Raw genomic sequence first — 288,358 nt, 5'->3', positions numbered from 1 at the left:
CCCTTTTGATTAGTGCAGTCCTCAAGGTCACGCAGTTCTTTCTGAAGATGTTATGAATATTTTACATTTGTCCAATACATAACCTTTCTTTTTGGAAGTTCTCATTATCTTTTAAAAGTCTCTCTAGCTGGAAAGCCTCTGAAGTCTTACATTTCTTATTCATTTTGCTGCCCTTTTCTCAACTTGTATTATTTCTGCTTTGTCCTTCATCTTATCTGCATTCATGCACTATGGCAAAGCCCTCCATCTTCCTTTTATATCAAGAGGAATGCTTGGCACCACCCATTAATTTTCTATTAGCTAAGCACAAGCTGCATGTACCCTGCAGTAGGTAGCACAGGTACTTCCAAACTACCAACCTAGATCAAACCAAACTCCTTTCAATCTGTCTGTTAAACCCACTTAAGAAGCAGTCTTGTGCTTATGGTGTACTTAGAGTTCAAAACTAGGGCAGGTAGCTGCTCCTTATATCTGAAATGCTGGCCCGGTTATGTGAATGCAAGATGTAGTATTTAAGCCACATGTTGCATTAGCCGGAGATCTTCACTGAGGTACAAATGATGACTGAGTTTCTTCCTACGGTCTTACAAATAAATCAGAGCCTAAAATCTCTATATACAAAACTGAAAATGTTATCTGTGATGGACATATTCTTGCTCATGGAATTGCAGCTGCTATTCTTTTACTTCCTTTGGGAACCTCTTCAACTGATTTAGACATCAGTATGTAGGACATGTACATGTGTGAAAACCCTTCATACTTTGCATTTTGGAGTACATTTCTGATTTTTTGAGTACTCAAAGAATGAAAGTAGAAAAAAACGTGGCCCTGTTAGTTATTGTAGAAGGAACCCCACAAAATCCTTTGCCAATCAAGCAGCCTGTGAGCATTAAACACTATCAGCAATTACCGGGTCGCTGATGGGCGGAGGCGAAGGGCTGGCTGAGTTGTCTCTGCTCACATACACTCACAGAGTCCACAGGGACTGGCCACCAGACACCCTCCATTAACTTCTACACTAGCAAAACCAATTAAATATGCAAGACGTGGTGAAATAAGGAGCAGTTAAAGTTGCTCTTGTGACAGCATGCTCAGCATAGCAAGGCAGCAGTATGCAGCTTTCCCAGGGTGGGAGCAAAGAAGACACCCTGCCTGCCAGTGCAGCCCAGGGTGACGGAAGGAGGGTGCCACAGGAGATGAAACTAGAGGTGAAGAGACTGAAGGGAGCAGAGGAAACTAACTGAGGTGAAGGAAGGGAGGAAGGGTGCTCAGAGACCTTCCTGAACTGAGCAAATACCTCCTTGGAAGGCCTTTGGAAAGGCCACCTTTGGGGAAAAAAATAACACCAAACCAAAAAATCCCAAATAAATGAACTTGCAATTATCTGGCCACCTCTGTCCACACTCACACCTGCACTAGCCCAGCGCTGGAAACCTTGCAGCTTGTCCCATCCTTGCCACTGCTAGCTTATATTGTGTTTATTTGTTGGGAGGGGAAGGGGGCAGAAGCTCAGGAGCCTGATGAAGAGCTGGCTGGCAGCTATCTGCTGGTGTTGGGAGGTGAAAGTGGGAGCGCTTGCACAAGGTCACTTCAAGCTGAGCTGTGAACAGACATAACGTACCAGACACCTCTCAGACTTTGCCCACAAGACACATGGAAAAGTATGACTAAAAGAACCAAGTTACCACACACCATCTGATCTGGAGGAGGTCCCTTTGCGTCCATTCTCGCTCCTCAGCAAACGGGAGGTATTGGAGGTTGGTTGCTGCTACTAAAGGAGGAAAAAGGGGTCTGGTATTTACCTTGACATGTCATGAGATGAGAATGTGCTTATGGGCTGCTACTATCCAGCAGCTGACCCACACAAATACAAGATCACAAATAGTTTGTGGTGATGCTGTTTTTCAGATTTTTTTCTTGGTGCACATGTTGCTGCCTAAATAATTGCCTTGTAGAGAAAAGTCTTCCTGGCCATACGGCTTCCCTACAGTGGCTAAACAAAGTGCTTACAGGGAAAGGCAACAGCAGGAATAAAATTTCAGATGTCCTCTTTAAATTACAGCTACTTGCCTGAGCCAAAGAGGAGGCAGCTGCTACTAAACAAGCTGACTGCTCTTTGCAGAGCAGCATCAAGGATTTCACAAAAGAGTTTGGGAACCTTTGAATTAACATCTTAGTCAGCAGGTCAGCAATGTGGAGAGCTGCAAAAAGAAAGAACAAAAGAACGTTCAGCATTCATTTTCAGACCACAAGTTTTCACACATGTAAGCTAATACTTTCATGAGTACATTCACTCTTTCCTCTAGCAAGGAGTGTTTTTATGGTGAACATAAATTTTCTGCTCTAGGGAAAAAACATAACTTTTCTGAAGAACAAAATTCCTCAGAAATGTGAAAACTATTTCTTATACGGCAATACTTAATTCTTTTGCAAAAAGTGCTAGGAATTTTGAACACAGCTCCAAACAGCAACAGACATAAAGGTCCAGTGCTACCCACCTAAGATGCAGAATAGGCAGGTGTCTTCAAGCTACAACTGAGTACTATCACTTAATTTTCATGGCTGGGCCTTGAGATTTCCCAACACGTACACTAGTACACATCTTCCTTATACTGATATTGAAGAAATACATCCTCCAGGAACTCTTCTCATGTGACTAGCCACCTACTAGTCTGACCTTTAGGTCTAGCAAAGCCCTAAAGGCCCAGGTTTCACATCTCAGAACATTATGGCTTAGAGATGCTTACAAATGATCATGTGGCTTCAAAGAGAAATGATGGTCTCATGATAATTTATCTCAAATAAATGCACATGTTACATTAATTATGCCTTCTTATCAGATATTTTTGTCATATGTCCAGCTACATATGCAGAGTATCACATCAGATTATTAAGAAAATACAGTATTAGAAAAAACCTTGAAGAACAGGAAGAAGTTGTGACACATCCAAAGAGCAGGGGAGGAAGCTCATTTGCACCCATCACAACACGTATGTGATAAAACCAGTAAAAAGACAGCTGGGCAATAGCCACCTGCAGCACTGAGTAAAAAGCAAGCAGTGCAGGAATGCAGGACATTCGCAGCAGGTACCGCATGTGCCACAAAAAGCGACATTGTGCCTAGCAGTAGAGGAGAAAGTCGTGAAGGACCTGAGAGTGCAGCACACAGAGTACATGCAACTAAAGGCTGTCTTTTAGGAGAGCAGGTCTCTCTGGCCACCCCAGAGAAAAGGGAAAATGATGGTCATGAGCTATATGCAACTATGCAGAAATACCCCTGAAAGATCAGAATTGGCAGGCTGGACAGAAAGCTCATGGTGTTAACCACTTCCAGCTATCTGTTAGGAAGACAGTGCTAATGGTGAATGCCCTTTCATGTATCCTCCACACATGACTTATTCCACGAGGCCATACTACAAGAAGTCCTGAAACTCTGACAAGCTTGACAAGACGTGAGGTTACCCAGTGATGTTGTAGCAGCAGGCAGCACCAGAAAGCAGCATGATAAAACCTAGAAGCACTCCTCCCAAACTACAGACAGCGTGACCTAAAGGGAAACTACAGCAGATAGCAGATCAATATCTAGCAAAGCGATTTTGGTCACCTTTTTAGGAAATGAAGGAATCCAATTCATGTGAAAATGACAAGACTTAAAAATACTAACTCCCCAAAAGAACTGAAAAAGGACACTGCTGGAATAGCAGGGTCAAATACAAAAGAGGCAAATCCCTCACAGCAAATCTGCTTTACCACAAAAACAGCACTTCTCTGACCTGCTTTACAAGGAGCGGTTGGAGCTGAATTGCTGCAGGAAAGCATTCCAGTGGGGAAGAAATCCAAATGAAACAGAGCATATCCTACTGAGACCAAAAAGGAATTATTTTCCTTTGACCCTGGAAGTCAGGAGTTTGATTAACACGTGCACAGCCCCACAGTAATGATTGCAAGAGGTATCAAATCTCTTGGAAATATCCTTGGTAGAAATCTGGCTCCTCTACCAGCAAAACTTCAGTACATGATCTTGCAGTTACAAAACACCAGTAAAAAGGCAAAAACCAAAAAATCTTGTAACAGATTCTTTCTCACGTAATGTTAAAAAGGAGGGAGACTTGAGAACAGGGACACATGATATTATCACAGTTGCTAGTGTCTGCAAATAAGAAAGCCAGCAAATTCATAAGAGAAAGAGGGAATTATGATACAAGTGAAACTTCTAAGAAAAAAGGTGTCATCAGGCCAGCCTGCACAAGAACAACAAGCTTCCTGCAATGTCTATGAATTTTGGGATGGAAAAACAGTTCCCTGTGGATAATGAGCATGGCTAAAATTGATTAATTGACTGCAGTTGAGAAAATTTTAATTCTGAAGAAAGCAACAGACAGGAAAGATTCATAAGGGCATTTCTATGCCAAAAAAACCCCAAAGAAACAAAACCTAAGGAGAAGACACATACTTGTCTGTCCCTACATGAATTCAGAAAACAGAACACATGTTTAGAAATTGCTGTGTTTGTTCAAAATGCCGGAGACAGAACTGCAAGGAGCTGCTGATAATTTGTGACACTCCTCGTGGAGCCTGGCAGAAATTGGCAACTGATTTATTTGAACACAGGAAAGCTCTGTGTGATGATAGTTGATTATTACTGTCATTTTTTCCAAGTAATTCAGCTAAGCTTCACAATATCCTGCACAGTAGTGAATGACATGATATAATATTTGCCAAACCTCCGACGAGCTTGTTTCAAACAGAGCACAATATGCAGGACTCTTCCAAGACTGCAGAAGATTATGCTTCATACAGAGAAGTTGCAACCTATTTCAAATGTATGTATGACTAAACAAAACCAGATGTAAAAAGCCCAGACTAGGCGTTCCAAAAGTTCCTTTAAAGGGGCTTTTGAACTGTGGTAATCCTCAGTGGAGCCAGTTGAGCTTGAGGCCATAGTGGCTACAGCCCCTTCCAGTTGTCCAAGGACCACGGCTGTCCATTCAGAGACATGTAAGTGTTAACTACAGCCCCAAATCCCACTTCTACAGAGCCGACAGCCGATGTGAGCTTGGAGATCCCCCAGCCATACTCATTGGTGGTGTTGAGTTGATGGCTGGCCTTGATGATCTTACAGGTCTTTTCCAACTGTAGTGATTCTGTGATATGCCGAAAATGCTACGCACCCTCTCCTCCACACTGACCAGAAATGTCTTAATCACAGAAAGCACCTTCTTCTGCCTCCCAGTAACTAAGAAGATCAGTGAAAGCAACTTCAATGTTAATTGCACAGGTTGCAAATGATGCTGCTAAGTTAAAACTACCTTGCAGAAGAATATTTTAGTTTATTTACGGTCTCATGGACTCTGCTGTGTCTGCAAAGCTAACTCTAGATGAAGTTGGTTTGGACTGGAAGATCAGGAGTGTTTTCTCTCAAAATCTGGATATATAAAGGCCAACACGAAGGTGTAACAGCAAGCAGGCATAACAACCAGCACAGACAGAAGACTCCACTTACCAGATGAGCAGCCATGCAAGGACTGATCACCCCTTGATCAGATCTTTCCCATAATTCAGCATATGAGCAGATTAATGCACAAGGAAGCATTATCAAGAATTGCCTAGCACAAGGGAAGTGCTAGCAAACAGTTTTTTTCTTGTAATGAACCCCTAGTTCTTCCAGCAACATTAGAAGCCATTTCAGTATCTTTTTTCTAGGGTAACACACTGCAATGTTGATGGAGAGTTTCAACTGCAAATGAAAGAGGAGAAGTAATCCTGAGCAGGTGGGACTGAGATTCCTTCAGCAGAAGGGTTACACATGTGCGATGGGAGATGATGGCTGTTACAGCTGTTGAATGTAGAGTAGTTCATTGCAATTTTGCCTGCTGGGAAATCAGGAGCACAGCTCGCATGGATTTCATTAACAAAAGACTTCAATCTGTAACAGCTAAAAGAAGCATCATAGTTTTGTCAGGGTTACAAATCACAACAAAACACGGACTCAGAATTTGGATCCACGGTGGAAAAAAACCCAGGTTTCCTATTACAATGTTTAAAAACACCAGAATATCATAACCTTTCAGAGCTGATAACTGTCACAGTGACACAAACAAGGACAAGTGTCACACAGCCAGCAGATGGACAGTTACATGGGACACGTCCCAGGGAACAGAGGCTCTTCTTCTGCAGCTGCTGACAGGGACAAAAATGCCACTGGTGATGCTGAAACAGGCATAAGAGTATGCAATGCCAGCAGGATTTTAAATGGCAGAGCAAGGAGCAGACTGCAAACACAGTCATAAGAAAGACCATGATCTATTTCAGGAGCTGGTGTAGGAACAGTAATAACTTTACCTCCCAGCCTCCCTTTATTTGCAAAGAAAAGAAATTGTATCTATAGGTAAATTTAAGAGATTGGTACATTCTCCCTTTAAAACTGGCATAGAAAGGGACAAAAGATACTACTTTTTATGTGTCCCTCTTTCTCTTATGTACTTGTGTGGGCTACAAGGAGGAAAGAGTGAGTTTCTGAATCCTTGTTAATTAATTGGACTAGATGATCGTTGTAGGTCCCTTCCAGCTGGAACTATTCTATTCTATTCTATTCTATTCTATTCTATTCTATTCAACACCAGCATAGTTTTTAACCATTCTGCTCCAGATAAGCCATAATGATGCCACCAGCAATTTAAAATATTGGTAGAAAACAAATAAAAAATGAAAATTGTAATCCCAGCAGTGCACAGTCTCCCAGTCCCTGAGGAGAGGGACATGAAGAGGGATGTACATCCCAGAAGGACATCTCTCAGATTGCCGGAGAAACACTGCAATATTGCTATTGGGCTATACAAAGAAGAAAACAAGGTAAGAGCAGTCTTCCTCCATCCTGCAAGGGAGAAAAGCAGCCCCATGCCCCAGCAGCACCTGAATGTGGGAGCAGTGGGCCAAAAAGGGACAGAGAACCTTGAAACATGTTTCAAGAGCATTTTTGTTCCCTTCTCACCATGTCCCTATGGGAGAGAGGTCTTTCCACTCTGGTAACCAACCACTGTATTGATATACAGCCAAACTGCTCTACATGGCTAGTTCATGCAACTCCCTAACTACCAGGGTAACCTCACCTGTGCTGCAGTAGGAGCAGGAGACAAGGCACAGACACCAAGTGCCAACATGCAGAGCCCTGGTCACTCCAGCAGGTTCAGAGCAGACACAGAGAATTTAGGAGGCAAAGTACAATGGCAGGTCAAAAAGACATCAGAATTGGTGTTACTGGAAATGTGTGAATAAAGAGCAGAAAAGATGAAGAAAATAAAGATGAACTATGGGAACAGGCCATCTCTCAAAGCACCCCAAAGGGTACTACAAACCCCAGTTCATTTGCAGTGAGTTTGTATATCATGGGCATATCGTAGAATCACAGAATGGTTTGGGTTGGAAGTGGCCTTTAAAGGTCATCTAGTCCAACCCCCCTGCAATGAGCAGGGACATCTTCAACTAGATCAGGTTGCTCAGAGCCCTGTCCAGCCTGACCCTGAATGTTTCCAGGAAAGAGCCTACCACCTCTTCGGGCAACCTGTTCCAGTGTTTCACCACCCTCATCGTAAAAAATTTCTTCCTTATATCTGGTCTGAATCTAATCTCCTTTAGTTTAAAACCATTACGCCTTGTCCTATCGCTACAGGCCCTACTAAAAAGTCTGTCCCCATCTTTCTTATAAGCACCCTTTAAGTATTGAAAGGCTGCAATAAGGTCTTCCCAGAGCCTTCTCTTCTCCAGGCTAAACAACCCCAACTGTCTCAGCCTTCTTCATAGGAAAGGTGTTCCAGCCCTCTGATGATTTTTGTGGCCCTCCTCTGGACCCGCTCCAACAGCTCTATGTCTTTCTTGTACTGAGGACTCCAGAGCTGGATGCAGTACTCCAGGTGGGGTCTCACAAGAGTGGAGTAGAGAGGCAGAATCACGTCCCTTGACCTGCTGGCCATGCTTCTTTTTATGCAGCCTAGGATATGGTTGGCTTTCTGGGCTGTGAGCACACATAGCCAGGTCATGTCAAGCTTTAACATGTCATCGCTGGAGTATAGACCACCAGAGCCAAACCAGCTATTACAAGGATTATGACACTATTTATTATTGAAAGGGGAAAAGAAGAAAAAAGAAACAAAATTTTTAAAAATGCCTACAAGTCACCCCAGAGCAGAGGAAAGCTGTCACACAAACCTTTAAAAGCTGCCTCATGCAGTGTTCCATTTCCAAATGTACTCCTATGTTTTAGCCTATATACACAACAGTATTAGCAGTAGGGGAAGGAGAATTGTACCAAAAGGAAGAGACATCCAATGGCCCAAATATGCTGAAGCCAAAAACCTTGCAGAACTGCCAGCAGGGAGACTGTCTCAGAAAGAAAGTCATTCCTGAAGATGAGTTGTCATAAGTACATATATTTATCAGGTTAATCCTCATTCCAATAACTGAGTAGTGGGTGGGCATATATTTCATTAAAATGGCAAATGCATTTGCCTACCATAAACCAAAAATACAAACATGAATATGAAAGGCCATGAATTATGCACTCTGCTATCTTTGATCATCAAGTAGGGAAGAGAGCTTGAAAATTGACTTACAGGAATCAGCTGAAGTTATCAGAACACCTCAACATCACAAGCATCAAGTAGGAGTTGATCTCATAGCTGATCAAAAGCTGATTTGTTGCCTGCCTTCAAAATAAAGATTTGCATTTGCACCATATCAAACTGCCTGTAAGATGCACACAGCACATTTGCCAGTAATCGGGTAGAAAGAACAGCTTTTCCATACTTATAGAAAAAAACTTTAAATTCCCAAGTAAGCTCAAGCTTAATTAAAAACAAAAATATTTTGCATTTACTGATAGAGAAATAAAAAGACAGAAAGACCGCTACATGCTGGTAATGATCTCAGTGCAGGAATCCCTCTACTATACCTGAACACCCACACAAAGCCATGCAGACCCTTGCTTGGGTCCTCCTCTGCAAAGCAATGAGCCAGGCTCTCATCTCTTGGGCCAGGCATTGCTCTAGCACCGCTATATCACTTTTTTTGTGCATTCAGCTCAGTCAGCACTGGGAGGCTTCTTCACTTCCCAGTGGAAACACGCCCTTACACAGAGGTAGCTGGTTGTAAATGTGGAGAGAAGAGAAAAGCCCAAATGTCATATAGCCTCTCACTTTAGGCTTGTACCTGACACACATGACTCCCCTCATGACTCCCCTGGGGTGCTCCCCACATGCAGCCAAATGGTCCCCAGGGGGATGCCCTGTGCTAATGCTGGTAACACAAGCCCTGCCCGCCTCCCTTCTCACTCGCCACCATAAACCGTGATGAGGGAGGAAGCCTGCAATCTTCCAAGCACTAAAGCGCCTTGCAAAATCTGCTGAATTCAAGGACAGCCACAGTCAATCACGCAATAATTCACTGAATGCATGAGGTGGGCAGCAGGACCATACATCAGCACCGTCTGTCGGCTGCCTGCGCCGGGAGCCTCCGGTGTGCCACCGGCCCCCTGTGCTCCCTGTTTACTTGTATCTGCAGGCTCTTGCGCGGGGTTGCTCTCAGCCATACACATCAGGGAACCATTAGTCACTCGAAAAGCAGAGAGGCTCTGACATTCACATAGAGATAGGCAGTTTTAGTGAGCCGGCAACACAGACGTGACCGCATGGGCCCAGACTATTTAGAGCTGAGAAGGACCTGCTGGTCTCACTGCTGGGCAGCAGCCGCCACTGCCGTCTCCTCACCCGCCTCCTAATGGGAGGGCAGAGACTGCTCCTCCACTACACTAACATAAATATGAAGTGATTCAAACACACGATGCTTTTTTTATGTATATATAGACCGGTGTTACCTGCTTTTCACTTTTACAAGCAGGTCAATTGTTTTGTATTTAAAGATGGAAAATATCTTTTATTTTATATCTTTGAGCTTCTTTCTGTTTTTCTTCTCTATGACAGGAATAAGTGAGGGCTGAGGACAAACTGAAGCTTGCAAGAGATGCGCTGCCCTGTGCAGCGTTGCACCCCGTGGGAGGGAAGGGCGTCAGACCGCACTGCCTGGCTCAGCTACGGGACAGACACAGTGCAGGAAGAGGCACAGAGCGGGAAGCGCAGGGTGAACAAGCAGCTACTGCAGCGGGGCAAATCACATCGCTTTTGTGCATGCTTTCTCCAGCATCCAGCCATCACATCTCTGCAGCTTACCGACTCCTGCCAGTGGTGGACAAGAAACCGAGTTTCCAAGGGACTCCCCCAGGTCTTTTCCCAAGCAATGCTCTACCCTCTTCCCTCTCCAGACTCCGTAAAAAGTAGATGCAGACAGCCCTGAGTACTGTGGTGGGTTTTAGGTAGGAGAGAAAAGGATGTTGAGCTGTGGGATAGCTTGTTTCAGGCATCTGACTGAAGAAATTCGTTAGAAGAGGAGGACTTACAGGTAATTCTTCTCATGGTGGGAGGGTTGAGTTGGAGGGAGGTGGGTGGGCTGAGGGCATTTACGAGCTCCATGCTGCAGAGCTGGGGAGATGGCAGCCCGCCAGAAATACAACGCTTGTACATGGAAGCTGTGTATGTGGAAAACAGACCATGACAACTATATTAGAGGTTATTAGTTAGGACAACAGAGGAGAAGACAGAGGGCAAATAGCATCTTCTTCCACACTTCCACCTTCTGCACATAAAATGCTCCCACTTCTTACACCCCAACAGCAGAGCCCTCACGTCCTCTGTGTACACCTCTGCAAAGCTCTGCTCTCCAGGCCCAGCCCTGACTTTGCCCTGCCCTGTGAAAGCCCTGCAAACCAAGCGATGGCAAGAAGCTCGTGGCCATGCTACTAGAAGAAAAAGTTTTCCAAAAGGAGGTTCTGCCATACAAATGTGTGTGGCAGGGAGGGAGGGAGGCAAAGGAAGGTATCCTTTCAGGTTGTGCTTGATGTTCAAGGAACATGTGGATGAGGCATTGTGGGATATAGTTTAATGGGCATGGTGGTGTTAGTTGATGGTTGGACTTGATGATCTTACAGGTCTTTTCCAACCTTAGTGATTCTGTGATTCTATGAAAGCACACAGAATAGATGGAGGGCAAAATGCCCTCTTTAACTGCTGCTTTTATTCTCCCTCCCACTATACCTGAATGTGGCATCCACAGTGAATTTGCTTCCACAGACTGAGGAATCAGAGAGTAAGAAAACTTGGGGGGGAAAAAAGCAAAAATTATAACTGAGCAGATTTCTGAGCCTACGAGCAGCATGCTAAAGAGGGCAGAGTGGGAATAAGAAGATATTTTAACACCTGGAAATTATTTAGATCCCAGAAAGAACACCACAAAACATCTACAGGTTGGAGAAAAAGAAAATAGGAAAGAAGTCACCCTATTCTTTATAATGGAGAAAACTGTTCACGTGGTCCAGCTTGAGCACTCCTTGCCACCAGCAAACTGCAGAAAGTAGAAATATAGAAAGGTTCAAAAGTGACTAAATAAGCTCAGAAGAAAAATTAATCAAGGGTTTTTAATATAAAAAAATGTGTCATCTTTGGCTCACACAGTCCTTCAGCTATAGATTGCTGGAGCTGGGGAGTTAGGGTATTACTACATGTTTGCCCTCTTCTTATGCTCTTACCATTGCTGACCTCTGTCAGAGACAGGTGTTGATCTGAACAGAGCATTTGCCTGACCTGGCACGTCACCAGCAGATCAGACAGGACCTTGGAAAACCCAAAATGTTCCTCTTTCTCCTCTCCCTCTTCTTTCTTTTCCCCTTTGCTCTACGGAAGGTAACTTTCCACAGGAATATATCTGGAAATGATAGATCAGTATGGTGTTAACTTGCACAATATGGCTGGATTCTGTGCATATCAAATCCCAGGGGATTAACTCAATTGTGACAAATTCATGTTTGGGAAACAATGCAGATTCTCAGATGAGAAAGCCAGACCATCGCTCTAGATGCAGAATACAGCAAAGGAAGATTTGTTCACCTGCTCCTTAATCTCCATTTTCCTTATATTAACAAACCAGTTCTCCTATAGGTCTGCACTCAACAAAGTCCAGGGACGCATCTCCCACATTTCCTTTCTTTGAAATAACCAATCACCTAATCAAAAAAGGTTGGCTCCATCTGACATGATCTTTCCCCTGCTGCACTGAATGAGAAGCAGCCTCACAAGGAAACAGTCAGGAAAACTGCCATGTTCCCTCCAGGACACAGACGATGACTTCATTGGCATTACTACCATGATCCCATAGACCAAAGAGGGCTTCAGGGCCATAAGCAGGGTTTCACTGTGACAGAAAGCTGATCTGGCACTAATGATGTGCAACACAGCAACACTGTTTGGCCCAGGACAGACAGAAATTATTTCAATACACACTCCACATCAGAAGGCAAGAACAAGAATACTATTAACTAAAAAGGTAAATATAACCCTTCTACCCTTTGACTGATAAAACAGAGCTGTGTATACCCCTAGGTAACCACTTAGATATTGTCTTTGGAGTTGATCAATTCCACAGGAAATTTTAACTCTGTTCCTGAAAAATGTCATTATGAGTGTTAATTCTTATATCTCTTCAGTTGTATTTTCACCTGCACGTGTCTCTACAATCATGACACAAGCCTAATGACAGAAGACTGTTAAAAGAGGCATCCCTCTGTTGAACGTAAACTTCCTTAAACAATGATTTTGATCCCACCAAGCAAATTGGTCTCGTAGGGGAGAATGTGCTTTTGCTGCAAAGAAGCCCTGCAAGATGAATGCCCCAAGCCCCAGAGCTGTTATGGGGGTATGTGGCACACCAGAAAGATGGTGTTGCTTTCTGTGCCTCTCCTGTTAGCTATGACACGCAAACAACAATGCTCTCACTGCAGCACTGCATTGGCGTACCGGAAATTCCCTCTGAGCCCTTTAAAAAACAGTCATGTAATGTTGACACGTCAGTGAAGGAATAAGCTGTAATATCACTGCAAATTCAACTTCATTTAATTCAGTTCCATAGAAAAAAATCAGCAAGGCTTTCAGTATTCATCACAGGCTGAGACAGCACAACTCAAGGTTCCTAAATAATGTATTAAAAGCAGAAGAGTTAAGTTTCCCTTTAGTTTCTGTGGCTCTTTTGTCAGCATTTGACATTACTGATCGCAGGCTCTCTTTTTTCATCCATGGGAGGTGTATTGTAGGATTCTCACCCAGCAAGGACTGTGTCAGAGTTCTTCCAGGACAGACAGCCTTGGTGGTCTGCAGGATGCTCCAGTGAGACCCTACAGCAGAGACACTCAGCCTCTGGCGTGATGCTAGTTTTCCCCTCTGGGACATGAAGGGCTTTTGGTGTGACTGGACTGGGCTCTGTATGCTGCCTTTGTGCTCAGGGCACGTTCTTGACAAACACATGTCAAACAGCAGCCTCCTTAGGACTGGGCATCCAAAACAACACAAGTAGCATTATGTACCCTGTACCCAGGTGTGGATTACAAGTAGGAATATCTTTTTTTTTTCCCCTGGCCCCAGTCATATCACACAACATCAAAGCAAAGGTCACTTAGCTTAGTTCCAGTGCCAGCCACTGCAGCCTTATCTTTTCTGGTTTTCCTTCTCATTGCTCTTCTTTTTATTTCAGCTGAACATGAGCAGGGTAACTCCATTTGCTTTTCCTATAGGATGATGAATTTTCAAGCCACTATAGCAACCTGTAAGAACTGTCCTTAACCAATTCTTACCCCCAAGGGAAACCATCATCTTATTGGGCAGCTATGACCATTCTTCCATTTCCTTGTGGGAAGCACAGCTAGCCCAAACTTACTTGTACAGATACCACTGTCCTTCAACAGTGTCATAACCAGAGCTTTTCCTCCTTGATGATGTTCTCTAGTGTATTGGCACTTTTGTTTTGAGAGTGTTGATAGGGGTCATCCCTAGGCAATGGTAACAAAGAGGACAATGGCCAGCCCAGGGTCTGGAGACTGTTATTAGGTCAACCCCATAATGTCAGTAACTCCTCTTTCAGCGCAGCAGCTTGTCCCTGACCAAAGTCACTTCTTATTTGTAGTGACTTGCTCAGCCCAGAGGAGCAGCCGGCCACCTGGAGTCTCTTGGCTGTTTCCAGAGCTTAGTACTAGATGCACATCACAAATAGTTTAAAATCATCAAAAAACAAGACCTAGGATTAATGTGGTGTGGGTTTATTTTTGGCACCATTTTTCCTCTGTAAGCCCTGGCCTGTAGGGACAGAAATGATGTAGAAATTCTTCTGTTTTCAGTGAGCATATGCATGTACATAGCCAAATTTTCAAACAAAATCAGCTTAAAAAATTCCTGGGGTTGACTGTTTTCTTGGAAGGCAATTTGTCCCTGCATAATCGCATCTTCTCGAAGAATGGTGGCAGGTTAATGCATACAAGCCTCTGCTGCCTCCAGGCTCTCTGTGCCCCTGCACTGTTGCCTCTGCAGGTCTGTGCATTGCAGGTTGCTCTGCAGAGGCCTGGAGTAACACACAATTTACTGACCTGCAAGTAGCTCAGAAATTCAAATTACAGCCTTGGCAATGGAGAAAAAACACCAATTTCTCTTCAACTTCTGTGCTAAATCAAAAGTCATAAAATTTAATAAGAAAGAGGTGCCCACTAAAGTTTGTTCCCTCGTATCCATAAGCTTCTTCCACAGAAACCTGCACTAACTACAGCAGGTTTCTTTTCTGTTACATAAACCTGGGTGGGGGGAAAACCCCATCAATCAAAGAGTGCATCTGCAGCATGGAGGATGGAGGATTCGTTTGTCAGAAGTTTGTCTCTGTCCACTGCAGATGTTAGTCGGACAACTCTGGAAACAGACTTGGCTTAACACTCCAGGTTAACACTACACGATATCAACTGTGGTACATGAGCTGTCTTGGAAAGACCACATCCCTGCTGCAAGCTCTGCCTTTCCCTGATGCTCCACTTTACGCAGAGATACTAGCCAGATGCAGGCTCAGTACTTACTTCTTTCGGTGTCCTCTGCATTGGTTGGATATGACATTCCACACCACATTTCATCATGACTAACATAGGACTGACTTACACAGGTTTGAGAGGTTTGAATAACATTTCCTTGCATTCCTGGCAAGCTGTGATGTGGGCATAGTTTCTTGTTTTACCGAGGAGGTAATGCCACAAATAACCAAGCAGTACAGGTGGGACTGGCCTCGTATTTTGGGGGAAAAAAACCACAAAAACAACCCACCCCCCCTGCCCCGCGAAAAAGAAACAAAAAAAACCCCAAACAGGTAGTGCTTGTGATAAATTATCCTCTTTTCATTCCTTATTGGGCAAGTTGCGGGAACACTTTCCTGCCTCCTCAGGCCATGCCGTGTGTCTGAGCTGCCCAGATGCCTTTCAGGACAGAAGCATAGACAACCTAATAAATAAATAATACACAGGTGCCCGGCCAGCTGCCCTGAGTGCCTGAACATCTGCCTAGGGCTGTGCTGGTCCCCAGAGGTCCTTCCAGGATACAGAGTCCCCAGTGTGGCCCTCAGCCAAAATAGTGAATCTCTGGGCAGGAGACAGAGCATCCATCAGGCAGACCTGAGGCTGTGGATGAACTCCCATGGGAAGCAGAGGCCATCACACACCTTGCACCTTCCAAACTGTGGCAAAACACACTCCCTCGTCTTTGCCTTTTCTAGCATACAGCAGGACATACAATAAGACAAACCAGTTTCTCCCCCATTCCCCAAATCCCTAATTGCTACACTGCAAACTGAGAGATGGAGCAAACTTCATGCACCATAGATTAATCAGGCATCACCACGTGCTGCTGCCATATTTCCAGGTGCTGTAAGGGGCCAGTGCAATACGAGAACCTGCAGAGAACAACATATAATAGCCACCATGACCCTGGCTTTCATCCCCTGGTGTCACTTCATTATAAACTTGGCCTGATCCTTTAGAGAGGAAATGCTTTAACATCAGTGTGAAATACTGAGTTGTATTTATCCTGAAGGCTACAAAATAAACAAAATCCAGGAAGACCGCTTGACAACAAAAAGACTATTAAGTTATCGTATTTGGAACCAGAGTAAAAATAAGAAAATCATTTCCTTTTTACGTTGAAACAGTATTTATTGTCACAGTCTGGTTACTACCACCCTTCCCCCTGCCAGAGCTCCCCAAGATAAAGAAGAGCTGGGACCATCACTCTGCTGTCCTCCACAAGAAGCAAACTGGAGGTATCCCAGTGGGGATTTGCCTCTTTCCTTCACAGGAACATGCCACTTGACAGTTATTGAGCCCATGAATAAGGGCATAAATCTGGGAAAGGACTTGTATTATTTTTGTCTGTGAGGTGGTAGCATGCACCCTGCTTGCTAGTGCCTCTGCCTTCCCTCTTACCCTTTGCTCTGTGTCATTAACATGGAGAGTCCCCAAAGTAGAACCTCCTTATGCATCGAAGACAACAAAAACAGTGGCGATGAGCAGGACTTTCAGTTACCTGCCTATCCAGTCCTCATGCTGTGTTTCTGCCTGTGCAATTCATGTTGCCTTCACTCCTTCCTAGGTCCCTCTAATCCTAGCCTCTACTGCTACCCCATGTCTTGAGGCTCAGCTTCACTTTTACATCTGCATCCCTCTGCCCCTTCAAGACAAAGGGACAAAGCCTTTTCTTCTACATCATTCACTAATCTAAACTGTCCATTTCAAAACAGTGTGGACTTGAAACTGGGGGGGGGGGGGGGGGGGGGGGAGTCTTCTGCTCATCTCCATGTGTACATTGCCTCTTCAGAGCATTTGTTCTTTGCAACTGATGGTTTCATTTCTGTGCATAAAGTGCTGTGCAGTATTATGGCATCATGGAAATAATAATGAATAATGCAATTTCTCACCTCCCCACTGGAATAAAATCATCATTTGATTTGTGAATAATTTTCTTAAACTCCCACTAAAAGACTTCTGTCAGAGATGAAACAATTTTCAATTATTAATGGTGCTTCCCATTAAAATAAATAAAACAATAAGTTGAGTTTCTAAATGACCTGGTGGTATTCAAAGACAACTGCAGAGCAAATTAGTTGATGAGGCTGGTAATCAAAAAAAAAAATTAATCAAATTTTCTTTTTATAAATTACAAACATTTCCTAGACAACACACCAGAAACATCTTAATTAAGAGCTTTAAGATCACAGTACAGCTGAGATTTCTTCTCTCTCTCTCTCTGTCTCTCTGGTGTTTCCTATATGGAAAAAGGTTACTTGCCAAAGGATCCCGATTCAATCCATGCTAAGTGGTAAGTGGGAGTTTCCCTTTCATCTCAGCCGGTGTTGAATAAGACACGGTGTCCTCATACAGGCCACAGAGGCCGCAGCGTGCCTTCCCTCTTCTTCCAGGCAAACTGCCAGGACTTTGCTGATGGGATATGTGATTTCTCTTCTCTTCTCTTCTCTTCTCTTCTCTTCTCTTCTCTTCTCTTCTCTTCTCTTCTCTTCTCTTCTCTTCTCTTCTCTTCTCTTCTCTTCTCTTCTCTTCTCTTTTTCTTTTCTCAATAACATAAATCTCCATTTTAAATCTTAGGTGGTAAAAATTTCAATGCAGTAAGCAAAGGGCAGTTCACTCAGATGACTTCCAGTTGAGTTTATTAAAGCTGGAAACCGTGAAGAAGTGGTGATAGAAAGCTGAAAGTAATCAAAGATGTTTAGCAGGATGGTGTGAGAGTATGTTATGATTTTGATAAATTGGTGAAACAGCCTGAAATTAGTAACAGAAGTTTCATTAGGACAAATATAAACTTTCTCATTTCAGAAAACATTTCCCCAGATGCAGAAAGACTAATACTATTAAAAGATCCTCAGAAATTTACTGGCAAGCCCTATTGGTAGTGCTCTCAGGAGGATGATATTGAGATAGAAAGGAACAGCTGCATAATCTGATCAGGATTTTCATAAATTGTCCTTAAAAAAAACCCCCTTAAAGTCTTCCCTGAACAGCAGAGGAAGGGCCATTTGCCTCACCGGTTTTCATTCTCCTTTATCTTGTCCCAGAGTGCTATAAAATCCACGGTAATTATATTTAAGTACCTATAATCAAGAATCTTGAAGGAGGATATATGAGAGAGCACAAGCAGCAGTAACTCTGGTGCCATCACTGTGACGGTCAAAGGCAGAGAGGAGCCAGGGAAGGGGGCAGAGAGCCACCGGTGGGAGGAGGAGAAAACCCCATCGCTCCTCCTCCGCACCCCTGCAAAGTGACCCCCACCACCGTGGCGGGCTCCATGGGACTGACGCCAAGAAGGCAGCTTACCGGTGTGAAACTTGACTTGGAAAGATGGCTTCTCCTGAAAAAGGACGAAACAGCAGCTCATCCAGAGTGTGGTTCTCCAAAAACCTAATACTATCTCCAAATCACTAGGACATCTGCCAAACAAACACATGCAGCAAAACATGCCTGCTCCAGACCTAAGCCCCATCTCCATTCATACAGACTTCATCACAAAGAGAGCAAAGTACCTTTTCCTCCCAAATACATTTCAGCTTCTATGGCTGCACCAGAGCAATAAGCCAAAATAAATCACTTATGGGTATGATGTGCAATGAATACACCAACACTTGGGAATCTGCATAAGCTCATCTCGCAAAGCACTCTTGGGCAGAGGGTAAAGGTGGGGTTTGTGGTTATTTTGTTCACTGAAGTCTTCTGGTTGCCCTCCTGTGGAAGACTTAGCTTATGCAATTTTAGCGTTCATACGCTTTCTTTTAATCCTCAGAAACTGATAGTTAAAATATATACTTGTTGTTTTCCTCCTAAGAAAAAGGCATTTCATAGTCTTAACGAGCCAAAATACCCTGTCCATTCAAAGACTACACCCAGCCAGGCAAGGGCTCCAAAAGGCAGGTTTGTTTTATTCTTCACTGGTCTGGTTCAGTCAGGAGACTTCAGCAGACGTGAACCAGGCAGGAGTCGGTGGTCTCTACCAGAGGCTGACCTGACACCACCTACAACAGAGACCCCCCAGGTGCTCATTACCACCTGCGTTAGGTCAGCCCCAGTCCCAGTGTGCTTTGCTTTGGTCCACAAGGTCCTTCCCCATGCACAGCAGCCACATCTCTTCTCCTGCACAGAGCCCATGTGCCCACGGGATGGTGATGGCTGCCCCTGGCCCACATCTCACCTGGGGTGATGGCTGAGGGCTCCCCATCCCTGCAGAGCTCCTCAGAGGTCCATGACCTGCCTCTCCCTCTCCTAAGTTTGTCTAAAAGGAATCAAGAGTTTCAAAATTTATCTTGGGAATAAAGTTGTGGGAAGAGGCAAGCAGAGAGGAGGGTAGAATAGCTGCAGAAATTTTGTCCCCCTAGGAAATGGGGAAGGTTTGTTTGGGAGGGGTTAAGCCTTTCCTAAAGTACCCAAGAAACTTAAAATATGACTTTCAAATCTTTATTAATCATATACTTTTCAAAGACTTCAGAAAAATACGTAAAAGTACTTTTTCTTAGTGGTGACTGTTTCTCTGCCAAGTCATAACTTCATGTCATGAGCCATTCCAACAGTCTGAAAGATTTTTTTTTTAAGCAAAAAATTCTCATTATTACAAATGCAACACTATATATGCTCACAGAGTCCCAGCTTAAACAAACAAAAGAACAAGTAATAATGTGTACTCAGGACCATGTAAAACCAGAATATAATAGAAATTCAAGTGGCAATCTTACTGCATCAATCAAATTTTAGTACTAGTGACCCTCTTTTCCCCAGAGGGCTTGACACTTCAAATTTGAAAAAGTTGCTGAAAAGATCACAGGGATAAATTTGGAAATATATTTAAACTGTGGGAGAACATTATTTAAATTATGATAATATGACCTATTAAAGAAAGAAATTAAAATCTCCCAATTGATTATGTCAAAATAAATTCAATTCCAAAAGGGGCTGAAACACCAGTTATGCCTCAGTTTTGAAGAGGCGGAGAGAATATGAACATTTAATTCTCTGGCTATTTACAGAAGCGATGTAGTGGCTTTCAACCTTCTCCAATTTTCAGACCCCTAAAAATTTACAGCAGAGGAACACATTAAAGAAAACACAAACCTACTCACAAGAGACTTGCTTTAGTTGGTTGCTTTTACTGATCTGTCAGAAATAGTCTGTGGAAATTAAGGGCCTAAAGAGCAGCAATCAAACCCCATGGAGGACAAACGCTGCTTCCACAGTTAATCGATACGAAGGCAGCTTGCTGTCAGCTTTCAGCATGCCCAAAATGTGACTTCTATTTGGATTTGCAAGGCATATGTAGGTGCAGGTCATGGTGAGCCCGTGGATGGAACGAAAAGCTCAGCTGTGCTCACCAGCAAATGTAATTAGCAGAAGGCTTTGCCCATACGAATTGCTTATTGGCAGGATAAGGAGGCATGGGCTGCAAGAAGACTTTTGCTACCTAGGAAAAGGGCAAATGCAGTAAAAGGCAATGGGGAGACCTGACTATTCTACAGCAGGACTGAAGTGTAGGCCCATGCTGCCAAATTTCCTCTAGACCCTTATCCATTTATGTTTGCAATAGCAAGTCCCCATAAAGCAACGTTTCTTTGGAGAGGGAGGTCCAGGTCCCCTGTACCTTTTGCTCAGCTGCTGACAGCTTGGCCCCTGATCTTTCCCTTTGCCTTCTGCCAATGGATGGGGGAAGGAGAGCAGAGCCAACAGCCCCAGTCCCTTAATCTCACCTGAGCAATTAATTCTGCTTCATATATGCAGTTAAGTATTTCATTCTCTCTCTGACACAACGCAGCAGGGGCAAGGGAGAGGCAAGGGTTTGCCACTAAGGAATTTGGGGACTCAAGCCCTTCTTTGACCCGCCAACTCCACCCTAGGACACATGGTCAGTTTGTCCCTTCTCCTCCCAAACTGTTAGCTGTTTCAGATGCTGCCTTCCTCCCTTTTTACACAAAATCCAAGTTTTGTTTAATTGTGAAATTTACACAACTTCCAAAACCTTCATAATTCTCACAAATCAGAATTTTTACATTCTGGACAGAAGAGGTCATCCAGATCTGCTGCTGCAGGGACCAGGACAAGCAAAGCGAGTTCATCACCACTGTTCTCATCCCTGATACTCACCTTCCCTTCTTGGGATCACCTTATGCGTTTATAGCAACACAGCACCACTGAAGACAGTGCATGCAGTATTCATCACTGGGGCAGAACATCATGCCAATTATTCTTCATCTCTCTTTTACAAAGAACAGGTAGAAAACAGAAAGAGTTACAATTCTAGCTTCAATCTCACAGCTTCCTGAAACTTATTATTTATTGTTATATTTTTAAATGTATATGATTATCTAAGAACTAGAAGATGAGAACTAGAAGGTTACATAGACATTATACAAATAACAAATACAATATCAAGTTAATAATTCAGACTAGTGAAAGTTGCCCGAAACTTGACCTTTAACTAAATAATTACATGTACAAGGCATGGCCCTGCTGTATTGCTGGAAACACTGTTCATTTCCATAGCACTGATATCAGCTGTGTCCCCCCAAATTAAAGGAACATATCCACTGCCATATGACTAGAAATTACAAGACTAGGCCTGCCCCACAGAAAGGAAAAGGATTATATAAAGAATTAGATCAGTATGACTCATCCTGAACATTGGGTTTGAAGAATGTTAATAGTACTATTGTGGTATCAAGCTGGCTGCTACAGTTCAGACTGCTCTTGGAATTTCCATTATAAATCCTATTTTCAAGGGTTTATAACTTGGCTGTAGTATAAATTCAATCACAGCTGAAACTCAACATACAGAGTCTCATCATTGGAAGCAAAAGGTTTTTCAAAGAAAAATCCTTTTGGTTGTTTGAGGTTGAAGGAATTTAAAAAACAGTAGAATCATTAAGGGAGAGTTGACACTTTTCTGCCCTCCTGTAAATTACAAATGTCCTCTGTATTTAAACTCAGGATTTCATAAGGTCGTTAATCCAGAATGGAGAATGCTATCTCTACGTCTATGGAAACAAAACTCATTAAAAACACTTGATATGTTACCCTGAAAGAGCTACTAGAATGTACATTCAGCAACTCCTCCAAAGTTTCAGTATAAGTTTTGATATCCAGAGGACCAAATTTCAGCATTGGCATAAACTGCAGAGCTTCCATCAATTTCTGAGTGACTAACAACACCATGTTTCAAGCACAGAGTTGTCTCCAAGTACGTTCGGCAAAGCCATCCTATTGGCACCAGGATGGATCTTACAGGGGCAGGCGAGCAACCCAGGTTTCCAAAAATCAGCTCAGGTACATTCGTGTGGTCAAACTCTGGCTGCACCAGAGGCTTCATGTGATCCCTGTGCTTTCTGTGTAGGTTCACAAGACCTACGCAAGTTGATAAGCAGCATTTTGGACATGGTCAGTGCCTCCCCGATATGAAACAGGAGAATACATCCCAATGAGGTATCTTGCTCTATCCACCACTTACCTGGGCTCTTGCCCACTCCCCTCTTCCCCCGTATTGACACAGCTGGGTAATAATAAGCATTTAAGCCATCTGTTAATACTGTATTTTCAGTTCCCTAAGCACACACTTTCTCTGCCTCAGTTGAGAAAAGACCACCATTTCCATCAGCTTCCAGAAGATACAGCTGGTCTTCTGCTGAGGCCTTTATTTCTATACACCTTATATGCAAGGAAAAGAGCAGGAATCCATAGAATAACAATGATTTTGAGTACTCTGAATAGACAATATGCCACATGAAGAAGAGTCTTTGCTTACCAGCTAAAGCACAGACAAACAGCACGGAAAACATCTGTTTATATGGTTGGTATAAAATCAGGAGTCACTTTTGTATTTTTAAGAGAGATCATAGGAAGTATCTGGGTCTTCAAGTGTTTCTAAAATGATGGGAGGCTTGGGAAGGATGGTGCTGGCAAGGCAGGAAGGGTGCAGCTGTGCATGGCACTGTGCAGGGAAGCCCATGCCAGCCCTGGCAGAGTCTTCCCACAGCTGGTGGCTAGCATGGCCCTGAAAAGGTTCAACAGCCCCAGTCCCTGCCCACAGGCGGGCTCACCCCAGGCTGGTCCTGCTAACAGGGCAAAGCACTGCGCTCCAATGTGCCACCATATAAATGATCTACATTAGAAAAAAAAAAAACAAAAAAGAAAAGTCTTCACATTGGCACCTACAAAAAGATTTGTCATAGGTAAGCAGCTTTCATTTCAGATCAAGCTGTTTACTCATTCCTAGTCAGATCTTTAATATCAGTAGCAGTGGTTCAGAGGGTTAATAGCACTTTAATGATACAGGTTGCAACCTAATTGGAAGCCTCTAACTGAGTGTTTCTAAATGGAAGGAATTAATTGCATGTATCAAAATTTGATGGGGCTCTTGTCAGGTGTCCATCTAGATTGGAAGTATTTCCCCAAAGCTGCTGAGTTAATAAGCTTCTTAATTTCATTGAAGAAGATTTTGTTTCATTAACTTTCCTCACCCACATGTGTCAAGATTTGTCAAAAGAATTTCACATAAACATTAGACCACCTCGATGCATCTCAAACGTAAGTGCTACGAGGACCCAGATCACAGGCCCTTGAGACAAAATGTAAAAAACCCTTAGATAACGGCTTTGATCTTCAAATTCACAATGTTCTTTCTTCCTTTTTTTTTCCTTCTTCACATGAGACGTACGTTGGCTAATGAGCAACTCCTGCCGACGTCCACAGTAACCACAGGGTTCAGGCAGTGGGAGCGGCCGCGCAGCCCCTCGATGGGATGCCCCCAGGAGCTGGGACGCTTGGCACCCGGCAGGCTTCCTCACAGCTCCGAATTAGTCTTTCTGCTTGAACTGAAATCAAACCACTCAAAACGTTTGGGGTTTCTTCCCTGCATTAAAACAGTGTTAAAGGGTGTTCAGTAGGTTCTGCAACATACGATGGGATGGCAGAGCCTCCACTTCATCTCACCTCCTGTTTGTAAGCGGTATTTCTTCCCATGAAGCAGCGCAATACAGCAGAAAACTCCCAACCAGCAACACCATGGGAGTCTGTCTGAGGGAAACTTAATGATCCCTTTAAAAAAACTGATGAGGAGGAAAGCATATGAGTGGTAGTTTATGGGAAAATTGAGGAGCTTACTGCAGAAACTTGTATTGCCGGCAATATAGTGAAGGATTGCAGCACTCTGTCCTTGCACATGAGATAATAAATACAGACAAGCAGAAAATATTTCTCCTCAGTATCTGTACCAGTAAAAGATACCCTTTAAAGTGTTTGCTGTAGCTCAAAACCCAGGAACTGGGACCTTTGCAGCTCTTCTAAACTTCAACAGAAGCACGGTGTGTCGAAGCCAATGTTACTGTGCAACACCATCAACTTAAGGCAAAGAGGTGAGGGGAAAGCATGGCTGCTGCCGACAAGCAAGAGCTTGAGAGCAGCAATGGCCGGGTTCAGTAAACGTCTTAGATACCCAACTATGTCAGTCGAACCAAATTTTCATCTCAACAGTTGAGAGACACCACCGACAACTGCCATGGGGCTGGGGAGGTGGAAAAGTTGCCAGGGTGAAAGGAGAACAGGTGAAAAAAATGGCTTAAGCCCAACATCCAAGCACCCTGCATTGGGCAAAGTGCATATGCAGTCCAGGGGTTAGGAATGCGAACCCTATATCCCCACGCCTGGCCAAGAGTCGTCACCAGCAGCACCACCAGCATTGCCAGATGAAAAAAGAAAGGATTCAGTTTGGACTCCCACTTCTCTAGAAAGACCTTCCTGCAGCCAAAGGAGCAGAAGAAAGAGGAGAGAGCAGGTGTCTTTTTACTCTGAAAGGAAATAAAAGGGTAATAGTAGATGTTGAATAACATGTAAAAGTGAGACTTTGCAAAGGGACAACAAAGTTAAGCCACCAGTCTTCAGTAAGTAAAGTAGATTCAGGATCAAAACTGTGGGGTAGAATGTTTCTGCTTATTTAGGTTCACAGTCCATTGTTTCCATAAGGTGAAATCAAGCCCTGGCAAGTTCCTCATATGCAACTGTTACAGCTTATGTAATAGCCGTCAAACAGTAGCTCCAGATGTTATAATCAGAGAAGATAACAATTTGCTGAACAAGCATGTCCCCATGTCACAGAATTTCCAGTGGCAGAGCAGAGAAAGCTGTCAGACAGTCAAATGCACAGAAGTGTGTTTATGGGTGTTTGGGAACAAAAATGCCTCGTTCGCTTCAAACTAAAACTGGCATAAGCCTACTGGTGGGAGGGAAGATGAGAGCTTGTCTGGACTTCTTCCATCTTAAAATAGAAGGGGAAATCTCTAGGAAGCAAACCTACGCACTAAGTCATGGGGAGACCTGAGACTTGGGAATCTCCTGTGGATTTTCCAGACTAGGATGGGTGCAGCTTCAGCAAAAGGTAAGCTTCAAAATTAGCCCCAGCATGGCACAGAGCCAAAAAGTACCACTACCTGCAGAGATGCACAGCGGACGAAAATGGGGAGCAGTGGCCATGTGGAGGAGCAACAGTCAGTGCAGGACACTGGTTTGCAACCTATTGAAAGAGGGACATCCACATAGTTGCTGAACTGGTAAACAGAAAAGAAAGAAGAGACTTCGCTTAGACAAAGGACTACTTCTACACCAAAACATTAAAAAGGTAGGGCAGGCATATCACCTTGAGAGCATGTGGGTTGGTACCTCACTGCACCTTCTCTGGTCATGATGCTGCTTGGAGAAGGAGCATATTCCCAATCCTCAGTGGGGTGAAAGAGTGTCGTCTTCTGAACTGAGCCACACACATGATCCTCTTCAAATTAATTTTAGTGGCAGCACGTATGGAGTAGAGTATAGTGCTAATCAGCATAAACAAGCTTGTCAAAATAAAAGAAAGAATGATAGACTGAGTTCTCAACTCATTTTTAAAGAAATAATGAAATTGCTTCTCTTTAAACTCAAATCCTTTAATTGTGTTTGATGTATTGTAAAATTCTTTTTATAAGCAGAATTACTTATTTTTAAAAAAATAACCAAGGTGATGTTTTCAAAGGACTTAAAAGACATTTTTTTATTTTTTCAGGGTAATTAAACAAAAGTAAGAATAGTGTAACTGTTATACTCAAAACTAGGCAGAAGGAATTCAGCTACTTATATGGGTGGTTGTAAAACAAAATTAATCAAAATTGTACCTTCCGTTACAGAGAACACAGAAGTGGTGATTCTATCTATATTAGAAATGTAGTGAAAAAATGTGTTACACCTGAAAAATGAAATGATAAAAATACATGCCAGCTGCATGTTCCATGGCTGCTATAGCACATACACCACTATGTTCCTGTGGGCTGTCCCCCAAATACCATCCTTGCTGTCCTGCGTGAATGCAAGTGCTTTAACAATACACTAGGTAAGTGCCGTAATACAGAAACATTAAACTTTGCCCATATTTTTTAATTGCATAAGGGTTTTTTAAATAAAAAGCATCACTATCCTTTTTGATCTGTGAAGCTATTCCAAACAAGGGAAAGTAAAATTTAATTAAACCTAATTCAAATCTATTCCCTATCTCCCAGCAGAAAAGCCTTATCTACAAGGGCCCAGCTGCCAGGCTTGCTGAGAGGGCCATATTCAGGGTGGTTTATGTCAAGCAGTCATTACATTAATGTATAAACTGTTCATATAGCCAAGACTGAAACCCAAATCTTTCAAGTGAGAGCACGAGTGCCACAGGCATTCACTTGTGTGCTCTCTCATCCCATGATTTTTCTCATGCACAGGGCAAAAATCCCTTATTTGATGATGAAGAGAAGTGGATGGAATGTCTTCAGGCAAGAAGTTTGGCCTTGGTCTTCTGCATGACAGAAAGACCATCTCCCTCATCCTAACTACTGGTTTGTAAAATAAAAGCTTGATCCCTGCTCCTTTTTTTTTGGCAGTACTAACCTTCAGGAAAAGCTTCCAACTGTAAATCCAGACTGATGAAGGTCCTTCCCTTAGCTCTGAGAAAAGTTCCGAGTCCTGGAGAAGGAAATAATTTAAAACACATCCCCATCTGAAGTGAACTTTGTTAACTGGCACAGCTACTGCCTCTCAGCATGCTGCTGCCCACTGCTCCCCTCCATCCATGCTTAAATCTTCCCCTATGCCTCGCAGAGAGGCAGGCCTTTTACCTGGGGCTCTGGAGTATACTGCCAAGACATAGCGACTAAAACCACAAAACGCTCCACATCGTGGTGCACAAGTCCATTTTTGGGCAGTCATTTCTGTTTCACAGGTCACACACCCCACACGTCAGGGCATCGGTCCGGTGAGCCTCATGTAGACCAGTCCAGCAGCAAGGACCGGGGGCACAGAACATCACTCTGATCAGTCAACGCGCAGGTCTGTGGAAGGCAGCTCGGCTCCTATGCTTTGTGGTTCTTCCCCTGGGGCTTCGGCTCCTACATGGCGCTGCACACTGTGTATGCTGCCCCCTCTCTCCCCTCCTGCCCGGTTGTCTGAACAATTATTTTTTTCCCCATGTTAACTAGCATAGCAGCCAATGGCTTCAATAGTCAGATAGCCCAAAGCAAGCCAGTAGTTACCACCACACTTCTGTCTCCCATCAAAACTTTGGAAAACTGAAATACTACCTTTGTTATCCAGCTCACACAGGATTAATTGGGCCCATGCTGGCTGGGCAGAGGCAGATAGATCTCACCTGCCCAGGAGGTGCCCCAAGGCAGGCGGCAGCCTGGATCTGCTGCATTGATGCTTAGAGACTGAAAGACCCACCAGACAAACAAGAAATGCACAGTATAGAACTTTCTGGCTAACACTGATAATCAGAAGGCTGATTCTTCAGCCAAAGTATCTTCCACAAACAGATCAGCATACCAGTCACAATACCAAGAAGTGACATTGGAAGAATCAAAGCAGGAAAGGTCTTAATAATCTCTCCTCATCAGCTGCCTTCTCAAAACCCACTGCCTTCTGTATCACCCCAAGAACTTAAGCCTATAAAAATTTATATAAGTAACAGGACCACGGAGCCATACCTACTTCTCATTATAAGACTTCCCTTTCTTCGTCGTCATTCCATGGTAACACTCTCCCCCCTCTTCACACATCTAGATTAGAGTATATGCTTTCTAGGACAGGGAATAAGTTGCTATTGTTTATTTATTTATTTATTTATTTGCACTATGAGGGGACCAGCACATTTTTGTGTCTTTATAAATAAGTAACAGAAAATAAACTTGAATAAACTTGACCTCACGTATTCTAACCGTGCTAAAATTCCAGATAACTTTACAAAGACACGCTGTAGAGTAAGCATTACAGCATCTGGATCAAAATAGATAGTGAAAATACTGGTTTGACTAACAATCACACAGTAAGCTGGAATTTAAGCTGAGTTTGTGGGGGTATTAATTCAATTTTATTCATTCACTTTATTTCATGCAATCTAGTAAATATGTGGTAACAAATCCTTAATTATTTTTTTCTGTAGATTACTTTAGTACCTTCTTCCCTCCAATCTCTGGACACTCTCAAATTCAAACACATTCCTTAAAAACATGCCAATTGGTTATGTCTAAGCCAGTGCAAGCAGAATTGCTCTCACTGAAAAGCTAGGGTAGTTGCTATAACATATACTGAAACCATGAATGTTTGCATTTATAGAAACAAAGTAATGATCAATATTCAATACAAAAACTGTGAATACATTTCTGTACTTCATGGGGATTCCTAAAAAAGTCTAAACCAGCAGATAACCTTCCATGGGACCCTTGTGGTTTAAAGAGAGGACTTCACGGGACACAAAACTTATTAGACAGATTTTAAATTTAGTTCACATAACATCATCCCAACATTTGAGTGTTTATTTAGGAACTAGCTGAGACAAAAAGCACTCTTACATTGACTTTGAATCTCCCAGCTTCTTTAAGTTTATTTTTCTGCCCATCCACTGAGGACTTCTGTTTCTGAGAGATTTCATGCTCTATTAATTCACTTGCATTCAGAGGTGATCTCTGGTCTCTCTTCATCCTGCCTGAAGCAGTCTATTCAATTCAGCTGCAGTCAAAGGTCTATTGCTGAGTCTACTGCAGGCCTCGCTCGAGAGCTGCAGATGTTCTCTAGATCTTCCTGGAATATGCTGTCTGCACTGCCAGAAAATCGAGTAAAACAGGACCCAAACTGGACAAAAGAATTGACCCTGCCCAGGCACACCGGTTCCGCCAATCCTGTGTGAATCTCTGTTGTGGAGCAGCACTGTCCAAGGAGCACAATAATATAACCCAGCACAGTAATATATCCCAGCCAAGCCCAAGCAACATAATGGAGCTGGTTAAAAAACCTGTTTGGGATTTTATGGCATTTTTTACCCACTTTATTTGTTTGGCCTGCCAGAAACTATAGGAAGCCTAAAGCAGTTAGAACAAGATGTTCAGGATGCAATGATGTAAGGCAGGAGAACAAGAGCAATTTATTCTGTATCCAAAACAGGACAAATAATATCTTAGTGTAACGTAGAAGAATAAAGAGATGTTTTTAAGCCAGCTGAGGATCTCCCTTGCAAAGCACTTTCTGCATTTACTTTGCCTGCTACCAGCACGTCATCCTTCCCGAGGGGTCAGCCAGATTTGTACTGCCAGTGTGAGTGGCGCTGAGTGTGCACTCAGTGCGTTTAGCATAGTCACTAACAGAGAGCTGGGGATGATCTCCCTTTGTATACGCATTTGACATACCAGGCAGCTTCCCCGCAGCACTGGAGGTGCAGGGGACTTCCGAGCAGAGTTCATGGTCTCTGCAGCCGTACTAGGAACCGAGAACACAGTCTGTGGCAAGGCAGAGGAACGCACGCTCATATCCCCTCCTGTGCCAGCTAAGGGCTCTGATAAAGGCAATCACACCAGCGCATCTGATTTCACTAAAAGGGTGGAGTAGGAAAAGCTGGACGTGAGTTTATCTTGTAGCTCCTGCTCAGTGCTGCTCGACAAGACCCTGCACTTCACTTTGCTCTTCTGGTTGAGCAGCACTTCTGACTTACTCAGAGGATTTGCCAACCCACAAAACACATTGCACCAGACAGGAGAAAGCCAGTGGGACTTGGAAAGCAGAAAGAAGGGGTATAAAAACCAATTGCTCAGGGGACTGGTCTGTCACTTCTAATCCCTCAACCATTTTAAAATCTCGATGCGACACTGGAACGCGCCCAAGACTCCTCAGGTTACAACTGCCTTCATCCTCTTTCACAGTGTTTCAATTAAATGGAGGTGTATTAAAGTAAAAGGGAGTTTGACACGGTCTTCAAAGGGCCCCTAATCTCACAGGAGTTACTGAAATGGAAAGAATATTTTGAGTCATCTCTTCTTGTTTAACTGCCTAATCAGACAGATACTTTCATTGTCTGATTTGTGCCAACATTGAGATTGAACTTAGGCTTCACATCTCACAGCTCCTAATTTTATCACATTAGTTCTCAAATGAGATACAGAAGACCAAGCTCTTTCCAAATGGTAGCTGCAGGACTCCTTTATGAAGTGGGTTAAAAAAGACCTTCGGTACTTTCCTAATAGATAGCCTTCATTATTTACGGATTTTAGAATGACAAAAAAGATTCACTGCAGAGCTAAAGCAAGCTGACAGGCTACATTCAAGTTGCATCTAATAGATAAGGAGACATTGTAGTACAATAGACTTTAAATATTTCTGCAGCTCTACTTTTCAACCTTTTTTTCATGCGTGGAGAATTTGACACCGTCCTCTGCTGGACTTTTGATCATAAGAAGGATATTTTCCGGGACAATTCCTTTTCTGGAGCCCATGTGCTCCATTTAGACTATGTGAGATGTGATTTGGCTTAGCATTGAGGTGTTTTAAAATAATTGGGAAGGGGGGGGGAAAGGTATTTTGTGAGAATTTCTGTTCTCCTGATAGCTAACAAGGCAAGAACAAAAGGGGCTTTGCAGGACTATTTTCTATCGAAACCTAGAGCATGGCATGTCCAGTCACGATCCAATGCTCTTTTGCTATGACACAATATGCTGTCCAGTGGGCTAACAGCAAATATTGGACCACAGGTTATAGGATAACATTTTTCCTACTTTTTTTTTTTTTTTTCTTCAGGAACAAAATAAGTGAGGAAGCCAGTGGCTGATTATATGCTACCAAGGGTTATACATTTCTCTGGTCATTAGCTACAATTAACTGTGTAATTATACAGTTTGCTGTTTTATGCTTCCTGGCACGCTAATGTCATTTTACCTGAAGCAGAAGGATTTAGTTGCTGGTCCTTTTGTCAAAAAACTGTCATCTCTTACACATGCACAGTCCTTGGGATATTGTAAATCCAGCTAAATGAACAGGGGACAGGTTTACCTCTCCATGTAAACCAGAGAATAAGAGTAGCCACTACCATCTCTTTTGGGGCTTATATAGAAAAATTAGAGCATGTGTTGATAACTGAAGGATGAAGAGGGATCCTTACTACCATAGCACCTGGAAACCTCAGCCAAAGAGCATGCCTCACTGAGTGAGGTCCTCATCAAACACATAAATAAAACCTAACCGCAGTCTTTAAGCATTCACAGTTTAGACACAGCCTGGACAGGGAAGAGAGGGCAAACTGGGACCAGAAAGGGAACAGTGTTGCCCAGTGTGATGGTGAAGTAGAAGATGATCCTTTCAACACTGCATTCGGGTTATGCTTCCTTCCAACAGTACGATCGGTCCTGTTGTATTGATTTCTTGCCCATTAAACATGAAGGATAACATTTTCAAACATGTCCCTTTAGCTAAGGCTCCTGAGTCCCATTTACAAAGGTGATTTTTCAAGATACCTGTGGCAGACAGCTATTTGCCCAAGCCACTGAGACCCTTCAGACATTTTTACCCAGATGCTTAATATTAACCCAACAATAGGTGCAACACCGGCATTGCAGCCTTCCCCCATTTCACCCTAGCACTGGCCGCAGGCTTTGCTCAGAGAAGACAGCAGGCCAGGCTGAGGACCCACATGGACATTTGACAGCCCTCCCATGTGCAGTGTCCAGGGAAGGCTGCCATTGAAACTCATCCAAAGCATTGAGGTAATGGTGAGGTGAGACCACCCAGGCCCCAAGTCTGTGGCATGAGTCCATGATATTTGTGCAGTCTCAGAATCCATCTACTGCATGTCATAGGAAATGCATTCATAAGTGTGTAGAGGCTTAAACGAAAGAGAGGACAGACAGTAAAAGTCAAATCCTGTTTGCATTATTTACAGGCACACACATACCCAGCTACCTACAAGGAAGAGATCACAGCTGAATGGTGAACAATACCTAGCTTTCACATGAGGGCAGCTCTGAGAGATTCCCCTAGGCTCAGGCACACAAATCCAAAAGTACCACCAGAGGAGTCCATGCCCAGACACTACTAACCACAGAGGAGGGCATTCAAATCCAGCCTGGGGCCACAATGGTTGGTGGTAACCTGGGGTGTATAGGTCTGAAGCAAAACCAGAAGTCATGCTCAGGCAGTTTAGGTACTTGCTGATCTTCCCTTGGCTTACTGGAGTGGGGCTCTTCTCAACATGAGGCTCCTACCACCTGGGGAGAATACATATATACAATATTTCTTCTGAAATAGTCTTTGACACTATTTTTCCGAAATGCCTGATTATTTCTGTTTAACCACCCTCACAGTAAAGAGCTATATTAAGTCCCAGCAGCACTCATCCCATTGCCTAGTGTATTTTTTCAGTGCAATATGCTTATGACCTTGCACTCTTCTACTATCTTAATGCCCAAAGGACATCAGGGCAGAGCACCAACACAAAACAAAAAGACCCTAACAGGGCAAGCAGAGGCTGACAAGACACAAGATGAACAACCGTGTAGTCTTTTTCCCTGCTTCTGTAAGAGAAACCATCAAGTAAACTCTGCCTCATCCATCCCCTTTGTGCCATTATCCAGGCAGTCTGGCTCACCAGAGCAGGTCACATTTCCACCATTGCAGTAATTCTGTAAAAACTTGGGCATCACTGTGTCCAAAAAGTGAGGAAAGGAATCAGTCAAGTCTTTGTGCATGAAGTCAGATATAGGATGAAATGGTTAAGTGAACTACAGCCATCCTGTCGAAGGACAACCAAGACAAAGTCCAGCGACAGCACATATATGACTCAGCACTATCTCAGTATCAGTTAACACAGTGTCCTCAGTGCACAGATTTAAATTAACTAAAATTAAACCAAAGATGCTAGTGCACAATGGAGATCTACTAAGAGGAGAGTTGAGGTGGTGGGTGGTGGTGGTTCTGAGCACAGATATAAGAGCGTTTCCAATAACCAGGGTGGGTGTCTGATCCTGGCAGCTCTGCTCTGAAGATGCAGAGTGGTGGTTAATGTTGCAAGCAGATATAGTGGAACATGCTGATGAAAGTACCTGTAACCTTCAGTTCCCATCATTGCTCACCACGTCTCAGTCATCCTCAGAGAGCTGCCCTCCACTGCACTTTGCAGGACTCAAAAGAACCATCTCGTTCCTAACCTACATGCCACAGTTTGGCTCTTGCATACGTCACGGTGTTATCTGTCTCCTTGTAAAAGGACAGAGATAACATCCTCCTCCAGTTCATCAGCATGCGTGTCCCCAAATAAATTAACTACAGCAGCCGCTTTTGGTTTTCTCAAACAAATTAAGATTTTGTTCTTAAACTAGGCTACAGAGAAAACATGTACAGCACAGGGACAAAGAGATTATGGGCTTCATTCTCAGGTTGCTTATTGCTACTCCGCTCCAATGTCATTTCAGGGGATTTTCTCTCAATTTCCAACATGACAGTGATCAGAATCTCGATGTGCCCCAGTTCTCCTGGAGAAGGTCAATGAGTTTCTGTCTTAACTTCCGCTATGTAAGAAAGAAGGTGATGCTTCACTCCTGTGATGATAAATTGCTCCTATAGACTCGTTCAGGGTTTGATCCTCAGAGTCAGAGCTAGCATTAATTTCATCAGATACAGAGTGTGACCCTCACCCTTAGTCTTGCAAACATGAGACCTCCATTTAACAAGAGACTATGCAGTGGTTAAATATTTAAAGTTCACTTCTAAATAAGGCTGCCTAAAGCTTAGAAATTGCCATGCCTTCCTATTAGTTCCACAGCATATAGAAATGCTCCTGGATTAAATAGAGTGTTTTGTGTTACTAGAAGCAAGATATGCAAAATATTTGTGGTGACTATTATTCAGTAGCTAAACTGGAGACCTGAAGTCACTGCCCACTGCACTGCCAGTCCTGTCCCATTATTACGAGATGTTTCCCACCTCTGCGTATGTATACTTTTGCCTCCTGTCATTCCTGGAACAGGTTGCCCTGTGAGGCTGTGCAATCTCCATCCTTGGAGATGTTTGACACTCAAGTGGACTGAGCAACCTAACCTAACTGGAACCACTTCAAGAAGGGGGTGGGACTGGATGACCTCCAGAGGCCCCTTCTAACTTAAATTATTCTGTGACTTGTTCACAAGCATATGGAACAAGAGTTACCAGTTCTTTGACTTGTCATCACCTACCTGATTGGTCATTTATCGACCACAAAGTCAGGCAGTTCCCTTTCCCTGACTCGATGTCATGGGTGTAAGAAGAACAAAAAGGTACATCAAAGAGCTTTTTCAGGAAAGAGTTACTGCATGGTATATGAAGCAAACAATATATTTCAGTATTATTGGGTTGAAATGATAAAGAGTAAAGCTCTCAGAAGAAAGAAAATTTTGAAGGACTATGAAAATGGAGTCCATCTGCCAAAACCAATAATTTTGCTAGGCACATTATCTACATCAGTAGACACTGTTCCCAGTTTTGCCAGCAGGCAAAACTTCACCTGAGCTAGAACATTGGGTCAGCACTGTAGAAAGTACCATGGGTTGATCAGTAAATGGCAATCTTCTTCCAGGTGAATGTTGAGCTACCAATGATCTAACGCTAAAAGCCCTGGGTTACTCTTTCCACCTTTGCACAGATGCCCTGTGTGTCCTCAGCACTCACTTAGGCTGATTCAGCTCAGCTAACTTCAGCTACCTAAATTTTAGTCACCTGCTTGTCCAGGCTCTACCTGTAGGAAACAGAGAGCAAAACACCTCCATATTCATCCCTCTTACTTTGGACAGGTATCTCAGATTGGCTTAGGTTTCCCACTGGGGGTGCCTATCTCTCACCCTTCACCCCTCGTCTTTACGCTGGGTGGGGAAGGTGTCTGCTCACTTTGCCCATTGAGATCACAGTCCCGTGTACTGGTTACTTCTTGTCCAGTTTCTGTCTGGCACACAGGAGCACAAAGGAGCACTTGTCCTTGGCTGTGGCATCAAGGTACCATCACTGGACAAAGCAGGCAGACAGCACTGGCATGGCCAGGAGCAATGAACAAACCCAAGGCGCTATCAGCCAACAACACAGGCACCAGCAGACCCAGCGCGGGGAAGAGGCACACGTGCAACATCCCACAGCAGCTGGACCTGCACATTTAGGCAATAGAAGTGGAGAGCTAGCTAAAGTTTTGCTGGTAAAAGGACTGGTCTAATTCTATTTTATGTTCAATTACTTTGCTTAAAAAAAAAAAAAAGAAAAAAGCAGGAGTAGGAGACATTTTGGTGTTCAATGTGGAACGGTGCTTTATCATAAATTCCCTGCACAGCACCAGAAATGTATGATCTGCACTTTGAATAAATATTTAACACCTAAAATGGAGACTCCAACTTTGATCAGGGACCACACTTGGGAATAAACTGTCATTGCTTTTTAAATTGCTGCAGTTAAGCTATAGCAGGTTATATACAGCAGTTATATAAAGCTATATACAAAGAACAGTTTCTATGCCACCACACCAGAAGCAGAGTATGAGTTATACAACACTTAGACTGAGACACTCTGTCCAAGGGAAACTATATTCCTCACTCTGAGTTTTCATATTGGACATTTACACCCTGGGCAAGAAAATGTATTTTCACAGGAATACATATTTATTACTCTTACTCAAACACAGCTTTAAAAATGTGCTAAGTATTTTTAAATCCAAATTAGAATTGAATTGCCTTAACTGTTCAATGCCAGATCTTCTCTTCCTCTGAACAAAACCATATCCAAGAAATTATAGGTTTTAAAATGTTCTAATTAATCCACTGCTGTTCATTGAGAATACTCCAAAGTAGCCATAGCGTCTGTTGTTTAAAGAGCACTGACAACTGGTAATCAAAACCAACACTGTGGTCACTGAGTCTGGGTCCTTCCACGACAGTAAACTCCAGAAAAAGTTGCTTTCAAACTCTGTTACATATACATGAAAATAATCAGTGGGAGGAAGAAAACGAAACAGCTATGGTGATTTCAAGACTGTTTTATACAGCACGCAGCATTACAGAAACGTGTAACCATTTCCAAACACCTGGCAAATCCCTGTCAGGAGCACCAGTTCTTTCATCTTTTAGACATCTTGCATACTTACAAAATAAAAATGTCTTTCACTCTCCAGAGCCTTAAGTCATCCCAAAGTGATGTAAAAGAAACACTGCAAAAAAGCTAACTTGTCTGTGGTAGAAAATATTTTTAATTTCCACTGGAGAACAGTGCAGCCAGCTGCTGTCCCCCCAGGACAGTGGTGAGACTCTCAGTGGTCTGGAGGGGAAAAATGTCACAATGTCACCTACTAAAACAGTGAGTTAATGTTCTGCAGCAAGCAGATGCTCTCCAGCTGTCTCCAAGTCGAGCTGAGCTGAGTTTCCAGGGTCATCCAGCAGCCCCGGTGCCTCTGCCTGCAACACACGGAGCAGCCCCTGGGCACGCAGTGGGTCCAACGTGCTGTGGGTACGGTGCCTCCCTGAGCATGCCCTGCACAGAGCACGGGCACAGGCAGTGCAGAAATCCCAGCCTCAACCTTGCAAACCCAGGACAAGACAGCTCTCCAGGGCAGGCAGGGGGCCCTGCAGGGACCGCTCCCACAGCCCCTCAGCAGATGTCACAGGACCTCGGGACCTCAGCTTTACATCCTATCCAGGCAGCGCTGGTCTGGCACGACATTTGTTTTTGCTTTGTTTTCTTTCCCCAGGACCAAGACATTGCTATGTGTGTTGGCAGTTCTACCTACTACCCTGCCCCAATGCCATTTCTCCTGGAAAGCTGCTTTTCAAAGAGGAGAGAAAGTAATGAGTAAAACCGCTCCCGTCTCTCTCCTGAACAGAAAACAGCTACAGGCTCGCCGTGCCATTCCGGAGTTCATTTCCCAATGAGGTGCAGACCTGCATCTGCTCCCCCAAACTTTCTCATGCCCCCCCAACTCGCAGCACTCCAGAGACCAAATTGGAGAGCTTGTGATTCTGTCCATAATTCCCATGTCTTGAGCTCAGGTAATAACTGGAATTACAGAGGATTACCTTATCAGTTTAATCAAGACAGCATATCCCAGGCCCCTATCAGATATGAGAAACTCTTCTATTCATCCTGACTAAGGAGGTAGGCCCAGATCAAGAAAGGTTTTTAGCTCCTACCTCTCACCAAAAGCAACAACCCATGGGTACCTGCGTGCTCCCATGGCCCCGGCAAGGTTCACTGTGTCTAAGTCATCCGTGCCATAGCCCGTTTGCCATGTAACCCCAGCCCGGGTCAGATGGAGAGCAGCACACTGAAACTCCATCAGTATGCACAGAAATGCACCTTGCACATTAAAGCTTTATCAAGCATAGTTACTGTATAATGTATTTTACCTGTTGCAAAGTGAAGAATTTAAGTCTGGCTCTTCTTTAGGGTTTCTAACAGCCATTTCAGTTCAAAGATCTCTCATTACCAAGTGCATGAAGCCAGCCTGCAAAGCCCAAAGCTGCTCCCTGGCCGGCACCTTCTGCAGACTTTCCATCACACCAGCAAACCTGCAAGCGTCAAAAGATTTATTCCGGCATCGCCTGCCTGGCCCATCATTCATTGTAAGCAGACAGTCACAAATGCATTTTCTTCACACCAGACTCTATTTGTGTACAGCTCATTTGTAGCCATAGGCATCTGATCCATTAAGCTTTACCCTTCAGTGAGCAGACTTTCAGCCCCCAGGACACGGCACCGTTTGATGCCAAGTGGCTCTGGAGCACCAGAAATCCCTCAAGCCATTCCAAGCAAGGGAGGCAGAGGCATGATTTGGTCATGGCTGCCCCCCCAGGGAGAGAGACCCATGGCACCCGCAGCCACCTCTCTGGGGTGGCTGGGGGATTCTGCTCACCTCCAGGTTCTCCTCCAGCAGAGGCTACCCGTGGGTTCCATCAGCCAGGCAGGATGGAGCTCTTTGGGGGAGCCACTGGTAACGCAGCCCAGCTCAGGAACTACCAGTGTAAGAGAAGCCCCAGATCTCAGAGGGCTTTGGGAAAAGGTGCTGAGAGCCATCATCCCCATGCTGAGGCTGAGAAGCACGATCAGCTCCGGGCTGAGAAGGTGGACAGCCTGCGGGTTACCCAAACTGAGAACTAGTCAATATTGGAGGTCAATTGCTACAAGACTGTGCTCACGATAAAATGGGAAGCCACTGGGAAAGGGATGATAACGTCGGCTTCATGAAGATTTACCAAAAGAGAGCATTGCCAGGAGAAAACATGACTGGAGTTTCATAAACAAATTCCTTGCCCAGACTAACAGAAACAAAGTCTTTTCTTGATGCTTTTTTGCAGTTGGGCAGAAACAGAAAACCTTTCTGTAAATGTTGAGGAGATTCTCTCTCCTCTTGCAGCTGCTCCAAGCATCAAGGGAGATGAGATTACATCTGAGGGCGAGAAGCAGCCAAATATTATCAGAAAGTAAGAAACATTGTCTTGAGAGGATGCTGCAGCCACCTGCCAGAGCAGGGGACCAACACCCGTGGTCAGCGATTTCCCCTGCAGGACAAGGCTGCGGTTTCAGACTCCCCATCTGACATGAGCTCCTTGAGACACAGCTGGGATTTGGCAAAATCAAGAGGGCTACAGCAGAAGCAACACAGACATGAAGCTCAGTTCAGCTATAGGAAGGTAACCGAGCCTGCAGGAGCTAGCGAGCACTTTCTGTGGTGCCTGCTCGGCACCTTAACCCAGATGAGTGACCATACTAGAGCCAGTAAGAGATGCAGAAGGCCACCCTGGGGAACTGGAGCTACCTGCAGCAGGTGAGCAGGTTGGAAACTGAGAAACTCGTCCTGTGTCAGAGACACTTGCAAACACTTCAGCCTGCTCCGAGCACACAGCCGTTCGCCCGCTCTCAAAGACAAAGCAGCACCGGAGCAGGACACGGTGTTATAAAAACGAATGAAGAAATCCCACCAAGCACCACTGCAGTTCACGGCGTGAGCGGGGCCTACGGGAGGGGAGGAGGCGCAAGCGTTGGCCGGGATGCCGCGGGCAGGCGCTGGCAGCTGGGCAGAGGCAGCTGCTGCAAAGGCAGAGCTCCACGGCTGCAGACGTTGACAGAGCTCTGCAGAGCGCAAAGCTTGTCTGAAGGCAGGAGGAGAGAAATGAGAACAGGAATCAATTACAGAAAAACAGATAGAGCTCGTACCTGCCACAAATGAAAGAAAATTGAAAAACAGTCACAGCCTTCAACAGTAATAAAAAGAAAATGGTTCGGTCTGTGGATGAGAGACTGAGAGCAGACCTGCAGAAGCACACAAGGAGAAGGCAGGGCTGCTGGACTTTGCTCCTTGCAGGAGAACGGACGTGCTGTGGGTAAAGCTCATCTGCAATTTTCAATGAAACCCTTTAACCTTGTCTTCATGAACACCTCCCCTTTAGAGAATAAAACAAAAATCAAATGTAGTAAACTGAAAATGCAGGGAATTCTTTGCCAGAGACATCCAAAGCACTGGAGGAAATTTGGAAAGATAATTCTTCATAGTAAATTGGTAGGCAGATATATAAAAGATCAGACAGCACAAAATTAGTTGTGGGATCCATCCAATGAGATGCAGATGGCTACATCTGAGCCAGCCATCCCAGGCACCCTGTGTGCTCACCAAAGGGTTTTCGTGGGGAAAGGGTTCCCGTGTCATTCCCTCTTTCTCTCCCCTGTGAGCAGTGGGAAGCATATGAAAGGGAGACAGGAGACATGAGTTATGGGAAAAAAATAGTTGTTATCTTTTGTAAGGTGAGAAACGTGATCATAACAGAGAAGCTGCACTGTATGATACCACGGGTGGAAGAGTTAAGGTTTCCTGATTCACCTCTACTTGTCTGTGTGACCTTAATAACCTCTTCACCAAAGAGTTTCTAGACAAGGCTGTACATGGCACGCACACGCACACATATCTGTGCTAGTTAGAGGGTGATTGACAGTGAATAATTAAAGTACTGCAACCATTCTCCAGATATTTCACTGACTGATAGATAGACAGAGATGCGTGTATATGTGACAGAGCACAAAGTAATTATACACATCTAGGTCTTCACTCTTTCTAGTCTCGGCTGCTTGGCAGTTTCCTCAAGTTGTCTATGTCTGTAGCCAAGTTTTAATCACTGTTAAATCGCACCATATGACTTGTGCTTTGGAGCACTTTGTCAACATCAAAAATAAATATTATTCCCACAAGGAATCCAGCTGGCCTCTAATTACCTTTCAGAATATATCAATTAAGGTGTTAATGTGCTGTCCAATGATGAAAGCTGCCATCCCATCAGCTTGTAGAAGATCAATACAACTGTATGATATGAAATACCCACCGATCTACTTTCCTGGCAAATGAATCAATATGGCAATTTTAATGGGACCGATCATTAAATAAACGTTACCAGTCCTGAAGAAGACCCAAACCCAAACAAAATCAATTGTATACATTCAAGCAACGCTTTTCAACAGTTGCAAACTTCTTTTTGGTACTTTCTCATTGCAAAGAAATGACACCTATATAACAGCGGCAATACCACCAATGTAGCTAATCACTGTACTGAGCATCAAGCTATGCATTTCATGGCAAAGCTGTCTTTATTTTTCTGAGGAGCTATCTCCTAGCGCTGCCTTGGTGCCAAGGAAATGAGTATGCAATACCAAAAATAACAAAAATTTGCATTTGCCCCCAATCCCTCTGCTAAACCATGTTTCTGTTTAGACAGTGGCCCTTAATGTTCACTTCTTTAGAAGTTCCATGTATTTCATGGCCATCTGAGCATCATCTGAAACTCCTTGAGGCCATTTTTGCTGCATTTATGCTTCATTTTGAGATTCACTTGGGTCTGTTCCATAACCAGGAACAACCTGAGTTTTGCTACGCGATGCTGGAAGATGCCTGTGCCCTTGGGAAGCAGGCGTGAGCTCCAGCGTAGAGCAGCCTTGCTCTCAAAGCAACACCGCCCAGGACACATGATTAGGGGGTCAAATGAGAGGTTGTTGCCACATGAAAACATCTCACAGAAATGCTTCTACACACTAAAGAAAAATCCTGGAAAAATCTCTCATGAGCCCTAAAAATGTATCACGAGTCAGCTCAACTAAACTGACAGAGGTATAAAATGCTACAAGAGCGTCTCAGCTGTGTCAGGGACTGTTACCGCCTGCTACAAAGCACTTGTCAAACCAGAAGAAAAGCTGAGACAACAGCAGAGTTCTCATATCACTGGTGAAAAGGCATTTGCATTACTGCTCGCAATAAATGATCATTAGTATGAAGTGTTTGAATATACGCTGAGAAGCAGCAGCAAGCTCGCAGGCAGGGCAATAACACTGCAGATCACCACGAACCAGAGGGCTTCAAAGTACTCAAAGCCCAGCATCCACTACAGGGCATCCCTTTCCCCACCTCCCCCTGCTCCCAGGCGATGCCTATCTGTTTTGATTTCCAGTCCCTTTATATCTCCTGCACTGAAGGCTCCAGGTTTTTGCTCGTTTTTCACATTAATATACTGAGCAGACAAATCCACAACCAGTCTAAACCAACGCAGCTCCATTGGGGCGATGCTGGTAGCCACCAGCTAAATTTCTGGAGGGAGAAGGGACAACACAGAAGTCTCTTGGTCCAGTCAAGCAGGGTTTGTCCCCTTGTAGATCTTTCCAAATTGTCCTTCCTCCCAGGCTGCTCCTCAGAGGCTGGAAATACCCCTCTGGGGACACGGCCAGTGGTGCCACATGCCTTGCACATTTCTTCTAGGTGGATGTTGGGCCCAGAAACAGCCTGCCTGGATCCATGCCTTCTGTTTGGCAGAGCCTCTCTGATGTTTAATAAATAATAATAAAGACCAGCACTAGAGCAGGGATTAGGATGGGTTTTTCACATATGAGCTCAGGTTTTGCAGACACAAAATCAGTCCCTTGTCTCATTCCAAGAGTTTCTGCATCCTTGTCTTGCCAGCCACCAACTTCAACGACAAACCTGTTGTTTGCTTCAGGAGAGAAAGCAAAATGAACTTGGAGTGAGCTCAGAGGCTACATTCAATACTAATGCATGCTGCTACTGCCTACAGAAGCTCCAGAGCAAGGTCCTGCTTTGAATATTTTCAGCCCATGATCAAATCTGCTTCATAGACAAAGGAACTTTCTGTTTTCTCTCCTGAATATAGGGCACCTTTAAACAGCTTCTCATTTTTAACATTACAATGAATTATAACCCCTTTGTGACTCTATGTAATTACTTCTGCAGTTGAATTGCATATGTATCAAGTGCAAATTCCTGAAAGAATAACAGATACAGAAACTGCTCCTAAACAAAAGGTACAGGCTGGTAAAATTAACCAGTCACCTTCGCAGTTTCATTTCCACACATACAGTTATGGTCAAAGTGTGCCAGAAAATGGCCAAGTACTTTTCCCTCTTCTAAAAATAATTTCTCCACCAAATTCAGAAAATGCCTTTGCAAGGCCACCAATCAAGCGATCAGACAGCAATCAATGGTGTCCCTGCTAATTTACAGATTTATTTTTGTCAGTGGCTTATTATTGCTGAATTCTTGCAAAGCTATGAGAAACTTGAAAGCGTTTCAGCACACAGCCTGACCCGAGCACACTTACCTCCTAATGCATCAATTTACACAGCACACGGTTTTCTTTCCAACAGCCCTCATCCAGCCCATCACCACCTGGCTGTTGCTGCTGTTCAGATCAACATATTAAACAGGGAAGCGTTCGTCATGCAGAATTTGGTTTATAAGAGATATTATTCTTTATAAGCCATAGAGAAAAAATTTCAAAGTGATCTAAAGTGAACAAAAATGCTTTTTCCCACATATCAACCACCACATTTTCTGGGACAGCACAGGTAGCCTCCCAGAGGGCAGTAAAAGGCTGCAGCCCACTCTTGCCCAGTGCCTGACTCATGCACAGTTTGTCTTACTGAAATGGCCGCAGGTCCCCTCCAGACTGGGCACAGCTATGCTGAAAGCAGCCTGACAAAACCCATCCCTACAGAGCTGATGCTCTTGAAGGCCAAAAAGACAGAGGATTTGTCATACACGCAAATTGTCCCAAAGTATTCCAGCTGGCCATGCCATCATCAGCCCAGCTTCTACATCCTTTTTTTGCAGAGATTTGTATCTATATCTATATTTTTATAGATATAGCCCCACCATCACCGGTGAGACAGGGCAGGTCTCCACAACACGGCAGTGCTGTGCACCTCCCAGCAATGAGGGCAGAGCAGCTTTAACACACCTTTGCAGAGATACATCAGTGGTTTCTCATGGCTGTTCAGCTCTGAGGTTACTGCCCATAGATAAGCAACCTGTACTGGAAGGGGACAGACTGCCACCATGGCTGTAACAGCCTTAAATTCCCATCATCCTGCCATGCCTAAGTTCTGGTGCTTCTGTGGTCGTGTTCTCCAACAAGACCACTGCCTGCAGGAAGCAATGAGACAACCCAACAACTCCTCGTCCAAATGCGAGGGGGACTTGGTGGCATAATTATGCTTCAGCACTAGTGTTGCTGAAAAGCCCTAGCAGTTCCTCCTTTCAAGGTGGGAAAGGGCTCAGGGGAAGGGAGAAATGAGTGAGAGTCCATGGGCAAACCAGTAAAGGTGGGAGAAACTGGGATTTTGAAAGACCAAGACCAATGTGCATTATTGCACTAGACTGGAGTGTACTTCATCCATCGTCCCAGCTCACCACAATAGTCTCAGGGCTCCTTCTGGGACAGGTCACCAGTGAAACTTGCATCTCTTCCCTCCTCCCTCCCTCCCAGACCAGGGAATCCAGCCTTCCCAGTCCCCCTTTCCAGCCCCGTACACAAGCTCTGCTGGGTCACAGTCAGCCCCTTTTTCTTGGCTAGGTTCACTCTCCTGACTGTGTCTTTGCAAGAAACCTGAGACAAGAAAAAGGCTCTCCCAAAGTCTTGTTACCAACCTATCCTCCCTTCTCCCTCCCATGCAGGGATTACCTACGTGGACTTTTTATGAAACCTACTCCAATACATAAGGTGACATCAGTAGCTGAAATCCTGCTCTCCCCTCCATCCAGGCCTCCCCACCATTGCTGACACAACTGCCCAGAAAACAACAGCGGTTCCCCAAAGCTGCACCCAAGACTGCCTTGTTGGCTGTTTTTTTCACAACGCTTTGGCTAAATATAGGTCCTTGAACGCAGCTCCAACCAGTAAGTGCTGCTCAGCGTGAGCACAGGTGACAGGTCACAAGCTGGGGGATCATTTCTCTGGAGCTGGCGTCAAAAGTGAGGCTTTTTTCAGAAATGTCAGCCCTGAGGCCACCTCTGCTCTTAGCAAATCAGCAGGACTTTTATTGCTGACCTTGAGGCACAGAAAGTGCCAAACATTTCAAAGAGCTGACCCAGTGACTTTCAGATCTTCAAGCAGTACTTAAAGCACTATCATAAATACATAGCGTATTTATTCATTTATCCTGCTGTTTTCAATCAAGAGTAGTAGGCTGGTGCCAGCAGTTCTTCAGGCACTGATATGAACAAGAGGGAATTAACAGCAGACTCTCCCAAGGCACACAACAAACCTGGTGTCTCTTTTTGGAAAGGAGGGCAGAGGCACCAGCAGGATTTGCACCTAAAAGACCATTGCACGGAGACCCAGGTTCTCTTCCCAGCTCTGTCGCTGGTGCCCTTTTCACCTGGTGTCAACAACCCTGCTCATAAAATGGGTGTACCACGCTGCAAAACAGGATCCTTAAAATCCTCAGCAGAGACTGTGCACTTTCATTAGCCACAGCTGAATCTCAAACTGGCAAATGGCAGCTGAAACACCTATTTTTAATTGAAATGAGCCATGCTAGACAGATTTTCATTAGTGTTCATATATAATACTAAAATTGCTCTTCATAAGGTAATCACCCATTAATCTGATCAAGATCATGGTTTTCTTAATGCCATGGCAAGTCAATGCAACATTTTCTGTAAAGAGAAAAATTTCTACTCTTTCTCCAAGTTGATCGTTGTTCATTTCCGTTCACTGTAATCTTTCTTATGCTGTACATAACATCAGCCTCTTAAGAACTCCCATCATTTTCTCAATGCTTGTCCAGAAGACTCAGCATCAGTGTAGGGCACTACTTGTCCAGAGAGCACCTGTTGCACCAGGGAGTTGCAAAATAAAATCAGGATGTTCTCTCCACAGTTCTCACAGTGGACCAGAGCCCAAGCAAGGACAGCTGTGGATCCCTGCTGGATGGAACACCAAGTATTACGGAGCGCATGTGCTCTTTCACTCATTAGCCTCTGCTCCACAGAACCTTAGGCAGTTTGCAGATGACATGCTGGCAGTGCAGAGCTGACGTGTTCCTCACTTCAAGCACACATGAACCACGATGAATCTGCAAAGTTTTATATAGTTACAAAGTAAATGCACAGATAACCAAAGATACTCTCCACAGATAGCCAATTAAAACATTGTAGATGGCCCACAAGAGCTGTCTGGACGCAGACTCTGACCTTGAAGAACACAAGGACTAACGAGGGGGAAGATTTGCCTCTGGTAAAAGGAGCGTACACAACCCTGACCTGGGAGTCAGCAACTCCACATTTCAGAAAAGATCATCTTCATACGGGCACACATATACGGGAGGGCAGCCGGAGGTTTGCAGCACCATCCTCTGCCCTGCACAGCGCCAAGGGTCCTCAGAGGGACCTCTCAGCCCAGCTTCGAGGGCTGTGCTTGGAGGGGGACATGGCAATTGCTCAGGGAACAAAACCAGACAGCCAAGAGGAGTCAAGGTGGTGGTAAATAGACGCTGGAGAGGGTGGATAATCTGCCCATTGGACCTGACTGCCTGGCGAGCCCGTGGAGTTTTTGCCACTGGAAGGCTGTAGCAGGAGATGAGACATCTTGCAGGAATGAAACAGGCGTTATGGAGACCACTGCAAGACGCAGAGCAGAGCCACCACAGCCAGGGGCGGACAGACTGACACAAGCTCCCTGCCAGCCCTCAGACTGCCGCCGGCCCCTCGCCGGGAAGGACCACAGGCGTTTTGCTGGTCTGCTCCAGAGCAGGTATTGCCTGTCAAATGGGCAGTAAAGCACAATAACACACAGCAGACCAGGAAAATGGGGAAATAGGGGGCTGAAAGGTTGGGAGGGGGCGTATTTTAGATGATTTACCATGTGGGATCAAACACTGAGCTTTGTATTTTCCTAATAAAACACTCAGCACATGATTTCGTGGTGTTTCTTGCTTCTGCAGAAGCTGTGGCTGCTGCAGCTGCATACATAAACTGAACACAGAATGGATGCTAACATCACTGCAGAGCTAAATAGACAAGCTCATATTTTCACTTAGTTGAGAAAAACTGCCCCTCTTAATGTTTTATGACTTGACAGACAGAAAGAAAATTTCAGTATCTGTGCAAGCAGTCAATAGTAGATGGGGAAAATGATGAATATTTACAATACAGAGGAGCATATTTAAGTGAGATATTGAATATTACCCACCAGAAATGTGACTGTGAATTGTTAAATGTCTAGGAACTTATATTATCACAGAGAGAGTCATATTTTGAACATTCAAAGTAATTCTGAATAGCTAATGCAATGAAAGAGCTTAAGCACACAAACTTGGAAAACGGCGTAGCTGGCCGACCACGCTTCTCAAACAACCGGAGAGGATTCAGTCCCATTTCAGAAGAGACCTAATGACTGCATTGGCTCTGGCCGCCGTGGCAGCCCTGGGGGACAACTGCACATGCCTGTCCCCACGTATGGGCAGCGCACAGCTGCACCCACAGGACAGGGACGGCTGCTCCAGGGCAGGCAACCACTGACAGCCAGGAGAGGACATCTCCCCACGCACATAAGCCCTGGGCAGGCAGGATGCCCCCAGCTCCAGGGCACTAACCCAGGGCCAGGTTACGAGGGGTGGCAGCTGAATGCCCTCTGAGATAACCTGACTGCAGATGGGCGCTATAAGCCTGTGTTGCGCTTTGCTTACAAAGCCAAAAGAGCCCGCTCTGCCGGCTGTGGCTGTGCTTCTCTGCCCTTTTTTCTGTAGGTCTCTCCAATAAGCGAGTCCCCCTGAAGGAAACAGCATTATTCCCCGCAGCTTGGGCAGCTCCAGGTTTTCCTTTTTACACGAAGGAAAGCTCTCAAAGAATCTGCCGGATTTCAGCATCATCTCCGTGTTCTTCAGTAGGTTAAACCCGAGCTCGTGCTGGCCCAGGGGCTGTGGGCTCCGTCCTCCCCACCACTGCTGGGCAAGGCGAGTGGCCAAACCCACCCAAGCCATCTCTGAGGGGCCCGGCCAGACTTTGGGAGGCAGGAAAAGATACTGGCCACCTCGCACCCCAATGTTTCACCCCTTCTGGCTTCACTCTCCTTGGTGATTTCTTACTCCTTGTCCTGCCAAGGGTCTCCCAGTGCTTGTTTCTTTCTGTGCCATTTGTCTCTACACAGACGCCACTGTTAGGGGCTTAGGCATCTTCCTGGTGCCCTCCTTTAGCACAGCAATGCTACTATCCGGGTCCCACCAGTGTGGGACTGTGGCAGCTGCTCAGCCCTGGGCAGAGGGGGTTTGCAGCAGGCTGAAGGTGGCCAAGTCCTGCACTCCCATCCTTTGCTTCCGCCTTATCAGATAGAGGATACAAAAGAGAACCTCAGATGCTTAACAGGGTAAATTCAGTGGGGAAAAAAAAAGAAAGCTTAATGCAGAATTTTACCCTCCCTTGATTTTATTTAGCAAGTTTCTAGAGGAGAACTGCTCTTTTAGCCAGGCAATTCTGCATCTTAACAGCTTGGTATTGTTTATGCTGAAATTAGGTGCTGAAGAAGCAAATCAGTTTGCAAAAAATGTATCAGCATCTACAAGAAGAGGCAGAAAGAGTAAATGGGCTTAATTAGTCACTAGACAAGAAACTAGATTAGCGCATTCTTACATATATTTAAGAAATGCAAGCTTTTCATCCTACCCAGAGCACTTGATTCCTTAAGCTGGAGAACTTGTCTTTATAAAGACGACTGTTTGAACAGCTGTGTGGGTCAAGGACCATCTAGCCCAGCAGCTACAGCCACAGAGCAAATGCTGGACAAGAGCATGGCCTGAGGGAAGGCAGCAGTGGAGCCTTTACCCTGCACACTGAATTTCCACTCTGTGCTGATCCCTTGCAATCCCTTCCACCGGCTTTCTGCTAGGTGTAAGATTAGGAAAACAGATTTATGGATTTAAAAAAAAAAAAAAAAAGCTGTCAGTGAGGATGTAGGCTTGAAAGAAAGCTTCTGGCCCAGCCCCTGACAGCTGACATCCTCATGTCACCTCATCACCGCCTTATGCCGTAGCACACAGGTTTGCCAAGGGGCATCAGCCAGAGCCTGAGCCCCTGCTAGGGACTGTTTCTCCACTGTGATAGGGCAGGAAGGGTTTTGGCAAGAGGGTGCCAAAGACAAGCTTGATAGCTCCCTACAAGGCTATCGGATGTTGTTATCTTCCTGACGTAGCATGGAGAGATTTACAGAGGAAAACCCTAAAAGTAGTCAGATAAAGGTAAATATAATGATTTGTCTCTTGGAGGAAGAAAGGGGCTCATGTGCGCCACACGGTGCGTTTCAGAGAGTGTTAGAGTGAAACGGGATGTTTGCTTCTCACCGAAACCTCACTGGTTATCTTCTATTGTGTTTCTTAAAGCATGTCCCAGGTCTCCATCACACAACCATCCCCACGGGTCAGGACCACTGACAGCAGGTTTAGCAGCATCCATGTAGGAATTGTGCCATTTACCATGACCTGGGAATTGTGAGCAGGACATACTGTTTCCCTTTAGGGAACAGGATCCATCTGCAAGATGACTTGCAGGCATTTGAGCGTGTCATATTGTGTGGGATGACATCAAATCATTTACTGAATTCCCAGCATTTTTCTGCACCCACTAATGACCACTTCAGCCAAAACCAATCAGGTTAGGGTTGCACAGACACTCTGAGTGTTTGTTAAAAGGAAAAAATCTAAATTACTGGGAAGTTGGCACAGGGTAACACTCACATGGGGAATCAAATCTCCCAACTGGATGATCAGCTGCTTTCTGGTGGCAACAAGAGTCTCCATTGCAAAGGTCCTCATGGCAGCATCTTCAGTTGGATCAGGAGAGACTCCTCAAACCACTGTTTTGCTCAGTTCTCAGCATCTGATTGGTCTTGGTCCTGTGACCATCCTTCCACATGTATAATTCACTGCTATTGATGCACCTTAACTACATACAAAACATCCTTTAAATATCTTAACTACATACAAAATACTGTCCCGTGTGACCATTTTTGCCGGAACAGTTTCTATCGACTATTTACAAATGTCTTAACTGCACGCAACAGCCTAGGCAGGTCTCTGGGACACTTCACTCAGGATGTTAATGTGGGCATACAAACTGGACTGGACACAGCAGGAGTTGTCGTGGGGAAAATTTCTAGCACTGCCCAAAATTCCCACCTGCAGTCAAATACTGAATCATGAAGGTTCAGTCAATTGTCTCATTTGAAGTCGGCCCATGGGCTCCAGCCACTCCATCACCTCATCGCTGCAGAGCACAGCCTGGGGTGCCTGACCCACCTGAGGAATGAACCGTTTAATGTGCTGGGTGTGCATACTGACACAGCCCTGACACCCAACTTGATGGTCATGCCTGTTTTATAACTTAAGCCCCATAACTTTTGTCACCTTAGTTAGAAACAGCTCTACAGAGGGTTTAAGAGACATTTTACCATCCCCCATGTTCCTCATAAAAGAAGCTACCTATGAGAGAGCAGAGGTAACTGTGAGGCTTTATCCGCTGCGTCAGTCTGCCCAGGGCTGGAAGCTGGGGCAGAGCTCGCAGTGGATCAGACGCAGGACAAGGCACCCTTGCCTACCCATGAACAGCGCTTTTATTGACAAGTCAGGGCATCACCAAGTTTCTGAGAGCAACTGAGAGCGTACTGGAATAGACTCACCTCATTTCTAGGGAAATGATTCACAGAATCAGAATCACAGAATCATTAAGGTTGGAAAAGACCTGTAAGATCAAGTCCAACCATCAACCCAACACCACCATGCCCACTAAACCATGTCCTGAAGTGCCACATCTACAAGTTTTTTGAACACCTCCAATGATGGTGACTCCACCACCTCCCTGGGCAGCCTGTTCCAACGTTTGACCATTCTCTCAGTAAAGAAATTTTTCCTAATTCCAGTCTAAACCTCCCCTGGCGCAACTTGAGGCCATTTCCTCTCGTTCCATTGCTAGTTCACATTAGTATCTGCTTTAAGAAAGGAACACAAAGTTCTCTTAAAATCAAAACCAAATCCCAGTGTTTTCCACAAAAGCCTGGTAACACCTCCAATTAAATAAAAACTGTACTCAGGGCAGCGGCATCAAACACCTGTAACCCTGCTGAGTTGCATTATGTAAGACATTTGTGGTGACTAGCAAGCTTAAATTAGTTCCTAATCTGTATTCATTAGTTTTCACTGAGCTCATGGAATAAAAACAAGTTGCAATGCAGTTCGTGGGAAGGATCATGTGAGTACAGCCATTAAACATACAGATTGGAGGAACCATTTCACTTCCTTGTGAAGTGCAGCACAATGTGTATAAGATGGATGTCTCTCACGTGGAGACCAGTGACAAGTGACATTCCTCAGGGTTCAGTACTGGGACCGGCGCTCTTTAACATCTTTGTCGGTGACATGGACGGTGGGATTGAGTGCACCCCTCAGCAGCTTTGCTGATGACACCAAGCTGTGTGGTGCGGTCAACACGCTGGAGGGGACGGATGCCATCCAGAGGGACTTTGACAGGCTTGAGAGGTAGGCCCATGCGAACCTCATGAAGTTTAACAAGGCCAAGTGCAAGGTCCTGCACGTGGGTCGGGGCAATCCCAAGCACAAATACAGGCTGGGCAGAGAATGGATTGAGAGCAGACACAAGGAGAAGGACTTGGGGGTGTTGGTTGATGAGAAGCTCAACATGACCTGGCAATGTGAGCTTGCAGCCCATACCCTGGGCTGCATCAAAAGAAGTGTGACCAGCAGGTCGAGGGAGGTGATTCTCCCCCTCTACTCTGCTCTCATGAGACCCCACCTGGAGTACTGTGTCCAGCTCTGGGGCCCCCAACATAAGAAGGATATAGACCTGTTGGGGCGAGTCCAGAGGAGGGCCACAAAGATGATCAGAGGGCTGGAACACCCCTCCTATGAGGACAGGCTGAGAGAGTTGGGGTTGTTCAGCCTGGAGAAGAGAAGGATACGGGGAGACCTTATAACAGCCTTCCAGTACCTGAAGGGGCCTACAAGAAAGCTGGAGAGGGACTTTTTGCAAGGGCGTGTAGTGATAGAACAAGAGGTAATGGCTTTAGGCTGAAGGAGGGTAGATTTAGATTAGATTAGCTATTAGGAAGAAATTCTTCACTATGAGGGTGGTGAGGCACTGGAACAGGTTGCCCAGAGAAGCTGTGGATGCCCCAACCCTGGAAGTGTTCAAGGCCAGGTTGGATGGGGCTTTGAGCAACCTGGTCTAGTGGAAGGTGTCCCTGCACCATGGCAGGGGGGGTTGGAACTAGATGATCTTTAAGGTCCCTTCCAACCCAACCCATTCTATGATTCTATGATTATATGACTTGCAAAAAAATGAGCCAAATTCCATTTCACCTTAAGTGTGATAAGCTCAAGCACATCAACACCGGTAACAGCAAGTTCAGTTTACAGCCTGTACTTACACATGGCTTTTTTGTAACAGCTTAGGTTTAGCATCAGAGGGACAAACTGTGCATGAGAAAGAGGACTTTTGGAGTCCCGGAGAGGCCATAGCCAGAACATTGTCTTCCTCCAGGATCCCATACGTGATTAGGAGAACAATGCTCATTAGTTTCCTCTTAATGCAGCTGAAATCTCAGCACGGCTACTTCTCAACTCAAAAGGATTTAAAAAACTGCTCAACAAAACTAATTTAGTTTAATTAAACTTATCTATATTTTATAGACAAAACACATCTCAGATGAAGTGTAAAGCTTATAGATAGCATCTACCCAAGAGATTCCACTCCTGGGTAAATCCGCTAGCTGACAGCCCAGTGTAATTTAAGCAATCATTTTTACATGACTGAATCTGATTAATAGTTTTCTTTGCAAAAAATGGCTTCTGGCCAGACACAGACAAACATAGGCAATGCACAAGGCATTCTTGGAACAGATCGACTTCTCGCTACTGATTTAATCGTAGCAATACCTGTTAACAGGCCTGAAAAGAATCTCCTTCTGTATTAGGCTTTCTAATTTGTTGATGTTCTTGACGGACTCATTTGCCTTTGAAGTTTGGGGAGTACTTCATTATGAAAGTGTTCACTTGGTATAGACTAAAGCCTTAATAGCAATTTTTATGATTTACAAAGACGACGACAATGCAATTTTCTGGCATCTAGTTCCACCTTTTAAAGATGAAACTTGGAGATCCTTCAGAGAATAAAAAATTAATCTGAAAGGATGAAACTAAATTCAGAGGAGCTGCAAACACCAGAGAAGAGAGCAGTAAAATGAAGAAATCTAATGAAATATGGTCAAAAAGTGAAGGTAATAGTCTTTTCTTACTAGAACTATTGATTGGAAATTTTATTTCTCTTGGAGTTAAGATGTGTTCTGGATCTTCTAGCTTGAAGCACGTTGTGTGCAAGGTTTGGCTACGTTCCGCTCAAGGTCCCTATCAAATTAACAGCAAAAGTGGCTGCTGCATGAGAAAGTGTTATTGTCCTTCAGCTGCCTGTTATCAGCCCTCTGCCCAGTTAGCAAAATGGATGGCGTAAGGATTCATCTGTTTCAGGACAGAACCAACCAGCTTAATTTAAACCTCAGGTTATTAGTCAGAGGAAGGTTACAGCTGGGGCAGTGACCTCCAGCGTAAAAGCAGCAACATCCTGAACTACAGTGGCCATTTCTGCAGCAGCAGCCTACCATAGCTTAGCACCCCTGCTACAAGGCATACTCTCACGTCTCTCACAAGAAATAAGCATCAGTCAGGTCAAACTAGAGAGCAGCACGATAAGGAAAAATACCCATTTGCAACCTTTACTAAGATACATTTTCCTCTTGTATTTTATAACAATTTTATCATATGTATCCAGGATTACAGGAACCCACAGGGTCACTTCAGTATCTTCAGATCTTGTACTATTTTTTATAGTCTGAATTGAATGTTCCCTACCATAGGTCTCTGGTTTTTAATGTTTTGCTTCAGGCATTTCTCTCTCTTAATGAGTCTGGTCAGAGAGCAGGACACACCAGTCAATGCTCTAGCTGGACTCAGACAGTTGCAGGAGGAATAAAAATTATTTTTATTTCTACTCACATAATATTTAAAGGAAAATACCCATTTAAAATGTTAAATATTAATTTGCAACCACTTATGTTAGAGCCTAAATTTCTTATACTCCTCACGCAATTTGATGTGGTCTATCAATAAGGTCTTTACAAAGTGAACATGTAAGAGGAATTTCTATGATGCTGAGGCAGAACAGTATATTCGCAACGACACATTTTATATGCCTCATGAAAACACTGCAAGCTGGACACCTTCAGTAGCTAGCACATTTAGTATCAGTCTATTTAACTAATCTAAAAAACCCAAACTCTTCACTGCTGTCATGACTTTTACCTGACTTCCAGTTTCCATCCAAAAGAGGCTTCAAACAAATTGTAACAAATTATCCAGTAAACAAATGTCTCCATTATTTTGTATGCAACAAAGAGAAAATTTTACTGTAAATAAAAGCCCACTAAACTATACCATTATAAAAATGCCTAATGTATACCCTCAGAATTACCTAAATATACTAGATTTAGTCTTAACACTATACCCAGCTATAAATCAACACACTGGAACCATTCTAGCAGCAGAAGGAAATCAACCACTATTAATATAAAGTACAAATGCAAACTAATATGAAAATTCATTATTTAAAACAAGATTTCCTGCTTGGCAAATTAAGCATGTCTCCTGGCCAATGGCCTTGGAAAATACTCACCACCATACTCAGACCTTGCTACCCCTCCTAAAGGAGTCCCCAGAGGGGACTTTCCCTCCCCTCCTCCTGGAGGGCTGCAGTCTGCGGGGGTGAGAAGAAGCCTGAACCCCATCCCAGGGTGCTCACAGCACCACACACCATGACACCTGAAGGTTAGGGTCCTGCACAGAAGACAGTTCAGATGCCAAGTGGGAGGCTGCTCTTGCTAAATCACAAGTGATTTAGGAGTTGTGGATTCAACTACATGAAGTCATCAATGAAATCTTTGATTACAGGCAAGCTAGATGATTTCCGCACCTCCATTTCTCCTGGGTAAAGCTGGGATTATGATGCATGTGAAGTACGGACTTGAAAAAGCTTGGGATTTCTTCTAATGCTACAGCAGCTCATGCCATACCTGGGACCAGGAGAAAGGGGGACGATGGGTGGTGTCCCCAGCTGACCCCACTCCACCTGCCCATTAGCCCTGGACACACATGCCAGCTCTTTCAGCAGCAGGTTGAGAGGTCCACTGGTGTGAAATGCAAACGAGCTCCCTGGAAAACACTCTTCAGTCAAGTCACTTCTTGCGTTCATGAGATTAATATTTGGTTTACGTGCTTGCACTTCTTTTCTTACTCCAGAAGCACAGCTAAAAGCAGGGCTGGTGAGGAGCTTCTTCAACTGATCTACAGCTGACAGGAATGGTAACTCAGAACCACAGCCACTGCTTCAAAATGCTGAATCCTGGCTTTGTCTTGTTCTTCCTAGCACACATAGCAGTTCCCCATTCTTAGACACACTCATCGCATGGAGCATCTGCCTTAAGTCCCTTCCCTCTACTTTTTCACAAGGCTCCGTTCTTGTGGGAGTTACACTCTAGATATATGCATGTCCTCAAGGACAGCCACGTTTCAAGTAGATGGACAAACTTCATAAGGATTCAAGAACAATGGCTCTATATCAGACAACACAAATACATTAGAAACTCCATTATCCAAAAATACAAAAAAAAATTATTTTATGCATTGAAAAATTATTTTATGCATTGAAAACATCGCAAGAATAGAAGTGCAGCACAATCCTTCCAATATACATAATTTAATTTTTAGTCTTACTGCTCACTGTGTAAGAATACTTCTCTGGCACCCCAGCATACGAATGAGAATATTCCAGTAGGAAATGGTAAATCTTTTAGTTTTTTACTTACTTGCCCCAACAAAATATGCTCAACCTTTTCAGAGCAAGGATTTGAGTTGAGAGACATCAGGTGATGTACAAGACAACTGATCACCACAAAGTGCACTATAAATCTACAAATACGTCTGAGTAAGACGTAAGATGTATACACCACCATACGTATTATTGTCTATATCCGGCTCATCTTTGAATAGCTTTCTGCTGTTGGTGCTCCTTGCACTGAGGTTTACCACCTTCTTCCACGACTGCAGAAGCAGGACCTCTGTTATCGCAGTGCAGAGGCATGTGTTGACACCGTTCATCACATTCACTGTAGCCGTTCACATGATGGAGCCTAAGCACAGTCATAACAGCATCATATCAGATCCTTCTTCATTAACAGATTCATCAGCAATACCATTCCTAGATCACAGTATTTTCCAGGCCCACTATGCACTGTAGACTAAACAACACCGTGCATCAGCTGCCAAGCAGGTCCCATCTTTCATGTTTAGCTGTTTGTGAAACTCGGTCATTTCTTCTTGTTCCGTTCCCCATTGTCAGGAAGGAGCAGATGGCAGACGTGCTCTGCCTATAATACTGTTTTGATGATACCCTGCCTGCTGGCAGAACAGTGGAAGCAACATTTGGAGACAAGAATTTGCAATATATTTTCAGTTTTGGGTAACTGAGCTAAAAGATATCATGGGGTACAGGGAGAGGAAGAAAGGCTTTTACTGAATTGGCGCTGATAGATTTCTGTAACAAAAAAATTGAAAAAGTGATATTGAAAAAAAAAAGTTATTTACTTTAATATCATCTTCATATAGGTGATGGGAAGACCAAGCAGATAGAGTTTTTTGAGACATGTACTTTATGATTTGATGAAGGGATGCAACAGGGGAAAGCCCTCAGGCATTTGTACTTGCTCAATGTTTTACTCTCTACTTTGCTGTCTAAACTTCACTAGAACACAGGTCTGCTGAAAACAGACAATTATCACTTTACATGCCTGTTCGCTGTCAAAAAACTTCTGTCAGCAAACTAAACATTGTATTTTCCTGCTCTCCTTCGTTTTCTGTCACAGCAGCCTTCCTTTTGCCTAGGTCATTTCGGAGATGTGTAAAACTCTCAGCAGTTTTCATCATTCTCCGTATTGCCTGCAAGGGTTTACCATGCTTTTTTCTGAACAATGTGCCAGTATTCTTGAGGGGGTAGTCAAGAATGCAAGCAAGACGACAGCAAATTTGGCTCATAGCTGGCATTTGGGTGCAAACAAGAGAAAATCTACTTAAATAACTAAGAATTTGGTAACGTATTAATATTTTGTTTTGCTTCAGAGAGAATGCCCACTTCTACCCTTCCCCGGGAAAGGACTCACATATCATATATCTTGCTGCTGTTCAGCAAAGTGCAGCAGTTATGGGTAAGCATGCACAAAATCTGCAATAAACAGCCATGGTTTATTGGGATGAAATGTGAAAATAAACTCAAAAATAAATTAATTTTCTTCATTACATTTGGTCATAACAAAAAAAAGTAGCTCACTTACAGCTGTAAGTCTGCCACAAAATCTACCTTGTAACCAATTTTCTCAGGTAATGCTACGATCTACCTTTTTGTGGCATCACTATGTTCTCATACATATGGGATTCAAATGCAAGATGCAAAAGTTTTAGCTTCTAAAAGTGGTCTTCTGAATTGCCTAACACCAGTGACAGAATCATAATAGAAATGATAAATAGTAATAGAAAGGATAAATAAATGCTTTCATAACAAAGCTATAAGAGACACCAGAAGTTTACACCAAGGCTTCAGAAATTTTTATTAAAATATTTTTAAAATATGTGCATGATACAGAGAAGAAAAAAGGCATTTTATATTTAAGTAATATGATTGGAGCTGCCAACAGTATTTCTTCTTTAATAATTTTAGTACACATTTATCTTCTAAAATATCAAACCTGACACAGTCAAGAAGGGACCATCCTGGTTTTATTCAAAGCAAGATTAAAATAAAAAAAGATAATTGCTTCAAAACTTGGAGATTTTAAATCATGAACATGTTACTGCAAAATGACATCTGGGGATTTAGGTTGGAAAGTTGGTTTAGAAAGCCTTATGAATCAAACTAAATATTGTCTATAATCTATGAGCCAATCTAAGGCAATCCCATTGCACATGGAACTCATTTATCTACGTCCACTGGTACCCAGCTGCCAAATTCATCTTGTATAGACTACTGACAAAATTGTGAAGATGTCCCAGAAAAGAAAACCTGCAGAAAAATAATTAGCTGTGACTGTTGAGCAGATGTAGTACAAGCTCTTCATCCTCTGCCAGAGAAAGCCCAGTATCTAATGGCAAACAGGGGTCCTCCTCTTGGCTGAATTTCACCTTCTTTCTTTTCAGTGGCATTTCTTCTGCTGTGTTACTGTTGCTATAGCTTCTTTTCTTTCTTCCACTCTTCTCAAGTTCACTGCAGAAACAAATCAATTAGTCTTTTTCACCACTGTGGTAATCAATATCATCATGTAATCAAACAATTCATTTTAAACAAGGCAAATTTATGTCAAGATAAGAGCAAACAAAATTACAATTCAGAAGGGTGAAGCAATAGAAGCCAATGAACTCTGAATATCTAAATTAGAACCGCTTTCAGGCCGAGGTGGTGGTGGATGTTCTGCTGTCTTAATTGATTACAGTATATCAAGATATTGCTATCAGCCTTAGTTAATATTTGCTGCCTTAGAGTGACAGACAACTTGACAAAACTGATGAAGTGATGTGTCAGTGGACCTTGACATGCATTCAAGATCTTGTCTAAAATAAATATGCGACAAAAATAAAAAGATGAGAACTGTCATTTCATTGGCAAATCCTACACTTAATACAGTTTTGATTGGGTCCATCTCATTCAAGCCACTCTTTCCCCTTCTTTTAGAAGCTTTCCTTGGAAGCTCTTAACCACCTCTTTGCCATGAGAGAACAACACAAACCCAGGTATTTTCCCTGGTGAATTCCTATTGCTTCTGCTGCTTTTCTTAAGACTTGAATGAATTGCCTTTTGCAGCCTTCAATCTGGACGAAATGGCTGCATATCTGTTTTAATACTTCCACTTCTATCACATGGCCACATGACAGGAACAGGAATAAAACTCAAACTTTCATGTATCTTTATGTGGGTTTTGTCCATAACATAGAAAATATGCTATAAATAATCTTATCTATGATTAAAATAATTTAATCTAATTTTACAAAATCTATTCTAAGATATAATATCCATGTACAAGTTGTAGAGAGCTGGCTGTCCTATGCTGTAGGGTAGAAAGAGAATTCATACCAAAAAAGGCAGAATGCAACCCCTCACAACCCAAACCACTCTCTCCAAACAAGTTAACTGAAACAAAATGGCGTTCTCAGTTTGTCATGTTTGTATTTTAAATAATATAACAAAAATAAAAATGCAACTTCACAGACAACCTTCCCACAGCATTCTCCTGGAGAAAGTGACTGCTCATGGCTTGGGCAGGTGTACTCTTCACTGGGTGAAAAACTGGCTGGATGGCCAGGCCCAAAGGGTTGTGGTGAATGGAGTTAAATCCAGTTGGTGGCCGGTCACAAGTGGTGTTCCCCTGGGCTTGGTATTGGGGCCAGTTCAGTTTAATATCCTTATCAATGATCTCGATGATGGGATCAAGCGCACCCTCAGTAAGTTTGCAGACAACACCAAGTTGGGCGGGAGTGTTGATCTCCTTGAGGGTAGGAAGGCTCTGCAGAGGGATCTGGACAGGCTGGATCGATGGGCCGAGGCCAATTGTATGAGGTTCAACAAGGCCAAGTGCCGGGTTCTACACTTTGGCCACAACAACCCCATGCAACGCTACAGGCTTGGGAACGAGTGGCTGGAAAGCTCCCCAGCAGAAAAGGACCTGGGGGTGTTGATTGACATCTAGCTGAATATGAGCCAGCAGTGTGCCCAGGTGGCCAAGAAGGCCAACGGCATCCTGACCTGTATCAGAAATAGTGTGGCCAGCAGGAGTAGGGAGGTGATCGTGCCCCTGTACTCGGCGCTGGTGAGGCCGCACCTTGAATATTCTGTTCAGTTTTGGGCCCCTCCCTACAAGAAGGACATTGAGGTGCTGGAGCATGTCCAAAGAGCAACGAAGCTGGTGAGGGGTCTGGAGCACAAGTCTTATGAGGAGCGGCTGAGGGAACTGGGGTTGTTCAGTCTGGAGAAGAGGAGGCTGAGGGGAGACATTATCGCTCTCTACAACTACCTGAAAGGGGGTTGTAGAGAGGTGGGTGTTGGTCTCTTCTCCCAAGTGACAAGTGACAGGACAAGAGGAAATGGCCTCAAGTTGTGCCAGGGGAGGTTTAGATTGGATATTAGGACAACTTTCTTCCCTGAAAGGGTTGTCAGACATTGGAATGGGCTGCCCAGGGAGGTGGTTGAGTCACCATCCCTGGAGGTATTTAAAAGACTGTAGATGTAGCACTTAGGGACATGGTTTAGTGGTGGACTTAGCAGTGTTAGGTTAACAGTGTGATTCAATCTTAAAGGTCTTTTCCAACCTAAATGATTCTAAGACTGAGTTCAGGCTTCTCTAAAATAGATGGTTACATTCAGATTTTCAATTAAAATTTGGCAAATTTCTCCCCAGAAAATTCAATTTACTTTAAAAAAAAATGTTTCAACAAGAATTTTAATTGCCTTAATTTTTATAATTGCTTAAGTGTAAATGTAATGTTTGTAAAATGTTTCTTTCAGAAATACTGTTTAAAGACTTAACAATTAGAACGACCAGTTATAACAAATAGCTCAAACTGGGTAATACTGTCCTTCGAACCAACATGGCACAGGAACCCAATGCCCAATTCAAACCACCTTCAGCTGTCCACCTTGCCTTTTACCATTAATAGGATTAGTTACCAGTATGTGAAACCAGATGGTTTCATCACTCACTGGAAAACAGCCTAACTCAAACATTAACTCCAAAACATGGCAGTTTTCAAGAGTTACGGAACGGTCTCTGAGAGGGATTGTCAGCGCAATGCTTCCTCCTCTTCCTGGCTTGTACATAGTGCTTTCTGGCTGCCTCTCCATCAAGATGAAGGAGTAACATGAGATCTGATGGACGGCAGTTGTGTGACCTGCCTCCCTCTCTAGTCCGTCCCACCTTTCATGGAAGAAGAATGCCAACTTCTGCCTGCTCATTACAGCACAGAGAGAGGAGGGAAATCCTATGAGAAACACCTTGTATTTCCACAATTAAAACAAACAAAACACCCTACCTTTGTATTGTCCTTCCCTGCCTATCCAAAAGAAACAGTGTAAAGCAACCTGATCTAGTGAGAGATGTCCCTGCCCATGGGACGGGGGTTGTACTAGATGATCTTTAAAGGTCCCTTCCAACACAAACCATTCTATGATTCTTATCAATAGCTGATGACTGTGCACAAAATACTTTTCCTAAATTTGGGACATTTCAAAGGCTATAGCAACTTTGCTGGCTTTGAGCTGTCATTTGCATGTGGTGGCTTTTCAGTGCTTGCTACCAGTGTTTATATTATTCCTTTTCTCGGGAAAGGACTCCATTTCTCTCTGCAGTGCTTAAGATATTTCATAAATGCTGAAGCTATACTGACAGTATATGAAAATGCTCTAAAGCATTAAGACTTCTCACTTTTCCAAGTGGCCAGTGTAGGTTTGGGCTGGAGTTTCATGGTGTTCGCTTTGATAAGGACAGAGTATGAGGGTTCACTTTAAAAGTGTAAGGCTGAAATCTCATTAAGTAAAAGCATTTTAGCCTGTTTGCAAAAGAGCCAATTATTTCCAGCATTTGAATGGACTCTAAAGCCCAGTTTGCATTCATAATTGACTAATACTTCATCTAGGACATTAGATCAAAACATGTTAGCAATTAAAACAATCTCACAAGTTATGAAATAGCAGACTTTAAATACCAAAAATAATATTAATTTTTGGAGTTTCAAAGGCCCATAGGCCTAGATGTCTGTAAGGTATTAACATTTAAATATAAAATACATTCAGAAGGAACTGTGAGATTTCTGATTTTTTTTCCCCAAACAAAAGCACATCAACACAATTATAATTAATTTTCATCATAAGCTTTGTGGGAAGATTATGCTGAATCAAGCTGTTTCTTATTATCACTGAGGGATCACGGTGCTTGACTAGTAGTGCATACTAAAGATGTATCTACACATTAGCAGGTGTATTTTCACACTAATTTGACCCCTACTGGGCTGTAAGCTGGAGAGGTGAATAAGGAGGAATGTATAACACAGGAAGCAACAGCAGCAGCAAAGCCACCGAGTGATGAAGAGAGCTAAAGGCTTGTGTTTTCATGATGCACAAAAAGTAGAAGCCAAACAGTATTTGATAAAGGAAACTTAGGAAGGAAAGCAGAGAGTAACGTGGAACGTGCAAGTAAGATGTTCACAATTTTGAGATGCAGAGAGAAGACAGACAGCGCCTGTCCATAGAATGGGTTTGGGTTAGAAGGGACCTTTAAAGATCAGCTAGTCCAACACCCAACCCTGTTCCTGCAGGATAGATTTTTACCAGCGACGGTGTGTGTGGTGTGGAGAGGGGCTGTACTACTCTGGAGAAGCAGTCAGAGAAGTAGCTTTTACAAAGGGTGAAAGTGGCAATTTTGGAAGGAAGCTGGAAAATCACCAGGAGACATGTCTGGCATCATGATGCCAAGGCATTTCCCGTACTCCATCCAGGTGCTTCTCCTTACCTGTTTGGACAGAAAGCTCTTTGGAGGAGATGTAACAAGTGTAATTCTCAGATGCGCATGCAAAAGAGCAGCTATACGGGGATGAATTCTGCACTTGTCAAATGAATTCCTCCTCAGTCTCCACTGACCAAAGGCCTGTCAGCCCAACCTGCAGAGCTAGTCTTTTTATTGTTGGTTACTTCGCATGGACATAAATGGTCCCTTATTCCTCACAAACAACACAAACTGATGCACTACCAGCTGGCATCCACAAATAGAATAATTTTATTTTGTTTTGGCTAAGGTGAACTATTTTCTAACAGAACAATGCAGTTAGAAAGCAAGTCCACAATTCAGATCCAAACCAAAGCCAGTGCATCTCTTAGTCTTCTATTTATAACACTTAGAAAGCGGCATGTGCAGCTGGATTAAAATTCCTTCCTTTAACCAGCTGGTGCAATTTAGCTTTTCAGCCGCCTGAATGACCTGCGTGGTCTGAAGCTGCCTGATGGGAAGGATTTACTGGGACGGGCTGTGTTTATATAGGCCAGGAGGTACTAACAGCTGACTTACCAACAGGCACAGTAATTTCTGTGGTGGCCATTTGCACAGCTGTAACAACAAAGGAAGGCACTATCATTTGATAGGTAATGTTTATTACTCAAACACTAAAGCACGGTTTAGGAATCCTGTCCCTTAAATAAATGCCAGCATATATGAACGGCATCTGGGAAACAGGGGATCTAACTATGACCCTGATAGCTATACACCAAGAAACTCTCTTAAGTTAACTACTAAAAAATAATCTCACAGGTGTGTTTTGAGATGATACCAGGAAAAAATAGAAAGCTTTTAATAGTTAGTATATAGACTTCAAGGTATGTCTTGACAAGCTGTAAGGTTTAAATTTTAAGTGCTTGAGAGTCAGCCATTTGAAATGCATGGCCACACAGCCAAGTTGCTGTTGTTTAAACAATGTGGTACTGTGAGATCTTTGGACAGGCTCTGCTTCAGTTAACATTTATCAGAGCTTGCTTTGGAGCCTAGGTTTACCAGCACTGCTCTGGAAACAAACCGCCCTTGCCACTGAATTGCAGGCCATGAGTCAAGTTTCCAGGCTGCAATATAGCACACATGAGCTATTTCCCAAAGAAATGTACAGGAATAATTAATGAATCTGCTAATAAAATACAGTTCAGAAAAGTTAGGAATAATTTATCCCATAAATATTGGCATTTTGCTAATCAAACATGCTGTGCCACAAACCTTTTTCCACATAATAAATTTTAATTCAAAAGGCCATGGCAGCAATCCTAATGAAGATTAATTACTGCAGTCCCTTCCATAAAGCCCAGTGCAGCTTCTTTCTTACTTGCTGTCAGAATACTACAGCACAAAGAAATGGTAATGAAAATATATCGTGTTGTGTTATTTCCCTTACTGGCCATTCCACTGATGTAAATCAAAACAGCTCTAAAACTAGATTTATAAAAAGACAATTGCAGGAAAAGGGTTGAATAATCTACTTGTAATGAAATACCAGTGTAATAGTACTAAAAGCAAAAGACAAGTCTGTCTTGGAGCTGAAGGACCATAATCTGGAACAAGAAAAAAAAGTACTTAAATGGAAACCAGACCAGCAAGACAGTATGTTTAATATTTCTTATTATTGCATCAGAAATATATGGAAGATTTGATGAGAAAAAGCACTCAAACCAACCATCAACATCTCACTTCTGCTCTGAGGCCACCTTTATTTTCTAAAGGCTCTAGTGGACAAGTGGCAGTGGACTCAAATCGGATGTCTGAAGCTGTAACAGCCCTTTTCTTCCCCATTCCCGTTGCAAACATTGCTGACTGTAAAGCAGCAGTACCTGACCCAGCCCTGGACCACTGGAGTTTCCGTTCAGTGCATTTGGGCCACGCAATGTTAGCTTATCTTTATACAGCAGTCTGAAAACTGAAATCATTCAGGGGTTGATTCTCATATGGATCAAATGTCACTGTTCTGGGTTGAAACTGCTCCAGCTGGAGGTGACTGTGGCTTCAATCAAAGCATTTTGATTTGCTGTATGTCCCTCTGTCAGAGGCTTAACCTTCTCTGAAATGTGCTGCTGCCTTTGGAGATGCTGCTAACGACCTACCTAACCCTCACATCCATTCACTCCTCAGCTTCACCTGACACCAACGTTCTTCAAATCTGTTCCTCTCCTTTTCTTTTGTGTGACCACTATCATCCTCCAACAGTTGATAATTAATTTCTGAACTACAGAATTTCAATAAATACTCATCCCATTTCTCCTTCATTCATGTAGACACTTGCTGATGACAACTACGGGTTTTCTTCTTATTTTTTTTTAAAGGTAATTTCTGTAGCTGACAAGTTTACAGAAACCACAGGAAGGAGCTAGTCTGACCTGCAGAGCATAGGTTACCAAATTCCACTAGGAAATTCTACCATCAGGTCCATTTCATGTAGTGACCTAAAGGATAATATTATATAGACTTTCATGGCATAAGAATATCACATCTCTATCAACAGCAATCCAATATCTCAATGTCCAGTTTTGCAGCTAAACAGCATGATCAAGCCCTTAAACAGAGACCTTTTATAATGACTGTCTTACAGCTTTTCTGGCCATCACAACATTAAGTTCTGTCCTTCACAAAAAGTCACTGATATGGCCTGAATAACACACGTTAGAGGGAGCACCATGATTTGAAGATGAATCGTCTCAAAGGACAATGTAACATCAACTGCATCAAGAATAACAAAACTTATACCAGGATGCTGATGATGACCTGCTAAGAAGGTGGTATAGGAAACTGCAATTTGGTCATAATTTTCATAAATGAAGCAAGGGACACGACCAAGCAGCATTGACTGTGGACTTGCACGCTTGTCAGCTGGTGACTGGCCATAAAAATCACAAACAAAACAGCAGTGGAACTGAGACATTTCTCCTTTCTCCTCATGTCTCTTCCATGCTGATCTAAGAGTTAATGCGATCAGTAGCACCCATTAAAGATTTAAAGAAGGTAACGATAAGGTCAATCGTAACTTTGTTCTTCCTGAACATTTTTATTTAAAGAGGTTGAGGGATTAGAAATATCAGAAACTCAATTTGACGGCAAAATTAATATTTAAGAAATCCAGCTGCTTTTCTTCCACCCTATTTGATACACTTAAATTTTTCACCTCATTAACAATTTACATTGATAGCCTTAAACCAAATATGATGAATGTTGTTAGATATACAAAAATTAATCTCATATTACATGCTTGGAGTCATTAATTACTCTGCTTGTAGAGGTATGGCTGGAAGGGAATTTTATTCAAAGGCAAATTTAACTCATGATTTGTATAGCTCCCTCAATTTAAAAAAAAGTGCTAGGGGGGAGGGAGAAAAGATTAACAATGTTTTTAACTTCTTAATCCATGGACAGATGGTCTATTTTTAAAGAATGTTGAAAGAAGATAGCCTAGGTCTCACATACTTGCTTTGAATTATCCATTTTAGAAGCGTTTTCTCCCCTTAAAGCAAGTAGCAGCTAGTGTAGCCCAACATATTTCTATTTTAATCCAACACTTCGAGCAAAATCTCTGAATTTTGGAAATATAAAACAGAACAGAGTTGTATTTTCTAATCTCAAAGCCTAATTTCACTGTGTGCTACTCTCGGCTGATTTGTTTTTCTTAAAATCGTTAGGTCAATATTTCCTAGCCCCAAGAGCAACTCATCATACAATTCAGTGACAGCTCTAAGAGAGGTGCATGAGGCATGAGTGTTGATTTAACAGAAACTCCTCCCTCCCACTGGCAGCCAGATTTCTTGCCTGTTCTCAGATTTCTTCTTCTTGACCCACCAGATCCCCATCATCCTCCCCCCTCCTTTCATGCATACATCCCCTCCACCTCTTTCCTCCCTTATGCAAAATCAACACCACTTCTCTGTGGCCTTATGCTAACCACCAGCCTCTTCAGCTACCACTTTTCTTTACCCATACCCTTATTGGTCATTCAAATTCTCTTGCTCTTCTTGATTCCCTCTTTTTCCAGCCCTAAGCTGATTTCCTGCACTGCATCTTCCTCTTTCAGTTGTGCCTCTGCTTTCACAAAAGCCTTTTAAGGGGTGCTCGGAGCACCTCACAAGTCTCCAGACATACCTACACTGAGCCTCAAAGCTGACTTCAAAGCTAGAGAACAGACCACTACATTTTTCACCCCCCCCCACATAAAAGAAATGTGGCTTCATCAACACTGCCTACTGGAAACAGTCCTTGGCCTGTCCTGCCACACCAAAACACGCTGGGATGTTGCCCAGAAGAGCTCTAGCTGGCACCATCTGAACTCACAGCAGTTGTGGACAACACAAACAATCATGTGCCAGTACTTAAGCCTGCACTCTGGCCAAATCCATTTAGCCTGTGAAGACGTGACTGATGTTCCCTAGGCAGGCCCAGGCCAGCACAGGATTAACTGCCACATGCTGCGCTGCACACCGGAGCCATCAATGGCTCTTAATTTTGACACGCTCCTTTCAGGCACTCTTAGAAATGTCATTTTGTTCTGGACCCTGTCATCTTCCAAATCTATCTATCGGCATGTTGTTGCTTACTGCTCTCGCCCTTGTGAGCATCCCACAGTTTTTCACTGTACTCTTCCTTTTGCATACCTGCCCTGGCTGTTCTCACCACTCACTTCAATTTAATTACTAACCTTAAGCAGTGACTGATAAATCCACTCCAGGCCTGTCCCTGGCTATAATATAATACCGGTATCTCTGTTACCTGCTTCTGGAAATCGCTGCTGCTGCTAAACTCAAAATTGTGGTCTTTGATGTTTATCTGTAGTACTTTTCCCATCGGAGCTATGCCTAAAGTGATGTGGCCTCTTCTAGAAAGCTCTGAATGTCAGGTCTAGCTAGGCTGCTTGAAACTGCTCTTTGGGTGCTTGTTAACTCCCATTCAGCTTAAATGCTGGAGAAGAACTTGAAGCATTTTGACTCACTTTTGAAATTTCAGTCCTCTTGCCTTTGTAACAAAGGCTGAAAAACATCTACTATCCATGCCCTAGTCCTCCTGCAAACACAGACTGAAAAGCAGGAAAGTATTCAGTCTGATTGTGTAAAGACGGAAAAATGAACAAAAACCTTTAAAAACCCCCTTGGAAGAAGTGAAGGACCTTTCATGAATGCCAAAAAAAGGTAACTGTGTAAGTCAGCAGGCTTTGCATGGCAAGAATGTGCCGATACTGCATGCAAAAATCATAACAAAATTTATGTTTTAACAGTTTTTTTGCAAAAGCACCTTTTAAAGGATCGAATAATGTTTAAATTTTAAATGGCCATCAACTACATTTTCAAATATACAGAAGATCTTAAATCCATATATCATCTAAAGAAATTATAATATAAAATTATTTTTTTTAATAAGCCTTGGTGTCTCCTAGTCAAAATGTGAAATATTTTTAGACAAATTAGCTTTCACACATGACTAAGTTCCAAAGACCAAATAAAATCCAACCTTCCAAATAAATGATCCTTTGCCAGGTTCAAGGCAAAATTCATAATTTAGAAAAAGAAAATTTCATTGGTAAAACCCTCCTAGATTTTAAGGTGTATTTCAAATACACAGATACAACGTAGATAGCAGTGTACCATGCAAAATATTCTAATGTTGTACTTTGCTCTAAAGTCACCTCCAAACATAGTCCAAGCAACATATTTAAAGTACACTTAGTAAATTAAAACCTGACAAGTCTTAACACATGGAGGAAAAAAAATCCATATCTCAACTCCAGTTGAATCATATATACATATATATAGTGTATTTTTTGTGTTCAAAGTTACGCACTTCAGCCCGAATTACATTCAAGACTAATCTCCTTGAGATAACTGAAATACTGTAGACAAAGTTCCAAGAAAATATTCCCTGAAAAACTAACTCAAGTAAGGACCAGTCCAATAAAATAGAAAACCAGAAAGGATTAAACTGTGTCTATGTGGTATTAAATTTACATGTGTAAACCTGGCATACTGAAAACAAGCAAAATATTTTAAAAATCAGTTACAACATGTGATTAGTTGTAGTTTCAAAGGGAATGCCATCTGTCTAGTGGATGAAGCACTCAATAGGCCCTCTGGGTGCCTGAATTTCATTATCAGACCTGTGTCACTGCCATGATCTTAGGACAAGTTACTGAGTGACTCAACAGGCCTGGCTACAAAAATCATACTGACCTCCTTTGTAAAGTGTTTTGAGATATACTGAGCAAAATACCCTGTCAGAAATTATTACTACATTCCTGTCTTTTTGTTTTGTATGTTCATTCTTTTCCCACCTACTTCATTGGAAGGGGAAATGACCAAGGCCCTAGACCTTCTTTGAGTCTTAGCTCTCCTTGAGAGCAGACACTCTGACTCCAGGGGGCCAGATCAGCCAGATTCAAAAAAAATCTGCACTGATTACCACTGCCAAAAATCTGTCCATCTCTGTCAGCTTTTATTCTTAAAGCTTAGCTAATCTTGAGTCTAGCTGACATCTTTGGGGAAAGGATCAATACAAAAAGTGATGTATGAATACATAAAAAAAGACAGAAATGATCTCCCCTAGATAAATGGTTACTTAATGAAAGTAAACTATACAAAATTCCCAATTTTAAACTGACTGACCCCATAACTTTTTCAAAATACTTACTAAGTAGTTATGCTACAAAATATTGTGTTGTCAAGCTAGCTAAGCCTACAAGTTGAAATAACGCAAAATCTTGTTTAAGAAACACGGCACTAAAACGCTACCTTTTTCCTACAGGAATTATGTAACAATTTAGCAGTAATTAGGAAATGCCTGAGGTAATTAAATATTTGGTAGGTAGTGTTGTGACACTAGGTTTCCTGTACTCAGTTGCTGGTAAGTCCTTCCCACCAGGTCAGTTGTCCATCAGCTTAATGGATTCCAGGAATCTGTCCTTCAGCAGCAACATATACACCAATAAACAAGACAAGTGTTGCTCAGTCTCTAACCACTTAACAAAGCTTTACTTCAAACTTTCTCAATAAACTCTTGGGTTTACTCCTTCCAAGAAACAAACTACCAAAAACTATCAAGATTCCCTCTCTACTTTGTTACCTGCAGCAAAGCATTACTACAGAAGTCAGCTCAGAATTTGCTCTCAAAGGCAAAATGACAGAACTGGCACTGCTATGGTCCTAGATTGAGAAACATTACTATCCTGAAATACTTCTCTTGGCACCTCCGTTAATGTCCTACGTAAACGCAGAATTGCTAAATACACTTTTCTTCTGGGCCTTGTTTCATAGTTAATATTAGACCAAACAGAGATGGCCCCTTCCAACAAAATGTTATTTTACAGGATCTTCTAGCTCAAATCGCTGCCTTATATCCAGGTTTTACTCATCAGAATCTCATATATTAAAAAGACAATATTAAGCATATTACTGATGTTACCTGGAAGAAGCTGAGAATAAAGTTTCATTGTATTAACCTGGCTCCACTACAAGCAATATACAAATACCACTAGAGGATGCATTTATCAAATATGGACAGATATATTTCAACTCTAGTAACACGTGAAAAGCAACATACAAATCCTCTTATATAGCCCTCCCCGACAAATACCAAATCTTAAACTTCATTAAAAGAGAACTTCTTTACCAAATTATGCCGCTTTCCCCACCAAAAGCTGATGGGCAGAGTCAAGTGGTCATAAATACAGAAGGAACTGGAAGATTCTTGTTTAAGAACGATAGGTGTCATTTTCTGCTTGTTTTTAGGAAGCTGTATTGACATTTTACACAGCTTTTTCATTCATTCTACATGGAGTGCAGATACTGAATCAGCTTAAGGAAACGTAAAACCAGAAGGAACTATAATTGACTTATAGTTACCCTCTTTCTCCCCCTTGCACAAAGAAGGAGCAATTTACTGCTGCTCAGAAAAAGCAGTGCATTTCCCCCATCCTTGTCAGTTCTATTGACCAACACACTGGTGAACGGGCTACAAGGGACATGGTCACCAGCCTGTTAACTTAGGGCTATCCAATCTTTAAATCCATGTCCCAACACCCAGTCTTACATACTGCCCCCACAACATGCAGTGACACGGGGCTAGGGACATTCTAGCCACTAGCATTTAGCTGATTCAGACGTGAAAAGCAAGAGATTTATGAACCTAGACACCTAGAAGAGAGCAAAATAAAGATCTATACTCCCATTTAAGTGTCAAGATCATGTTTCTTAATCTGTTAAATGATAGGCTGTTTGTCAGAAACACACAGATGGACTTCTTGTTGCGGTGAAGCCAACGACAAAGGCCACACAGGACTTCATGCAGTATCCCTCAGTCTTCCTGTAGTACGTGCTGCAGAAATGCAGTATGTTGCCCTCAACTACGGATCCTCATCCCCACCCTGTGCTTCTCTGCTAAACTACAAGAAACAAAATCTTCTAGTTTATATAATTAAAAACACTGTTATAAATTAAGAAGAAAAGTTGAACAGTGTTAATTTTATTATATATTTACTTCTAACTCAGATTCCACTTCATTTGTAGTGTTGAAAAGTCTGAGCAACACTGAATCATAAAACTTATCAAGTTTCACCATGCACAAATTTATTTAATATAGCACAGGAACAGAGGGCTCATCCAAATCCTCAAATGACTTCACTGTTTTTCCTTTCAAACAGAACCTGTAATGTGACAGTAGAGAAATGTACTTCTGAAATACATGAAACCTCCAGGGAATTAGTCAAGATTTTTGCATGTGGAAAAGTCTCATCAAGACCCCTTCAACACTGACTGAAAAATCTTTCTCATACAGCTTCACAAAAGAAAATAATAGCCTCCAGCACGGATTTCTGTTCAGCACCTACCTCACAAACAAATTTAAATACTAAGTCCCAGGAGCAAGAGGATGACTGTAAAATGAGTTCCTAACATCTAAACAGAACAGTTTCTAAAAAACATGAATGTGGAAGATGTGTACATACCTATAGCTGTCTTCGCTTTCCGAATCCTGCTCTTCATCAGAATCTTTGTATTTATCAGGATCTGGAAGAGTACTTGGATCAAACTCTTCTTCACTTCCACTGTGAGCAAGAAAGGCCACTGTTTCCTCTTCAACCTGCCAGGTGACAAATGGAGAGTTACAAGACAAGCAAACAAGTCCATGTTACTTGCCACAACCACATTAATAAGGGTACCGTAACAAAAAACATTGCCCTCAACCGCAGTCAAAGGCCACCATTATTATAGCCAGGAAACCGGAATCGTTTCTGTCATCATCAGTGCTCTCTCCTCCAAAGCTGTTTGTTAAAGGTTGAAGAAATATTATTCAAAAAGGAAGCACAAGGATTTACATTCAAATTCTACCTTCCCAATATCATCATCTTAAATCTACCGAATCTAAGAGATATTTGGGCAGCAACTAATCAACAGTCATCTGAGAGCAAGTGTTTAAGTAATATGAAGCTTTACTGTCTCTCAGAAACACACTGGCAAAGAGATATGAGTTTACGGACACATTAATCACTGCTGTAAAGTGTATTTCATTAAATACTCTGATTTAAAACTCATCTGGGTGTCCTTGCAGTTAAAAACCAAAGTGCTCCTTAAGCTGAATTAACTACCCTAAGGGAGTTTCAGCCATCCACCACAAGTGATGCATGTTCTTCAGGGTTCCCCCCAGACCCTCTCATCTAGCCTCTCTGGGGCTCAGCTTCCCTCCATCCCCACACCACATCTCAGGATGGGCTGCTGGCGTTGGGAAGTTTCCCCAGGATGCGGGAATGCATCACTAATTCCTTAACAAAGAGGGCACAGAAGATGCTATTCCATAAAAGTCTTGCATAATACAATAAAGCCAACTGCTTTTGCAGATACAGGTTCTGCTCCACACAGTCCTGAACTGATGGCACCACTTCTGCACATTTTTGCTAACAGGCATGAAGAAAGCAGACAGACTGGAGGACATACGCAATTGTATATGCACACAAAAATGCAAACAAAAAGCTTACAGGCATTTCTAAGCAACGTGAACCCCAGATCCATGCATATTTATGCGAAAAGCAAAACCAAATGCAAAAAAGCTACAATTAAAGACATTGCTACCTTTTGTTTATGTATCTAATCAACACGCACACAGCTGAGTTTCCAAAGCAGTACTCATTTAAATGATCCTTCATTCTATGAATACCTTCACATCATTAAATATTTAAAGTTCATTTTTGTTCTGATTTTTCACCATTTCCATCTATTACCAGGTTTTAACAGAACACTGTCCTTACGTGCACACACCTCACCACAATAAATTAAAAAAACCCAAAAACCAAACAAAAAAACATACCAAAGGTCCCCTTTATATCTGCACATAGAGGAAGTGAAAGGAAATGAGCTGGTCAAGGGTAAGATTAGTCACCACTGCAAAAGACCCTTATTGCTTGTCCAGTGACACTTCTGCAGTGCACTGAAAGCAAGCAGAAGAAAGGGATAAAAGCCAGATTTGCAATCAGAAGGCAGAAGAAAAACATACTAAACATACATTTTGTTCTTGACTATTCTGACATACTAGTAAAGGTAATTGCATAGCTGGGCACAATTAGGTATAGCAAAAAATCACTAAAAGCATTGTCAGACACAGCAGCACTGTAAACTGCCTAAGGTAACATAACCACTGACTGAAAAAGCATGTTGATTACCAGGAACTTCACGTGCTACTTCATAACAAAGTTCGGTTTGGATTTGTGGGGTTTTCTTAAAGTATTTTTTTGCTTACAAAAATATCTTCTAGCTCATCTTTTAGTACAGTATTACAAAGCACTACTAACTCAACAGAAAACTATTTTGAATGTCACCTTTTTTTTAATTAATTTCCATATTTGAAAAGCATTCTGCATTATAGTTTATTTCAATTTCTTTAAACATTAAATATTTGTTCTTTACTTGTCCCTCCCATTGCATCTATTCTTTTAATACAACTGGTGCATACCAATTCTATATTTTAAAAAAACAAAAAAAAAAGAGAAGTAGTATTCAAAGCTGTTGCATGGAACAAAGGTTTTTTTTATGTGTATGTGTGACACTATGAAACAGGGTTCTGTAATACTAACATTTATTGACAGTCATCTTTTAAGACCTGGGCTGTTCATTCATATTCTTAATTATGTCAGTAAAATGTTGAGACTACATTGTTTCCTAAGTTTTGTCATTCATATATGTGCACATAAGACAATTACACATATACAGATCAAACCTTCGCTTTCATTACACATTCATATTCATTTTTTTCCAACAGAAAATTTGCAGAGATGTGTTCAAGGTAATGCTTACTATAACAAAAGAAGTAATTGGCAAAGATGCCTCTTTAATTCATCAGAATCATGAGATCATATTTCTTATAAGTATCACCAGTTACATATTCATTAAAATATTTGTAAGACCCCAAAATTGTTAAGAATTTGAACATTAACATTTATCATCCACAGCTGTACAATAGAAACTCATTATTTTTCCCCTTTTGCTTCAAATTTATATCAGGCAGTCAGGAAGAAGAAATCTTGTGACTTAACTTCACAATACTCACCACAAGAGCTGGAGAAAAAAGTAAAATCATAGTTCAAGATAACACTTGTAGAAGTTCTTCAGATACAAATAGGATGCAATTTACAGACTCAGGCTTAGATCCTTCCTAAGGCAATCACTATCAAAGAAGAGATTAACTGAAGAACAGATTTTGACCACCTGTACTTTGTGTCTAAGGTTAGCGACAATGTGTTTTGGAGTGTGTCTTTACTACGAAGTTCAGCTGTGGAAGGAAACCCATTCAGACATCAAATCAGGCTGGTCAGGAGAACAGGATTCAGTGGCAATCACCTTGTTATTTTCATTCTGCTCAGGGGTGACAAGCTCTCTCTTTTTTTACACCAGACTGGCCCATGTATTTTGCAATCTAGTTCCATAGAAACTTTGCACAAAGACTTTCAGTTTTAACATGACATTGAGATGAAAACATTTCTGCATTCACATAGTCTCCCTCTGAGGCATAAAAGAGATTCTTCTTATGCAAACTCAGCATTTTAGAAAAATTCAGCACAATTTATGTGCTGGAGGTTTTGGAAACCTCGTTGCCTTCAACCTTCCACACTGTACCAAGCCAACAATGATCACAGTCTACCTCACTGTAGTCATTTTGGAAACACACACTAGATGAGGCAAACACGGCAGATTCCTCTAAAGCTTTTGCCCTGTTTCTCAACAGAATACCTCCAATTCAACTTCTAGTTGGTTTTGTTACACGACGTAATGACAACTTCCTCTCTTCGTAAAGAAGGCTGAACGGCTGGTGGAGCTCGGGTAAATGTGTTAGGCAGGCTAAGAGAAGCTTAAAAAGAAGAAATTTATGTACCTTCTTAAGAAAACAGACACTCAGGGGACTCAAATGTTCAAAACAGCAGTATGATTTCTCATTTCTACCAGGCATTAGGCACTCAGATGAAAATTATCTATTACCATCAGATAAAAAGGGAGAACTGAAAAAACATACCAGGAAAACCTGCACATACATAAAAATGTTGTATTTTCCAAGATTTAATTTATAGACTACATATTTATTATGGTATTTAATTTATATCTAATTTAATAGGTTTCTTTTTTTAATCCAATTAAATTGTCTGGAGTTGCAACCCTTTAAGGAATTTATCAGTTCCTAGCAACGAGGCTGAGGGGGGAGAAATAATTGTTTTGGCACTATCAGTTCTGTCCATAGTACTTTATAAAGCACAGCGGGGGAATATTTCTGATCAGCTAAAACCAAAACCTTTAACGTTTGTTTCGCAGTTGATCAGAATTGATTTGAGTCCATCAACGGTCATACTTATACAATATTCAACTCCTTTTGAGCTATGCAACCCTTCAGCTTTTGCTAATAATATGGCTTCTCCCAGTAAGTGGTGTTTGTGATTATAACGCTAAGAAAAGGTAAGCTTTAAATATTGCTAGGAGGTTACCCTACAGAAGTACACTACTTTTAAAAATCTGGCATATTACAGCTCATATAGAACGATATTTAAAAATATAAACCCTTTCATGATCTGACAGAATTCCAAATTTTATTAATTTTCTTCTTTTTGAAAAGTATTTTTCAGATAAAAATGGGAGTTGTTTCTGCATCATGTTTATGATAGAAAATATTCACGTACAGAGAGGATTTGTAGCATTTCCTTTAAAACATCTTACTCTGGATTCACCTGATCGCCTCGCAGGTCTTTTATTTCATAGCCTGTACCCCCAACCCAAAACACTGTGTCCCCAGCTGATGCCTGATTGCTCTGATATTTCATCATCTACATTGCCCCAAAAGAATACAGCTATTCTGGCAGTTCACAAATAGAAATACAGCCTTTGATGTAGCTGGGGTGTTTGATCCAACAGTTGCTTTGAAGATCAAGACCAAAGCCTTAGACGATACTGAAATCTGACTGGTAGCCAGTGGAGTGAACCAAGTGCTGATCTGACATACAAAGAGCTGCCTAAACCATGCCCCTAAACCATGCCAAAATTGGACAACTACACTCCATACCATCTAATGCTTATCAGTAGCCTTCAAATCCAAACACAGAAAGCATCTCCACTGGGGGAAGGATCTTGCAAGCTAAGAGGGGAAAGGCCACCTTTCCACCATATTTCTAAGATGTGTGCAGTCGTGTTTAAGGTTAACCTTCATGAATTGTGACCAAGTCATGAAAGCGTTCTTCCTGTTGTCGTCTACCCTTTGTCATCTGCATCAACATTGAATGTTAATTCTAATAAGTGACATACATGTCCATTCCACAGTTGGATTTGCCACTCCTCCTAGGCTTTTTTCTTCTTATGGATAAGTAGGAAGTGATAAACAGAAGCATGGGAAGAGCAGAGAGCAGGTTGTTGTTGCAGGACCTCCTGTTCTCTTGGTATGAAGTACACAGATGCCTTCAAGGCACACCACAGAACAGAGATGATGTGGACACGAACAGGGTCAACTGTTTCAGAAGGACTGGCCAAGTTGCATGGGCTGGCCAGAAAGGCTGGTAACCAAAAATTGGAGAAACCAAGGTTGCAAGTTCATCAGACAGACATAGTCTTTGCACTAAGAGGATCTAACTGACCTTCAGGCTCTGGGAGGAGTTAGCCACAGCTCCTGGTTTTCACACCACTTTACAGAATACCATTTTTGATTTTCAGTAGAAGGGACAGATAACTCTTATCTTCATCTTCGAATCATTCACCCTTCCCAATCACTAGCAGTCACACCAACGTTCAATTTCATCCAGTCATTCTTTCTTTCTTTTTAAGCAATCTGACATCTTAAATAATACAATTAGGCTAGTTTGGCCAGCAGAATCTTGCTTTTACCAGTGGTCTCAAATAATGTACGTGAAAATACTTAATTTTCTTTCTTGGCATTCCTAAATGCCCCACATTTTATGGTCAGTGAATGGGTGAGCCTGTGTTCCAAACTAGCACACACTGATGCATATATACTGACATTCAAATCTTTGATGTGTAACTGCAGCAAAGCAATTTGTGCTGGAAATGGCTCCTGCCACAAGCACAGTTCAGAACCACTGAAAACACAAAAATCATAGAAATTTCCACATATTCACTTCTGGCTTTTTTATATTAGTAAAGCTTCTGTCATTTTCACAGTAGTATGTATATGTTTATCTGTAGACTTGATATCTACAAAGTACTTATACTCCATACCAGAATTAATAGCAACATAATAAATGCGTATAGAGAAAGGTACTATAATTTGGTAAATTCACAATTACAAACTCATCTACCTCAAAATGAAATGCTGAGAACTTCCTAAATCTACTCAAAGACTATTTTTTGTTAAAAACATATTTGCCTTTATCTGCATTTGAATTATAATGGGTACATCTCACAACTAGACCGTATGCTTTTAATTTTTTTATTTGCTCTTTTAAGACCCATGTGGAATACTTATTGTAAAGACAAGACTCTTCAAGTTGTCACTACCTACAATTATCGATGCGATTTTAACAAAAAGGCAGACTAATATAATTCTGGTGGGAAAGGTCAGGGTAAAACAACTATACTGTTAACTTAAATATAATTCATGTTACAGACATGAAAATACAACTTAAAAGAAACTAAGTTACTAGGTGGGTAGCACTGGAAACAAATTACACACTGGAATATGTGAAATTTTCACAGACACAAGGGTCAACCTACTGCATATACTCTTGATTTTAGAGATGGCTTGTATACAGATTTCACAGGAGTGCAAGTTAATAGTTCCTGTGCAGTGAAATATGGGCATGAGCACACAGTTGGTTTATTTGCCATAACAGATCAAACGTAGGATCTTCAGTACCATAAACAAAGTCTACAGCATTTGAGTTAACAGAGCAGTACCTTCATTTTGAACAGGCAAAGAAGGAGAGGCAGTGGCGTAGGCTGTATGTCAAGCAGTGTTTTTACTGTCTAGAGGTTAACAATGGTGACGATAGGGTTGAGTGTCTCGTGGATAAGAATCAGGGGGAAGGCCAACAAGGCAGGTATCATGTGGGAGTCTGTTATAGACCACCCAACCAGGATAAGGAGACAGGTGAAATATTCTATAAGCAGCTGTGAGAAGTTTCACAGTCCGTAGCCCTTGTTCTCATTCAACTTAGCAGATGTCTCATGGAAATACAATACGGCAGAGAAGAAACAGCCCAGGAGGTTCCTGGAGTGTGTGGAAGATAACTTCCTGGCACAGCTGGTGAGTGAGCCAACTAGGAAAGGCACCCCGCTGGACCTGTTGTTTGTTAACAGAGAAGGACTTGTAGGGGATGCGACCGTGGGAGGCCGTCTTGGGCACAATGATCATGAAATGATAGAGTTTTCAATTCTCAGAGAATTAAGGAGGGGGGTCAGCAGAACTGCTACCTTGGACTTCCAGAGGGCTGACTTTTGCCTATTTAGGAGCCTGGTGGTCAGAGTCCCTTGGGAGACAGTCCTGAAGGGCAAAGGAGTCCAGGAAGGCTGGACACTCTTCAAGAAGGAAGTCTTAAAGGCACAGGAGCAGGGTGTCCCCATGTGCCGGAAGATGAGCCGGCGGGGAAGACGAGAAACCTGGCTGAAGAGAGACCTTTGGATGGAACTCAGGAAAAAAAAAGGAAAGTTTCTGATCTTTGGAAGAAGGGGCAGGCAACTCAGGAAGACTACAAGGATGTGTGCCCAGTCAACATGGGTTTATGAAAGGCAGGTCCTGCCTGATTAACCTGATCTCCTATAACAAGGTGACCTGCTTAGTGGTTGAGGAAAGGTTGTGGATGTATTCTACCTAGATTTTAGCAAAGCCTTTGACACCGTTTCCCACAGCATCCTCCTGGAGAAAGTGACTGCTCATGGCTCGGACAGGTGTACTCTTCACTGGGTGAAAAACTGGCTGGATGGCTGAGCCCAAAGAGTTGTGGTGAATGGAGCTAAATCCAGTTGGCGGCCGGTCACAAGTGGTGTTCCCCTGGGCTCAGTTTTGGGGCCGGTCTTGTTTAATATATTTATCGATGATCTGGATGAGGGGATTGAGTGCTCCCTCAGCAAGTTTGCAGACAACATCAAGTTGGGAGGGAATGTTGATCTGCTTCAGGGTGGGAAGGCTCTTCAGAAGGATCTGGACAGGCTGGATCAATGGGCCCAGGCCAACTGGATGAGGTTCAACAAGGCCAAGTGCCGGGTCCTGCACTTGGGTCACAACAACCCCATGCAATGCTACAGGCTTGGGGACGAGTGGCTGGAAAGATGCCCAGCAGAAAAGGACCTGGGGGTGCTGGCTGACAGCCGGCTGAATATGAGCCAGCAGTGTGCCCAGGTGGCCAAGAAGGCCAACGGCATCCTGGCCTGTATCAGAAACAGTGTGGCCAACAGGAGTACGGAGGTGATTGTGCCCCTGTACGCAGCACTGGTGAGGCCGCACCTCGAATCCTGTGTTCAGTTTTGGGCCCCTCACTACAAGAAGGACATTGAGGTGCTGGAGCGTGTCCAGAGAAGGGCAACGAAGGTGGTGAGGGGTCTGGAACACAAGTCTTATGAGGAGCGGCTGAGGGAACTGGGGTTGTTCAGTCTGGAGAAGAGGAGGCTGAGGGGAGACCTTATCGCTCTCTACAGTTTCCTGAAAGGGGGTTGCAGAGAGGTGGGTGTTGGTCTCTTCTCCCAAGTGACTAGTGACAGGACAAGAGGAAATGGCCTCAAGTTGTGGCAGGGGAGGTTTAGATTGGATATTAGGACAACTTTCTTCCCTGAAAGGGTTGTCAGACATTGGAACAGGCTGCCCAGGGAGGTGGTTGAGTCACCATCCCTGGAGGTATTTGAAAGACGTGTGGATGAGGCACCTGGGGACATGGTTTAGTGGTGAACTTAGCAGTGTCAGGTTGATAGTTGGACTTGATGACCTTAAAGGCCCTTTCCAACCTAAATGATTCTATGATTCTATCTCTGGCAAAGTATAAAGGTCCCCATGCCTGCCATGCCAGCAGCTAGACAGAGATGCCACCATGCACAATAAATCCCTGTCTGAAACAAAATTGATTTAAAGCATTTAATAATGCAGAGGCTTCAAACCAGAAAAGTCTAAACAATTTTTATTTTGAAGTCTTTCTAATGCTAGTTTGTCAGGTATCAATTTGCTTGCAAGTGAGCAAGTAGTACAGGAAAAAAAAACGGGGTTTTATTCGCTGTGCCTTATAGAAAGAAATTAGTAAAAATGCCTGAGAGAATTAAACATGCCAACAGCCATGTCCAAAAGTCTAAGGTCCTGTCAAAAAAACCCAGAAAACCACAATGCAGAACACTGGTTTTTAACTTCTATTCTCCACACGTAATCCTTGGACTGTCTCTTTACGCTCCCTCTTTCTCTCTACTTTTAGGTTCACAGCAGTCATGGCTGTCAGATCATATACAGAAAGTGATTCTCCAAAGTAGTCTCTGTGTTCAAACATTTCAACACATGAGTCTTCTCCAGGGAACCTCAGCATATGTCCACAGAGATGGTGCCTACACAAGAGAATTTTCTCTGTATCACTTTCTGGCACATTTGAACGAGCCTGAAGGAACTGCATCCTCTGCCATGCCGCAGCAGAGATGTCCCACCACCACCACTACTCACAGCAGAGACTGGGAGGAGAGACCACTTTTTGCTTAGTGACGTGTATTTTTCAAGAATGAACAGATCAACAGCAGCTCTGACATGAAATAATCAGAATGGAAACCTCACACGTCATGTACTTCTGTAAACTGGTTGGTTCTGCTCTTTTTCTTGAAACATCTGATTTGTATTCAGTGCACAAGAAACAGCAACACTGGCATTAAACACTTGTCCTACAACAAGACTTTCATGTTTTCACTGTACTGTTTAAGTCACATACTCAAAATGCTTGTACAAAATACGTATGTAAAATAGCACATTTACAGGGAGAAAAAATATGAATCAAATTAATTCCTTGCAGTGAAAATTATTTTAACCGTTACTGGTGCTTCTACGTACATTACTGAGGAAAAGAAACCCAGAAGTAGCATTGCTGCTCACGGCACTGACTCAACTACTTGCTGTGAGAATAAGACCTTGTCTGCCTTCATTCAGGATCTATTTATCAGCAGCAATAGATACACATCTGTTCAAATATGCAAACAAATAACCAGCAAATCAGAAAGCATCTGACTGATGCTCCACTCTTGCAGGGTCATTTATTATTAATTATTTTTTTGTGGTTGAATCCACCTTCCCAAGCCATTAATTCCTTTCTACAAAATCTTGCAAAAGACAACTCCTGGCCCAAAGAGCGTAAGGGTTAAGTGGGAGACATGAGAGAACAGACAAATACAGCCTGATGAAGGACAAGGAAGCAAGCTGCCTGGGGAAGATTATGAGCAATGGGCATGACACAGCAGGAGACCTGCCCTCTTGTATTTCCACAGGCATTGCTGCAAAGGGGATCCTGGATGAAGACATTGAAAAAGCTTTCGAGGTAGACTGGCAGCCATCCACCAGCAGCTTTTAAGTGTGAGGAAAAGCTGAGGGCAAAAAAAAATATCAAGGTGGTGGTTGAAAAATAAGCAAGTGGGAAACAACCAGTAGAGAACTAAGCTCTTGATAGCAATTGATAGATGAGAGGCCATGAAGGGTGCTGAAAGTTAAGGGCCTGTGGAGACACATGAAGAGAGGTAACTTCGCAGCAGCACTTTGAATAGATACTAATGGAGCAAAATGGCATTCATAAAGGAAGGCAGAGAAGACACTGCAGAAGTCAAGACAAAAAAATCACAATATCTCTTGATAACAATTTTATCTACATGAACAAATAAAATAGGAAAGGCATGTCTTAGAAATGCCAAGTAGGAAGAACAAAAAAGATTTATATGAGGCAAGATCTTTTAGACCAACCAATTGAAAGAAACACAATTTTTCAGGTCTAAAATAACGTAAAGCAATTTCAAAGCAAAAAAAAAAAAAAAAGAATAATTGCTGAGAGTTAGTGTTACTTGGGGAATTAAGATAAAACGTAACATCATTTGTGCAATAGGGCTGAGCAATGTTAGTACAGAAGAGTTCTCTTCAGGAAAGAGCGAGCACATAATTTGTCATCTGTGGAAAATTAAGGGACAAAAGGAGGATTAAGAAGGATTTAGATAAGCACCAGAAAGTGACCATGGCGATACTAAGGCACAGGCTAAAGTGAGAGATAGTGGTGATACTCACATTGACGGAGAAAGGAGATTGCAAAGAAGGTTGAACTTTTTTCTTGAGAATTGCCTAATCCATGAAACATCAGCTAAGATTTTAATTTGGACAGAAAGGTAGAGCTGGAGTAGAGACTGAGATAAGACTGAGTACAGACATGAATTTGTATTCATGGACAAGATTTCTCCACAGATAGGAGGAAAAAAGCAAAAGGCATAGCTGTGCAAAACATTGTCATAGAAGGAGACTGAAGGCTATCAGATCCGTGAAATTGTGAAGGAGGAACTACTAGAGAAGACAGACACCAGAACAGAGGGTGGTCACATCTGCAAACCCCCTAAAAATTGGAGCAGATATAGAAAGGCCAAGTGAACAACCAGCACGTGAGAGGAAGGCTGATTAACGTCAGGGCTCTCAGAGAAGAGGAGCCGTGTAAGAGGGAAATAAATCAGAGAGCAGTTGCTAAAGAACAGGACCAATGATGTCTATTGAGTAGAATTGAAACAGGTCTAAATGTGCAAATGAACAGAAGGGCATGAAGAAATGTGGCAGTGACAAAAGGCCAGTGTGGAAGTGGGAATCAAAGATGAACAGGGAAGAACTGTAAGACAAAGATGAGACGGTCAAAGAGAGGAAGACTACGTGGCTTAGACAGGTGCACTCTTCGCTGGGTAAAAAGCTGGCTGGACAGCCGAGCCCAGAGAGTTGTGGTGAATGGAGTGAAATCCAGTTGGCGGCCGGTCACAAGCGGAGTCCCCCAGGGCTCAGTTTTGGGACCGGTCTTGTTTAATATATTTATCGATGATCTGGATGAGGGGATTGAGTGCACCCTCAGCAAGTTTGCAGACAACACCAAGTTGGGAGGGAATGTTGATCTGCTTGAGAGTGGGAAGGCTCTGCAGAGGGATCTGGACAGGCTGGATCGATGGGCCCAGGCCAACTGGATGAGGTTCAACAAGGCCAAGTGCCGGGTCCTGCACTTGGGTCACAACAACCCCATGCAACGCTACAGGCTTGGGGACGAGTGGCTGGAAAGCTCCCCCGCAGAAAAGGACCTGGGGGTATTGGTCGACAACCGGCTGAATATGAGCCAGCAGTGTGCCCAGGTGGCCAAGAAGGCCAATGGCATCCTGGCTTATATCAGAAATGGTGTGGGCAGCAGGAGTAGGGAGGTGATCGTGCCCCTGTACTCAGCGCTGGTGAGGCCGCACCTCGAGTACTGTGTTCACTTTTGGGCCCCTCACTACAAGAAGGACATTGAGGTGCTGGAGCGTGTCCAGAGAAGGGCAACGAAGGTGGTGAGGGGTCTGGAACACAAGTCTGATGAGGAGCGGCTGAGGGAACTGGGGTTGTTCAGCCTGGAGAAGAGGAGGCTGAGGGGAGACCTCATCGCTCTCTACAGCTTTCTGAAAGGGGGTTGCAGAGAGGTGGGTGTTGGTCTCTTCTCCCAAGTGACTAGCGACAGGACAAGAGGAAATGGCCTCAAGTTGCGCCAGGGGAGGTTCAGGTTGGATATGAGGAAATATTTCTTTACTGAGAGAGTGGTGAGACACTGGAATAAGCTGCTCAGGGAAGTGGTGGAGTTACCATCACTGGAGGTGTTCAAGGAACGTGTGGACGAGGCATTGTGGGACATGGTTTAATGGGCATGGCGGTGTTGCGTTGATGGTTGGACTTGATGATCTTACAGGTCTTTTCCAACCTTAGTGATTCTGTGATTCTGTGACTCTTGAGAGAAGATCTGATGGAGGTGACAGAGTGATGACAAAGGGAACCATGGTGGAAAGAAGAACTTACTGAAGCTATTTAAAAAAATGGGAAAGAGTAGGAAGAGTAAGAAGGCATGAGAACAGCACTGGAACAGATTGAGAAGGAGGTAGAAAAACAGTGAAGAGGGAGAAGAGGTAGCAGCAGGTATAGGGGAATTAAATCAACAACAGCAAACAGAACTAGTGAATGCATGGCTAAACACCTGAAGGCACCTCTTCACGTGGCAAGTGGCAAAGCCATGAATGTTTTGCCAAAAAATACAGAAGGTGTTAAGAATTTACATGGGCTCAAAAAGTACGTAGGTAACAGTAATTAAAAAAAAAAAAAAATTTCTATCAAGGGATTATAAGTACAGCAGTGCTGTGCCTTTGTCCCTGAAAGTCCCTGAGCTGCAGATCTCTTCAGCCAGGGAGATCACAAGATCACAGTTTGAAAATTACTCTGCAGGGACAACTGCAGATTTTCCGCTAACCAATTAGAAAGAACTGCCAGATCTGACAGGGAGAAGGAAAGAAGGTCGCCCTCATTTCAGTATGTAGCCATTTATGGAAGCAATTGTTTTTTCCACTGCTACACTGTTTTCTATCAGTCTCTTAGGGCTTCTTGTACAAATATCACCATTAAATGAATCTGGTGAAGATGACTATCATGTCATTCTTAGCACAAGAACAAAATGTTTGAAACAATGCAGCAAGGGGAAAATTGAAAGTTGAGACAACTTTTCATCAAAAGCCTAAGCCTGTGCCTAATTATATTCATTAAATGTATCAGTGGTGATCATATGCAAGGGCTCACTGAGGAACCCACACTGTACTACCTCAAACAGTCTTTGGGTTTTGTACTGCTGCCAAAATGTTTTACCCTATTTCCAGTGACTGAGTAACAACTTTTGGTTTTAGAAATTGAAATGCAAGTGGTATACAAATACTAAGAGAAGAAGATCTGGCACTCATCTGTAGGTGTAATTAGCATATTATAGATTTCTGACTGACTTCTCACTACTCCCTGAAAGTCCACACTTGCAGCAAATCAGTCTCAAACATGCTGTAAGTATTGAAGGCCTCTTTACAAATTTTAACCTAGGAAATTGCAATTTTCGGCTAAGGACATATTATACCTTACAGTTGTTCATTTGCTTGCCTGTTCATTTCAACAACATCTGAAAAATCTTTATACTGCATAAATAATGTTTTATATCCATAACAACAGGATACCGTACAGTGTATGATTGATTACCTTGGCATTTAGCTCTTGTGGGAATAGCTTTTGTGAAACATGGCTCTATTGGACTCCCAGAAAATTACATTTTGGTAAAACTGTCTGAACCATCAAACTTCGGTATGGCTAGACATAATGTTATTAACATTGCACAGGCAGGTACAAACTTGAACTTTTCATACTGTACCAAAACAATGCTATTTTACATTTGTTTCTCAAGGAATCAGAGATAGCAAAGTGAGGGTGGATCAATTTAAACCAGTGCTTTAAATCACTAATTATAATGCTAATTAAAATCGGCAAACTTTTAATTCACACAGTGGTTTACACAAGTAACCACTGCTACTTTTCTTTTTATTTCAGTATTCTGAGGCATGGTTGTTTTACATTGGACTTTACACAAAATTTGCTACTATTTTATGCTAACTATTTAAAGTCCCATTTTTTCCTTCTCCATTTTTCTTTTCCATAATGATGTTAATAAATTATAAAAGAGCCATCACTTATTTACCAAATGATTAAACTTTTTAATCATGGTTACTGTCAAGTTGACTCTTATTCCATCTGAAATTGAAAGAGATTTCAACCAGAATTTTAATTATTTTCTAGAATATATATCTTACACCTATTATTTGAAAGTTACTAATTAATAGTTAAAGTACAACCATCTTAAATACAGCAGATACACAGAAGAAAAATTAAGTACATCCAAGCAGGTGCTGTTTTGTAAATTTAACGTTTATGAAGGTAAACATTCTCTGTTACTAACAAAATTTACTACTTCTGAGCATCCTGTCTTATGACATTTTGGTATGGCTAACAGCCTCAAACCTAATTTATATTCACAGACTGGAAGAGGACAGTAAGAATAAACAAACATATCCAGTTCCTCAAATCCTAATATGTTTTTCAACCTTTAACTGCACATCAAACTGAACTTATCAAACATATCTAAATGAAGAAATTATTTCAGAACCAAGAAAGGATACAACCTGTTACAAAAACACAGTTAACCTTCCCAGTTAATTATTGTTCTCTAAACCACATCACTATCTGAAACTTTATCAGCAACATTATTTCTTGAATTGTTTATTTTTAGGTTATTCTAGTAAATTTTTTCATAGATCATTCCTTAATACCTTCATTTTACCTACCATTTTTAGGTTCTCCAAAAGCAAAGAATGTATCTAACAAATGAAAATATGTATTTAAATAACTGTTGTGGTCTTTCTATTGAGCTGTTGATTTTTAGCTATCATGTTCTTAATTGTAAGATTGTTGCTCCCCTCCCCCATTCCCCCAACTAGTACTGCAACACACATACAAAATGTCAAGGAAAAGGAGAATAAGAAGGATAAATGTTAATCTCATTGATTTAAAAATAAACCATAGCATGCTTAGAAAGCTGTCAGGAAAAGTAATTTTAGCCTAACTTTACTGCTCATTGTGAACTCCAGTGCAAACAGCTCATTTCCTTTACTGACTTTTTGGCGTTATACAATCTGCTTGCAATTATGATTTGCCACACATTAGTAAATACTGGAAGCAGAAAAAGCAGACTGGAAACAGGATCTACTGGCCTGAGTGTAGACATATTTCCAGTTCTCATTAATACATTGGCCTCAACCAATATAAAGGTGTAAGCTTTTATTACCCTAATAGACCTCCACCAGCAACAGAATTTAATACAGCTCCATGACATGCTTTCTCTATAGGTCGCATTGATTAAAAGCACTATCTTCACTACAAATAAAAATAAATACACCAAATAAAACATAAGCCTGACAGTACGTAATATTCATGAGTTCATACAGTGTTATTCTGTCAAGTTTAGGCTCTAACTCTGCATTATACCATCAACCTGCAGAACCTTTGCTCGTTTTAAATTAATAAAATTAATTAATTCCAGATTTCAGATTTGCCATAAGAAGCTCAAGGACAGGAACTAGCTGAACTGCTGTAACAATAACTTCTTGAGACTGATGGCACCTGGATGACTGGTTAAATCTCACTACACTGATAACTTCAATACCAACAGACAAACACTGTTAAGTGCTCTCTGACGGAGGAAAAACCCAGTGAACAGCCATGTTCCAAAAAATCCCCAAACTCTGTCTCTCGCCTTCCTAGCTGGGAGATCTCCAGTCCTGACACAGAAACCTCTCTGACACACGCTGCAGTGCAGCTGTGTCAGCAGAAAACAAAGACTTCCAGAAAAACAGGGCTGGTGGCCACTGACTCCATCCCCCTCCTCGGTGAGTAAGGTACAATTCCATCGTTCCCACCTTTGGTTTTGAAGCCTTTGGTAATGAGGATCCCACAGTCTCCTCACAAACTTATTCCAGTATTTAGATAATCTCACCATTGGAACATATTTCTAGAGTCTATACTGAATTTCCCTGTTTGAAACCTGCTACTTTTTGCACCAGTCTGAGAACAGATTGCTCATTTACTTTTCAAGTATTTGACCTATTTCCTTAATTTCTCTCCCCTAGATCGCATCAACTAACGCACAAACTCACCGGCCTAGATACAGGTTTGAAGAACACTTTTTTGACCTGCTGAAAACTGAGACGCAGAGCTGTTGCTTGTCTTGCTCAAGGACAAAAAGACTCTGCAAGCCTACTTTCTGCATGGATCACCAGTTAAGAAAACAAACACATCTCCCAGCTGGTTTGGCTTCCAACCAGCAGACAAAGATAGACTGACTGAGCAGTCCGACAAGTGCTCATGTTCTCATGTATGAGGAGTAAGGTAGCAGCTGGAGATGGCGAGCGAAGCAAAGCGTGCCAGCAGAGCGTGGGAGAGGAGAACTGCTACCGAGCAGTACCCCGTGTGGGGGGTCCTCAGAGGTCCCTGTCAGCCACCCGCTTCAGCTGGGCTCCCCTGCTCCCCCTGCGGCACTGTCCACCCCCTCCTGTCTTCCTGGAGCACTGAGAGCCTTGACACAGCATAAAACATATAAAACAAATAATGGAGGAAGCTCCACATGATTCATTTGCATATTGAACCGGTTCAAATCATACAGTTTTATCGTTAACAAAACCTTTGCTGCGAGTTTGGTTTCTGTGCCATACACCTGAATTTGAAAACCGCGAGCAGCCCTAGGATCCAGGCTACCACGAGGTTCTGGGGGTCTTGGCTCTATCCCACTGCTGGAACACCCAACTCACAGGCACAGGCCTCAGTGTGCTAAGCTACGCACCCCCAGCAAGCTGCTGAAGAAGCACACAGGCCCTTTACTGCACCTCTGAGGTCCCAATGGTATTCCACAATAATCCACCCAATGCATCAGGCTGTAGGATGACACTTCAACCCATTAATTTCTGTTTTTAACGCAAATCACCACTTCTTCAGAAAAACAAACCCAACCAAACGCCAACTGATATAAGTGTTTTACCACTGGCAGAAATAAATGTTTAGAAATCTTTCCTAAACTGCTGAAGGGACATACAGGGCTTCCTGTGGCCATATTAGTACCTCCTAGAAACCCCTCCTCAAGATTTATTTGGGTCTGAGAACCTACAAAATCACATAAAAGATCAGTTAACAGTCATAGATGTGTACCATTTCAAGCTCGACAAAAATCCAAAACCAGCAACCATAACATACCCCATACATAAAAATTATATTCACTTGCTACTTTCTCCACTATGTGTCATGCAGCAATTTAGATTTACATAATTCTTCAGTTCTTGACCTGTCTAATACTTAAAATGACAGACAAAAACCAATTTTTTTTTTTCCTTAGGAACCTTTTTCATCTGTTATGTTGAACAAAGACAAAAATAAGAACCGTGACTTTGAAAAGATATTAAATGTTGTTATAATTTAGGGACATAGCAGTACTTCTCCATCTGAGAAATGGTGGGCACTAAGTGCCTGGTCCTCTTTACATAAGTCACTTATCTGTGCACAGGGAATATTTTATCATGAAAACAATATTTTTGCTTTCTTCAGGACTACTATTCTTTGCAACAGACAAGTTTAAGATTTCAGCTTTAAGGAGTCACTAAAATCATAGAAACATAGAATCGTTTAAGTTGAAAAAGACCTTTAAGATCATCAAGTCCAACTGTTAACCTAACACTGCCAAGTCCACCACTAAACCATGTCCCCAAGCGCCTCATCCACACATCTTTTAAATACCTCCAGGGATGGTGACTCAACCACCTCCCTGGGCAGCCTGTTCCAGTATCTGACAACCCTTTCAGGGAAGAAATTTTTCCTAATATCTAATCTAAACCTCCCCTGGCACAACTTGAGGCCATTTCCTCTTGTCCTGTCACTCGTCACTTGGGAGAAGAGGCCAACACCCACCTCTCTGCAACCTCCTTTCAGGTAGTTGTAGAGAGTGATGAGGTCTCCCCTCAGCCTCCGCTTCTCCAGACTGAACAACCCCAGTTCCCTCAGCTGCTCCTCATAAGACTTGTGCTCCAGACCCCTCACCAGCTTCGTCGCCCTTCTCTGGACACGCTCCAGCACCTCAATGTGTTTCTTGTAGTGAGGGGCCCAAAATCTAACACAGTATTCGAGATGTTGCCTCACCAGTGCTCAGTGCAAATGATACCTGCCTCAGCAGAGCCACCTGATTATAACATTCAGCTGTGATTTGATTGCATCCACAAACCTATCTCCTCACACATGTAACTTAAATGTGTTAGGGTTCCTTTTTAAATTCTTGCAGTTTCACAAAATTTTGAGGATAAAATTTAATGACCTATTGAAAATAAATAAATCATTTGTTATATCACATTCTGCTTGGCATACAATATTAGCACAGAGAACATTTGCTAGAGGTACCGTTAAGTGAAAATCCTTATTACATTATGCATGACTTCCCAAAGCACTGAGTACATAATATCCATCATGAAATTCAGAATATATAAGTAAATTTAGAAAGAGGTACATTGAGACCTGTGATCAGCATTCTGACATCTCCAGTTATGAGTTTTAATTAAACTTGCTTTTTGTATTAAGTCTATTTTTATTAAATAGGCACAGAATCATGTTTTATACATTATGCATAACTAAAAAGAGATAAAGTTATTTGTAAATGCCTTTTCTTAAAGGAACTTCATAATTCAAGTCACTGTTCCATACCTCCTCTTCACAGTTGTGATGAAGAGGCATCACTGCTGAACATAATCTACCTCTTTCAGGCCTTCAGCCACCTTGCTGGCAATCTGTTTCAGCACCCCAAATACTACTTCCTGTGACGACAGGCTGATAAATGAGATTGTTGGATGATACAGGGCATGGATTACTTTTTTGTCAGGTAGTAAATTATCAAAAAATAAAACCAAAGAGATTCTCGGACATCTCTGATGCATCTAGACTGACCCTCGGATTTCACAATTCCTGTCCTTTGGTACTGAGGATCTCTCACCACTAAGCAGATGAGGTCTCACTCTCTCTGTATTTTTCCATGTGACACATCACATTTAAAAGAATCTTCGTAACTCCCTACTATCACAAATAAGAAACACAAAGATGCACCTAGACGAAGCTCAGAATGCTGAAGTCCTAACTTTCCTAAACGTCTCCTTTTTCTGGGAAGCTGCGTCTCCCAGAGCAGGGAAAGCAGAACTCATGGCAGCAGCCCTGTAAGCTATGCGTTTACTGGCCTGCGTATGAAAGCCATGCTACCTTGATTCTGGATTGTGCCATGGGTTGCGGTGGAATCCACAGCTGGTTCGGGTTCATCTCAGCCACTTCTACTGTGAAGGCATAGACTGCCAAGAGAAAGGTGGTTCCCCTCCAGCCACAGGCAGGAGAAACCTTCTCAGCAGGCTAATCCCACTCATGTTCCCAGGTCTTCCCCACCGCATTTTCTCTGACAAGCAATTCACCTTGTAGCTATGGAGTCCTACAACTTAACCCATGAATACCACATGAACAAATACCATGCAGTTCTGGTTGAGCATTACACACTGTGCCAGCTTGCACACAGTCACACGCTAGAAGCGCTTATATCTTTGCTAGACAGGAGAAGCTGGCAATGCCTGTTAAATCCAGGATGTCAGCCTTGTGAGTGCGAAGGACCGCTCACCCAACAAAAAACAGCAGCAAATTTATCAAGTGTTGTCCCTCTAAATATTCCACTCGCAAAATGAACAGTTTCAAATGAGTGTCAAGCAAGAAATGAAACTAGAATAACTAGCGCACCAAATTACCAAAACCAAATAGTACTTCTCAAACAACAAGGGAAGCCCAGCTTAAAGGAAGCCATATTTTGAACTTCAAGAAACCTATGAGAATGGTATACTGACACCATGACACAAAAAAGGGGTGGTTTTGTGGGGTTTTTTACCATTACAATGCTTTTCTTCAAAGGTTACTCTTTCTACATTTGCCAAGAAAAAGTTTTTATTAATAGAGCCTAGTACTGTAGCATTCACCTTTTGACCTGGATAAATACCTTTTCAGAACAGTCCAAACCAAAATTCCTTGGAATCAGCATGTTTATATTTATAAATTCTACATCACTTCCTCTTTGATACCAATCAAATGCACAAACATAGATTTACTGGCTAACCAGTATTAAACAAACGCTGAAAGTAACTCTCTCTTGAAAAAATGGCTTTATTGAAAGACTAGAAAGTTATTTTCCTGCTGGAGAGCAACCTGCTTAGTATCCAAGAGAAGAAACTAACAACTGCTGATTTATCTGAGCACCTTCTGATTTACCTGAGCAACTTCACTCCATTTCCTGAAAATCGGATAGCTACAACACAGCACCTGCTAATGTTTCAGTACTAATTCAGCATAAATTGTGCTTTACAATGCCTTTTTTTAATCTCTGAAGTAACCTGTACAACCAGAAAATTCTGATTTTACATGTGTATTTCCTCCTGCTTTTCAGACCAGTAGGTAGCCAGAGGCTGGGCTCAGCCATTTACTGGTACAGAGAATTTCTGACACTTTTTGTGTGTATTGAGTTGTGCAAAGAAGCATCTTGCACAGATGACAGGCACAAACAAAATATACAGCACATATAACAAGTTTCCGAAAAGTCAAGATTTTGCGCAGAAAATAACCTGAATGATGAGTCTTTTCATAATATTTCATAGAATATATCATAGAACCATTTAGGTTAGAAAAGAACCTTAAGATCATCAAGTCCAGCTGTAAACCTGACACTGCCAAGTCCACCACTAAACTATATCCCCAAGCGCCTCATTCACACATCTTTTAAATACCTCCAGGGATGGTGACTCAACCACCTCCCTGGGCAGCCTGTTCCAATGTCTGACAACCCTTTCAGGGAAGAAATTCTTCCATATATCCAATCTAAGCACACACCCCCACACCTGGCGCAACTTGAGGCCATTTCCTCTAGTCCTGTCACTCGTCACTTGGGAGAAGAGACCAACACCCACCTCTCTGCAACCCCCTTTCAGGAAACTGTAGAGAGCGATAAGGTCTCCCCTCAGCCTCCTCTTCTCCAGCCTGAACAACCCCAGCTCCCTCAGCTGCTCCTCATCAGACTTGTGCTCCAGACCCCTCACCAGCTTCGTCCCCCTTCTCTGGACACGCTCCAGCACCTCAGTGTCCTTCTTGTAGTGAGGGGCCCAAAGCTGAACACAGGATTCTTAACTACATCATTCCTATAACAAACAGATTGTGTGCACATGCTGATGACATGCTGCATATATGTAAACAGCACAAATAAGAGGAGGTAAAATGCTTTAAAGATGTGTGCGGATAAACCGAGAACTACCATCAAATAATAGGCATAAGAACAAATTCAAATATTGGAACGCTTTTTTGTTTCTCACTTTGCTGTTTGTGCTTCAGTGCTAAAATGCTGTTAAATTCATCTTACCACAGGCATGCAGTGTACTGCATTTTCAAGATCAATTAATTTCATTTTGCAAATGTGAAATACCTAGAATTTCAATCTAGAATTTTCCTGGAGAGAATTTTGGACAACCAGTTTGTCAAATTTGTTCTTAACTTTATTTTCCTATTCCTCCTCACCTTTTCAATCTATGCAGTGCTTTTGATACGGCTTGCATAATGCACGCTGCAGTCACTTTCATTTTGTTAAAGAACACTTATTTGGAAATGAAGACGCACCAAATTATATTCCATAGCATTTAGAAAGCATGAGAAGTGAACAACAACAAACCTCCTGCATCCTAAATAGAGCCACTGACTGCAAGACATCAAAGAACTACTGTGCCAAAATGTTCTCGCTGCTGCTCCACTGACATCTCTGAATTTGAACAAATGTGGCTCATTAAGCTGAAGCAGAATAAAGACAAAACTGAAATGGAGATTTTTCCAAAGTGCTCCACTTGCAGGTACCTTATTTATGAATTTTATTTTCTTTCCAATATAGGTAGAATGGCAAGAACCAATGTATTGCATATGCTGTAATCAGTCTGAAGAGGTTTCAGCTGATCAGTCTTAAATCTCTGGTTTCTTCAAAAGGTGTTAAAGAGTTAAATGAATGGCCTAAACAGAATAATTCTACAGATGGGTAAAACTGGCATTTTAGAGGAAAAAAATAAGAGTCATGGCACTTTCATACAAAATATAGTTGAGATCAGTTAATTCTGGAACCTTTCCAACACTGACAGGATGCTGACGTTTTTTTTTTTTAAATGAATGGTGATTTGAGTGCAACAATAGTGTTATCCTGTGTGAATGTTCAACTCCCTGTACCTTATTGATATTGTGATTTAAAAAAAAATATATATTTACAATACAATTCATAAAGAAGATTATATATGCATTTTTCAGCAGGTCATACACATTTTTGAGAGACCCCTAACGCTCTTTATTTTTCTCACTTTTACAAACAACGCACTAAACAGGAATTGCCCAATGCAGGTACGCACACACAGACTGGGATTGCTAAGAATAAATAATATCAAGCATTGGAGATAGAGGGTCAAGTGAAGTTCACACTGTTTCAAAAATCTCAGCCTATGAACAGCATACTAGCCCCTCACAGATGCCATACGGAAGCCTGATGTTCCCTCCTCCTCTGCACACTGACCAGATGAATTTTCCAGATGTTCGAGAAAAGTAACTGGCTAACAAAAAATGAGCTGCACATATACTCAGCCCTTTCATGCTTTTGTAGTTTAAAGAATGTTTTGCTAACCTCTCCAAGATTATCATTACTAATTTGCTTAATTTGCTTGTCCATTTAACAAAAATAATGCATGTTGGTATATGACATTTTCAAGATTTCTTTATTGCTTTTAATTACCTGTTCCATTATCCTTTTCATTTCAACTCATTTCTGTTTAGTCTGTTAATAAGAGCAAAGATTTACTGTCATATATCAGGTATTTAGAGAACATTTGCATAGCTACACCAATTAGATGTTTTCCTATAGTCAGGGATTTATAATATTTAATGTAAGTATACAAAAGAAAAGCCAGTAGGCTACACTGAAAGGGTTGAAAGACTGATTTTGTCAATGAATTCACACATAAGAAACAAAAATTAGTTTATTATCCACTCTAATTTAAATCAGGCATGCTTATTTATCCAGGAGTACTTCCAACCAGAGGTAAACATAATTTTCAACAAAAAAAAAAATCTTTTCATAGAACACTTAACCCTATTTGAAGCTGCCCAAAACTATAGTAAGATGGGATCCCCTATGGTCCAATGCAGAAGAATATGCAACACTTCAGTTACCTTCAGTCAATAGGTGAGCTTTCTTCACACCATTGCACAGTCTGGCACTCCTATGAAGATGTTCAGCAGCAATTTTACATCAGGAGATTAGTTCAGTATCTACCAACTCATTCTTAACTACATGAACTGACATCTCTCCATCAGTAATCAACATTCACAAAATAAGTTATGAGCAGAAAGCAGCCAATTTCCAGTTAGGATTGGCTCAGGGGAACAGTCTTATTTGCTTTAATCTGCTCTAAGTAAAAGCATAAAATGCAGTCACGTATTCCAAAATACGAGGCTGATGTGCCGATGTTCTCCTAGATGAAGCTGATCCTGATTGCATACATCCAAATGCTGTTAGCTTGTTACAACAGTAGTTTCTTGCAGCACTTCAGGATCTCAAAGATATTTTTAAGTGCTAAAAGGGGCATATCAACAATCAGATATTACACATAGCTGGTCAAATTTCCAATCTAAACAACTTCTAAAATCTAGTCAAGACAAAGCACTTGTATTTTAGCGTGTGTAACGCTGACTGGGTTACAGCTCACAGAGAAGCCTAGAATTTAACTCTGTTTGCTCTGTGCCTATTCAAGCAGCGTTGTTTTGCCTATAAAATTTAGAAAAAATTGTTATCTGTAGTGCCCTAGTTTTAATCCTAGTTTAGATGATGCTCAAAAGAAGAATAGGCTCAATTGTTCTTAGCTAATTACCTGAATAAGTATAGGTTTTTAAAATAAATCCTAATTATAAATGTTGTTTAGTAGAATATGCAGTTATTCACAGTTACTTAAAAAATACCAGCAGGCATCTTTAAGATCAAACAAATTTCTCATGGCTTTGTCACAAGCGGTTCAAGTTTAGCACTTGCTTTCCTAAACAATTAGGCCAGTTCCATAGAATAAAGATGCCACTTTAATGCAAACAATATTTACACTGTCTTGTTTAAAGAAAACAATTAGCTACATTCCTAGAAGTCAAGGTACAATCTGACACATGATGGGTTACTTGCAATTTACAAAAAATCACAAAGTCACTTTCTTCATTTCAGTCTCCTTACTAGGAGATGAGAAGAAAACTGTAAATTCAAATACTAAACTCATCTGGAATATCTCAGATAGGCTGTGCTTCCAACCATTTTTTCTGAAAGCACACTGGACATATGAGACTTGTTCCATTTAGTTGTTCAAATGTTTGTGGCTGCAATCTAAGTCATCCCTATCAAATGGCCTGTGATTTAAGACTCAAAAAAAATATTTCTAATAGAAAGATACTTTACTCAATCTTAAAAAAAAAAAAATCTTAATTCTTAGTCAGCCACCATGTAGTCTAATTAATTCACTGCTCAGATGGTGTTAGGTACAAGTTTTCCTCCTAGGAAGTCCACTGTGTCTCACCCAAGAGGTAGCTACATGAATCAGTCAATGTATTATTTCATTTATAATGTTGCAATACTTAAAGACATGCGCTATAGAGTAGGGGTTTTTATGAACTCCCCATTTAAGAAAAATAAATTAAAAACTGTTGCCAGCATGCAACTCTCTTAGTGCAGTAATGATTAACATAGCTGCCATAAGGACATATGCAAAAGAGATGTTTAATTTATTCAAAAAATATTCAGGACAACATTTGGATGACTGGAGGCTACAGCAACACCTGCAACTAAATACATTTGCATCAAACCACTTGCTTTACAATTATGCTTTCTCTTTATTTCAATAAAGCGCTACTCCATAGACCTGATCATTTTGCATTCTTTTCAACTGGAGCTGAATTCAAACAGGGGAAGTCACAACAACTGAAGAAACAAATCTTTTCAGAGCGCTGAGGTTTTCAACATCAACAAGAAGTCACCTACCAACATGCAAAAATAATCTAGGGATTAATCTTTTCAGCTTGTCATCTGATAATACATGTAACAGGGAAAGAGAGAGATTAAAACACCTGCTCTGAGTATGTTTTCAAGTAATTGAGATTACAGAGTACAGAAAATCTGAGGCAACTGGTTATAATTTTTATTTAAACTCTGATACCACCCAAACAGTGAGTATCACATCCAGAGCGACAGTATTTACAAGAAGTACTATGTCAGAAGTACCACTGCATCGAGGAATATTTGCAAGGTAATTCAACTTAGACAATACTACAATATTTTATACATTGACATGCTTAAATTTCCTTTTTGTTTGCCATCTTCAGTGTCAGCCGGTTCACTGAATCTCTTCCCACAACAACTGCCCTTAGGTAAGTTCAGACACTAGGAAATTCCTCTAAGACAATAACAACTTCTGGAAATAAAACTAGAGAAAAATACTGCAATACAGCCTTTTGACATCTTTACCATTTATTATTTAGAAATAATAATTCAATTGCTTGAAAACAAAATCTAAGATAGCACCAAAAATTCAGGAATGGAAGGGGCTTGTCTTGGTCACTGGATCCAGCATCTCACAATGGCAGGCACCCACTCCATAATAACCTTGCTGCCATATACTAAAACACTTCCCAAAACTTTACAAAAGAAACCTCAGATCCAACATGAGCACCAAAACCCACAACTATAAAATGCTTCAGGAAGAAGATTTTTCCTGTGAGAGCTAGGAATTTGTATAGGGACATTTTCAGAGGATGCTGCACCTCTAATTACAGAGCAAAACAAAAAGAAACCCTCAACCCTAATGATCCCAAGAGCAAAATGCACCCATGAGGTATCTAACAGACTTTAAACCATCCTCAGCAATATATTCTAATTTCAGCTTCCAGCAAAAGTAGAAAGAAGTCACAAACAAAATTAACATTAAAAAGTATCATTATTATATTAAAATATATTAATGTAAAACATATAAACAACTCACCTTTAATTTTGGCCCTAACTTAATGACCTGATCATAGAAGCCAAACCAATGTATCTCATTATGATTCCTTTAAATGCAGTTTACTGAGACACCTTTTGATAGCCTCTCTCACTTGACCATGCAAACAGATGTCATTGGTATGAATTACTTTAACTACTTTTAAAGACCATTTTCACCTAATAAATCAACGTTTTTGTTCAGTGACAGCCATATTATTAGTATTAAGCTACTCCAAAATATTTTTTTTGTACAAGAAGAATGTATAATAGCAGAAGACTTTTGGTTGGAAAAAAACCCCAGCCTGCTACTGTCCAAATTAGTACTTCCTATTGATTTCTGTAACATTAAACTCTATCATCAGATATCCAAAAAAAATGGGAAACTACATTCAGGTTTTCTTTTAAAAACACCTTTAAAGAGCTTCCATAAAGTCAGGACCTTAGCTCCAACAGCAGGTTAGCACAGCATTTTTCATTTAAATAACTTTCAAAGCTACAAGAAGGGAAGCAACCAATAGATGAATAAACTTGCAAAATCAACATGCAATGGCCAAAAAGAAAAAAAACTCCATTTGTTCCTCGAACTACGAGATATCGCCTGATCATTATGAAGAATATTCCTATGTAATCTGTCCCACTGCCTTTTAAAAAGCATTCCTAGAAAAGATGACTCATGAGGATGCTTCACTAACAACGAGAAAGTAGCACAATTTCACATTGTATGACTTCTCTGAAGAACTTCAAAGACCCATCTTTCAAATAAAGAGTCCAGAACGTTGCAGGCAAAACACTCAAGGAGAAGTTATAGCCCACCATCCTCTATCCCCTCCTTCATATGTACTATGGAAGCTGCCCCTCCGTACCCAGGGCCTCCAGACTATTTGCTTCAAGCCTTGCAGCAGCATTTTCTACATCTTTGCAATTTAACTCTCCAAATGAGACTATTATGGAGGCTAAATACCATGGTTTTTTCTGTTTTGCTGGACTGACACTGTGATGTGCAAACTTTGCTGCCATAACTCAGGGAATAGTGCCATAAAAATGTTGGCAATCAATTCATGAAAAGTTAAGGAGCCTATACAATATTATACTTGGAAAAGATTTTACACATTTACAAAATTGTTTGTTGTTTTCAAGAAGCTACTATAATCCGTATCTGCGTTTTTAATTGTAATCTACACACATTTGAAAGTCAGTACGGTCTGTTGCCAAATAATTGACAAAGCTGTTGAAATTCTGATACGCACTACATAACAACGTGGCCTAGAAGACACCTTTGGAAATGCCTCAAAAGGAAGATGACACTATCAGCAACTGTCCTGGACAGTAGTGGCAACTTGGCCTAGCCTACAGTTACTAATCAGCTGGAAGAAATGCTTGTACCATCATCATATCACGTATGCATTATAATTTTTTTAATTCCATCTTTACATTTTCTCTCTTTTTAACAGCCTTTGAGATAAGAGAGAGGAAGGACTGTCAAGCAAGCAAGCAACTAGCCTGACATTTGGGAAAACTGGCTCAATTCTCTGCTCCAGCCCCAAGTCAGAAACAAAGTCTAAGTAATTCACTCAGCATCTCCCTCCGCTCTTTGCTTGCACACAGGAACAGAAGTAAATCCTGATCACAGACTGCTGTGAGGAAAAACACATTAAAAGATTGCGTGGCACTCAGTACTACAGTCACAAGGTCTGCAAAATTTAGATAAGCTAAAATACTGAGTAACAATTTATTAACCTAAGTAGCACGCATAGGAATACCATTTCAGAATTCAGAGCTAAATGACAGTTTCAAAATTTAGTCCACGAAGACTTACATACTACTATTTTAAATGAGGCTTACCTGCACCAGCAATGAGTGTTCTAGAAAGACCTTCAATTAGACTAAAGGCAGGCTCACTTCATTTAGCAGCTTCTTACAGTGGGAAAGCTATTCGAAGGCCAGTTTGTTAAATACAACTAGAATTACAGAGGACATCTCTTGCTCCTTCAGTAAGTTAGATGGTTGTTGGTATTGCAATACGTCTGTAGTTTATCACCAGCCTTTAAAATGCACGTTTTATAACAACAGAAAAATTGAAGCTGTAATGGTTGATGGGCATCGAGACTTCTGTGCTGGTATCTTCAGCATTATACACCTGTCTAAAAGCAGTGAGATACAAAAACTGACTGAAAATATTTCCATTGAATGGTGTTACAGGTGAGTAACTCGAGCAGCTATAGATCTACTTGATGTTTCAAGCTGCCAATAACTGAGAGCCAGGAAGACAGTAAAATGTTCTGAAAAGATGCTGTATGATTTTGTTTGATAATGAAATAGAAATCAGGGCAAGTAGCTTTTTTTTTTTTTTTAATACTGTTTACAACACTATTTCACTCTGGCATAGAGCTTGTGATTCAAGTATCTGAAAAGTGCTTGAGCTAAAGCTGCCTTTCTAAGGATGGTACTATATAAAGACAACTTCAAAGGTGCATCTTACTACCAAAGGTACTTTTAGAGATCAGTATGCAGAGGGACAAGGTACAAGTCCTACTCAAAATCACCACAAAGACAGGAGATCAAACAAAAAAACCACAAAGCCAAACTTGAAAATTTCAATTTCTTGCTGTGTGTTTGAAATTATTCTCTTGTGCATATTCTGGATATAATATCAAACACCTTCCACATTGAAAAGATCTGCAGTTTGTTTTGAGATCTAGCTGATAAACACTAAAAAAATGATGAACCTGCAGAACAATTCTATTTACAACACAAAACTTTCAGCATGGCCAAATCATCTTTGTTCAACAACATGCACAATTACAAAATATTCTTCTTCTTTGGAATACTTCCAGACTTCGGCAACCAGGAAAAATCTTGTTGCTACCACCTGTTAAGGAAAATAGCATGTTCTTCCTCCCCAGACCCTGCTGCTCAGGCTGTAGCCAGAAGCCACACAACAGGTGAAACTTTATGCTTAAAATGGGATAGCAAACAACAGCATGATCTGCAGGAGTCACTGTACCAGATTAGAGAAGGAACTAAACCCCATTATACAACAACCCAAGTTGGCTAGAAAGCTTACGACGTACTTTGCCTTTCTCTGGAAGTTACTATGCAGAAGGTAATAACAGAGAACAGCAAGGAGGACTGAGTCAATCACTGTCCTAGTTTCTACCTGTTAATCAGAAGTGCTTCAACAGGCTCCCAGACAACTCCATTCAGACCAGCGCTGCTTCTGTTCTGCCCCAGCCAGGAGTTCTCCCTGCCCCCTTGCAAAGTCACTTTGTTCTACCTCAGAGGGGCTTACAGACCTGCTCCAAAACTTCCATACCGTTCACAATCTGGACAAGACTTCACTAGGCATTATCCATACGTGAACAACGGGCTGTTCAGTCAGCCATTACACCTTTGCTCTGACTATCAGAGACCCGATCTGAACGAAATTTTTCTGATTCCTCTTGCTAACATCAAAAGTTAAAAATAGGAAGCAGAAGCCACATCCTTTAATGCAGAAATCCATCCTTATATTCACAGATATTAACATAAAGAAAGCCTCTAGAAGAATATAGGTCTCAGACGGTCACAAACTGATCCTTGCATTAAATTGATACCTGCTTATTGAGACACATCAGAGCCTTGGATTACACAATAATTTATACATACTAATATTCTTTTAACCATCTTTTAACAGGTGCAGTGATATTTTGTTGTATATCTTCTAGGCAGTCATATAAAGGGATATCCTTCCAGAAGTCTGAAATATTTTGATGTTACTGTGAATGCTCTCAGTGACACAGAAAAAAAAACCACCACCAAACCAAACATTTCTACATATGCAGGCTGTATTAATCTTTTTAATACTCTTTTGTGCTCCTACCAAGAAGCCTTCTAGGAGTTTAATTCACTCAGTGTCTGACAGTCAAATGCAATTAGCGATCTGTAAATATATGAACAATTTCAACCAAAGACTGTTTTTGGAATGCAATGCCTAATGAATTATACAGGGAATTGTCTTTCAAATGCCTATCAGAAAAAACAATACAGCAGATTTTCTTTAGCACCTGGAAAACTATTCTCATGGATTTGTAATAATCAACTATAATTATGTCAACTCCTTTTTAAACAGAGCTAATTAACACAATTGGTCTTTTAGTTGGTGAATCAGAAGTCACTAATATTATCTGCACAAATCTCTCAGTCTTTGTCTACATCTAGGTGTTTTCTGAATGTTTTCAGTATCATTGGCATTACCAATTATGATAACGGAGACATTAAAAAACACTACAGGGTAAACTAGAGCATGAACTCGCAACAACTCCTCACTGACTAGACACTCATGAAGTGCTTTCATCCCATAGCAAAGTAGACCACTCAGAAGAGCAATGGCTATCTAGTCTTTTTATGAATAAACACGTTCACGCAGAGAAGCCAGCATGCAGCAAAGTATGACCCCAAGCTTATTTCTGACCTGTGTCCATACAGCAACTCCTTAAAAGAGAAATCAAATACAGGAACCTGTCTTTTCTGCCATGGTACAAATGAACTCTGCATTCACCAGCAACAGAGGGAACTGGATAGAACTCCCCCACAAACACATTTACTAGAAAATTCCTTCTCATGATGCAACACTATGATGTCAAAAGTCCTTTCATCAACTACTCAGTGCATCATACAGTTGCACATTTCTGAGAAGCTCCTAAGTAAATTATCTTCAAAGTTCATAAATTATCTGTCTTTCTCTCTTGAGGCTCAAAAAGTGGACCTGGCCCTTCTGCCAAGGGCCAAATCCAAACATCCTGTCCATATCAACCAATTTTAAAGACATGTCGACTTTTGATAGACTTCAATAAAATTTTAAATGCATGTTTTTCAGCATGACACCTTTTTCTTTTCTATGAACTCTGTCTGAGCTACAGTCTGACCTAATAAATAGGGCAGACCTAACTGGCAGAATTCAGCATAAATGTGTTGCTTTTAAGATCATTCAGACAGCTTCCCAACCTCTATTTTTACCTATTCTAATTTTAGCTGTTTCTTTGCTTTACATCTGTCATGTGGGACCTTTATGTAAGTTTTGTATAATTTCACTGGGAAAAATGCAACTATTTAAAGAAATAAAATATCATCTGTAGCAGTGTAGTGCTAAGACATGAGTTCTGGAGGAACAAGCAGGTGGCACAGTCATTTTGTCAGTGCCAGATTTAGCTACTGCCTGCTATCTGCTCATCTGCAACTGACTGGAAACTCCAAGGCCTCACTCTAGAAGTAGAAAGATTGAAGGAAGGAACCAAAACTGAGAATGCTGTTTAGGGAAGAGATGAAAAGGTAGGTGGAAAGAGATATTTGGAGATCCCTAGGCCGATTTACCACACAAAGTGGTACTATCACAAACACTAGATCAGGCCAGCTGAGGCTTTGTCCACCTAAGTTTCAAAAACCTCCAAGTAGGGAGGTTCAGCCTCTCTGGGTAATCTATTTCACATCAGCACTACCCTCCCTGTAAACAAGTTTATCCCCAGCATCCACTCCAAAACTTTCAAGTCACAATTTTTGGCAAATTTACATAATTTGCCACTAACAAAAAAGCTTGGCTCCACCATCTCTGTAACTGCCCTTCCAACGTGCTATTAGATTGTCCTTTAGCCTCCTCTTCACCACACTGAAAAAGTTCAGTTCCTTTACCCTTTCCTTATAGATCATGTGCTCTAGACTCCACACCATCTTGGTAGACTTCACTGGACCCATACCACTTTCTCCACATTCACCCTGAACTGGAGAACCCAGAACTGGATGCAGCATTCTGGATACAGCCCTAGAGGCAGAAAAGCAAGATACTAACTTTCCTCATTCTGCTAACCATGCGTCTTCCAATGTAACCCATTTTGCCTTATTCACACTTGGCTCATATTGAACTTAGCATTCACCATAACCCTGGCACTTTTCCAGCAGGACTGCCAGTCAGTCCTCAGCTGGCATGAGCATTTCTCCTGTTGGACTTTATGAGCTTCAACAAATAGACTACTCTTTCATTCCATACCTCCACAGCTTCCAAATGAGAAATCTGCAGGAGGCAGGGCCAAAAGCCGTATTAAAGTCAAGGTAAATTGCATGCACTACTCTCCACACGGACTACTTCGCAGTCACTTCACTACAGAAGGCAAACAGGTTGTCAAGCATGGTTTGCCTGTTGTAAATTCATACTGACTGTTCTTAATAACCTTCGTGTCCTTTATATGTTTGGAGATGGACAGGCTTCGTGATCTTCCAAGGGACTGGATGAATATAGTCAGCCAATAGATCCCCAAGTCCTCGGTCTTGCCTTTCTTAGGGAGGAGTGTAACATTATCCTTCTTCCAGCCATCTGTGACGTCTCATGAATGTGTTACACTTCTCTAAGTACTCTCCAGCCTGTTGTTCTCCCATCATTGGCTCTCTCATTCTTCCTCCCAAACCATACTGGTACACCCAGAGGTCTGGGAGAATACTATGCTCCAACATAAAAAAAGGAATTGAGTACTTCAGCTTTTCCATATCATCCTCCACTAGGTCAGTCTCCCTATCAGTCATATTTCCCTTGAACATCCTTTTGCTACTAGCATACCTACAGGCTTTTAACTTTTATGTCTTAACTCCAGATGGGCTTTAAGTCCTCATTAAGTCCTCCTTTGCCCCTACACCTCCAAGAACCAAAGCAATACCTGTGCCCCTTTCCACTTCCCATATACTCCCTTACTTGTTTTAGACACCGAGATGCTCCTTGCTTGTTATGATGTTTGTGTTTGGCATGATGTTTGTGAGCACTGTGCCATCAAGAAACTCCTAAGCACAGAGTGCTACGCATCCTCTTCCTCCTGCCTACCCTCCATGAACATCCTGTGACCACACGCAAGTCACGTGCAGTGTCTGCCCAGGGCTCCGTGACACCCGTCACACCACAGCGCTGTGACTCGGCTGGGATCTGCAACTCTTCCCGTTCCCCAAACTGTGAGCATTAATGTACAGAGCTCTGATGAAAATGAAGGCAAATCGGAACCAGGAACAAGAAAATGCCTAACCAGTAAATATGAAGACACCCAGTAAATCTGACAGAGCAAAGGAGAAGCACGCATGAAAAATTTGTTCTGATGTGACCAACACTTAAAGTATCCCCCAGACACCTTTCAGGAATTAACTAACAATGTTTGTTAAGAAGCAAAACAGTGACCTTAGCTCATAATCAAGAAAGAAAAAGAGCAGAGACCCCAATAATGTCCTCCCTCTCTTATTTATGAGAGAAAGTAACTGTTTGTGAACAAGACAGGAACAACCACCAAAAAATTCAAGAATTTGCAAAAGAAAATGAAACAGGACAAAAGATCATTTCAGAAACCTAGTAGATAAAAAAAAAACCCTCCTTGTAAGAAAAGGAGAGAAAAAAGTAGTAAAAGATACAATCAACAAAGCATAAACTCTAAGCAAATATTTGTATGAATCATATGCAGTGACAGCAAACGCAGCCTGGCTGTGGGGTTTTTGTTCAGCTCAAGATCAAACCGATGGACACAAACTACAGAAAGGATTTCTGGGTATCAATGATACAGGAGTGAGAAAGGAAAAGCTGTCTAAGAGTTTACTTCTGCATGAAATGACTGCATGGAAACAGTCATCCTAAGTCAAGCCAATGGGCCTGTGACAGCAACCACACTGGAAATTTAGAGAAAAATTATCCAAGAGAGGACATCCAGAAGGGCGCTTCCCCATTATACCTTTTCAGCTTCAGTGAGTAGCAGGTGAGGGTTTCCTGAAGCAGAGGCTGCAGTTGGGCAGCTATGCAGTATTGATACCTCCCTAAATTTGTCTGTTCTGTTTTTAAGTACAACTCAAACTTTAGATTTCTCATTATCCAGTCACGATACGATCTAAAATGCTACTATACTCTTTGTAAAAAATATCTGCATATGTTTACATATATTTATATAAAATATATTTTCTTTTTTGTTTTGTTTGTTTCAAACACGTTGTCACTTCCTCCAACAGGCTGCAGTACTGCACGTGTTCCTGTGGGTTTAGCTGCCTGAATTCCAAAATGAATACAGAATCTTTTACACTAATCATTCAATACATTTTGTGTGTCACCTTCTGCATCTGTCCCGCTCACTCTATATCCTTTCTGAGATGGGCTGCCCAGAAATGCAGACAGTGATGCAGACAGGTCTTCTGGGTTTTTTTTCCTGTATTTCTTTTCTAATCATTCCTTTGCTGACCACAACTGAACATTGAGCTGACGTCCTTTAAGAAATGCCGTAACTGCTTAACTTCCAGAACCATGACTCTGAGGTGTAGTATAAATTCAGATCGCATCTTGGTTAAGGAGAGTAGCTCCCTTTCCCTCACAATTAAGACATGGAAGTAACATCTTGAAGAATATCGAACAATTTTTTATCTTAAAACTGAGAAGTCAGAAGAGATACAAAGCATCACTTTCAGCCAGTTTCTGTCAAATTATCAGAGAATCATTCATTTTTGCATAATCAACCAACAAAGGAAAACAGAAAGAGGATTCCATGAAACACAGTGACTCCATGCAGGGACCAACAAGGGAGAAGCAGAAATGCAACAACAGAATGTTTCTTGTAGAGCTAAAAGAAAATTTCAAACACAGAAAGAAGAAACAAAATATACATCAAATGGCACAATCTACTGATGTATGTTGTTGAGGTACCATCAGTCCAAAAGTTCTTGAGAGCACAGTTTCATCGCTCCAGATCAAGCCTCAAAATGTATGCCTTTTTACAGTAAATTCCCCTCCTGCAGTAGCCTCCCTATCTCAGAAATTTATACAAGGACATTAAATATTAGCAATGAAGAGGGAGGACAGGCATTCCTTTTCTTCCTACTCCAGCTATTGGGGGAAATCAACCATTTGCTCCTTCCCTTGTTCGGAAAGAAAGGTTTCTTTCTTTTCCTCTTATGTATCACTCTCAAAAGGCAGAAATGAATAGTGATGCCTCACAGAGGTCACCAAAAAAAATACACCACGTCAACTCTAACATACATCTGAACTTGATCTACTCACAGTCAAGAGAACGAGTGTCAAACTGTAAAGTCTTAGGTCCTCCACCATGTGAAGCTTCTGAATTTCGGTTAAACCTGCTTATACTTTGGCTGATACGTTTTCCTAATTCCTCTGCGGATAGTTGCGCTGAAATAGGCATAACATTTAGAGTCTCTCTCAGGTCTATGAGACTGGTAAGGACTTACAGGGAGGGAGACAGAAGAAAAAATGGCTTTTTTTTATGTTGATGCCTTGCAATACACCTATAACATATTATTTTACTTATACATGCAACTGTAATTTTGGCTAACTTTTAAGGTGTTTATTATCATGGCAGCAAGGTGCTCTTACAGAGCGATGGAAGTCAAAGGAGGACATACAAGTGCCAAAATGTTCAACATTCTTTTTTGGTTTTCATAATTCAGTGAAGACAGTTCCCAATTCTTGTTTCATCTCTTTAATGCCATAGCGTCCTTCTTTAAGCTGTTCTTTACTTCTGGGTATAATGATAATATCACAGTAATTTTGCCACTGTACATAGCTGTGCTGTTCAGGAAGGAATGCCGCAAACAGGTACTGAAGTGAAATATCTGCATAATTGTGACTAACAAACTCCTAATAATCTTTGTGGGTCCAAGATATGGCTAGAATCATCACAAAACGTTTATATTTGGCAACTGTTCAGTGACACGGTTAGAAGTAACAGTAGAAGTATTTCATATTACTGAAAACCTAATATGTAAATACAAATGTTCCTTAAAGCAAAACTACACAAAATAACCTTTTAAGATAGCACGTTGGGAAACATTAACTGTCCATTTGCAATATCTGAAAATGTGCTCATATTTTACCATAAATAAAGAGGAAGAGCAGACTTGAGCTGGGAACCTAGTATTGCCTGTTTGTCAGAAATAGATATGATGAATACACAATTAATGGCCTAACTGAAACTCCAAAACAAAGTGGTTTAGTAAAATGTTCATACCTCAAAGGGGACAGAATTAATTTGGAAAGAACCCAAAACTTACGTGTTTACACCTAAAAGGACATCATCTTTAGTCAGAAAAGAATAATTGAGAGTCAAGGTAAATTGGCTGGTTAGGTAACAGCACTAAGCACCTACACTAGTACCTCTTCTTCAAAAGCACTGAGCAGACATTAATTCTTAGAATATCTTCATTTTTATACACACTATCACCACTGTAGTTGTAACAGAGCACAAGAACAGCTACTCCAAGCCCTAAGCAGTTTTCTAGTGCTGTACAGAAGCAGACAATAGCTCTCAAAACAAGGTATAACCAACCAGCATCTACAGAAACAATGGACTCGCAGATCTGCATTATTCCCTGGATCATACATATTCATTCCATCCATCTTTTCAGTTTTCCTTGCTGTTACACAGAAAGCTAAAAGCTAAGCTCTAGAAGTATAAAGTATCTTCTGACTAAAGTCTGACAGATTAGAGTCTAGGAAAGATGCGTTCACCTACAGCCTCTGCTGTTTAAATAACCCACTTCCCAGCACTCACTCTTACTGTGTGCTCAGACCATGATCCCTGCCTAATACCTCCCTGGCTAAACTGGCTCAGGGATAATTATTCCATTTGCCATTCTCATTAAGGTGAACTAGCCTTCGTTCCAGTTAAACTTTCTAGAGGTAACAGCATCACAGAAATGGTGGCAAGTCTTAACCAGGTTATCAGAAAAATAATAGCAGTGAACTTGAGAGTTCTTCTAAACTAAATATTGCAACAATAGCACATGAATTATTTTAAAAATTACAGTAATATAATATTAACCAAAGAAGTGGGTTACCTTTTTTATTATTCATAGAATTTTGCCACACAAGCTCAAGTGCCTGGGAGGGATGAATTTCATAAACTCTATGTATTAGTCAATACCTTCAACAGTAATAATTACCCTAAGCACTGCTTTTGTAGATATGTGATCTGCTAGAATATTAGGTGATGGGAAATAAAAAAATGCTAGTAACTTTTGACATTTTTAAGAGCACGTGAATTATCAAAGAAAATGGACTGTTTGACATTGCCATTTAAAATGAAGCCTAATGATCTTTACGAGCTTTCAGCTCAAATAGCCACTCATGTAAATCATGTAAACGTAAGTTGACCATGACTGTAATTAATCAATCACCGTCCCTTGTCCACCCACAATTTCTCTGGCTGAAAATGTCAAAGCTTTGGCAGATTGTGCAACAAGAATGAACTGAGGAGAGCAATATACTTGTATAAACCAAGTCTAATCCTATTACACGCTGCTGACTGATTTTTTAAATCAGTTCATCCTTATGAACATCCATTTGAAAAACTGAGTTTTGATATAATATACTAAAATACTGTACCACATAAACAGTAACCTGAAGATCATACACTAATGGCATACTTCATAAAACTGCTATGCTGCTATCCATATAACTACACTTAGAAAAACTAAGTAGCAAATAGGATTAGAAATGCTCTTTCAGCTTCTCATTGAGATTTTTCTCCTTACCGACAAATGCTTAACCTACCTTTCTATCAGTAGTAACTGTTTGCTTTGCATAAACACTTAAAAGACATTTCTACTTATTTAGAAGTATTTTTCACAAAGCAAGAGGAAGATCAGTGTCAATGTACTAAGAAAGTGCAGTAACCCATTCTTGAAGATACGGGACCATTTTTCCCCCATGTCACAAACAGAAGGGCAAACAAAAAAGCAAGAAACTGCACAAAATGAGGACTGCAGGCAAACACCAAGCGAACACCAAGGCAGGCTGTGATTATCTATGAAACAGAAATCACCACTAACATCTTGGCATCTAAGGAGTTATCACAAAGCAAACCTAAATCCAGATCTCAGGGTACTGCAGGCACCAAGAAAAAGAAGAAGAATTACATTCAAGACAAAGAAAAAGAATGCACAATCATCACCACACACTTCTGTAAAAGCTGTGTGTAGACTTCTGGCATGTGCACAGTCACCCCAACTGCACATTAACTCATACACAAGTCGTACTTCTCAGTTGTTACAGTACAGCAAACTGCATTTCCCAGTGATAACAAGGATAGAAATTATACTAAGGAAATTAAAGTTAAGAAGCCCAATCTCAAATGTTTGGCAAACAAAGCATTTGCAAAGCAATCCTTCACTGCCTTTCAATTAGTAGCTCTTACACTTAAGCATAAGATTTGAGAACAGCACGCTACTGCTCTATGTTCTCTGTGGCCAGCTTCTTGCACACATTCTGCCTGTTTTTAATGGCATCTGCACAGGGTGGACAGGGGCTGGCAGGAGAGGAAACTGAGCTCAAACCCTTTGTTGGGCCAAATTCACACCGTGCCATGCTGTGCAGTATAAGCTTGACTTCAGAAGGAATTGTACTTGGGGGTGGCTCAATGTCCAGATGGAAATCAGTGACAAGTGGTGTCCCTCAGGGGTCCGTATTGGGACCAGTACCGTTTAATATCTTCATCAATGACATAGACAGTGGGATCAAGTGCACCCTCAGCAAATTTGCAGATGACACCAAGCTGAGTGGTGCGGTTGACACGCCTGAGGGATGGGATGCCATTCAGAGGGACCTGAACAAGCTCAAGTGGGCCCATATGAACCTCATGAGGTTCAACCAGGCCAAGTGCAAGGTCCTGCACCTGGGGTGGAGCAACCCCTGGTATCAATACAGGCTGGGGGATGAAGGGATTGACAGTAGCCCTGCGAAGGAGGACTTGGGGGTATTGGTGGATGAAAAATTGGACATGACCTGGCTATGTGTGCTCACAGCCCAGAAAGCCAACTATCCTAGGCTGCATAAAAAGAAGCGTGGCCAGCAGGTCAAGGGAGGTGATTCTGCTTCTCTACTCCACTCTTGTGAGACCCCACCTGGAGTACTGCGTCCAGCTCTGGAGTCCTCAGTACAAGAAAGACATAGAGCTGTTGGAGCGGGTCCAGAGGAGGGCCACAAAAATCATCAGAGGGCTGGAACACCTCTCCTATGAAGAAGGCTGAGACAGTTGGGGTTGTTTAGCCTGGAGAAGAGAAGGCTCCGGGAAGACTTTATTGCAGCCTTTCAATACTTAAAGGGTGCTTATAAGAAAGATGAGGACAGACTTCTTAGTAGGGTCTGTTGCAATAGGACCAGGCGTAATGGTTTTAAACTAAAGGAGGTTAGATTCAGACTAGATATAAGGAAGCAATTTTTTACGATGAGGGTGGTGAAACACTGGAACAGGTTGCCCAGAGAGGTGGTAGATGCCCCATTCCTGGAAACATTCAGGGTCAGGCTGGACAGGGCTCTGAGCAACCTGATCTAGTTGGAGATGTCCCTGCTCATTGCAGGGAGATTGGACTAGATGACCTTTAAAGGTCCCTTCCAATCCAAACTATTCTATGATTCTATGACTTTTCCCTATGAAGAATAAAGAGCTATACTCTCTTACTTCAGTCAGTTAGGAAATCTCTTGATATCTCCCATCACTTGTCTTCTTTCTCTATTAACATCAGGCTTTTAGAGTTTTTCCTCATGTTTTCTGGACCTCTTCCTACTACTTTTTTTCTGAGCTGAGGGGGACCAGAACAGCACATAGTTCCACAACTACACTAAGGCTCCCTGGATTTACACCTCCCAGAGAAAACTTTAAAAAACCCAACAAACAAACCAGGTGTCATGTGAGTCCATGCTAGTACTAGCACAATTTAAAAGACAATTTACATATCACAATTTCTAGTCCAGAAAAGAACTCAAGCTTCCCGGATCCAACTCCTCTTTGCAGAATAAATGTTAGCAAAGAAGGAAACCTGAGTATTCTGGGAAATACAGAAAAAAAGATACAAAAGTTTGGGAGAAAAAATATGAAAAAAATCAGTAAATGCTAGAGATAAGGATGTTAGCAACAGTCCAGCTCACAGTTTACGTGAGCTTGTTTGTCAAAGGATTTTTAATCCATTTATCTAACAAATGGCACTCATGCCATAAGCAAATGAAAACACTGAATAGCAGGAAAACGTACAGTCTCCTTGTGCTGGTTTTGGCTGGGATAGAGTTATTTTTTTCCACAGTAGCTTGTATGGGACTATGTTTTGAATTTGTGCTGAAAACAGTGTTGATAACACAGGGATGGTTTAGTTTTTGCTGAGCAGGGCTTACACAAAGCCAAGGCCTTTTCTGCTTCTCACACCACCCCACCAGCGAGTGGGCTGGGGGTGCACAAGGGGTTGGGAGGGGACACAGCCGGGACAGCTGACCCCAACTGACCAAAGGGATATCCCATACCATATGATGTCATGCTCAGCAATTAAAAGCTGAGGGAAGAAGAAGGAAGGGGGGATGTTCGGAATTATAGCACTTGTCTTCCCAAGTAACCATTACATGTGATGGAGCCCTGCTTTCCTAGAGATGCCTGCCCATGGGGAGTAGTGAATGAATTCCTTGTTTTGCTTTGCTTGCTGTGTGGCTTTTGCTTTACCTATTAAACGGTCTTTATCTCAACCCACGAGTTTTCTCACTTTTACTCTTCCAATTCTCTCCCCATCCCACTGTGAGGGTAGCGAGTGAGCAGCTGCGTGGTGCTTAGTTGCTGGCTGGGGTTACACCGCAACACTCCTCCAGTCGTTACTACACACTAAGCAAACTCCAAGTTGAGGATCTGGCTCAGCTGGAAGTGCAGGCCAGCAGACAGGGAGAAACAGTCTCATCGTTCTTGATCTGCATCGTTATATTTATACAGCAAGGGACAAGCACTGACAACTTTACTTCTGGCTTTTCTTAGCTTACAAGTAATTAGTTTTGAATCCTTACTGATGCTCTTTTACTAAAAGGTTTCTTGTGAGAAGATAAACGTGTGCAAGGAGTAAGAGAGATTGAACCTCTTCCAGCTCTCCCTGCAATGAAGGAATGGTGGGACTGGAAAACCAACATTTATCCAGCAGTAGTGAAACTGCCCGGCCCAGCAAAATATAACCAGTAGGTATTTATTTGAAGGAATGTCAGGAAAATATAAGACAGTACTGAAAGAAGAAAACAAAACACACACACACACAAAACTTTTCCCTAAAAATACTAAGCGCATTTCCTAAGGCTTTGCTCCCAGATGATGCTATTACCTTTCTTCTTGCTGTTCCCCATTGCACCTGCTCTTAGTTTTCACAAGGCAGAAAGCAACCAAATAGAAGCAGCAGCAGCTTGAATTTAGCTCCTTCAGAAGAAATGGAAAAGGGGATGAGGAAACAGGAAGAGATAAGAAACCTGGAAATCCTCAAAAAATTTCATAGAAGACCAGAGAAAAAAAACAAGAGGGAAAGGAAATATTAAATGGAGGAAAAATAGAAAATAAAAATTGTGCATTGCCTTAAGGAGAAGAAACCTTGAGGGAGACCTAGAGTCAACATGGGAAGACATAGGTCCTAATGGACCCCTCCAAATAGAAGGTAGTGCTCCATTCGGGGGAAGTACGGGGCTTACCAGACTCCCCAGTGCAGTCTGTTAAATAACCGTATGTGTTAGTTACTAGTTTGGCATTTCCTAGTAACAAACTGCTTGGTTTATCAATGCAGCTGGTAGTATTAAACAACAGAATATCTATTACAAACGCTGCATTCTGTGGTAAAACATGGGATACTGCACTACTCCCCATCTAGTATATCTGGCAAAGGAGGACTCTGACAAAACACTAAATCTTTAAAAACTGTCTGGAAAAAGATGTATTGAGAGAGTCATTAAGAGCTTTTTCCTTTACTTTTAATGCTCACGTAAGATTCAGCATAAAGTAGCTGGAATCCTGGTGACTACATGACCCTGGACTATTCTGAAAACAGCTGTCAGAAGAATTTTGAAACGTTGGCAACTGCAGCATTATCAGTCAGAATGCAGATAATGGTTTTCTGATTGCACAAATCAATCTTCATCACTAGTAGCAATTACGATTGCTGAGAGTAGCTATAGCAGACTACGTACAATACTGCAACACATTCCAAGAATATAAACAGGGGGGATGCTGAGAAAACAGAGCTGCTTCATTTAAAACTAACTACGATTCCTTACTGCATGAGGATGTCAGCATCATCAAAACACATCTGAAAGATTACCCCTGCTCATCAGTCAATTAACTCATTCTTAAGAAGCTCATAACCTGAAATATGCAGCAAAGCAGAGTCCCTGCATCTGAAGTCTATAATCTAAGAAAGTTTCAAACACATAAGGAAAGCTGGGAAGTGGCTCAGAGTAATACCAGAACAAATCAAGATGCAAAATAAACAAGTTTGAACAGGCTGATCTAGCTTACTTGTGAGAAGCAACCATCTGCATAATATTTATACAGACAGAATTGAGGCATGTGATTACACATGCTTTTCACAACAGAACAGAAAAAGATCTACCAATCCAGGAAGAATTTCCACTTCCTAAATAAAGGCTTTGTGTGAAAGCTGCTGCAAGCCTCAGATCATTACTTCTGGACTGTCTGGGGTTTCCCACTTCTTCAGGATTGAGGGTGGAGGCAGAAAAGAGGGTTAAGATCTCCAAAAGTTCAGTTCCAGGCTATTCTACAGTACTGTGTTGGTTAAGGCATAAAAGGACTGTGGTGAGGCAAAGAGAACAAAAACGCCGCACTAATGAACAACTTGATTTGTTGCTCAAAACATATAAGGAACACAGCAAATGAGCTTGGTATAACTGCTTTAAAATTTGTGCTTTAGAGGGAGAGAGGTTTCAAATATTGGTTACTAGACACTTTTAACTAGTAGCAAAAAGCAGATTAACAAACGAAGTATCATTATAATTAACTTCATATAGTGGGTTTACTAAGATGAAAAAGTTTACTGTTTACTAAGATGAAAAAGTCTAAAGGATGATTTATAACTCTTTAGAAAAGATTTTTTTTTTCTTTTTCTTTTCCTTTCTTTTCATACTGGTGGATGTGCTGCTCCAGCACCATCCATTGCCTCTTATTGCTTGGCGGGAGGCAGTGACCATTTGTGTTCTGCTCAGACTGGGACTGTTGAGGAGGGTGTCAAATCAGTGAAGAAACTGTACAAAAAATTTTGGAAGCCAAGAAGAAAAGATGCTGCCTATTTACACATAAATTCCAAACCATATTGAAGTGGCTAGTTATGTTTAAATTATACACTTGCCACCTTTACAAGAGAGCATATTAAAAAATGAAATGCTTACATATTGATGGACAGTGATCACAAAGCAAAGTCACAGTGCTTTCTTCTTCCCCTATTTAAGTTTACAGAACATGGTGCTATACAGTTAGCATGAAAACGTTCGATCAGTGCTGAAATGGAAATCTGAAGCTCAGGTGGGAAAGTCTTTGCCCTTCAATATATGTGTTCGCACTTTGCAATGCACCAAGAGTTCTTGTCTGGTTTCTCACATACCTACTGTTTTTCTAGATACATGTATTCAACTGAAATATATTGCCTGAATTGATAATGTATGTATTCAAAGGGAAACATATATATAACCTTAGCTACTGGATTTAATCATTAGCCTTAGAAAGGCACCTGTACAAGACTAACAGAGCTCTCGTATTATTTTTCCTGTGCTCCACCACACTGCCGTGTGCAGGGAGGAACCTGATGGTGGAATCCTGCTCCTAATATCCACAGACACAGGCAAAGAGGAAAAATGAAGTGGAATATATACCTCCCTTGTTCAAAGGAGAGACAGAGCTTAAGCAGTGATTCAAGTAGCCACTCAGTTATCTGCTGATCCCCATTCTGGGTAGAAAGGTGCCAAAGCACTCCTTAATTCTAGAACTACCAAGAGTTATTTGTAACTATAGGATCCAAATAAATTATAACAAAACCCAGATAATTCAAAAGGAAGAGAAAAATGCATATATGTTGGCACATACTTATTTCAATTCACAGTCTTGCAATTTTCATAGGCTAAGCCTTTAATAAAATAAATACTGAGTTTTTTCCCCCCAATGCCAAAATATTGTTGATTCTGAAATAAACAAAAAGATTTAGTCTTTAACATATTGAAAGCTCTGAAGCTCAGCAGTAGAAGTCTAAGACGGCTCCAAAGATCCTGTTCCAATGCTATCAAACTTACATGGAGATTCTAGATACAAAAAGTTCCCTAAAGAATAATGAATTAAACTGTGTAATCTTCCTGAAGTTTAACTTAGCTACTGGAGAATTTTCTTCAGTATTGCCCTAGAAATTTAAGAAAATCGTTTGCAGTCAAGGAAGACAATAACCTTTGTGCTCCCTAACATACCAGAAATCCTTTTCCTCTGCTCTTACAAATCCGTATCACGTATTTCATCAAAAGCTCCCCTAGAACTTCAATCCCAAAAAATAAGAAAAACAACAAAAGTTTAAACAAAAAAGAAGTTTCCTCTCTTTCCCATAAATTTGAAAGCAAACACAAAACAAAGCATAGGGTATAGGTATGTCAGACACTGTAATGAAGATGCATTTGTGTTGATCCACTGTGCATCCACCTCATCCCAGCAGACCTCCAGGGGACAAGAGGGCACGTGCAAGGTCCAACCCCCCCCCAATCTATGCTTCTGCTAGGACTGTGAAGAAATCACCTCAGCAAGTCATAAATCATCAGCTTACTGCATGTAGAGCAGCAGACTGTCATCACAGACCACATATTATTAAAAATAACAGTTGTGAATATTATACTTGCAAAATTCAATTGCTATGGCTATGACCTATTATTTTAAATGGTCAAGCTGATAAATATATTTAAAATCTTCAGTGTGCTGGTGGCTGCAATGAAAAGGTTCCCAGAAGCGTGCATAATTGGCAAATCAATCCATCAGACTCCTTTCTTGTTACTTGTTCAGGATTACGACACAGAAATATTGGTTTAATCATATAAATTCTTAATTGCATAAAAGGCAGGACTTATTACAGTTTTACTTAAAGCAATTTAAGTGTTATATTAACTGGAATCATCAACATGTTATTTTCAAAAAGAAACATACAGGTAACATTTCCATACAGGCACGTAATACCCATTTTCAAATCTTAACTTAAATATTGTACAATACATTGATTTTAAAATATTCCAGAATACAAGTAGTTCAGAATCTGCGATTTCTTTATTTTCCATTTAACTACTTAAACTTGAAATTGTGATTCTGCCTTAAGGAACCTGTTTGAAATTACTAAATTAGTAGGTTAAAATGTTGATATTCCAGATTACTCTGTTTATCCACAGAGCTTCTCAAGGAAATTCAAAACAATACAAACACAAACTTGTAATGAATAAATAAATAAAGCTACTTACACGTTTTGGGTATGCGTACAGAACACAAGAGCTAACAGACCAGAGCTACTTCTAAACTAAGGTTAATTAAATTGTTCTAAGTAAGAAGTTTGACTTAATAAAAGGGATCTAATTAATGTGGTAATTTCAGTTGTAAGCTCCCCACACAAGAGATATTGGAAAATTCTAGCTGAACAGAAGTATCATTGCTTCTGGTTTTTGCTTTTCTCTGTGGTTTGCAGAATCAAGAATAATTATTGACAAAGAACAACTTTAAGTCCTTTGGAACTATTAAACAGAGGTGACAAGATGTAGCCTGTCCTGAGGCTGTATCAGGACAACATAACCCTCTCCTGAGGTCTTCTATGAACAAAATAAACTCCACAATCTACATCCTCCAGACCACCAGAAGGCTCTAGCCCTGAAACCCTGCTCCAGCTCCAGAAATTGCAGGGAGCTAAAGCAATGGCTCCTCAACACCATCCATGAAAGGGTCATGACATGGCTCCAGAACCAAATCACCTTCACCATTAACCATCAGTATGCAGGGCATCCCAAGAGACTTTCCCAAGAACACTTAGTGATAAACTGAATCAAAAGGATTTGGGATCCTGTATTCCCAGGAGGCACAGACCAAATTCCTCCTTCACTCCTGTAAATCCCTTTCCACACTGAAATCACTGTTCACATCTACACTGAATCTAGAGTCTCCAGCCTGAACACCAGGTGTGGGCTAGATCTCAAGGAAAAGGAAATTCAAGGCAGAAGCAGAGCTGTCAGGTAACAGAAGTCCGTTCCAGTAACCACAGGAATGATACACGGTGGATGCAGAATTTTTATCATATTTTTAATATAATATTTTATATATATATATATATGAAAATGGTGAGTTTATGTATTTTTCTGGTTAAAATCTCAACAGAGCACGGCACAAGGTGCAGAAAACAGAATGTTATATTGAGCATTATATCTGGCAGACATGCAATACAGGCAGATGTCAGTGCCTGAATCTGTCATATCTTTAAGTATGGGCCTCCTGCTCACCCAGGTGTATTTTATAGATGTGCTCACTTAAATCCCTTCATGATAGAGTAGAAAGATTCCTAACTTCATTGTGACTCCATGAAAATCTGAAATTATATATATAAAGTACATTGAGTACATATTTTGTAAAATATGTAAAATCTCATACACAAGTACTAATTCCTCTGGGAATAGCAAAATATGTTGGGGAGAGAGCAGGGGTGAAAGAGAGGACATGAGAAAAGTTAAAGCATACTTATTATCCTGCTGTTGCTGTTGACCTTTTAATGCTCTACAATTACTCAGCAAGAATTCATTCCCATGAAAAAGTGCCCCTGACAACCAAGTGCTTGGATCTCTCTCAGAAGAGGTCAGTTATCCAGCCTGAGAGCAATCCCCAACTTCATTCCAACGATTTGTCCTCTTCATTCTTTTCTAAAACAGAAAAACCCTCTCACTAAGGAGTATGTGTTCAAGCTGGATTTCCCTCAGTTTTCAGCAGGCTACATTTTTCTTATGGACCTTGGGTAAACAGCTTCTGGTCTGCTAGTCAGCCCTTTTTCAGGTTTTTCTCTTTTGCTTTGGACAGCAGCATGGTGTAACTGCTATAGGATTGCCAACGGCTGAATTGATCCACCAAACTGTCATGACTGAGCAAGTTTTACCTCCTGGCACTGCTTACAGATGCTGTCCGAACTATTTCTAGCACATGCTGATGCCTTCTTTTAGGGGCTCGTTATCATTTCTTCCATGATGCTGAAAGTCGATAGCCGAGGATCACAAAGCCCGTCAGTGCTGGGGCAGGAAACAGCACCTTCTCCTGACTCCTGCTCTGCTCCCCCACCTTGACCAACAGACCTGTTCAGCTGCTCCTGGAAAACGCCTTTCCCACAAAAATAAGTTTCTTTAAAAGAAACCAAAACCTTCCTCGCTTCGTGATTCTTAACAAATCAATACTGCTCTAAGGCATCAGGATAGCAAAACACTAAACTCGCTAAAGGAGAAATAAGTCCTGTTTAGCTTCATTGCAGCTCACAGTCGCTTGCAGAGCAAGGATCTTTAAATGCTGGTTGAAAACTAAAAGAAAAGTCCTTTACGTATACTAAAAAATCAGTATGTGACAGATTACTAGAAGTAAAAGAGCAAAGTAAAGAGCGGAGCACTGCACAGGGCAGGGACGATCTTCTTGAGGCCAGGGGCTGTCTCCACCAAGTAACACCCAGCTACTGCCTCGGAGCAGCCGCCCATGTTGCTGCTGCTACTGCACAATGCTTTACCTCTTGATCAAAAGGTGCCATGGTTGCCTAATTTTCTCTAGGCCATCTTTAAGCAAACAGTATCAAAATTTCTTTGAGGACTTGAGGACTGCAGTTTTATCAGTACTGAGTGAGGAAAAAATATTTGGTTTTTTTCATCTTAAAACACTGCATTTGTAAATATCTCATCAAATTCTCCTAAACTGGGAGACAATTAAATATCTGGTGATAAAAAAAACAACCCAAAACCTAAGTTTCCAGTTTTTCTTCAATATATGTATAATAGAAAACTTCTTTTATCTGTTTTCACAGCCTTTTGCATTCAAATTTTATTAATGTTTATAAATTCCAAGAAATACTTTCTCCAAAGCATCCTTTAAGAGCCTTCACTTCTTACCCAGTTTATTTATTGCATAGGGATTTATCCAAGGTGGAGTCAATAACACTGCAGCTACCTACTCGTCTAATCCCCTGCTCAAGCACATTCAGCAGAACGTGCCAGAATTTGGTTGTTCAATTCCAGTTGCAGGAAGGCTGCACCGTCCCAGCGCAGCGATGGCTGAGCAAAACCTTCCCTGCAATTGCTCCTGTGGCACCAGAATTAAAAGCAGGAGGCCCATCTCTCCTGTGATCTCTCCTTTTTGTTGGCATACAGACAAAAAAACTGCACTCATGCAAGGCATTAAAACTTTGAAATTAAAGGGGAAAAAAAAACCAAAAAACCCAACTTAAAATGGAGATACTCCCTCTCCTCCCCAAAACAACATGGAGGTATAAAACTGAAGGAAAGCTGTTATTAACGAGGGTAGGCCATGAGTTAAAAAATTATAGGTAGAGTAAATGAAAAATGTCAAAAAGTCAAGATTCCTGGCACAGGAAAGGGATGAACATGTACAGGACAGAGAAATCCTAAAACGAAGAGTATCGCAAGCCAAGAATCTAAGATTAAATTAAGACTAAAATTAAATCCCACAAGTGTATGATTTAAAGGGTGAAAATAAACCATAAACCATGAAGTTTTAGTTCCAAATAAATTTCCTTTGCATTTTGGAAAAAATCAGCATACATTAAGAATAACATGCCAGGCCCTGTCCAGTCAGCAAGAGGCCACAACCAACAACAGGACAACAAGTATTATACCAAAGTAGGGATGCAAAAGTCATAATTGTTGAATTATTATTTAAGGTTTAGAATGGGAAAGTAAATTGCAGTTTTGGTCATGTCAGACCTGGTGGGCTGCGTACTAGTGAAAGATAGTAAGTAATACTCCGTAAGCCAAGGAGTTCATAATGTGATGCAGTTAATAAAACAAGGGGAATAAAGTGGATAGATGTGGAACAAGAAATTATGACCACAGCTGCTTTGAAGTGGCTGGCTGCTCATAATTGTTGATGTAGCCCTTTCTTCCAGCTGCTAAACAGCATTAATATAGCTAAAAATATCTTTTCTGCTTTTTCGGTTCTCCTTATTGCTTTCTCTTTTAAGAAAACGCTATTAATTGCCAAAGGAGTTGTGTATGGCAGAGTAAGTGTGTCACAAGCCATATTCTGAAAGCACTAGTGAAAATGCAAACATTTTTGAACTCCTGATTTAGGCAGCATATATTTTCTAAACTAGTTTGTTTCAATAGTTTCTGTGCTTTACTGTTTACTACTTTTTTCTTTTTTTCTCCTGGGTGTCTCCTAGGAGCTGCTTGAGCCATATCCCACACTGACTATGAAGAACTTCAGCTACTGTGGCTTCACGTCTAAGATTCTGTGAAGCAGGGAGCGTTCTTAATTAATTCCTCAGACACCCAGCAGACGGAAACTGCCGCCTTTATCTACCATCTACTGCTTCCTTCCACTTCCAGGTGTGAACGGCCCAGCTCCAAGCTGGCAGCCTTTCCCAGCGGAAGCATTTTCCCTGAAATGAGCCCCACTGAAAATGACAGGAATCGGCTGCACACAGTTCTGGCAAAAATAGCCTCTAAACAAGAGGAAAAAACCCAACAGTTTTCATCAAGGAGACATGTCAGCTCCTGAGGCTTGTACCTTCTTGCAGAGAGTGAGCTAAACGCTTCAGGAATAAAATTAAGTCCAAGTAATAGCAGGTTTGCACAGTTGGTACTCTCACAGAAAGCATATGCCAATCTCATACTGGACCAGGACTAGTAAGTCAGCTTTTCAAGCGCAAATGTTGCACTGAAGAGAGGTAGAGGTGCATCAAATTGTGGTTTTATCTTATGTAGTTTTGGGGGTGAGGCTCTGCATTTAACACATACTGTACCCATAGAGGCACCCCACACACAGACAGATCATTCTTCAATAGAGACCAACTTCATTAGTTTTCCAACAGGACAGAGAGATTCATTTGCTTGGCAAAGAATAGGATAGAAGTACATCAGCAAGCAGATCCTTTTGAGACAAATGGGTTTATTTCTCCAGCTGCTGAATAATATGACATTAGGGTGGTTTTTATTCCTTAAAAAGAGGCAAAATTAACAAGCAGCATTTACAAATGCAATACAACCTGATTTGATCAATGTTTTCTCCTTATATTAAGATGTTTTTTAATCATTCACTCCATAATTTTCCTAAAATTCTTGCTCCATACATTAAAAAGTATGCATCTCTATACACTTAATTACATGCAGAAAATTTCTGTTTCTTGATTGGGGGAGTCACGATGCCAACAGCTCTCAGCTTGCCATTTCTGAAGACAGAATCATACTTAATACTTAGTATAACTACACTTGTCATCTTAAGCTGTAATTACTTTCCACTTCAGAACTACAGAATGAAGACCTTTCTATACTTAAGCCTTCCAGCGCATGGCCTGCTTGCAAAAATCGGACAAAGAACATTATAGATTTTCTCAAGGGAGTAAAATATTTGCTACCTGCCAAGAACAAACCATAACTATTCGTGTGTAGCATAAGGAGATGCATCATGAGAAATGACACACATTACTCTGTCCATATTCTGGAAAATTATTGCAGCTGAATGAAATCTCAGTTTATCACAAACCAAGCAATATGAAAAACTAGAACAGCCTCTAGGAGATTAGTAACATACATATAAAGAAAAGGATAGCAAAGACTTTATTTGTGGGTCTAACAAGGGAAAGGAATAAACTTCAATGTAAATACTTGCTGTTTAAAGAAAAGGTTCAGCAGAAACAGGTTTAAATGAGATTTGACCAAAAAAAAAATCTTGCTGCCTGCAAGTTAAAAAAACAACCAAGTATTCAGAGAAAGAAAAATGGCATCAGCATTGCAGCTGAAATTGCAACTCACTTGATATACAGAATAAACAGGCTGCAATTCTAAAAGGCTTCCATACATTTTATGTATTTATACACACACACACGTATGCATACACACACATATTCATGCTTTCTGAGTATCCTTCCACAGCAAGTCATTATAACTACATCAGAGCAAGGGAGCAAGAAAAGGCAAGCAAACAGAAAATGCCTTTAAAGAGTCATTAATCACAACATTGCTTATTAAAGAAAGGAATTAAATAATTTAAATACAGTTTCAAACCCACAATCAGTAGCTTGATCAAAAAAAATCCTTACCTGTGCATTCTTATTCCTGGCTTCTCTCCTTGCTGCTTTTTCTTTCAGCCTTTTCTCCTAAAATAAACAAGATGCACAGTTTTAAAGCAAACTCCTGGATTGTTTTTTTTTCTTTTAATATTTTAAGATTTAACTTAAGCCACCTAAATATTTTTAATGCACACATGCTATACTGGTGGTAACCACCCTACATGTTACTGATGAAAACCAATAAATAAAAAGATCTGATTGAGATATTATTCATTCTTCTTGCTCTTAAAGGAAATAAAACTATAAGAATGATTCAAACTCACATTTTATCTTCACCGAGACTTGTTACTCTTAAAGGAATGATGCAGCTAAGTATGTTGACAAAGTTAGTATTTGTCTCTAAAACAAGGTAGTTAAAATGGCACCAAGACATCCAACTTATCATATTAAGCAATTGAGAAATAAGAAATCCAATCCATTTAACAAACTAAAATGATAACCTTCCTAACTTTAGAATTGCTAAAGCAACCAGGGAGTGAAAGCTAAAACTTTTTCCCCCTAGCTTTCATATCTCCATTATTAACAAACACTCTACAATAGCATTTGCTTAGTAATTGCATCGATTCAGAAACCATGACATTAAGTTCCCTCCACCAAAGGGATTCTGCTAGGGGAAAATGAGCAAAACACAATGATAAAATTCACTCAAAGCTGCCTGCCAGATTTCTGAGCATACAAAAGTGGCCAAGATATTTAATTCAATTCACATTTATTGCTGGGGTTTTTTGTTGTTGTTGTTATTGAGATTAGTTTATTTTTAAACGAACTGAAGGATTATCTCTAATTTAGACTCTGTCAGGTCCTTGCAATTGAACATCCCGTAAATTATCTATTTCATGAGGTAAGGACAGAAATTCAGGTGATGGCACATGTCCCTTAGAAAAGCACACCACTCCCTCTTTTTCTTTTGTCTTAGTGATGCTGACGACATTGGTGTTGAAACTTTTTTATGCTTGCATAAAAATATTTCTGGAATACAACACTCTCAGTTTCTTCGAGCAATATAGGCCATTCCTAGCACCAGCACATTTAGAACATCAGCACATTAGTCCACAAAAAAAGCGGACATTACTTTAACATCAGCCCAGGAGCAACACTTCAGCACAGAGAAGGCTGAAGACCGGTCACATTTCAGCTCACTCGTGGGCATAAGGAGAAGGCTACAGCTCCAGCCATGCTACTAAAGCATATTGGTAGGTACCACACAAAGTTGTTTGGAAAAGCAGTGTGTTTGAGTGCAGACCTGTGAAAAGGAGAACACAGCTGCCAAGATTTTCAAAATTGGTGTCTAAATTCAGTTTCTTTTGAGCTGTTTGTCTGGTATGTGCCATTTTCTGCTCTCCCAATTGCCCAAACTACAGAAGTGTTAGCTTACTTTCAAACTCTCTTTCTGAGTCAATCTCTTCTCTCCAAATCAAAACTAAACAGATAGAGTTCAACACCACCCCACCCCCCAGAAGACAGAGACAAAACTGCATGAGGTTTGTGTCTCTCTGCTTTATACAGTTCTACAATGCTGCGTGCAAAGCTGTCTGGTACAAACACCTCGACACACTCAGAGCTACATGCCAGGGCCTTCAATGCATGCTATGAAACAAAACAAAAATCCTGCCACTGCAGACAGATACAACACAGCTGTCTTATTATTTCAGGTTTGTTAAAGTAAGGAAAAGCAATACAAAATAGTAATTACATTTAAAACCACAAGGGCATCATATGGGGCAAAAGAAGCCACCAGGACCAAGTACTGTCTGGTACAGACACAGGCAGTCTGCTCTCCAACAAGCTAGACCTAAGCATCATGACCTCATGGTCATCCATGTTACGATCCCTTCTCTTCCAAGTCAAATCTGTATTCATTTCTGATCATTTTTACTTATGCTTTTCTAATGATTTTACTTAAGTTTCCCACTTTCACCCACTCTGGTTTTAAATGGTTTAGTTGTGCATTCTTTGCATTGGAGTTCTCTCATTTTTCTGCTAAAACTGTGATCCTTTCCAAACTTTACCGCTGAAAAAGTGGAAGAGAACAGTGCTAGAAACTAACACACTAGATATTACAAAGCAGGATAAAGCAGCTTTTAAATTGGATAGTCCAGAAAATTTTAGATAGAAAAATTTTATGGTATATGAAAAGATAGTGCCTTAACTACAGCCACAGGCTTAAGCCAATATAGCAGCAGTCAAAGTTCCTGCTCAAGGAATTTACAAGAGAGCACTGAAAATACAGCTATGAAAGCCGGAGACTGACATAATGCGATGCGGAGTACGCCAGACAGCATAATATACGTAAGTCTCTGAAGAACGGTAAAGACGTAAAAAGATTCTAAAGTTAATAGGTGCAGAGACTGAAATCAGGAGTACAAAAGAGAAGTAAGACAGAGCAGCAATCAACAGGAGGGACATTCAAGACCTTTTTTTTTTATTTTTTCTCCTTTTTTTTTTTTGAGGAAAAGAGAGAGGATTTGGTTCCTTGTCAATGAAAAACAAAAGCAGATTTTGCGCAGGGTGCATCTACGTTGGCACTGAGTTGGAGTTAGGAGTGCATTTCAGAAGCCAATGTCCTAATCAGGCCCGCTTCCGCGGTGTTTCACACTACAAGGCAGTCCTCAGGAGCACAGCTAATACACTCCAACCAACACTGGGCGTTCAGAGGGTCCCAGGATCATTCCGACGGGGAGGAATAGCAGGGGGTCTCTGGGCCAACCTCCTGCTCACAGCAGGGTCAGCTCTGAGGTCAGGCCAGGCTGCACGGGGCCTCATCCAGCTGGGTCAAAATCCCAAGGTTGGAGACTGCACAACGTCCCCAGGCAGCCTGTGCCACTGCCGGACTGTCCTCATACAGAAAACGTCTCCCCAACACCCATGCTGAATCTTTTGTTTTAACTTATGGCCATCTTCTCTTGCCCTCTTGCTCTGCACTGCTGTGAAGAGGCCGGCTCCATCTCTGTCTTCTCCATGACCTCTCTGTAGGCATTGGGGGCTGCTGTCCGATCCCCCCCAAAGCCATCTCTGCTCCAGGCTGAACAAGCCCAGCTCCCCCAGCATCTCCTCACAGGGCCACAATCTCAGTGACCTCACTGAACTCGCTCTGGTTTGTCAGTGCCCGCCCGTACTGGGGGTAGCGGTGGTGTGTAGGATGTCATGAACACTGAGTAGAGGAACAACTTCCCTCAAAGTGAGTCAGTTCAAAGCATCAGATAAGAGCCAATACAGTGTAACCCCCCACCACCACACAGCATGCAATCTGGTTCTCAGCACCAACTATCTTACTCTGCAATCTTGCTCTTACTGGGCTGTTTCGCTTGCTAATGCAGGAATAGCCATCAGGCTTCAACTTAGGCTTCAATTCCAGAAAACAATCCTATTAAGGCATGTCTCAAATTTATACGTAGCTTCAAGCACATGTGTAAGTACATACAGTGTGCTGAGCAAATGCTTAAATACTTTTCCCCAGTCAGGATCTTATTTCCTATTACCTAGAGGACAACTATATATTCTGCTGTGCTAAGGTAATATCCCCACATAATAAAGACACCCTCTTTTATGACTGCATAAAACCCAGAAATTAACTACCTTGCCTTAGGTTCAAAGAAATGCTACAGCACAGCCAGAAACACAGATCTCTGAAGACTCAGATGAGTATTTTAACTATGATGTCATTCATTCGCACATTGCTACTGCTAGGAAGAAATACGAGCACATGCAGAACACACGTGGACAACATACTGTAAAACAGATGTAAAACGTAATCAAATGAGGCAAAGTTGAACCAGTCAAACAGTTCAATATTGATTCATGTGAATAGATTCTGTTCATCTATGGATAAGTCTGTAACTATCTGTAATTACTAAGCTGTCCAACATTAGTTTTCACATGTGGGAAAAAATAACAGAAAAGTCTGGATTTTCTTGGAATATCTAAACTGTAATACAATAAGAGTGCCAGATTTTATCACTGCTTTATCAAGCTATAAATCATTACTTGTAAAAATAGCACATAATTTAGAGATGAAATGGATTTTTCATTTATTTCAATTTACTAAGGCAGAAAAACAAAAGATTATGTTTCAACATATGAATACTTAATTATATATGTTACTGGCTGACATTCAGTTATAGCATAGCTTCCTAACACAGCACCAATGAGGCTGTCAGATAAAGCTCTACAATGTCACAATCTGATTAAATACACTGTTATCTACAATAGTGAAGTCAAGCACCCATATTTTCTTTTGCACTTATATTGAATAGCTCTCCTTTGCACCCATATAGCACCTTCTTCACAGCTGAAAGATCTAGTCATGTCCTTTCCAGGCTATCAACACTGAGGATAAGAAAGAAGTTTAACGAAAAATCAATCCAGTAATTTGCTGCAGCTTAACTCCTAAGAAAGTGCTTCCAGCCCCTTTAGACCAAAACCAAGCAATCTCACCTGAAAGGCAGTAGCCAGAACATTCATTTATCATCTTAGGTCAGCAACATGGCGTATGTGGGTTTTGAACAGTGGCTAAATGCAGATTATCTAGACATCATTTAAGGAGCAGTTTGGATAGACTGAGAACCACAGGTTCACGGACTCATGAAACAGGAGAGGTGATGGGATCAACGTGCCTGACTAGCACAACACAGGCTCTAAGAGTGAATCAATCTAATGCAGTGGTCATATCCTGGTTCAGAAGAACATTCAATCTAGATTTTAAAACATTTCACTAAAGGACAGTACACCACAATCTTTCAAAACTAGCTGTTGTTACTAGTTACTACTGTTACTAATCTGAGCCTACTTATCTCTATTCTTCGACCATGTCTAAACTGTGTAACTGGTCTCTCCACCAGTTTGAAGGAACACCCACTATCAAAGTTTAGGCCCTTATGTAGATGCATGCTTATCATGCTTACTCTTAACTTTCTCTTTTGCAAGGTGAAGAAAATCAACTCCAGATGTCACTCAGCATATAGGTCTACCTTCCTAAATATTTCAGGAACAGACATATCCAAGATCTCACCATCTCCCCAACCCTACCTGTCACTTCTGTTTGTATATTCAATAATTGTATCAGCCCTTTTGATCCTGTCAGAAAAATCCCACTGCAATAGTTCATGTTGACTTGATCAACCACCACATCACCCAAATCTTTTTCAAGGTCTATATCTCTAAGTGAAGAGCTCTCAGTCCTAAAATTCAATTCTAAATTTCTTCTTCCTAGAAATCTGTATTTCTGCCTATCTTAAAACACAGCTTTCTTTGTTCGAGCCCAACTTAGCAAGAAAGCTTTCTTGCATGTCACTAAAAAAAATAAATCTTGAAATAATACACATCCCATGGAACTAATCCCACGGGCCCACTAGAAACATCTACTTTATCCCACTGGTTTGGGATGTTCCAGTTACTGAGGTTTTGGTCCATTTAATTTGTGCCATATTTATTTATTATGCAAAACACTTAAGTGAAAAGCCTTGCAGAAATTTCAGTGTATTTCATAGATGTATTTACAAACCAGATTCTGCTCTAATAAAAATACATAAACACACACAGTTCACTACACATCTACTTTCCACAAAACCACACTGGTTAGCATTATATTCCTTTCATTTAGTTCTTTATTAATGGTATTACACAGCTCAGAGACCTTCTTGATCAGCTTTTAAAAATTTCCTGCATATCATCATTTTTTCTCCCCAATTACACATCAAGTTAACAATGACTGTTAATAACAGTAATCACAGAGATGAAAGTTTTTAGTCATCACCATGTAATATGGCTAAATCATTTGGCTTTCAACTAAACAAAGAAGTTATGGTTATTGAAACCTTCTGCCTCTCCTGCACTAGAATCGACAACAGAACCAGCCCTGCCTAACAAGGAGCCAAAGCCATGGATAAAGTGGCTTCTAATATTTGGAAAAGCTACTTGCTGTTCTTAACTCTGAAGTTAAGAAGTCTGCCACTGGCTTCTTTCCACACATGTATTTCCTCTTTCTTTCACTGCTAGGTTTTGAAACAAAACCTCATACCCTTTTTACTTCTCAATAGTCCAACACACTTATTAAAAAGAAATATTCTTACATTTACATTCCATGTTCTCAAGTTGAGGCAAAAAAAATAATGAATAGTAGCACGGCAGCTCTCTCTAGTTGGTGAGGTTAGGAATATGTGAAAGATGCATACATAGACAGTTTAAAAGCCAAGTTTTTAGTTATAAAAAAAAGAAAATCCAGCAATTTTGAAAGCTGCAAGTTCTTCCCTGCCCCCCTGCCCCCGAAAATCCCCTCCTCCTTTGACTCGCTTCTTTCTACAGTTGATTAAGAGTTACTTTTAATTTGTCCAGAGGGTTAACCATTATATTTAAAAAAACAGGGTTTATTGCCATGTACTAACATATTTGTTTCATATAGTAATTTGTCTTTCAGCTTTTATTGTACAAATTGTTTACAAATTAAAAAGTCTCTTTTCTTTCTCTTAAAGAATTTGTAGATAGGTCATAACTGCTCAGACTTACATTAAATAAATTTCTTTAGTTGGTGATATACTGCAGTTTTACCAGCCTAAAATTTCACTGACCTCTTCTATTCGCTTACCTACAGGCGAGAAGTAGTTTCACTCAATACAGCTGATGACTTACGGCATATTTAGCCCAGAGAGCATCAAAAAAGCCTATGGCTATTTCCTGTGAAAATGTCATTTTCAGAGTCATCTGAAGTCTTTTTATTTAAATGCTCAAGAACTCCTTGATTTTGCTCAAGAAAACTTTGATTTTGATCAAAGGTTTTAATGCTGCGTTTTTAGTAATCGATCCTTTACATACTGATGCCATAATTTGAAGCTACCAACCTATTCTACTTAACAGCTGAAGTAATGGTTTACCACACAACAGATCTTAGAGGTGGCTGAGGTTTGGAACAAATCACTCTGTTGCCTGGAAAAATCTGGCTATCATTTGAAAAAAGATCTTAGTTGATACCAGTACTTGGTATAATTTCTTGGTATTCTACTATCTCTTGTTATTTTAGTGGGACATAGTTAAGGAGAGTCAGCTGTGCTGCAGAAAATACACAAACAGCTGTTCAAAAGTTCATAGCATCTCTCATATACTGGCACCATTGTATTCAAGAGCTGGCTTCCACCCAAATTGTAAAGCACAAATGTGCTCTGAAAAGTGACTTAATAAATGGCACTGTGGTATCCCACATTTGTCTTCTCTCAGGTTTCATGTAAAATTTGTGTTGCTTACATGCAAAATATATTTTAATTATTTTTTTAACTGCTCAGCTTGCAAGCAACTTAGTATCTGAAAATCTAGCTCTAATAAATACGGCACCAGCCCATAAAGCAAGATTACTGACTTCTAGCTACACAATCAGCACACACATGAGCCAACATAGAATCAAACTGTGCGCTTTTCCATGGCAGTTTTGCTCTGCACAGGTGGATGGAAGAAAAACTAGAATTAATGAGAACTATTTATTAATTACTTAAGAGAATGGGGGAGGACTGAATACACATTGAGTACGAAAATTCTGTTCCAGCAGTCACTTTTTGACCATTGCTACATTTTATATTGCTATGGAGTTGAATATTTGTCTTGTTATAGAGATTAGCAAATAATCTACATGCAAGCCATGCTCCAACCACCAAAACAAACCAACATTCCCAACTGAAATATAAAATTGAATCAGTTTATTAGTATTTCTCTGAATATTATTTAAAAAAAAAATCTGGAAATTAAGTACAAAATTGGTTACTATTAAATAAACAAATCTTAATAGCTTCAGGGAAAAAAGCAAAAGCTTTTTGATTATTTTGTGTTTGGTTTGGTGTTTTTTTTTTAATTTCTTAACATTTGGTTTTAGAGATCTATTAAATAATCCCTTCAAGCAACAAACTATATAAACATAATGATGTAAACCTCATCTGTAGAGCTGATGTTTACTTTCTAGGTAGGAAAACTGGAACACATACGTCTAGTATGACCTATTTAAGACCACACAGGAAAAGTGTGGCATCAAAGGCATGTGAAAGACAGCACAGTGACAATCTTAAACATTAAACAAGCACTGGTAAAAGTCTTAGAGGCAGTTGGAAAAAAGGCACTCTCATTTAAAAGAAGAAAACACAAACTAGCAGAAACTGACCCTTAAAAGGACATTGTTAGAACAAAACCAACACAGGAAAACAGTGGACAAAACTGAAAATTATTCCTTTCTCATTTAACATCTGAACACACTGCATACGTTTTAAGGATAGAAAATTTTTTTTCAAGTTGGTAAGTAGGCCACCTGATTTAAACATATGTATGTTTAACATATATATTGTCACAAAAGCGATTTGGGATGCTCATTGACTGAAGAGGAAAGGGACACAAGGTAGGACCCATATATACATCCAGTTTGCTTCTGACAAACAGCCTTCCAGTAAGAAAGAGATATTAAATCATAGTGATTAAAATACAGAGGCAGTCCAGTAACCACCTTTTTTGTGTGCAAATGGCATCTGAGCCAGATTCTGAACCTACAGAAATCAGAGATTCTTTCAAATGGAAGACCCTTCCATTCCACCCTGTATACACATACACAAACACACACAGAGAGGGAGGTAAAGGCAACCCTAATTCAACTCAAAATACAGTTTCAACAGAATTACATCAGGAATTAAGTTAGTTAACAGTTTTCAAAAGTAACATTTAAAGCTGCAAACTAAAATCTTAATGACAAAGTCAATGGGAGTTGCACTGCAAAACACGCTAGAATTTTCTAGAGAAATGTAGAGGGAAAAGGCTGATGAAGGTGCACTTTGTCTGATTCTGTGGCTGCTTTTGGCTTTGAAGGGATGATACCATTTAAGAGTGGGAATTCATAATCTAGACAGGTCACAGAATCTCGAGCTGTCTTAATGCAGCCACTCTTAAGGACCTTAACACCCATCTCTCATACACCAGATCTGAGAGAAGGCAGAAAAACCCCACAACTATCTGTGCCTGCTCATGCAGATACAGGTACCCAGCAGTACCCGAGTCCTCAACAAGCGAAGAAGCTGCTAGGTTGCTTCAAAGAGCCATGACAGGTAGAGGTCACCATTTTGGGTGGTTGTGCCATTACATCCTCCGGTAGGACAAGCACCCTGGCATGGAAGCTCCCTTACAGCACTAAGGCTGCAACTCTACCTTAGCTGAAGTTAAATTAAGCCTGCACTATTTCAGCCTCCACCCACAGCTGCATTTTCCTGCCATTCATCTGATTAGGGTGTACACAAACAACCTACTCACAGTTATTTCATCTTCTTATTTGTCACATCAACAAGATGAAGCCAAGAACTCTGATTTTGCTGGAAAACTCTTACAAAACACTCAAGGGCACTTCAAGCTTTAAGTGTAGCCCATACAGCTGTTGGAGTGAAAGAAAAGCAAACAACGAGCAAGCCCTTGCCTCCGCCAGCAGCACAGCGAGGCCGGACGGATGCTGCTGCTAAGACTGAAAATGCCTGTCAACCCACTTGTCAGTGTCCGTTCCCTTTATCTTAATAGCTCTGCACTTGGAACATAACAGCAGCATTGCCTGCACACAATAGCTATGAAAGGACTCAGACAGGCTTTCTAACAAAGTAACACTCTCTTGATTTATTTCACACATCTCTCCATCTCTAATACTTCTCTTCTTTGCTGTTCAGCTAAACACACCTCTCAGCAGCAACCTTCTTCCCTTTATATTTTGCTCGTACACCAGCACGCTCTTTACGTGAGAGGATTTTATCGTCCTCACCCAGCACCGCGTTAAACCAACTGTACAATTACACTGAAATCTGACAAATTTCCCCTCAAAGTGAAGGACTATTCAAGTGCTTTGCTTAATAAAGAGCATAATACTGCACTGAGATTTTTTTCTCTTCAGATTATTTCCTTTGAAATATGATGCAATCTCTCTTCAGAATTAATATATTGATTGATTTCAAACTACAAATACTATTTTTCATGCGTGCATTTGTCTTCCAGCACACTGAATGGTTTGCGCTGTATAGCATCTATTTTTCTTTTTATTAATTGGATGTAATTTCTTTTTTTTAATCCTGAGTAAAAATTTGATAAAATAAAGAAAATCCCTGGGGGGTCTTTTCTATTTCTTGAACTGTTATACACGGTATTCAATGATCCATTACAATACGCTACAAGTACTTTTATACACTATAAAAAAACCCATGTTTAAATCATAACTACTCTGCCATCAACAGAAGTCATTTGCAAAAGCAGGACTGGGAGCGAGACAGAGCCTAGAGCTCCAGTTGGAGCGGGGCTGCCAAAGGGCCGCCAAAGGAAGGGGTAAGGCGCAGGGCGTTCTCCCCCGAGAGCTCTCCCATCTGGGCCATGGCTCAGCCAACCGTGGGGTGGCTCAGCCAAGGCATCGGGTGAGGCTTGTGGCAGGGGCCAGAGGTAGGAGAGAGACAAAGGCTACAGCATTACAGCAGGAAGTAAACCCCAAGGAATGCAGTGTGGCGCAAGATACACAAAGGAAAAATAATCCACTATAAATATCAGCTGACGTCTTAACTGATTTGGTCACACTGTTGTTCTCCTACTAGCTAAAATCACCAGCATTACTGCTTTTAAAAATAAACTCACAGTTTGAGTCTAACCTTTGGCCAACTGCAGGTTGCAAAGGAAAAGAATTATTCCTTGATAAGTAAACTTATGTCTCTTTTTTTCAAATTCCTACATCAAGTGCCTCTTTCATTGGATTAATTCAATTCATACAGATTTTAAGTCATGATGAGGTGACCATAGTCCTCTCTCCAAGCTTGCTAGATATCCAGTATAGTACCTTGTCTTTCCCTAAATACCCCCAGAAATCTTCACGCTTTTTAAGCATCAGCTCTAAACTCAGTACTGAGGCTGTTAACTCAGCCCTAGTACTGTAACTCCATTTTTCTTCCTTAGAGGAAACATCCTTTCCAGACTATAAAGAACTGTATGTGAATTAATACAAAATTAATAAAGTTACAGTCTCTCTCCTACTCTCCCCCCTATATAATGATGCAAAAATTATTAGAAAATACTCCTTTTGAACTCCATGTTTAAATCTACGTGGATGGTCTCTCTAGGGATACCTTGAATGTAATAATGTGGTTTGTAAGGATATCCTGTTAACAGTGAGACAAAGACAAGAAGGAGAAAAAGTTCAACAAGGCCAAGTGCCAGGTCCTGCACTTGGGTCACAACAACCCCATGCAACGCTACAGGCTTGGGGACGAGCGGCTGGAAAGCGGCCCTGCAGAAAAGGACCTGGGGGTGTTGATCGACAGCCGGCTGAATATGAGCCAACAGTGTGCCCAGGTGGCCAAGAAGGCCAACGGCATCCTGGCCTGTATCAGAAATACTGTGGCCAGCAGGAGTAGGGAGGTGATTGTGCCCCTGTACTCAGCGCTGGTGAAGCTGCACCTTGAATCCTGTGTTCAGTTTTGGGCCCCTCACTACAAGAAGGACATTGAGGTGCTGGAGTGTGTCCAGAGAAGGGCGATGAAGCTGGTGAGGGGTCTGGAGCACAAGTCTTATGAGGAGCGGCTGAGGGAGCTGGGGTTGTTCAGTCTGGAGAAGAGGAGGCTGAGGGGAGACCTCATCGCTCTCTACAACTACCTGAAAGGGGGTTGCAGAGAGGTGGGTGTTGGTCTCTTCTCCCAAGTGACTAGTGACAGGACAAGAGGAAATGGCCTCAAGTTGTGCCAGGGGAGGTTCAGGCTGGATATTAGGAAAAATTTCTTTACTGTGAGAGTGGTGAAGCACTGGAACAGGCTGCCCAGGGAGGTGGCTGAGTCACCATCCCTGGTGGTGTTTAAGGAACATGTGGACATGGCATTGTGGGACATGGTTTAATGGGCATGGTGGTGTTGGTTGATGGTTGGACTTGATGATCTTACAGGTCTTTTCCAACTGTAGTGATTCTCTGATTCTGTGATTCTCTGATTCTAATAAACTGAACACCAAATACACTAACCCTAATGAGCAGTAAGGCAGACAGTAACAAGAGACCTGAACTCCTAAGTCACTGATAGATGAACATTAAAGGAACCACACAAGCACAACCTTGAGAAGGTTCACACAGAACTTTGTAACTGATGAGAACAAGAGAAACAAGGTTATCTATGTTTATCGGTCTCATGGGAAAGAGCAAACTTATTACGGAATATTTGAAAGGCACTGTGAGACTGTGCGGAAAGACCAGCATCTGGAGAAACCCAAGGTCAAGACCAGTGACTGTGTAAGGGCCCTATGGTGTGGGTATGGATATTGGACATATTTAGGGCCTATGCTATTATTTAAGGGATCAGTGAATGTGAGTGTGCTTGTGAATCAAGGGCGTGAGGATATTCATAGTTCTGCTAGCAAATGTCAACCCTGATCAGCCAACAAGAAGGAATAAGCTTGTGCTGCCTGTGCTGTTCGTGTTTACATGAGTGCTACCTGCATTTATCTTTTCTGCCTCTCTTGTCTCTGTGGCCACCCATGTGTGTATTCTGCGCGTGCATCCATGCGATACATGCGCAGCCTTGCTAGGGCTCGGTCTGTAACCCGGAAAAGCAACAGCTTCCATCTAACAGACCTGCAGAAGAAACCTCATGAGTTGAAATCCGAGGGATTTGGCTTCTCCTAGCAGTCTGCAATCTTCCATTTTCAAGAATGAATTTTAATCAGAAAGTTACTGAATAAATTCACTGGCATAAGTATAATCTTCCTGAAATTATTTATTTTACAAAAGTCTTTCCATAAAGTCTGGTATGAAGAATTTCCTCTTTTAGCCTTGGAAATAGTGAATTAAGTAATAATATTTGGGAGAGCAAATATACAACAGGCGAAATATCACAGTGTATCCTCCTCATTAAAACTATCCACTCTCCCATTAACAAATGTGTTTAGGGAACAGGAGAGAAACCAAACAGAGATACTCTGTTTCAATACACTTTCTACAATAGTTCTACATTTTCTACTGAATTAAGAACAGCGTGAGCAAAACTAAGAGACCACGTAACTCCGAACTTCAGGTGGTACAAATCCGCACCATTTCAGTAGCACAAGGGCCACAAAATATCTCCAGTTTCCTCCCACCAACAGCAGTATAACCAGAAGATTCTGTAAGGAGTCTCAAAACTACAAAATATATATTAAAATACAGACTTGTAGAACAATGCTTACAGTGCAGCATCTTCTGAAAGATCCCCCCCTGTGACCTGAAGTCTAACTGCTGTCATACCTCTACAACCACAGCTGTTTAACTTCTTCCAAGGAGGTACCGAACTACTCCATCTTGCAGTATCAGGCCCCTGAAGACAGCCTCAGCTTGTTTGCTACTAATACTGCCCAAATAAAATAAAATAAAACAAAAACAAAACAAATACAAAACAAAAACTATTTCTAGCCATTGTCTCACGTTGATCATCCCAAGTTCACAGCATATCTTACTTGCTGGAAAGTGAGGTAAGAAACAAGGGTCCTACTCATTTTTCCTTCAGCACCAATAGGCATTTTTCTGAGTTTGGATTAGTATACAGAAAGAGAGATTATTAAGAAGTGAGATTAATCCCTCTATGCCACTATTTTCCTCCTAACAACAGTGCATTTTCAGCTGGAAACTTGAAAAATGGAGTGTGAAAACATGTTCTGAATACTTTATTCACTTCTCTCTTTATTGTTTATAACATTTTACACATTTCAAAAGAGCTCAAATCTATACCTCTCACTGGGCTGTCATTAAATATCCATTAATGCAGAATTCTTTTCACATCATCTTGATCACTGTTAATGCCCTTTCCCTTGTGGTCAACTGCTAAAATTAACTTTGCTTCCAAAACTTCAATAAGTATTAATTACATCACAATTATACCTCAGATTTTTATTTATTTTTATCCATCTGATTTTCAATTTTTCCCCATTTGCAGAGGAAGGAGAGAGCAGCAAAATGTGAGACTCATGAAGGAAACCTAATTATAGTGTAGATGCTTTGCAAGTTTCCACAAGCCTTAAGGCACTGCAACACACATCTCATCTAATCCAAGCATCTCATGAATGCACCAAAACATTTTTCTGATCGTACTGAAAACCGTGCTCATTTAAATGACATTCACAAATGCATTTAAAAGCAATGGCCTGTGGATACTTTCTGAATAGTTTTGCTCTTCATCAGAAACGGTTTCACAAGGGAAGTTCATAATAAGCTTACAGGCCATATTCACCTAAGAAAAAACTGTGCAAGTTTTGATTTTAAGAAGTTATTTTTTTTTCCCAAAGATCTTTAATCTTCAGGATTATACTGAAGAAACCAAAAGAGAGGGATTCTCAGTGGAAGATGACCTATAAAAAAACAAGCTTTATAAAAACACCGCTTTTTCTACATCCACTCACAATCTAAATCAAAATCTGAACCCATGTGCAAGATATAAAAAACTGGATGAAACAACATATACTTTCATAGCCTTCCATAAATTATTTTCTTATTCAAAGTTACCATTTTAAAGCCAATTTGGAGACTTCAGGTATTAGCATACATTCAGCTTCAGAGGACTTTTTGATTACTGATGTACCTAACCACGTAGCAGACTGCTACATTTGGTTTACACAGAACAAAAACACATGTGTGTCTAGTGGTCTTCTAATCTACCCATATAATCACTGTAATAGATTTAGCAGGTTTCAAAAATCGATTTAAAGAAAAAAATAAAACCTGCCAAACATACAAACCAAGAAACAACACCAAACATCAGCTGCAGTAGGAAGAAAAGGAATTAAGAGGAGGAAATCTCAAGATACAGACATTTGAAACTTGGTAAAAGTGAAGTAACAGAAGAAAGTTAAATGATGAAAAAGTTAAGCAAAGATCTTGAACAAATCTGAAGCAAAAGCAGAGAGGAAAAATTTAGCCACAGCTTTTTCAAAAAGCTGGGAAGGAGAGAGCTGTAGGAGAATTCAGTAACCAAGGTGGAAAACCAAGAAACAAAGAGTTGTCACATCTGCTGTTAGAAAAGATGTCAAACGGACAAAGATGCACAGCAGTCTGCTTGCGGGAAGGAAATTAAAACAAAGATGGGAATTAAATAATTAGCGTTATTGCAGAAAGGAAAGGTCAGACGACAGAGTTTGTGCTATGCCGTGATGTATTTTGGCTGATAGTGAAGTATGGAGGATTTTAGAAGAAGCAATGACAGTCACAAGCAATGGATTTAAGACTTTGTACAGAAGGGACAGCTGAATGCCTGTGAGGGGTTGTATAAGATGGGATGAAAGTATGTGACTTTCAAAAGCTCCTCTTTCAATGACACAAGAAGGGGCACTAAGACATCCATGCTTATGCAAAATCTGAAGTCATGAAAATAAGACAAAGTCTCCTACTCTTTTTGTTGCTTTCACATCCTTCGTTGGTAACACACTTGAATCTCTTCTAGGTTTCATCCTCTCCTAGGAGGCTAAGAAATAACTTATACCACTAGCCCGTCAGGCTTAACATACACAACCAAACTTTTAATAGCAAATTCAGACAATAATCAGGCACTTGATCAGGCTTCTGCAGTACAGTCATGATACACGGACTCGGGTAGTTCTTCCTTCCCATCACCGGGATGCCAGCCAAAGATTCAAACTCAACTAAGTATCTGCTGCTGAGTAATTATGCTACCTTTTGGGACGGGAAACCTTACGAGGTGGGAGAATTTTTAAACACCATTGGGAAGTCACTGTGAAAGTACCCACACGATTCCTTTTTACTTTGAGGCAGTTCAAATTTTTGCCGGGCATTCTTTCATTAATGCAAGACTGATGACTTGCCCCACAGACAACGCAATAAATTCCCAAAAAATATTAATGAAAAACCAATGGCTGAAAGGGCCAAAATAATGTTTATGTATGACACTTATCTATGATTTCTAAATTATGCCATAGAAGTTCTCCCTGTAGTGTGAATTTAACTAATTACACATTTTCTGTTAAGAAAAAATTGACTAATATCTGCCCCACATAGTAACAATGTAGCTTCTTCACGGGTCACTACATGTATTTCCTTCTTTTTGATATACTACCATTCATTTCTTTTATTTCATTTCATAAAGGATAATAATTAGGTGTAATGTGAAAAATGCTCATGCAGTAAGGTAGGTTACAAGAAACTTGACACTTTCCATAATTACAAAAAAACCCCATGATATTGATGATGTGGCCAGTCCTGGTCATTTTGCCTGCCTCACTTTTCAAAAGAGGCATTCTCTTTTCATAGTATCTCCACCACCGAAATACTTTTTTTAGTGCAGGTAAATATCTGATCAATACCATTGGTTCACCTTGGCATTATAACAATGAAGCTGTTAACAGACCAACTGATGAAGTATTTAATCATTGAAGTCTGATGTCAAACATACAACAGCATCACTCAAAGTATATGAATTTGCTAGTGAATAGCAGATTGATTGGAAAGTCATAAATCAGACTCCCCTTTCTTCTTTGTTAAGCTGCATCCTTGAAATCTGATAGCATTGCTTTCTGTAAAATTGGCTATGATTTCACCTATAGCACAGAAAACATTATTTCTTTGCAGCTACTTTCAAATGCAACACTTCACTAAAGAAGATGTGAGTTTTTTTGTAGATGTCAAATGACTACAACAGGACTACAGGAGTAGATTTTCAAATTAAATGTGTGATGTATGCTTTGACTTTAGCTGGAATACTTCAGTGCCCAAATGTTATTTGAAGCTTTCACAAATCTCCTCCAAATTGTTTTGTTCAAATAGAAACCTTAACAGACAATAGAACATTTAGCACTAATCACTAGCAATCAGTGGATAAAGTCAAACTGGATAAAGTCAGCATTTGCAGAGCAGGGCAATAAAACAACACTTTTTAACACTTTGGAAATTAGAAGCTTTGAGTATAAAGCAAGCCTTTAATAACACGTAGTCCTGGGATCTCTCATTTATCCATTATCTGGAGAAATCCAAACCCTTATCACAATGACTAACAGAATGATCCCTGAACTCTAAGACATCCCGCTGTGTTCCATATGACTGGCACGTGCCGAGGTCAGAAAACTCTGCTTTGGTCCATGATGAATAATACAGAAGCAGTTTGCAGACTTAGGGTCTGCAATTTAAAGGTTTTTAAATGCCAGAGAGAAGCCAGACTGCAGATACTGAAGTTTTCAAATTACAGCCAAAATTATATGACACTATTTGAATAATTCATTTAATAAATTCTGATAGCCCTAATAACACCGATGCAAAAAGTTAGCACTTTTGCCTACCTGAAATCTAATACTGAATGTTGAGCACGTGGTAGTCTGAAGACATTCCAGAGACACCCCTTCACTTCTCCTTCCCCCTAAACATCTTCAGCATTTGTTACAGCACATATGCCAAACAACACTTCCTTTTTGTGAAACAAACCCTTCCACTGAATGCTGCTTAAAAACCACTATGCTCCCACTAAACTCTTAGCAGATTTTAAAGTTGTAATAAAGCTCCACTGTTACCAACAAGTGATACCACATAAGGCTTTGTGTTATCCAGCTACTTATGTCAGAACAGCCTTCCTGTGTGCAATGTAGTCCTGAAAAAACCGATGAATTTAAATGAACTTGTACTACACTTATTTCACAATATATTTAAGTATTTTTCCTCACTGAGCAATCCATATGTATTGGGTTTGCGCGGCAAGGTTTTGGTAGCAGGGGGGGCTACAGGGGTGGCTTCTGTAAGAAGCTGCTAGAAACTTTCCCTGTGTCCTATAGAGCCAATATTAGCCGGCTCCAAGACAAACCCACTACAGACCAAGGCCGAGCCCATCAGTGGCAGTGGTAGCACCTCTGGGATAACATATTTAAGAAAGGGGAAAAAACAACTGCGCAACAGCAGCCGGAGAAGAGAGGAGTGAGAATATGCGAGAGAAACAACCCTGCAGACCCCAAGGTCAGTGAAGAAGGAGGGGAGGAGGTGCTCCAGGCACCAGAGCAGAGATTCCCCTGCAGCCCCTGGTGAAGACCATGGTGAGGCAGGCTGTGCCCCTGCAGCCCGTGGAGGTCCACGGTGGAGCAGATATCCACCTGCAGCCTGCAGAGGACCCCCACGCCAGAGCAGGTGGATGCCCAAAGGAGGCTGTGACCCTGTGGGAAGCCCACGCTGGAGCAGGCTCCTGGCAGGACCTGTGGACCCATAGAGAGATGAGCCCACACTGGAGCAGGTTTGCTGGCAGGACTTGTGACCCCACAAAGGAGTCGTGCTGGAGCGGTCTGCTCCTGCAGGACTGCACCCCGTGGAAAGGACTCATGCTGGAGCAGTTCGTGAAGAACTGTAGCCCGTGGGAAGGACCCAGGTTGGAGAAGTTTGTGGAGAACTGTCTCCCGTGGGAGGGAGAGGGGAAGAGTGTGAGGTGTCCTCCCCCTGAGGAGGAAGGAGCAGCAGAAACAACGTGTGATGAACTGACCACAACCCCCATTCCCCGTCCCCCTGTGCTGCTGGAGGGGAGGAGGTAGAGAATTTGGGAGTGAAGTTGAGCCCGGGAAGAAGGGAGGGGTGGGGGGGACGGTGTATTTTTAAGATTTGGTTTTATTTCTCATTATCCTACTCTGATTTTGATTGGTAATAAATTAAACTAATTTCCCCAAGTCGAATCTGTTTTGCCTGTGATGGTAACGGTGAGGGACTTCCCTGTTCTTATCTCAGACCCATGAGCCTTTCGTTCTAATTTCTCTCCCCTGTCCAGCTGAGGAAGGGGAGTGATAGAGTGGCTTTAGTGGGCACCTGGCGACTAGCCAGGGTCAACCCACCACACCATATCACGGTATCTATTTCTGCACTTCAGTAATTGAGGTAGAAAAAAACTTACCCTATGTTTTTCCTTTACTTTCTTCCTGTACTCTTCTTTGTCAAATTTGTCTTCTTCCCGCAGTATCTCTTTCGCTTTATCTAAGTTGATACCACTGGCATCATCATCTTCATCTGCTTTTGCCAAACTGGATTTTTGCACAGGTGGCCACTGCTGCACTAACTGAATTATACATGTCAACAAGAAAAATAATGGTTAGAATAGTTTTTACCACATCAAAGTTTTGATATCCTGAATATTTCATTATTTTTCTAGACTAAATAAAAAGGCCATTTGCAAAGGAAACAAACAAAACTTCTGTACAATACAAACTCGGATACCTTATTTAACATCACGTCCAGTCAAAAATGAGTATTTGAAAATGATGTCTCCATTACACCATATTACTGTTTAATGGATTCACTTGAACATCTTCCCCTATTTTTCTCTCTTTGCCTAATGGAACAAATAATTTATAATCCTGCTAGTCATTTTGGGAGAAAAATGGTATTTCCTTTCAAGAAATGACTCTCCAAAATATATGCAACAGAACAAAACACTAGTAAATCTAAACAGTATGTTTTCATGTAAACAATCAATATTCCAACATATTAATTGAGAGGAAAATGAGATAAGCCTTCATCACACAGTACACGAAAAACCATGACTGCAGGTTCATGTTATGGGGGAAGCAAGGAGAAGGGATGTGGAGGGTTTTATTGGTTATTGTATGAAAACTGGATTGGAAATGTTTGATGATTCAAGTTTGACTTGTGGATGACATGCTGAACACATCCAGCTTCCCTTAAATATCTGAAGTTCTAAAGAGAAGACAAAGACTACATATACACCAAAAAAATATCCCACCTATCTTATGACCTAATAGCTTACACCTCGTGGTAATGAGCAGATGTCATCTGGGGGTAGTCTTTGCAAAAATCATTCTTGCTTACAGATTGGTAGAGTAATAACTCTTAAAAAGAAACTATATGGCAGAAAATATACACTGTCTTTCAGATACAAATGCAAAACCAAACATGTTTAGGACTCCCTGATGTACACAGGGAGTTCATTCACCTCGATACTGATAAACCCGACCTACTGTTTCTACTTTCATTCGTAAAATAGACTTTGTATACTTGTATTTTCTAGAAAGATACATTACTTAAAGGACTTTTTTTTTTTAATCAAAGAGAATCATGTGGAGTAGAACAGTAAAACTTTAAAGCAGTTTTACACAGCTCAGAAAAAAAGCAGAAGCAACATCTATAGATGCAAACTTTGTTTCCTTAAATAAGTCACCCCTTCTCTATTGTGCTACTTTTCTAACTACAATCTTTGTGCTAATTTTTATTCTCCATCCTCACTCCCTTTTACTTCATTATATAGATACATAAAACATTTGCATACGTTTTTTAAGATGAGAAAACAGCTTTTGAATATCTAAAAATATCCGAAGATATAATTTCCAGCAATGGGGCAACCTCTAAAACCTTTTAAATTTTGTCTAATGTCAGTAATTATATGGCTATACTCCCTTTACTTGATATATAAAATGCTTTATTTTATTTGGTCACAAAAGCAAATGATATACTTGTAAAGGTGACCTCTCTTTCAGTTTATGCCTTACTGAAATAATTCTAGAGTTAAAAAAAAAAAGCTACTTTTTTCTTAATGCTTGAAATGGAAAAACAGTGTACACAGCATCTGAAGCTATGAAATCAAATGTTAGAAAATTTTATGGAGTGTGAAGACTTGCTAGTGAGGTTATCACCACAATGAAACCCTAGAGTGACTAGCATCCACAATAGCTCCTTTTTGTATAAAATAGATACATTTTTCCAGGGGATATTAAAAGATCCAGTTAAATTACTGACAAATTTCAATGCACTGTTACATCAGCACCAGTAGGTGAAAATTTGGTACTTCCTTATCTTTCCCAACAGAACTTTTAAACTAGAAATAGCGAATGCTGGAAAGAAAGCCAGAGACGACTTTTCATTCCAGTACATTATCTCGAGAGTTGGGGGAGCTTTGGCAAATACCTACAGGAAAATTGTTTTACATTTCTCTGAGGAAAAAATAGGCTCTTGATTCCACCCGCAATTGAAGATAATAGGCAGAAAAGAGGTACGGTTCTGTACATCCACTAACAGCTCTCATACAAGTATCTTACACATACAAAGGTGAAAAGAGGTCAGTGCTCAGCATTCCTCTTTTTCCCAGTGGAATTGAATTCTAAATGGAAGCTGAACAGTTTTGCAAGACTTAAACCAATTACAAAAACCACACACTTTTGAAAAGCGTACCTTTTTATACAGATATAAAGTATAAGTATTTTTGTCTTTATGAATTCAGTTCCCACCAAAATACAGTTATTTTGAATTGATCTTACCTCTCCATCTTCAGTAAAGACTATTTTTGTGTTGACTTTAAATTTCTTCTTCAAGATTTTTTTGGCTTCTTGGGTTTTAGTTGTTTTTTTCTTCATCTTTGATTTTGATGCATTCTGTATAAAAGAAAATGAGATTTCTTATCTTTTTTTATAGTCACAGAGTATATGCGTCAAACTTTCTTATATGCAATTACATGTATTACAATGTAATTCCTAAAACACGAGTAAGAGTAATTTCCAGTAAAAATTAGCCAACAGACGTTTTCATAAAAGTGTTTTAAGCAGACCTTATCATGAAGAACTCATTTACTCTGATAACAACTCAGCATAACTTAAAACCCGTCAACAGCAGGATACCTGACTCATTCAAATCTCACTAACCTTTTTGGGACAAGGACACTAGATTCACCAGCTTACGGTGTTAGCAAGCCTCATCAGACAAGAAATCCAGTCTAACTGACTGAAGTCATTAGCTACAACTGATCAGATACCACCTTCATCTCACTTGTCATCACCTTGTCCCCAGGTACCGCTGCACACCAGTTTGAGTTATTTGTGTCAACGAAGGGCACAAATGGCCATGCAAGAACCTTTCTATTTCATAACTCTTGTCCCTTGCAGTCCCACCAGGGTGCAGAACATCAGTGCTAGGAGACGCTTACCAAGCTTAGCATTAAATAACATTTAGAATCACAGAAGTTATTAGCATCATAAGAAAAAAGCTGTAGTGAAACAAAGTGGTGAAGACACGGGAGAAACTAATAGATGAATCAGCAGAGATCCTGAAATCCAGAGATTAACACTGTTTCCAATAGATTGAGGTTGTTCTTTCCTGGCTACCACTGAGAAAGCAACACTGACCAGAAAAAGCAAATATTATCAGCAAAACAGTATCCCTGTATAAAACACACTGATACTGAAGTTACATTTATTTTTTGTGTGTGCAATCTTGCTGTTAGAAAGAAGAGGTGATTTCTATTTTTGACAGATATTGATGATTTATCCAGAGTATTTTTGCATTTTGGAGGTAGTTTGCAACTCTGGGAGGACCATTTTAATTACTTCTGTAAAATGCAGTGGAAAATAAATTGTCACATCCACAGATGGACTGCACAGGTTTCACAGAGCCACCCATCTGGTGGCAACATCATGCCACCAAAGAACATGGGGATTCCCAACCTCCAGCTCTTCTTCTGAGAGCTCTCCTTTCAAGAACAAAGGACGATTGTGTTCAGGCATCTAAGGGGACACAATACACATAGAGGATATTTTAAGCAATAACTGCCATTGAAGAAAGTATTTTATAACAAAGATATTCTGCTGGAATACGTGGAGAGTCCATAGGAGAAGACCCACAACTCATTAATCATCCTCTAAAGACTGCAAAGCTCCACTACTTAGGAAAAAGTGCCTGAAAAACAGCCACTAAACTGTCTAAACTTCTGATAAATAATATAAAGTGGTCAAACAACCAGAGAGAAAAAGGAAAAATTGAACTTTGTTTTCTCACTTCTGTTTTTTAATTTGGTCATTTTAATCAGTTTCATGTTCTATACCCAATCTACTATAAAAGGAAGCCAAAAAAAATTAACTCAAAGTCACTGTCATTATGGTCAGCACACTAATGTACTGAAATATGAACTATAAAAGAGAAAAATTACAATCTTCTAACAGGAAAAATGGTTTGTGACAGCTACTGTGCTGTGTTATCAAGTAATGACCATATCTATCAAAGTAAATAGTAACTGTAGCAGCACTTATGTCCTTAGTATTGTCATATGATTTTTGTTGCACTGTGCAACTACTACTACTTAGGCACACCTTTAACAGCTCAGAAAGCTGAGATATTCCCTCACTCCTGTTGCTTATCTTACAAACACAAATTGTTTGAGAGTCTGCATAAGCATAAAACCCTTACCTCGAAATATGGACTACTTAGTAAAACAACAGGAATTGTCCAGAGGAAGAATTTAAGGAGAGATGTACTTCAAGGTGGTAGGATGATAGTTCTCACTACCACAACATTTTCTTTCACCAGCTGCTTTTGGGTTTGTACCTTTTTTTTTTTTAATAATCTTTCATTTCCACACTGCCAGTATTATTGGTACCAGCATAATATGCTAATTTAAAAGAAAAACGTGACTGAAAATTTCAAATTGGTAAATCAGTATTTTGTAAAATTATATTTAAATGTGAATGTCAGCTGTTTACATTTCTTGGTTTAAAAAATGTTTTCCTGGCTAAAGAGCACAAATATCCAATGGACTGTCTTTACATGCATACATAGGCAATATTTCCAGTCGTACCTTGTTCCCCCTCCCTCCTTTAAGTGATTTTGAGAAGTATTTTGATGCTGCAAAGTAGCATGGGAAAAAAATGGGAGAGGACACAGTTTCCAAACAAAGAGGAGGAACAAGAGGAGGAAACAAGTGGGAAGCTAAATTCCCTCAGTATACACATAAAAAGCATAGTATAAGATCAGTGTGTAAATTTGGCAGATTTACAATATGCAGCATTAAGGAAAGGTAAGAGATCAGAATTTTAAAAAACATAAGGGAAAGAGCATTAGTATAAAACTCTGCAAACCCCATAGATAATTAAACTGTGCTTTTTATTAGGACGCTTTCATTGCTCTACTAAACTGAACACACTTCACAGACGATGGCTATCAAGGCTCCCTCAGCCTCAGACACCATCTCCTGACTGACTGCCACAGCTTAAAACCAAAAGGGCTCAGATACCAAACCATTTTCATCACAGATGTAGGCACAATTTTACATACTACGTGACTTCACTGTTCAGCAGAAATGCAGCACAGGAGGAAAGTTGGGTGGGTTAGTGCAATGGCTCCTGACATGGCCTCCCTGGCCCAAAGGGGAGGCTACACGGTCCAGAAGAGTCAGGCAGATCAGCCATGGAGTATATATGGTCCTGGGGCTATCACAGGGTCCCATAAATGCTGATTTGGTTGTCTCCTGGTGACCTCTCTCACATTGTTCTGGAGTCCCTATATAGTCCTAAAGTCTCTCCTGTCACCCAAGTCTTTTACTTCCATATGTCTCCAGTAGCATCTTTCAGAGCATCTGCTCCCCACATCTCAAGAGCATCTCCCCGTATCTCCTGCCCCAGTGGCTGCCGTTCTATCTTGAACATATCTGAGCCAGGAGTTCCTCCCACTGGCTGCAGTCTTGACACAAGATGGGTTGTTCACATCCATCTCAGGTCATGGCCCCCTCCCCTACCCACACTACCCCTGTGATCCCCTCACCCAAGTATTTAATGCCCTCACCCAAATTTCTAATGCCACCGCCTATCTTTGCTTTGACCCCATATTTGAACGGCTACATTGAAACATCAATTTCCCATCAAGCAGGAGTCCGATTCGTCCATTGCAATAATCGTAACACCAATGGATAGCAGACCTCAGGCTTTCCTAATCTTCAGTGCCAACCCCCAGTTCCCTGCATTTTCAAGCCATTCTGCTTACTCATTTCCCATTTTCATCTTTTGTACTAGAAGATACCTGACAATTTACAAGCAGCAGGTTGGCATTTAACCCACATTCTCCATGGCCTCATCTCTTTTCTACACAATGAGTTCACCACACCAGCAGACAATACTAGCTGCTGGAGACTGCCAAAAGATCTCCTCCATCTGTTAACCTCAAGTGCTGCAAAGAATACAGCTGTGGCAGGAGCAATGACTCCTCTCTAACTGCTCGGTAAACAGCTGAAATCTGGGGTCACAGGCTTTGCAGGCAGAAGCACTGTCACATCAGCAGACATGAGTGAGTGGAGGGTTTCTGCTGACAGTCAAGCCTTGACCCTATTGCCAGAGCGAGCCATGGGCCTGGGCATTTTAAAGTGAGCTGAGAGGACATAGCAGCTCGCCACACTCACTGGCTCACACAGAAAACACTGTGTATCAAAACCTGCTCAACTAATATTAACCTCAGTAAATCCATTTCTAAAGCTGAATTATACCATCAAGTAAGCCATCAGTCCGAACAAAGTGGGCATGCGTGATGTGAGCACAGGTTTTCATGTTGCTGTTAGATATCAAAGGGATTCTGCGGTTGAACTCAAGTTGGTAACACAAGTTAACGCACCAGCTGGTGCACGCACACTTCCCTGTCAATGAGAATCACAGAATGAATCCCTACGGTTGGAAAAGACCTGTAAGATCATCAAGTCCAACCATCAACCCAACACCACCACGCCCACTAAACCATGTCCTGTAGTGCCACGTCTACATGTTCCTTGAACATCTCCAGTGATGGTGACTCCACCACTTCTCTGGGCAGCCTGTTCCAGTGTTTCACCACTCTCTCAGTAAAGAAATTTTTCCTAATATCCAATCTAAACCTCCCCTGGTACAACTTGAGGCCACTTCCTCTTGTCCTGTCGCTAGTCTCTTGGGAGAAGAGACAAACACCCACGTCTCAGTGGGTGACAGTGGAGACAGTGTCGAAGGCTTTGCTAAAGTCCAGGTAGACAACATCCACAGCCTTTCCCCCATGCACCCGGCGGGTCACCTGCTCATAGAAGGAGATCAGGTTGGTCAAGCAGGACCTGCCTTTCATGAACCTGTGCTGGCTGGGCCTGTTCCCTTGGTTGTCCTGCACATGCCCTGTGAGCGCCCTCAAGATAAGAAGCTACCTGCTGCTCACCAGCGCGTACATTTTGCCCTATGCCCAATAAAATAGGCCATCAAGTCTCACCTTTTCTTCTGTGAAGATGTGGCAATAGTTAAACTGATCAAACAAGATCAGAGTGATAATCAGCCTCTTTAAAATGGTATATAACAGTTAAGCATCAAAAGTTAAGTCACATGAGTTTATAAAAATTTCATAAAACGTAGGCTCAGCTGCAGGGTTGGGGGATTTTCTATTGTTACTAACCAAAAGCCTAAATGTCTTCTTCCTTTTGCACATGCACATGCCAGATGGCTTGCTGGATTATTTAATGAGTTAGAATAAAAACTACCTCTTGGAAGCACAGAAAATTCAAACATTTTGATATATAATCAGAAACAATACAGCTAAGATGCAATTTGTTTCTTATTTTTCTCAAGAAGAAGCAGGATTTTGTTTTCTGGCTTAAAAAGATATGATATCTGAATCTATGAAAGAGGTTTTCTAAATGAAGAGACTGACAAGTTTAAGACATAAGATTTACTATTTTTCAATTACAATTTTTTTCGGAAAACACAGGGCATCAGAAACACAAATGTCAGTAAATTTTGCTATTCTAGTATGGAATAATTTTTCTTACTAATACAATTTTTAAAGTCAATAATTTAGACTGAGTATGTAATCCTCAGTAATTCAAGATCAAAGCACTTACAGTCTCTTACCGTAACCAAGACAAAAACATTTGCATTGACCTTCGGAGTGTTACAAATCATCAAATGTAAAGTTTGTTTCTAACTATAAGTTCCTTTTTAATTTCAACTCAAGAAGCCTGTGAAAGCAAGAACAGTATATTCACTACAGAAGTTGCCTAAAGACAGGACTACGTTATTATGGTGGGGTAAAATATCAGTAGAAAAAAAAGTTATAATCAATTTTCCAGTCATGTTAGCTATAACAAGCATTACTGCTTTTCTACGGGTTTTGTGGGCTTTTTTCCTTCCTCCTGCTTATACCTTACAATTCCTAGGAAGAATGGTGCTGTACCTGGAAATATTTTTCTGTCTCTCCCAACATTATTACATTACTTTACCCAGAATTCAACAGCAACCGCCTCTGAGAAACAAAAATCAATGTGGTACTCAATTTCACACACTTGTTCTGTATTTCTTCAAGAAACTGCCTGCAATAGGACCGAGTATTATCACATTTGTATTATCACCAAGCAGGTCAATCCCCCTGTCAAGCTACAGAGTTCAGACTCAGAAGTCGTTCCCCACAGAATAAGACACAGGCTTGCCAGATTGAAGCTACCAAACCTTAGACGAAGAGAAGGGCTGTCTTCCTTTTCATGCCGTGGAGAGCATACAGACATAGTTTTCATCTGGCAGGCACTATGAAACTTTCAGAAGATTGACTAGTCTAAAGCAGCCTAACCATAAAGCATTACCTCTCAACCCCGTAAACTTCCCAAACTCAGACTACAAGGCTTTGATTACCTACAACGGAGATCAGGTTAGAGGAGAGAGAAATTTTCACTCCTCCTGACAAATATCTAACCGTAGAAGCAGCAGTGAGGTACAAACTTCATACCTTATACATAACTATAAAACAGAAGAAGGAAAACATCAAGAGAAGCAAAATAACCAGACTTTTAAGTCCTTTGTGATTTCTGCTGACTGCTCACAAGCCACAGGCCACTGTGCGCTGTTGTGAACACCAGAACAAGCCAAAGCCACTGACAAGCAGCAGCGCGAAGTTCTTCAAACCATCCCTCACTTCCACAACACAACTCCCCCCAACCTTTCCTAGGGAAACAAGCTGCTTCTGTTAACATGTGTTGGGTTTTTTTAATGTAATATAAGTGAGGGTGATTTTGCTTTGGTGAAGTATTCTAAGTTTTTTCTTTTTTAATTAAATGTTAAAAATTAGGAAGCTTAAATTCACTGACACTATCCAGCCTACTTGCATAGTACCTATATACATCACTGAGCACAGCATTTACCATGACAGTTGTGAAGATATGGGAATAGACAGGTGGTACTCAAAGGACAAAACGAGCACTTCTTACATGTTTTCTATTTGCTTCTCTATGAACTTCTAAAGTACATCAGTCAAGTATCAAGATCAACATGATCTTGAATTTTTCGAGTGATGGCTTAAATTAAAAGGGTAGATTGATAGGTTTCTTATTGTTCCGGGGTGTTTTTTCGTCAGGGTGTGGGTGTTTGTGTTATTTTGTTTTTTTTAACTAGTATCATGCAAGATTTTAACCAAGATGCTGAAAAAGCACAAAGTCGAAATTATTGGTTGGTAATTCCTTATGCAATATTACAGTTTGAACAGGGAAATTCTGGACAGCTAAATTAATTGCTACATCTATGCATTATTTACTTTCTAAACCTATTGAAAAAATGTTGATTTTGAAAGAGACCATTTTCTAGGGTAGAGCACCCTACATAGAGAACTGAACATGGTTTTTACAGCAACAGTTGTGAAGATAAGGATAAATCTGGGTTGGCATTCAAAAGAAAAACAGCACTCAGCGTACAGAATAGCACAGATACGAAACCTTACAAAAATCACAGCAACAGGAGAAAAAAAAAATAGAGGAAATTAAAAGTTTTTCTTATAACCATTATTCAATATTGCTAACCACATTATGGACAAAGACCACAAGACCAGCAGTTCACCAGACTATCATTCCCATTTAAATTGCCCTTCAGATCAAAGAAACAGCAACAGATACAAGAAACCATAGCAAAGACGGAACTGTACTATGGCAACCACATGTTTAGATGATGCTTGCCTTTGTTTTTGACTACCTTTAGGACAGAAGATTACATCTGAATCTGAATTTCATTAGTTTTGTGTTTAGGTGAAAGAGTTTGGTTAGAGAGGATGTCTTACTAAAAAACACACTATTATTTTCTATAAAACAAATTAAATTAAGCCACGAAATTTGAAAAAAACTAAACTTGAGATTAAAATCTCAGTATTTAACACAAAATGCAAGAGTGAGGATAAAAAATGTGCCAACTTACAACTTGCTAAAACAACTGGAATTTTCTGCAATATATTTACATGATAAGCTTTGTTCTATGTTTAGACAGTTATTTGCTATAATTCCTTGAATTTAAAAAAAGGCATTTATTTAGGAGATCATTTTTACTTGTATATAGACTATGATAGCAGAAAAAAGGAGGAAGAGGTGCCAGTAAACGGCTCCATGCCCAGTATTTCTCTCCAACCACAGACAAGAACCAAGCTTAAGAACAGGAATCTTTATTAAATGATTCTTCAATGACAAATCTTACTCCTATTTCTAACTGACACCACATAGCAGTATTTTTCTACAATACTTCTAAAACACTGAAAAGAACTAAAATATTTTTCTACTGAATTATTACGCTTTTTCTATGAATGAATGCATATTCCATGTGATACCTGACTGTTCATTTCAACAGCTGCTATCAAGACTTAAAATTTGGAGTTTTGGCAAAGGTTAAACAGAGATAGTTTGAAGTTACCCTTCCTAGCAAGTCAGTAAAGAAAGCAAAGATAAAAAAGAAAAGATGCTGATATAGCAAAATTTAATGTAAATTACGGAACTTATTCTGTGAATTACAACTTAAAAATCATAAACATCTAAACAATGGCAAAAGACCAACATTTTCAACACAAACTATCTTTGCAGGACACTGGGGGTTCCATCAGTAGCTCTGCGCTTCCAACCATTAATTTAGATGAGAGAAAGGATTTTTTTATCCCACACACCCTCCTACACCCCATTCATGTTAAAAGGTTCATTTCTGCTTTAACTACTTCCTCTTGTTTCTTTACAGATAATTTAAAAATGCTTGGGTACCATTCCTACTCCTGAAATGTCTTCTGAAATACAATTCCTGTATCCTCACAGCAGCATTTATCATCTACAAATTTAAACCCAATCCTGAAAATAAATTAAAAAAGTGCACCTGTATCCTTCCATCCCTGAGAAAATTTTCATTGCTTTCATTTTCTGTATTGAAAAAGAAGAATGTTTATGTTTTACCCTGATATAAAATACCATGATACCAGAAGGAACCATGAATGAGCAGCATTGCACAATTTTTCATGCTTTTTTCCTCCCTATCTTTCCCTCTCCCTCTGCTTACTTCCTTTTTTTTTTTCTTTTTTTTTTTTTTCTTCTCTTTTTGGTTTGGTTTTTAATATATCTCTGACTCCTCCACAGAACAGGAAGATTTAAAAGAATGCTTTAGTGAAAAGCCAAGCTCCCCCAGCCCACAGAACAAACATTTGATTTGAGCACTATAAATTATGTAATTGTACACACAACTCTAGTATCTGCATATGCCAGCAAACAGGTTTTGTCATTGATCCACAAAATCACTGCACCTCATTTTCCACATCTTTAAGAATATTATTGCAAGAAAGAAGGCAAAAAAATAATAACTAAGTTTATCATTATAAGATCTAATATGGACAAAACCACTGTTTAACAAATTTGTGAGTTATAGTAATTAGATAATACCTCACTCTGAAAGTTTTCTCTATTTAATGCACTGGACCACAGAACCTTTCAGTACACGTACTGCACTAGCCTGAAAATCTCCATTACCTGTGAGCATAAGCAGCAACAACATTCCTTTCTAAAGCATTAGGCCTTTAGCAACACAAGATCATGACTTCTCATGCAGTTTATTTAAAAGAAAGGTCTAACAGAGAATAGTGAACTACTTTACATATTTGTAGGCAAAAAGTAAATTAAGTTATAATTGAGTATGCCTGACTAAATGAAGACAAAGACATTCCAGAAGACTGTAATTCAAAACCAAACATATTAACAAAGCTTTCATTTATTCTTGGGGTTAAGGTTGGTAGAAAAATGTATTTCAAAGAAACACGTACAAACTAAGATATCCTACTAACTCCAAGACTGCCTCAGACTGAAAATATACAAGAAGTATACAATAATGATTAGTACCACTAGTAACTGCAGTGCCAGATCAAGACATAAAATGTTTTCATTCCACCCCGCCCTGTCATTATAAGGTAATGCACCATTACAACACAATCTTCCTCCAGTAACATCCAACAGAAACACACAGTAACCCTCAAATTCTCCAGCACTTTTACAGCCAAAAGTAAATGAACTGCTTGCAGTTATCCTAAGCTGAGGATTACATCTTAGTAAATGAATGAGTGTTCCTCATACATCAACTAACAAGTAAAAAACATTGTTTTGTTGACTCCTATTCATCCTCCCTATTCCAGAGCTTCCATTTTTGTGAGCAAGAAAAAGCCATCATGAAGATGTTATTTCCAGCAAAACATGGCAAATTAAAAATAAGAGCATAAACATGTCTTTGATATTGAAACAAATTACTTCAAACACAGCCATCTTTTGTCTGTCACTTCCAAAAAAAAACAAAACAGGAAAAAACCACCGATCAACCAACCAAACCAACCCCAATCCAAACCTCACAAACACATTAATGTAGAGTTGAGGGCTAGGAAACCCTGCACCCGCTTTGCACTTTTTGTTCTGTTACAGATCTCCAACAATGACGACACTGAGATCTTTTCTCACTTTCCAGCCGGGGGAAGATCCTGCCTATTCATGTCACCCACTAATATTTGACATGAAACAAGGCGCACACTCAAAATGGGGTGAGGACAAGTAGGACAGACAGTAAGAGAAGTAGGAAGGGGAGGGGAGGGCTGCCTTGTTTTGGATGAAAAGAACCCTTAAGCCCTTCAGGTGTGCTGAGAACGTGCTACATTCTAGAACCTGTAATTTTTCAGTCTCCAGAAGAACCAGAATTTCTCCTTCTCTCCCAGGCTGCACTTAATATCTTAGTGCAAGACAGTCAAATTGAAATACTCAGAGAAATGTAATCACTGAATGATACCACAAGAAGGCAACGCTGAGCTGACATTTGATGAACTGAAAATTTGGGGCTTTTTTAGTTAAAGAATAAAGACCCTTTCTTTTAATGCAACTGTATTTTCTAGTAGTTAAGACACAGTTATTCTAAAAAAAAAAATAATTAAAAAAATACTTTTCTGCATAATCATTAAGGCAGCCAAGGCTTAAATAAATGTCATAACATCATTAAAATTATGTCTTTAAAATACTCTGCAGAGGAATCTTAGGTCAAAAGGTGAGATGAGAAGACCACACTTTCATGCCGTTTTTCTTGAAGGTTGAATATATTTTACCATCCGTGAGCAGTGTGACATTCCCCTCCTCTCCAAAAAGCCAACACACGTGGCCCCAAGAACACAGCGGCAGCCAAGGCTGAAGCTTCTTAAATCATTTTGTTCACTACATTCTCCTGATCTGCCACCAGAAAGTAACAAAAAAGTTACTTTGCAAAGATAAATACGTCTATCTCAGCTCTCTCTCTTCCTCCTTTTGCACATGCGAAAATCACAAACTATGCCCATTTAATTACCCCACCGCAATGATCTCCGTTACAGGCTATGACCGCAAACAGCGAAGACTGCTTATTTTTTGAAAAAATACCCAGAATGGAATTTTGTTCATTTGAACAGCGTAAGTTTTTCAGCAGTAGATTAGCGTGATAACCATCACTATTTTTTAAAGTTTTATTTCATCTTTAGACTGACATAGATGGCACATACTCCTTCCCCTTCAGAGGCCTCTAAATGCATTTCTCCCAATGCACAAGAGCCGACACAAGTAAAAGCCCTCACCTGGCCTCCACCTGGACATGGCACTACTGAGGCCACTTACAAGAGAAAGAAGAGGTAATATTAGTTGGCAATCTGCGACAGTTTATCTTCAAGATGAGGCTTATTTGAATTTAGCTCCCAAACAGGGAGTGCAGAGCCTATCTCAGACCGCATCAAAGCCTCCTCCACAATCCCATACACCAACCAAACAGCTCGGCATGGGAGACCCAGCTGGGGTAAAGGCGGCGGCACAGCAAACATGAGGAAAACACACCACAGAAGAGGAGGAAAAAAAAAAGAAAAAGAGGGGTCAACTGAGTGAGTTGCTCATTGCTGGCAAGAGACCTGAGAAGAACATAGCCTGTTTCTTCCAACCAAATGTCAATCAAGGATAATATGGGAAGACAGAACTTCTTCACAACTAAAGGCTGACGGAGAAGCCACAATAATAACAACCATAAAAAAATTTTCATGCCTATTATTTTTATTTTTTAAAAAAGATTGAGTATTTTGACTCCTTTCTCCATGTATTCAATACAGACTAAAAATGCTACCAGAAGTGGTCTTGCAGTTCCTGCATTCAAACACTCTCACTGCTGCCCTTCGCTAGCACAGGTCCTTTCCCAACCCTGAGAAAAACTGCTTCAAGGATTTAAAATTGGCAGAAAGCTAACACTAAGATGGCTGCAGGTCGTATTCTGCTATTGTCAACCCCAGGGTTAGACAAACACTCCTGCAGGCTCATGGAAGGGAGCGGAGCTGGCGAGGAGGGGACACGCAGCCCCTTCAGTAACAGCCAGCCAGCGTTTCAGCCATGCTGCAAGACGGAAATGCACCTTAAATACCTTTGAGGATCCAAGTAAGAAAAGTAGCAAAACTTACTCTGAGATCTTAAGGTGCAAACGAGAACCTCAAGCATTGACAAACATGACGAAAAGCGCATCTACTCTCTGGATTCCTGTATAGGAAAAACACGCACATGTGCCTGGTGCCACTGCCATCACAAGTACACAAAGCACACAGAGCAACGCTGCTCTCCAAATCCAGTTAATCATGTGAGAAAAAATACTGGAGGATCCAACATCCATTTGAACCAGTACAACCAACAGGACTGAATTAGTCTGCTAGGGGGTTTTGCTCTTGTTCCACTACTGAAATGGCCTGGGCAAAATCCCTGCCAAAAAAGATGCCCACTTAAAGTTGTATGAAAGAGTTTGATGACTGTAAGCATAGCCATCTATATAAACAGGTACTAAATCTCAGTGCAGTAGCAACTACCTGTCTTAGGGCTCCAAAACTGTCTGCAGTTTAAATCTGCCTTCCCATATCTTTTGAAACATTTTGCCTTTGAGCTGAAAGCCTCCACACCTCCTTTCTTTGCAGGAGTCAATTTTTAACAAGAGGTCAGATTTATATAGACTTTTACATAATTAATATTTTCAACCTGTTTTTTAAAATATTATTTAAATACCATACACACCTCTGTCTCCAGCAGAAGCAATTAAAAGTTTTCCATTGTTTCAGCAATATATATTAATATAGTCCAAACTCTGCCTAACTGCCAGTGCTTAATTATAAGAGAGAGCTAAGAATCTGTTAAGAACAAATAGGAGGGCCCGGAGCAAATTTACAAATGAAGGACGCACTGTACGGCCACAGCCAGCTGGTCCCAAACACGTCTTCTTGGAGCTAATACCTTCAATAGTTTTCATACAACTCAGTCTTGAATGCCTTACACAAAGAGATTTTGCTAGACGAAAGCACTGATGAAGGTGATGTTGTTTCATTTAGAATAAATATTACTACTTTCTCAGTCCTTCTCACTCCTCTAGAATTCTGTGGTGGTTTGTCGGAAGTTTTCAGTTTTTCAATTTTTAGACTGATGAAAATGATAGACTGATGAAAAAACCAAAACACTCATTTAAAAATACTTTCAGTTGCCAGGATACAATGACCGAACTGTAGTAGGCTGATATGCTGAAGGACAATTCTGAAGCAGCAGCAAAGGTGGAAATATCTTTATCACTTCACATGTGTGCAGACTGCAAGAAGCCTGCTCAGTTTATTGTCATTTTCTTTCTTTCCCTTTTAAAAACAAGGCAACTAGGTGTAAAAATTGCATTAATTCAGCACAGAGGTCCTCATGGTAAAACATTCAGGCAGGTTTTAGACCTTTATCTATAGAGAAGAGGACTAGAAATTCTGGTTCAGATCAAAATAGAAGAATAAATACCTCAAAATGGAGAACAGGAGTAGACAGAAGAAAAGGGGGAACCTCCCATCACCAGCCAAGAACACATATTGATTGTGAGAAGATGAAGGTATAAAGAGAGGGTCACAAGTCAACACTTTGTGAAAGAAGCAATAAAGAATTCCTCAGCAACACAACTAAAATTAAAACAAACAAAAAAGTGAGACTGCTAAGTTGTATGAGTATGAACATAAACTTGCCATGACCTCAATGTTAATTCAGCTCTCAGTAAGACTACTAAGGTACTAGACGGGAAAAGCCAACTTAGCTTCCAGGAACTAGGACATGAAAACTTTCCACTCACTTGGAAGCAAAAAAATTTAAAAATAATTTTTAATTATTATTTTTTCCCCAATTCAGGTATTAAATCATCAGATAATCCTCATCATGGAATGCTGAAAATATCAGTACATGAAATCACAAAACTGGTAGAAGATTCTTTTTTCCCCCCCAATAAAACTTTCTTACTGGAAGTGACAGGTGATGTAGAATTGGAAATACCAATACTTACAAAAAAGTGGTGAAGGGAAAGGAAATATGACCCAGGCTACTCCAGACCATTACAGGCCCTCAGTCTGACCTCAACAGGACGCAAAGCAGAAAAGCAAGTTTTAGAGGAATGATGGATTACAAAAATTGAATGGAAATTGGAATCAGAAATATATTATAGCACAGAAATGCCAAAGGCACATTTCACAGAACCACAGAACGATAGAGGTTGGAAGGGACCTCTGGAGATCATCTAGTCCAACCCCCCTGCCAGAGCAGGTTCACCTAGAGTAGATTGCACAGAATGTGTCCAGGCGAGTTTTAAATATCTCCAGAGAAGGAGACTCCACAACCTCTGGGCAGCTTGTTCCAGTGCTCTGCCACCCTCAAAGGAACAAAGTTCCACCTCATGTTTAGATGGAACTTCCTGTGACCGAGTTTGTGCCCGTTACCTCTTGTCCTGTCACTGGGCACCACTGAAAAAAGACTGGCCCCATCCTCCTGGCACCCACCCCTGAAGTATTTAGAAGCATTAATAAGATCCCCCCTCAGTCTTCTCTTCTCCAGACTAAAAAGACCCAAGTCCCTCAGCCTTTCCTCATAAGAAAGATGTTCCAGTCCCCTAACCATCTTTCTAGCCCTTTGCTGTACCCTCTCCAGCAGTTCCTGTCCTTCTTGAAGCAGGGAGCCCAGAATGGGACACAGCACTCCAGAGGTGGCCTCCCCAGGGCAGAGTAGAGGGGGAGGATAACCTCCCTCGACCTGCTTGCCACACTCCTCTGGATGCACCCCAGGATGCCATTGGCCTTCTTGGCCCCAAGGGCACACTGCTGGCTCATGGTCACCCTGTTGTCCACCAGGACCCCCAGGTCCCTTTCCACAGAGCTGCTCTCCAGCAGGTCAGCCCTTAACGTGTACTGATGCGTGGGGTTATTCCTCCCCAGGTGCAGTGCCCTACACTTGCCTTTGTTGAATTTCATAAGGTTCCTCTCTGCCCAACTCTCCAGCCTGTCCAGGTCACGCTGAATGGCAGCGCAGCCTTCCGGTGTGTCCGCCACTACTCCCAGTTTTGTGTCACCAGCAAACTTGCTGAGGGCACACTCTACCCCTTCATCCAGGTCACTGATGAATATTTTGAACAGGACTGGACCCAGTACTGACCCCTGGGGAACACCACTTGTTATAAACTTCCAACTACACTCTGTGCCACTAATCACAACCCTCTGAGCTCTACCTATCAGCCAGTTTTCAATTAAAAAAAAAAATTGCAATAAAAATATTTTCTTGACTCTTTAGACAAAACCAATATAACAGGACTAACTCATTTAAATTTCAGTGGAACATTTAACATAGTACTACAGCAAAAAGTATTAGCTGAAGTAAAAAAAAAAAAAAGGTCAAGGATTAGAATAGTTACAAATGGTGACCACAATGATCTGCGCTGAAAGAAAAATCACCAGGGCGCTAGTCATTCTCCCCGGTCAGTCCCATGGTCCCTGCTCTGTCCAGAGGAGTTAGCAATGAAACGTCCCAATGGCACAAAGCTGGGAGATGTCGCCAGCTCAACAGAATGAGCAACAGGTTACTCAAAAGAACGATATAGCCTTGAAAGTGAGACACATTAAAATGAGATGTAATTGAATAGCCCAAAGTGCAAGGGCTATTCAGAATTTAAAATTTAAGGTGAGAGCTCAAACTGAAGAAAGAACAAGAAAAGGAATGAGGCACTTTCTGTCACAGGATGACTGCGAACCCCACTGTTCACATAGCCACAGAAAAGACAAATACAAACCCTAAGACCTAAGCCATGGCCAGTAAAAGCCAACAAGGATTAATGTGACTACAGAAGGCAGTGGTGTAAACTCACACGGTACACTGTGTGCACCTCTAACTTCTCAGATGGAGTCAAGATGAATCCACATGGAGCATGTGCAGAGAAGAGTTCCTAGGATGAAGAGCCCATCTTTTGAGGGGAAATGAAAAGAGCTAAATGAAGTATCAGAGGGAATATGACAGCTTTCTGGTAAACATATCAGGGATAAACACAGGAGATGGAGAAAAAACATTTAAGCTTAAGAAGAATTTTTTAATAGGAATAAATGAGTATAAACTCACCATGAAAATATATGTTGGAAAATAAACCAGGATAGAGAATAACCTCAAAAACAGCTCTTGCAAATAGGAATAATAAAGGCAAATCATCCTACCCTTTTGTAAAAATAGCTGAAATAATTTTTATAAAAAGTATCAGATATGTTTGATATGTCTCTTTGCAATACCCCAGGGACTGGACTCAACCTAATCAGAGCATTAGACCCTGAAAGAATTAGGACTCAATTTTCAGTTAAAAACAACAACAAATGCTGCAACAGAACATTAATTAAGAAATTAAAAAAACATGTTTAATCCATGTTTGAGCCTATGACAAATCTTCAGTCTCTTTAGTAAATGCAAGTATGTTAAAATTTAGTTTAAAATCTCTGCACTGTCAGGCGTCAGATGTAGATCCAATGTGTCTACAGAATTTATAAACCTTAGGACCAAACATGACTGAGTTAACTATCAATAACTTCAGAAGTTGATTACTTAACCAAACTTCTGCTTCCAGAAACATTAGGGCTTAATATTTCTAAAAAGCGCTGAAGCTTTAAAGCATTGAATAGAAAAGAGCAACCTGAACTAAATGCAACACTGGGTTTCAGTGCCGAACCAAAAAGGACCAGTTTTTCCCCCTCTTCGAATCAGTTCCACTTTTATACTAAGAAGGACTCTGTATGTTTCATGTCACAGAGTTGTCACATAGGCAAGATGATGACTTCCACTGACCTTTAAAAAACAGACAATTTCTTTTTCTAAGTCTGCATTAAGGTTTGTTCCACATATTTTTACAGAATTGCTCCATCAACCATGCCATGAAATTATGCACATACATGAGCTTTTACATCAAGCTAGCTCTCAGTCAACTGTCTTTTGATTCAACTATCAACTTCTTGTACCTTAATAAGCCACAAAGTAGAGGTAATGCTTTCCCACCTTATCTCTAAACAATTTGAGGCAGGAGACAAATCCTTAGACTATAACCTGGCTCCTTGTCTTCAGGCACTTTATTTTTCAAAACGATATAAAACACCATCAAAACATAAAAAAGTCTAGTATAAATGCCACCTATTACAATGACCTTCTATTCAAAAAGGGAGTTTGAATAAGTCTTCAGTAAGTACAGCATGCAATACACCTCTCATACTACTGAGCTCACACTATTTTTTACATATTCATTTAAAATATCAGCGACTACAAACAGTAAAACCTTTTAGCAGAGCATTTTTTTTTTTTAAACAGATCTATGCCTTATTATATTTAATACTAAGAGTACATCTGGGACAATAGCTTTCTTCCAAGCTTATACAAACTTTTATATTCATTTATGACAGTTGTTTTGAAAGTGGAACAAACATCTGTCATTCACAATATTAATTGTCTTAAAACTTACGGCAGGCAATTAATTGCATTCTAACACTCAAACGAATCTCTCCTCCTGAGCTGCATTTACAACTCTGCTATTGTTTCTGGGAAAACTTACATTCTGGTTATCCTATCTGAGCTATAATATTCATATTTTAAAGATCCTTGGAAGAAAGTCAAGCTGAAATCAAGCTAGCAATTATTTCTAGAGGAATGCACTGGACTTTAGAGACATTAAGGAATTAACATAATCTACTTGTTATAGTTATTTCATCAACATCAGTTAACTTTGTTTTTATATAACATTACACACTTTTCTCCTCCCTTGAAATTTAATTGTACTACTTTTGAATAAATGTGCATTTTGCATTCTGCGTAGACCAAAAAATAAGTCTACAGGGATAACATGTAAGCAAATATGTTTCTTGTTAGCTGTTCACCAAAATATACCGCTCAGACCTGGACGTCTCTTGTGCTTACTGAAAATCCTTAAAATTCAACAACGAAGTTTCACAAACTAAAGTTGATGGAAATGCATCACTGATTTAGCAAAGAATGCTCTGAATCCACCAAAGGGTAGACATGTGGCGCTGATCAGTCATCCCCATCTCTCCCCCACTGTCACGCCAAGGCCAACACTGCAGCCAGGTCACATGAAGGCACAAGCAAGGAGATAGAGCTCAAATGGTAATGCCACCCCTAAACGCCAGACCATTTGCAAGAAAAGGTTCAACATTTGGCGATGGAAGATACTTCTGCCATCCACAAGGTTGTCTCCAGTCTTCCCACTGGAAGGGCTGTGAATTGTTGGGAAGTCTGTTGCAGGACACCTTGGGTACATAGGTCAATAGGTGGACCATACCAATTTAAGCAAAGCAAACTAAGTAACACATTCCCATTCCCGAAGCATTTTTATGAGTACTGCCAAAAAAGCCGACAAGTCATCCATTTTCAGGCTTAATTCCCATCCTTGTAATTCAAAGAATGTGGTCTCCTGAGAAATTTCCCTAAATTAAGAAATCCTCTTTTGGCTGGACTTTACTGCACTTCTCTACCACCCAAGAATTATCCCATTTGAGCCTTAGCTAAGACCCTGGGCACACACACAAATTGCTACATTGCCTTAAGTAAAGAAGTAAGCTGGAGCTATCAGGCACGCCAAAGAAAACAGCCTGGAGCTGGTAATACGGTGGGGATGCAGCAGCTTCTGTTAGCAGAACTGGCGCAGTGCAATCCAATCATGACCCCCCCAGGTCTGCCCCATGCTCATTCTCACTCCAGTGAGATGGAAAAGCCCACCTAGCTCAGCTGGAGCAACTTCACACACTCTAATTCAAACAAACTGGTGTAGTGAAAAATCAGGAGTTTGAAAAAGTAATTTGAAACAGAAGAAGGGAAAAGGAAGAAAAAAATATGTTTAGGCCTAGGACTCTGTTATTACTACTTTTTTAAAAAAAAAAAATTGTTTTGCTGACAGATCTATTCCTTACAGGTAGTCTCTATGGGCTAACATGTTGGTCCTATTGCCATTTCACTAGAGGTCTCCATTTAAAAAAAAAAAATCTATATAGGTAGCATAAGAGATAAGGAAAATACTCATCTCTTACAAAAAACAATAGTTTCTCAAGCCATTTCAGAGAATGCATGGGTCATGTACAGCAGATGACATTTCTTAAGAATAATCTGTCTGAAAGTCAAGACTTCTAGGATGGTGAGAAATGTTTCCCATTTCTATTGCAAGTGTTTTCACATTGTGCCAGGAGCCACCCATTGATCACAGCTGGAAGAATCCCAAATACCACTTACCCAGAAAGTGCATGACTCCAGCATGTAAAGGCATCTGGAGAGAGTCTTAACAGGAAAGAAAAAGTTAGGAAAAGCAAGAAAATCAGGCCAATGGCAGATCAACTGCCAAAGTGGAAAATGGATTTTAAACATGTGCATTCACATTGACACATCTTATTCTAGCCTAAAAAAAAATCATCCTCTTACAACTTTTCAGCAGAAAAATTCTTTCCTAAAAAGATCCTACACAAGAAACACTGCTGAGTGGGAAGACATCCATGTTCTCTCCATTGCTAGTGACCTTTTTCTATTCAAAACAGTAATCCAAGATGGAACCACTTGAAATAAAGAGTCATTTAAATCCCTTTTCTCCAAAATAAGTATTTTCTCAAGTTCTGTAACTGTGATAATGCAGTCAGATACGGCTGTTGCAAACAGACCAGTTTGTAAGAACAGCCAATTTGACCTTCTGCACAAGCTGCTGAATTTAAAACCACAAAGTATATTACTTTCAGATAACGCTTACAGCATTTCATACACACATTTTTTCCCAAGATCATAAAAGATCATATATAACAGGAAGAAAACTCAAGGAAGTAATTTTTCATACTGCATCTACAGAAAACTGAGGTTATCCCACCATACTGCTGCATAGATATTGTTTTGCTTTGTCTCAAAAGGGAGAAGACACTATGACTTACTCCTACTCTGGTAGGGAAAAAAATTCTGAAATGCTTTTACAAGCGCTTTTCACAGTGCTCTCATGCTTGAACAGTACAGCTTTTTACAGTGCAGTAACTTTTTATCATGCATTCAACAGATTTTACTCCTGTAGCCATTTACAGAAATACGGGTAAGATTCTTTTTATCTATCACTTTCAACTGCTCTGAGGAAAAACATAAAAAAATCATATCCTAGTTTAGGCTAACATAGACAAGCAGGGTTTGAGAGATCATTATGGATAAAAGGTAATCTTTCATTTCAGTCTAGTGTGCAACTATCTCTTATGCTTTGTCTAACGTGAAACTTTTCTTATAAAGTAAGGAAATTTGACTGATTTGTTTTTAAATGGAAAAAGCAGCTCAGGGTATTCCGTGGTCAATAATCAGGACATGACAAGCAGCATGATAAAAAGTTCACACTACATTGCACAAGCAAGCTTCTTTCAAGGACATAACCATAATACATTTTCTATCCATTTAGCAGTTCCCAGAAGATAACTGCGATAATTTATTATCTTATTTATCTACTTTGCTGTTTAGAACACCAGTAGGTTCCAGTATTTAGTACAGCTACGGGAAAAATAATGAGGCAGCTACAGACCATCAGTGCAAAGAGATCGATATTTTAGCTAGGATAAAACTGGAATCTTCAGTAATCAAAACTACTTATTACAGAGAGCCAATCCACCAGTAAATACTTCCTCTTAATATATTTTATACCTACCTTTAATACAAGCTTATGCAAAACAGATTATTAACTTTAGAATCCATCTGCTCACTTATTTACACTGCTTTAATAAAATTTGTCTTTTGATAAGTCCCACTCTTACTGCTTAAAATAAAATGTATGTGAAAAAAAGAGTCATACTTTCACTTAAAAAAAATTCATCTAGTAAACTGAATTTAAAAAAACAGGGAGGGAAATATTTCTCTTCCTTTGGGGGAAAAAAAATTGCTGACAGTGGTAGCAGGTATTTTCCATTAAAAACCCTTGACTTTGAATATTCAACTTGAAAATGTGAGCACACTTCCCACAGCACAAATAAATTCCTTTTCCATGAACATTTGCTCAATCAGGTTTTACTTGTTCATAATTTCATGGATTGCTCATTTGCAAGGACTGTGGTTCAGACAGACTCAATTTTTTCTTTTTTGAGATTTGGGACTATTAAGTCCTTCACTTGCAAAATTATAACACTTGGATTTTCAAAGGAGCCACCATGAGTTTTTTTTCTGGTACAGGATTTTCAAAATTATCAAAAGGACAACAAAGCTCTGGACGGTTAGCATGCTTCTCAATTGCTTGAGTGGTTTCCTAAATGAATTTTAAAGGGAATCAGACATGAGACTCCATTTGAACCTTCTGAAAAATCTTATCTGGAAAATTACTACATTTCTAGAAAGAGAAGAAATAGATGGAAGTAAAATTAATTTAAGAATGCTATTTTTCTTTCAAAGGTGAACTGGGGAAAAAAAAAAACTACTTACAATTTTAAAATACCCAATACAAAACAATTTTCATCATTCTAGCTTCAGGGCACACAGCACCTCTAGCCATAAGCGGATTCTTACTGACGTAACCCAAGACAAAGCCATAGCGGTGAGCAGTTTACTGACCAGCAGCCACCTACACGATAGTTATGAGTTCTGCCATCTGGATTATTATAAAGCCATTTTACTCCAAAGCATCACCGTGAGATTTCAGATCAGATCCTGTAGAAGCTGCAATTATGTCACTTCCACATCTAAAGGGACAATGATTCACTAACTGTTTTGGCTAAAGATTTTCTGTAGCAGAGTTTTAACAACTATGCAAACTGCTTCGTTAGTGCGTTAGCCCATTCACTCTAAATAACCCAGCAGACAGTCACTGTTTTGATATGTTATTTTTCAGCTGTACAGGAGCCATTTTTACTTAGAAGACAGAGGCACAATTTGTAATGCAGTACAAGTATCAATTGTGTACAGGGTAAATATATATTATACAGATTTCTTTTTTTCCTTCCAAATATTCTACAAAGCAAATAGCAGGCATTCTGCAGAGAGCAGGACTATATTTTACAGACTTAGTGCTTTTCTTACCTGAAGTGCAGAATACGAGACACTCAAACGAAGCAGGGACAAAGCCAACAGGAAGAGCAGAGAAGCACACAAGGAAGCAAAGGAAAACTATTCTCTCTTGGCTACCTCTGCACACAAAGCGGGGCAATATTGAACAGGCGTTAAACACCAGGGGCTTTGAATCAGCTTCTGGAGAAGCATTACCTCCCTTCACCACTACAGGAGTAACCTTGGATGACTGACCTACCCAGAGGAAATTTGTGATTATCCTTATGGTCACCCCTACCCACCCTTCAAGACGTGCTCTAGCAATTTGCATTTGGACCCCCCCCCAAACGCACCAGCTCCTTGCTAAATATTCACTTCCCTAGAAACCGTCACACTCTGTACATGCCCTCTGCTACTGTATCCCCATCGCAAAAAGGTGGTGATATACTGGACAGCAACACCAGTTGTATTTCAAATAGCACAACTTACCAGCATCAGTCTTTCCACACAAATATCTTGATTCCTTGCTATTTTTGCTCTTTCCAGAACCACCTTTCAGACTCTCTCCACACTATATTAAGCTTGTGCTCATAAGCAGACATACCTCATTAATATACTTTCAATTCAACTCTTGTTGAGAAATTTTATTTCCGGTTAAAGTTCCCTGCATAAAACATTCATACAACATTCTGACTTACAAAAGCTTAGAAGACAGGAGTTAGACTAAGCTGCAAGAAACCAATACCAGTATTTATTACCCACCTTATCTGACTTTCTACATAAAGGCTGCAGATGACACAGGTATGCTATGCTGGCAGGGATCAGATATTTATCCATCTAATGTTACGAATTCTCAGAATCACAGAATCACTAAGGTTGGAAAAGACCTGTAAGATCATCAAGTCCAACCATCAACTAACACCACCATGCCCACTAAACCATGTCCCACAATGCCTCGTCCACACGTTCTGTACGTGATGTGGGCCCTGCCCTGCAACCACCGGATTATCCAGGACAGAACACTGCCAGAAGTCCTGAGAACGTTCCAGACATGATAAAACTTCCTTTCATTAAGCCCTGTCAAAGCCTCTCAGATGTGCATCCTACTACTACAATGGCCAAAAAAGCCAAGGAAATCACTAGTTAAGGTAACAGCTGTGTCAAACAATGTTTTCTATTGAAACACCTACAATCTTTCTTCACATTTTCCCCATGCAAAAGAAGCTTCACCAGTCTTCCCAACTCACATGTTAACAGTCAGGTAACTAGTTTCTCCACCCATCTTTCTCTTCAAAATGTATTTTCAGCATCCTGCTATATATCCAGTTGCATTAGTCACCACAGTCAGCTTGACCCTAAACCTAGTATCAAACTGGTCAGCAGGTTTCCAAATCTGATGGAAAGAGGTATTTAAGGCAACAGTGATATAACAGTCCCACTATTTAACTTTCCTGTACTCTGAGCAGGGGGAAGCCCAGAGATCAAACATATTACTTAGGCGAATTGAGCTGAGTTAGCCGATCAGGGCTTAAAGGATGATTTGGGCAAGAGAAGCCAAACACTGGGTAGGTTTAAAAAAATTCATGTGAATACTCCAATTCAGGCAAAACTTGGGAACACCACATATAAGACAGAAGTGCTCTCATTTATGTCCCTAGTACTTTTCCACTGTATGAAAGACGACTACTCTTAGCTGAGTAGTCAGGGTAAAAATCTTAAAAACCTCAGTCAAATCTAGTCAAAGCAGTAATGCAGCAATAGAAGAAAATACTTCATTGCAAGACTGTAAAAGATATTACTGGATTATTATTAAAGAACAACATTCACCAATATACCCTTACCAACTGTAATTCCAGTAAGCAGGTCCCAGGCACCCAGAAATCTGGGTGTTGAACGCAGCTGAGAAACAACTCTCTGCTGCCATAATAAACTTCCCCAACCAACATTGCTGAGGCATATAATTACATACCCACATGCATTGCTACATTCTTAAGGCAGAATGAGAAAGTAGTACACTACAATAAAAAAAGAGATATTACAAAATTTCTCTCCATAGCTGGGCAGATGGTACACTGCAACTACAGCTTATTACAACACTCATAATTGTCTCCATTACCTTGTGTTTCCCCATCTGTCTTTTGTGTCCACCCGTTTTCTCGCCTTAAACTAACAACTCTGCCACAGCATATATGCAGCATGTTAAGTGCCTAGCACAATGAAGTCCCAGCCTTTACTCAGAGATTTTATAATCTATGCTAAACAAAATATAAATTGCATTTAGTCAGGATTGTGCATGGATTATTTAAAATGTACATTATTAACGTCCACAAATCTTGTGTTATATTTTTTTTATTTAGTTAGTAAAGGAAATAGATTTTTAGTTTTCCCTTGCCCTCAAATTCAAGATTTTTACATTATATTGTAGAAGAGGAACTGCTAATCTACAGAATTCAAGATAGACACTCTCTCCTTTTTATTATCTTGCCTCTCCGCTTTCTCCAATGCTACTTAGAGTTCGGCTTGCTTCAGTCCATAAACCTCAAGGATTAGTGTTGGTCCACAGACCAAAACTCAGGAAACAGCAACTTAGATGCATTTTGGTGCTGAAATGCTTCACTAGCTACTGCTGGACTCAGCCCAAAGTATCCACGGACAGAAGATTCCCATTGCTCATGAGACATAAAAATCTCCATTGCTACAGTAATGGAAGGCCCAGTGAAATACAAGGTGTTTATTCTTATCCTGCTGCTTCCCCGTTGTCAGTGTTGTGATTACAGTAAGTGCTTCGCGCCCACAGTTTCTCCCGTGTTATTCGTCAGCAGTTGTAGTCTGCAAAGGAAATTCTCATTTACTGTGCCACTGGGTAAGCATCACTGAAACAGCACATCTCCTTTGTGTTCCAACCTTCTGCTTTACAGTTTACAAGTCCTTCTTAGTTGTGTCCTGGACACTGTACTATATAAGAAAACACAACATCAAATGCAGAACCTTTATGCCCAGATCAGATGCCACCTTATTGCTGAGCCATTACCAAATCACTCTGCTAAAATATCACTCTACATTAGTGGAATACATGGCTAAGACAAGATGAAAGCAAGCAATAAATCTGATAGAAAGCATTTGATCAGTTGTTTTAATAAGCAGTTAAGAAAGAAACTGCATGTGTTAAGCCTTTATACTGGTCTTTTTTTTCAAAAGCAAACTGTAACCCTCTAACTGAGGCAAGCTTTATGCTTAAAAACCCATTGCTGTCTTTGCCTGTGCATCATTTAATGAAGGTAGTGATAGGGGGGCTATTTACTCTAATACCTTAGATTTCTTTCAAATCATATCCATAAAGAAATTTTTATTCTGACTGCAAATTTAATATCCTACTATTCTCCTTCTCTATAAATTCTTCTTAAAGCAATAAATACTTCAGAAATACCAAAGCTTAAACACTGTAGGATATTGTTTCTTCTGGAGCCTCCAGAGATGTATTTCCTAAATAAATAGAATTTTCAATAAAGCTTTACAGCAACTCAAAATGTTTCTGAAAAATACTGTATTCGTGAAGGCAGAAATGCAAATTTCAGCAAACGGAGGTTACATAACACAGTAAATAAAAAACACAGACAACAAATAGCAAGCTCTGAGAATAAAAGCCATCTGAAACAAACAAACAACAAGCATTAATCCAAACAGGCTTCTTCTGAAATTCCTCTTCATTCTCTCAACATCAGTTCACCCCAAAATATTTCATGCATTTGCTTGTTTACTACTTCTACATATACTACTTATAGTGCTATTGCTTCTTCTTATGCACGACTTTTTTTTTAAAACAAGAGTTTATCCCAGTGAAACTGGGAAAAGATACAAAGTGAAAGGAGAGATGAAAAACAAAAAGGAAATAGAAAAGATTTAACAATAAGGTCCAGTCAGAAAGGGAACAAAGTTAAGATGCACCACCACAGAGCAGCAGAGCTGTGTTTTGAAACACAGCATTAGCTCATTAGAGACCAATCAACTTCCATAGGCAGGAAGCGCGGCAAGAAGAAAAAAGAAAAAAACCCACTTTTTTTAAAAAGCAACACAGTAGTGCAAATCTAAACTGTAAAGCAATTTTTACTGAAAGACTTTCCAGTTTTATATACAGGAAGGTTATAAAAGAAATGCTAGGCTAAAGGAAAACAAATGAGCTCTTCAGAGGCACACAAAAGGTTAAAGGCACATCAGCTGGGACACGAATACACTGAGTATAAGGTCACACACCAGTGGAGATAAAAAAGAAAGAACAGAAGAGACGAAAGAAAAAGCCAAAAATTGTCTGTGGAAAGGGAGGGAAATACGAAGAGTTGGAGGGAGGAAGGAACTACGGACATAAAATGAAGTCCTACCAGCTTGTTTGTAGGAGAAAAGAAAAAAAAGTGGAAAATTGTAAAAGGCGACGAGAGCAAAGGCACTGCAAACGCACCTGAAGGAGCTGAATCTGCCTAGCTGGTCATCGGCCATTTCCAGGCCCTCAACTGCTCTTGGGATTATCTGCATCCAGCTCAGGATTCTCTCTCTCCAGTCCAGCTCAGCGAGCTCCTACCAACAGGCTCCACACAGCACGGCTTCTGCTGGCACAGCCGAGCACCTCTCCCGCAGCGGCTTCGCCAAGAGGAGTCCCTGTCCCCATCCGGCTGGCTCGCTGCTCAGCTGCCCACATTTACCACTCTGGCAACAGAAGTATCAGTCTTCGCATTGCTATTTCCAGAATTCTAATTAATTAATTCTGCACAGAGATTAGGCTAATGATATTTTCTGAGGAAAAAGAACAGGGAGACAGCCACCGCCTGCAAAGACCAGGAAAGAACACACAGGATGACATACTGCAGGATGAGAGGGCAGACCCCCTTATACATTGTTAAAGAGTTAAGTTATAGAAAAGAGTGAAGGACATATTCCACAACGTAGGAAGGTTGTTAACAGGATCTTCCAAGGATTTAAGGTAGGATTTATACGGCTCCACACATTCCCAAGAAATTTTGAAGCAAGACTGAATAACTAGGTTAGAAAAATCTGTAGACAACAAACTAACTGAGAAGGATCACAGTGATATTGAGCAACTTGATAATAAAATGATGTACTGAATTACAGAAAACACAAAATAACACAGAAAAATGGCTATACAGCACTATCCACACACTTATGAGTTCTACATTAGCTATATCACCCACTTAAAGATCTCAAAATCACTGTGCATAATTTTTCAAACATGAGCTAACCACTTAAGTGCAGTCAAAAAGGCAAATAAATCAAGAACAAAACAGAAAACTAAACATTATATATTTGTGATGCACTCTGCATTCTGATAGCTACATCTGCTCTAATCATCTTGCCTCAGAGATATAGACCCTTTGCAAGAGATACAGACAAAGCAACACAGATAATCAGAGGTATGGAGCGGCTTCAGACAGAGCAACCACAAGCAAAAATCTACATGTTTAACATCTACATGTTAAACTGACCATGGGGGTGAGGGTGTGTAATATAATAAACCCTCTAGAAAACTCTCCTTCACACAACACAGAATCAAATGACAAAATATTGAGACCCTAAAATATTGAGACTAAAACACAAAAATTAAGTTATTTAGGTTTAAAAACAAAGCCTGCACAGGAAGAGGTAGATATAAATTAAATCTAGAAAAACCCCAAAATTAAGCTGTAAACCAGAAAACATTTTTCATCATTAGAGAAGTAAAAGTACAGCTTCCCAAACAATAATTCAGGCAAGAAACCTAAGCCTGTCCTAACATAGAACTTGGAGAAGAAAAAAAGAAAAAAAAAGAAGAAAAAAAAAAAAAGAGATGATGGTGCTTCTATATGCAACTGTAGGAACCTGAATCCTGGAACCTGAATCCTGAAACCCAGAAGTCCATTCCAAGACTTTGTGTTCCTAAAAAAAATTTTCCAAGATGATAAAACTCCTTTAGATTTCAACAGTTGATAAAGAAAATGCTGCAAATCCACGAACTTCATCCAAATACAAGTAACAAGTTAAAAGAAAAATTGAGACAAAGGAGAAAATTTTGAAGGACTGTATAGTGACGAATATCCTGGTGGCATACAAGTTTTAGTGTGACCTTGCAGAGTAGAAATAATAGTTACATTCAGGAAGAGATAAGGATACGAAGACTTGACAAACCCAATATTGTTTCAACATAGATCTGATACTAGAATCTTCTTGCCTTCTAGCTGTAGTCTAGAAATATACTTTTTTGTACAGTAAATGTCATCTGTAGAACTACTAAATTCAAACTATGCTATTTTATTAACTGCATCAGATAGCTAATAATATTTTAAATTTTGTGTCTGTGTCCAGAACCAGAGATTTAATTTCTCCCTTCCCTCCAGTGACATACCTATACTTCAAGAAGGAATACAGAAGTGATATCATCTGCCTTATCTTCCCTGTTAAAGCTGTGACAGATTTTAGTGTTAGAGAAAACCTTAATACTGCAGTTGCCGTGCAGTCTGGAGGCACTGGCTGCAGAAACTTTCCCTGGTTTGTCCCTATCACTAGCACTGACAAACAGTCCTGAGTAAAAAGCCAAACACTTGACCCAGCTTGATAGCTTTACTTGATCCCAGAAAACCCTGAAGTAAAATACCGAAAAACAACTGCTTAGCTCCCAGAATCCCATTACTGGCCAACCTTGCAGACAATCCCCATTTGGCTGATACCACCAGGCAGTGTCAGCTCCACACTTGGAAAGCCACACACGCATCTGGAGAAGTAGCAACATTTCATATTGGTATGGAGGCTTAAATTCCATGAAATACACTGGTGCAGATTATTCAAGGTTGACTGTACATTGTAAGCCCCACTTTTGGATGCACTGACTGGGGCTGGACATGCTGTGAAATCATTTTTCTCTCATGATCCCAGTCTTTCCTTTCAAGAGCTTACATTTTTTATGTCCCCAGTGGAAGCACAGAATTTCAACTGAATGTCTAATAGGAGCTTTGGGTATTCAAATTTTACATTTGAAGCCTTCATAAGCAAATTAGAGCAAACAATTATAAATCCTTGTCTCCTTTAAATTAGAAGTCACATTACAGCAACATCTCAATATCAAAAATGAGAACTACATTATGAACTGCATAAACATGCAGTGAAAAAACACCGACCTTGTAAGAGAGAACAACATGTTTAGAAGTCACTATGACCCACCGTTTGAAGTAATCTCACAAGGCAAGGACTCATGAGAGTAGTAAGTCATGAAAAGGTCCCCCAAAGCCTGTCCAAGCACAGTGCACTCCTCCATTTGCAGGGAGAGGAAGACAACCTGGTCCTGGGGCATGTAGTTACAACACTGAGCTGAGGAGGATAACAGTCACAGTTGGTTTCAGTGCAAGAAAAACATTACCAAGTATATGCTGTTCATCACTAATACTGGGACATCTCTCCATCCCGAATGCCCTCCCTAATCACTACCAGGACTATATTGGATCAGAGGAAACAGACTATAACAACTATTGACATACCAACTGTTCACCAGAAGTACATGCATGCACATTTGTGGTACACATATACACAAATTCATCTCATTTATACTCTGCTAAGAATGAAAGTAAATTGCTATGGTAGATCACAGGCATTTTGTGCTGAATAAGCACCAGTGATAATCAATACGTAGAGAAGATTGTTAGTCAACAAAAAAATATGTACTAAAAAAGGCATAATTTAAACTAAGCTACAAAATATACCATCAGCATTACAGGGTGTGTCTCCAGTGATGTTTCAGTTTGCATGAAAGGATGCTTTTGAAATTATTCCCCCGATTATTCCTACCCACCATGTTTTGGTGGGCACACTAGGGCAGTCTCAGAGCACATGAAATGGGTTGCTTTTGGATGAAACAAGACTTACAGATGCAGCCCAGGACTGCACCTTACACGCTCTGACTGCTTACGGGCAGTCGGTCTGCAGGGATAGACTAGATCAACTCCAAAGTAAAACCTTACGTGTGTAGTGCAGACATGGGGCTTGCTCTGCAGAGTCACTCTTACTGCAGTACGCTACTTGCCTCTGCAGCCACAGACTCAGATAATTCTGTACTTCCACTCTCTCAAGAAGAACAAACAGAAACCAACAGATTTCACAGATTCTAAGTGTCTTGCCCGTTCATACATCCCTACTTCTCCCCTCACAGTGCCACTTGGTATACAGTCTTTTATAGAACACGGCCTTCCTACGTGCTGTCACATATGGGAGAAAGTGTTAACATACTGATCAATATTTTGGTGGAAACAATCATTTAAGGACTAGAGACCACTGACAGCATCATACAGTATTTGCTAGCTAAATTCATGTGCACACCAAAAAAAAAGCCTCGCAACCTGCTGACAAAGATTCTTCTTCCAGCTGCAATATTAGTACCCATGAAACTAATCCATAATCACTTGGCTCATCACAAAATTTACCCTACGTACAAGAATTAGGCCTGCTGAACTCCCTAATAGTGGACACTAAATAAAATAGGATCAGAGGATTTTGGAGAAACAAAGGCAATGCACTAGAGATGGAATTTATTCATACATGAATGAGACCCATCTGTGTTACTGGGGTGCCTTGCCAGAAAGGTTGATGATACATCTAGAATTAAATAAAAAATGTTAGGACATGCCCTTATTAGATCTCAATTAAGCTGGTTCCTGACATAGTAGATAATTCCCAAGGAAAAAAAGCACTCCCAGAACAGGTAAAGAACGAGCATGAATGCTCCAAAATGTTCTAGGGATTGGATACTTAAAGGTGTCACTTTTCCTAATGCAAAGAGAAAAGAGCATTTCACATTGTTAAAACTGGTGGGTTTTCTATGGGCACAGTGTGCCTTTGTTAGACTCCTACTCTTCCAGTTATATTTTGTCTATATAAAATACATCATATATTCAATAAGAAAAAATAATTCAAATTAAATATTTTAAAGCTTGATCTGATTTACACATGAGCACCCTGTAATGGGGAACAGCCAGGTAAGTACTGGCCTCTAGAATCTACTTGTACAATCAATGACTCACTATTCTATACGCTAAACATACTTCTGTTAAAGTTTATAAAATGCACGACAGAACTTTATAACCTTGCAGAGATTGAAAGATGTGTCCTTATCAGTGAAAATGCTTGGCACTATTTAAAACAGCAGGCACTAGTTCAGACCTCTCAGCAGACTTCTTTCCCCGTGAACAAGTCCAACAACATATGCAAGAACTGCTGCTTCTCGCACAAGGGACACGCAAGAGGCCAGAGCACTTGGTGAGGGCTGAGCTGGCTTCCCATCAGCTCCCACAGAGCTGTGGGGTCACACCACACTCTCGCTCTCCCCCGTTCCCCACCATCCCAAGGGACTTGGCTTGCACATGGTGACGGAGTGACCTACAAAGCGCGCAGTGCACCCCTGCAGAAGGCATGCAAACTTCAGCTGCAGGGAAATATGAAGTGGAAATCGGCCAGGTAAGTCTCATTCCAGGTGCGAGACATGGGCAACTTTGACACTTCAATACTGAAGCCAATGTTCACTCCTCTTTTTAAGCTGAGAGCACGATCACTGAATGATCGGTGTAAGGATTCAGAATAAGAATGGCAGGTTTTCTGCTGTTGTTTCTAAGAAAGCAAAACACAAAGTATGTAGCCAATCCGCAAACTGACTAAAACACTTGAGCTCCTGACCAACAGAAAGGTCCCTTACCTTTTATAATATATATGTCTGTATCAGTACAAATAATTTCCTCTTGACAAAAAAAAACAGCAAGAAAAAGATAAAGAACCTATTTCTCTTTTAAACACATTAGAAGCTCCAGGCTGAAGATGGAGAACTAAGAACATATACCAGAAGGTCCACAGTTTTTCTTTCAGTTTAAAATCTTCTTAAATATCAGTAACTCCTATTCAAAACAAATTTCATTAAGTCATCACATTTTCATTGAATTAAGAAAGCATCATGACTAGGTTTCGGTTAGTTTTGTATAGTTCAACTTCCAACCATTTCATTTAGTATCAGCTAAACGATCAATATTTTTGACTGGAAAAGGCCCCAAATTAAATATGTATTATACTACTCAGGCAGCAACTTGCTTACAATGACACTGGCACAGGGGATGCAAACTAGTATTTGCTTTCATTTACACAAACGGTCATTCTGCTACTTCTTAAATATATACAGCTAAAGGCAATTGAAATAAACTGTCTCATCCGTATCTCAAGGTTCATTACCAGGGAGAGGAGAAGGTTTAAAAACCAGAATAGCATTTTAACATGGCAGTTCTTGGTCTGCAATGAACTTGCGGGTCGGGGGATTTCAGTAAGGACCCACTCTGGCTCTATCATTTAAATTCTATGAAATAAGGTCATCATTGAAAGGAATACAGATTGCAGTGGGTGCTCTGAAAAGATGATCAAACCCATGTATATTACCTATGTAGTAGTAGCTCCAAGTATCCCTCTAAAACACTGAAGTACCACTTGAAAAAACCCTCAGAACAAGCAAAATTTGCCTTCAAAGTTAAGCACAGTATCAGGCTCTTGACCTGGTTCTTAGTTTGCTGACTCAACGTGGGGACAGGTAAGTCAATGGCAAGTTGAAGTCTGAGTATTCTGCTGAATCAGCACACCACTGACCTGGAATTCAACACTGATCTAGAAAAACATTTTGTTCTAATTTTTATATGGAATACAGCAAAGTGAGGCAGAGTAAGTTATGCTGTTTAAGACCAACAAAGGGAAGATTCAGCGTGGGTAGAATGAAAAATGTCTTCAGTCCCATATTTTAATGATAAGATATTCCTTCATGTAAATGAGTCAGCAAAATTAACTTCACAGGTTTGATCATCAGTACTTCAGGTTTTCCCAACCACCCTTCTACAGAGCCATGGGTGACCCTAGGAAGTGTATGTGCTGTACAGAACAAGCAAATCATTCCGGCTTGGTGCTGAAATACAAAGAAAAGCCCTTTTAAAAAAAACCAAACTCACTTGCACCCATATAATTTAAAGCAATATAGTCAAGAAGAATGAAGTATGTACAGGGATGAAGACTCTCTTTTTAGAAGTGGTAACAGTTACCTTAAAAATCCTTTTACCTAACCAGCTTCAAAACAATTTTGAAACTTAACTATTCCTATCATTCCTTAACACCTTTGAAAGATCAGAAATAAGTTCTGTTGGTGTTTTCATAACGAAAAGCACTAAAAGAATACAACATTTTCAACCCTTCTTTAGGGGCAGTCCAGTAATTCTGAAGTTTTCTGTAAGAATTTTTTCTTTTTTAAATAAACTTTTTCCCCAAAAATCTCCTGAAGGCTCCAGCATTTGCACCTGCAGCTAAACCAGTATGCACAGTTGTCTGCACCAGTTTCAGTCTCCACTTGAAACTGGACACTAAGTCAAGAAAAAAGAGCAACACAGTAATCCTAGAACCCATCCCAGAACTCTTCTGAAATCAGCAGTAATATTTGCTTTTTGCCTGCCCCACTGCAACAGAGAAAATGAAGGATTAAGCAACTCTAGAGCAAGCCTGGGTGTCGTCGGGCTTGCTCATGTCATCTTATCAGACCCCTAATGATCGGGGACAGTGGTGGCTCAGCTCAGGACAATTTGAGGTTGACTGTGCTGCCTGCCATGTTCATGCCACATAAACGTATAAAGCTGTTCAACCATCAGCTCTGGAATTTTTGCAGAGTATAACCATAAGGTTTTGGCTTATCGAAGTGTGTTACTTCGCCCCGAAGTGCCATACCAGAATAGGCATTTTCAGGGGCAGATTGCTGAGTGTGTCAGGCATCCAGCAGTGCTGGCTGTGCTGCTAATTAAGGTCACTTCACCGAAGAACTGATGCTTGGGAGCCCTGACTATACTTTGGGAAGCTCCTGATACTCCTCAGTTTACATACCTGGTGAACAGGTGTATTACCAATCTGTCACATAACCACACTAAAATAAAACCACAGAAAGACCTTGAAAGATCATCTGGTCCAACCTTTCACGGGAAAGGGAGCTTTGATGAGATTATCTAGCACTCTGTCCAGCCACGTCTTGAAAACTTCCAGCAGTGGGGACTCCACCACATCCCTGGGGAGGTTGTTCCAGTGACTGATTGTTCTCCAAATTGATTGTTCTCAAAATAAGTATTTAAAAAAATATTTTATCTTCATACTGTTCAGCTCTGAGAATTCCAGTAGAGATCAAACAAGTGCTTAAAAGAATGACAGCCTTTATCCTAAAGATCCTGCCATTTAAGACACAGAATAGCAGGCAAACCTTAGCTATGCAGGCAAACCAGCAGAGTCTGAAGTTCCTCCTGCTGCAAGCGTTTCCACGCTGAAACCAAGGCAGTCTCGCTCGACAAACTACAATTCTGTTGACTGCATTGCAACAGTTAATCAAAGCTGCCTATTTTACTGGCACAGAACCGAAAACTGCTGCAACAATAATCTGACATGTTAATTCTGGGCATAAAGGCACCACACATTTTTACATCAGAAAGCATTCAACAAATATAAGTTATATTTGTTAAAACATTTCTGCGACACCTACACGAATATTTCACAATGTGTGAAGAGACCAGAGATAATTGTAGTTTGAATCATTATCACAAAATCAGTATTTCCTAACAACTATTCTGTAGTATCTTTTGAAAAGGCTTTCATTAATTTAAGTTTCAACAAATGGTCAGAAGTCTAACAAGTTATGCACACTTGCAGGCTCAATAAGCACGCAAAATACATCATGGAATGTATCAATAAAACTATTCCCAAATGCCAAGTCCTAATTTTCCACTTGTCATTTTAATTACACAGTATTAATAAAATCATAATTTCAAACCCTACGAACACAATCTAATGTTGACTTTGAATAACATTTTAGCTATTCTGCAAATTAAAATCTGCTTTTTAAGCTATGACAAATATTTTTTTAGAATAATGAAGGGTTTTAAAACAGTCCAAATCTTTCTTCTGTCTCTAGAGCTCATTTTTCTACAACAGTCAACATCTTTAAAAACCGCTTGTACTGAAAACCCTTTTACATACTTGTGTTAAAAGACAAAAAAATCCAAACGTTTGCTTCTGAGACATCCTAGACAAACATTAAAGCTCTATTTTGAGTGCATATTGGCATCCCAACAATGCAGGGTAGACTAATTTTCCACCTCTGAACAAAGAGGAAGGTTTTTTCTATACTTATTTCGTAACCATGCTTATCAACAAATCATTTTTATTTTGGGGAGACACAGTCACACACAAACTTTGGCCAGCCTTAGCATTGTGTCACCCTCTCGAATGGTAAGGTAACACAATGGGACACCACCTATAGGGGACACCTAAATGAGAAACTGGAAATAACGATATAAAAACTTAAAGGGAAGTTTAACTTTTGCCTTTTCACAGACTTTTACTAAGTGAAGTAACTCTACGAGTCCCATTTTGAAGAGACAACATACAGAAGCTTTCTCTTTAACAAGGTTGATGTATTGAACTTCTTCAATCTGCCGCACCATAAAGCACAAAAGCTTTTTTCCCCATACAAATTTGAGTGGTTCAAATGTATGTTTGTTGTGAAACAGATTTAAACAAGCCAGTGCACATAATACATGTCCAATTTCACTGTGATTCATTTTGGCTTATTTTAGGCAGAAAAACAAACATCTGTATACTCTCAGGTTAAAATAGATATCCACAGGTAATTTATATTGCACTCAATGATCGCTTTACACCTGCATTTCAATCTTTGAAATCACCTTACTTTTCAAACAACAGTACCAATATAACTTGTTTTTCCATTCACTCCAGAAAATTTATGAGACCGGGCACTCACTGCTCGCAGGAGGACTTTCTGAATTTTCCCGACGCTGCTGTGTAACAGCCACAAAGCCAATCCACCTTGTCCTTTCACTGGAACCCTTTTCAATGTCTAATTTGTAAATGGATCCGCTGTCAGCACTGAAAACAGCATTGGAAATTATTGCTATTCCCCTTGACAATACCACTTAATACGCTTATGCAAATTATGTACCTTTTATTTACTGCCCTAACCAAATCTAAAGGGAGCATGTTGTCAGTAACAGCTCCTTTCCCCAATCGCATGCTCAGCCCACTCATTAGGGTTGTTGAGCACAGCACTTAGATTGTCATTCAAGAAATAATAAAAGCATCTCTTGGGACGTATCGCCAAGACGAGTATGCTCATGGAGCTTTAGTAAACCACAAAATTACAAATTCAATTATTTGATAACAACCCGCCCAAGCAAAGTGCTTTTAAACTTTTGGGTTATTTGAAGTGCATCTTCACGCTCAAGGGAATGCAAGGAAATGCACCAACAGCGACTGCAAGCTGGCTGCTGCCACAGCCATTGAGAAGCATTTCTGAGATGAGAATCAGCACACATTTGGTTACACAAACATATTTTATATGTTACTTTACTTTTCAAACTTTCCTGTTTCAGATATAAGTACCAACTCTATTTTAAAAGCACGGGGCACAGGCCAGATGAGCTGAACAACGTTGAGTCAAGTTCATGAAACAAGAATAAACACTTTCTAAGAAAGTCTAAAGACCCAAGCTGTGCTTTTGCGGGTTTTGGCACTGCTTAGAGAGAGGAGCTTTCAAATTTCAAACTACCTACATATGAACATACCTTGCTCGATTGCTGGAAACACTAGCAAAAGTGAATGCACGTGCAGAGGTCTGTCAGCCTCAGCGTTTAAGTGTGTGTGTATATATATATATATATGATCAGATTCATTTCCTGATTTATGAATATTCCAGTTGCCAAGGTCAAGGTATTATTTTCATTTGCCAAATAAGTTGCAGTACTGCAGCCTGTGTCACAGAGTTGATTTATGCTTAACGACGGAATGCAACATTTTCATAAAACTTCCCATAAAAATGCTATTCCTATGAAGTTAGGAAAAAACAGTGAAGTTTTTCTTTTATGTAGAGAAGGGAAGGATTCCAAAGATTTGCATACATATAGCTACTGTCAATGTAAATCATCTGTTTATATTTTAAACTCTAGCTCCTCACTCCGTGCGTATCAGGTAACTTTTCTCACAGCTGTGAAGTTAGTCAGGGTTTTGTGTCAAAGATTACGTTCAGTAAGGACTTTGCCAGGCAAAGTTACAAGCAGTAGTGTACCGTGTTATCTTTACCATGCACTACAACTCTTAAGGACAGGTCTGAGTCTGCATCCATTAACTACTGAATTACACAGGCTTTTTGGCACTAAACCTGTTTGCTTTCAGAAGGGGTTAGAGGAACACAAAATGTCTGTTTTAAACCAGCATTTCAAGAGGATATATTATTAACTGTCTTCAGCAGAATGGCCCAGAGCAAGACTGAATTCTAGTAACTCCAATTTCCAGTTCCCTGCTTGCCCTCTCAATGCAAAGACACCGAAGCTCCAGCTGTGACTCCATTCTTTATCGATAATTTTAATCTACAGCTGTGAAATGAGACATTTCTGTGAATGAAGTGAAGGAGGAGAACAGCCCCTTCCACACTCCTGGTATCCCGAGGAGGCAGATGCCTAAGAGACATATGAACATCCTGTGTGTGACCTTAGCTTGGTTGCATGACTGCAGTTATTACAGCCTGCCTGTATCACTTGATTTTTGTACTGTTTTCTCATTTAAAAAAAAATACTGCATCCACTCAGACAGCACGAGAAGAACGTTTTTGTTGAGTGTTGTACCTCCTCTATCTTGTCTGCCAAGTAACTACTAAAAATTAACATCCCACAAGAATACAGATGACGCGTAAGCAGGTACCACATAAAAATACAAAAAAATCTCCAGCTAACAAAAGGATGCTGATTCCAAATTCAAACGTTCGCCAGAAAAAAAAAAAATCCCTCCTTTTAAAAGGGAGAAAGCTGCTCAAAATGAAATAGGGAATAAATGCTGAACATTCAGGGTTGGAGGAAAGATACAGCAGTAGCTAGCAGGTAACTATGGAGCTAAATAGGAAAGATGCTTGTTCTCCCTCAAAAAGAAAAACAACAAAAACAACTTCTTTGTTCTCCCTTGCTTGTGGCTGACTAGTATAAAAAAAATTTCACAATTATTTCTAGGGCATTTACTGCAAATAAATTTTGTCATGTGAGCAGCCACTGATGCAATGGAACTTTAATATTTGTACCTTTGCTCTAATAAAAACCCTGGTCTTGCTTCATGGCTTTTTGATTCAAATAAATCACTTTCAAATTCTACTACTTATTCCCCTAAATTAAGAAGCAAAGCTGAAAATTGTATCTTAAGGTTGTTTTAGGAAAGCTAAACAAGCAGTTAAGAATGAGTTGTTAACTAAAATAAACTTAGAGCAGTTTCTTAAAATAAAGGCTCATGCATGCCTTTTTTTCCAAGGGCAAATTCAGACAGTAGTCTTTCCAGTATCAGACTGAAATATGTATAGGTTTCTTCACTAGAACAGCCCAGATTTTAAGCCTTTTCTCCTGGGAAATTCTGTGGATAGGAAATGAATTGGCACATGTTATCTCCAACTGCTGGGAAAAGTTTGTTTAGGGTTCTAGTAGATGTCTCTAACACATTTTATTCTAGGCTTCGATTTACTAAAAGGTACAATATTACCTTTTGTGTTCTGAATACATATGAATATATGCAGAACTATAAACTGAAGGCGGTCCAGAATATTTTAATGGAAACTCAGTAGAATATATCTTGTAAGAATATCCACTGATTTGTGATGCTGGAGAGCATTCTTCTTGAACAGAAGAAGTAGTATAACTCAAGACTTCAAGGTGTAGAATCCTAGAATCGTTTAGGTTGGAAAAGACCTTTAAGATCATCAAGTCCAACCATTAACCTAACACTGCCAAGTCCACCACTAAACCATGTCCCTAAGCACATCATCCACACATCTTTTAAATACCTCCAGGGATGGTGACTCAACAACTTCCCTGGTCAGTTTATTCCAATGCCTGACAACCCTTTCAGTGAAGAAATTTTTCCTAATATCCAATCTAAACCTCCCCTGGCGCAACTTGAGGCCATTTCCTCTTGTCCTGTCTCTAGTCACTCGGGAGAAGAGACCAACACCCACCTCTCTGCAACCCCCTTTCAGGTAATTGTAGAGACCGATGAGGTCTCCCCTCAGCCTCCTCTTCTCCAGACTGAACAACCCCAGTTCCCTCAGCTACTCCTCATAGAACTTGTTCTCTAGACCCCTCACCAGCTTTGTCGCCCTTCTCTGGACACGCTCCAGCACCTCAATGTCCTTCTTGTAGGGAGGGGCCCAAAACTGAACACAATTTTTGAGGTGCGGCCTCACCAGTGCTGAGTACAGGGGCACGATCACCTCCCTGCTCCTGCTGGCCACACTGTGTTTGATACAGGCCAGGATGCCATTGGCCTTCTGTACTACTATCCATTTTATGCATTTCCTTCCAGACTTCCAGTACTTCATTTCTGACCATAATCCTATTCGGCAAGTCAAGCATGAGGGTTTTTCCCTTCTTGTTTGTTTGCTTGGATGCCTCTGACCATACAGTTTCAGTACCAGAACACTGCTAAGGCCAACAGCTTTACGGTTTATGCAGTACAACCTTCAATGACTTCTTTATCAAAATGAAAGGAGCATAAATACTACCAGAACAAAAGATTACACTGTTGAAAGAAGTTATATAATACTCTCACCGAGCTACAAACTTCCCAGAAATTCATGCTTTAAAGCTACTACTTTGTAACAACTTCATTTGGATTTCTTGATGAGTTTGTTTTGTCTCCATTGAGAAACAGTTATAGGAAGTTCACAGAAGAGAGACTGGAAGGATGAAGAACATTTAAAACAATGTTTTTATTTTCTCTGCATATAAAAGTTAAGAATCTTTGCCCTTAAAAAGAAAAATATATTAAAAATTTTAAAATTCATATAACAAGTGCAGAGATGCACTCTGTTTCGTAATACAAGAACAAGACATTACATGAAATTAAAGTCAAAACTGCACTAGAAGGCAGGAAATTCTTTTTCATATAATAGGTAATTAGGTTGTGAAACTCATGCACAAGTAGTAACAGATATCAAGAATTTGGTTAGATCAATAATGCATTACACTTTACAGAACTACAGGGTATTTGGATATAATATCTCCTTACAGAAAAAAAAAAAGAAATCTGCAAAAGGCATTTGTTCAGTATCTTTCTCTCCATGTTTATATCTAACCAATAAACACAAAAATGAATGCTCTGGAATTCTTGTGGAATCAGACAGGTATTTTTTAGCAAAACATTTTTATTAAAATCAAATTTTGAGAGACTTCCTTCATATCAGAGACCTGTAGAGGAAAGAAGCCTCTAATTAAAGAATGTATAATCAGATGCTGGGTTTTCATGATTTTTTTTTTTTTGTTAAACACAATAAAAAAGTATCTGTATGCTGAAATTTTCCCAACAACTAGAAGTATTAGTTTTAAACATGTCCATTGAAGCCAGCCAGCTCTGAAACACGTGGCAGTTGCCACCACCGAATGCGATGCAGCCAGCACAGAGGTCCCACCTGTTGAAATGTGGGTGCTTTATGCCAGAACTTACATGGCTTCCATCACCATAATCATCTGAGCACTCCAAAATTAGTATGATTTATCCTCTCAAAAATATACTGTCTTCTTTTCACAGGTGAGTAAAGATAAATAATTTAGACACGCGCACCTGTAAATCCGTGAATGAACTTACACGAATAACCATTTAAGCTTAAGCACAGAAGTTCAATGCTTTGCAAAAGGGCCGGACAGATTGGGTGACCTGCCCCAGGCCATGCAGAAAGCTCTGTAACACTTCCTACAGCAAACTGTCTCTCTCTCCTTCTGTAAGCAGTTACCTTTTCTCACCTTCTGAGTCTACACAGAAAATTCCATCCACCTTAACCCATGTACCTCAGTGCCTTTAAAACACTGAAAAAGAAAAATATCCTATTTCATAGCTTCAAGAACTGAAGAGTTCATCTGCTGAAAAAACACATTTATACAATGCAGCACTTCGCTGCACTCAGTTTGGCAATGCCTGCGTGGAGAGCAAGGGATGCTGCTGCTACTGCTGCCTCAGTGTTTTCTCATTCTCTGCTGAGCAACCGTTAAAAAAAAAAAAAAAGTATATTTTACGTGCTTCCCCCTACCACTCTGCCTACAGCAGTCAGCTGTCAAATCCAGGTCTGGGGCTGCTGGCACGTTACTCTGACTACACAGCTGGGGTTAGCAATACTTCTCAATCTGAATCTCAAGAGGGAGTTCTTGGGTAGGTTTTTTGATTGGGGTATTTTTTGTTGTTTATTTGTTTTAAGATTCTTTCAACTAAAGTTTTAAGTGCTTTCATCAACAACCCATGTGTTAGAATAGCCTAACTAGTCTAGACCCAGTGTTTAGAAATGTTGCCTGTTGCGTATGCAGCCAGCCACCAAAGCTTTCTGATACAAGCACGGCCCATTCAGATCTTAGAATTCATTTAGTCATCAACAATTTGGGGGTTTGCCAAACCGGTATTGAAAGTGACAGATGTTCACAAAATAATGTCTGACAACTGCAGCAGCTTTCTGATAAAACAGGAGTATGTTTCACTGGCTTAACTGCCATTAGCATAGCCAACGTAAAATAAGGAATACAATAAAAAGGTGAAGTATCAACAATTCATACATTTTAAATTCACTGATGTCCCAGAAGAACTAAAAAAATTCTAATTGTCACTGCTAAACTCCCATTTCTGTTTACATATCAGTGTGTTTCTGCCTTCTCTCCCAAAATCTACTGTTCCTCATATACTTTTACTTGTATTATTATTGCATATGCCTTTTGGTTGAGCAATACCTTCTCTGAAATTTGCCTAGAACAAAACAAAACCAAAAAAACCCAAATCCCTTCCCTCCCTGTAAGTAATTAGAGCTAACACTAAGCAACAGTTAGGTGACTTTGCTGCTGCTCCTGGCGCACACGGGGCATCTGCCAAAGTTCAAGCTACTAACCATAACCACGTACACTGAAGGAAATCGTGTAGGCTGAGTAGCCCCAGAGGGATAACTTGGCTTTCCTCAAATCTAGCTACTCATTACCATACACCGCCATAACATAAACACTATCCTCCAGCATCTCAAACTACATGTGAAAGTAAAGAGGATTGCTTACATCACAATTATTCCTGAAAAATGGTTCAGGAACTCCTACCACTGTTCCCTGGGATGAACAGGAAATCTTCACATTCAGCCTTGATTACACACAAAAATGAGCTCAAGATGGTATCTACTCATTCTCTTTCCTGAAAAAGTCTAATGACCAACATTTCAGACTAAATACAAGGCTGGGAAAGTCGGCAGATTTATCTTTCTGCACAAAGAAAACTGATTGGAGAGAAATTCTTTCTCCCGAGTCAGCTAACTCCTGCATTTGTGATACAGTCAGCACTCATGAAAGAAAAATAATGTACAGGAAGTAAGAGAGAAGGGAACAAGTGAGGCACAGCTCCTGTGCAAAAGTAAGTTTATCCTATAACCATCATATGAAATATCTTCAATACCAAAATTGCCTGAGAGAGGAGTATACCCTGCTTTTCTGCAGCCTTTGCTAATTGCCTTCTAAAACAGGGCATCATCCAGACAATCACAAAACAAACATGGAAAAATTCCTGCGAAGAGCTGGTAGTCCTAGCTGAGACTGTAAGAAATACCACAAAAAATAAAATGTTAATCATCAGACTCTTGCCACTTGCATTAGCAAAATCAACCCCATATAAAATGTGCTGAGTTCAGAGACTCAATAATAAGGCTTCTTAGGAAAGGCATTGGAAGCAGATGTATTTGGGCTACATCTTTTTTATAAACATATACACACACACGAATTTCGTACATATGAAATGACATATATAAAAATTAATATTTTATATGAGACATTTTATCTTTATACATTATATACATATACACTTCGTAGATATGAAACATATAAGGGTTAAATATTTTATGTATACAACTTATATATCTTTTTTAAAAAAAGTTTAAGACAACCCCAACCTGCCACACAACTTAGTCATGCACTGAATCCTGAGCAGCTGGTAGCCTAGTAAGTCAGTAAATTGACTCAACTGAAAAGAAAACAGGGTCAATTCCAATTTATCTCTGATCTACTCGCCGACCTTATCCTTATGACAACTATAAATTTAAACTATATTATCCTCGCAATCCTATTAAAGTAGGAGAAGAATGCAATTTCATCAGATGGAGTTTGACATTCAGATGCCCCAGGTCTCACAGCACAAGCACTGAATTTCTATTTTGTACCAAGTCCTTTTAGGCTGTGAACATGGCAAGTGCAGTAGCTATACACTCCAGCAGGTTCTCAGGAAGGACAGTTTGAAAAGGCAGATGATAGATAGCCCTAAAATGCTCTCGTTGATAGATTTCAGCCCCTCGGCTGAAGGTAGGAAAATGGCAAAAGTCTGTCTCAAGACAGTGAAACTCAGTTATAACTCATTGGTCTAAGCAGGACAGGAAATCCTGCTTTCAGAACGCTCCAAAGATAAAAGCTAGAAGATATACAAAAAGAATAAATAAAAAAGGAAAGGATAAGTTTAAAAAGCCCCAACGTGCTGTTCATACTCACATTACAGGGTATCATCAGACATAAGCTTTGACCTTCAACAGTTTTCCATCGTTTTACAAATGCAAGCAAGAGGGGCTACAGACACCCAGTTCACAAACACCGGACATTAATGTACACAGAACTGCCCAATGAATTTTAAGCAACCTATGTTTAACAAAAAATAATTTTTTACCTAGCATGGAAAATGAGTTCATAGCATGTGCTCAGAGTGAACAAACTCAATACAGGAAAACAAACCGGTTACAGGTTCACAGTTAAAAATAATAACCTGGGTTTCTCCCACCGCCTTAAATTTCCTTAACTGCTATATAAGCTCTCATCACTGAAGAACTTGAGTCACCCTACATTAATTATGCTTAAAGACACAGCTATACTTGTGAAAAACTTCATGTCACCCATATCTAAACAACTGGTTGTTATTACGCTGAGCCACCTCATTAAACATTCCCAAGGTAAACCCTGGACACTGACACCTGTAAAGATACTTTCGAGCTTTGCTCTTTGCAAATATGTTCATGACTTCCAGCAACAGACAGTACTTTTTCTATGAATGACAAATGCCCACCATATTTCAAGGAGGATGAAATTCTAAAGGCTTTGATCAAAAAGCACCTAGAAGAATTAAGAATATGAAAGTTTGGGTTTAGTCTTGAAACAAATTTAGTAGATGTGGCATTTGGAATTTAAATACTCATTGTATTTTACTGATTTTGGAACAACATTATTAGCCTAGCTTACAACAATTTTCCTTCCCCTTTACCACCCCCAAACTGGAACATTACTCTTCTCCCCATTCTTTGGGCACGCATGCACTCCGTTTCCTGAAAGCCAACCTGAGACATACTTTTTCACGCACACTGTTTCCTATGGTCCTTCTGTCCAGGCACTGAGCTCTAGGTTACATCCCAACACAACCCGAGTCCTCTGAAACCCTGCACAAATATCACTGAAGACTATTTGAAATATGTACAAGGAAAAGAACACTTAGATCAATGATCCAAATTTAAAAGTTTTAATATTTAATATTAACATTAACCTGCTGAATATGTACCTCTATAGAACTTCCACCTGAATTTAACCTGTTTTTGATAAAAATACTTTAATGTAGACTTCAGCTTTCCTGCTGCAAAAATGAGAACTAATTTAGTCAGGAATATGTCTTTTAGAAGCACTGCTTTTCTCAGATTAATAACTTGAGGAAAGAGCTAATAATTCGCCAGCTGTAAAAGATTTAGACACAGTTATACATGCGTAAAAAATGCTTTTGATAATTTTTGTGGATTTGACCTAGCTTCCTCCTTCCATTCAGACTTGAGAGCTAGAAGGAACAGTACAACTACCTATTCCTCCAGTTTAAACATTAAACTCCTTGCCATTAATTCCCCTTTATCGAACTGGGTGACTATCTTCAGAGTTACCATATAACCCACCAGGAACCACGCCACAAAATCACTCCTTCAGGAGAGAAGGAGTGCTGCAGCATTCTGTTCCTGAAAAACAACTAAAGCAGCAGACAGAGGTGAGACACAAGGAAGCACAGATGTCTGCTATCGGGGTAGCTCAACCTCTCCAGTGGCAGAGGCCGTGTGCCAGGTTCAGCCCTGTGGAAGCAGCTGTGACTTCCCTGCGGAAGCGCCAGCCCTGCCCACGGGAGCCTCTCACAGCAGCGGCAGCCTGCAGCCCTAACAGCCTGGCTCCCCGCAGCCTGTCCCGCTCCCGTCCTCCCACGGGGACACAGCCACAGCCACAACCCCATCCAGGCAAAGATGAGCAGCTGGGAGAAAAAACCTGATTGCCAGTCTGTCACCCGCCTCACCCCAGCAAAACCCAAGCGCCCCAAAGAGTCTCCTCCCTAAGTCCCTTCTCCTTCACCATAGGGGGAGAGTATCTCCTTAGATACTCTTATCTAACTGATATCAGTTGCTGTATCAACCTGGTAGCCAACATCTTGCACCAGGAGAGAACGTGGCCTTTTCTAGATTCTCTTCTAATGTTCAGGCAGGCACAAAATCATAACATAAAATAGGATTAGCTCCAATTTACATTTACTCTGTAGATATTGTGGCCAAGAACTTTCAGTGCAAGAGAATATGCTGGTAGGTTGGTACAACCACACAGGCAAGAAACCAATCTAGCTGAAGACCCACAGAAAAAGGACAAGTGAGATCAGTTTTCAACTACATCAGTTACCACCTATCCCAACAGTAGCGCAGCGTGGATGCCAGGACAGCCCTTTTGAAAGGCCACAGCACTTACGCTATATGAAGATGAGTACATAACAACATCATTATTTGAAATTCCTTTTAACTGTTATTTCAGCAACTAAAGCAAAAATTGAAAACAACATGCCAAGATGTGTTTCATTGAGATGTTCACACTTGATAGAAAGATTCAACCTAAAATTACATTTCAATTCTCTAGTGTTTTTTCACCGGAAGAATTCAGCGTTTCTCATACCACTGTTTACTGGTTAGTCTCATCTCAATTTACCCAGTAAATATTTCATTATAGCTATCTTGGTTTTAATCATTAGCAGCTGTTCTACATTACATCATGAAATGTATTAGAAGAGTATTATTGCTCATAAGTGCTTAAAAAGTGTCCAAAGGTAAAATAAAATATGAAGATGTTATTTTTCCAACCATAAAAGAAGGTTATCAGTAACAGAGAAATACCAAGATTGATTAGTTTCAATGACCCACTCAAAGATTCAGCTATACTAAAAAGAATAGAATACTTCTTGAAAATGGAGAGAAGTCAAAGTAATTTATGCTTTAAATTTCCCAGAGAGAGAGTACAGCCACAAGAACAAAATTGGCTAATGAAAATATAGCATTTCCTTGGCTTAGAGTAAATGCCGATCTTGAAACCAAAGAGAGAAAAATTACCTGCAGACATGGAACATAAAACTTTTATTTTAAGGCTTGCCTTGTTAAGCTAATTATAATACTTGAGCCAGCAAGGAGCAGAAATTTGACTCAAGTTCAGTCAGTCAAAATATTCAACCTCCAACTCCCACACCATCTTTTCCATACCTAAGGAACTATGGGATGCCTTCCAAATTACTTGCAGCATTTGATAACATTCAGTAACAAAGTGTCCCTAAGCTAAATGCTGCCTTAATTTGCATTTGCACATTGCATTTTCAATTTATATCATATCATTCACCTCCTCCATAACAGTATCACATTTTCTTCTCACATTCTTCTGTGTGCTAAAATAAAGTCTCTCTTGCAGGCCAAAGGAATATTTGCTGGCATACCTTTATTTTCAGCTGCTGTCCTCTTATTACGTCCTCTGCTGTCTTTATTCTTCAATGCAATATTCACCTCTTCAACGCAACACGAAAAAATTAGTTAAAACCACTTACTAGTAGTGGTGGATTTTGAATCTCTTCATGTCTTCAGATCCAGATAGGATGCCTTTTGAAAGATGCACTGAAGCAAAATTCAATTTTTGCATTCAATACAGGAGTGACAGAGTAAAATATCAGGGTTATGATATCCAGGGAAGTCAGACCAGATGACCACTTCCCTTTACATCTATAAAAGGTAACTACTGTAGCACTAAAGAGCTCTAAGGAAGGGGAGGGCGGGGGGTTCACATACCAGATGACTAGTCAGTATTCTAAACTATGGTAGTGAGCAACACACTAAACACATATTTTAAAAAAATCAGTGCAAAAGAGGTAGTATAAATTTTCGCGAAACATGACGTTAAGAGAAACAGGAATCTGCTGACAGTATCCTACAGGCTCCCCAAGGATCAGGTTGGAAAGATGCCTCATACATTTGTCATCCCCATACAAAACCACAGCCTTTCAGCTCTGGTCTCTCACCTTATCCCTCCTTTCTCCCTTCAGTCCCCCCTTGACATCAGTCCCAATAACTTCTGTCACAGCTATTTACAGAGCTTTCTTTTACAGTACGTCTCCATCTTCCAACTCTGTTTCTAAACTGGTCTAAGAGCTGTATGTACTAGAAATGCCCATGCAAAATTTGTGTCCTAAAGCTGGAAATAAGACGAGTATTTTTTTTCAGTCCACTAATCAAAATACACTTTACATCAACACTCCCTGACCTACCAGTCTCTCATTGATAGCACCTCTCCAGATGGTATACTTATTTTTAAAAAGCTTCAGCTTTTTGTGACCACCATAAAAATGAATAGATAAACAAGAACTTATTTATACTTTTCAGACAACATTGTTGGGGAAGCTGTTGGAACAAAAGCTAGAGAAAGTAACAAATTACTATAACCCACAGCTGTTAAATAAATAAACCACCCTAGTCTTTTATCTGAGACCCTAAGATTGCTCCACAAATGGCAGTGAAAACACCATGAAAACAAAGACTCAGAATTTTAACTTCATTCTGCAAATATACTTGCCATTTCCAATTCAAGTGAGTCCCAAATTTCAACCTGAAGTGAAAACCTCAAGAAACAGCACATTAGAAAACACACTGAACACCTGTCTTGCAAATACAGTATTCATTCATGAGCCAGGACGTGTAAACTTTCACAGAACTTCTTAGAAGTTGCCCTCTTCCCATGCCCAATCTCACATTAACTAGACATCACAGGAAATAACAGCAACAGTTCACAGAGGTTTATTCTTTAGCAGAGATGATGTAATTCTGGGTCAGCATGCAATTCCCAAAATACATGAGCAAACTGAGGAATTACCCAGTTCTGCAGGCCCAAATCAGTGAATCCCTGTGGCTGGAATATAACAGAATCCAGCAGAATGTGTGCCTACTGCATTACAAGTCTGTAAACAGCTGTGGCTGAAGTACATTTTGGCTTTCGGTGTATCTTAATGTAAACAAGCCTCAGATGGAAAGGCTTAACACAGCTGTTAATATGCATTTTAGTAATATGAGTTTATTCTTCTATTTCTCTTTGTTAAAAAAAAAGTTTGGGGGTGACATTGGGATTTGCAACCTCTCCAGAAAGATCCCCTGCCCTGCATTAATGAGATATAAAGAAGCCAAATGCAAGAACATCACCCAGAAGTACAGATCAACAAAACTCAGTAGTAGTACTGAGTACTGTATACATGGGGGAAGTGATGACTGTAAAAATAGTATTTCCCAAAAATTATGAGGTATATGCATTATTTCTCCACCAAGGCAGCAAAAGACCTATGGAGACAGAAATACATACTGTCCTTTTATGCCGTGCAAGATCCGGCCCTTCTATTGTGAACCCAATGGAAAGCTGCCACCGCAGAGCTGGTGTTTTGAGGACTCTAGCACTCTGACACAGAGATAAGAAAGTGCCAATGTAAACAAAACATCAGCTAATATTAATTTTGCTCAATGCAGAGATTATGGAAACAAGGAAGGCACTTTCAGCAACTCCAGTTTAAAATGAACAGTGGCAGTACTAGCTATTATTTCAGATACTGGTTTGTATTCGCTTCCCAGCATGCTCATAGCAAGGTTGGCATGGCACAAGTATCTCAAAACACACTCCTTCTCTTCCACACTGCTAGTTGACAAACCTAGTTTTAATCACCATACAAGTGAGGTTGGCTTATCTTCTCCAGCTGCCTTCCTGGCAACTGCAGTATCTCTACAAGAGGCAGGGTCAACGTTACCAAAAGAAAACCATGAAACACAGCATTTTAAATAATACTTTGTGGTCTTGGTTATGTAGGGGACACACTGGAGAGAAATTATAGCTATTTAGCTCCTCAAAAAGTTACCTTTGTCACTTTGTTTTCCCATAGGCTCCCCTCCAACTCAAGGACATCACCACTTCTTCCCATCTGTATGCTTCCCCGCCCCCCCCCCTTTTTTTTTTCAGGGATTTACTAACATTCCTATTTTCTTCAGACATGTTTGCCAGACATCTCACTTCTCAAGCACAACCCTATTACTTCACAGGAGCCTATTCAGAACATACAGGGCCATAAGGAGCAGGTAAAGCAGTCCATCTTGATCCGGTGAGCATCAGTTAGATCAAGATTTCCTGCTGGAGGAATAAACGAACACGCAGCTCAGGCAAAGGAGAGAAACAACCCTGCGTTGAAATAAGCAGAGAGCTACCACGGGAACAGCGTGGTATAGGTAGTGAAGGATGGAAAGACCTCTAAGACTTCCCCATCAGCAATTTATACTTCATTTACTTTTGACGCAAATAAGGCTAGTGCCTCTGGTCTTAATTGTTTTATTTTCCTTTCACTCATTCAAAGCAAAGCTCCTTTTAGAGATTTTTATCGCCAGAGGCAGTAGCTGTTTCTTTACCCAAGATGGAGAGCAGAGAGCCCAGCCTGCAGAGAGACTCCCTCCCCATTGTTCTTGCCAATGGTACGACTCTTCACAGCTGGAACAAATCAAAGACTCATGGAAACAAGGAGCATCAACTCCACGTGACCAAGCAGATTTTCTGTGATGATTGGCCTAGCTCCTAGTCAGTCAGGAGGACACTATTTAAAAACAGTGTACTATACACATTTTTCCTTTTTAAAATAGTCATTAAATTACAATTTGCATGTTAGTGATACTGTAATGAATTACCCAGGGACTCATTTTGGCTAACAGCTGATGAATCGTTACCAAAACCACATATTCTTTTCCATAATTATCAAATGATTTTAGCTAAAAATTACACAGCTCAGATAAGAATTCAGAAATCTGCCCCAAAATATTGTTTAAAATGTGCATGGGTACTTTGTTAAGCGATGCTTACAGTAGCAGATGTCGATATCGGAGAAGACATCCACATATACAAAAAAGAACAATTCTCATAATTTTGACTACACACTGCTGGTCTGCTTTATTACTGTTTCAGGAAGCAGCATTTCCTTTAAAAATTAGTGCTGTATAATTTCTAGTAGCATTTCACAATTTTAGCACTGAACTTCTAGAAGATCACTTATCCAAAAACCATGTCATACTTATAAATACTTCCAATGCCATCACTCAGCAAGCATTCAGGCACTAATGATTTTAAAGGAAACTGTGGCATTTTAGAATTTACAAATCCTATGGATTCAGAGAATATTGATTACAACTAGGCAGTTTTAATGCAGAGTATTTGGCTCATTCACCCTCATCTATGAAACTGCTGCAATATATTAAACAAGACTATAAATCAGTGATTAAGCACACTTAAAACTGAGGGTACTACTGCAGGCCTTGAGTAACCTACTAAAAGTATTTAACAAATGATATTTTAGTGAATCATAATAAATCATACAGTACGCTAATATCTCCTGAGATACAAAACCACGTATCTCTCTCAGTCATTTCAGGTCTACTCAATCACAAGACAAAGCATGCCTCATTGCAACCTGAATTCGCACCAGACGCTGAAACCTGAGCATGTAAGTAATGTTCTAGCCTGCTCACATCACTCTGCACTGCACGGATCATCAATCCACCAGAAAGATCCTTCGCTAAGAACAGGTTCACAACTTACATTGTTAAACACGAGTCTCAAAGTACTTCGGTACACATTAGCCACAGAAACACTTTGCAAAATAGCTTCCTCTCATTAGGACAGCAAACGATGCAGGTTTGGCAGAGTGAAGATAACTTGTGAGGCTGCTTCAGGTAGCAAATAGAATTAGGGATTGAAATAGAAATCATTAGAGAGAAATCTGAAGATGGATGTGGAGCAGACAGAAGGGTGCTAAGGCAACTAACCTGAAAGAGCAATGAAGAAAGATTAAAACAGTAAGTGATCTACGGATCTGGAGTTTAACGTGGATTATGGGTTTTTACAAAGGACCATCTGAAAAGCCTCTGTTATACAGTTTAACCTAGCAAGTAAGTCATGAATATTCTACTTAAAAATAATAAAGCCAGGGGAATAAACATCCCTGCAAATCTCAAAAGCAAAAGTTGTCCAAGAACGCAAAGAAATGTTTTTGCTCTGTCCCTTGCGTAGCTTACAGAAGCACTCCTGAATGGCAAGACTTTTTAAAATTACATAGAATATAATATAACTGGACATCATAGACATTCTTAAAAAACAAGTTTTGGTTGTACTTAAGGTACTGAAATTGCAGAGGAAGAAAATGTGATTTCTTTAAAATTTTCCATGCGCTCTGTGGAATGCATTCTGTGTTGGCTGCTGCACATAAAAGAGGGTTGAGGTACCGTCAGCAGGTTTCATTTCCATTCATGGCTGATAAAAGATATTTTTTCGTAACACTGTACTCTTGAAGCACTTTGGCTAATATCCAAATATAGGCCTTCTTCACTTGTATGCAAATATTTTGTACTTCATATAAATCATTACTTGTTATAATTCAACTAGAAATACACAAGCACACTGTTACTAGGCTGAGAACCTAAGGCACTTACGTTCTATAGGAAGGAGAATTTATGGTATATAATGCATCACAGTATTGACTTTTACTTAACTTAAAACCAAGTAACTACTATATTTTCTATGCCAGAATGCTAGCTTTGCAACATGTCTCCAAGGAATAATGCTCTTTTTATAGCTAGTGGCCTACCCAGAGCAGCCGCCTTCTCTTGGACACAACACATTGCTACAGCAAAAGCAAAGAGGGCTATCTGTAAGGGAAACATCATCACTACCAGAGTCAGCCAGCTCACTCCATTGCTTCTTCCCTCCTCTGGATATTTCCTATCTCGCCATCCTCCTGAAATGCACCGTGGAGACAAAGCCACACATTTAATATGAATTAATATGAAAGCATAAGAGCTAGTGAGAGCTGGTAAGAGGACTGAGAAGACACTTCACACATAAAAAGCAGTATATAAACACAAGATAGATTTTCACCAATCTCATAACATGAAAAAGGAGAGAGATCCCATTCAGAAGGAAAAGTCAATGTAAGAGAAGCAATCAAGATGAATGACAACTCTGAAAATTAATTTTGATTTCTCTGGCTGGTAACAACATCACAGATGAAAATTCTAGAGGATTATGTCCTCACTTTGGTACACATTAAATTATGTTTCCTTGATGCATTTTCTGTGCAAAGTCCACGTTACAACTAGCTATCTCTCTCTGCTTCTTGGCATAGACTCCCCTATCATGTCTAGTTAGGGAGACTTACCCTTGTCTGTACAGATCCAGTTCATAATATTTTGGTTTACAGTGTTCATGTGTCTGAGAAGTGTAAGAAAATGTCTTTACATGTAATATTATTAGATTATGAGGCAAGTCAGCTAGCTGAGACAGAGTCACGACATATAAAATAATTTCCCCCCATAGCCACAGTATTCAAACAGCAGGCTCTCTGAGAGTCCAGACTAACTCCAAGGAATCTGCAAGTACTATTTAAGGCAGCCTTCTGTACAGTTATGCCTACTACAGTGTTCCAAGCAGCCAGGAAGTACCCCACTTGAAAAGTTTTAGGGGTCCATAAATCAATAGATGGGGGAGGAGGGAAGGACAGCAATCTTAAGAACTCAGTAGTTTAATATTCTCTATCCTAAAGCAGAAAATTCAATAGCAGAAGACAAGTCTGACAGTATGCGATATGTCTGACAAGATGACTAAAATGAAAGCATAAACAAATCCAAGAAAAACACTACTATGGGCTCAATCTTAGTTCTCAAAATAAATAATGCTTGAAGTTTAAGAAGTGTAGCCTTTGCATTTCCAAATGCAACAACTAGTTTCATAAAATTAGCATTAAAAACAAAGTTTGTAACCAGGGAGTACTTACAGTCTTTGCAACATCAATGCTGCTAATACTGTTAAATGCACTTTAAACAAATAATTTCCATAATGTTAACACAACAGCTAAATACTGCATATCTGCTAATGGCTCTATGCATATAGCTGACCTTCTTTTTATACATAAGAACACTGTAGTTCTAAATAAGTCCCATGAGTTATATCAGTAGCTAAAAATCCTGACATATTTAAGTAAAACTCATAAATAGGGCAGCTAGTGAGTACCTCTTAAAAATGTGCTGAGAAGCTCATAACAAAATTGTAGTATCTGACAAGGTCTTTCACCTTATCCAAGGTTTCTTCTTTTATACAGCAGTGCAGAGAGAACAGATTTTTCTTTGTATCTGTTGTCACAAAATGACAGAGTACGCACGCAGCCAGGGGCCACACTAAGACAGGGAAAGAGGAAAGAGTGAAACAGAGCCGTAACTCGCGCTATTAACAGAACTAACATCAGACGTGTCTCACTTCACACCATGACATACCTTTCACTGTTAGGTTGGGTACCACGGACATTCAACAAAACCAAAACGTTCTAAGAAAGCCACAAAAATCCTCTTCTATTCCATCATCAGTTTAAATAACCCCTGCTCCTTTTGCCTAGTTCCCTTCCCTTGTTACAAAGATGGATGAGCCCACCCCACCTACGACTGAAGGTCGGTGCAGTACCCCATCACACAGGACACTCAAAGCCAGCCTAACACCTTCTCTTGCTCCTTCTTCTACTGGAGAGGCTAGGGAAGACACAAAGATGAGGAAACGATGGTATCTCTAACAACAGCTAATCAAAAACTCAAACCAAATGTAGTATTTCCATTTACAAAAACATCCTGAAGCTCAACAATCACAGCGGGACTGTTTTGCTGTCAACAAGAAGCATAATATAAGAATAGCCAAATTGCAAAATCAATCACACACATTAGAAGCATAAATGCAAACTGAATTCAACCTTTGTGGGCATACTCATAATCTCCCAATTAGATGATCCCACACTAATGTTTCCACAGGACTCCTACCTTATTTAGCACAAAGAATAGATTTTAAAAAAAAACGTAACTGATCTAGTCGAGTATATACTCTATGTTCATACTCCTAGACACTCTGCAGCATTTGATACTATTAATTAATGCACTGCCTCATCACAGAAATGCAGCAATGATCCAGTACACTGCAAACTGGTTCCTGAGTCCTCCCTACAAGGACACTCCACCACACAGCAACAGCAAAACTGCACTCACGCTGCTCAGTGCTTCTCACACCCCAGAGGAATCAGTTCTTTCTAATTTTTTAGATATGAACTGATCTACCTTAATGCAGTAATACACACTTCAAAACTTTTATCCAGAAAGTAAACAAATGGGAAAAAAATATAAAAAGTGTTGCAAGTTACCAATTTGTTTTTAACATCCACAAAATGTGGTGCTGAGGTATACACGTGAAATTAAAGATGCACAATGCCTGAATCTGTCTATGTAATTTCTATTATGTGCATTTGTATACCAAAATATTAAAAGACAATATATGGTTAGCAATAGAAACCTTTATTCTCTTATTCCTACTAAAAATAGAATCCTTACATTTAAAGCATTCCCCTATTTATCAACAATTTTCACAGCAACATAAGGTAATAAACACCACACTACCGTATGCATCAATCAAGACTAGTTCCCACAGCTAGGCATAGTATGCTCTGCAGTTCTGCTTTCTAAAAACGACATATTGCACTACCGTAGGCATTTCTCTAGGAGATTATTAAAATTATATTTAAGTTCTTAATGATACAGATCTTGAAACTTCTGATTTTTTGTTCACAGCTGCTTAGAAGAATAACTAAGTTTTTCATTATTATGCCTCCATGTCCAAGAGGTTTCAGGTGATACAAGGTCTTCCACACTTGCACACTAAGTACAAACCACTAATCCTTACCGCAGTTTATCAACGCTGAATCACAGAAAATAATGTCTGACTTCCCTGAGCATAAAGTAACCTATAAATGTTTAATGCTGGAAAACTGTGAAAAGGTTACCCAGTGAGGTTCCAAATTACTTTCTAAATCACTGGTACTTTTCATTAAATCTTTTTTGCTCATTCTTTTATGTCAAAGTTTCTCCTTTTACCATTTGCTGAACAAAAACTTCCCAATTCACTTTCCAATGTGCAAAAGCAACATGAAATTGTGTATTTCAGCAAGGAAAATCACGGGAGCGCTATGAAAGCTGTGAGAACATCTTTCTTTAACTAAGGCAGAAATCTTTTACTCCACTTTGGTTTTAAAACAATGATTTCTTTTCTACATGAAATTGAAATTTATTAATAAATATAAGCTACTGCCAGGCAGTGGCTGTGCCGGGGCAGGACAGCTCAGGCTTAGAATAACAGGAACAGAAAGGTAATTCCAGGAGCACCCTCCTCCCATAGTTCTGGGACAAGACCACAACCTGCGGCAGCCTCCTCACCGGAGAGGCGAGAATGCAGGCAGTGGTTAGGTTACCGTGCAACTGCTCATCTTCAACAAAGTTAGCTGATAAAGCTAGTTTATAACACTTCACTAAACACTAAAGGAAAGATGCTACTTATAAATGCAGCTAGTGGCCTGATCAGCATAAGGCCATGACAAGTGCCCTGCGCCCTGTGTTAAATAACAGCACAGAAAAAGAAATATTTAAAATGCCAGTTGGAGAAATAAATGCTTTGCTTAACAGGAGGCTCCCCTTGCATGCATATAAGTTCAGAAAAACATCTTGCTGAAGCAGATGGCTATTTCACTTGGATCTCTTTACTACAGAGACATAGTTGCTAGATAGCAAAGGACACACAAAAAATTCACAATATGCACATACCAAATCTACTTCATAGAAATCATCTAAAAAAAACCTGTAACATTGTATTTAGAGATTAAATGAAAGAAACATTTCTCAGAACACCAAGCACAGAGAAATCCTGAATTATAAAACTACTTGCCAAGGGAATGAAAGATCTACATGAATACTTTTAATAAGCCTGTATAACCATGCTTTACAAGAAGTGCATGCACTCTCTCTCTGTCTCCGTTACTGGCTCAATTCCTAATAGCAAAGGTCCTGTTGAAAGTAAAAATCATGGTTTGAAGGTTACGTTATTGTAAAGATCGTTTGTTACGATTTGTATTGGGAAGTGGCTCATCGTGTATTGCAATTTGCTTCCCACTGCCATGAACTGCGGCACAGCATCAAAATTATGATGGCAAGTGGCAGCTATTTTAGAGAGGTACAAGCAAATTAGCAAGTGATAATTAAAACTGTGACAATTTCCCAGGTATTCAAATCATGTTATTCATAAATTAAAGCAACTGCAAGGATATTCATTACGCAAATAGAATTACTTTCTGCTAATAACATAAAATTATAAAAGTGTAAGTCACACCACTTATCATTTGGGAGCAATTCTGACCTCTGATACATATTGACAAGACATCTGGCTTCAAGTGAGTATTCTGCAAAGAGCAGAATTTTCTCCTTTCTCCTCCTCCTTACTTGGAGTATGTCCAATATAAAATCATTAAGATTCATAAGCCTTACTATAAAGCGAACTTACCGGTGCTGGATTATCTTTAGATTCCACACCAAAAACATTCCGTCGTTTCACTGTCAGCAAATCAAGATCTTTAGTAGTATCATCATCGTCGTCGTCATCTTCAAAGAACTGCATGGAGTCTGCGTTTGGAACCCTGCTTGGTACAGGAACTTCTTTTTCCTCCTCCTCCTCCTCAGATACCTCTTTCAATTCATCCTCAGACTCACCACTCTCCTCAGCACCTTCACTGGAAGCAGAACATTCCTCAGTTTCTTTCCTTCTCTCCTTTTTCTTTGTTTTGTTAACAGACACAATTCCACTGAAATTAGTTCCGCATTTCTCCACTCCTTCCTTGTTTATCGAGGAGAGGGTATTTTTATTTTGCTCTGTCTCCTTCAAGTGATCCGTCCCATCAGCTGCGTCATTCGCACACAGCTGTTTCCGAACTTTTTGAAGAAATCTCACACGAGGTGCCATTGCAAGACCAAGTGATCTAGAGCATGGAATTAAACATAAATTAATCTGAAAGGTAGATACAGAAAATTTGACAAAATTAGAAGCCCTAATCGACGGCTCAAGTGATTCGATTTTAATTATGGTAATTCATATTGATACATTTTGACCAACATATTTACAAAACAATATTTAGCCTAGAACAGGACAATCTAGCTTGAAAAATGCAAGAGAACATTGGGAGAGGAAGGAAGATGAAATAACTGAGAACTCTCAAGAACAGTTACAAATCCTCCCAGGAAAGAAAACAAACAAACAACTGAAAAGCTGTAGACAGGGACAAATTATCTATGATTCACAGCAAAATATGGTGGAAGAAACACCAATGTTATTTGGTATTGAGGATACACAGATGTCATGTCAAGGACTGAGATAGCCCTGATGTGTCCTTCACTGCTAAAAGTGCATCCAGAACATTATCCCCACCATCTCGCGGTGCTGGAAAGATCAGAAGAACAAACAGAGTACGGATAAATGCCTGTTTGAGATTTCCTCTAAGGGAGAGACATTTCTCCCTTAAAGGAAATCTCACCTGCCTGCATCCCACTGCAGCAAGGCTTTATCGTCGTGACATATGTAACTAGGAGTGCCAACAATACTATTATTTTACGCAGTTATTCATGACAATTCAAAGTTATACTAATACTCTATATATGAAGGGACAAAAATTAGCCAAAAAGCAAAAATATTGTATAGCAACAATACTAGAGAGCATTGCATGGGAACAGACACTCTGTCTCCAACAGATCATTTGACTTCAGTAAACTTCGTAATTGCCCAGTATTATTACACCCGACCCTGTCAAATCCAAATTCAAAAAACACCAATATTTAAGTCTTTTTCAGACCCTTCTCATTAGGTGAATAAAAAAATGTGGGGGGACACCAGTAATGTGCAAGGAACACATGCAGACCACAGCTACATTTAAAAACACACAATACAGAACTGGTAGTATTTGTAATACTCGGGGCTCGTACGTACACTTAGCAAAGGAGTAAAGCATTTAACCAACTAAAATGGCTACCTATATACACATGCACACACACACACGTATCTCTTTCGATTCAGATTATGCACAGTTACACACCACCTCTCCTCTCAATGCTGTTCGTTTCAAGTAGACAGCATTATGTCTTCTCTTCACCACACAGCTCTGAATAAAGAAACCTCAGTTATGTCACAGGAGAAAAATCAAATCTATACTCCCTTGTGGAAATGTCATTACAAACAGTCTATGAAGCATCCAAAAGATACTGCAGAGCAGCAAAAGTGGACTGTACGCCCCAGAGAGCCTTGAACTGTTAACAGCAGCCAAAGGGACTAAGTAGTCAACAGGAGAGGCAACCTGCTTAAATAACAAACAAAAAAAACCCAAACACAACCACACCTGTGGTTAAATGGGGCAGTTTTGGTACTGGCCACAGGTTAAAACACTGAAAAGTGGACACACAGCCAAAAAGCAGGCCACACTGTTAGGATGAAGAACGAGTTTTTCAATAAATAAAGCTTTCATTTCAATGTAAAGTCAATTTTGTTTAGGTATTTCTGATAACCCAATACTGTTGTTCTACAAGCAATTAACAACAATAGTAAAGCAAACAGAATTTTATGAAAAAAAGATCAAAGTAAGTTTTTATCCAATGTATTTTGTACATTTACTAACAGCGCACTGCTGAGAGGGTAACACAACACATTAGGGAACCAAAATTGGAGCAACCAGCAATCTGAAACTTGTTTCAGTCTTTGACAGCTAACACTAATTACCTTTGCAGTGAAACTATGTGTTAAAGTTTGGCATATTGACTAACTGAAACAAAAATAACCAAACAAAGCAGATGTAATGCTTCACTGCAGCAGCTGGAGGAGAGTCAAACCTGGAATTGGGCCTTAACACCAGGCACGGTAAAACACGTATAAAGAGAGTGCTGCAACATCAATGAATGTGCAATCTCTTTGGCAAGGGGATCGAAGTAGCAAAAAAAAAAAAAATCCTTTGCAAGAGAAACACTTTTTTGCTTTTCCAGATTTCACAACATTATTCTACATAAAGTATTGCTGTCAACTGTTGATTAAGTACCGCGAGTAGTAGTACTGTACGGGAACTATACAATCTGTGTTCATTTCTCTTTCTCATGCAGACAGACATAGACACAATGTACGCAGGCTTGCGAACTCCAGTTTTACCACAGCTTCTCTTCTATGTCTCCAGAGCTAGTATCAAAGATCAGGATCATGGCTACAGAGAAAAGTTTGACAAGGTGAAGAAATGACTTTCTCCATAGGAAAAATTAAAAAAGACAAGTCAAAAAGAGCAGCCCATGATGTGGAGGAGACTTCAGCACAGCTTTTCTCATTCAAATACGAAATTCCACCTGCCAGACTGCTGTTCTGCACTGGTGTCTTTAATAACTGCATAAAATTAATTATCAGTTAGTGTTGGCCAATTTTTCCACACTACCAAAAAGACCAGTGCTATCAGAATTCAAATGATATCTGATCCAAAAGAATACAGCGCTTAGACTTGGGGGAGAGGGAAGGTGTTAAGGTCGAATTTGGTAAGAAAGTAATAGTAGATAAGCCTAAACAAAGTTGTGTACAAACAATCCCCAAACACTTTTAATTACATAACTTCTCAAAGAAATGTCAGCATTTTGGCTCGTTACTGCCTCTTTTCTATAGTATATTCCAAATGGAGAACAATTTGGGACAAACACATTCTGCTACTGCTAAAAGTTTCCTCATGTTGTAAGAGTTGACAGTTTCTTTAGAATTTATTTCTTAATCATTTGCCAAATCTATTCAGTCAAACTAAAAAACCTGAATATATGAACCAGCTTTTCTTTCCATCAACTAGAAAGGGCAATATTAGTTTTCATTAATTCATTAGATGCCACTCGGACCACAATCCTACTCCAGCTGAAGTTACATCTATTCTTTGGTTTTAGTGCTAGCACTCACGCACTCTTCTGGAATAAGAGATGTGCAAGGTTTTCTCATAAAGATGGACAAAAAGCAAGTAAGTTATTTAGTGATATGTCACAAATTCTAACACAGAACACTAAAAACACGCTAACAATACAATATACTCCTCAGACTATGGTAGCCTTAAAATGGCAAAACAAATTCAGCTGACAAATGAAAAAACAATCCTGTTTCATATTTTGGTGTGAAATGCAATGACTTCTTGGTAGCAAGCTCTTACAGAAAGACGTTTTAAATCAGCTTCTAAAAGCAATACTGAAACCAATGGATTATTTTTCTACTATAAATGAAAGTACAGCTGACAGTTCTGTTCATCAACAGAAACTGAGGTGGCCAGACATCACCATTCCCTAACATTTATCAGGGAATGTGTAGAAGTAACTGGACAAAACACCTACAATGCTCAGGTACCTCCTTCAATTCAAAGCAAGTTGACAATTATTTTCAGGAAATGTTAAAATAGTAAAACTCCAAAGAAAGAACACGGTATGGCTTTAAGAGGAATACTATTTTTGTTTGCTATTGAATACGGAAAACCAAACATCCCTTATAATTTTTAAAAATTAATTCAAATGAGTGGCATATCAGATGTAAAGTACTGCCTTTTCTAAGGTTTGTTAATAATGCTTATACAAAGATCTTGAGTATGTTTACATTAACACGGTAACTTCACTATGCCTCTATTTGGATTCAGTGAAAAGCTGGGCATCTCTCTTAACTCTCTAGAAAGATGGCATCTTACGACACTCGGAGCAAACTCTGTCCTTGCACAACACAAACTAAACAGGAAATTTAAGACCAGTACAATCTTTTAATTTTTAAGTGTCACAAGAGCTCCTAATCTGCACCTGGAAGATTTCCAGTCCTTTTTGGAATATAAGCCAGTCGTAAAGAATCTGAGGTCACTTCTGCAGAACTGCTGCACCACAATTTTACATGTTAGTGCTTCATTCTAATATTAATTTACTACATTTACTAAATATAAGACATATTCTGTCAGTGAACTTCTTCAGAATTATTTGAACACATGAAAACACAGCACAGAGATTTCTTTTACTGTAGAACAGGTTCAGACAAAGATTCAAAATAGCCTGAAAAAGGTTAAATACTCCCAGAAGCAACTTCAAGAGAAGAAACATGTATTACTTGCCTTTCAATATGAGCTACATCTATATTTAACATTTAAAATGTTTTCAGAAGACAGGATGAGCAACCATTTGAAAACAGGAGAAATCAAATCAACTAAAGTGACACAAATCTGAATTAACAGGCCTTCCAGATGGTCTGATTAATAACCAAAACAAACGGTGAAATTGCTTTTGCTGTGTTATTTATTTGACTAGCTAGCTTTAGCCCTCTACATTAAGGAGCTCAAATGCATGGTACTCTACTAATAATAAGGAGAGCCAAGCTAATCAAGAGTTTATGAGTTAGGATCAAAGAGAAGGCCAACAAAGAGGATTGCCATGGTTGGAATCCAATCACTTAGAAGACTGAGATGTAGCCTTCTTTACAAAAGTAAAAGAAGCCTCCACGTTCCCGTTGCAGGCCCTCGTGCTCTTAGTACCTGAGCCACCCTGGCACCTGTTCAAAGGACAACACAGCAGAGCACAGGCAGAGATTTCTATAGTGCATTAAAGACCATTTCTCCAAGTTAGCTAGATTAGCCAACTCTGAGAGGCACTCTATCGGAACTGCTACTCATGCATATGCCAGTATATTTACTTCTAACGTGAGTGAAGGTCAATAGCAGGCTTGGCTGCGCAATGAGAAAAGGTAGTTCAAGATCCTAGAAGAAATGAGGATGATGACTAAGAGAATAATGACCCTGGACTTTGAGAGAGGAGTCTGCAGCTTGTTCAGACATCTGCACAGCAGGATCAGACACCTCAGAAGCTTACAGAAGTAGTTAGAGAAAGCTCCGAAAGGGATGGCTGGATCTCACAGGTGGTTGAGGGGGAGCTGCATGAGAAATGCCCAGACTCTACAGATCACTGGAGGGAATATTGAGGTCCGTATCAGTAATACCTTATGAGGCTGAGATTAACTAGGTAACAGCATGAGAAATACGAAGTCTGGTTACAGGTGTATGAAGACTGGAAAGAACTGGGGAAAAAGTAATTAGGGGCAGGCTTTTTAGTTAGAAGGGAACTGGGGTCTAGAAAAGGAAGTACAAGGGCAGCGAGAAGGAGGGCCACAAACCAGCAAAGGAACAATGAGATGTGCAAAGCCTGTGATGGGCACTGTCTGGGAGATGTCAACAGGCAGCCCTGCACATGCTCATGGAACCTGGAGCAAGACAACAAACCAAACCCTCTGCCCTAACCATGCAGTAAGGGTCAGGTCTACATCCACAGCCAGGGGGACTGGGGTCAGAGTGCAGTGGGTGCTTTCCCTGGTCACTGAGAGGACAGACGGATGGGGACAGATGGATCATGTATCCTGGTATCACCCATTTCAGACCTGACAGCACTGCAGCGACCTATTGCTTTGTAACACTGATCTGTAAGCAATACTTGCAAAATTAGCTGGTTACTCGGTTGTCTGTATCAGACATTTCCCAAATAACTTGGCTTCAACCTGCTTTATTTATTATCTGTGTACCAATACAGGGATAAACAGAGAAACATGTGCTGCATTCCTCCTGAAAGACATGACAAAAATCACAGGGGAAATTACCTTCCTTGGCAATCCCTTAGAGCTGTGACTAACCTGTCCATCCAGCACACTCACCTGTTAAGATCTGACGCTGGAGACTGAGTTAGATACAGATAGATATATAGATATAGAGAGAGAGATATATATGCTAGCGTTTAACAAAATAAAGTGCCTGAGAAGTAAAGTATTTTGAATCCCTGCCTCGTCTTTATCTTGTCTCCTATCCAGGAGGCCAGACTAACTAATTATTCCTTTCCACCCTGTTGTTTGTTTACGTTTTCTTATGTTTTCAAAGCTGTCCTTTGCAATGAAAATACAAATTTCTCTTTAATGCAAGCATCAAGGCTCTCCTTCACCAAACTTAAAGGCTGCCTATGTTAACACAAGGCCTGGGCAAGTCTTCCTCCAGCAAATTATTCTTGATAGGAATTTGTAATGAGAGGATACTGGAGAGAATACTAATGTACAATAGCTTAAAGGTGATCAGTCTCTAGAATACATATGGGTATAGACATGCACACATGCACTTTTTATTTTTATACGTATTGTTTTCTAGATATAGAAATAATTTTATATATTACATAAAAGTCAACAAGACTACTACTACTCAACAGAGCTTAAGAGTATCTCAGTGCACAGACATGCCAGGCAAGAGAGCAATGGAGAAAGTGGGCAACAGCCTGACAAAGGAGTGGAGTAACATCTATCAAGCCACCAGCAGATCTCCACAGAAAGGCTGAAATACTTTTCAGAGAATACACACAGAAGGTAAAGGGAAGAAAGGGCTCTCATTCCAGGTTTTGCCACGCGTTTGTGTGCAGAATGTAAACCAAGGTTGCTTCTGCATGCAGAATTCAAACGTACCAGACTTTGAGGGCCTTTCAGATAAATTAATCTGACTGATCCACTGTATCAGTGGATATGCACTGAATTGAAAGCCAGGGGACTGCAGGGTGTATTTAGGTAGACTAGCAGTCTGGAGAGTGGGGAAGAAGAGTGCCAACAAACTGTTCATTTAGAGCAGAATTTCCAAAATATCTCCCAGATATATTATCTTTTTACTTTATGATTATGCTTCCATATATTTCACAGTCTTGACGAAACCTCTCCTACTCTCTCCAAACAACTGTCTGGTTTCTTCCATTTTAATACAAGAATGACTTGTTAGTAGTAACTCTGTAGAAGTTAGTAACTTGTTAGTAACTTAGAGGCACTGGGATTCTGAAAATTCAGCATTACCACCATCTGTCAGCTGTTTTCTTAACACACTGGTTAAATTTGTGTGGTCATCCCTCTTAGTCCTAATCTTCTGCCACTACCCCTTACATTCAGCATAGTAAGACCTACAATAAGGTTTTAAAGATGCTGACATATCACACAGGTGAGAGGGCAGGCAATGTACATAGTGAAGTTTTTCAAGTTTTTGCTAGTCCTCCTTTTTAAAAATTTCTCAGTCCATACAGTAAGAAAGCATCTTTTATAATAGATTTATGTACCTTAAAAAACATAATCATGTTAATTGCAGCACATCACAGGAAGACCAGGTGTTCTACAGTCTAGTAATTTGTCACATTTTAGTTCATTATGCCACGTGCTGACAAGTTTGAAGACTTAAGTCTTCTCTGTATGAAATTCCAGGGACATGAAATTAATTTACCATGCATCTTTGAGCACCTTCCTGTTCCCTTCTGACTACCCTATGTCCCATGAGATTATTCGAAAACTTCACGTCTTAAAACAATCTCAGATGGTTGTCATCTGTAAAGTCAACCTGTCAAAATTAATTTCCCTCTCATACAAAATGTGGAATGGTTCACATATATGTACAAAAATAGACATAGTAAAATAGACGCTATTCAGTTCAGTGCAGATGTTTCATCTTTACCAAGCACACTGAATCTTCTGAAAAGTAATTTATGTCCAAGAAGTAATGTCCTAATCACACTCAAAATGAGACTGCAATGTAACATCTTTGGATACTCCAATTTCTTTTTAAATAATACACTTTATAGGTCAGAATTTAGCTATGAGGCTGAAGGGCAAACCTGGAAAAAAACCCCACAAACCTATTGCTCTCTATCCTTTTACTTCACAAGTTTTGTCTTCTATTGTATATAGTAAATGTATCTTCTGCCGTAAGAATTATTTCTCTCTGTAGATATATATTGTTCTTACACATAATTTCTACTTAGAATGTCTTTGAAAATATGCAAAAGCACAGCATAAATATGAAACTGTAAATACATTACAAGACTGTCCAATTCTATGTGTTTACAGAGTCAAAACAGCAATTTAAAGCTATCACACACTGCAAAACTTCTCCCTATACAGTTTTCACTTTCCAAGTCAATCATACTTACAGAGCGTATTCTGCTAGAGGCAATTTGAAAACATCAAATACTTCCTTATTCTTCATTAAGTAAACTGAACGCAAGTAGGATACAAAACACTGAAAGAAAAATAAAAGTATTTAATAAAAAAAGAAACCATTCCATTACCAACCTATGAAACGAACATTATACTGTTGCTTTAAACACAAAATAGAATTCCACTATTAAGTGGTCTAACATTGATTTCAGACTGAAATTCTTTTACCCAATACCCATCAGCCAAAATTTCTCAGTACTACAGAAGTGATGTGACTTCAAATACTCAAATATTTCATTAAATGCACATTAAATGGCTGAATTTCCCAACAGTATGTCATCATATTTTCTTTCTAGCGAAAATAACATAAATTAGTCAGAAGGAAATATCACTAATTCATTTTTTTTTCTCCCAGCTTTTCTGTATGTTGTTATGCTATTCTGACAACTTAATTACGTGGAAGCAAGAACAGTCTGTGTTGCTATCAAACTGAGGTGTCCTGACTTAATCTTAGCCACTAACAGAAAGTGATTCAACTCAATGTAGCTGCCTTTCACTGTGGCCTAGGATAATTCATATTACCTTGCATTTTCCATCAGCTCATCACATACACACAGTCAATGAATGCAACTCAGCTGACCAACATAAATTCCTAATACAACATTTACTAAGACCAGTCCAAGGCTGAAGTTCCAATTAATCCCAGACTTTCACCAAGAAAACCAGAAGCACTGCTTAACAGAATAACTTAACCTTGTGTTGTATTTTCCCTCCATCCTTCCCAAAAGAAAAGATTCTTATTCTTCTCATGTTTCCTTTACATAATCTGTTTCTGCCTAAGAAAAGATCCTTGGATTTCTGTTGTTTGTAACCTAATTTCTAACACATGCCAAAACTCCTACCACGAGGCTTGAACCAGCAAACACTAGTAACAATAGCAAATTAAGTTCATAGGGTTATATTCAAGCATACTTCAAGCACACCCTTGTTCTGCTACATACAGGCACCCATTGGAGAAAATTATTGTATTAATAATTCATGTGGAATTCAAAAAAAAAAAATTCTATTTCTTGTTAACCTGAGATAGAGGAGGAAAAGACCTAACAGTTAGGAGCATTGATCTCTTATGGGGATTCTTTAAATGCTTACAGAAGAAAAAACATTTCCAAAGGTGAAAAGAAAGAAGAGAGAGTAAACTAAGCAATGTCATGAAGTCATACTTTTCCCCTTGGCAAACTGAAATAAAAACTATTAATTATAAATATGTAGAGCTAAGACATATACTTTGCAAGCTGTCCACCACCTTGTTACAGAAGTAAATTTTTATTTGCTTATTTTTTCCAAATACTAAGTTTTGGGGTAAATTTTTCTGTCCAGTTTATGTCTTTCCATTAATTTCAGAGTGGAAGGTGTTAGCACAATCCATTCAGCTGCTACCAAGAATGAGGTGTGGCATAAAATACTTGTTTACTCACATTAAATTATTAATCATTTTACAAAGATAACTAGAACCTTTAGGAAAAGGCTTCAAATTTGACAGATCTCATTAATCTATCACTGTCTAGCAAGCAGTGACAAAAACAAATGACAGAACCTCTTCTTTCTCTGTAGTGACAGATGGAAAAAAGCAGGTTAAACAAGAAGTATCTTTTCTGTGAATCTGAGAGTTGCAGATCTGAAGATCTACATGAGTCACTACATGCCACAGGGTAGAAATCTCATTCTGCCTTTTGGATAAACTATAAAGCCATCCACTTACTTTACTAGTATTTCTTTGGTACCCATGGTCTAGAAATTAATAAATTATAGATAAGGGGCAGAAATAACACACCTTTTGCACATGTATCAAGCCCTACAATAACTCCTAATGAACAACCAAACAAATGCCAGATGTTCTAACTCACATTTATCAGCTGTCAAAATGGTTCAGCCCACTGAGACTCGAAAAAAATTTTCAAGTTTGTCAAGGACTGTATGCAGGATGGCATGGCTCTATGTTCAAAGAAATGGGCATGTAAGGTAAGAGGCTTCAAAGATAGTAATTCAATAGTAATATAATGATGATTAAAGTCTTCAGCTGACCTCATTCTTAATTATTTTAGGCATTGTGAACACTTCCAGCAAAAGATATTCCCTACTCCAAGAGCCTACACCCAAACTAGAAAAGTTAGATACAGCATAGAAGACTTGTTCTACTTCACAAAAAGAGAAATTAAGTACAGAAAGAGCAAATTACTTCTTTGATTTGATTTCAGTACCTTCATTTCAACCTCCTTCTAAAATATTGCCATCTCTCTTGGACTTTATCCAATTCCCTTAAGACTTGGTCACTCTGTGCACACACCAGACAGTCGAAGGAGAACAAGTTTAGTCAGTGTGAACATTTTTCCTGCTCTTCTATCAGTTGCTGCTGTCCACTGCTATATGTGCTGGTTTGATACCACTTTCAAGGGTTTTTTTGGTAACTGAACATTACAAAAATATTATTATATGAATTAATTTATACCACTATGGAAAATGTTAATGTTAAGCATCAGAAACACATTACAGCTTTAGCTACAACAGTAGCTAAAGGCCCCCCAAACCACCTGAGACTACCGTACAAGTACTAGAAATACATAAGGCAACAAGTACTACGCTCTACTAATTGGGTACATTTAAATTCTGATTTATTGATGTATTTCTTAGATAATTGTTTTAAATATTAAAACACACACAATTCAATGTATGTGCTGTTTTGACAGAATTCAAAGTAACAGGACGTGACTGGAATCTCAGGCTGTAACGTCCTGCACATCCCTTTGAGTGTGATGAAGAATTTAATGGACAGACATCACTTCAGTGTCCCAGTGCTGCCTACACAGTAACATTCAAACTAGCAAGAAAAACACTTCTTTTTTTAAACTGTTTTTCAGAATTCAGTGAATCTACATATTAAATATTAAAATTACAAGAAATGCCAAAAGGCAGCATCAGTCCATGAGAAGAACTGCAAAGGTTTCAAAGGAGCCCCAATCTGATTCACCCTCTCTCTTTCCAAGCAGCAGCAGAGGAGCCCTGTCCTGTCAAATGAACCATGAAGTTTGTTGAAGCAATTACTAATCAAGAATTTTCTCTGTTCTTTTTTCTTTAAACAAAGTAAAACCATCTTGGAAGTAAATCAACAAGCTTAGAGGATGCAATCACTTAGACCTCATGCCCTCAGCATAGTAAACTATATCCTGCTTGAACTTCTGTACATAGCTGTGCTGTTTCACTGCTATCTGATCGATGCAGGTAGGCAATTTATTTCCTACAAATGTCAAGAATTTGGCAACTTGCAACAGACAGAGTAGACAGCACAGGACTGTGCCTTTGAGAAATCCAGCATTCCAGATAAGGATCCAAGCTCAGGATTTCATTTGCTTTGGTTTTATTGTTTTATTTACATTGATGTGTAAGACTACTGGGGCACATTTGCATAGTACATCTGAACACTCAAATCTTATTAAGGAGGGACACTTCTATGATAAACCATTTGTCCATACCTCAAGATTTTCAAAAACCTGAATGTATATACAGTTTTTCTGCAAGATGACACTGCACTGCTATCCATGAAAGAAAAACTGCAACAAAAACGGCTTGAAAGGGTAATTAAATGGCAATTTAAAAAAATTTAAAATTAAGTTTTTATCTGTAATACTGACAGGCAGCCCATGTCTGATTTTATTCTTGTGTTATTTTGAAACTTTATCATTATTTTCTTTCACCCAATTCAGAATGATCTCTCTGCCTTTTAAGAGAACTTAAAAAGCCAAAGTCAGAAACAGAGAGGTTTGTTAGTATTTTCGTTCCCAGTAAGATGATGCTGGCTTCCTCCTACTCTCGTCCTCCCCCAGCCAGCTGCTCTGTCACTTCTGATACAAACTGGTGTAACTGCAACTTCCTGTGGCAGTTGCAGATGATGGTAATATGTCACCAGTACATCTGGCCTGTGCAACGTCAGGATGAAGCTTACGCTGACATTCCACACGCTACAAGCAATACTTTGTGCAGTACAAAAACCCGGGATACCTAAATGCCAAAAATAGTTTTAAAAGTAGACACTTGAACACTGCCTTAGACATTTTACTCCCAAAGCTCCCACTGACTTCCTCAGGCACTTTGATTTAAGACTCCTTGTTTAGGAAAGTAAGAATGACATTCTTCTGACCCAGTAAGTGTCTTTCCTGCAGGCATCCAAGCTAGGTCATGTCACGCAGGCTACCTTTGCAGTGCAAAGAAACCGCCATTCATCTGTCCCAAAGGGTTTTTAAGGTATCTATGTCAGGATGCATCCTAGAAGTGCCTATTCCTCTCTATCAGCTATAAATGAAAGCTCAGGCAGACTAGCTCACACAGGACATTGAAGTTAGGTGAGATGAACCTCAACTTAGAAGAGTTTTAAATATTGCAACTTGCCTCATTTTACATCCCAGTTCAACAGAAAGGCTACAACTCTTAGTCTGTCTTTAAGCATTCATAATCCCCTTTTCATTTTATCCTACCACTCAGGTTTACCAGAATATCTTCAGCTGTCATCAATCCACACACTAGCTCAGACAAATAAAAAGTTATTTACACTAATCCAGAATTTCTGCAATCTTGTATTTCTCAGGCTTTGGCATTTCCAGATTTCTGACCATTTGGCCTTTTGTAGTGGTCTTTAAATTTGACCTATATGTGTAACAAAAAAGTAACCTGAAAGATTTTCTTATTTTTCTTCTAATCATCTTGTTTCCCTGCATCTCAATTTGAACTCCTGATTTTGCATAGTTTGGAAAACACTTGGTACAACTACAGAATTCATAGGCTCATGATATCCACAGGTTAAAACTAAACAAATCTCAGAAAACCAGCACATTGAAGCACTTCAATAATGGGAAAGGTCAGCAAACATGTCTAGTGATGGCAAGAAGAGGCAATGCAATGCCCAGAAATATTCCACAGGCCATCTTCCATCAAAAGTGTCTTTTACAACCAGCTCATTCCAGTCCAGGAACCGACCTAGTTATTTTAAGTATTCCAACCTTCCCCAAAGCTGCTAAAATCTTGGTGAAATTCAAGTATTGTCCATGGAGTCTCCCAACATTAATCAGCATAGCAAAGAAATCCCATTCATAGTCCCATTCACACGCTTCTCCATCTTACCTGGAAGAGCTATTCTAAGCTATTTTGCGCTCATTTAAATCCAAATGAAAGTTAAAATTCTTTATTCAATGCATTGGATTTTGCCACTGAGAAAGGACAAACTGTCATATATATTCAGGAGATACAACAATAAAAACTGATTAAGCAAGTGGGAATGCGAGGCCTGCATGGTTTCGTATTTCTAAATTTTTAAGCCAAGGAAGGAAATCTGATACTTTTCAGTACCTTTTTTATTATTATTTCAAAATGTTTTATATCAGTTCCCCAAGAAAAGTTCTCTCAGGAAGAACTACCAATTTACCTATCCCCTTCAATCAAAAGGGTTACTGAACAGAAAAGGGTACACAGTCCTATTCTCCATCATGCTACCAAGGATACATGATGGAAAAAAAGGTGTATTTGTACTGATTTAACTGCTTTACGTGTTACAGAATCACAAAATAGCTGACATTGAAAGGAACCTCTGGAGATCATCTAGTCCAAAGCCCTGCACAAAGCAAGGTCAGCTAGAGCAGGCTGCTCAGGAATGCACCCAGTTTTTAATGCCCAGTAACAGAGACTGCATGGCCTCTCAGTGCAACCTGTTCTAGTTGTTCAACCACCCTCACAATAGAAGTTTTTTCTTGGGTTTAAATGGAGTTTTTTGTATATAAATTTGTGCCCATCGCCTCCTCTCCTGTTACTGGGCAATACTCAGAAGACTCTGGCTCCATCTAATTTATACTTCTCTCTTAATACAGGAGATACTCCAAGTGCTCAATCATCTTTATGGTTCTTCATTGGTCTTGGCTCCAGTATGTCCATGTCTGTCTTGTATTGGAAGCCCAGGATCAAGCTTTGTGCTCCACATGTGTCTCACCAGGGCTGAGTAGAGGGGAAGGGAAGGATCACCTCCCTTAACCTGCCAGCAGCGCTCTGCCTAATGCCACCCAGAACGCGGTTGGTGGTCTTTGCTGCAAAGGCACATTGTTGGCTCCTGTTCAGCCTGTTGTCCCCTAGGACAACCTGTTGCTCCAGGCTTTTTTCTGCAAAGTTGCTTTCCAGCCATTTGGTCCCAGCCCGTACTGGTGTATGGGGTTACTCCTCCCCAAGTTCAGGACTCAGAAGCTGGGAAAGACTCAAACAAAACAGTAAAAAACCCTCAAACAGCTGAGAAGCAGTAACTACTAAATCAAAACTTACTTGCATAGCCAAGACTCTAAAATAAATATGTCCTCACCTATGCCTTAACTTTGGCACAGTCAACTCACACAGGCTATAACAGGCATACTTACCACCAAGTGCTAACACACGACTCTTGTTTCTACTGATGCCATGTTTTAAAGCTTAAAAATCAGAACAATTTAGCAGTTCCAAACACTGTTGCGAGGGCACATATCAGAAGGTCAGTTATTCCAACGGCAGTTCTATTTGACTAGCTTGCCTCAAGAACTATAGTGCAGCAGATGACTTACCCTTTGAGCTTTGTCTTTTAACTCCTGATCTTGAGCTAAGAAAGCTTGCATCCTCTTTTGGATGTCTGTAAGTTTTTCAGGATTAATTCTAATTAAAAAAAAAGGAAAAGAATAAAGTTACCTTTAATTATTAGAACATGCAAAAATAAGCACCTATTAAGTTCTCAGGAGTATCTTCATGTCTTTTGCATTGCTTTCATATGCATAAAGCTATTACCACTCTGAACAGGCTCAGAAAGGAACCGTATTACGGATGAAGCATACAATCCTCAAATAAATAATACAGAAAAGACAAATGGGAGCTCAGACTTTTTATCCAGAGACAGTTTTCTGGTGGCGGTGAAACTTCTTCCAAAGCAAAGCCAAAATCAGTAGTAGAGAACTTCTTGAATTTATAAAAATGCTGAGAAAAAAAATATAGAAGCAGCATAATGAATTGTAATGCTACTTTATACTGAGGTAGCAGTCTTCATAAAGAAATTCTCAGCATTTTTGAAAGTTTAAATAAGATTCATTGCCCTGGGAATACTGAAATGTAAGTACTTCTTTCTTACAGCCAGATGAGCAAAAATAAAGGACATTGAGAGTAAACAGATTTAAGAGCTCCTCAAGATATTGATCAGTGAATAAAAACTAGTGACTGTATTACAGAAAATGACATTAAACCTAGTAAAAAGTTATGCAAGACTCTGGATTTTTACAATTATTCCAGTGATACCTACAATATTCCAGGTTTATTTGCCCAGATCTTTTCTTATCTACTTCTGGTTTTGATCTGCTAGTGCCAACCAAATGTGTCATACAACCTACCAAACATGGTAGGAGGGTACCCCTCAAGTAGAGGTCAAGAGAGATGCACAACTACCAGATTTCTTAATCTGGTTCTTGCTGCTGTGTGCCATGTCATCCCACACTGTACAACAAAAAATAGCCTTTGCTGAAGGAAGTCAAGGGGGGAAAAAAAAAAAATTAAAATCATGCTTCTTCACATAGCACTGTCAGTCTAGAAAACACGACTGACTAAAAAACATTTTACAGTCATTTTTTGTAACATAAGCCATTATGATCATCAATTATTCTTACTAAATATGAAAGCAGCAATTAAGCAAGGGGTTGGAGGGTATTACCAAGCTTTATTCCCTAACCATTTCAATTTCTTATCTCTGTCAGATACAGCCAGTGGAATACTGTAGTGCACACAAGAACTATTTAGCTACTGTTTTAGTGAAAGATCAAAAAACTGAGTTCCAGTTTCAAGCCAGCAAATAATTTACTCTGAAAGTGTAAAGACATAAGAGAGAAAAGAAGAGGCATGAAGAATTCAGTGGGACACAAGCTGACCAACAAGTGTTTGAAATGCAATGCAGGATGGAATGCACAGAAGATACCAAAGATAGAAAAAGTAAATAAAGGCTCTTCTAGATTTTATTCTATAAAACAAGATTGAGAAGGTGACAATGAAAATATTTATGATCCTAATAAAGGAAAAATGGTAGAATAGCAAAATAAAAGCAGTGGTTTGCTTAATCCTGAATTGTATTAGAAGGTACAAACACAAAGTATACTAACTGCACTGCAGAGGAAAGACAGGAAGAAGAGTAAAGAGCCTAGCTAGATGAAATCAACATATTTACAATGACCTGAAACTCAATAAGAAAGCTTAAACTAGAACTGAAGACAAGTATAAAAACAGCACAAATACACTGGAATAAAATAAGAAATACAAGCACAAAATGAGATACAAGAAGAAAAGAAGAGATAGCATGAATAACAAAAAAAGAAAAAAATAGTAATATGAACACCAGTAGTAAGGCAGCCCAGAGAATTGCTGGATTGCTTTTAAGTTATGGGAAAGCTATTAAGAGATGACCTCAAGGCACTTAAATTAGCCAGTGTCTTTTTTCCCCCATTTTCACTCAAAGTGGCAGCTGTAGTCAGACAGCTCACAACCGCTACAGTACGGTCCAAGCTCACACCAGCATCGTAAGTCACAGGATAACAGGTACTTCGATAAATCAGCTGGGTCAAAAGAAATTTGGCCATAACAACTAGAGGGAAAGTCAGACCACTTTTGAGTCATAGTTGTATCTGTTCTTAAGAACTCATCTGAGATGGATAAAAATCTATGGGGCAGGGCAGGTAAACATAGCGCTCATCTTCAAAGGGGGGGCAAAAAAAGAAAAGTTAATCATTTAACTTTTTTCTCGATACCAAAAAAAAACAATTTGTAAGCACCTAAAGAAAATAAGCAAACACCTAATGGCCAACATAGCTTAGCCAGAAGCAAAGCATGACTAATCAGTTTGATTATCCTTCACAGCAGCATTAGCAGGCTTTAAGAATAGGAAAGAAAGAGCAGGTGTCATATTTGATGTCAGCAAAGCATCCAGCAGTTGCACGTTCTCATAAGCCGGTGAAACACTGTCTACATTAAATCTTTTAAGTAAATGCAAAATTGGCCTTGGAGCTGTACTCAAGGAGAGGTTGGGACTGTCAACTACTCACTGTTGTCACTGTCAAACTCAGAATGCATACCAAGTTCCAATTCTCACCTAGGCCCTCTATTACTCATTATTTTCTATTACTTGATTATTGTAGGAATATGATCCATTATTTACAGGGGACAACACTTCACTGGGGCTCCAAGCATAATGGACAATAATCTTAGACAAGATGTAACAACATTTTGTTGACGCCACAAATTTTAGCTTGAGTAATTTGGTTGAACTTTGCAAGAAAAGGGTTTGAAAAAAAAGACAGAAAACACAACACAAGATACTTTACAGTTAAAAGCATGGCAAGATAATGTGGTGTAAATCTAAGCAACGCCAATCAAGAATATGGTGACCCGAGCACATTTTGAGGTTATGCGTTTGTTAATGAGTACATTTGCAAGACTGCATATTAAAAAAAGAGTCATAAAACTGGATTCTCTCCTCTCCAATGCTGTATCATGACAGCCACCCACTGTTGTCTTCATCTCATGCTGGGATTCCAAAAATAAGAAAGCTAGTCATTGTTAAACTGGTTTTTGGTTTTAATGAGTTTGCATATTATTTCTTTCTGAAAAAATACAACTCTTTACAATAATTATATACATGTGACTATTTGAAGAGACAAACATAAAGACTAAACACTTAAATGAACTATTGTAATTTATAAGGTTGCCTAAACAGCTAAGAACCAGTAACTTAGAACCAACAATGCAAAGACTAAAAGGGGGTTTTATGGCATTGTCTGTCATTTTAAGTAGGCTGTTTCTTTCTTTCCTTAGTGTGCGAGTACAAATCTTGCATTTAAGGAGCAGTGTAACTTTTTGACACTGTTGTTTTGCCTAGCAGTTGCATAAATGACCACACTTGACTGTGCCATGATATAAATATGAACTCAGCTTGCTTGGTCTTATGAACTGATCAGACAACGCTCTCCAGATTTCTTTGTCAATATGTACTCTGCTTTCCTCTCATTTCCCCTGTTTTTAACACCAGGATACAAGCACTGCTTTAACTAGATACTCTCTTATTCCCCTTCTTCTCCGAAGCAGACTTTAAACAAAAAAGCTCAACAACCACCAAGACCACCATGCTGCCATGATGTAGCAAAAGAGTTTCCGTATTCCACCCAGCTTCCAAGCAGCAGCAGCAGGTTTTGCTCTGTGCTCTCAGCCTGGAACGTGGCTCCCCATGGTTACACTGGGCAACCTGGAAGGCTGGAGAGAGGAGGAGGAGCTGGAACCTAAGGAGGGCTGCTCAGAGGTGCCAGCCTCACACCAGCAGATGACACACAGGTGCGTAACCATGCTGGTTAGCGACACCAATGGACTGTCCTACAGTAATGATGGTAATTGGGAGGCAGCAAGTTTTAATAGATTCCCTAGTATGAATATTACTGCCATATGCAACACATATTCAAGTATTCTCCACTGTCAGAAAAAAAGGTGTTTGCTGTTGTTGTTTTTTTCTTCAAGAACCACATTTTTGTCATAATATTAAAGAAAGCAATATTACATTGTGGGTATCTACATACTTGCACTTCCTTTGGTAAAATTTTCTAGACACAAAATTTGTTAAAATAACCCCTTAGGAAGCAGCTCTTATCTTGCTACTCAAGAAAATTGGATGTGATGAAGTAGTCTCAAGGTATTATCAAAACCAATTTCAGTTTACAGCTTGTATCTAAAACTTTGAAATTATAGACTCCTTACAAATACGTACATGATATTTAAAACTTTCAGAGTAGCTTTTTCCCATATTTGAATGCTCTAAAATACAATACTTATTACTGCGTATTTTGCACTTTCTCTTGCTCTGTTTGAACAATGAAAAAAAAAATGTATTGTCAAAAGCACTACCTGTAAATTGGCAACTTGTGCTGATTAGAAAGGTATGGTATACTAATAGGCTCTACAGGGAGCTTAGATTTAAAATGGAAAATTAAGAAAACAGCCCAAGCCCTAACCTTCTGAATAGGTATTCAGGAAAACAAAAAAGTTATTCCCCTCTCTCCTTTCAAATTATTTAAAAGCTCTGTCTAAATGAAATAAAGAAATGTTAAGAGCTGTTTGTAAGTCAGAAAACACAAACCAAGGAAAGTAACAGAAAACCGGTTCTTGCAATCCCTGTGCAAGATAACAGGTTAACAAGAACAGCAAAACAAACACTTTAATTGACAGTGATGTTTTGGAAACAAAAAGCTTTCATAAAGAATTTCAGAAGTTTGAAGAGTTAAACTCTGTTGGCAGCGAGCAATGCTTATTACCTTCTAACTCACAAGTTAAATCAATTCTTGAGAATCTATAATTAGGTAGATATGCACAAACAACACCAGAACACTTCAACAGAAGACCTGGAACATGATCCATGGGTTGATGGAACGTCAACAATTTATCAACTGACAAAACACACCAGGGTTGTATTAACTGGGAAACTGGCTAGAAGTAAACAACCTAAGAAAATTTGTATTTAAAAACTTTTAGGATTAAAATGGTTTGCAATCCACAAGTAATTACAAGAATTTTTTTTAAGGATTTTAGTTAGCATCTTAGAAGTACGATGCTAAACCATTAACAAGACCAGGTAGACAAGTCTAAGTAAAAGCATTCCCCTTCATTACGATGTTACAAATACTAAGAAGGTATATTTTGCAGACTGAGAAACTGGATCTCGGGGCAGGCTGTTAAAATATATTATCAATCAAAAGCCCTGCATTTGCTTGTATATTATACATATGCCCTAGTGGCTTGGTAAAAGAATGAATTTTTGGGGTGGTGTTTAAAAAAAAAAAAATAGCAGAGTTTTGCATTGATATAACATCAGATCAGCAAGAATGTGTTAAGAGATACATCCATGGCTGTATCTCCAGAGACACATCTAACTTGGATTATAAATAGAAGGCACATCTACTGGGGGGGGTAAACAAGATATTTGCCATATTAAAATTGCATTGTTATTCTGGTACAAAAATAATGATTTAGATTTGCATGAATAAATACAGGTTAAAGAGGCTTTTTTACCATGTTCTATGATAAGCTGTTCAAACAGTTAACTGCATTACTCAAGAAGTTAAAAGCGTAGCTATCAAAGAAAGGCAAAATATTTATAATATCCATAAGATCAGGCATTTATTTAGTAAATGTCAAAATAAGATAAATTATTTGAATAACTATCATTTTAAGAAGGAAAAAGATGAAGTTTGGAAAAAGAGACAATTTGCTTACACTGTGGCGGTTATACAATAGCTCCTTTTAAAGCACTATGATGCTTAAAGGAAAAGAAAATACCAGACTTTAATTCAGTTTACTTACTGGTATTGTCCACGTTCAGTTGGCGGTTTTTTTGGGGGGTTGGTTTTTTTTTTTTGCTGTTGCTGTGTGGGTTTTTTAAACAGCAATGGCAAAAGAAAGCTTTAAGCACAATTACACTTTTGCTAGTTGTTTGATTCCATTCCAGTCCTTATTTTCAGTGTTTTAGCAAAAGTTGTCTTATGCTGGAAGTTCACACATGTTCTACACAGAATCGATAGCCATGTTTGACCAGAAAAGGTGTATTCACTTCACTGGCTGCTGTGCACTCAGTTTGTTACATAGAAGCAGCATTCTCAAGTGCAATTCACAAGTGCCTCTGAAATGGCGTATCACATACATCAAAAGTACTTAAAAAAAAATAAAACTAAACCTTAAATCTGGGAAATGCTATATACATGTTTCTATTCTCTGCAGAAATTACAACTTGTGTCCAGGTGTGGCACACTTGGAGTGATGACATCCAACTATGGTATCAAAATGGCAATCCTCAGGGAAACCAAACAGAAAAATCAGCCTAGTGAAGCTGAACACTGGAGCACTCATAAAAGAGTAAGATTCAGTAGGAACTGACAGAATTTGTGGTTTTCATTCCAAGCTCTTGCTTCTTTCCCCTTCAGTATAGCTGATCACACAAGCCTTCCTTTTCATGTGTAAAAGCAAAATAAGAAGTTTGTTAGAAGTCACCATCATATCAAATTGCAATTGACCAGGCTATCCTGACTTACTTTAACACATCCTATTATTGATTTTACAATAGAAAAAGCTAATGAAGTGAAAACAATTCTCATTTAGTAGATTTTAATAATGACAAGTCCCAAAGTATGTGTTCACATTATTCCTTAACCCAAGTTTTGGCGTAAACATATTTGGGAAGTGTAAAAAAACCAGATAACAGTATAAGCAGTGGCAATTTCTTACCATCCTTCGTTATATTAGAATTCAAAGAATACAGTATAGTTAATTTTGAGCAAACCTGATGGTTTAAGCAATGCGGTAACAGTAAGTTTCACTCTACTTTGATTTCTTCTCAAAAACGATTATTCCACAAACACTTTCTGCATACAGGTAATTATCTTCTTTGCTTAGATATCCGTATCTTCACATTCAAACCACAGCTTTTCAAAGTAAAAAAGTCCTAGCCTTGCTCATAGCCACTTGTACAGAAACTTAATTTTCTACCTTGTCATCCTTCTCTAGATTTCTTCTAGTTCCACTCTACAATTTTTGGCATAGTGTAACCTGAACTACGTAAGTAGGAGTCAGGCTCATTCCACGTTTTCTGGAAGAAGAATTGAAAGCAAGCCAGATTTTCTTTACATTCTGTTTCCTCTTTTGATTTAGCATTAGACTGACAGGCGCAAAGAACAATGAGCTCCTTCCTACCTATAGCTGCTAATTAAGAAACTACCACCAATGCTTTGTAGTGCTGTGGTTTTTTTCTATTATTTTTACAGTTAGGGTTTTTGTCTTTCCTACATCTCCATTACTCCACATTTAATAGAAATTGGAAATAAGTGCTTTCTTATTTTTACATGGTATCATTATATGCTCCTGCAACTCTTTCAAAGTCAGTTCTCTTTTGTACAGATAGCATAGAAATCTACAGGTCTCCATCACAATACTGTCTCTGGTATGTAAAATGACCATTTAGCCACATCTTTTATTTCCTGTTCTTCAACTAACTGATTCAGAAAGATCATGACAAATTGGAGAAACAGTCTAGAACTAAACAAAAGACAGGTAAGAGAAACAAGAATGACAAATGTGTAAGAACATACAATGACAGATTAAAGAAATTGTAATTGTTTAATCTGCAGAAGAAGAGAGAGAGATAGCACGATAATGTTCAATTACATAAAAAGTAGTGCAAAGAGTAAGAGAATACGTAATTTTCCATATATTCTTGGCACAGAATATTTCACTTAAATTAGTTACACGGCTTATCAGGCACTTGAAGAAAAAACCTTAATGGCAGGAACTGCTGAGTATATAGATGAGATCACTTTGGGAAATTGTGAAGATATTCATTGGCAAGTTAGACAAGCATCTGATAAGAATGATTTGTGCAGCTGATCCTGCCTTTGGGAAAGGGGATGGAATAGGTAACCTCTCAAGGTCTTTTGCTTCTACAACACTATCAAAATCAAACTGTTTCCCTTGTTTGTCCAGCTCCAGGCAATTCAAGCACTTTACTCCATCAGGATTGTCATAGATTCATCACACGATTCCTGTACAAAGAAGGCTGAATAACAGACAAGCCATTAGTCACTTACTTGATTTCACTGACAGGTACTTTCCTCTGGGCCAGCTGTTCCACCATGCCCTTTTCTTCTGAGGGAAGCAATACTAACAAAGCTTCACCACCTTCTTTGTATCTGATCATGGGGAAAAAAAAAAAAACGGAAACCACCACACAAAAATGAGACCTCAAGCAAACATGCAAAAAAATACATTTTTTGTTGATGTTTTCAATAACCAATGAGAATTTGCATTTGCTTCCTTATAAGCAGCCCAAAGAGCAGATAAAAATCCTCACTTTACAAAGGGAAAAGAAAAGACAAACCAGTTAAGTGACTTGCCGTATCTCTGCTTGAGCTGATTTCAAAACTACACCCAGAGCCCTGAACATCTGGGACTAAGACATAGATTCAGACCAGTGGATCTGTTCTTCCCTAGGTTAGAAATATTTCTGTAGTAATCAAACAGCACTTGACCAAAGCTTACAATACTAGAAGATCTAGGTACCTGCATTCATCCTTCACCAATAGGCAAGTCTTAACACCTGGTAACAACTGATTCTCCTTTGCACATCCTGCAAGTGTAAAGGCTAGGAAAGGTAAGCGCCTTGATCCCAAACAACAACTCCTACTTTCATGTTCAATAAAGGCTACTTTTCTAACAGGTCACAGAGGCATCACTGAAAGAAAAGCATAAAACCAGGAGTTCTTTCATTTATAGAAGCAGTTTTTAGGTGCAAAAGAAAAAATACAATCAGACTGATCCCATAAGATCATATCTAGTATTCACTCTTCAATGCATTTAACAGCTGTATCAAATGTAGCTGAGTTTACTCAAGATACATGGTTGGCAAAGAAATAAAAATTCTTCTACTTTAAGAATAAAGCATCCTCTTGTTCACTTTCTTTTTATGAAAGAAAATGTCAGTTCCTACTTTTGGGAAATTTAGCAACTGGAGGACATTCATGGACAAAAAAAAAAAATACCCAACAGCATTAGTAACCAAATAAGACAATGGGTTTAAGTGCTACTGAAAAAGTAGTAATGATGAGTTAGCTTATCTGCATTATCTAAGTCCATATCTACTGTAACACATATCTTATTACTTCATTTACATTTACAGTACAGATTGATAGGAAAATATTGATAGAGTCCTCCACTACATAAAAAACAACAATCCAGCTAAATTTCAGCAATATGCCAAAATTGGACAGAATCCAACTCACAACCAGCTAATGAGAGGAGTGTGTGGGACAAAGCAAAATAAGAGTGTGGTAAGTTACTATGTAGAGCAGCTCTAAACTGCCAAGAGCTACTCACAGGGAAGTCCCTAGGCAGCAGCAGGTTGTGAGCCTAAACATAAATTGAGTACTTGTAGTCACAGCAATTTATTTAAAACAGAAAATTCTCATTGTATTATTTTTCAAGTGTCAATTTATGTCAAATTATTTACTACCTTAACAGGCCTTTGGTTTGGTTCCTACTCCAGTCATATTTGGTTTTTTTTTTTTCTCTGTGCTGGTAAAAACTTTTCATCCATCTTAAGTATATCTGGTTTGTCCTTTCCGTTTTCTGTAAGGAAAGTTAACCGTTTCCTCTGTCTTTATTCCACTCAGTCTGTTGCCATTTCATAAGTCTTCAGCTTCTGTTAGTCCATCATACATTCTCCTGTTGGGTCTTTACTCCAATTGCATTCACTCTTCCCCATCAAGAGAACCATCAGGGAAAGGATATTATACAAAAGGTATAAACTGTCAGCAGAAGGGTGGGAGATGTTATTGGTTTGCCTTTGGGTCAGAGACCACAGAGAACAAGACTGTGCCAGGGTAGGCCACATATCTTCCCAATAAAAGCTCAGCAGTGACAGAAGAAAACACCGGTTCAGTCTTTGTGCATAGAAAAGGGGATATAAGTGCTATTTAAGGAAGTATTAGAGTCAAGACTCCCTGGCTTAAGAGAGCTTTTAAGTTGGAGGACAGAGAGCGCAGAAGGATGTTCTCAGGCACACCAAGCAAGAATCATACCATTAACTGATAAAAATCATTTCAGATGGAATATAGGGAGCCCACATTTCTCCAAGCAGAAACAGTTACCACTTGGCAAAAAGAGTACTGCAAAACTGTTTGAAAACTATAAACACTATCTGTCACAGCATAGTAAGCAATGCAAGTAGCAACAAAATCTGCAGTTAAAACAGTCTGACAGCTTTTATTACAGCTCTCTGCTTTTATTTGATGAATTTGGAAAATCAAAACAAAATGCTCTTGGATGCCTTTTTTTTTTTTTGCCCAATGCTATACATGATGGGCTTGGGGACTGGCTTTTAAAGATAATTTTAAAATGTTTAATGAATGTTTTCATCTTGAGATTTTAATCCTTACATTCTAGATTTTGGAATTTTACATGGAAATCAGATTTATACAAGAGGAGGGTTTCTGCCACATGCCAACACTATGTAAATTTACTGGGTTTATATGGTTTAGTAAGAAGACCAAAAGAAATGGTAAGACATTTGGACTTTGTCCCAAAAAATACTACTTTAGGGTTGTGGGCAAGGAAGAGACACTGTACAAAAACTATACTAACTTGATTTTAATCTATTTAATTAGTAGACCTAAAATGTTTAATGTAGAAATACCAGCTTGTAGAATTTTTCTAAAAAAGAGTTCTAAAGCAATCCATATGCTTGGTTTAAGGCAATTTATTATCTTTACCAACAGCATAGGAGGATGTAAGTCACTGCTAACCAAACATCCCATGAATATTTGAGCCCTTTATATAATAAATAAGGTTGGGAATGACTTGCTTGCATAGACCAAGTGCACCTTCTAAGAAAGCTCTATGTATTTTAACCCCTCCAAATTCCAGATGGTATTTCCACAAAGTGGGTGCATGTCAGACACTGCCACTGCTTGAACAAGCAGTGAAACTGTGGAAAGCCACTGATTCTTATAGGACTTTGCATTTTATGGCAAAAATTGATGAACACAGTTCCAAGGCAGCTAATTATTCATCAAGAGAACCCAAGCTCTCAGAGCACTGTTGGAAAGAAGGATGAAAATACTCTATTTTATCTACCCAAGGCTTGTATCAGACAGGAAGACAGAGATAATATTGCTGCCAATACTAGTCTCGCCGATTCAGAGTACAGAATAACACACAGCTCTGCTCTTCTCTTCAAAACAGATGCTACAAAAGGAAAGGATTCCAAAAAGAGCTATGAGAATCCTCCGATATGTGGAAAGAATGTCTGTTTGGTCTCTAACAAGAATCTTCCTCATTTGTCAGGAAGACAAAAAAAAGTCTTGATCACACCATATAAACACCTACAAAGGATGGTTTTTGCAGATCCCTTAAATTTAGTCAAAGGCATGAAGTGATTTGTGTAGTTTTGTTGCTTCTAGCATTTCTTATGCTGGAGTGCCTGACTTGGCATTCTTGAATTGTTGCTTTATTATATTTATTTTATTCAGTGTGCAACACACTATGAAAGACCAGTGCCATACAAATCATGGAAGAAATACCCATCAAGGGTCAGAGAGTGCAGATATCCTCTCTGCCAGCCACAAACCCAAACTCTGGAATGATACAGTACAGTAAATACCACTCTAGATTAGTTTTGCTTTTATAGTTTTTCTTCAGTACCCACGAGGCCACTCTCAAAACAGGATGCAGGATCAGATGAACCTTCAATCTGACCCTTGAAAGGTGTTCTTGCGTTATTAGTGCTAAGCACATTATATGCTGAGTCAGCTGTCTTTTCAGAAAGTACAAATTCAGGAGCTGTAATTCTAAAGGCACATTCCTTAGAATATTCACAAAAAGAAAATAAACTTTAAATCTGGTATCTATGGACAACAACTAATTCGATGTTTACATTAAGTCTTGCAAAGCCTTTATACAGATAAAATAGTACTACAGCTAAAGTAAAGAAACAATCACATAAAACTAGACAAAAAAAAGAAAAAGGGATTTCCAAACACATATACTTTCTCATCTTTTGGCAACTGCTAAGGAAAAAAAAAAAAGGAACATTAAAAATACTTCTCAGAGCTGATGACTTCAGAAATTCAAAGGGACTGAAAGACATTCGGTAACTATTGATACCGTGTAATCTTTTTCCTTACCTATTTTGGAAACATTCACTCTTTTAAATGCCAACATTTTAAACGTACTCGAAGTTAAGGAGGAACAGTCTTTGCCCATTTTTATATTATAAGTGTAATTTAATTAATTAAAAAAACAGTTTAATATTAATGCTGTTCTTCAGCTAAACATGAAAATGTAATCATTACAGAAGTAAGAAAGCTGAAAACCAAACGATCTTGAGTACCATCTGGGAAGGTTTGTATCTGTTCAGTGTCTCCAATGGGTATTTTGTTAAGCAAAGCAAAATGCAAGCTAATAAAAAAGGAGTTTTACTTGGGTAGAGTATTATCTTATTTCTCAAAAAAGAAAATTATGGTCTTAAAGATAACCTCAAAAAGAGAGGTTGCTGTGGGAAAATCTAAGTTTTCAAAAGTGTTTTCTCTGTGTCTTTCATTCTAAAAGCTTCTATACGGGCAAACTTATGAAACCACAAGCTACTAAAAACTGGCATAAACAATAAAGAAAAGAACACTTAGATCTTCTGCTCAAAATTTGTTTCCATTACAATGCCTAACACATAGGAGAAAAGAACATCCCTCAGTATCCTAAGGGAATAAAGTTCTCCACTAAAGCCAAAAAAAGAACATTTATGTAATTATTTTCAGTAGACAGATAAAACCTTTAAACCTTTATAGATGATAAAGCAGCAAAGAGTCAACCTCAGCTACTGAAATGTTTCAGCAGGAGGACTACTTCTTCTGCAGATGAGAAGACACTAGGAGAAGTTGTCCCCATTCTTGCTGAGTGCAGCCTTCAAGTCGTCCATCATCACCAAAACCAAACATCTGTCTTAACAGGCTAATTCACTCTAGTGATTTATTATTCACTAAGTATGCACCTCAACTGTGCTGGAAAAAAGTAAATTAAAAACCTCAAAGTAATCAAACTTTCTTGGACTGTGTAGTAATTGATGATATTACTTATCTTGTCATCTCCTCAAGGTGATCAAGAAACCAGAGCAGGGACTCATCTTTGCATTGCGATTTTAACAGTCTCTCAGGATACCAGATACAATTCATTCCAATTCTATGGAAAATTGCATCTTACTTGCAGAAAGTCTTTGGGGAAAAAAAAATTCACATACTTCTAGTTCAAATCTGTCTTGTTTTCTAGAGTCTATTGGCTTCAATACTTATCAAAAAGTCAAGTAACTTCTCTGCAACAACTTACAAGCAAGGAAGCTGTGACAAACCATCATTAGCACTGTAAAGCAAAGGGTAAGAATGATATATTTAGGCTGATTGCAGATGAGAAAAACGATGCCTAGAATCAAGGGCAAGCACCAAAGGCTGGACAAGAAGGAAATGGGATAAATTAGTTAGGACAATGTGGTACTGGTTAATTAGAAATAGAGAAAAATGGTTTAAAAATGTCAAGAGCACCATTTCCCTAGCAAAGAAACACAAAGACTTGCCAAATAGATTCTGTCATGGTGAATAAACTATCCTCTTGATTTTAGTGTTTTATTTTATTTATTTTTTGGTATGAAATGAAACCATCTTAAACTCCTGCTAAAAATCACCCTGAGCCAACAGCTGGTATCAAGCATGAAGGAACTATTAGCATGGCAAAAACTCAGTGACGACAAGATGAGAAAAAATGTTTTTCATGCAGGCCAAATAGACTTCATCTTTGCTAATCTTAACATATCTTAACCTACCCTTGATCAGATCCAGCCAAAGGCTGCATAAACCCCTAGCCAATACTATTGAAGCAACCAATACTACCATTATCACAAAGGCAATAGATTAAAACATACCGTGTTTATTAACCGATTCCACCTTGCCGTGCAACTAGACTTGAGCTTGTTCTAACTACATTCAGAGTAATTTTACATCCTTGCCACAACCATCGTTAACATATATAGCTCAGTCAAATACAGCATATTTTAACTGTCAGTGGCATACGAGTCACAGTGATACCACAATAAAATAGGAATGGGAACTGTCTGATTGATGGTCATCAGGCACCAGCGTATTGCTGTAGGGCAGACATCCAGTAGAAAAAAAAAAAAAAACAAAAACTATGGGAAAGCAATGTAAAGAGAACTGTTAAGAATAACCTGCATGGATATGGAGACCTTACAGGAATTGTTACACAGGTTGTCTTGAACAGATGTATTGCAACATGTTTCCCTAACATTTGTATTTCAGAAGATATAAGTTGATGCCAAATTTCAAAAGAGTTAAAGGCAGTATTGCTGCTTTGTTTGGCAAGGAAAAGATACTCTATTTCAAAAATTAGCAAAGGAGAAAATGGAGATGAGGTAATTGTAAAATTTGGGGGAGGAGGTTTGCGGATATAAGGATACTTGCATTACAGTTTCCTGAATGGGAATATTTCCCATTACAGAAAACTCAATATAAAGGAGGTGATAAGGTTTTTGAAGATATTTCCACACACAAACATTAAAGAAACCGTAAGTATATAATTTTTATGCTTTGGAGGTCACACATCTACCACCATACTCAAACAAATGTGTTTTATGGTTTTTTTTAATCTGTAACTTAAATGGGACTTTACCAAGTTGACTTGATTAAAGATCTAATTTTAGCCTAACTGGGCCAGGATGGATAGTATCAACACACGCTGTCATCTCATCTGTCAAAAGACATAGAAGGAAGTAAAGTATCACGGCAAAACTTGTGAGCTTAAATCAAAGCCCATTCCTAAGAAGTCTTGCATTCCAAGCCAACAAGCCACCTTTGGATACATTAGCATTGCAGAAACTCTCCACAGTAGATGCCTTCAGGGAAAGGAAGTCAGGTATCAAGGAAGCCAAATCAGCTTCTCAGCTGTCTTTTTCTCACTCAAGCCAAATTTTCTAGAGACTTACCAGAAGTAAGCAAAAGATGCTTTCCTTAAATCTTCAAGGTCGGTAAGTTAAGCGTTTGGAATAGCATCAAAACCAAGCCCACTAAATTTGCCTGGTTTTGCATGTCCTTTATGATACACTCTAATTAAGTATCTTCACTCTTCTTCCGCTGGACCCTTTGTTCATGATACGTGGTTGCCAAACTATTAATACAAAACTATTTAATAGTTACTTCCACTGTGAAGCCAAATTATTCACCACGTAAGGTGATCTTTTATTCACTGAGCACCATTCACACCTTCTCAGAACATAAAAATTCTGGAGCACTTGATTTTGCAACAATAATGTTCTTGAAACCCTTGCATACAATTTTAGCTTCCATAAAGAATCCAGAACAAGACAATTTCATCACGTGAAATAACCGACAAGCAAAAGTCAAAAAGCAGCACACATCCCTGCCTCTAGAGCGAAGATTTACCACTGCAAAGACTGAAAGAATATGCCAGTGAAATTATATAGGTATTTGTTAATGCACACACTATTGCAATTGAGACTTGAGGATGAGGAAAAAATAGCTGGCATAGTACAGTTCTTCATCTGTTGTAAGAAGTACTTGAAAAGAGAGAATCACCATCTGAGTATGCAAATATACATCTAGTTTTTAGAAGCTAGGTTACAAACAGTGACTTTCCAATCTATAGGTTAGCTAAAAACCTAACAAGCATGCTTAATATAATACGGACTAGAAAAAAGTTAGTCAGGTTCTATTATTTCTAGCATGTAATTTATGTTTTATTTTAAAATTAATTTAAATTCCTTGATAAAATAACTACGGTAGTGAAGGAAAAAGCATTTCATTGATGCAGACATTTGTCTATGTAAAGGAACAATATAAGACATCTATAAAAATACATCCAAAAAATATCAAAATGGACAGTTTTATTCTGAGAAGACCTATTTCAATCTGATGTGCATATGAATAAATCTGTTCACCCACACACTATCCTTCAACAAAGAGACACTAATATCCATATCTACCCCTAAGGCCTTCCACTGAAATACAATAATTCATAGTTTTGTTTTAAAATTCAACTATTAAATCTGATTATATAAGCTACCATTTTTAAACATATTTCTTAACCAAATTAACAGCTTTAGGTCTCTCATATTAGTCTCAATTCAGGCAAAGCTTTGTTTCCAATTATACTGCCTTCCGGGCCTTCTGACACAATGAGGACTGGTGAAATCTAAGCTTCAAAACAAGAAAACATTATTTCTCCGAGCCCAGGAGCAAGGAGAGTTTTATCTACTGTTTATCGTAACTTCTACACTGCTGGTTTTCTTCCCTAACATGGTAATTTGTTATTCTATTTTTTTAAGTGACAAATGAGCACAGAAAACAAATGAATATCAGAATTTCTATCCCACCTACCTGATCAATGGTCTCTTTCTGTAATAGATATTTTTCTTTAAAACAGCAAATCTTTAACAAGAGATCTGTGTGCACTGCTAACTGAAACTGGGCTGTATCATCTACAGCAAGTCCTACTAAAGCAGCCCAACAAAAATCACAATAGACCAGAACGCATGCTTGCTATTCACAGCTGAGGAAATGCTGCAGACAGCCTGTGTTCACTGCTGGTTCTTTGATACAGCCAAGGAGAACAGCTCTTTCCCATGGTTTGTGAACAGTCCAACATCCCACGGAGCATTTAAAACAAGCAACAAGAAGTGAACTAGCTTCATTTTTTGGTTTTGGTTTAGCTCATTTCTAATGCTTTGTTCACTCCTATTTCTCCATTGCATAGACCTTAGTTCAGTATCCTAAAAATATTATTAGTAAATATTGCTATGAAGTCAGAGATTGCCTCAGGGTTTGTTTATTTTGAAGTTTGTTTTGTTTTCCTCTGATCACTTAATATCCTTTTCCTCCTCCTGTCTGGACAGCACCCCATTTCTACCTATTGCCGAGTTCTGAGAACCTAGGGCAACTAGGTTTTATTCATACCACAAAAACATGGTCCCCTTCATTCAGTCATACTGGCTAGGTGTCCTTGTTTGCCAGACAGACTTAGTCACAAGAAATAACGGACAAGAATAGGCAGTGGCTAACCAACCTGATCATGCTAGTCTCAAAATAAATTAAATTCAAAAGGTCTTGGGAGGTTGTTGGGTCCTCCAGCCTAAACTGTAAGCAATCCATTTTCCACAGCAGCTGTGTTCACTCTACTGCATTAAAATACATGTGCTTATTTATTTTTTATTACAGCTTATAGGATAGCTTCATATCAGCAGGTAATAACCTTAGCCACTTAATATTTCAGTGTATTGGAACATTCATACCATGCCATTATGAAGAGAATTCTAATGGATAACACAATGCCAGCCAGTAAGACTGCAGCATCACAGGCCACTGTCAGGAACGTAGCTAGGGTACAATGTTTAATTTTAAAGAATTCAATAATGTGAACTGCAAGTTAAATATGTGGTGTCAACAATTTCTTGTGACTTCCACTAGCTGCTATTTTTACTTAACTTGAGTTAGGATAATGACTTGACTGCAATATAGCATGAGATGGTCTAAATACTGCATTTATTTTTGAAGAAACATCAGTAAAAGTGCTTCAATGGGCCTTAAATATGAAAAAATAATCAAACAAGGAGCTGCCATCTTGACTGTACTGTTTATTAGGACCCAAGACATGTATCCCTGGCATATATTTCCCAATTTAAAAAAAAAAAAAAAAAAAAAAAATCAAGCTTGCACCATTGAAAAATAGTTCCCTTAAGTCACTCACATTTTTAAATGCTTTAGTGCCACTTGCAAGGATTACTCTAAATGCTTATTAGTCTCACTTTCACACACAAAATGTGCAATTACTTAAGGAGAGCCCCAATAAGCATGCTTCAAAGCATTTTACTTCATGACAGAATAAGATCGTTATACGACCTGCCCCTTTCACCTTTCCAAAATTTGATGTGTGTGTATTCTTCAGTATTCACGAGGCATCAAAAAGACTATAGATCTTTTAAGTCTTTATTCATACTTCTTGGCTCTAATCATCATACTAGCCAGTAGAAAGACGGTAGGCAATAGAGCATCCTGCTTTGGAAAGATGGACTTTTATTATTCCATTTCTTTTCAGAATGTAATTTACCAAAAGGAAAAAAGCATACATAGAGCTAGACAGAACATGCATGCCTGCATGCGTGCTATGTTTAACAACAATAAAATTACAGTGACTTTCCTAAGTCAGTTTAAGCACCTAAGAAACCTAACCAACTAGCAGGGATTAAATACCATCAGAGCCTGAGTCAGACCTAAAGCCTATATAAAGTTCTGGACATACCACAGATAAAAACCGCAGAGCAAAAAGATTTATTCTGCTTAAAATTCCACTGTCAGTGTCTTTTAAAAAAATAAAAAAGACTCCTGACAGAAAAATCACTAAACTCAAGTAATAGTTTTTCATAGTCTCCTCTAAAGGAAAAAAAAATGGCGCTGAGGGAGGAATGTAGTGCTAGGAAAAGAAAGAAATTAATTACCGAGACGTGCCAGGATACAGGTACATCCAAAACACAAGATATTTATGGATGAATAGAAAGATAAAATAGACCTTTCAGTGTCTTTTCTACTCATCAATGCAATCATGACTGAAAGAAAAACATCCCTATATATGTTCCTTTCATGCCAAATAACTTAAAAATTATGTTTGGAAAAACATTTGGGGGAAAAAAAGTTAGTATCAGTGTGCTTCAGAAATTATTATCTTCTGCTGTCCCCTAGTGGCACTGTAACTTGTTTCACAAAATTCATCAAAGAATATTTTCAAATGTAAGCTTCATAGGCTACAGAACAGAAGGCATCAATAGAAATTAAAAGTGAGAAGAAATTAGTTTTGCAGACAATTGCTACAAGTATCTCTTATTTACTTAGAATTTTTGAAACTAAAACCCATAGGAAAACACTGTGATCTAGTATTTTAAATTACAGAATTTGCTAAGAGACTGTGTGACAAAAATATAGCCAAAAATACTTATGGGCATGGTCATGATATTGTCAGTATTTTAGAAATTCTGTTACTGAACTAGTCAAAACTTTAAATAAATACTTCAAAATGCAGTTGGAAGAAATATCTTCCAATCATAGCATACCTTTCAAGTTTAAAAAAAAAAAAAATCAAGATATGACGATTCTACTATAAAGTAAAAGCATTACTGGACAACACCCAGATTTTCTTGATCTTACTTTACATAAATCAAAAATGCAGGAGCTGCAATTCATGTACTTCAGTAGGATAAAATGCAAGTGAAATGCTACTTAGGGAACACAGTGGTCTTATCCACTTAAAAATCAATGATTATCTTTCATCTTAGATAAGGCTTTGCAAAAATGTAACACAGATCTGGGAACACATCCACGATTATTAGTCAAAGATTTTTCAGCCCCATCCCCAAAATAATTTCTCTCTTGACTGTCATATTTACTTTTGTATCACAAAATAATTTGATTTCAAAAATAAACAGTATTTGGCATCCCAGTTTTAATTACAGTTTAACACAGTCACTTAATTAGCTGAGATACTCAATTTAGCTTTCATTCCATGCAATTATACACTCTCATAACCCATGAAAATTTGCAATTATCTCTAACCTCATTGATGAGGACTACTAAACTGCAGTTCAGTTCATTTTTATCAAGTTTCTAGAAGAAACAAAGCTTCTCATACTAACTGTAGCTACTGAAAAAAAGTCATGTTTCCTACTCAACACCTAAGAGTCCACGGAGAAGTACATTCTCAGTTATCCACATCTAAAACTGCACTAGCATATTTCCTGAGTGCACAGTGTTTACTTAAAACTATTAGACATTTCCCTTGGTTTATTTTCAAAGATTTATTTCATGCTGTTAAGGTCACTAAATGAATCACGTTGCAGGACCACTTTATTTTAAGGACAGAGAGAGCCTGTATGTTTCTCCAAAATGAAAGCCCCACGTAGGTAGAACCTTCCTTGATCTTTGTATCAGATTAAGAGACAGAAAATACCCATAGAGCTTTTCCTACAGAAGGAATTTGCTTTCCCTATCAGTCACCACCCCGCCAGCTCAGACGACTTGCTCAGACGTACTCCCCGTTTCAGTAAGGTCTGGCTACTGAGAAAATCACATAAAAGGAAATGTAAACGACAGCTGGGTGAAGCAAGGGGCAGGCATCCCGCACAGCCCACCGGACAGACCCTCTGCCCCGACTGCCTGTTTAAATCTGTCCCTCAAGCGATCGCAGAAGGTTGTATTTAAGAGGCCGCTGAAGACAGACCGTTAAGGTTGCAAGGCTAACGTCCTCATCAGAGCGACGTTTTATTAAAAGCACTGAGGAAAAGGGGGGGTGTTTGTCTTTATGTAGCTGCTTCCCCTCTCTAAACCTACTTACAATCGCTCTTCTCAGTGCCTAACGAGAACTGGGACAAGGCCTGAGGACTGTAACTCCAGGGAGGTGCTTTAACGCAGGGACACAGCTCGGGAAGAGCTCAACAAACCTTCCAGAAACTGCCAATTAAATGGTGCCAAATATACTGGTTTCCCTTCCACAGTGACAGTATGCCATCAAAACAAAATTACAAGCCTTCTGTGGAAGCCACACAGGATTTTTTTAAATAAAAAAAAAAAAAAAGGGGGGAAAACCCCACAAAACCCAATATTCTAACTAAGCCTATATGCTTTTCTCTCAATTGGGATGCATGAGATTACAGCTGTATTTTAATTTAGCCAAACAGCTACATGTTTTATCTATTTATATGTAACATTTGCTGATTTTGTTCATAGACAGTTTCTTTCCAAAAGCATTTAAAAATGTATTATTCCCTTCTACTGTAACAGGTATATAGGAAAATGGAGGACACAGAAAATAATGGGGCAGAAATGTTACCAATTACAATGAAAACATGACTAGAACTTCCACATTCTGAAAGAGGGCTGGAAGTACACACTCCTATTACAGAGTTACCAAAATTTAATGCCATCTAATCCAGAAAGACAGATTTCAAACTCCTATAGTGCAGAGTGCTGAAGTCCTATTCTAAGACACTGTTCTGTCATTAGGTTTGACAACTGCCTATATTGCAAACCCTACTACAAACAAATTAAATTATGTACGAGATGTAATGCCAGGTCTTGCATTTCATCCTTCAGATAATTGTGTAAAGTTTTTGATCTACTGAATTATGCGCAATAACAACTCCCGTTTCTCTTAAAAATCTTACTTCAGAGATCAAGGACCAGGTTTGCAATAGCATATCTGGGTAACTCCCTTCCATTATAAAGGCTTAGCCACAAATATTTTAACTAAAGCGATCCCTAAGAATATAATTCTACAAAAGACTTAGAAAATTAAAAACTTAACCTGTAATTAACATTATTTGATTCCTTCCTCCTCAAATTAAAATAAGGAAGAAATATTTCCATTCTTTTGAAGAGTCTTCAATGACAAAGAAACTGGATCCACAGTCTAAAGCCTTATTTATCTATAAATGGTGGTGGCAAAACAAGCTTTCCCACCACAAACATGCTCAACTCAGCCTTTGAGGTAATCTTGCCAAGTGCAAAAGATTTTTGCTTCCTCACTACTAATCTTCCCTGATCATATTAAACAACTGGGCATATTTTTTCTGTCTGCTGTAAGGAGTCTCTGAAGCTCACTAAGAAATGATTAAGTCAAACCATTACTCTTAAGTAATCAAAAGGGTCTTTTGGTGATAACAGCCCTTCTTTCTTTCCAATTTATACCTTGATTTTTCAAGTAAGTCTTTAGCCAATTATCTGTCCCTATAGCAATCTCGTTTTAAACATTAAAATATGAATGAAAAGTGAAAACAAACCTGGCTGTTCTCCCCACTCTGTGGATGTATGTGTTTGCATCTTCTGGACAATCAAACTGAATGACCCAGTTTACTGCTGGAAAATCTGTGTAAAGAAAAAAAAAAGTCAACATTTAAGCTTGCTGTAGTCAAAATTCTCCTATTCAAGAGCAACATATTATTTTGGAGTATTAATTCCTGTAAGAACCATCATTTAGACCAATTTACAGACATTGGGTGCAACCTCTGAAATAAAAATAAATTAATTGCATGTATTAGCATATCATAAACAATCATCCTCTTCAAAGAAAGCTAAAATTAATGGTGTCTCCATTTCCTAAATTATGACAGTGCACTGAATGGAACATAATTTCACGCTTGACAAGAACAGATATGCTTTGTGTCACACAGATGATAAAACACCACTACGTCTAATAATTAAATAACAATATCTGACCCACTTTTCACCTACAGTATCAATAGCCTACACCACCAGGGTTTGAAGTTAGCTGTGGCGAGAGAACACTACTTCAGCTGCCCACATACAGAATATCATAGTCCCTCTCAAAGGTGGAAGGGGATGACCAAGCCTAACAAAGAAGTCAACACTTCTGTGGATGATATTATGTGGATTCACTTCTGTGAATGATATTATTAATAAGCATTTTCTAACTGATGCATTTCAACTGGCAGCAGCATGCTTTGCATTGTAGTAAGTTTGTGTTCCTGACAAAATCTGTAGCTACGCTGTATTCCACAATCATACCTACACTCTAAACCTGAACAACCACACCCACATTAGACCCCCACTAGTGAGATTTCAGCAGTGTAAAAGGTATGATAAACAGTTTTCATTTCTGTCTTCAGTTTTCAGAGCACCTTCCTTCCTTTTGTAGAATACTGACAAAACCTTACATTTTGGACAACGGAGTTTGCTGTCTGAGAGAAGAACAAGTAGACTCCTGAAAACAGTCTTTTGTCATACTTAAATGCCTCCAAGTACTAGGAAAAAAAAAAAAGTCCAAAGTATCCACAGAAAATATGAAGTAGTAAATCATAATTCAGCAGTTAATGACCAGAAGAAAGAAACTCAAGCCAAAACAGGTCCTATAAATATTCTTGCTTTTTCCCCTCATCTGTTTTTTTGCCTCCTTAAGAATACAGTCTTATAATGCCATTCATAGGTCAGACATTAAAATTTCTTCAGGTTTTCATTGCCACATACTGGTAGGTTTGTAATTTTTTCATACCTTTTGGAATAACCCACAGGACACAGGCACATCAGAAATACTTAAAACTGCTGAAATCTTGCCTTAAGGCATGTAGTAAGCAAATACATCACTATTTCCATTTTCTTTCATTCCAGATATTTGTCACAGAACGTGGCTGGAAAAACTAGACCGTCTACAGACTTAAAAAAATAAGCTTGCACCGACTACCTCACTAACAAATGCCATTACATAACTAGTGACAACACAGGTCCTTCTAGGACAAAAAGAAAAAATAAGCACAAATTAAGTGGGCCTCTTCAGTAAAGAAACAGGAGAACTCTAAGAAGCATATCTCTTCTGAGAAACCCCAATGAGCTCTTAAGCAAACCACAGCTTCATTACCTATAAATCAAGTTGGTCTTCAGAGCACAAAGTTTGATAAAGTCTCAATAGGGTTAGGTTATCACTTTGTGAATAACTATTGCTTCTGTGGGTACCTACCCAGGCCACGAGCTGCAATATCTGTAGCAAAAAGTACTGCTGCCTTTTTTCGAACAAAACAAGTGTAGACTTCCATTCGCTTCATCTGATGCTGCTTGCCATGGAGTGCCAGTACAGGAAGACCAGGCTGAAGCTTACAGAACACTCTGAATAGATACTGGACCTACCCAACAAATCAGGGAAATTACTATGCAATGTTAGATTTGTTAAGATCACATCCAGTATATAGCAACTAACTTAGTACATCAAATAAAATACACTTTTCTCCACATCAGAGACAAGAGATGCTATTTTGACACTGTCACACGCCCAGGTACTAAAAGAGGAAACAAATGTAGCACAAGATTGGTATGCCTTTTGATGGCATTTCCTAAAAGGAAGCAGAGTAGGTAACAGCGAGAATGACACGGGACGTGGCTAGTTAGGCTGTATGCAAGGTACTGAAGTATCAAAAGTCCATCAGAAGCACTGCTTTTAGACAATACTGCAGGGGTGTAGTGTCTTATGCTTGCACTCAAAGCAGTCTACACAGTCTTGGTTTACTATCTCAAGCTTCAACAGCTTCTCTTATAAAAGCAGTATGTTTACTCTTACATACAGTACATGATGCAGCATTATTTTGTAGCAGGCAGCTATCTAATATTTTTTTAAAAAATGTTACAGAAACTGCATTATTGCAGTAACAGCTGTAGCTGAGAGAATTTCTGTACAACTGTACAACTTCACTGTAGTCACCAGGCAACTGCAGAACAACAGAAATATTGTAACCTCTTGCATAAGTGGGAGAACTGCAATGAATATTTACTACACCATTGTATGTTGTAGAATATTCAGTACATGCAGCAGTTACAGGAATAAGTACCTGTGCCATTGTCCTGGTTTCGGCTGGGATAGAGTTAACTTTCTTCCTAGTAGCTGGTATAGTACTGTGTTTTGGATTTAGGATGAGAATAATGTTGATTAACACATTGATGTTTTAGTTGTTGCTGAGCAGCGCTTGCACTAAGACAAGGACTTCTCAGCTTCTCACACTGCCCTGCCAGGTGCACAAGAAGCCGGGGGGGGACACAGCCAGGAGAGCTGAGCCAAACTGGCCAAAAGGATAGTCCATACCATATGATGTCATGCTGAACAAAAGAAAAAAAAAACACCAAACTGGGGAGAGTTGGCTGGGAGGGTGATGCCACTGCTTGGGAACTGACTGGGCATTGGTCAGCAGGTGGTGAGCAACTGCATTGTGCATCACTTGTTCCATATATTATTTTATCATCATCATTATTATTATTATTTTCTTCCATTTCTGTCCTATTAAATTGTTTTTATCTCAACCCACGAGTTTTACCTTTTCTCTGATTCTCTCCCCCATCCCACTGGGGAGGAGTGAGTGAGCAGTTGTGTGGTGCTAAGTTGCTGGCTGGCATTAAACCACGACAGCCATACAAACACGTACAAATAACTTCAACAGAATAATAACAAGACATTTATACAAGTAGATATTTGGAGGATTACTTCCTATATAACCATAAGAAAAAAGCTTTCCCTTTATTATTTCACAATTATAATTTCTTACATAGGCAGATTTAAAAACTTGTAAAGAAAGTGGGTACAACTATTAAAATACTCTGTAACCCAACTACGAAATGTGTCATGAGACAAAACTGAAATAGCTGGCCCTTAGTGACATAACTTTTAGCGTTCATTTTAACAGCAGAGCACAAAAATGGCCACGTACACTGAGGTCTCCAGGAGCTTCATGCATTGAGCCTGGGTCACTGAGCTTCCCGACAGCCAGGCCCTGCATGACATGCCTACCGGAGTAGGTGACGTTTGGTTCCTCCCCCAGTTTCCTGTTGCAAACTAGTCCAGAATCTCACCTCTCTGGTGCCTTGAAATCTATGTAAATATCTTAATTTTAACAGTTTTAAAATGCTAAGGGGGAAGAGGGGGGAATAGCCATACCTCTTTACAGCTTGCAAAAAACACAATGCTCTTCTTTTTCAAGTGACTTCTCAGGAAAGAGTATAACATGTTTACTTTTTGCTGAAGCTCACAAACAACATAGTTCTGATCCAAAGTTGCTGGGGTACTAAGAAAAAAAAAACAAAAAGTACATTTAGATACCATTAGTTCCCATAACATTAAAATGAGAAAGAAAAGAAGGGAAGAGAGAGAATAAACAGGCATACAATATCTACAGAGCTGCCTGTCCTTTCTTTTAAGTCAAGACTGTCTGACAAATACCCAAAAAAAGGAGAAGGAAAACAAAAAAAAAAGTCAAGCTGGAAAGTTCTCCCCCTTTGAGGAACAAGTCTTAGCAGCTCCGCTAGAAAGCTACTGTTGAAAGATGAATCAATTTCCTTACTAAAAGCCAGTGGGGAGGAGGGGACGACTTTTGACATTACTTCTAAATTCATTTACTATTAGCAAATCACACTCTTCTAAGTCGCTGTCTAAGCAGCGACAGTCAAATTGCCTTGACTTAAAATGCAATTTTGTCTATTAGTCCTATTAAAGCATCATTTGTGCTCAAGGCAGTGTCAAAGCACAGTCTAATCATGCACAAAAAAAAGTATTGATGTACTTCTACTGATTACAGCCTGACATGCAAAGTGACTTTGTAAAGCTCTGAATTGTCATCTTAACTCACCTTTCCATTGTTCACAAAATAAACTAAAGACAAAAAATTCTTTGGCATATTTGCCCTTGAAATACATCTAAATGCTCATCTCTCACAGTTCCTCTGCTTCACCCTCAACCAATCAAGAATATTCGAAATTATTTTATTAAAGGTGCCACTTGGGAGGATGAAATTACGAGACACTGCTCCAGTTCTGCTAGTCAATTTGATTTATGCCACAGCACCTCTTGTTTTGTAAGTCTTTCTGAGGAAACTGTTTTCATAAGGCAATAACCTATTGTATACTAAGGCAGTAAATTATAAAACAAATTAATATTTTCCTTTTTTGATTCAGTTCATCATCTAATTCCACTCTCCTAAATACTTTTTTAAAATTACATGTAATTTAAAATAGACTTCACAAAAAATGTGAGTTCTGTGAAACAAATGTATAGTCAGTTCTCAAACTCAAAATGAAGACTACATACTAGGCTTGCACATCCTTTTAGCAGAATAAGAGGCTATTAACCACACAATTTTCTGAGACAATCATGCCTATTTAAGATGCCTTTGATAGTACTACAGATTAAAAAATGGTATTTGCAATACAATACAGTGATAATCAAATCAAATAGTTAAAACTGCCTCAGGATTCGACCTGGTTCTGCTGTTCATTTTGCTGATGATTTCTTGCTTGCTCTTGTGAAAGCCATTTTTATCACTGTGATTCACCTTTCTCCTGCATCTTACATATGGAAATATACACATACTTCATAGAAAAGCAAAAAAAAAATCATACATGTTCATAAGCAATTTGACACTTAGAACCCACAGAATGCAAAATATTAAACGTTCCTCACTTAGATTTCAAAAGAAAAAAAATGTGCCAAAAAACAACGTGCATATTTTTGTCATTTAGTGACACATTAAATTTTTTGAGCATGTGTATTGGGTTTGCATGGCAAGGCTTTGGTATCCAGGGGGGGCTACAGGGGTGGCTTCTGTAAGAAGCTGCTAGAAGCTTCCTCTGTGTCCAATAAAGCCAACGCCAGCCGGCTCCAAGACAGACCCGTCACTGGCCAAGGCTGAGCCCATCAGCGATGGTGGTAGTGCCTCTGGGATAATGTATTTAAGAAAGGGGAAAAAACAACTGTGCAGCTGGAGAAGAGAGGAGTGAGAATATGTGAGAGAAACAACCCTGCAGACCCCAAGGTCAGTGAAGAAGGAGGGGAGGAGAGGCTCCAGGCGCCGGAGCAGAGATTCCCCTGCAGCCCCTGGGGAAGACCATGGTGAGGCAGGCTGTGCCCCTGCAGCCCATGGAGGTCCACGGTGGAGCAGATATCCACCTGCAGCCCACAGAGGACCCCACGCCGGAGCAGGTGGATGAGCCCAAAGGAGGCTGTGATCCTGTGGGAAGCCCACGCTGGAGCAGGCTCCCGGCAGGACCTGTGGACCCGTGGAGAGAGGAGCCCACGCTGGAGCAGGTTTGCTGGCAGGACTTGTGACCCCACAAAGGAGCCACGCTGGAGCAGTCTGTTCCTGAAGGACTGTACCCGTGGAAAGGACCCATGCTGGAGCAGTTCGTGAAGAACTGTGGCCCATGGGAAGGAGCCATGTTGGAGAAGTTCATGGAGAACTGTCTCCTGTGGGAGGGACCCCATGTTGGAACAGGGGAAGAGTGTGAGGAGGAAGGAGCGGCAGAAACAACGTGTGATGAATTGACCGCAGCCCCCATTCTCCATCCCCCTTTGCTGCTGGAAGGGAGGAGGTAGAGGAAATCGGAAGTGAAGTTGAGCCCAAGAACACAGGAGGAGTGGGGGGAAGGTGTTTGTAAGATTTTGTTTTATTTCTCATTATCCTACTCTGATTTTGATTGGTAATAAATTAAAATAATTTCCCCAAGTCGAGTCTGTTTTGCCTGTGATGGTAATTGGTGAGTGATCTCCCTGTCCTTATCTCGACCTACAAGCACTTTGTTCTATTTTCTCTCCCCTGTCCAGCTGAAGAAGCTCACAGAATCACTAAGGTTGGAAAAGACCTGTAAGATCATCAAGTCCAACCATTACACACACAAAAAAAAAAAAAACAAAAACCCCACCCACACCACACAGCACCATGCCCATCAAGCCACGTCCCACAATGCCACATCCACACGCTCCTTGAATACCTCCAGGGAGGGTGACTCCACCACCTCCCTGGGCAGTCTATTCCACTGTGTTACCAGATGAGCGATAGAGCGGCTTTGGTGGGCACCTGGCATCTAGCAGGGTCAGCCCACCACAGCATGGCAGACCACATACTTCACTTCTCACAAGGCCCTCCCATTTTGATCCAAACTGTACGGCATGACAAATTTACTTCGTGTGCACAGTAAACCCAGCGCATCAGGAAGCCACAAGACTTACCGCACATGGGTTAACGTCACATGCTTTCCTTTGGGCACCCAATACTGAATACACAAATAAGACTGTCATTCTACACTTTCCCAATAGAGTAGTCCAGTCTGGAAAGCCAGATTGAAGAATTGTATTTGTGCAACACATCTGGTGGTTCTGCACAGTAAGTATGCACCCACAGGGGGCAAGGAAGCCAAACAACAAAAAAAGTAGCAATTCAGAAGCGGGTACTACAGCCAGGACACTACTCCATCCAGGCTATAACCCACTCTGGGGCTCGCTCCTGAGGAAGAAAATCTCCAGTTTGCGAAGCTGCCTGAGGAACCACAAGGAAAGTCCAGGTTCAGCCTCCCTGTAATGAAACAGTCAGAACTAGTACTCTCTTATCTGGAAATTCCTTGCTTTCAGGAAGGCACACAACAGGATCAGACACTGCAGGAAGGAAGATGCAAAACATAACTTCTGATTCAGGGAACTGACAGTCAGAGAAGCAGTTAAGTAGGATCACCATCTGTTTAACCCCCCAGAAAAAAAATTATCACAACATACCTGAATTTGGCTTTCTCATGAACCCAAACGTATTCCGGATCTTTCAGACTCAGCCGTGCAAGATCCTTCACTGATTTTGTTTGTGTTGCAGAAAAAAGCAAAGTCTGGCGTTTCTTAGGTAGATTTTCTATGATTGCATTCATTGTGTCAGCAAACCCCATGTCTAGAATTCTGTCAGCTTCATCAAGGACTGAAGTGAGAGATAGTTTGAGAAAATCTGATTTTAGCTTTATTTATATATAAAAAAATACATCAAATCCATACAGCACAAAAATCGATGCCTACTTAAACTGCAGAGATTAACTTAATTACTGTATATGTCAGGATTCTCTTTAGATATTCATGTATGCCATAAAATATGTTTTTTTAAAAACTGCAATAGAAATCATAGCATTTCCCATAATCTATGCATTACAGCCCTCAGTTTCACATACTGAAGCATAAAAGATCAGAATTTCAAGTAAACAGTTTAGCAATTTGCAGACAGACTGCAAATTACAAACTCCCTGTCCTATTACTGAAACAAAACCATGGAATATAAAACAGTGCTGTACCATTCATGACAGAGCAAAACAGACTGTCTTGTACCTAAGCTGAATTTACCATTGAAACAAAGGGTATAAACAGAGTAGCATAGAGACAAAGCTTTAAAAAAGGGCCTACGTTTAATGCAATTCTTGTCTAACTGCCATGAATTGTACTAAGCATAATTTCACATTTTATCAGCTTCATTAGCTTCTTAATTCCTTCTAAATTCCTGAAGCTATGTTAAAGATTATGCAGCTCTTAGTGGCAGGCAAACCTTTTCATTACACTGAAATTTTTATTCAGGTTGGAAGGATGAAAAGAAACAGTGTTAACAATGCTAACAAAACAATGAAAGGAGCAGCGATCTGTCTTAAAATTCAAAGAAAAGTGTTTTCTAGAACTGGCCCAAAATACACAACTGCAATGGATATTCCATACAGTCAATTATCATGTCAGGAAAACCACAAGAGCCATAGCCAGAAAGGAAAGGCCAACACTAGCCAAGACAGATCTAAAGGATTATATGGGACACTACACTTGGTTTTGGGTTACTTACTAACTCACCTACTTGTTCTTATCATCCTAAGGAAGGCATGCTCAGCAACTGTTTGAGAGAAGGTACACACAAGAAAGGGGTTTTGTTGTTTTTGTTTTTTTTTTTTTTTTTTAATTTGTACATGTGTGAACTTAAATGCCATTTCATCTACATACCATGACTAGGATAAATTTTTTACCCAAGGAACTGCTCCACACAATTACGAAATGTTACAAAATATTTCTGAGTACTTTCAAATACTCAAAAAACTTACTCAACATTTGCAGATCAGATGCATAGAAATATGAAGTTTCATCCATGTGCTGTAAAAGCCGTCCTGGAGTGCAAATTAGCATATTTATGTGGTGAATTCTTTCAGACTCTTCTTTCAGATCCTGAAAAAGAGTTAAATCAGCTTAGCTCTAGTTGGTCACTCTAGAAGCCCAGTACCAGAGATGGTCAGGCCAGCTTAACCTATTGATAGTTTTTAGAAACAATAGTCAAGGATCAGCCTTTCCTCTTTCTACAGGGATATCACAATTTCTTCAGCATGCTCACGCTTGTGGCTTGAGCAAAAAGTATTTCAGAATAATCTAAATAAACAGGATAGTCCTGGAAGGCTTGGCAGGAAGGCCCATCCAGTCATGTAATCTGGAAAGACTTTAAATATGCAAAAGCTTCAAAAGATGCAGAGTACACAGACAGAAAATAATGGCAACCTATCAATGACCCATTCAACTACTCTCTTCCCTGACTTTTCATTTCCAGGGTTTCCTTCCTAAACTAGCACTTAATATAGCACTGGTTTATGCTTCCATACAGCAAACTCCGAGAGAGGACGCACCTTTCCTCCAATGATAAGGCCAGCTGAGAACTCATGATTCTTTCCCACTTTACGCAGAACCTTGAAGGTTTGATACGCTAATTCCCGGGTAGGCGATATTATCAAAACTCCCAGTCCATCAGCCGAAGTCCACTGATGGCGATACAGGAGTTCCAAAGCCTGAAAAAAATTATCATATTCTCATTATAAATATCTCAGAAGGAAAACATGTAACAACCACAAATTTATAACAAAAAGTGTCATAAACAAGGATAAAGCCATATTAATTAAAATAATGACTTGAAGAAAAATCAGTATACATTGCACATAGTTTGATTATATATCAATTCCAACTGATGGTCATGATACTTACTAAAGCAAAGTTCCCCAAGCACCAATCTATGACAGACAGTAATGGCTGGTAAATCGTAAACATTCTAATGCACAATTAGTCCTACTCTGCTAAATTCTGGAAATTAAGCCTTAATCACTTATACAAAAATAAAAATCAGATGTAGCAAAACACGAGAAGCTTCCCTGTTCATAAGGTTTGTAGGAACCAGAAACAGAATGAGCAACTAGAAGAAAGTCAATTATTGCAGCTTTAATTCTGGTCATAGACTTGAAGCAGTGCTATCTACACATGCTATATACAGAGCATTCCAACTAAAGTTGCCATACACCTCAGACCAGGATTATTCCTCCTCTGATGAATTTACACTGCAGAAGGACTTAGTCAGCTAATCCTAACACAAAGATTTCATAGGTATGAAAACCTGAACCATTCTGAAATTCTGAAAGCTGTTAAGCATCCTTGTACAATTTTTTTTTCGCTCTTCATCTCTTCAACGCCTATCACTTTTCTCCCGTAAAACTGTTTAAAATAAGGTTTGTAAGACCTTATTTAATCTACTCCTAGATTAAATAATTGAGCAATCTCATTTGTTTCTCAAGTTCACAAGACTATCTTTTGAACCCACCTACATTTTTTTATTCTTTACTAATAAAAAATAAATTTTTAAAAAAAACAGCATAAAGCATAAATCTTCTCAACTAGAGAGGGTATTCAGAACACCTACGGCTGTTCCCAGTTACCGACAGAATAAGCTCTAAAGAAACTTATGCTCACAAAAATGCAAGTAATGTTTAAACCAAAAAAACCTCCATAATCAAAAGGACATTTCTTTTTCCCTTTATCTAATCATAACACAATGGGGTTTGTATCCACTTACATGGGCACTTTAAGCAAACTTCTAAATTATACTTTCAACTTGAAGAAATGAAATGCAGAGCATGACGTTTTGAATAAAACAGTCAAACATGTATTATCCATGACAGGGGTTTTCATCCTGTTTTCCCACTTGCACCTGGAAGTGATTTGTAAGGAGTCCACAAAAGACAACAAGGAAATGGAAGTCCACAATCACTAAGCTTAAGTTTGCTATATAAAGTCCAAATCCTAAAATTTTAAAGTGGTGAAAACCACCCATGTAAAAAAAGTCTAAGGAACTGAAGAAACTTCACCATTGTATTCCATACACTCAGTTTTCAAATTTTAAAAGAATCAGACAACTAGAGTTGCACCAGGAGAAGAGATTCCTGAGAGAAAAACAAAGCACTTCCTAAATCACTCAGGGTCTACTAATGTAAGGATCAAAATGGAATTTCTAAGTATCAGAATATTCCTAGGGTCAAGAATATAATTCTTTTTCAGAACCTCAAGCAGCTTTATTAAATTAGTATCTTTGTTTTCTTGGAACATCTACATCAGTTGAATTATAACCCTTCTCCCAGGATCTATTAACCTAAGCTGTTTGACATCCAATACTTCCCAAGTAACTTGGTTTAAGTACAAATGGAAGGATGTAAATTACTTACTGGGACAATAAAAGCCAAGGTTTTGCCTGATCCAGTCTTTGCAGCTCCAAGTACATCTTTACCTTGCAAAGCCAAACCTATGGTTTGCCTCTGTATCTCCGTTACCACACGATACTGAGCCTCCTGCAATCCTAGTATGGGAGAGGGACGAAAAAAAAAAATCTTTATTTTTGTCTTGCCCAGAGCTGTATTCCTCCGTTTAGAAAATACTGTACATGGCAATACTTACCTAAAACTTAGTGTAAAGCAAAAACAAACTTCAGATGCAGATAAATAATACATTCATTTTTACTTCAGATTACTTTCCAAAGAAAACTTTTATACTCACCTTTTAGAGTTTTCTTTGACAATGGGAAATCTGAAAATCTTTGAATTTCACTTGCGTTTATCTGAAACAAAGTAAGTTTAATCAGTGCTTATAATCTAAGTGTAACAGAGAAATTAAATAGCATTCTTTAAGCTGCTGTTAACATAAATATGTAGTAGTTCAGTATGACCTGATCCAAGTTAGCTGGTCAGGCAATCTATAGTAGTTTGACCTAAGCCAAACCGCTCTTCTACCATAAACTGTTGATTAAGTAATAATATATAGTTTAACTATGCAGGCCAACAGCACAATTTAAAGCTCAGATCATCATGAAATCATAAAACAATTCCGGCTGAAAGGGACCTTAGGAGGCCTATGCTCTAACCTCCTGCTCACAGCAGGTCAGCTCTGAGGTCAGATCAGGCTGCTCAGGGCTTAGTCCAGTCCAGTCTTGACATGGTTCAAGGACAGAGACTGGTCAGCCTCTCTGGGCAACCTGTGCTGCTGCCTGACTGTCCCCATGGGGAAAAAGCCATCCCGACTAAGCCTCTCGTCTGCCAACTTACATCTGTTGTCTCTCATTCTTACACCCTGCACCATCTCCTCAATGATCTCCCCATGGGCACTGGGGTTTCTGTAAGGTCCCCATCCCAACCCCAAAGCCATCGCTGCTACAGACTGACAAGCCCAGCTCCCCCAGCCTCTGCCCACAGGGCAAGTGCTCCAGCCCCCCCATTTCAATGGCACTCCACTGAACTGGATCCACCTTATTGATGTCTTTTTCTTACTGGGAGGCCCAAAACTGGATGCAGTATTCTTCAGGAAAAAAAAAAAAAATTAAAAAAAATTTAAACTCCCATTTTAAAAAGATACTGCAGTATGCAAGCAAGGCCTAAATTTTCGACAATGCAGCGTGCCACAAACCCCAGACACAACTTGCAATTAAACCTCATGCTAAGCATTTCATATACATACAGTATCTCCAAAAATCTGAACGCTGTAGCCTTTTTCTCCAAAACTGTCCCAGTCAGACTAACTGCCAATAGAGATTATAATAACTTATCTATGGCAAAACACGTAACTACCCAATTATTTCATATTTCTGTGTGGCTGCAACAAGTGCTGAGTTTATGATTCATGCACGCTAAGCATAAGTTAATTTTTCTGGGAATATCCACAGAGGAGCAGTTTGTTTCTGGAGGCTACTGCAAAAGGAGTAATGATAGTCATATCCCACAAAATGGAACTCAGAGCTCTTACCTCCTTTCTTTTTTAACCATTCTGGCTTAAGAAAAAAACATTACTAAGCTGCAAAGTACACAGTCCATATCCTCCTGAAAAAGAGAAGCTCACCTGCACTTGTAACCATTTAACCCTTATGGCTCCTACCTATAAAAGCAGACTCCTTCATCTGCAAGGACCACATGCAAACACTGCTGGCAGCCTCCCTACAGCCTACAACCTTACCAGAGCTAAACTGTCCTTTGCTCATCTATATTTTCAGATCCCTTGAAGCAATGAGGATGAAGTGTATTCCAGCTGCTGTATGAGATGAGACATCACAAAAGCAGGTAAATGTTCTGCAGAGTAAAGGCCTGGTAAACAAACGCTTCAGGAAATAGCTCCAGACAGCAAACACATTTCTCCCCAACTCCACTTTTCCATTTTGACTCTACAGTTCTAGTATCAAGATTTTTTTGCATATGCTTAGCATTAGGTTATGCGATTAAAGATGAACCACTGTGGACACAAAGACCCCACCAGAATCAGTGGAACAACGCCAGGGAAGCAGCCCCACCAACGTCATCACTGCACATCAAGTTAAAGCACCCTGACTCAGCTGCTCCCGGGGACCGTCCGAGGAGAGGGGTCAGCCCATGGTTCCTGGGTGAACCCCACCGAGGAGCCAGTGGGGCCACCCCCTCCCCAGGCTGACGGGGGTCAGCGCCTGCAGGGGTGTGGGGCTCACAGGGCGCTTCAGAGGAAAAGCATTTGGGGACGTTGTACAACTTCTCATAAGGTCTATTAAAGCGGTTGTGGGAATGTGCAAGACTTATTATGGGAAGGATCAAAGGTAGGGAAAGGGAGGGAACAAGGTGGACTGGGGAGGAACCAGTGTGAGAAAACAGAGGGAAAAGGGGCTAAGAGGGGCTGGTGCTGGGTAAGAGCTGCCTAGTCAGTACACTTGTCTGACTGGGGCCTGCACCCCATCATCACAGCCAGCCCTACAGTCTTACTAAATATTCTTATATAATGATGTAAATAATTATTAAATAATTAATTCTGTCCACCTTCTGTGTGGGCACACCCTCTACTCTGAGCCTGCATAAGAGACCACCAGCGATGTTCAAGCCAGACTAGTGGGCAGCAGCACGAGAGCCAAGTGCCGGCGAATGGAGCAATGGAGCGGGACCACGAACCTCAGCGGCTGGAGGGTGCCGGTGCCGGCACCCGGGGAAACCGGGGCCTGAGGCCAGCTCTGGGACAGACTGAGTAGCTAATGCCAGCTGCCGGAGAGACACATTTTCCGTGCGTGAGTACGTATTTCGCTAGTGGATGCTAAGACAGAGAGGAACAGTATCTGCCGCCCATGCTGTTCATGTGTGTGCAAGCACTGTGTCTGTGTGCCTGCACAGGTGCTGGTGAAGGCACTGCTCTGTCTGTGTTCATCTGTGGCTGGACACGTGTGTGCGCACACATGTGTACCTACTAGGAATACATGCTCACCCTCGCTGCAAGCTGGACATGTGGACCCAGAACTGCAGCAATCTTGAATCTACCTGATGGGGACAAGAAGAGTCCATCTATGTCCCAAAGCTCACCAGATTCACCAACCTCTAGCACTTGGTATACTTAATTTTTTAGAGCTGTCCTACAGGACACAAAACATACTAAAAAGGTAGTTCATTGTCCTGACACCTACTAATTTACTTCTCGGTATGCGTCCACCTCTACAGCATACTTGAGAGCTGTTAATCACACACACACACAAAACCCCCAAGAGCATGTGTCTGAATCCATGAGCTGGCTGAATGATTTACAAAAATGAGATGTCAAGTAGAGATCTTAAGAAAAATGTAACACTTTCAAGGCTGTTGTAGCTGACAGGAGATCATCAAAAGATGTGGACAGCTTCCACTGGCAAAGTTCACAACAATCAATAGCAGCAGGACAGAAAAAACCCCACAGAAGTCAGAAAAAAAAAAAAGACTACTGTATCTATAAAGCCTGAGCAGATGAGGAGGAGGGTAGACTACACAGCTTTGAATGCATACTGACTAGCATCCATAAACTGAGAATTTCAAATGTCAAACCCAGAGCTTATACAACTTGTGCATTTCTAATAGGTATCATTTATCTCTAACAGACTGCTGAACAGAAACCTCCCAACACAGGGACCAAGCAAAACGGTCCTCAGATGTTCGTGACAACTCGTGATACCAATTCCAGAGAAGGCCTCAAATGAAGAGCTACTGAACTGTCAGATCAGCCTTATACCTCCTTGAAGTACCAAGCCTTCTGCAGGCTCTGCCTATTATAGAAAACTAAACTATTTTTTTCCTGAGGGTTTACACCTGTTTGAAGCACCTAGATAACAAGACTACTCTTTTCAGCCTACTTCTTTTTACTAAAACCAAGAAAAGTAATTTAATGCATGAATTCAATCTCTAGATAAAAGGTAATAACACCCTTACTAAAACCCATTTTTGACATATTTCAAGACAAAGCTCTTACAAGGTAGATTTCAAACTTTCACTGTGTCCTAGCAGAGCAATTAAACTTTTGCCAAACGTTACTTAGAAATCTTAAGGGTGAATTATTTTTATAAAACCTACTTGTGCTGAGAAGCATGTACTTTAAGCTAGTACATTTCTGGGAGGGGGGAGAAAATCTCCGATGAGAAATCACTATAAAAAAGTCTTTTTTTGACTTTCACAAATTGGAATTTCTGACAAATATTTCCAAGTTCAGTTGATAATTTTGAAGATGCTATGCATCACCTGCAATATTGCATATTGGGCTAATTCCCAGTCTTACTATTTTGCATGCTAAAGGATCACAACTCAGTGATGTATACAGGTTCAGTTTAATTTCAGCCAGGAGACTGTCCACATAGGAAATCAGTATGCCTACAGGAGCGAAAACCATCTTACTAACATCAAAAAAGAATTCAAGCAATCCATTATGCACAACTAAAGGGATAGATTTTAATAGGTTTGTGACATATGAAATGGGCTATTGTGGCAATGTGAAATTGTTCTAAATAATTAAGGCTGCTTTAAGTATTTCAGTGGTCAACTTCTTTTTAACTCTAGATGACCCAGTAAGAACTGATGTATTAATCACAAAGCAGACAAATAGTGTTCTGCTTTTCTACCCTAAACTCCTCTAAATCAATTTAAAAATCATTACATAGAATCATAGAATCGTTTAGGTTGGAAAAGACCTTTAAGATCATCAAGTCCAACTGTTAACCTAACACTGCCAAGTCCACCACTAAACATATCCCTAAGCACCTCATCCAGACATCTTTTAAATACCTCCAGGGATGGTGACTCAACCACCTCCCTGGGCAGCCTGTTCCAGTGTCTGACAGCCCTTTCAGTGAAGAAGTTTTTCCTGATATCCAATCTAAACCTCCCCTAGCACAACTTGAGGCCATTTCCTCTTGTCCTGTCACTTGGGAAAGAGCCCAGCACCCACCTCTCTACAACCCCCTTTCAGGTAGTTGTAGAGAGCGATAAGGTCTCCCTGGAGCCTCCTCTTCTCCAGACTAAACATGCATAAGCTCTTTTAAAGATGTCCAAGAAGGAAAAAAAAAAAAAAAAGTGAGAACAGTATTAAAAGAGCAAGGCATGGGAATGTTAGGAAAGGCCATGTCACAAAGCTTCCTATATTATTTACCTGCCTTACAAACTTCCAGGAGCCCAAGAATGATCTGCTGTAGTAGCCTTAAACTCCGAAGATACTGGTTTATTTTTAAATACAGTCTGAATGGCAGGAGTAAGAAGGATTGCAGTTAGAGGTAGATCTTCCAATAGATCTATTCTATATCTACATGTACCAATGGAAAACAACACTAACTCCTACTCAGTTTGGAGTCGGAAGTTATTACCTCCTCTAATCTGCTGGGAATCTGTACTTGTGAGCTCTCTCTAATCTGCTCTAGGTGAGAGCAGCCAGGTCATTTCAAATACTTTAGATGGTATTCTGAATTAACCTGACCAATTTGACATAAAGCAGACTAGAAAGAGTTTACACAACCAGCTCCCCAGCACATCAGTTAGCTGTTAATGCTTTTTGTGAGCACAACTGGATGGAGAAGACAATGATCATCAGCAGCCTTGCAGTTAGGCAACAAAGTCACTGGATCAACAGATAACAGATCACCTATGAACACGTAACACAGAAAATGGTCCCAAAATTTGGACACACTGAAACTAATTTTCACGTTTTCCATCTATGCTGCCACACATCTGCCATCACATGTCAACAAATGACAAAAAAAAAATCAAGTAACAAAGTATCTTGGTTATCTCTTCACTATTGTTTAATTTTGCCTTGGTAATCCATTGCAGTCAGTCTCACACTGGAAATTACAGACAATATACCCTAAGAGGGAGGGCAAGGTGGATAATCTTGCATCCAACAGCCATGCTACCCCTACTCCATGCCACATGGAAGATGATAAAAGCACATGAAGACCTAACCCACCCACAGTCTGCACGTCAGAGAACCCAGGCAGTACTCCTTACAACGAGGAGCTTACCAAAGAGCTTTCTAATTCCCTTGTCCCTAAGAAAGGCTCTGCCTCATGCAGAACTCACTGGAGACCCCTGAAGATCCAAGCACATAGCACTTCCTCACAATCCCCACCCTCACTATAAACAGGTCCAGGGTAATACAGAAGAAATGCTGGAGACCAAGTGGAAAAACCTTATCAGGGACCAGAAAAGGAGATATGAATGACTGAAGACAGGAAGCTAGGGGGGCATCCACCTGTATGTTCACAGGCAGGAGACTCCTGGAACAAGAGAAGAGCAAAAGCCCGGAAGAGTTGAGACCAGGAGTCCCCAAAACTATCCTAATACAAACAAGAGTTTACCCTGTCTTCATTCTGATGGATATATGCCTGACCACTATCAGCCTCTCTTTTTCAACCTCTATATATACATACAAGCACAACCTCCCACCACCCACTCCTTACCTATGGTGCCCCAAGCTCCACAGAGCCACAGAATTATCACCCATGTCTCAGAAATAGATGCATGTGCAGACATGCACATCGGTGACACAGAGGCATCCATACATACTCACATAGCCATATATACCACAAATAAATGCAAGTATCTATGGAAGTAATTGACAGAGGTGACTATAAGGCCAGTATAAACAGAAATCTGTGTAGAATGAGTGGCAATTAAATGCAAGTATCAAATGTGTTTCAGGGAAAAGTGACTGCATTTAAATATTAAGCAAAATATTTAAGGCTAGGAGTAGAGGAACAGACTACTACAGAAAATCAGAATGGGGACTACTCAAACTAAGAAGTCTGAGAATTGCACATCTACCCACCACAATCCAGATATACCACCCTAAAATTTATGAGGATAAGAAAGGAATACTGACCTCACTATGGAACAGCAGGGGTTACATCATTCCCTTAAAGAATGTAGTTTCATTAACTCACTGCTTGTGTGTGTTCCTTTTAAACCTCTCTCCTGCTTACATACATCTGTGAGCAACACAGTCATACCCCACTATCTGCCAAGGACGCACTCCTGTAAAGTAGAGTGGTATGACAAATAGCAAAACAGTTTTTCCCCACAAGAGCTAATGTAATAGATAGGGATACGTATATGGATTTAATGCATGCATACAGCATGAATGTATGGCAAAACTGTACAGAGAGAACATACACATTGTGTATGGAGAGAACAAAGAGGCAAAGGCAGCATCGAATGGAGGAGGTGATGGCTTCCCAGAGATCAATTTTCAAAATATTTCTGCCACTTCATCTCTGAAACCGAATGGCCAAGAGAAATCTTTTACTTCAAGCATTCTTGCTGCCTCCTTCTAAACAATTAGATTTTTTTCATTATCATCATCTTCCTCAAATGAATCCAGATCAACTAAGGGCAAATGACAGATGAATAGGGGTCATGTTTGGCCATTCAGTCTCACAGATGAAGAGGCTGTAATCCACTCCAAAAAGCCAGCATTTCCTTCAGTTGATGATTCTGGTGATCCTGCTCCTGTCTCTCAATACACCCATGCCATATATATATATATATAAAATAGGATATATATAAAATTATAATTTCAGTATACAGGAGCAACATACTACTTAAGCTTCTGCAGACATGTGTCTACTACATTAGAAGAAAAGCTATCTCCTGAACTCGACCACTTCATCTATGAGACTACTGCTCAGAGCATTAAATGACTAGTGATGGGACTCTAAAACAAGAGGTAGAGAAGAAAGAATAGCTAGATATTGCCATAGTACCCTAAGGTAATGCAGCAGCCTAATTTGTATATGGCATTATCAAGTAAATGCAAGCTATTATCAAATGTAGAAACTATTAGGGCCTAACAACATGCAAAATTAATTTCACTACACATCTCCCTGTCTCTGTTCAAATACACAGAAATATAAAGCAATCTACTGTATATATACTGCAATTTGGTATATAAACAATAAGCCCACCACCCTGGGATCTGTGCAGAGAGTTCACAAACTCTCTACACAGCCTTTGCCAAGTTGCTTTAACTCAGTTTCTCTCTCTTGCTCAGACACACACCCTCCAGAGACCACACAGAGGCAACCGTCTAGGTAATAACAAGCAGTCCAACAGTACTGTAGTAATGTTGGAGGTTTTTCATCCCACAGTGAAAGTCACATACCTACCAGTGGTTATCCCACTCAGAAAAGTACAAGCTTCTAACAAATTGAGTAGATGCTGACTGTGAAAGCAGACTAAGCCCTCTACTTCTACAGTGATCAGAAAGGTATTGCCAAAAGAAGTTAACTCAAAATTTATCCATAAGAAAATGTATTAATCATTTATGCAGTTACCATCTTTAATTTTTATCATAAAAACAATGAATGTTAAGTCCATTTTTGTCCCTGAGAAATAATCTGTGATTCAAACCAGTAATTTGACCACCTTTGGAAGCATACCATTTGCTTCCAAACCAGTAAAGCCAATGATTGTGTGAAGCTTCAGAATACCAACTTGCTGAATCTTAACCAAAGGAGCTATCACAACCTCCTCACGGTAACGGACATGTTTGTTCTATACCTCTTTGTTGTTACTTTCTGCTCAATCAAATTACAATCACCAAAAAGTCTCTACTATCAGCTACACTGAGTGCTGCATAACCAAGTACAACTGCCATACTCCTCACCAGCAGTAGCTGCAAATTCAGCAGAAGTTGGCAGGGCGTAAAGCAACACCACAGGCAGAGCACATCTAAGCCGTTATTCACAATTACAGTACTTCCCACTAATCAGTATGGCTCAAAAGCCGGCCACCTCCCCGAGGAATTCAAGGCAATCTGGGTCACAAACCCAACACCACTGACCCTGGCTCTAATATTCAAACACCCGTTTCCTGACCTGAGGTTAAACAACATACTCTCCTAGCGCGATGTTTGCTGACAGGACACCTTCTATGGAGACAAGCGTGTCCCCCCTCCAACAGCGCGACATCTGTGCTGCCCGGTCAGAAGGGCCAAGTGCCACTGCTTACAACCGTTCCCACCACCTGCTCGAACCTCCTCCGCGCTGCACCCTCAGCCAGTCCCTCCCCTCCGGAGTCTCCTACCGCCGGCTCCGCAGCCTGCCCACAGTCACCTCCACCAGCACCGCCGGCATGCGGTTACTGCCCTCCCCTCCTCTGCCCGGGGGAGAAAGGAAAGGAATGGAGGCTCATCCCTGCCTCGTGGAGGTGAAGCCCTTCTGCCTGCCACTGAGCAGTGTCACCCAACAAACCTGTTACCTACAGGCACCGCCGACGGCCAGAGGAACAGCCCTGCCAACTGGGGGTGCCCCCCACCCCTGCCCAGGACGCCCTCTCCTCCTCCTCCTCCTCCTCCCAGCCCCACCCGCACACACGCCACAGGAGGAGAGGGGCCGCTTTTCCGCCGCCCGCAGGCCCGCCATGCCCAGCGCCGGGTGCCCTCCCGTCCCCGCCTGCAAAGCCCCTCGCTCCCCGTCCCGGCCCAGCAGCACCAGCCGCCCGCCCCGGCCGTACCTCAGGGTAGCGCTGCACCAGGCGGCCGATGCCCTCCCGCTCCACCTGCCACTCGGGCCGCTTCCGCTCCTTGCGCTGCAGCCGCAGCCTACTCGTCCGCCGGGTGTATTTCTTCTTCCAGCGCTCGAAGCTGCGCACCGGGTCCATCGCCGCCGGCCCCCCGCCGCCGCCATCGCGGCCCATGCTGCTGCTGTTGCTGCTGCTGCCGCCGCCGCCCCGCATGGGACGCACACGGTCGCCGGGGGCGGGGCTGGGCGCAGGCGGAGCGCGTCAACCGGCCGCGCCGCCGGGGGAGGGCCGGGCCCGGCCCGGCTCGGCTCGGCAAGGCCCGGCTCGGCAAGGCCCGGCTCAGCCCGGCTCGGCCCGCAGGGGCGCCGCGCGGCGTCCTGGGCCCTCCTCGGCCGGTGGGAGGGTTGAGCGGTTGCACGAGTTGAAGAAAAATCACACTTGGTGTAATATAACCCAAAAAATGAGCTCTTGGTGGAACATGCAAAGTGTGCTCTACGATAGAGATTATAAAACAAAAAAAAAAGCCTTAACAGAAAGCGCGTAGGTGCTTAGTGCTGTCACAAATGCCTTCCTCTGCAATGCGGTGGTGTGGGGGACGGGGGAAGAGTTCTGTGACAAGTCTGTTAATGCTTTATTTGCCAATTCATTGCAGGGGAAGACCTGACAAATTTTGAAAAATCAAAAAGCAATTGAAAGACATACGGTGCGCCTTGTGTGTAAGATGCTGGATTTAAGCTTTGATGTGTGTTTGGACCCTTCGTAACACAGTTGTAGTCAATCTTAATGGCCTTGGCTCAGAGCCTTGGACAATGCGAAGGGCTGGCAGAGTATCACAGGGAAAACTACAAACACGCAGAGTGGTTTTACACTGGGTGGTATAAGGGTGGTCTCTATAAGAGGCACATACCTCCCAAAGTAACTAATCAACCTGCAAATTTATATTACGCTATCTTTACGTGCACCGATTCTTAACCCCTCCCTACGGGGAAGGTCTGCATCGCTTTGCACTTGTTCGACGGTCAGAAACGATTTGCTGAGTCAGTTTTAGCGCTTCATCAGCACACAGAATTAAAAACAAAAACAGGCTGCAGAGTTACTGTGCCACATCAGGAAGAGAAAATTACTAACATATTTATGCAATGTCATAAGAAGGAAGTAAACACGTTGATGAGGGGAACAGTGAAAGACTCCCAAAATAATTACTGTCTCTGATGAGGGTTTGAAATTCCAGAAAGCTGAGGGAAAAGGGAGTGTCTCTTAATTAGCTCCACTTTTGCCATACATATGTTGAGCGTATCACTGAAGATGTTTTCCCTCCTCCCTGAGATCAGGGAAACCTGTGATCATAGAAATGTTTGGTTTCCTTTTAAAATACATTAAGTTCCTAATTTCAGGAAGGGCTGGAAAAATCTCCATCAAGTATGCCCCAATGGGATCTCTCCTCCCAGGTACAGCTTTGAATGCTCTGGTTCTCTCTAGGGGTTTATTTGCTGTTAAGATGAATAAGGAAGGATACTGGAGGTTTTATTCTTGAAACAAATTTTTTTTTCCAGAAGTACCTGGTGAAAAACTCTGGACGTGCTGTTCCACCCCAAAGGATGAGCTTCTGGGGGTGGCATATCTTTCCCATGATTACAGCACATTAACTTCACATACAAAACAAGGTCCAAGTCTAACACGATCGGACTGTCACAGGGCTCAGCTGCCACTTTAAGTGTTTCTATCTGTCTGCCTGTAATAGAACAAACAAACCCCCTCCTGTGTAGAATTCCTGCTGTTGCAGCACTGGAATAAGTTTAACCTTTTTGTAAGCAAATATACAGGTAAAAGTGTTGTGTTTGAACATGCTATCTTTGCTCACCTGGTCTACGTTTTGCCTACAGGCTCATCTCTCTCATAGCAGAACCGCAGCAGTGGTCTATGAGTCACTACGGACATAAACCCTCAATGAAAAAAGTTACATGGAAAATAATATCTTGCTGTCCTATTTCTAAACCAACTTTTTATGCTGCTCTCATGAAAAACACTGTTAATTATGCTTATTAGCCAAGAAGTCCATATACCAGGAACGGAAAACCAGACAGTCAAAAGCAGCCTGGCCAGTGTCCCACAGTAGAAGGTAAAACACTGATGAGCCTCTCAGCCCCGTGCTGGAGGTCTGGGAGCCTGCGAAGGCCCAGAGCCACCTTTCCATTTGCTCTGCTGTCCTCTCACACTGAGGGGCTTGCCTGAGAAACAGCCAGTGGTTTGTAAAAGTTTCCCTTTTATACAGGAACAAATTCTACCATGTTAAATTTGATTTATTTATAATGTGCAAGACTACTTCAGTTGTCTTGTAATAGTACTGTCCCTAAAACTGTGGCAAAACCGGAGATCCTTCTGAGTAATAAAGAGTGAGAAAGAGAATAAAAATTTGTTTTTACAAGCTGACAAATAAATGATTCAAGCACAGTTGTTTACTTGCAATTTGGAGAAATGAAGGAAGGGAGTATGGCTATAACAATAGATGTAACAAGGCTCTATACAAGACCACAGAGAAGAAGGCGGCAATTTTTAATTTTAAACAAGACCTATAGGTAGCAGTCATTCTCCATAGATTTCACTCTCATGCATACTCATAAGCACAAACGTGTATGTGTCTGGGCAGGGTTATTTATGGTGACAAGGAGGACAAGGGGCACCAAGCATCAAGGTCAGGGTCCTGAGCGCATTCGTAGACCTTAATGGCCCTGACCAGCCTCATCTGATGCCTCCCCCTACACCCCAGCCCATCTCCACCCTGCGGCGTCAGGCCCTGAGTTACGTCATCTGTCATGTCGGTCCCCAGCTCAGCCACAGCCCTGCCTGTCCTTGGCGACAGACCCCACTGCTTGGGACTCTGAGCTGCAGAGTGACTTCCTGGCTTGACCCGGGACCTGCTTTGTCACTGTGGACCTGCCCGGTCATCAATGGCTGTGTCTGGCCCTGATTATGGCCACCAGACCTGATCCTGATCTTCATCTTCTTCCTCATCCTGACCCTGACCGGGGAATTGATTTCCCACCTTGACCTTGGACCTGCCTCATCACCACAGACCTGCCTGATAAGCAGGTCTCTTGGTTGACCCCAGCTGCCACCGATGAGCATGCCCTGCTCCCTCACTCAGGGGCTGGGTTACCACACTTACCTCCAGGCTCTTGGGGAGCAGTCAGCCCTCACTGTGCCCTGACAATCAAGGCCTCATCATCACTTTTTCTGGGTTCATCCTGAATGGTGACAACGGTGCACCATCTTTGGTATCCTTTATACTCTCTCTCGACAAAACCTCAGGGCCAAGCTGAGTTGCATCACACTGCTGTTGCCCTGTATCTGTGTTGTGGGGCTTTCTTCAGGGCACGGACTCAGTAGAGTTGGTCCTACACCCAAATCCTGCCAATTCCCCATTCTTATCTATATTCTTTCTTGCATTTCGTGGTTGGTCTTAATCTCTTGACTTGCTGCACGTGCATCACTCCCTGCACTCCTGCTGTGCCATTTCTTGTGGTACCTCGTGCTGCTGCATAGACTCTTGTTCACACACCATGTACCCCAGTTAAATATTTCCTTTGCAAATCTCTACAGGAATTTAAAATAACTAGGGGTTGATTTTATTTAATAATAAAAAAAGTAACATTATGTGTGCCTAAGTTAAGCTTTGGGGTTTCCATTAAATCTTTGATTGTTTTGTACTAACCTATTTTCTTTCCATTCTTGATCACCTAGCTAAGGAAGTAATCAGCAAGCCAGAGGAAGTGACCCCAGAAGTACAAGATGTTAATGAAATACCACTAAAGCCTTTCTCAATGAAACAGCCAAGTGCTAGGAGAATTTCCTTAACTGAGAGGCTCTTGACACTCTTCTCTTTATCTTCTAAAGCTTACTTGTTATACTTCAGGAGATCTGAGAGAAAGCATGTAAGAATTTGCATCTGAAGATTGCGCTTGAGTGTCTGTGAATGAGACATCGAAGCTTGAAAACACAGTGAAAGGATGGATCTTCAATGTAGTATTTCCAGTACTACGATGTAACTTCAGACTGTTTTGAAAAAAAATACAGATATGGCAGTCAGATTTGTGAATGTTATTTTTAATAGAAGTAATGTTCTAATAAGAAATTACTATGAAATTTTATCTATCTAAAGGATGTACAATATGACATCGAAAAATGGTAATCTTACTTGGAAAAAGAAAAACCACATTAAATGAGCATTATTTAGTGTGGTGGTCAGAATTGTCCCAAGAAGAGGTGGGTGTTAGGGTGGGTGTCAGGGCGCTGAGGGCACTATTGAACCTTAGCGTCCCTGCCAGGCCTCCCTCGGGTCCTCTCCCGACCCCTGCCCATGGGCTCAGGACCCCGTTTTAGCTCAGCCTAGAAGTATTACTCTGAGCCCTGCAAGCTGAAAAAAATCAATGCTGTCGGTTTAAAAGAGAAATTTCAGCACTCTTATGCAGACCCATGGTGAGCAACTCTAAAAAGGAGGAACAGTAGGTATCTGTAATGGAGAACGAAAAAAAAAAAAAGACAGAGTACAGAAAAAAAAAGTTAAGAAAACCCATATAACTGGGTTTTCTGTATTGGGTAGGCCTATAATAAAAGGGGTATCACCCAAGAAATTAAATTTTAAAAGTTACAAGTTAAACTGGATTTTCCAAAACACAGTAGAAACACTCTGTTTCAGTAATTCCTGGTCTGAGCAAATGGGTAAGTTGTAATGAATAAATATTGTCAGTTATGACCAAGAATATTGTGTGGTGTAATTAAGAGCTTGTACTTTCCTCTTAGTAATGAGCTGCTGTTCCCCAACAATAAAATAAATACAATTTTCTAGATGACATTATGGGCTTTTCTTGTGGAAGTAATAAAATGAAAATGCTTTTACCAAGTATATAAATTACAGGAATTTGGTTTTATGTAGACACTCCAAAATGTATTCTGCTCTGGAAAAAGAGTAGTCATACTATTACTCGAAACATGAATGCATGGTCCAGCTTAAAAACTTTTGGAACAAACTGTTGGTTGCAACTTTGGCAATACAGACATACATAGGCAACAAAGAGTTAATTCTGAAAGATTTCTTACAGGTATCTGGATTTAAATGTTCCTACCACAGAAAATTTTAGAATTAAGTCTTTTCCTTCCACACTGGTAAATAGTTTCATATTTTTAAAAGGCCAACTATCATATATAAAATAATATTAGAAAGTAGCTGCTTCTTTTTCAAGCCTGAGCCTACCAGAGGGCAAACGATGTCTTCATGAAGAGAAATACAGCCCTCTTCAGTCCAGTCCTTCATTCATTCTCTTTGGCCGTGGACAATTTAGTAGCCACCACTATGGAAACAGCCCTCGGTTCTTAAAATTGTCCTTCAAAAAGTTTCCAAATTGGGATTCTTTTAGGAGATACAGGTTATAAACCTGTCATCCTCTTAAAACCTGGGGTGAAACAGACTGGGAAAAGTGGGGGAGGAGAGAGGTCTTATGCTTTGCTGTTCTCTTGATTACCGGGATTTTGACTAAATGCCAATTATCTTGATCAGAATGAGAGCAACCAACTTACCAAATGTTTAAATGAAACCCACCCTCCAAAGGACAGATTTAAGTTTACACAATAAAATTAAACTTTGTGCCATGATGCTTCAAAAACACTCAACGTGAAAAGCAGCGAAGAGAAAAAATTAACCAAGTTTCTTCAAAATCAGAAACAAAAGCAGCTTGCCAAGTCTCTAGAAATGCCAAAGAATATTGATACTGTTGCTCAGGAAGTGTTGGATGGATGATATTGTATGATACAACAGAATGCTTTAGGAAAAAAGCTAAAGAGCTCTCTAATAAGATGGCATAAACACATTTCTTCTGGAATGACAAAGGACTTTTTGTGTTCTAGGGGACTGCTGTTGGTGATTCTAATATTCATGATTTAGTCTGCACGGCCCTCAAAATGAACTTTTTGCCTGGGAAAGCTCACCTGCCCTTTGGGAAAGGTGTGATGGAAGCCCTGGCCAAAGAGAACACTTCCACAGTCAAGGAAAAAGCTTTCACTCAGATTGTCAGACAAGGTGACCACCTATAAAATGAAAAGTAATTTAAAAAATGTATGACTTACTGTGTCATACTTTCAGTCTTTAAGTAAAACCATCTGTTTCTTCAAAATGTTATGCTATGTAGATTTTTTTTTAATAAAGATGCTGGATATAGGTTAAGACAACTACAAAATCAAAACATTTTTCCTTTAAGCCAACAAAAGTGATTTTATTGATGATTACAAGCATGACAAATCTTGCAAGAAATCTATGACGGGGTTTGCTGAAACTTGTTTTCCCTCGCAGAAGCATCAAACACGCCCAGGCTCTGCAGGCCCTATCTCTTCCCTGCTTCTACAGTTTGCCCTGTAGCACTGTGCACTTTTCCGAGCCTTTGGTGCCAGGACCACGATGACATTTAGGTGTATCTAAGCCACTAGGGGCCGTAACAGACCTGTAGAAATAAAAATGAGTAATAAACTGTGATCATAATAGATACACATTAAAAAGAACCATTAAATAATCAAGCTTGCTTTTTTGTGATGGCTGGGATCTGTGTACAGTCCCAGGGCACAGGCTGTTATTCCAGTTCAGGGAACTCCATCAATAGGTGTTTAATTTTGAACAGGTTTGCAGTTCTTTCGCAAACTGAGCTGATTTCCTGACTCAGATACAGAGTTGACAAATCAAATTACGAAAGATTAGTTAACCTTTCAGATGATCACGCAGTTTGGAAGAATGCCGTTTCCGAAACAGAATGGTATACACCATGGTGCTACCGAGGCTTAATATAAAAACGACACACTTAAATGCTGTCCTTTAATTAGAAAATAACTTTATGGAAAAAAGGACTTGCATTTAGCACAGTTCTTGGGCTCTTTGTATTTCAGAGTCATTTCAGGAGACAGTTTAATGTATTGTTTTTCCCAGCCCATTAGCATAGTAGAATATATTTAGTTTGTCAGATATGTAAAAAATGGCATTGCAACTTTATGCAGCAGGCACTTATGCCTTTTTATCCTTGTTTTTATATGGTTGATTATTACTGCATTTGAAGAAAGAGTCATAGTTTATTATTTTGATTCTGTAGTTTATTCACAAGGTGTATTGCTCAACTCTGAGGTGCACATTTCTCTCCTATTTATAATGACTTAATAACACCTCTTTGTGTGACTGTGAAGTGTAATCCACCCAGCCTGCCCTATCTATCTGCATGTTTCTGGCTATAGAAATTAAATTTGGGTTAAATGTTTATACGCATTAGACCCATATTTGATAGTAATGGGTCATGAGACCAGTTTCAGAGAGAGACATGGGCTGGGAGTCAGTCACAGAAAGGCAACGTGGGAAGGCAAAAGGAATTGAAGATAAACTACCTTGGTAGTACCTGTTTATACTGACAGAGGTGAGGCCGGACCCATGCCCATGTCCATACCACTCAACCATTCCTGCTGACAATCCCTATACTTGTGCTCTGGTAAGAATCCAGTGTGGGCCCATATGGATAACAGCTGCATGAACTGTAAAGTTGTCAAACCAAATTCATCCCGTATATAACTGCAAAGTCACATCAAAAATAAATTTGTCTTCATGCTTTATTATTTCAGTTGTACTAGATTTCTCAAGTAGAAAGTGTTGTCAAGACTCAGGTGAAAAGGATACTGTCACTATAGCATGAGCAGCCACGTGTCACCTCCAAAAACCAGAGCAATCGCAGCATTCTGAAAAATGGAGACAGAAAAGCTGCTGTGCTAAATCCTCTCATCTACACACTTGCTAATGCAAGAAAAGGGTACAAGATTTTCTTTCAGGGGAGCAGTGTTGTGATGAAGCTGTGCAGATTTGTCTACAGTTCCCTACTGAAGGTCAGTTCATGGTGGATGGAGTACAGCCATGTGCCTGAATAGCTGGATTTCTGAATCTAACAATAATATTTCTGTACTACTGCTGGTTGTAGGAACACAGGAAAAAGCAAAAACAGAAACACTGTTAAGAAAAAAAATGGTTTTCATGGGAGATTCTGGATACTTTTGTTAGACAAACCAACATAATGATTTAACATTTCTTAACAATCAAATCCCAGGGGTGGGATTCAGCTCCAGACTGTAGATACATACATATAGGCATCTAAATGAGGGGGCTTCGTTTAGTTGCTCTGTTGCCATCTGAGATGCTGTAAGGCATTCTGTCTGAGCCTCAGCCGCTTCTCCAGAAGGGCACAGATCTCCCCTATGCCCCATGTCATATCTGCCAGCCTTCTGCAGATGCTTCTATACCCTAGGGCACTAGATGCTTATGTTTAATCCCACTGGAAACTGTAGAGCTATTTGGCTCATTTTGAAAAAGAGAGATCTCATTTAGTCATCTGAACCCCCCTCTAGAGTCCATTAGCTGTATTGACTAGACCTCCACTCACTATAATGGGAGCATGTCATGTAGACACGACATTTAAGTGCCTACAAGCTGGAACTGACTGTCCCACATCCCTCCCCAAAGAGTTTAATGTTCACCAAATGTAAAGACTGAATAAAAGGCATGTGAAAATGTGGACCTAAAAAGCTTCACTGAGCCTCTCAGCAGATTAGTGTTCCAGTTTCACTTCATTTAGCAATCCTTTAAATCATTTTAGCGTCAACAATAACACTCAGGAAACAGGTTGTTTCAGCACATGTGGTTAATTCATGGGCAAAGTTAAAGCCTAAACAAATCTTTCAGTGGCTATTATTTTTTGGATCTGGTTCACAAAATGTTCAGTATTCTTTAATGAAATTAGCATCTCTAGTTGAGATTTAAATTATACAGGTTTAAGAGCTCATAAAAACAAACAAACAAAAAACCCGTAAGAGCTCTACACAGCTCTACAGAAGATTGGTTCCTGCCCAATTCAGAAGCTTGACAGCCACAGCTGCTCAGTCTAAGCTAACAGGCTCTGCTGCTCAGTGGAGTTTGGCAGCATAAACTTCTACCGCAGAGCTCGGGTTCGTGGCTTGCAGGGGGGAACATGGATAACCGTGCAACTGCCGGCATTCATCTATGCAGATGTTACCTGGCAGTCTCCTATTTTGCTCACAAAGGAACAAATCAAACATGCCTGAACAATATTTAAGCCATATTTCTAAGTGCTTCTTGCATAAATAAATATTTTGAAGACTAAAGGGAAAGCACCGCTGGCAATCTGTAGGGTCTTTTCCGGCCCATGATTTTCAACATAATCGGAAGTGATCCAAAAATGGAGTTAGGAGTGAGGAGGCAAAGCCTGGTCTTTGTCTGAGCTACGTTGTGAGTATGCCTGTGCCTGGCCATGCACCTCACTGATCTGGACACAGACACTGATGCGCTGAGTTGACTCCCTGGCTTGACCTTATACCTTGGATCACCACAGACTTGTGTGTTTGGCAATCACTGGCATGTGGCTGAACTAGGTGACCACCACGGGACCTGCTCTGCTTGCCCTGCTCAGGCACTGTGGGACCGTGCCTTGTCAGCGAGGAGGACACTGTCCCTGCCCACTCTGCGCTCCTGGCTCACCTTTCCTTGCAGAGCAGCCTTGCTGCACCCAACAGTATGTTCCCTAGCATGACAAAGGATTTCCTGTGAAAACTGTAGAATAACTGGGTAGGTAATATAACAGCAATTAAAATTCAATGTAAATAAAGGTGAAATTATGAACATGCGGAACAACCATCCCAAATTTATATGTACCAAAAATGGGCTCTGAGTTGATTTTTACAACCCATAAAATCTGAGTGATACGACAAGACTGTTTCTATTATATTCTGATTCTTATTTAGGCATTCACTGTCTATCTAGCTAGAAATTATCCCGTGAGGGACAAATAGGAGCAACTAAAAGTAAAAGCAACAAAAGCCCCAGTGCTATTGCTGTATACCGTTATGTTGTACATGTGAATGTTGCCCAGCTGGATGGCTACATGTAGAGCTTTAACAGCAACAGTACTTGGCTTTCTACCCCCCAGACTGTAAATGGTCTGTGAAGAATTTATACTGCATGTCAGTCAGTAAAGTCCAAAATAAATATTCTATGCTCTGGCTTTCCTTGTCTGGCACAGAAGAAAACTGCCTGCATTCATTCACATCAACCTGTATCGGTCATTTTGGGTTTTCCATACCATCCGGTCCCTCAACAGCCTTGCGATGTCAGGAAACACTAGCACCTTCACTGCACAGAAAGGGTAAATAAAGCAGAAAACATCTGAGTAGCTTAGCTTCTCTTAGAAGACCCAGACACTTGCATCCCTTTAAACATAGCAACTCAAATACTGCTAAAACTTGAAATCCAGTCCTCGGTGGAGTTTTGCTGTAGATGTCCATGAGGCTTGGGTTTCATTCTGCAATACTTCAGACGTGGAAAGAAGGTAGCTCCTTTTAGGGATGAATAAAACTGTAAGAAGCACATCTAATTACACTGAGTGTTCGCAGAAGCACACCATGGCAAGAATGCGTCCTTTCATCGGGCATCACCTCTGTGCTCAGGATAGTATCGGTGGATTCAGAGAAAAAAAAATGTGAATTCATATTGGAGTGACAAAAAGCTTCTGTTCCTCCTACCATTTATTGTTGTTGCTGCGTTTCGTTGTAAATCTCTGCCTACTGTTTGTTGTGCCATAAAAATTGGCATAATACACATCAGCATAATATGGCATATTATGCTATTAAATGAGATACAAAGGTAACATAAAATACAGGTCTTGCTTAAAAAACACGTGCTTGAAAAGGAACTAAAGAACAGAGGAGAAAACCCAGGATACACAGTGAGAGATTGCAGTTAAAATTTAGGAAAAAGGAAGAGGCATTTGAGTTGCTATTTATGGTCTTGTAGAGGAGAAGAAAAATATTTATTTTCCCTAATGTGGACTTGTTTTAAACAGTGCAGCACAAGTGAACTTGGTGGACTGAGAATCCAGACCAATAGCTTTACATACTTACAACAATTTTTGTGTGTGTTTTGCTTTGTTTTCCCTTCAGTCACCTTTCAAAAGCAATAACAACCAAAACTGCCCATTCATCACCTTCTCTTTGATCCTCACTCTTGATAGCAGCTATTTTTCATCTTCATTCTAATCACTCCACCCCATTCCTCGCAGTAATATTAACGAGAAACTTCCTGTTCATGGATGCCTTTCTGCAATGAATCCAATTACTGCGGCTCCAGGGAGGGGTTCAATGGGCAAACAAATGCAACGGGGAAGACAGATTGGTGTCACAGATAGATTTTTAAAAGCTGTTCACAGTCCTCGAGGTTGTCAGGCAGGCAAGGCAACTGCTACAGGTCGGAATAGGTAACTGCATTTTTTCAGGCCCCCCAAAATCCTTGTACAGGATGAACAGATTCTGTGTCAGTTCTTGGCCAGTATGGACTGGAAAAATGTGCTTTGCCAAATAAAGACCTTGGAGATATACTGTAATTCATGAAGCACATGAGCATCAATTCAAATTTCAAAAAATGTAGTGAAAAATAAGCTGTTGAAAAACATGCTCTTTCTAGAAAGACAAAAACCTTTATAAATTCTGCAATAGTCATAGTTCATTGTACCTTTTAAAGGAATTGCAGACTAACCATATTATGAACTATCAAATCAGCTCTCTGCGTGCTGGTTTGATGTGCCAGGCATTTATCTGAAGAGTTCAGGCAAATGGTTCCTTGCAGTACCTGGTCTCAAACGCTGCTTGCCAACGTACTGATGGCATGCTTAAATTCAATGCATTTCCCTGACTCTTCAACAGCTTGGCACCACGCTGCAGGGGAGCGTGGAGGAGCAGGGATTCACAGCGAGTCTTCTGCAGTTCTTACAGCTGCCAGGAGCAGGCTGTACTCAGAGTATTAAAACCCTTGTGAACAGGTAAGTTTCTGATGAGCTGCAGATTTTTAAGAGTCCTTGCTGTAAATTTATCACCGTTTCTGTTGTCTTTAGCAGCTTAAATGTGCAAGAAGTATTCACAGTATATTGCTTTTGAAGTATCTCAATGGTCTCAGTTGACATTCCTGTGTTGGATTAACTTTTTACTGGATATATGGAAGCTGCCCTGGAAACCTTGAAGCTTCATTTTCTTTCATATTCTGTGGTCTAGGTTCAACATTAACAGGGTGTAAACTTTGCTCCAATAATGGTTTAAATTTACCTAGAAATAAATGTCTTGGATTTACTTCATTACTTTTTTCAGCAGTAAGAGACCATTATCTGAACATAGCTCACAGTTTATTACCATGATCACTTAACCACAGCATTTTACCTCTGCAGCATGTAAATATAGAAACAATAAAAGGAGGAGGAACAGATTATGACAAGAGAGGAACAAAACCCAGGAGCATTTGAGACTTCCATTTTACTATCATAATGCAGCCTTTAAAAGTAAGTTGGGAAAGTACTTTACAGGCTGGATAGTCTCCAAAAGGTAGAAGGTTCCTATCAACCGTTAACAAGATATCAGTATTAAAGTAGTTTCTCATATAGAATTCAACATTAACAGGTTTTCAGTGAAGAGTGCAGACATAGAAGCTGTGTTTGTTTATATCATATACATTTACATGCCTTTAGAGACCTTCTGACTCAAGGCCTGATTTTGTGACATATGAGGACATGCGAAGTGGTGACATACGAGTTCCCCTCTTCTCCCGAGTTTCAAAATAAACAAAAACAACTTTTGCTTTCTTAGAAAACGGATCCTTCAAAACCAGTGACATATGCTAGTTTGTTCTAAAATAATATTACAAGTATTTATGTACAAGTATTTAGTAATTTGTCATTTTGGTCTTCCAAGAGCTTCCAATTAGAGCAAAAAAGTTGCACTGTGATTTCGAAGATACCACTGTAGTTTTTTGCCTTGTTGCTGCTTATAATATATAGCATAGCTACATACTAGAATATGTAGATTGTTATATAGAAGCTCTACAGCTGTTAAAGTGACATCATACACAAATGTTTAAATGGATACCTGCATTGATACCACATTTAGTGAGATGAATTGATGTCATTAGTCTTCTGCAAAGGCTTCTACATGTAATGTTGACAGAGAAACAAACTCTTCCCACAGAGGCACGTAAACGGTACCAAAAAAAAACCCCCACCAGCCATTTGACTCAAAGAACACTGAATAAAGAGATTCAAATAATCTAGAAATCCGGCATTACAGTAAAATCACATGCAGTTGTACTGGAAATACGGGGTTTATCTTTTTATCAGGAAGACAACTTAGGAGGAGTGGGTGGAAAATAGCAATATTCAAGGGACTGAAGAATAGACAGAAGATAAGAAAAAGCCTCAATGGCTCCATTGCCTTGTACTTTGAACAATAGTTTACGTTATCACCACATGAAAATAATACGCTAGTATTGTTGTTAACAATGCCTCCAATTTATAGTCACTTTGCACTGGAGCAAGATCTTATTTCACAAAGTTACTAACAAATTACTGATATTAAGTGTGTGGTTAAGTGGATCCCCATTTAACAAAGTTACTCAGCCAATTTGCAAATACCTCAGTATATATAAACTGTGTTTACCCTTACCCCAAGCAGCTAGACAGTATTCAGGACTATTTTGCTGGATCATTTTTACTGGAAGAAAAATATCCATTCTCTCTCTGCATATCCTGATTGTGCAAATCATCTATTCAAAGTCCTGTTTCCTAACTACAGTAACAACACACGACAGCAGGAGGATAACTTCCACATTCAGAAACCTAGCTCTATTTCCAAGTAGGTCTGAGTTCAGAATTTCTGATCCATGTAGAATTACAAGTACCAGATTTTACTGGGTTTTTTATTCCTGTAGTGGAATACAGGCATGAACATGAATTTGATGTTTCCTATTTTCTGTTGAATGAGAGTTATATAATTCCATGACAGTGATAATAGAGAATTATGTGTCATTAAGTAATGTGAATTAAAAATCCAATAGAAGATTTGAAGAAGGCTATAAGCCAGTGACTGAGTCTTACTCCTTCTTTTGGGTTCCCCTTCAGGCCACAGTACTACTCTCCAATGCTCTTTCTAACCTCCCTGTTGCTTTCATACACTCACGCAGTCTGATTCTCATGCAACATACTCAACATTCTTCCCTTTCCCTATTCTAGGAGTCCCTCTGGTTTGATCATCCACTTGAATGGAGCTGAAGCCTCCTACAACTAGGTCAATAATATTTTACCTTCATGACACAAACCAATGACCTAGTCAAAAGTATCCTCCCAGTTCAAAGTTGCTCCAAATACATTGCTGGGTCAACTACGCACTAGTAGGCTTTGTCAGATTAGGCATTGCCTCTCTGTGCAAATGATCTGTGAGACTCTCCACAGCTGTCTCACCATCCTTTTTACAAGTTTCTCCTACCCTTCCTCCTAGTCATCAGGGCTGGTGATTGTTGGGTCTGGATGCTGCAGGTTCCAATTTAACACTTTGCTTTAACTTCAGACTCTCACCTAAGACTTTTCCTAATCTTTCACTCAGTCTCTCCGCTGGACATTTGCCTTCCTCAGAGCCTGTTTTGTTCCACCCTCGGCCCATGCTGTTGTTTCCATCGTGCGCCAGCAAGGTATCACCACAGCCCACGCTGGAGCCAAAATTAGGTTTCCCAGGTAAAGAGGTCATTTGGTAGCTCCTTTCCTGGTTTCCTCTTTTAACATTTTCTGGGCACAGAGCCAGGATATGGGCATTTTGCCAGCACACATGCTGCTCTCCCTTCCCACCCTGGACCTCATGTCTTTGTGTCTACCTCACCTCTGGAGCCATGCCTGGGGCCGCACCCCTAACTACACCCCTGCAGTGGAGCCACTCCTGGTCCTGACCCAAACACCTCTGCGTCAGCCCCACCTGTGAAGCCGTGCCCTGGGCTGGGCTCCTCCCCACACCCTCAGCCTTGAGCTTCCCCACCGCCTTCCTCCCCATGTTTACCCAGCGCTAGAACCCAGCCTGCGTCCCTCAAGCTGCAGTGCCTGATGGCTTGAATTGTGAATGCAGACAAAACATATACGTAGGTACAATTATAATTTATTCTGCTTGAGAAAATGAGAGAATGTGGGCTGTAACAATATGCTTATCTCCCAGATAAGCATCAATCAGACATCTAACATGTTACGGATTTTTAATTGATTTGTAGGTTGACACGGATATGCCATCCCCAGATACATCAGGCTCCTCTATAGGTAGATCTTCCAGCACAGATGTTCCTCTTCTCTCATGATGACTTTTACTGCAGCAGCAGCAGAACTTGATCAGCACTTGTACTGGGTCTGGCTGGGATGGAGTTAATGTTATTTGTAGCAGCCCATACCCTGCCGTGTTTTGCATTTGTGACTAAAACAGTGTTGATAACACTACCAGTGTATCGGATCTTGCTGAGCAGTGTTTGCACAGTGTCAAGGGTTGGGTTTTTTTCCCTTTCTCCACTCTGCAGCCCCAGCAAGTAGGCTGGGGTGCGCAAGAGGCTGGGAGGGAGTGCAGTCAGGACAGCTGACCCAGGCTGACCGTGCCATACCACATTGTGCTCAGCAATAAAATCTTGGGGAAAGGAGGAGGAAAGGGGGACGTTTGTGGTTAAAGCATTTGTCTTCCCAAGTAACTGTTATGTGTGCTGAGGTCCTGCTTCCCAGGAAACGGCTGGACATCTGCCTGCTGATGAGAAGTAGTGCATTAATTCTTTATTTTGCTTTGCTCACACAGCAGCTTTGCTTCACCTATTAAACTGTCTTCATCTCAACCCACGAGTTTTCAGTTTTTGCTATGCCAAGTCTCTCTCCCATCCCTTTTTGGGGGGGAGCGAGCAAGAGACTGGTTGGGGGCTCAGCTGCTGGCCAGGGTCAGCCCACCACAGCACTCAAACTACCTTGGCCTTGGCTGACAAAGTCTTGAATTAATACAGACCTGTTCTTTGTCATCAGGGCTGATGGAAAACAGGTACAAGTGTCACCACCAGGGCATGGAGGAAGAACTGGTTTTGCTCCTGATCTTGAATGAGGAGGTGTTTGAATGAAAAAGTGTTTTGCTACTCTGACATAATCATCCATGACAAGGGTTAATTGCAAAGGCACAAAATTATTTCTGCCTCCTTTTTGAGCATCTTCTGCCGAGCATCACAGTGCCAAGGAAATTAAGGAGAGAGGGAAAAATTTTGCTGTTTTGGGTAGCAGGATTCATCTCCTCCTTAGAAACACAGACTGCTTTTTTCGTTAGTATTCTTCCCATCCCCAGGGCAGCATGACCAGCTGCTAACAACATCGTGATTTTTAAGATCATACAAAAAGTAGCTACCATCACCAGAGGCTGTCCATACAGGGAAGAGAAGTTAAGGGTGATAGGCAGTTCCTAACTCCCTCCAGGTTAATTATTTGTCCAGCTGGGAGCCATACTACTGCTTCCACTGCTGCTGGCAGCTGCTGCTGTTGCTGAGTAATAGTGTGTCACCCAGGTAATGCAACATGTTGCTTTTCAACGCGCTGAGACACTTAGGTAGTCAATCCTACCAGATTAAGGTAGTCAATCCTACCGGTGCCATTTTCTATTTCCCGGGGCAGTAACTGATCTCAAAAACAGGCTGTCAGGTATACCAGCACCACTATGTAAGGATCCCTATAATGCATTAGGGCTGGTATCAAAGGACCTGCAGGGTAGGCAAGAAATTATTGTGCAATTTTACTAATTTGGTAATGACTGTTGCCATGCTGATCATGTGGCAACATTTCCACCATCAAATCCAGCAGAGTAGATGAACATGATTGTTTACTGAACATACAAATCTCAGATAGTTCCCAGCCGTTACTAAGGCTTTGACATCTTTGTTCTGTATTTTACATTTGCTCTTAAGAAAGAGGCTTTTATGTAGTTCATGTGAGCTGGTAAATAAAACAAGAAGCTAAAACTGAATTAGTTATTTTGACAGCTCTTGTGCCGTCAAAATGCTTTTACTAGGATTTTTGTGCTAGTAATTAAGAAAGTGAAACGAAACTCATCCTATCGTTACAGTGTTATAAAACTTGCGTGTAATTCTTTCATCTGATGAAATAGACCTGTATAAGACAAAATTTATGGATGGTATTAGAGGAAAATGAGATCATATATAAATTCATGTCACCGTACCAAAAGTTACCAGAAAATGCTGCAGTTATATCTATATATATATGCAGCCTCTAACACCTTCCCTGTGGATTATTGATACAATTTCTCCGTTTTTCATTATTCCTTGTAAAAAAACTAAGGAATAGATTACGTATCACTGCCACTTTTAATGCACACAAAATCCATGTTTCTTTCAGTATGAAATACAAAGTCTGCAAGGTTAATTAACAAAGTGATAATTTGCAGGAAAACTACTAATGTACTTAATTCAATTGGAACAGGAAAGACTTCTTAATTCTGCATCCCTTCAGGACCCAGAGTTTCAGTTAGTCTGCACCAAATTTTCTTAAATACAGGTTGACACAATTAGAACAATTCGAGCACAGATTTACCTGGGAGGAGAGCACCAAAGGTGCTGAAGTTACCCTACTAGCATTACCTGCTGTCATCTTCAGTACTACCCATTAAAGAGCTCTGCAGAGCACAGAGTTCTCCCTTACGCACTTACACAGACCGACTATTCACAAGTGGCTGGATTTGGTGCTGCAGTCAAAGGCGGCCAGGACGTTGAGTGGACGAAAGCTAGGAATGGCATAGCAGAGCTAGTCTACGGGAGAACTGCTTGTTTAGCAAAAATCTCACGCCACAAGAATGGAGTAGGGAGAATAAAAGTAAAAGCATTTGATTTTGCATCGTTTGTTTCTAACCTCTAAAAGCTGCTTATATTTCCTCATCTAGTTAAATCCTCTTCTTTTACTACCAGGTGCACTGGAGAGAGTCCTTTGCCTTCAGCCACTCCCATACTGATCTAGTTCTTTTAATTTAATCCTGTTATTAATATGCAGAGTTGCTACTTCAGTTTTTAATATGATTAAAGGAATCCTTCCAAGCTGACCTTGTTTGCCTTTGCACCGGGGCTGTCAAACAGGGGTTGGCTGGGGAACCTATAATGCACAGTTCTCAGTGCAGAGCCAAGGAAAGACAGCCTTCTCTCTCACACTGCTCACGCTCCTGGTAATGTTCTGGCTTCAGAATCTCAAACCTGTATCACTCTGAAGCAGATTTTCAGATAAAAATAGAAACTGAATGAGAGAATAGAAGTTTAAAGTTTACTCTAACTCTAGAGTTTCTTAATCTCACTCAGATGCTAACTCCTCTGACAGAATTCCCTCTCCCCCCTCCTTCAAGACCTCTGTACCAGCTGCACATGCAAATCAATGAACTGTGAAGCCAATTAGTTATTTAGCATGAACTCAGCAAGGAGGAAAGAGAACACAAATTATTTGGCTTCATCTCTCCCATTAGTGCCAGCAGAGGCTCCTGGTTACATGTCACGCTCACAGTCATGTAAGTGCATGCCCACTGTTTACTTAGTTCCCCATATTGAGATCAGGAACGGATTACACCCAGGCTACATAGTAAATCTTCAATGGTTTCATTTAGATAGCGTTCATCACCTGTGCTAGACTCCTAAAGTTTTTATCAGACTTTCCAACTACAACTCCATTGTACTCTATGTTATAAATAGTACTATATGCCTATGGTTATCTGGGATCCAGCACTGAGGAGCTCTGCAAAACTGACAGTGCAAAGCAAGTTTCAGAGTCATCACTTAAACAGAGCAATAACATCCTGCTGGACTTTGTTGAATATGTTACACATATTAATTAAAGGGCTAATCATCCTGTGGAAGGAAACAACATCTGTACTTTCTGGTGTTACTTGAATTAGAATTATTAAATATATTTATCACTAAGGATTTATCTATACTGCTCACATATTTAATTTAAAAGATGGAAGAAAAAAAACTAATTTACAAAAAAATCCTGTTCAAAGTATGACCTGTATTTATAAAGTATCCTTTCTCATTAAGCATTGGGTATCCATTTCTCATTGAATTTAGTTAAGTATCCTTGATGAGAGAGTAAACAAAAGTAATTGACAAGCCTCATTAAATTCCTCTTAAAACATACAGCTGTTGACTTCAATGGGAGTTGAAACAAACCCTAAATTAAGAGCCGAATTGCTCAAGATTAAAACAACTTGTTTTAAAGCCTGGGGAGAGTTTGTTCATTTTTATACTGTATTGGTATTCTTCTTTATTAAGTGTACAAACAGGTGGGATGGGATTCCTCTCACCTAACTTTAGACACATACAGTGTACACTTCTGAGCTAGTCGTGCCAGACTCCCTTTATATTCAATGGAGAGAAAGAGCCTCTTTTAAGGCATGATTCATCTGACCTATTTTAGATGTCTACTATAGAATGAGATAAATTGTGTACTATAAGCATTTGGTTTTCTTCACTGAAAATAAAGGTAATTAGGCAAACTCATTTAAAGGGACCTGTTTACACTACAAGTGTTTACATTTAGTAAAATGAATACTTCCTCTGGCAGCTGAAGATATTTAGACTCGTTGTCAATGTATGTAGAAGAGGATTAGCTGGTGAATTGAACTGAAGCACAAACGTGTCTTTTACCTGATCTTCCAGGTGGAACTTGCTTGCTATAACAAAGCAAGGGTAAAATATTTTTTAATTAATAATACTCTTTATGTTTGTTCTTCTGACATACTATATTCATAGATGACCAACATCAATAGTTACCGATATTTAAAAGAAGGATGTGAATGGGCTACTCCTCCAACTTCCACTGTTAGGGGTATTTATGCAAACCAAGTAGAGTAGGGGTTCTGCCTTATCCTAGTGATCCTCCTGCAATAGAAGCACTCTTGGAGTTAGGTGCTAAAAATGATCACAGAATTATCTGTGATATAATTAAGTTCTAGACAATCTGCTTCTTGGCTGGAATGGAAGGCCTTTTCACTCCACAATTTATATTTATTTCCTCTGGTATATTCGCAGAGACATTCTGATTTTGCTATATCATAGTTGCTGTACCTCGTCCTCTAAAACAGAGCATGTAAATAAACCCAGAGTTTTCTCTGGGGCATTAATAACTGTACTTGCTTCAGGGTTTAAACAAAACATGATATGCTTTTAGCTCAAACAATTAACTAAAGATATCATTAAGTTTTTCCGTTATGCAACTTTATTTTAGATTGTGAGATTTTTATTGTTTCATTTATTTTAACTTAATTAAATTAAATTAAAATTGAAGTAATAATTTTTGTAAGATATACTACCTTTCTTCTTCACCAGCACTGGAAATTATCAGATTCTAAGGACACCAATCGCTGTTGCTGATAGTTACTACCTCTGATAATTTGGTTATTATTCTAGAGTAAAAGATGAGCTGGTGTATACCATGAAACAAACTTTTTCGCAATGGTTACATTTACATCTTGCAGTCAGTACACAGAAGCGTTACGTATCTCTGCAAATGTCTGTTTTGAAGATTTAAGTGTGACATATATGCTATAAATCACTTGGAATCACAAAGCATAAAATAATCTAGATTGACTTTGGGACATCATCAGGTTGAATCCCATGCTCAAAGCAGGGTTAACTTCAATGTTAGATGCTCAGTGCCTTCCCCAGCCAAATTTTGTGTATCTGCAACCTCCCTAGACAACCTGTTACAGGGTTGGATCAACCATGATTTCACCATTGGAAGTGTTCAAAGTCGGGTTGGATGGGGCTTTGAGCAACCTGATCTAGTGAAAGATGTCCCTGCCCATGGCAGGGGGGTGGGACCACATGTTCTTTAAAGGTCCCTTCTAACCCAAACTATTCTATGAATCTTTTTTTCATAGTGGTGAATAAGAATTTTTTGATGCAATTTATGTCCATTGCCCCTTGTCCTTCTGTGGTGGACCTCCAAGAAGATCTCTCTGTAACAACCCACTAGAAGGTTGTACACAACAATTAGATCCCCTTAACCTTTTCTTCAGACTGAACAAACCCATTTCTCTCAGCCTGTACTCGTGTCACAGGCTGCAGCCTCCTAGTCAACTTTGTGCTCCTCCACTGGGCTTGCTCCAGTACGCTAGCATTTCTTGTATTTGGGAGTCCAAAACTGGACACTATTCCAGATGCAGCCTCTTGAGTTGACAGGGAATAGCCACTTCCCCCAGCCTGCGGGCTACACTCTTATTGCAGCCCAATATGCAGTTAGCCTTTGTTGCTGCAGGGGCACATTGCTGGCTTGGGTTCAAGTTGTTCACCATGACCCCCAGTTCCCTTCCTGAAAGGCTGCCTTTTAGCCTGCCAGTCCCCAAACTGTACAGTGGCATAGTATTTTTCATGCCCAGATAGAGCTTTACTTGCCTTTTTTTCTTTTAACTTGCCTTTTTGAACTTCAAGAAGCTTCTGTCAGTCTATTTCTCCAGCCTGTTGAGATCCCTCTGAATAGCTGCGCTGCGCTGCCCTGCCCTGCCCTGCCCTCCAGTACACCATCTTCTCCCCACAATCTAATGTCACCTGCTAATGTAGTGAGGATGCATTCCATCTCATCATTCAGGTCATTAGTGAAGAGGTTAAATAGTACCAGGTTCAGTATTTAACTCAAAGGAATACCACTCCTAACTGGCTGCCAGTTAGACTTTCAGCTACTAACTAGAACTCTTTGAGCCTGATGGTCCAGTCATTTTTTCATCAGCCTTGTAGTCCACCCATCCTGCCCATCTCTCTTGAGTGTGATTACAAGGATACAACCAAAGATGGTCTTGATAGTCTTGCTAAAGTCAAAATAATCAATATCCATTGCTCACCTCTCATCCCCAAAGCAGTCATCTCATCATTGAAGGCAGTCAGGTATCTGTGGTAAAGCCATGCTGGCTGCTCTTAAATTGTATTAGTCTTTTGTGAAGAAAGAACAGATATAGCAATTCCAGGGGTTACTGATGGCTTTATGATGCAATAGTCAGATTTGGGCTAGCTTTTATATGACAACACATGCAGAGGGAAGCACAGGGACTCTTGAGCTATGTCTATACCATCATGTTAGCTTGGACCTGAATTTGCATGCCTTGCCTATATTCCTTATGTGCTGGTTCACATAAGCCTGGGTCTATCATAATTAGGTACAACTAGAGGAGTTTTGAGTTTGAACCTAATTCCTCTAAGCAGTTTGGATGTAAAAATGCACAAGTCATTTGAATTGGCCTACTCCCAATCCTATAAAGTTGTCCCATCATATAGAGCAGCCTCACCTATCCCTTTGTATGCTCTCGTATCTTGACAGCACTGTGCTTCAACTCTGACACCCCTCTGTTAGCTGTGGTTGATGAGCTGCAAAATTTTTAAGACTTTGAAAGTGAAGAATGTCTAGTATCAACAGAGGATCTGTTTGGCTCCCAAGGATAGAACATTTAGTAGTATTTGTAAATAACTGGAAAATGTTTGGGGATGGCTACTCCAACAAGATCTCATGGCAGGTGGTCATAATCGCATCAGCAGAACAGCTGAACAGAAGGCATAAAAGAAGAGAAAACCTCAGGAATGTCTTATCTAAGACAAGCAGCCCTCTGCAGCCACATAAAACACATATTCATGACTGCAGTTATCAATCTAGCTGTGTGGCAGGTGAGATCCCAGAGACAGGTCTCTAACACTGAGGCATTACTGTTCTCAAAGAATGTCCAGCTAAGGCTCCACAGCTAGTCCAATTCACAGCCCATCCAGAGGTGACGGTACTCTGCCGTGAGCCCAGGTTTCACATACATGCTCTCCAGGTATGTCCGTTAGAACATGCAAATGCTCATACTCTTCAGACCACAAGTCCATCTAGCTCAGTATCCTGCTGCCACCAGTGGCCATAAGCAAATGCCTAAGGAAGAACAAGAACAGGGCAAGTGTACATGAAGCTCTCTCAAAATGTGTCTATTCTCAGCTCAGGGTTTTTCCCGAGTGGTTCCTTTATTAAATGACCTTGAATGATTCTCTCTTTTAACTACTTCTACAGTCTCCCCTTGAAGCCTTTTGCATCCATAAAATCCTTTGGCAAGGAATTGCACAAGTTCTCCTTTTGTTTGCATTGAAATCAGCTTCTATTAGCTTCATTTGATGGCCCCTCACTCTCGTATTTGAAGAAATGCCAAAGTCAATTCTTTTCCGCCCTTGCTATGCCATATAGAAATATAGAATTCCATATTCTAATTCCGTCATCTAGATAGAGAATATATATTAATATATATTCAGAGTATATAAATAGATTAATATTGGTTCATATTGTATATAAATAAGTAATATAATCTATATTTCATACAGAATTCCATATTCATACACAAGCTGTAAGCAAACCATGGATTTATTTTTTTTCCTAATAAATTCTAATATTTGGTTTGTTTTTCTGATGTGTTCACAAGTTATGCATATCATAAAGACTTTGCTTCTGAATGGAAATAGTCAGCTCAGAGTCCATCGCTTACATGTGAAAACTAGCTTATATATAAAGCTAGGATTTTTTTTCCATGCATATTTCTTAGTCACTGTCTTACAAAGGCCTCTGGTGGTCCCACACAGTCTGCCTTTGTCCTTACTATCCTGAATATCTTCATATCACAAACTTTCATACCACACCAGCAAACTTTCTCACCTCACTGCTCACTTTTTTTCCAGGTCACTTAAGAGTGTAAAGAACAACACACATCCCAGCACAGAGCTCTGGGAAAATCCAGTGGTTACCTTCCTCCACTGTAAGAAGTAACCAGTCCTCTTACCTTCTGTTTCCTAACTTGTAACCTATTATTTACCCATAAAAGGACCTTTTATTTAATCCCATGACTACTAAGTTTCCTTGGAAACTGTTGATGATGGTACTGTCAAAAGTCTTCAAAAGTCCAAGCAGATTGGATCAACTTGGCTGTCTTTCTCCAAATATTTGCTGACACCCTTCAAAAAGAGGATTGTAAAGTAGGACATCACTTTTTAGAAGCCACACTGACTCTTCCGAGGTATGACTGGTATGAACCCACTCATTCTGCCCTTTATTACAGTTTCCACAAATTTGCCCAGAGGTCTGATGCATAATCCCATAGTTCCCTTGATTCTCCCTGAAAACTATTTTACAGCTGGTATCTATTTGCCACACTCAGGTATCAAGGACTACAGTGAGCAGTCACAGACTACAGTAAGTCTTCTTAAAACCATTGGATGAAGTGAATTCTAATACTGGTGATTTGTTAATGTTCATGTTGCCAATTTGTCACATAATCTCTTTCACAGTCATTTCGGTTTCAGTCAGATCCTCTTCTGGAAAAGTGTTCTGGCATGTGGGTTTTCCTGGTTTCTTCCACAGTGAACATCAGTTTCTTCTCTGAAAAGGTCTTCTGCTCTCTCTAGTGCTTCTTTTATACCCGGATCATTGATCAGCCCTACAGACTCTCTGATGAGCTTCTTGATGTGTTTGAAGAAGGGTTTAGTGCTGGTTTAGAGTCCTTTAGCAAGTTGCTCCTCCCAGCTCTTTTTTTTTTTTTTTGGTCTGCTTAATTTTATTTTTATATGTTATTAGACAGGATTTATGAATTTTTCTATTTTCTTCATTTAGATATGACTTCAGAGTTTTGAAGGCTGCTTTCTTGCTCTAATAACATCTCTTCCTTATTGTTTAGTCATGCCTGGTTCTTTTTACCTTTACTCAAGCCTGTCTTAATATGTTGCATGCAGTGGCATATAACCTTAGTATATTAAATGCATAATTCTGCTGTGTCACAAGTATTGGCCTCTGGTGATTATGTTTATGTGCATATTAGTGAAGGCAGAAGAGAAGGTTACAGTTTCTGCCAAGAGAGCCGATGATACATGCAGTACTAGCCAACCTATGGCTCTGACAGTCAAGACATCAGACCTACAATAAAGCAGAAATCCTGCATCATTTCAACAAAACATGTTCCCCCTCCCTTTCCAAACAGTGCTTTTATACTCCAGAGATGTACTGGTAACCACCTTCTTCATATGCCTCTCCAGGCCACAGCCCGCTCAGCAACCCCATAAAATCCCAACCTGTCTTGCCCTGAGAGGCATCCTGCTCTTCTCTCCAGTCCGGAGAAAGTGCAGTCCCAATGAGTATTTGTATTGGGTTTGCATGGCAAGGTTTTGGTAGCAGGGGGGCTACAGTGGTGGCTTCCCCTATGTCCAACAGACCTGTGCTGGTTTTGGCTGGGATAGAGCTAATTTTCTTCACAGTAGCTAGTATGAGGCTATGTTTTGGATTTGTGCTGAAAACAGTGTTGATAACACAGGGATGGTTTAGTTTTTGCCGAGCAGGGCTTACACAGTGTCAAGGCCTTTTCTGCTTCTCACACCACCCCACCAGTGAGTAGGCTGGGGGTGCACAAGGGGTTGGGAGGGGACACAGCCGGGACAGCTGACCCCAACTGACCAAAGGGATATTCCATACCATATGATGTCATGCTCAGCATATAAAGCTGGGGGAAGAAGAAGGAAGGGGCGGATGTTCAAAGTGATGGCATTTGTCTTCCCAAGTAACCATTATGCGTGATGGAGCCCTGCTTTCCTGGAGATGGCTGAACACCTGCCCGATGATGGGAAGTAGTGAACGAATTCCTTGTTTTGCTTTGCTTGCATGCATGGCCTTTCCTTTACCTATTAAACTGTCTTTATCTCAACCCACAAGTTTTCTCACTTTTACCCTTCTGATTCTCTCCCCCATCCCACCGGGAGGAAGTGACTGAGCGGCTGTGTGGTGCTTAGTTGCCAGCTGGGGTTACACCACAAGAGCCCACGCCAGCCAAGACGAACCCACCGCTGGCCAAGGCCAAGCCCATCAGCGACGGTGGTAGCACCTCTGGGATAACATATTCAAGAAGGGGGAAAAACAACTGCACAACAGCAGCCAGAGAAGAGAGGAGTGAGAATATGCGAGAGAAGCAACCCTGCAGACCCCAAGGTCAGTGAAGAAGGAGGGGGAGGAGGTGCTCCAGGCACTGGAGCAGAGATTCCCCTGCAGCCCCTGGGGAAGACCATGGTGAGGCAGGCTGTGCCCCTGCAGCCCATGGAGGTCCACGGTGGAGCAGATATCCACCTGCAGCCCATGGAGGACCCCACGCCGGAGCAGGTGGATGCCCAAAGGAGGCTGTGACCCTGTGGGAAGCCCACGCTGGAGCAGGTTCCTGGGAGGACCTGTGGCCCCATGGAGAGAGGAGCCCACGCTGGAGCAGGTTTGCTGGCAGGACTTGTGACCCCGTGGGGGACCCACGCTGGAGCAGTCTGTTCCTGCAGGACTGCACCTGTAGAAAGGACCCATGCTGGAGAAGTTCATGAAGAACTGTAGCCCATGGGAAGGACCCACATGGGAGAAGTTCGTGGAGGACTGTCTCCCGTGGGAGGGACCCCACACTGGAGCAGGGGAAGAGTGTGAGGAGTCCTCCCCCCGAGGAGGAAGGAGCGGCAGAAACAACGTGTGATGAACTGACCGCAGCCCCCGTTCCCCGTCCCCCTGTGCTGCTGGAGGGGAGGAGGTAGAGAATTTGGGAGTGAAGTTGAGCCCGGGAAGAAGGGAGGGGTGGGGGGAAGGTGTTTTTAAGATTTGGTTTTATTTCTCATTATCCTACTCTGATTTGATTGGTAATAAATTAAACTGATTTCCCCAAGTTGAGTCTGTTTTGCCTGTGATGGTAATTGGTGAGTGATCTCCCTGTCCTTATCTCGAACCATGAGCCTTTTGTTCTCTTTTCTCTCCCCTGTCCAGCTGAGGAAGGGGAGTGATAGAGCAGCTTTGGTGGGCACCTGGTGTCCAGCCAGAGTCAATCCATCACAGTATTTAAAATTAAATTAGTGATTAACTGAATCCTGGAAGTGAGGGAGGAAGAAGGACAGACAGCCAGTCATAAGCAAAAAGCAAAATGAAGGGGTGTCATAGAATCATTGTCCATTTCAGCAGAAACAACCCTGTACTGGAAAAAATTGAGGAGTTCATATAGACAATGTATGGGATAGGAAGGTATTGGGATGAGAGGCAGCAGCAGCAGCAAGCAGTGCTTGTAAGGTAAGGAAATCCGACATGTTGGTAGGGCAGAGTCTAAAAGTGGGGGAAGGGAGAGGCCCCCGCTCGAGGGATTGGGAGGAAAAGAAAAGCAGGTGAATGAGAGGCTCAACGAGAGGAAGTGCTTGAGGAAATTGTGAAAAGGAGCGGTCTGCAGCCACACAGGCTGCAAGATGTGACTTGTGAATCCGGTGTACCTTGAAGATTGGCTTTCCCTGTGGGAGCAGGCCTACCGCCTGTGGCGGTTTCAGGGTGGACAGCAATGGCCTACGTTCTGCAACCTGCTCAGCCCGGCCCTGGCTCCCTCCTTGCCTCACAAGAGGCTGCGTAGCACACAAACAGCTGTAATAACACAAGCAGCATTTGGATGCTGACGTCCAGGCCATCTTCAAAGTGTACCACTTCGCAGTTAAAATGCCTAAACGCAAGTCCAAAGCTCTTTTGAAGTGGGAGCTGAGGGCCCAGTGACAGATCCTGGAGGACACTCACTGCTCGGTGGAAATGTCTACCTGTGGCAGTGGGAACCACGCACTGCAGGCCACCACGTCCCCTGAAACTCAGCTGGACCTCTAGCTGTTAACTTAATCCACTTAAATCAATAACGACTATTAGAGTAAACTGAGATATAAATGATGGGCTTGTTAAACAGAGGGAGAGGCGCTGCTTTTGTTCTTACGAGTAGTATGATCAAACCATTTTTCACCTAGGTTAGTGTTAGAAATATTTATTTTAAACACAATAAGCAGATTTAATACATTTTAAATGAAAGACGCTTCATATTTATTCTTTGCCTTGCCATGAAGCCTCTTCCACTTAACGCAGGGAGTTAATTAAACTACCCTTTACTAATCTGCGTGACAATTTACACAGTAATTAGTTCAACAGGAATAGACAAGACCTTACAGTTCTTCCAAGCCTCAAGGCGATACGAGCCTCAAGGCCAATTGCTACAAGATTCAACCAACCCTCCTGCACATTCCCCTCAATTCTCTAGCCACCTATCAACTTCCAGAAACAGCCCCTCTGGCTTTCTGGAGTCCTACACTACGAAATCCTCCACTGAGAGTTAAGTGGAGTCAACACCACCCATTAGTACAACACTATTTGTGAAATGCATTTTTTGAAGAATTTGCCCTATAATTAAGGTATGTGTGTCAGCATCCTCTTCAGTGGCATTGGCAATTAACATTACTAATAGACGACTCATGTCTGCAGCCTCTCATATGCTATTTTGGCCCTCTGCTTCAGGTTGCTAAACAGCAGAAATGCTACTGATTTACAAGAAAACACTTCTGTATCTTCCTGGAACAGCTGTTACCTAAAAACCATGGAAAAAAATTTAGAGCATGTATCCTGTCTTAGGTTTATGCAACAGAAATTAAAGCACATAAGGTGCTAGAGACTCTAAATACTGGAATACAGGCAGTGTTTCCTTGCCATCATGATCCATATAGGAAAAAGACATAAACTTTAAAGTGAGGTGGAGTAATGAAGAGACATACGGAAAAGTGGTTATTTTTCACAAAATAAATTTCTGGTAGAAGACTCCATAGATAGCAGCTGTTTGTAGTCATGATCCAACACGCATTTTGCCATACCAAAAATGTTGTGTAAAATGAAGATCTTCTTACCATACAAGACAGCTATGCCCAAATCTCTAAATATTCTGGATGACAGCCATTGAAATAATAACCACCGTGATGTCTGGCAGCATGTCTCTAAAGCCACTAGTGTACATACTTGTCACTCTTCTAAATAATTCCATCACTTTCCACAGAATGAAAAACTTATTTCTTTGTTATTACCTGAAAGACTATACATGGATCATATATTAAATTAACATCTTGTCCCGGCTCCCCTCTGCACTGAAAATACGCTAACATACAATTTGGTGATGAAAAAAGCTCCAACTAATCAGATTGCTGGAAACAAAGGAAAAGGATGACAGAAACTTAGAAATACGATTCCCCTCTTATCGTACATGCAGGATAAACACAATTATAGATCAAGTCACCAAATTTACGTGGGAATGTCACCCCTTCTTTGTAAGGCCTGTAGTACATAACTTCCTTTGCAAACTTGTAAGAACACGCACATCCTTCCTATGTGTTCTGTATGTATGTACTTATGTTTTATCATAGAATCATAAAATGGGTTGGGTTGGAAGGGACCTTTAAAGTCATCTAGTCCAACCCCCTTGCAATGAGCAGGGACATCTTCTGCTAGATCAGGTTGCTCAGAGCCCCATCCAACCTGACCTTAGATGTTTGCATAAGAAGTTAAAGAAACACAACTTCACCAATAAGGCAAAACATTATTTTTAAGGCAAGAGTGGGCATTGATGAGGTTCATTGCAACAGACGTACAGAAAAAAGTTACTGCATTTCCCCTCAGCTCTGGGAGCAGATCCAGTGTGATGCAGAAGCATGATGAGCAATTGCTTCCCATATCCTGCAGATGCCAGGCAGAAAGGGAGAGTGATGTCTAATCCGCTGCCTGGGAGAGGCCCAGGGAGAACTCCATACGTTCAGCTTCTGCTGGTAGAACAGTCACTCCACTATGCTCAATGCAACAGAATGGGGAGGACAGTACATTTACCCTTAGAGAGATGTTCTGTAAGCTCCTAATGCACCAGTGATGCCTGTGGTCTTGCACCTTTAGAAACAACACACTTGGACTTTACCCAGAAGCATCTCCTATATCCTATTAAAAATTCACCGTGTCTTTTCTCTGTGGGAGACGCCTCCTCTCAACATCTTCTAAACATCATAATTCTTCATAGCTTTCATTACGTTTTCATCAGTTGTCTCACAGCCTTGTTTTTGTTGTTTGGTCACCAGGAATCAGGTAAGTTCCTCTTTGGGCCAGACTAGTGATGCCAGAAGCTACACCGAAACAAGCAGCCTCCTGCAACCTGTTATTCCCTCTGTGCTCTAAGGTCCTTATTTCCACTTGCACCACATGACTTCCTAGTGGGGAAGCATTCTTCCGCAGCCCCACATCAGCCTGTTGT

At 40.3% G+C, this 288,358-nt stretch overlaps 1 protein-coding gene across 1 annotated transcript; it reads right to left on the bottom strand.

The window, feature by feature from the left end:
* Positions 1-57,300: 57,300 nt before the first annotated feature.
* On the bottom strand, positions 57,301-258,508 carry DDX10 (DEAD-box helicase 10). The gene is made up of 18 exons (XM_059818823.1): positions 258,326-258,508; positions 249,087-249,147; positions 248,759-248,889; positions 246,902-247,060; positions 246,332-246,452; positions 244,995-245,184; positions 241,392-241,518; positions 239,433-239,595; positions 237,742-237,826; positions 223,937-224,038; positions 215,861-215,948; positions 209,231-209,319; positions 200,739-201,210; positions 143,792-143,905; positions 141,418-141,579; positions 122,543-122,599; positions 71,231-71,364; positions 57,301-57,950 (listed from the first exon to the last, which is right to left on the bottom strand). Exons 1-18 carry the CDS (start codon positions 258,506-258,508, stop codon positions 57,764-57,766), a joined length of 2,625 nt encoding a protein of 874 aa, XP_059674806.1. The 3' UTR covers positions 57,301-57,763.
* Between the last annotated feature and the right edge of the window lie 29,850 nt (positions 258,509-288,358).

Source organism: Gavia stellata, chromosome 1, assembly GCF_030936135.1.
Source record: "Gavia stellata isolate bGavSte3 chromosome 1, bGavSte3.hap2, whole genome shotgun sequence".
NCBI lineage: Eukaryota > Metazoa > Chordata > Aves > Gaviiformes > Gaviidae > Gavia > Gavia stellata.
Note: the sequence above shows the minus strand (reverse complement) of the source record. Positions and strands in the feature narration are given on the sequence as shown.

What these genes read in the sequence shown, in the direction of transcription:
- DDX10 (XM_059818823.1), bottom strand. Translation starts at nt 258,508, where the DNA reads ATGGGCCGCGATGGCGGCGGCGGGGGGCCGGCGGCGATGGACCCGGTG. An exon ending in TTTTTGCAAGCTGTAAAGAG is followed by an intron (nt 239,596 to 241,391) that starts GTATGGCTATTC and finishes TTTGTTGGGTAG; the next exon opens with GTCCAGTATCTATTCAGAGT. An exon ending in GAAAGCGAAGACAGCTATAG is followed by an intron (nt 57,951 to 71,230) that starts GTATGTACACAT and finishes TTGTTTCTGCAG; the next exon opens with TGAACTTGAGAAGAGTGGAA.